The sequence below is a fragment of the Microchirus variegatus genome, assembly GCF_963457635.1.
Source record: "Microchirus variegatus genome assembly, chromosome: 2".
NCBI lineage: Eukaryota > Metazoa > Chordata > Actinopteri > Pleuronectiformes > Soleidae > Microchirus > Microchirus variegatus.
Genome location: NC_139803.1, coordinates 30,970,790 through 31,241,348, shown reverse-complemented (window position 1 = coordinate 31,241,348; position 270,559 = coordinate 30,970,790). Strand labels below are relative to the sequence as shown.

General features: G+C 40.6%; 16 protein-coding genes across 22 annotated transcripts; 9 read left to right on the top strand and 7 right to left on the bottom strand.

The window, feature by feature from the left end:
- Window positions 1-7,409: 7,409 nt before the first annotated feature.
- Window positions 7,410-30,401, top strand: LOC310941386 (uncharacterized protein; the record flags this gene model as incomplete). The annotated part of the gene is made up of 8 exons (XM_083906549.1): window positions 7,410-7,464; window positions 14,767-14,819; window positions 15,386-15,496; window positions 16,894-17,007; window positions 17,111-17,264; window positions 17,436-17,596; window positions 17,685-18,546; window positions 19,651-30,401. 8 exons carry the CDS (start codon window positions 7,410-7,412, stop codon window positions 30,399-30,401), a joined length of 12,261 nt encoding a protein of 4,086 aa, XP_083762675.1.
- Window positions 30,402-34,625: 4,224 nt separating this feature from the next.
- Window positions 34,626-35,613, top strand: LOC310944485 (protein LBH-like; the record flags this gene model as incomplete). Its single annotated transcript, XM_083910280.1, has 3 exons — window positions 34,626-34,703; window positions 35,061-35,235; window positions 35,552-35,613. 3 exons carry the CDS (start codon window positions 34,626-34,628, stop codon window positions 35,611-35,613), a joined length of 315 nt encoding a protein of 104 aa, XP_083766406.1.
- Window positions 35,614-54,204: 18,591 nt separating this feature from the next.
- exoc3l4 (exocyst complex component 3-like 4) lies at window positions 54,205-66,637 on the top strand (the record flags this gene model as incomplete). The annotated part of the gene is made up of 14 exons (XM_083906538.1): window positions 54,205-54,412; window positions 54,994-55,110; window positions 55,218-55,318; window positions 55,379-55,454; window positions 56,092-56,710; window positions 57,045-57,162; window positions 57,524-57,655; window positions 58,073-58,173; window positions 60,359-60,457; window positions 62,897-63,020; window positions 63,641-63,763; window positions 64,220-64,372; window positions 64,532-64,653; window positions 66,377-66,637. The coding sequence occupies 14 exons, from the start codon at window positions 54,205-54,207 to the stop codon at window positions 66,609-66,611; spliced, it is 2,328 nt and encodes a 775-aa protein (XP_083762664.1). The 3' UTR covers window positions 66,612-66,637.
- A 730-nt stretch (window positions 66,638-67,367) lies between these two features.
- tnfaip2b (tumor necrosis factor, alpha-induced protein 2b) lies at window positions 67,368-74,107 on the top strand. The gene is made up of 12 exons (XM_083885894.1): window positions 67,368-67,395; window positions 68,246-68,510; window positions 68,795-69,458; window positions 69,980-70,091; window positions 70,236-70,358; window positions 70,437-70,531; window positions 70,655-70,747; window positions 70,861-70,987; window positions 71,083-71,202; window positions 71,635-71,790; window positions 72,718-72,839; window positions 73,673-74,107. The coding sequence occupies exons 2-12, from the start codon at window positions 68,306-68,308 to the stop codon at window positions 73,818-73,820; spliced, it is 1,965 nt and encodes a 654-aa protein (XP_083742020.1). The 5' UTR covers window positions 67,368-67,395; window positions 68,246-68,305; the 3' UTR covers window positions 73,821-74,107.
- A 1,994-nt stretch (window positions 74,108-76,101) lies between these two features.
- On the bottom strand, window positions 76,102-80,920 carry zbtb24 (zinc finger and BTB domain containing 24). The gene is made up of 7 exons (XM_083910515.1): window positions 80,894-80,920; window positions 79,215-80,039; window positions 78,352-78,519; window positions 78,190-78,273; window positions 77,973-78,056; window positions 77,787-77,868; window positions 76,102-77,109 (listed from the first exon to the last, which is right to left on the bottom strand). Exons 2-7 carry the CDS (start codon window positions 80,005-80,007, stop codon window positions 76,311-76,313), a joined length of 2,010 nt encoding a protein of 669 aa, XP_083766641.1. The 5' UTR covers window positions 80,008-80,039; window positions 80,894-80,920; the 3' UTR covers window positions 76,102-76,310.
- A 2,032-nt stretch (window positions 80,921-82,952) lies between these two features.
- Window positions 82,953-84,572, top strand: ddo (D-aspartate oxidase). Its single transcript, XM_083910316.1, has 4 exons — window positions 82,953-83,125; window positions 83,213-83,321; window positions 83,412-83,588; window positions 83,661-84,572. The coding sequence occupies exons 1-4, from the start codon at window positions 82,954-82,956 to the stop codon at window positions 84,217-84,219; spliced, it is 1,017 nt and encodes a 338-aa protein (XP_083766442.1). The 5' UTR covers window position 82,953; the 3' UTR covers window positions 84,220-84,572.
- A 462-nt stretch (window positions 84,573-85,034) lies between these two features.
- Window positions 85,035-123,281, bottom strand: LOC310941366 (SAM and SH3 domain-containing protein 1-like; the record flags this gene model as incomplete). Its single annotated transcript, XM_083906527.1, has 18 exons — window positions 85,035-85,771; window positions 86,783-86,917; window positions 87,143-87,293; window positions 87,532-87,738; window positions 88,454-88,623; window positions 88,753-88,885; window positions 88,967-89,095; window positions 89,205-89,279; window positions 89,910-90,289; window positions 90,788-90,920; window positions 91,711-91,815; window positions 92,106-92,218; window positions 92,303-92,407; window positions 92,565-92,608; window positions 94,955-95,004; window positions 95,404-95,454; window positions 96,090-96,218; window positions 122,808-123,281. The coding sequence occupies 18 exons, from the start codon at window positions 123,279-123,281 to the stop codon at window positions 85,035-85,037; spliced, it is 3,321 nt and encodes a 1,106-aa protein (XP_083762653.1).
- A 2,162-nt stretch (window positions 123,282-125,443) lies between these two features.
- On the bottom strand, window positions 125,444-151,780 carry stxbp5b (syntaxin binding protein 5b (tomosyn)). Its single transcript, XM_083909605.1, has 29 exons — window positions 151,322-151,780; window positions 149,363-149,460; window positions 145,633-145,714; window positions 145,209-145,309; window positions 143,875-144,009; window positions 142,187-142,250; window positions 141,233-141,316; window positions 140,447-140,570; window positions 140,130-140,208; window positions 138,608-138,762; window positions 138,419-138,491; window positions 137,809-137,956; window positions 137,653-137,720; window positions 137,513-137,553; window positions 137,174-137,394; window positions 136,684-136,868; window positions 136,277-136,402; window positions 135,480-135,631; window positions 133,917-133,979; window positions 133,780-133,836; window positions 133,648-133,695; window positions 132,734-132,784; window positions 131,877-132,008; window positions 131,041-131,280; window positions 129,904-130,261; window positions 129,652-129,817; window positions 128,878-128,989; window positions 128,457-128,677; window positions 125,444-128,356 (listed from the first exon to the last, which is right to left on the bottom strand). The coding sequence occupies exons 1-29, from the start codon at window positions 151,472-151,474 to the stop codon at window positions 128,315-128,317; spliced, it is 3,579 nt and encodes a 1,192-aa protein (XP_083765731.1). The 5' UTR covers window positions 151,475-151,780; the 3' UTR covers window positions 125,444-128,314.
- Window positions 151,781-152,810: 1,030 nt separating this feature from the next.
- On the top strand, window positions 152,811-180,381 carry dync1h1 (dynein, cytoplasmic 1, heavy chain 1). The gene is made up of 78 exons (XM_083909107.1): window positions 152,811-153,259; window positions 154,337-154,424; window positions 154,525-154,698; window positions 154,791-155,046; window positions 155,140-155,326; window positions 155,409-155,680; window positions 156,317-156,544; window positions 156,635-157,288; window positions 157,392-157,814; window positions 157,894-158,073; window positions 158,222-158,371; window positions 158,461-158,607; window positions 158,690-158,830; window positions 158,926-159,102; window positions 159,246-159,356; window positions 159,438-159,557; window positions 159,653-159,892; window positions 159,999-160,154; window positions 160,271-160,384; window positions 160,498-160,608; window positions 160,683-160,892; window positions 160,983-161,129; window positions 161,214-161,380; window positions 161,470-161,643; window positions 162,028-162,382; window positions 162,743-162,937; window positions 163,015-163,297; window positions 163,376-163,476; window positions 163,572-163,731; window positions 163,821-164,061; window positions 164,145-164,328; window positions 164,410-164,622; window positions 164,710-164,948; window positions 165,041-165,197; window positions 165,284-165,508; window positions 165,600-165,830; window positions 165,909-166,049; window positions 166,135-166,368; window positions 166,940-167,146; window positions 167,232-167,353; window positions 167,447-167,612; window positions 167,705-167,868; window positions 167,955-168,084; window positions 168,161-168,294; window positions 168,919-169,033; window positions 169,120-169,281; window positions 169,373-169,587; window positions 169,743-169,947; window positions 170,031-170,204; window positions 170,303-170,422; window positions 170,528-170,648; window positions 171,124-171,319; window positions 172,017-172,134; window positions 172,237-172,452; window positions 172,526-172,738; window positions 172,826-172,953; window positions 173,036-173,189; window positions 173,289-173,435; window positions 173,518-173,668; window positions 173,758-174,011; window positions 174,093-174,227; window positions 174,323-174,417; window positions 174,891-175,065; window positions 175,147-175,222; window positions 175,296-175,456; window positions 175,551-175,662; window positions 175,748-175,808; window positions 175,898-176,021; window positions 176,092-176,205; window positions 176,446-176,616; window positions 176,853-177,070; window positions 177,160-177,263; window positions 178,259-178,467; window positions 178,634-178,787; window positions 178,881-179,023; window positions 179,107-179,275; window positions 179,743-179,864; window positions 179,962-180,381. Exons 1-78 carry the CDS (start codon window positions 153,010-153,012, stop codon window positions 180,088-180,090), a joined length of 13,920 nt encoding a protein of 4,639 aa, XP_083765233.1. The 5' UTR covers window positions 152,811-153,009; the 3' UTR covers window positions 180,091-180,381.
- A 3,433-nt stretch (window positions 180,382-183,814) lies between these two features.
- wdr20a (WD repeat domain 20a) lies at window positions 183,815-189,783 on the top strand (the record flags this gene model as incomplete). 6 transcript variants are annotated; one of them, XM_083885849.1, is made up of 4 exons in its annotated part: window positions 183,815-184,078; window positions 186,391-186,573; window positions 186,800-188,143; window positions 189,730-189,783. In XM_083885849.1, the coding sequence occupies 4 exons, from the start codon at window positions 183,815-183,817 to the stop codon at window positions 189,781-189,783; spliced, it is 1,845 nt and encodes a 614-aa protein (XP_083741975.1). The 6 variants fall into 6 exon arrangements, with proteins under 6 accessions (XP_083741975.1, XP_083741974.1, XP_083741973.1 ...); XM_083885848.1 differs by having other exon boundaries at window positions 186,800-188,146; XM_083885847.1 differs by having other exon boundaries at window positions 186,391-186,603; window positions 186,800-188,146.
- Window positions 189,784-193,071: 3,288 nt separating this feature from the next.
- On the bottom strand, window positions 193,072-197,670 carry mok (MOK protein kinase; the record flags this gene model as incomplete). The annotated part of the gene is made up of 12 exons (XM_083902701.1): window positions 193,072-193,149; window positions 193,263-193,457; window positions 193,551-193,710; window positions 193,804-193,977; window positions 194,079-194,180; window positions 194,263-194,441; window positions 194,527-194,575; window positions 194,664-194,742; window positions 195,260-195,330; window positions 195,432-195,521; window positions 196,402-196,516; window positions 197,484-197,670. The coding sequence occupies 12 exons, from the start codon at window positions 197,668-197,670 to the stop codon at window positions 193,072-193,074; spliced, it is 1,479 nt and encodes a 492-aa protein (XP_083758827.1).
- Window positions 197,671-198,263: 593 nt separating this feature from the next.
- nemf (nuclear export mediator factor) lies at window positions 198,264-207,261 on the top strand. The gene is made up of 32 exons (XM_083910863.1): window positions 198,264-198,405; window positions 198,981-199,049; window positions 199,612-199,714; window positions 199,814-199,939; window positions 200,031-200,179; window positions 200,257-200,324; window positions 200,428-200,517; window positions 200,605-200,678; window positions 200,781-200,851; window positions 200,943-201,018; window positions 201,105-201,245; window positions 201,342-201,550; window positions 201,633-201,806; window positions 201,897-201,960; window positions 202,156-202,244; window positions 202,340-202,443; window positions 202,595-202,657; window positions 202,746-202,858; window positions 203,063-203,120; window positions 203,209-203,267; window positions 203,351-203,471; window positions 203,560-203,809; window positions 203,988-204,030; window positions 204,120-204,169; window positions 204,386-204,578; window positions 204,804-204,881; window positions 204,965-205,186; window positions 205,467-205,502; window positions 205,847-205,953; window positions 206,037-206,080; window positions 206,177-206,256; window positions 206,942-207,261. The coding sequence occupies exons 1-32, from the start codon at window positions 198,347-198,349 to the stop codon at window positions 207,017-207,019; spliced, it is 3,261 nt and encodes a 1,086-aa protein (XP_083766989.1). The 5' UTR covers window positions 198,264-198,346; the 3' UTR covers window positions 207,020-207,261.
- A 17,898-nt stretch (window positions 207,262-225,159) lies between these two features.
- klhdc2 (kelch domain containing 2) lies at window positions 225,160-231,063 on the bottom strand (the record flags this gene model as incomplete). Its single annotated transcript, XM_083903098.1, has 13 exons — window positions 225,160-226,596; window positions 226,702-226,754; window positions 226,832-226,919; window positions 227,630-227,702; window positions 227,800-227,909; window positions 228,053-228,111; window positions 228,238-228,318; window positions 228,804-228,887; window positions 229,003-229,087; window positions 229,872-229,984; window positions 230,080-230,197; window positions 230,589-230,668; window positions 230,764-231,063. 13 exons carry the CDS (start codon window positions 231,061-231,063, stop codon window positions 226,473-226,475), a joined length of 1,368 nt encoding a protein of 455 aa, XP_083759224.1. The 3' UTR covers window positions 225,160-226,472.
- A 2,288-nt stretch (window positions 231,064-233,351) lies between these two features.
- On the bottom strand, window positions 233,352-237,641 carry pole2 (polymerase (DNA directed), epsilon 2; the record flags this gene model as incomplete). Its single annotated transcript, XM_083903110.1, has 17 exons — window positions 233,352-233,534; window positions 233,673-233,781; window positions 233,884-233,961; window positions 234,034-234,093; window positions 234,197-234,251; window positions 234,356-234,445; window positions 234,531-234,703; window positions 235,114-235,186; window positions 235,288-235,333; window positions 235,401-235,475; window positions 235,557-235,640; window positions 235,721-235,795; window positions 235,895-235,988; window positions 236,104-236,181; window positions 236,477-236,552; window positions 236,898-236,998; window positions 237,571-237,641. 17 exons carry the CDS (start codon window positions 237,639-237,641, stop codon window positions 233,352-233,354), a joined length of 1,521 nt encoding a protein of 506 aa, XP_083759236.1.
- Window positions 237,642-237,972: 331 nt separating this feature from the next.
- On the top strand, window positions 237,973-243,246 carry LOC310944168 (kelch domain-containing protein 1). 2 transcript variants are annotated; one of them, XM_083909872.1, is made up of 14 exons: window positions 237,973-238,075; window positions 238,202-238,458; window positions 239,241-239,311; window positions 239,446-239,563; window positions 239,682-239,794; window positions 239,902-239,989; window positions 240,232-240,315; window positions 240,401-240,481; window positions 240,582-240,640; window positions 241,084-241,193; window positions 241,315-241,387; window positions 241,468-241,552; window positions 241,742-241,794; window positions 242,417-243,246. In XM_083909872.1, the coding sequence occupies exons 2-14, from the start codon at window positions 238,348-238,350 to the stop codon at window positions 242,553-242,555; spliced, it is 1,185 nt and encodes a 394-aa protein (XP_083765998.1). In that variant the 5' UTR covers window positions 237,973-238,075; window positions 238,202-238,347; the 3' UTR covers window positions 242,556-243,246. The 2 variants fall into 2 exon arrangements, with proteins under 2 accessions (XP_083765998.1, XP_083765997.1); XM_083909871.1 differs by having other exon boundaries at window positions 237,986-238,458.
- A 427-nt stretch (window positions 243,247-243,673) lies between these two features.
- LOC310944101 (uncharacterized protein) lies at window positions 243,674-245,565 on the bottom strand (the record flags this gene model as incomplete). The annotated part of the gene is made up of 3 exons (XM_083909779.1): window positions 243,674-244,207; window positions 244,471-244,538; window positions 245,077-245,565. The coding sequence occupies 3 exons, from the start codon at window positions 245,563-245,565 to the stop codon at window positions 244,105-244,107; spliced, it is 660 nt and encodes a 219-aa protein (XP_083765905.1). The 3' UTR covers window positions 243,674-244,104.
- Between the last annotated feature and the right edge of the window lie 24,994 nt (window positions 245,566-270,559).

Below are 270,559 nucleotides of genomic sequence, written 5' to 3'. Positions count from 1 at the left end.
CACTCATGACCGACACAACACTAGTATATACGGAGGCTATAAGAATGTGCAATATAGAGTGTCTTTCATTTTCACCAACTATATAAACACACCTGAGCAAAAAGTACTTAAACTTTTTGTAAAATTTGGGAATACAGCACAGTTCAAACTCTACTCGGCTCATTTTTATGAACAAAAATCAATTAATCTTTTTTGTAATTTATGCACTATTATCACAGATTTTTTTTTCAACAACTATGCAATATAAACGTCCATATAAGGAGTTGTGGATTATTCTGAGGGTTCATATCATGTTATAATGAAAACATGACCTTTGACCTCCTCCTCCTATATATATATATATATATATATATATATATATATATATATATATATATATATATATATATATATATATATATATGTATATATATATGTATATATATATATATATATATAAAAACACATTTTGCTGGCAATAACAGTAACAATAGGACATTTATTTTGTCTGCGAATTAACTGGAATTTAAGGGAGTCGAGTTGAAGAGTGCTAAAACTTCAAAATGGAAAAGTGCCAAAAGTAAATTTTATATAAAAATGTTATTAAATCTCTGCAGGAACCTGCAGTTTGTAAACCGCTCACTCTCCCACACCAAACTCCAAAACCAACGTTCACGGGACACAGGAGCTGCTGGTCCTCTGCCACCTCGTGTGGTCACTTTGTGTCACTGATGTGAATCTGAACGGTTCTGAGGGCTCTCAAACACAGACGTCACACGCAGACATATTTGAACTGATGTTAAATCGTTGGTTTTCTCTATGGAGTTTGGTGATCGGAAAAAAAATGCAAATATTCCAAATCTAAAAGTTGGAACTGTGATATATTTGGTGTGTTTCTTTTTGTATTTTGAAATGTTAAATACAAGATAGGTGAAGGTGTGATTGAAACGCATGCTCCCAGACATCCTGAAAGAACATAGAGTGACACAGGAATAAGAAAAAAGACTTCTCATCTTGTGACTGAGTAATTTCTCTCCTGATGAGGACACTCGTAGGAATGTGGTCCTGAAGAATAGATTCCTTTTTGTCCGATTATCTCCGAGCTCCGCCCACTGCCGTGAAGATTTAAGCGCAGGTCCGAGATGTGACCCCCCCTCCCGCCCCCAGACCCAAACACCCGCGTTCACATGGTAATGGTTTTATTCATCCTTCACAAGGTGTTATGTTTTTTTTCGCCACCGGACCTGTTGTGTTGACCGACTGTAAGACAGATGGACGGCTGGACGGTTGGACAGTGGAGTTCTTTTCAAGGTCGTGACCCTTCGACCACGAGAAGTCGCTAATTAAAAATGGGAAACGAGGAGAAAAACATTTCATGAAATTAAATTAAAAATTATAATTTCTTTGGTGGGAAGCCAGAGACGCAAATTTCACATGCCACATGACTAATGAGAGCATGAAGTTTAAAGCTGCAGTTCGTAACTTTTGGTGATTTAATTTTTTTAAATTTCTTTTATATAGTTTTGTCTCTGTTTGGTTTTCCATAGACAAAATGATTATTTGTTTAGACATATATTCATGTGCTTATTCAATATTGGATACTTGAATATGAAGTGTTTTTTTTTCCAGTGAGCGATTGATTTAAACCATAATATAAATATGTCCTATTCTGTACGTAAATGACTATAATATTCATTTTTAATGGAACCATCATTATTGATCAAATGCGTATTAAATAAAATCATCATTTCATTTATAAAGCGTCAGGAAAGCCTTTCATTTGTTTTGGCCAAAGTGCAAAAGTATTTGAAAGAAATGTCAGTGAAACTGTTGCAGATTAACCTCCCGATAATCCGATTATTGACCGTTTGACATTGACAGTTCGGACTTCAGCTGAGGTTTGTTGTTTGTGTTTTCTTTAAGTCTCCTAACGATTGACGGTTTTCTCTTAACTTATAACTTTCCACGTGATGACATCATCCGTGACAATGAAGACATCCTAGGATATTGTACTGTCACACTGTGTTGAAATTTGGGGAAACACTTAGTAAACAAACTTCAGAAAAGAGTAATTATAATATTAAATAAAGCACTGGAGATGAAATACACATGAAATTGTGTAAAAACTATTTTGGGGTACCAAAAGAGGGGTTCCAAAAGAGTGTGAAATGTAAAATAATTACAGCTTACAATGTGAACTGATGTTCTTGGTTTTTCCTCGCGCTTCACCCTGTCCCTTTTTCGGTTATTTGTCATAATTGTGTTAAATGATCTTGTCTTATTTACCTTTACTTTTGATACGAATGTAACCGAGAGATATGAGCGCGCGTCCTGGCTGAAAAACCAACTGGAACAACAACGACGACACTGTGACACACGGACGAGCTGAAGCAACCACTACAATCTAATTTTCCTCCCAAACCAATCATAAATGCTGGGAACCGAGCGTTCCAGAGGTCGTCATGTGGTCGTTGTCACATGACGGACGAGCAGCTTTTGGACTTGTTCGGTTACACATGTATGACTTTTAATTTCAGGAGGATCTGATGTTTGTTTACAGGTAATCGCAGAAGAAAGGTTTTGTTGATCAAATTAAATCAGATTTATTCTCATTCTTAATTCAACATCTATTTAAAGAGATTGGTTTTATTGCATTTTATTCATCGTGCTTTCTGTGCTTTATGCTTTTTATGTTTTTTACAGATGAGTCACATAGGAAACATCTTGAATATTGAAAAGTAAACAAATCTGTCTTTGTAACGTTAGATTTTGGGCGCATAGTGGAATTAGTGAAATTATAATTTTTTCTGAAAAATTGCATTTTTCAAGGCACTAAACGACGATGAAAATGGATGAAAATTGGCACGCAAATCAGAATTTTATAGAATAAGACAAATGTGTAAAGTGGTGCACAAAGGCTCAGTAGTGCTGTACTGTATTGAAAAAAATCAATACAGTAAAACATGACACTATTTTGCGTGGCAATTTTACATCGCATTTGGGACACAAAATATCGATATTTTTTTGCATATCTTTTTTTTTTTACTGATAAAATAATATGTTTAGAATAAATAATAACAAAACGTTTTGTCTCGTTTATATATATATATATATATATATATATATGCTGGTTATATAGGTTGTGCATATAAAGAGCACTACTTTCTGGAAAGATGGCATTGTTTTGTTTGAAAAACAAAAAACAAAACATTAAATTATATTTGTATGAAAAAAACACACACACTTTCCTGTGTGTGGAGAACGAAATCACGCTGAATGCATGAAGATTCTGATTCTGAGCGGAAAGTGTGACGATGTAGAGAGAGATTTGCGACATTTTCACGACGTTTCACTCCACAACGTTTCTCAACTCATCTCCTCATCACAATCAATCATCTCTAATTTGACTTGAGATGCCAGAGATAATCACCACTAACAAATGAGGAAATTGGCATTTCATGCTTATAATACGGTCTGTGCTTCTTTCCAAAACATTCCATTCATTCCAATAAATAAGTTGCTACGACATTATTTCAAAGACATTGTATGCTTCGTAAAATAAAGTTGTTAAAATTAAGCTTTTGATTTATTTCCTTTGAGAGTTTTGTTGTTTGGATGCTACCTTTTTCCCCCCTCCACACTGAGCTGATCGGGATAACGCAGGCATTTTAACGTAGTGTCACGAGACGCTGTGGAGGAGGTCAACATAGTGAGCGTGTAAATTAGAAATCAGTCTGGAATCTTTGGAACGTTCTCTTTCCTTCCTGTGAAATCTTCATGTCAAACGTTCACATGAATACTGTTCTCAAGGAACAGCAATATTTGTGATCTTAGAAATAGAGCACTTAGCGTTAGCATTTGTATGTACTTTGCTGTCTTTTCGTCAACAAAACTGCAGCGTAACACTTTAGATTAGGGAACACATATTCACCATTAACTAGGTGCTTACTAACATGCCTATAAGTAGCATACTAGCCCGTTATTAGTAAATATTAAGCATGTATTAACACCTTATGTAGGAAAAATCTTAATTCATGTTGTAATAGAGGTTACAAGAGAATAAGGTTATGTAGAATAAGGTGTTAATACGTGCTTAATGATTACTAATAAAGGGCTAGTATGCAACTTATATACAGTATGTTAGTAAGCACCTAGTTAATGGTGAATACGTGTTCCCTTATCTAAAGTGTTACCAAATGGAGTTTAAGTTGTGAAAAGCCTGTCAGATTGATATAATCTCAGTCAATACTTTGATCGGTACCACATTAAAAGTACTAAGTTTGGAGCCCACCCCTAATCCTTGGCAGATGCAGAACTGTGATCAGAGAACGACAAACCACAGACTTCTGCTCCTGTTCCACATTGTTCTGCTTAACTGTCCTCCAATGTTCTTGTGTAATATGTTCCCTTAAAAATTCATAATCAAATAAATATGATGTTTATATGATGTTCACAGAGCATGAATGTGGATTTTACCACACATGGAGAATCTGCTCAGGCTGTGGTGGTCATTTATTTTCTCTTCCACTCAGAAATTGACTTGCGTTTTTTTTTTCCTACTCCTTTTTTTTTTTGAACTTGAGCCAAAACTAAATGCTGTGTCACTGTGGCCGCTCGTCGCCAAGAAGACGGAGAGGAGATGATCTCATCCGTCTGTATTCTCTCTGAATTGAATGCAGATTCACAAAAGGAAAGAAAAAGGAACAAATGTGGTTTGAGACGTGTAACGAGCTAACATCGGCCGCGTTATTCAATCATATTTGAATAATCGCTCGTTTAGTTTGGTCAGATTGAATTTGCTGGGATGTAACTGCACACACACGCACACACAGACAGAACACAGTTTGAGAACGGGGCTAAAAATATCCACCATGATACCTGATAATATTCCTTTTTTTTCGTTCTGCAGTGGTGGACACACCCTGACTGGATATTAAAGCTATATTTTGGGTTTTGTGAGGTGTGGCTCTACAGACACTGACTTGCAGAGGTGGACAGAGTACTGAAATATTATACTATAGTAAAATTTGATCAGAATATTGGTACTTTATCTTTAAGTACAAGTAACACATAATGTGTCAGTCAACAGGGGTCAACGGTCACAAATGCTTTAACCTTCTCACTCACACACAGGGACTTATTAATACCAATTAAACTGTCCTTGTCATCTTCATCACTCACCTGAACACGCATAGGACCGACAAATACTTGTTAAAACTGGCAAAGAAATGTTTTTACTTAGTTTTTAGCGCTTAGCAAAAAGGTGCACCTAAAAAATATGGAGCAGGAGAGTGAGAATAGTATACAAATATGAGTTTTACACCCAACACAAGGCCGTATAACTGCCCGTTACTTGAGCTGGTGTTGATGTTTTTAAGCAGTATTCATACCTGTCCCTCATGCTTGCTTTGTCGTAGCGTTGACTTTATTACAGACTTGTTAGACAAAAGGAGACGTGCAGAGAGAAGACAAAACAAAAACATATTTTGAGATGAGAGTGGACAATGTGAGCTACCTGATACACATGCTTTACTGTCATCGTTCTGCCGCCTTGCATTTCTGTGGTATTGATCCGGACGCTCGCTCCAAACATGGCTCTAATGCACCGCGAGCTTCACTCTCAGGTCCAGATATCACTTAACGTTTTAGACGATCAGACACGAGAGCATGACCATGGAGGAGGAAGAGGAACATGAGGATGAAGAGGACGAGCAGGAGTGAGGATTTACTCAAATTTGTGTGATATTGTCCAGTGGGGGCAGGTAAAAAGTTCCTGATAGATTTTATAATAAAACCTGATGCTGACAGAGGGGATGTGTGCAAAAAGCCCTGCAGCCAAAAAGTCTTTTAAAGCAGAAGTCCACCCTAAATAATGTAACACCACTCTCTAAAAACTGCTGCTGTTGACATCCCATCCCATAAAAAATAAAAATACATATCATATAGCTGAATAAAATCTAAATAAATGTACAAAAATCCACCATGGTAATGGCGCGGTAAATATAAAATCACTAATTTAGAGCCACAACTAGCAATCATTAAATACAACATTTAAAAGATGCCAGGTAGGAGTGAAATTATCTTAAAATGAATGAATTATTAGAACGTTTTTCTTTTTGTTGATTAACAAATTCGATAGTGTTGGAGGCAGAAGTTGATTTATTTTATTGCTTCCACTTTCTTAAAATCAGACCAAAATCAGACCTTCTTAGTCTGACTAAAATCAGACTTTCTTAGTCTGACTAATATCAGACTTTCTTAGTCTGACTAATATCAGACTCTTAGTCTGACTAATATCAGACTTTTTCCATCCGACTATAATCAGACATTCTTAGTCCGAGTAATATCAGGCTTTCTTAGTCTAACTAAACACATATATAACAGGAACTGCACTTGTTTTCTAAAGAACTCATACCTAGTGGTATCTTTTGTGGGTGCTTTACCGATGCTTTGCAGTACTCGTGAATCTGTTCGTTGCTCGTTCCTGTGCTCTGGAGGCGGAGCTTCGGAGGGAAGTCTGAAGAAAGGGGCTTGCACTTTTTAATTCACAATGTGGCCTGCTCAAACAGTTTTTCCAGGATCTCCAACCCTACCTTTAAGAAAACTGATTTATTGTCTTAGTCCGACTAAAATCGGACTTGTTACGTGCATGTAAACACACGGATAGATGTTGTTGTTGATGGAAGACTTAGTCGTTGTCGTTGTGTGCCGAGGTCAGCGTGACACAGCAGTGGCAGGGAAACTGTGCGTGTCATGTAGACGTGAGTGGACCACAGGGATAAATTTGTCTCGCTCCCAAATCACAACATACTAAATGCTCTTCATACAGTCACAATCTTCATTGAAACACTCCCTGCCGCTCTGCTGGCACCAAATGTTTTATCTTGATTTCCCCTCTCAGCTGAAAGCGTGAGTTGACTTTGATGGCGACAGACTGAGTTATGTCTCCATGTCCATAAACTGTTTCACCCTCCTCGTCTGTGCTGGAGCCAGAAGCTGACATCGCGTGGTCGTCCTTGTCAGATCGATGAGAGTGAACTGGTGATGAGGAGGAGGAGGAGGAGCAGAGGGAGAACTGTGTGGCAGCTCCTCCCATAATGAAGTTAGTGAGCAGTGCTGCTGGTGGTCCATGTTTACAGGACAGAGGAGGGAGTCTCCTTCACTCGGAGGACAGCGGCTCTGAGCGTGGAGGAACAGGCGGCAGCAAGCACGCACTCTTTTCTTCTCCTGGCTCTTTTTTCCCTTTCTTCTCTAATCCTCGCTGCTCTGTGACTGGCAGACCTGCTCGCACACACATACACACATAGAGGCCGATCCCGGACGAGACAGAGGGGAGGACAGCAGCAGCAGCAGCACCTGCCTCACCCTCCACCTCCACCGTCAATCCCTGCATCTCTCCTTCCTGCCTGAACCAACATCTCGCCGCCATCATGTGCGACTGTTTCCACCTGGCCTTCCCCAACTGGCACGCAGCCTCCGGGACGGGTGGGCATCACTCTGCTCTGTTTTTGTTTTTCTCTATATATAACTCTCTTTCTTTACTCTGTGTGCAGTTTCACTCTCAGCAATTCACTGATTCAGCAGCAGGGCTCACAAGTGCGGAGGATGAGAGATCCTGTGTGTGTATGTGTGTGTGTGTGTGTGCTGATGCTGAGTTGCGTTTACTGACCTGCAGTGAGCGCTGGGTGTGTCTGCAGAGAGCAGGCGGGTGTTTTAGGATGTCATCATCATCATCGCTCTGCTCTTCTTCTTCTTGTTTTCCTCTCACTGTGTTTGAAGCTGTGGCTGAAAGGAAATGAAAACAATCAAACAAACAAAAATACATTAAAAACAGTGAAACTAGGATTATGACAATGACAGCATTAGAGGGTAGAAAAATGTGCCTAAAATTCACTTTATTTCTACCTTGCATCGGTTTACTTGCATGAACGTACAGTTTCTATATAAAGTTAAATATAAATATAAAACTTAAAAAGGGACAGTTTGTGATTAAAGCCAGTTGTAGAAGCCCAAACTGAAAAAAATCGATAAATATTCGAGAAATGTACTCTTAAATCTTAAATTCTGTTTCCTTCACGTCTTTTCAAACAGTGTGGTTCAATACTGAAGACAAAATCTTTTCTTTTTTTTATCATTAAGGGCTGAACAATTTTCTAATTTTCAAACCAAAATTGCAATTTAAAAAAATAACAATCAGTAAACAACTTGCAATTTATTTATTTCTGTCTTTGTGTTTAACAAATTGAAAACATGATACAGAAAATAATTTTTTGTTTTAATTCTAAATCATCTTTTAATTATTCATGTTCACTGCTACTGACCATGTATGACTGCTTCATGCACTTCAATAACATAAGACTTGAACTGTCCATTTAAGATGCCTTTTTGTAGGGCAGTAAAATGCATAAGTAAATTAATCATCACCTATTTTCATCAGCAATTCAACCGAGTTTAAGACATTATGAACCAAACAACTCATCGAGATGATTCAAACAAATAGTTTGACTGACTTCATCAGAATTAACTGAATTTAGCCAGATTTAATTTCACAATAAATGCTTTAGTCTGCAGTTTGTTTATGTTCAAATTCAAATTGAGATTTAAAAGCCGTGGTTCTCAAACAGTGGTGCGTGTACCGCAAAGGTGAGAGTATTGTCTTTTCAATACCAAAATATATAAAAAAATTTAGTATAATGACACATGACCTCCTTGACGTTATCCAGTAAAACAAATAAAACATGAAAACAACACGTAATTCATGTTTCCATTAATGCTAAATATTATTATTATTATTGACTTTTTTTAATTACTTTATTACATACTGGTTTGTGACAGTTTTAATTAGTGGCTCCCCATATATATACTGTATATGATGTTATATAGGTATTAGAGTGTTGTGGCTGGCATTCAGGTAAAGGCTCAGGTCGATGTGTACAGTAAGAGGAGGTGGTTTATCTTCAGTGTGCTAAATTATTCATGCTTCCTCTTTCCATTTCCCACAATTCTTCTCATTTGTCTCTGCTGCTACTTTTAATTAAATCTGAGAGAGAGAGAGAAAGAGAGAGTAACATAGACCTCTCTCTCTCTCTCTAAGTGGCTTCAGGCGATGCTTAAGGTCAGAGAGAGAAGAGAAACACACTACTGTTACTCATGTTGTGGGGACCTCCAGTTGACACATTAAGGGGACAAAAACCAAATGAATAGATATTTTAAGGTGAACACATGTCTGTGTGAGGTCTCGTCCTTGTTGAGCTAAAAGGAGCAGCTTTAAGATTCATCCAGGAAAAGCACTTCAATGCCATCACTTGTGCACACGCACGCCTCATACACTATATATACACACTCTAATGCTTGTGGCTGCTGCCACCTTGTGGTAAAAAGGTGCACCTTTAATTTTTTGCAACCATAAATACAACTTATTTATAATCGAACAATAACTGAATTATGAAATATTCATGTCCATCTGTCAAAGATAAGTGAAAAACATTCAAATCTAACGGCTTTAAGACATTTTCCTTCATAAAATAGCTAAATCAAACCAATATCACAGAGGAATTACCGTTAATTGAATTTAATGAAATGTTTTGCTGCTTCAGACTCATCCTGTAAATGAAATGTATGTTTGACACAAGCGGACTGAGGGACTGAGTTCCAGAGCTTGTAATCAAACTCAGATTAGCAGATTGGAAGCATGCGCTTTCGCAGTCTCATGTTTATATAATCTACGTAGAAAATCTAATTCTCAAATCTTATTATTATAATCTGGATCCAGACGCTCTACCTCCCTGTGAAAGGAGCTTGTGTCTTTTTGTGTTTGTGGTGGAGAAAAAAAGAAGAGAGAAATTGTGCAGAATCCAAATTTTTCCAGAGCAACAAATAATGAGCTGTGCTACTTTATATTAGTTTACCAGAAGAGGGCAGAGCCTCAGGGAGACGTCTTGGTGCTTCTTACTAAAAACATGTCATAACTGATTCAGAACTGTCTTCTGACACAATTGTTATATATCTGCTCCTCTTCTGTCTTCTACCATTTTTCCCTTTCACCACAACCTGTCTTGGCAGATGGCTGCACATGTATGAGTCTGGTTCTGCCAGAGATTTCTTCCTGTGTGAGCTGTTGGGTTTCTCTGCTCTCTGTAAGATTCGACTGCACTCACAGGGATAGGTCAGCCTTTCATAAATAATCGGCTGAACGTGGTCGTGATTTGGGCTCATGGTCGCCGGCTGACGCCAGACTCCTCTGTTAAATATTGACATTTTAAGACATTTCCTTCGCCAAATGTTGGAGATTACAGTTAACGTTTTCAGGGATTTTTAAGTCTTTTTAACTTGAATCTACAGTTTGGCATTGTTCGATTTGAGCCACACAAGCCAACAACTGAGCCACTGTTATGTAATACCCTCACATAACCAGTTGTACAAGTTTAACTTAAATTAAAGTCAAAGGATTTGCTCGTGTTTACACTGACTTCAAACACTTCACTCTGATTTTCAGGACGACAAAACTTCCCTGAGCACACAACAGCAGAGCAGACGCTCAAATTTAGAGCTCGACACACCTCTAAAAGTCGCGTCTGGGAATTTACTGATGCAAAAACTGTCAAAGCACTGGTCAAACCAAATCTTTATTTTTTTTGTTTGTTTTTTGGTCACAGACGTGAGCTCACACGTTGCGCCTGTGGTCTGCAAACGCAGTACGCAAACATTTCTGCTGAGTCATCATATCAGCAGAAGAGCCCCGAAGGCCGAGCCACACCCACATCACCCCGAGATGAATCATGCAGGACGTTCGAGCGTCGGCCCGAGCTCATTCACCTGCAGCAAATGGCAAAACTCACGGGATTATCACAGGTCAACTGTATCTGAGTCTCTGCGGCTCCCACATGACAAATATTTAACAAAGGAGGTCCTGTGTGTGCGTGTGTTACCTCATTTTCTGTCATAAACACTGACCATGTTATGACCAGTAGTCCTCATCGAGACCTAAACCAGGTCCTAATGAGGCAGAACCTCATTTTCTGAGGAACTGGTTAAGTTTAGGACTAAGATTTGAATTGTGGTTATGGTTAACGTTAGTGCTAAGGGTTTGTTTAGTCAGTCAAAATGATAGGAAGCCAATGGTGTGTGTTTGTATTTATATGTTTGTGGGGACATTTTGTCTGAACCCCGCAAGTTTAAAGGGCTTTTTAGAGTTAAGGGTTGGTTTTAGGGCAAGGGTTAGACACTTAGTTGTGATATTTAAGGTAAGGGGTAAAGGAATGAATTATGTCTCTGTGTCCTCAGTAAGACATAGAAATGTGTGTATGTTGGACATGTGCTTGAAGACAGTTTAATTCAAACAGAAGAAAAGCATCATTGAGAGAGTGAATTGTGTCTAAATCTCTGTGCAAACAGTGAAAACATGACTCATCAGTGAAGTCGGGCTGGACTCTGTGCTGGAGACGTGGCACAGGACAGTTTAGGAGACAGTCCTGAAGGACGTGCGCGTCTCTGGTTCATTTAACGAAGTTAAACTCGTTCTAATTCAGTTTAAGATCCAGAGCCACTTCATCCACAACTAAACCAGAACACTGTTTTTATGGTTTTATCTGTTTATCCTGAACTGAAAGAGAATAGATGAGAAAATATATTTTTTAGATTGTGAACAAGAAAAAACATTTTAATTATGTTATTTTTAGGTTTCGAGGAGAAAAAAAACATTTTTACACTGTTTCGTGCTGTTAATGGACAAAACAACGAAATAATTTTTATGGAGCTTATGGAGCTTTTCCACTGTACAGCTGTAGCACGGCTTGGGTCGTTCTCCGTGACTTCAATCATGGAGCTAGAAGTGTATAAATTCAAAGTGTTTGCAGCTCTGTGTCAAGTTAGTCAGAGAAACCTGGGGCCTAAATTATTAAAGACCAAAGTATTGATTATCTCTGACCTGATCAGTTCTGCTCTCAGACAGAAGAGATCCAAGTCAAATACACAGGGTTTCCTCAGAGAAAAGAAAGGGGTTACAGTGCCCCCCCCCCGTTACCGTGATTTACTCAAGGTATCTTGTGTATATGAGCTTCCTCAAGTCTCTACATGGGCAAAATTGACCAAACAAAGTTACAGTAAATTTGCTTAAGTGCAAGAGCATGGGTTGATTTAAGTGATTTAAAGTCACCAAAGAACAGCTGCTGCTTGTTGTCGTGGTGGGATTTTAAATGGACACAGACCAAAGTCATTTTCTGGTAACATACTTGTACTTTTACTCAAGTATGACTTCAAAGTACTTCATATAATATACTGCATGAGCTGCAGATAGTTAAGTGTCTTTGATGATGTTTAGGTTGCGGGAAAAGGACACTTAATTTAGTTTGGGAGTCAGTGACAAGTTCAGACAAAGGTACGACGTGTGTGTGTGTGTGTGTGTAGCCACAAAAATGTCCCGCCTCCTTTTGTGTGTCTGTGTGTGTATCTATATGAGGCTGAAACAATCACTTTAGCCTCAGATGTGCATGAGTGACGCTTGCAGCAGGAAGGTGTGAGGACTCTGTGGACAACGTGGCATTGGTTATCACACCTGAGTTAGACAAACAGCAGCAGCAACAGCAGCAGCAGGTAGGCGAGACGTTTGTCTCCACTGTCCTTAACAGTGACAATCAGAGGCGTCTTTTTTGGTCAGAGCTTGTGTGAAGAGAAGGGCAGTGATGGTGGTGATGATGAGGAGGGTAACAGTGTAGGCAGGTGTTGTTTGTTTGTGAGTTTCACAACAGGTCTAGACTGCGGCGTGTTCACTCACTCAGGTGTAAATATGGTTTCGTTCCCTCTCATTATTGCCTTTCATCGCTCTGTTGTGAATCTATGACGACTTAACTGTTCCTATTGTTTGGATGTTGACGAGGACACGCCCTCAGTCTCTCTTTTACCTTAACTGTCTTCTAATGCACTTAAGAGCTCCTCATATGAGACACATTACTGCAATGCAGTGGGTGGAGCTTTTGATGTGGTGCTTAGCAAGTACATTAGTATGTTAGGGAATGCCAGCAAATTACAATTTTTTAATTGTAAAAGTCTTAGTTTATGAAATTTACTAATATTATGAGAATAAAGTCGTAATATTATTAATAAACTTGTAATATTGTGAGAATAAACTCATAATATCATGAAAAAGTCGTAATATTATGATACAGTCAGATACAAATATTATGAATAAAGTGGTAATATTATGAGAATAAAGTAGTAATATTATGAATAAAGTTATAATATTCTCAGAATAAAGTCAGAATATTATGAATAAAATCAAATATTATGAATAAAGTCGGAATATTATGAGAATCAATTTCTAATATTATGAATTAAGTTATAATATTCTGAGAATAAAGTCGGAATATTATGAATAAAGTCGGAATACTATGAGAATCGATTTGTAATATTATGAATAAAGTCATAATATTCTGAGAATAACGTTGTAATATTATGAATAAAGTCAAATATTATGATTTAAGTCGTAATATTATGATTTAAGTCGTAATATTATGAATAAAGTCGCAATATTATGAATAAAGTCGCAATATTATGAGAATAAAGTCGTAATATGAGAATAAAGTTTAATTAACATGATAGGAATCTTTTTTAACTTTAAATATTGTTAATTGTTGAATTTCATGATAAAAAAAACAAACACAAATACTGGGTGTCATTTCATTTGTGGAATTGTGTTAGAGGAGTGTTAGGAGATAAAAGATTATTATGTACTCTCTGCACAACTATGATCTGCTCAGACATCTGCAGTGCAGTGGGATTAATCTGAATGCAAAGATTGAGATCAGAACGGTCACTTATAATCCTAATTTTACAAGAACCTCCCTGAGTAAACACCATGACCTCACATTAAAGTGGCAGTCAAGTAAGAGCAGGTGATAACACTAATGGAACTAACCGGATTCATGTGGAGTCAGACTTTCCCTTTTTCAGCAGCGTGTAGGCTGAAATGAGCCGAGCTGTGCTGAGCCGAGCTGCAGCAGAGTCTAATCTGTGGGTCGATACAGTCGAGCACTTAACGTCTGCAGGAGGCAGCGGCTCCCGGGAGATTATCACTGCCAGGAAGAACTCTAAATAGTCTCATCACCGGCTCCAGTGACCGAGTCTGAGAACAACAGGCAGGAGTCTGTCTCATCTTACTGCTCCACCAACAATATAAAACCAGATCACGCCACTGTTCATATGTCAGCCACTACATTAAAAATAAACTCATTGTGTACTTAATCTGGTAGCTGTTATTTGAAGTGTTTGTATTGTGATTACAGCCGTGTGTTAAAGTGTCAAAGTTATGTTGCTTTTCCATCAGTGATAGTTTTCCTGTAGTACCTGCTCTGATCCAAACGAGCTGAGCCGATACTAAAATGTGACGTCTACAGACTGCTGGCCACCGATTGGTCAGAGAGTGTCGTCACTGGAAGAGTCATGAGCGCCACGTCCGACACAAGAGTCAAAGCCAACAATGTTGAACTGTAGATCAGATTGAAAGACTTAAAAATCCCTGTTAATCTCCAAAATTAGCAAAGGAAATGTCTAAAATGTCAATATTAAACAGAGGAGTCTGGTGTATTTAGTGACAGGCGATCGTGAGCAACCGAAAACGAGCTGAGTGAACCTTGAACTTATCTCGTTGTTTCCACATATCACAAATTCAATCCGATTTTAAACACAAATTAATACTTTTTGCTCAAGTGTGTTTATATAGTTGGCGAAAACCTGGTCTGTTCCCTGTGAAATTATAACACACACAATGTTATTTTAATATTTCCTCTTCAGGAGCTGGAGGACGGAGGCTGCGAGGACCAGAGCCCGGGACAGAGGACGATTCAGTGAGTGCAATATAAATGATATAATTATATATATATGCCTATATTTACATACACATGCACACACACATACGTATATAAATTGGGTCAATAGTTTAAACGAAAGATAAAGATAATTTATAACATGTATTTAATTCTGAATGGTCATAGAACAAAGAAGAATAAAACAAAATGGTTGAATAGTTTCAAAGTTGGATTTGAAAACAACAACAAAAAAAAACGACGATGCAATGGCTGCTCTCTTTGTTCTGTCTTCGAGCAACAATCTTTGTGTGAAATATTTCCTGGTCCTGGACCAGATGCAGCTGCTTCACGTGCAGTAAACACACACACACGCACGCACACAGTAATATTTAACAAATGCCAAACAGTGAAAGGGAGACAGTCGCTGCTGCATTTGGCAAAACAAGGTGTTGTCACGCATTTCATCCTCCATGTTCTCCTCCGAGCCTCTGCTGTTTTGTTCACAAATTTTGAGTGTTTGAGTGTTAAAAACTGTCAGTTGGGAACAGACAATGTGACCACTGTCATGACTGACCTCATGTCCTCATGTCCTCACGTCCCCGCAGGTATGTGACGAGCCGCCTCAGTTCACAGAGGGAGAGAGACCGCGTCCCCAAGGATCGTCTCCCGTCGAGGAGTTTCCTGAAGCCGATAAATTCACAGACAGTGACAAAGAGGTATATAAAACCCACACATGTGCACAACCTGGACATAAAAGTGACTCACAAACTCACACAGACGTTCTAACGCCCATGAGCCTTCAGTGTTTCTGAGATGTTTCTCCTGCTCCAACACACACCTGATTCAGATGATCAGCTCATCAGCAAACACTGGGAACGAGCCAGTGATTTAAATCAGGTGTGTGAGTCTGAAACATGCAGCTTCAAACTCAATCATTCATCATTCATAATAACCATCTTATTTATGTGTCCATACAAGAGTGAGTGAGTGAGTGAGTGAATAAGTGAGTGGGCAAATTAATGAGTGAGTAAATGAGTGGGTGGAAGAGAGTAAGTGAGTGAGTGAGTGAGTGAGTGAGTGAGTGAGTGAGTGAAGAGTGAGTGAGTGACTAAATGAGTGAGTGAGTGAAGAGTGAGTGACTAAACTAGTGAGTGAGTGAGTGAAGAGTGAGTGAGTGACTAAATGAGTGAGTGACTAAATGAGTGAAGAGTGAGTGAGTGACTAAATGAGTGAGTGAGTGAAGAGTGAGTGAGTGACTAAATGAGTGAGTGAGTGAGTGAGTGAGTGAAGAGTGAGTGACTAAATGAGTGAGTGAGTGACTAAATGAAGAGAGTAAGTGAGTGACTAAATGAGTGAGTGAGTGAGTGGAAGAGAGTAAGTGAGTGACTAAATGAGTGAGTGAGTGAGTGAGTGAGTGAATAAATGAGTGAGTGAGTGACTTAATGAAGAGAGAAAGTGAGTGAGTGGAAGAGAGTAAGTGAGTGACTAAATGAGTGAGTGAGTGAAGAGCCATGAGCATGACATGCAACACACAACAAAAGAATCAAAGCCAACAAAGTTGAACTGTAGAAGTTAAACTTAAAAATCCCTGAAAACATCCCCCAATCTCCATTTAACAGAGGAGTATGGTGTATTTAGCGACAGGTGATCGTGAGCCCAATCATGACCACGTTCGGTGGTATTTCAGTTCAGTGACTGTCAGACGAAGTCTGTGCTTGGAATAAACAGATTCATTTTAATCATGCACTGACCTCTGTGTTTATGCTGGTTTGAGATGTGAAATTAAAAGCACAAAAACATTTTTACGTGGAAATCAATTAAAAATAATTGAGTGCACACATTTATCAACAATTTTACTGTGTATGTATCCCAGGCTTTATGTCGCAATGTGTGGAAAAGGTGATCTGTTTTGTTTACTCTTACTTATTGCATTCAGGACACGGTGACTCCCATGTGTGAATGTTTGTAGAGTAAAAACAACAGCAACTTTTCCTGTGAGTGGAAATACTTTCAAAGACTGCTGCAACTGAAGGAATGACTGTGGTCTTATGTGTTTTAACATTCAGCATGTGGAGTCACATTATAAATGTCTTCTTTTCTGTTTTCTCTTCAGTGTGAAGCAGAGCATGACCCACGCCACAAAAGTGGCACCGGTAAGAAAAGGAAAAAGTCTGGGCTCGGGTCCATGTTTGAGAAGCGCTCAACTCCAAAGATGAGTAAACTGAAGGTGAGATATTCCCACCTTCGCTCATCTGCGCTGTTTCTGTGAATCCTTTCAGGCTGAAGGTAAAAATTATGATTATCCCCTCTCTGTTTTTATGTTTTGACAGGAGCTTCCCAGTCCTGAGTCTGGGGTGATCGTGAAAACAGCCAAAGATGGATGTGCAGAAGGTCTCATTTATGGTGGAGGGGGTAAAGAGGGGCTCTTCATTAAAGAAGTGGTTCCAGAGTCACCAGCATCGAAAAGTCTGAAACTCAAAGAAGGTGAGCTAACATTTGAAAATGAGAAACTGACATTTGTAATTGTGATTCCTCTCATTACAGTTCATACAAGAAATGGTCACATAGAGCATAAAATGCAGGTCTGAAATCAGCTTTAGCCTGGCAGCCTTCTCATCGCAGTGTTTGTGAATTTTTTTTCTCTCATTTGTGCAGGTGATCAGGTCCTGAGCGCCACAGTGTATTTTGACAATGTGCCATATGAGGATGCCATTCAGATTTTAGAGCATGCTCAGGCTTACAAAGTGAAACTCTGCTTGAAACGCAAACCGGACATCACTGAGACTGAACCAGCCATGGATTCCGATGTTATCCCTGTAACTATTTTCAAGTTAATGCTCAAACATTTTGTGATTGATAATCTTTAGGCTAATACTAACATGTTGTATTTCTATTGCTCAACAGGAGGACGAGGTTTGCGCTCCAGAGATGAGGGAACAAGGAAAAACCAAAAGGCGTGGAGATGCTCGCATTTCATGGCCAAAGTTTCCTTCCTTTGGAAAAGGGCGGAAGTCCCGCTTTACCAGGTCTCACAGTTCCTCAGAGGCTGATGAGCAGAGAAAGCTGGAGCTGAGCCCCACAACAAGTGACACCGAGTCACCTATAAAATCCCAGGATGCCCTCAAAGGCAAGAAGAGGCACAAAATGAAGCTTTCTGTTCTGACAAAGAGAGGCCGCATAAGTTCATCTGAAGATCAGGACACAGAGGTACCAACAACTGGGCAGACCAGTGATGACATTCAACAGACAGTGTCAGACATGCTGTCACCTGAATGCCTTGAAAGCCTCTCAGGACAAACACCTGAAGTCTTCGTAACGGAGGATCTGAGAGTCGTGGAAGAAATAAGACTTGAACAAAGCGATCAAAGATTGATGGAACCTGTTCAACACAAAGTGGAACTCATCAGTATAGACAGCACTTTAAAAACAGAAGATCTAACTGTGGCTTTGGCAGCTCAAGGAAGCCCCCCTGGCATCAAGTCCCCCAAAGAGAAGAAAAGCAAGAAAGAAAGATCTCAATTAAAAATGAAAATTTTGGGAAAGGAGAAATCACACAAGAAAGATGCAAAAGCAAAAGGCTCACCAAAAAGGCTAAAAACACTAGGGGCAAGTATTGAGGCAGCAGATCAACCTGGAAATGAAAAATCAGATGCCATTCCAGGCAGTGACTCACAAACACAACTACAAGGAGATAATTTACTCCTGGATATCAACACCAGTGGCGAGAGTCAACTTGCAAAGTCAGCCACAACACAGAAGGAAATCAGTATACCAACGGTTGATTTTGATATTTCTTCTACCTTTATGCGTAAATCACAGAAACAAGAACAAGCAAAGAAAGATGACACAAAACAAAAGCAGGAAATAAAGACCTGTCCAACATTCAAACTGCCTAAAATTGGCTTCAGTGATATTGCAACTGAGGAAACTGTACAAATAGTGAATGTTGAAGAACGTCCAACAAAAATGAAGCATAAAAGTGAGGATCCTGCAGTGAAAGACGATCCTTATGACATACTGTCAAAAAGCAGTCAACTTCCCAAACGTGAAGACATTGAAATTCCAGGTATGGAGGACATGGCTGTGAGAACCAAAGCCAAAGGAATTAAAGAGCCTAAAGTGGGTTCAAGAGGACATTATGAAGAAATTAATGCTGACGCTGTACAAATGTTAATCGATGTTAACAGTGTGAAAGAGGCAGTTTCAAAACTGCCTGGATTCAAGCTGCCAAAGGTTGACACATCTGGAGTCCCTATTCCTGAAGAAATTACTGTGATAGATGCAAATGCACAAAGAATATCAGTGAAAACACCGACTAAAGTTGCAGATACCAAATCAAAATATGGGGGGCACCTTATGAAGGTTGACATAACTGCCTCACCAGAAATGAAACTCCCTAAGATTACACCTGCGGCTTCAACCTCAGAGGACCTTTTAATCGAGACCAATGTAGACTTTAAAACACCTGAACAAGTGTACAAACGAGAAGATATTATAATTCCTGGGAGAGAAAGTGAACAAGGCACAATGGGGATTACATTTGAAAATCAATCTGCTGCTATGTCCAGCCCAAAAGAATCAAGTAAGAAATCCAGTAATTTAAAGATAACGACAGCTAGCTTTAAAATTACACCAGTCATGAAAGTCGCTGAAATTGGAAGCGACTTCACGAAACAAAACAATTTCCAGGAAGGTGATGCAATGTTAGGAAGAAGAACAATAGTGCTCCAAGATGAAACACCAAAAACTGGCAAGGGACAGATTGGAGGAGTCGTATCTGATGTTAAAATTACAGACATCGATAGCATTGAATACATTGATTCAGTAAGTGGTTCTTCAGCCAAAATGGGTGTTGGCATTAATCTTACAGGTTTTGGTGTTCATCTTGATACTACAAAGCCAAAAACTGACATTGAAGTTGAAGCTGAGGTCAAACTCCCAGATGCTCCTGAAGTTGACTTTACTCTTAAAGGTCCAGATGTTTCTATTGCAGAACAAGACCTGGAAATTGAAAAACCTGAACTGGAAATAAAACAGGCAGAAGTTGAACTTGATGGACAAGGAAGCAAATTCAAGATGCCAAAGTTTGGGATTAAAATGCCAAAAGTAAAAGGACCGGAACTGGATTTAAGCTTGCAGAAGAAAGAAGTAGATGTCAAACTACAAGAGGCTAAAGCTGATGTCAAACTCCCAGATGCTACTGAAGTTAGTGTGACTGTTGAAAGTGCAGATGTTTCTATTCCAGGGGGAAAGCTGAAAGTTGAAAAACCTGAGTTGGAAATCAAACCCCTACAGACAGATGTTGAATTTGACGGACAAAGAAGCAAATTTAAGATGCCAAAGTTTGGTATTAAAATGCCAAAAGTAAAAGGACCTGAACTGGATTTAAGCTTGCAGAAGAAAGAAGTAGATGTCAAACTACCAAAAGCTAAAGCTGAGGTCAAACTCCCAGAAGCGCCTGAAGTTGGCATGACTCTTGGAAGCTTTGAGGTTTCTATTCCAGAGCAAAGGATGGAAATCGATAAACCTGAGTTGGAAATCAAACCTCTACAGGCTGACTTTGAACTTGATGGACAAAGAAGCAAATTCAAGATGCCAAAGTTTGGGATTAAAATGCCAAAGGTAAAAGGACCTGAACTGGATTTAAGCTTGCAGAAGAAAAAAGCAGATGTTAAACTACCAGAGGCTAAAGCTGAGGTCAAACTCCCAGAAGCCCCTGAGATTGATGTTAAGCTTGGAAGCATAGAGGTTTCTGTTCCAGAACAAAAGATGGAAGTTGAAAGATCCGAGTTTGAAATAAAACCTCTACAGACTGATATTGAACTCGATGGACAAGGAAGCAAATTTAAGATGCCAAAGTTTGGTATTAAAATGCCAAAAATGAAAGGACCTCAATTGGATATAAGCTTACCCAAGAAAGACATGCATGTTACACTTCCAGAAGGTAAAGCCGAGGTAAAACTCCCAGATGCCCCTGATGTTGATGTTACTCTTGGAAGCATAGATGTTTCAATTCCTGAACAGAAACTGGAAGTTGAAAAACCTGAGTTGGAAATCAAACCTCTACAGACTGATATTGAACTTGATGGACAAAGAACCAAATTTAAGATGCCAAAGTTTGGGATTAAAATGCCAAAAATGAAAGGACCTCAATTGGATATAAGCTTGCCCAAGAAAGACATGGACATCACAATACCAGAGACTAAAGCTGAAGTTAAACTCTCAAATGCACCCGAAGTTGACATTAATCTTGGAAGCATAGATGTTTCAATTCAAGAACAGAATCTGGAAGTTGAAAAACCTGAGTTGGAAATCAAACCTCTACAGACTGACATTGAACTTGATGGACAAGGAAGCAAATTTAAGATGCCAACGTTTGGGATTAAAATGCCAAACGTAAAAGGGCCTGAACTGGATTTAAGCTCACAGAAGAAAGAAGTAGATGTCAAACTTCCAGAAGGTAAAGCTGAGGTCAAACTCCCAGATGCCCCTGATGTTGATGCTACTCTTGGAAGCATAGATGTTTTAATTCCAGAACGGAAAATGGAAATTGAAAAACCTGAGTTGGAAATCAAACAGGCAGAATTTGAACTCGATGGACAAGGAGGCAAATTCAAGATGCCAAAGTTTGGGATTAAAATGCCGAAAGTAAAAGGACCTGAACTGGATTCAAGCTTGCAGAAGAAAGATGTCACAATACCAGAAGCTAAAGCTGAGGTCAAACTCCCAGAAGCCCCTGAGGTTGATATTACTCTTGGAAGCATAGATGTTTCTATTCCAGACCAAAAACTGGAAATTGAAAAACCTCAGTTGGAAATCACACAGGCAGAGGTTGAACTCGATGGACAAGGAAGCAGATTTAAGATGCCAAAGTTTGGGATTAAAATGCCAAAAATGAAAGGACCTCAATTGGATACAAGTATGTCCAAGAAAGACATGCATGTTACACTGCCAGAAGGTAAAGCTGAGTTAAAATTCCCAAATGCCCCTGATGTTTATGTTACTCTTGGAAATGTTGATGTTTCTAGTCCAGACCATAAACTGCAAATTGAAAAACCTGAATTGGAAATCAAACAGGAAGAGGTTGAATTCAAAGGACAATTCAAGACGCCAACAATTGGAATGTCAATGCCAGAAGCAAAAAGACCTGAAATTGACTTTAACATTTCAAAGAAAGATGTGAATATCAAAGTTCCAGAAGCCAAAGCAGAAATCACACTCCCTGATTTCGAACTAAAAGAACCTTCTACTGAAGTGGAATTAAATGCTCCTGAGATTGAAGTTCAGTTGGGCAGTGTGAAAGGGTCACCATCAAAATTTAAACTACCAACATTCAAATTCCCCAAATTTGGAATTTCTACTCCAGCTGTTGATGCTGAAGTACCTGACAAAGGCATTAAAGTTGAGGCTACATTCCCGGAGGTCCCTAAAATTGATGTGAATCTTGGAAAAGCAGAACTTTTAATTCCAGAAGGAAAGTTGGAGGTTCAAAAACCTGAAGTTGAAATCAAACCTCTACAGACTGAAGTTGAACTTGATGGACAAGGAAATAAATTCAAGATGCCAAAGCTTGGGATGTCAATGCCAAAAGTAAAAGGACCTGAAATTGATATTAGCATATCAAAGAAAGATGCGGATATCAAATTACCCAAAGTCGAAGGAGAAGTCAATCTTCCTGATGTTGAACTAAAAGAAGCCTCTGCTAAAGTGGAAGTTCAAGCTCCTGAGATTGAAGCTCAGTTAGGTGGCATGAAAGGATCACCATCAAAATTCAAATTACCAACATTCAAATTCCCCAAATTTGGAGTTGCTGCTCCAGATGTCAGTGCTAAAGTACCAGATACAGACAAAGACATTACAGTTGAGATTAAAGTCCCAGACATCCCTGAAATTGATGTTAATCTTGGGAAAGCAGAAGTGTTAATTCCAGAAGGGAAGTTGGAGGTTCAAAAACCTGAAGTTGAAATCAAACCTCTACAGACTGAAGTTGAACTTGATGGAAAAGGAAGTAAATTCAAGATGCCAAAGCTTGGGATGTCAATGCCAAAAGTAAAAGGACCTGACATTGATATCAGTTTACCAAAGAAAGATGTGGATATCAAATTACCAGAAGCCAAAGCAGAGGTCAGTCTACCTGATGTTGAAATAAAGGAACCTTCTGCTAAAGTGGAAGTTCAAGCTCCTGAGATTGAAGCTCAGTTAGGCAGCATGAAAGGATCACCATCAAAATTTAAATTACCAACATTCAAGTTGCCCAAATTTGGAATTGCTGCTCCAGATGTCAGTGCTAAAGTACCAGATACAGACAAAGACATTAAAGTTGAGGTTAAAATCCCAGACGTCCCTGAAATTGATGTTAATCTTGGGAAAGCAGAAGTGTTGATTCGAGAAGGAAAGTTGGCGGTTCAAAAACCTGAAGTTGAAATCAAACCTCTACAGACTGAAGTTGAACTTGATGGACAAGGAAGTAAATTCAAGATGCCAAAGCTTGGGATGTCAATGCCAAAAGTAAAAGGACCTGACATTGATATCAGTTTACCAATGAAAGATGTGGATATCAAATTACCAGAAGCCAAAGCAGAGGTCAGTCTACCTGATGTTGAAATAAAGGAACCTTCTGCTAAAGTGGAAGTTCAAGCTCCTGAGATTGAAGCTCAGTTAGGCAGCATGAAAGGATCACAATCAAAATTTAAATTACCAACATTCAAGTTGCCCAAATTTGGAATTGCTTCTCCAGATGTCAGTGCTAAAGTACCAGATACAGACAAAGACATTAAAGTTGAGGTTAAAATCCCAGACGTCCCTGAAATTGATGTTAATCTTGGGAAAGCAGAAGTGTTGATTCGAGAAGGAAAGTTGGAGGTTCAAAAACCTGAAGTTGAAATCAAACCTTTACAGACTGAAGTTGAACTTGATGGACAAGGAAGTAAATTCAAGATGCCAAAGCTTGGGATGTCAATGCCAAAAGTAAAAGGACCTGAAATTGATATTAGCATATCAAAGAAAGATGCTGATATCAAATTACCCGAAGTCAAAGGAGAAGTCAGTCTTCCTGATGTTGAATTAAAAGAATCTTCCGTTAAAGTTGAAGTTCAAGCTCCTGAAATTGAAGCCCAGCTCGGTAGCATGAAAGGATCGCAATCAAAATTCAAATTACCAACATTCAAATTCCCCAAATTTGGAGTTGCTGCTCCAGATGTCAGTGCTAAAGTACCAGATACTGACAAAGATATAAAAGTTGAGGCTAAAATCCCAGAAGTCCCTGAAATTGATGTTAATCTTGGGAAAGCAGAGGTTTTAATTCCAGAAGGAAAGTTGGAGGTTCAAAAACCTGAAGTTGAAATCAAACCTCTACAGACTGAAGTTGAACTTGAAGGACAAGGAAGTAAATTCAAGATGCCAAAGCTTGGGATGTCAATGCCAAAAGTAAAAGGACCTGAAATTGATATTAGCATATCAAAGAAAGATGCGGATATCAAATTACCCAAAGTAGAAGGAGAAGTCAATCTTCCTGATGTTGAACTAAAAGAACCTTCTGTTAAAGTGGAAGTTCAAGCTCCTGAGATTGAAGCTCAGTTAGGTGGCATGAAAGGATCACCATCCAAATTCAAATTACCAACGTTCAAATTCCCCAAATTTGGAGTTGCTACTCCAGACGTCAGTGCTAGAGTACCAGATACAGACAAAGACATTAAAGTTGAGGTAAAAGTCCCAGACATCACTGAAATTGATGTTAATCTTGGGAAAGCAGAAGTGTTAATTCCAGAAGGGAAGTTGGAGGTTCAAAAACCCAAAGTTGAAATCAAACCTCTACAGACTGAAGTTGAACTTGATGGACAAGGAAGTACATTCAGGATGCCAAAGCTTGGGATGTCAATGCCAAAAGTAAAAGGACCTGAAATTGATATTAGCATATCAAAGAAAGATGCTGATATCAAATTACCCAAAGTAGAAGGAGAAGTCAATCTTCCTGATATTGAATTAAAAGAACCTTCCGTTAAAGTTGAAGTTCAAGCACCTGAAATTGAAGCCCAGCTCGGTAGCATGAAAGGATCGCAATCAAAATTCAAATTACCAACATTCAAATTCCCCAAATTTGGAGTTGCTGCTCCAGATGTCAGTGCTAAGGTACCAGATACAGATAAAGACATTAAAGTTGAGGTAAAAGTCCCAGACATCCCTGAAATTGATGTTAATCTTGGGAAAGCAGAAGTGTCAATTCCAGAAGGGAAGTTGGAGGTTCAAAAACCCAAAGTTGAAATCAAACCTCTACAGACTGAAGTTGAACTTGAAGGACAAGGAAGTAAATTCAAGATGCCAAAGCTTGGGATGTCAATGCCAAAAGTAAAAGGACCTGAAATTGATATTAGCATATCAAAGAAAGATGCGGATATCAAATTACCCAAAGTAGAAGGAGAAGTCAATCTTCCTGATGTTGAACTAAAAGAACCTTCTGCTAAAGTGGAAGTTCAAGCTCCTGAGATTGAAGCTCAGTTGGGTGGCATGAAAGGATCACAATCAAAATTCAAATTACCAACGTTCAAATTCCCCAAATTTGGAGTTGCTGCTCCACATGACAAAGACATTAAAGTTGAGATTAAAATCCCAGACGTCCCTGAAATTGATGTTAATCTTGGGAAAGCAGAAGTGTTAATTCCAGAAGGGAAGTTGGAGGTTCAAAAACCCGAAGTTGAACTCAAACCTCTACAGACTGAAGTTGAACTTGATGGACAAGGAAGTAAATTCAAGATGCCAAAGCTTGGGATGTCAATGCCAAAAGTAAAAGGACCTGAAATTGATATTAGCATATCAAAGAAAGATGCTGATATCAAATTACCCAAAGTCGAAGGAGAAGTCTATCTCCTTGATGTTGAATTAAAAGAACCTTCTGCTAAAGTGGAAGTTCAAGCTCCTGAAATTGAAGCCCAGCTTGGTAGCATGAAAGGATCACCATCAAAATTCAAATTACCAACGTTCAAATTCCCCAAATTTGGAGTTGCTGCTCCAGATGTCAGTGCTAAAGTACCAGATACAGACAAAGACATTAAAGTTGAGGTTAAAATCCCAGACGTCCCTGAAATTGATGTTAATCTTGGGAAAGCAGAACTTTTAATTCCAGAAGGAAAGTTGGAGGTTCAAAAACCTGAAGTTGAAATCAAACCTCTACAGACTGAAGTTGAACTTGATGGACAAGGAAGTAAATTCAAGATGCCAAAGCTTGGGATGTCAATGCCAAAAGTAAAAGGACCTGAAATTGATATTAGCATATCAAAGAAAGATGCGGATATCAAATTACCCAAAGTTGAAGGAGAAGTCAATCTTCCTGATGTTGAACTAAAAGAAGCCTCTGCTAAAGTGGAAGTTCAAGCTCCTGAGATTGAAGCTCAGTTAGGTGGCATGAAAGGATCACCATCCAAATTCAAATTACCAACGTTCAAATTCCCCAAATTTGGAGTTGCTGCTCCAGATGTCAGTGCTAAAGTACCAGATACAGACAAAGACATTAAAGTTGAGATTAAAGTCCCAGAAATCCCTGAAATTGATGTTAATCTTGGGAAAGCAGAAGTGTTAATTCCAGAAGGGAAGTTGGAGGTTCAAAAACCTGAAGTTGAAATCAAACCTCTACAGACTGAAGTTGAACTTGATGGAAAAGGAAGTAAATTCAAGATGCCAAAGCTTGGGATGTCAATGCCAAAAGTAAAAGGACCTGAAATTGATATTAGCATATCAAAGAAAGATGCTGATATCAAATTTCCCAAAGTAGAAGGAGAAGTCAATCTTCCTGATGTTGAACTAAAAGAACCTTCTGCTAAAGTGGAAGTTCAAGCTCCTGAAATTGAAGCCCAGCTCGGTAGCATGAAAGGATCACCATCAAAATTCAAATTACCAACGTTCAAATTCCCCAAATTTGGAGTTGCTGCTCCAGATGTCAGTGCTAAAGTACCAGATACAGACAAAGACATTAAAGTTGAGATTAAAATCCCAGACGTCCCTGAAATTGATGTTAATCTTGGGAAAGCAGAAGTGTTAATTCCAGAAGGGAAGTTGGAGGTTCAAAAACCCAAAGTTCAAATCAAACCTCTACAGACTGAAGTTGAACTTGATGGAAAAGGAAGTAAATTCAAGATGCCAAAGCTTGGGATGTCAATGCCAAAAGTAAAAGGACCTGAAATTGATATTAGCATATCAAAGAAAGATGCGGATATCAAATTACCCAAAGTAGAAGGAGAAGTCAATCTTCCTGATGTTGAACTAAAAGAACCTTCTGCTAAAGTGGAAGTTCAAGCTCCTGAGATTGAAGCTCAGTTAGGTGGCATGAAAGGATCACCATCAAAATTTAAATTACCAACATTCAAATTCCCCAAATTTGGACACGCTTCATCAGATGTAAGCGGTGAAGTACCCGACACAGACAAAGACATAAAAGTCAACGTTAAAATCCCAGAAGTACCCGAAATTGATGTTAATCTTGGAAAAGCTGAAGTCTTAATTCCAGAAGCAAATATGGAAGTTCAAATACCTGAAATGGAAATGAATCCCTTACAGACTGATGGGGAACATGATGGAAAAGGAAGCAAGTTCAAAATGCCAAAGTTTGGAATTAAGAAGCCAAAACTAAAAGGGCGTGAATTGGATGTAAGCTTGCCAAAGAAAGACATAGATGTCACACTACAAGAGGCTGAAGCTGAGGTCAGTCTTCCAGATGCCCCTGAGTTTGATGTTACACTTGGAGGCATAGATATTCAAATTCCAGAACAAAAGTTGGAATTTGAAAAACCTGATTTGGAAATCAAACCTGGACAGTCTGAGGCTGAACTTGATGGACAAGGAAGAACATTCAAGATGCCAAAACTTGGGATGTCAATGCCAAAAATAAAAGGACCTGAAATTGATATCAGTGTATCAAAGAAAGATGCTGACATCAAATTACCCGAAAGAAAAGCAGAGGTTGACCTTAGTGAACCTTCTGCTAAAATTGAGGTCAAAGCTCCTGAGATTGAAGCTCAGTTGGGCAGTGTGAAAGAATCACCATCAAGATTCAAACTCCCAACATTCAAATTCCCCAAATTTGGAATTGGTTCTCCCAATGTCAGTGCTGAAGTGCCTCACACAGACGAAGAAATCAAAATTGATGGTGCACAGATACATATATCAGCACCACACACCACCGTTGATTTCCCAGACGTTAAAGCAGCAGTGACATTGCCAGGTATTGAAGTCAAGGAACCAATGGGGGACACTGTAATAGTGCAGCAGCCAGGCATTGAGGTCGATGCAAAAGTGAGAAAGCCAAGGTTTTCACTGCCCAAAATTTCCTTTTCAAAACCTAGTGTTAAGGCAACAGAAGTCAGTCATCTAGATGATTTTGATGTTCCTCTTCCAGAAGGAAACATGGACATTGTACCACCTGAAGTTGAGCTTAAACCAACAGGCGCTGATGTAGAACTAGATGGACAGGAACACAAGTTCAAAATACCAGAATCTGGCATCTCAGTGCCAAAACTGAAAGGGCCTGATATTGATTTAAGCCTCTCAACTAAAGATATAGGTGCGACACTACCCAAGGCTGAGGGTAAGGCTGAAACTCCAGAAGGTCCTGAAACTGATGTGAGCTTGTCAATGAAGGGTGTCAATATCAAATTACCAGAGGTTAAAACTGAGGTCACGTTGCCTGGTGTTGAACTTGAAGAACTGCAATCTTCCACTTTAGTACTGGATGCACCTACAGATGAGACTGAAGCAAAGATGAAAAGACCAAACTGGACATTTCCAAAGTTTTCATTTTCAAAAACTAGTGGTAAAGCCCCTGATGTAGCCGTAAATGTTGAAACACTTGAAGCTGTTACATCACCAGAGGTCAAAGCAGAAATCTATCTGCCAGAAGTTGAAGTCAAAGAATCTTCTGGAATTGCTTTAATAGAAGAGTCATCCAAAGCAGAATTTGACACAAACTTGAAAAAATCAAAATTTTCATTACCGAAAATGTCTTTTTCAAAGTCAAGTGTTGTAACAACCAAAGTCAGTGCTGAGCTTCCACAGGTTGATGTGTCTCTTAAAGAAGGAGAAGTAATAGTCAAACAACCTGAGATGGAAATAAAATCTCCAGAGCTTGAAAGTCTACAAGGAAGCAAGTTCAAAATACCAAAGTTTGGAATTGCGCTGCCAAAAGCAAAAGGACCAGAAGTTGATTTAAGTACATCACAGAAAGATGTAGACATCACACTGCCAGACGTAAAAGCCGAAGTAAAGCTGCCTGAAGTGGAAGTCAAAGAATCTTCAGCTAGTGTGGAGGCTGAGGCAAAGTCGAAAGACGTTGGAGGATCACCGTTAAAATTTAAAATGCCAACACTGAAAATGCCTAAATTTGGAAGTGCCACCCATGATGTCACTGTAGAAGCATCAGATGCAGACAAAGCTGAAATCAGCAGTGCTAAACTTGAAGAGGACATTACTGTCAAAATCAAAGGCCCTAGTGTTGATGTTACTGCTGTGGATTCTGAAACACCAAATACTGAGACTGATGACACTGATCATGGATCTCCAAGTAGATTCAAACTGCCATCATTTAAAATGCCAAGGCTGAGTTTTTCAAAACCCAAATCTGAGGAGGAAAATGTCCCGAGTGAAGTTAACGAAGATCAGCTGGAAACAGCGGGAGAGACTAAATCGGCAAAGATGACTTTGACATCATTCGGTGAGATGATCAAGAATATTGATGTTGAATTTGATGTTCCACAACCAGACAACGAGAAAGGAGAAAATCTTGAAACAAGTGAACCCAGTGGAGATCAGTTAGACGCAAAGGAAAAGGACACAAATATCAAGCAAGTTGCCGCCAAAAGTCCTGAGAAGACAAGTTGGTTTAAATTCCCAAGGTTTGGGCTTTCCTCTCCATCAGAACCTGTCAAGACTTTTGAGAAAGACGAGCAAAGAGAGGAAAAGAGCCCAGTGGGTGAAACGGGGACTGAGGAAACAAGTCCTACCTTTTCTGTCCAGTCATCTGATGGATTTGCTGATATTAGCTCCACAGTGACGAGTGAGCACGTTGGCTTATCCATATCCTCTCCCACCAAGGTTACCGTCAAATACTCTGATCCTAATGGTGCCACAGAGTTAGAAGAGATCCATAGCAAAGTCATAACTTCCACCACAAAGACTGAAATGATCTCAATTGAGCCAGACCTACCTGAGAAAATCACAATTTTGTCATCTGGGGTCTCATCTTCATCAGAGGACACCGTCAAACTGGAATCTGGAAAAATACACATAATTTCATCAAATATACAAGCAACACCAGAGGCACAGCATGCCAAACTGTTCAGTGCTGTCCAGGTTCAGTCAGCTGGAGGCCTCTCCCTTGAATCAGAGGCTGGCGAAGCTGCATCGTGGACTGTTGAAGATTCCCAAAGTGGCAGGAGAACAGTCTTTGAGAGGCACGTTGTCAGGGAAACGTCGAGTGAAATAAGTGAGAGTAAAGAAACAATTGTGATCACAAAACAAGTCACGCATATATTTGACTCCTCCGAACCCATCTCAGGTGAGACAGCTTCGTCCATACAACGACTGAGAGACACTGTGCACTCTGAGAAAATGAGGTTCTTTGATGGAGCTGAAAAGTGAAATAATTTGATGTAAATTATGTTTTTAGATGCAGTACAGTCTCTATCTGTCCGATTGTTTAATTTGCTGATTGTAGTAATGTAAGAGGAAGGAGAGAGAGAGATAACTTTACAACTGTACAAATCAGATCAAATTTGATCTCAAAGTGCATGATTTTGAGCTTTAAAGAGATTAATAGAGTGCAAATTATGACAGGGCTTCAGCAAATATCTTTGCTAATGGTATAAAACGAAACTAAGCAATGTCTTTTTGTCATGTCATAGTTTTTAAATGTGTATTTGATGTGGTTAATGCAAAAAAAATCATGTTACTGACATTCCACAATATTTTCTACAATAATTTTACCGTAAAAACACCTTCAATACACAACTGCAGTATATGTTAAAAAAAAAAAACGAATATGTATATGTATTATCAAGATACACTTGTTGCAATAGCTAAAATGTATAAAGGAAAAAAACATAGCAATGCAAAACTGAAATGCTTACAATCAATCATAGAACACGTGCTGCTGCAAATCTATTTTTTACTAATACTTTGCTACGTAGAACCTAATTTGCTAAAAGAAAAAGAAAAAAAAGTATGATCATTATATTGTGTTTACATTATATCGCTGTATAAAGTGGGAATACTGAAGTGGCAATGTATATATATATAGCTTTTAAATGACCTCTGGAGTTGTATTCGATTACTGCTCCTGTTTGTATTCTAAAAGGCTTTAACTCAGAAGTGTTTGCAGAGTTATAAACAATAAATAAATATTATAACACAAGAATACGTCTGGACATAGTGGTCGATTGGATTGTGGACATATTTTAACGAGAGGAACCAATTGCGGTCTCTTACTACATTAGAAAACATAGAATATTATGTGTTATTGACAACATTGGTTATCCAGTGTCGACACATTCATGTATTTGCACACTAGAGGGAGCCATGGTTCAAAGATTGTGTCTAACCGTAAACTTCCCATAGAAACTCAGGATTCTTATGATCCGATAATTTCCAGACGGTCAGTGAAGGCAGCACCACCAGCAGCAGCAGCAGCAGCAGCAGCAGCAGCAGCAGCAGCAGCAGCAGCATCAGCATCAGCATCAGCATCATCAGCAGCAGCTGTAAGAGTGTAAGAGTAAGAGTGTGATGAAGCAGCGGAGGACTGATACCCTCCTGCTCTGAGACACTGGACCAGACCGCACACAGGTATGGAGCTTTTTAAACACTCTACCTTTATTAATACACGCTGATTTATTATTATTATTATTATTATTATCATTTTTATTTTAAGTAGGAGTCGTAATCGACAACATTTTAATATAAAAGTAGCTGAAGTGAATGACTTTACTTCCATTTCAAAGACCACCTCAAAGGTTTAAGGAAAAACATCAAATCTGTTTAACCTTGTTTTTTTTTCCCATTGGTGTCACTCAGTGTGTGTGTGTGTGTGTGTAATCAGCCTACGGCAACTTTCACATGCCAGTATTTAAATCTATTTATAGTATGTGTTATATACCTGCAATCAAGTGGCAAAACTGTGGTGTAGCTGTGTAAAACCTCCACTTCACACCTGCACGTTATGCCCATTTATTCATGTGCGTATTTATATTTTACTCCACAAAAATGCAATAAGATGGGAATAAGTTTGTGTGCCTTCTTTTTGATCATAGATAAAGTGCATTTTTTAAAGTGTGGGGGGGAAATAGAACAGGAAATGTGAACTGGGGCAAACAAAAAAAATAGAAAAATGAGAGTGAAATGTAAGCAGGAGCAGAGCAGTGGGACAGTTTTATAAGGTCTCTTTATGTCTTTGGGCAATAAAATCTTGCTGCTGCTGATTTCACAAATGGAAAAAAAGCAAGAGGGTTCCTACAGCCCACTGTTACATTTCTAAAAGAGGTGATTTTCATGGTCAGCGCTGTCGCTTTAACTGGACCATGTCCACCATGATGAGTCTCATGATGGACAGAGACGAGACAGAGAGAAGAATTATAATCTGTGAGGAACAAACGGGAAAAGGACGAGGAAGGAGCCGCAGTCTTGGGTGAGGTTTGTTTGTTTCTTAGAGATAGGATGGATCGATATATGTTATTATAGTAAGATATGGTCTTCATTTTCCTGGTTTTAAAGGCTGTTGATAATCATCATATTTATTATATTGTATACATTTGTGGAAAAAATACATTCAAAAAAGTCACTCAATAATACTTTGTTTTAAATTCAAGCCTAATTATGTGTTATAGCAGAATTTGACCATAATTCTATATGTAAAAATCCTTAATTTAACATTAAAAAGCCAAAGAAATAAAGCAGGTATTATCTGAAAATGAAAGGTAATAATACGTGTATTTTAAGATCATGTAATAGAGATCATAAACAGTAGATATTATAATTATATTATTATTATTATATTATAAACATCTCAAAAGAAAACTTTTCATGAGTCCAGAGAAACAACAGCTTTGTGCAGCTTTATAGCCACACATGTCTCGTACATATATCAGGATATAGATTTGACTTATATTGCAGTATATACCCATGTCACATTATATTTTTTTCAAAAACTGACATTGCGTCTACTGCACACACACATTTATAATGATGGAAAAGATTTTTATGTCACTTGACTTAATCGTAGTTAATAATACACTCTTTTAACATGCAGTGAGTTGTAAATCACTGCCAGATATTGAACGTTCTAAGTGTTCCGGAAAAATGGGCTAAAGCAGTTAGTGTTACTCACTGTAAAGGAGTGATTTTTGAAAAATTTGAACGCCGATTATACACGGTACTTACTGCTTTCCTGTTTTTGTAAAATGTATTTACATTTGTCCTGTCCTTCTTGGTGAGGTATTTAAAATCCAGACTGTCTGGCCTAAATCCGGATGTATGGCCACCGTACAACATCTAGTGATTGTGTTGACACTTTATTGATCAGTGGCAATCAGCATGTATTCCTCAGGATGACTGAGGTGATGAACAGCGTCACTGGCTAGAACTATATCATTGAAACACGTCAAATGAACACGAGTGACCTCATCATTCATCTGATGTAGCGTCAGGGTCGGCGTGTCAGTTACTCTTCCTGTCAGAAACAAGAACATGTGAAGCTCCACAGGCTTCTTCTCCTTCTTCTCCACCTTCACTGATGTAAGACTGACTGGAGTGACTGCACAGATTCCCTCCACACGAACAATAGCAGCCTCTGATGAGGAATAAAGGCTCCTATTGTCTGTCGCGACGATGAAGGGCAGAAGCAATTCCAGGTTTCACAGAGACGTCCCACAACAGCAGCGTGGCCCCGTCCTGATGGCGGTAATTGCTGCATAACAGCATGCACACATGAATACCCCCCCAAATCAGCTCTCGGTGCCGTGCGCTCAGGCAAAGTGCACTATTCCGACAATCAGAGGTGTAAAATCTCAATTTGCTCATCCCCATGGCAACAGCAACTGCCAGTCTGATTGTATGGAAAGTGGCGTTTCGGATAACTTGTCACATGCGAAGTCCTCTTTTCACTTCAGAGCGGAGGAGTGACACTGAACTGGCTGCTTACTGAACCTAAGATGAGAGAAGTTTCTTTTTTAATTCATCAGTGATCATTCACAAGCCGGTGTTATAAAAATAAAAGAGGAGCGGAACATGCTGCAAAACTGAGACTGAACCGTTGATCCACCCCTAGCAGATGAAAACTCAAAAATATATACTATTAGCGAGGGAATGATTGCGATTTCTGTGCTGATAATACCTGAAGAGAGTGGACATAGTTTGATGATGTCATCAGCATGTGGGGTGACCATTTCCATATCTTTCAATGGTGCTTTTTTGCCTGGAATACTTACATCAACATCCAGTCTTCCTCACTGCGTTCAGAATTTGTCATTTCTGTCATGTTAGCCACAGTTGGCGAACAGTAGCAGTACTGTTTCCATGGGTAGCCAGCACATGGAAGCCTTTACATTTTAAACCAATGATATATCAGGCATATTTCATCGCCACCACTTTCAGCCAACCATAGGTCTTGTGGCATTCAAAGGACAACTGAGTGTCCAGCTGGAGCCAGACAGGGTATTTCAAATCCAAACTGTCCAGCCTAAATCCAGATGTATGTCCACCGTGAAGGCAGGTGCGGGTGTGTTCTGGGAAGTACACAAACCAGCTTCTGAAATTCCAGCAAAAGTGTTGGCACTTTATTGATCAGTGGCAATCAGCATGTATTCTTCATTCAGGATGACTGAGGTGATGAACTCTCTGGAGCCCGGGGTGGAGGACTTCAGCGGGGGAGGAGCAGCAGGAGACGAGGGCGCAGTATCCTTTCAGGTGTGCGTAAATACATACATGCACTGTACACCAAACAGTTGTTCTGTGTTTTTGGTACGGACAAACGAGCAAGATTTGGGCGTTTTGAGGCGAAACCTTCCGACTCAAATGAAGAATAACATTCTCTCTGGTATGTGAAGGCTATTATAGGCAACTGGCAAACAAGGGGAGTGGTGAAGTGTGAACATGATGCATCTGAAAAAAGATAAAACTATTTAAATCAGTGAAATTGTGACAAAATGAACTTCACAGTCTGCCGTTCACCTCATCTCATTTTCACCACATTGTTTTTGTTCATACATGGTGAGATCTCTATCTTTTAACCCTTACATAAGCTTACACCAGCTCTTCCCAGACGTTCATGAGAGGTATCCAAAGTTGTCCAAGAGGCTTCCATCCATTGTGGTGGAGCCGACAGACGGAGCCGAGGTGGAAAGTGGTGAACTCCGCTGGCCGCCAGATGACCCAAGCTCTCCGGACGCTCAAACTGTGAGACAGAGTCCAGAGGAACAAACTGCAGGTGAGGACAAGTGCGATGTTTTCTCTGGACAAAGGCATTTCGGTACTCTTGGTCAATTTAGATTCAGACTGACAGATGCAAGAAATGCAGACATGTAAAAAAGTGTCATCACAGATCCTGTCCTTGTCAGGAGTTAAGCCTCTTCCATATGTCCTTGTATTCTTTGAGCGTAGACTTGTCCATGTGTGAGTATCACTGGCAAGTTTCCTTGTTTACCATCTTCTTCACTTTCTCTTTTGGCCTAAAAAGAGCACCTTCTACTGAACTGGAAAGTGTTGCAAAAGGCGATTGACACAGTTTCTATATGTTCTTCCAGATGAGGAACAGTCAAGTGTCGGTGAGCATGAAGAGGCTTCAGGAGCGGAAATGCAAGACTGAGAACTTCCTCCTCCTGCGAAATCCACCTTTACTGTGATATATGAGTGTGTCCAGACGTCTTCACTTTGAGTGTATAGAAAGATCATGAAGGCAGAAGGAGGAAGCGTAGAAAAACAGATTCCCCATCCCCAGCTCAGGGGCTTGGAGCCAGAGTCAAGCACCAAAGACACCTTTAGTATAAATTTACACACTCTGTGACTATGAAGGATGTGCATCACCAAAAACGACTAAATCTGACAACCTGAACACCTTCAGTTTATATTTAGATATTTACCGTTGCACAAGAGATTATTTGCCTGGAAATCAACAAATAAATACTATAATTGATGTCAGCAGACATGGTTTCACGTCCCTGTTTCTTAACCAAACTGAGATATTGATATGAACGCACATTTTTTATTTGACTAGTAAAAAAACTGTCTCTCTGGCTCCGAGCCCTTGTCGTTCACTTGGGATCTGGACAGATGTCTCTAAATGCTGTCTTAAGTATTTAGCTCATGTGTGCCATACTACTACTATTACTGATGGTAGCGACTGTAATTTGTGCACAGTTTTGACATTGACTGTTTGTTATGTGCTCACTGCTGTTGTTTGGTGATCTGGTCTCACTTTTCACTCTGTAATAGTAGTGATATAATGTTTTGAAGAGCGGTGTTTGATTAATGAACTGATTTGTCACTTAATTTATTGGTATAACATTTTAAAGGGATAGTAAAATTGTTTTTTTATCGAGGTGTGGTTGTATGAGGTATGGAGACATCGTGAGTAGTGACTGTTGTGAATGAAAACATGGCTGCCAGACGGAAGGGAAAAAGCCGATTTTTAGCTACATAACAAAAGGCTCTTCTAATAAGATCTGTGTCAGCTTCAGTCTGCGATATCTTCAGAACATGTTACTTTTCTCACCGGAAACTGAAGATTCGGTCACTTTTTCACACTTTCGACTCTCACACACCAAATCCCATAGAGAAAATCAGCAATTTTAGGTCGGAGCACACAGGAGCTGTTGCTCCACTTACTGCCGCCATCAGTAAGTTCAGAAGTGTTATTTTGTGACTTTAGTGTTTAAAAACCTTTTTTAAAATTTGTGTCGAGGTAAATATGAACAAACAGCAGCAGTAGACCAGCAGCTGTGTTCCCGCTAGCTAAAATTGCTGATTGGACTTTGGTTCAGTTTACAAACATACGTTTTTCAGCCTGAGAATCTTTCCAAAGGGCGAGATAAAGCAGTGAAAACGTTCTTAAAATAACACCTTTATCAACCACACCTAAAAACAACAACCTTGAACTATCTCTTTAATATAATATTTAAGCTATGTCTTCATGCAGTCGGTATTAAAGGGAATGTAAACGTGTTGGTTTCTTTCATATATTAGAGCAATACATTCAGAGGCCGTCCATTTTCTTACACACCACAGACGTGGGGAAAAAAAGAACTAGTATATTTTGAATGTAAGCTGCTTGTTACAGACATGATATTTTATTTAAAAAAAAAACAATACTGGAAGTCTAAATTATTGTACAACTAATAATAAACATTTTCAAAATTCTTCATCCATCCTTTTTTTTATTTATCTTCCCTGTGGTTTGTAAAAATGACCTTTGTTTGTTCGGTTGTGTTTAATGACTGACACAACAGCAGTTACTGCTCCTTTACAAAGACACTTCTGGATCCAACAAACCAATAACAAATAAACTGTTCACACAAAGATGCAAAACAACCAAAAAGACATAGAGGATGACTACAAAGAGACAACCTCAGAGACAAAATATTTATAGTGGCACTGGCATGCGAAATGAACGGAAAGAAATGGCTATCACCACCACTGAGACAAAATGTCCACGGGTCCAATGGCACGGGAAGATGTACAAAACAAAACTGTCCACAAAGACAAAGGTGACCACAAAGAGATACAAAACAACATTTAAGAGAGACAGAAAGATCTAGACCAACCTCAGACAGATAATGTCCTCAAAAACATAGACCATGGTCACAAATAGATAAAGAACAACCCCAGAGAACCAAAATGTCCACCAAGAGATACACAACAACCTCAAAGACACCTCAAAGAAGCAAAACATACAGCTTATGGTAACCAACACCAAAGAGACAAAATGTCCACAAACACTGCAAAACAACCACAAAGGCACAAAGCGTCCACTAAGAAATATGAAGATGTCCACAAAGAGACAACATGAACCCACATAGATGCAAACAACCTTAAAGAGACACAAATGTCCACAAAAAGATGCACAGCTGTCTGTTTGACATGACTTGGTTATTTTACTGCTGTGTGGGACATAAATAGAAGTAGTTTGTGTCCTCAGTGGACATCAGTCCGTCAGAAAACCAGCCTACGTGACTCGGCATGTTTATTACATCGCGTTGTATGAAAGTTCGTAGGCTTGACAGTGCGACGATGTCCCGCTGTCAGCAGAGCACCATGGGAAACATCAGTCTCCTGCTTTTAATTACAACTTTGATTTTGATGTGAACAGTGTTTACATGGCTGGAAATGTTACAGTAATTATGGAAACTCCCACGTGAAGTGAATGCAGCATCGGTCCAATATTCACTATGCTTCTGCCCTGCTTTGACTCACAAAAGGACACATAATTTGACTTTTTTTAATCCCTTCTGTCATTTGCTGTTATTTCATCTATGACTTTATTGGGTTGTTACCCAAAGACTCATAGACTGACTTCAGTCGTACTTCGTTGTTAATCATAAAAGGCTAGCCTGCGATTTTTTATCAAAACTGCAGAAAAATGCAGGAAAGTCAATATAACCAAAGAGAAACTTTATGTTGGTAAATTATTTGTATTTATAGATAATATATTCACTCAAATATGATTTACACTAAACTTTTGATTTAAATATTTGGAATATTTACAGTACAGACACAAAAAAGGATGATATTTGAATGAATGGATGTCTGTTATAACTACACAGTAAAATGTGCAGTGTTAAAGTAGAGTTAATTTAACACTAGTTCAGTTTAGGACCAAAAAACACCATATGTATCTGAACACACTAATCTCAGCATTTTCTGACATTATATTGAAAATATTTTCAGGGTTTTAAATGAATAGAATGGACATTTTAGAGTCTTGCTGCAGTAGCTGCACATACTGATGTAAATAAACGCATTTCAGTGGAAAACTATTTTCCTAATAGAGCAAAAATGCTGTGCTGAGGTGAAGCCCTGCAGCACTGAGCAGCTCAGGTGTGTTTCTTCTCCTGAGCCCCAGGCCTGTTCTTATTTTAGCCTCCGTTTTTTTTCCCCTTTTCATAAATCATAGTTATTCAGGGGAAGTGAAGGCAACATCTGCTGAACCCACTGCTGCGTTTCACATCTCCTCCAAAGAGGAATAATAACAATAATAAGAAACATCTCAGCGCCTCAGTCTGAAAGCATTTTCATCCAGAGAATTAGTTTATTCCTGACAGAAATGGCAACGGACGTTCCTCACCGTTCGTGTTCACAGAACCACTACACTATGTGAAGCATGTCAAATTTGATCATTTCATCATCACCTGGAGACAAAAATCTGAATTTATCAAGATGGAACCAGGTAAGTACACATAAACTAAAACAAACTAAAACAGCAACAATGTACAGTATATTTAATTTCTTCTGGACATTTTACTCTGCTTAGTCCTGCAACTATGAAAAAAATATGGAAATATGGCTGGTAAAATAAAAACAGATCAGTATCAGATTATGGTTTTCAAAATATGCGTATATCCTTATGGACATATATATATATATATATATATATATATATATATATATATATATATATATATATATATAAATATATATATATAATTTTGTCGTAATATTTGTAATTCGAACACTTCTGTTTCTCTGTCTCTTGCTTTAATGTTGTGTATCAACACATGCGGACGAAATGACGACAATGGCGGTCGCCCCCGCGTACACTGTGATTGTTTGTTGATGCTGATCCACTGTTAAAGGTCGGGCTGGTGTCTTAATACAGACGGCCACATGGCAGCATCTCCATCTTATGTCTTTTTATTTTTTGTGTGTGTGCTTTCTTCGTTTTCTGGCTCTGACCTTTCAAATGACAGATGACAGCCTCGTGAAGAGCACTTCATTGGAGCAAGTGGGGTCACTCCTGGGAAAAATGAAGGGGCTGCTGGGAGCCAGGCTGTGAGCTGGGTGAGGAGGGGTGAGGAGGGGGTGAGAGGGAATACAGTGTCAATTATCTCTCAAATGTCACCAGCTGTTTTTTCAGAAAAATCTCTCCTCTTATACAAACACTCTGTGTCTCGCTCAAAGGTGGAAGCTTTTAACATTTGCTGCTGCGATCAGAAATAAAAACATTCTTGAGGATTTGTTCTCAGATTCACTGATGCAGCTTGTGCAAATTTCTATAAACTTCAATAATGGATCCAATCCAACTTGATTTACAAAGCACTTTAAAAACAACAACAGCTGAAACAAACTGCTGTACATCAGATATACATAATAAAACATAGAAATGTGTGACCTAATAGACCTAAGAACATGCAATAAAACACAATAAAACAATAAAATACTGTAGAAACATAAACAGGTCATACAATAAAATGATTAAAAAAGTATTTTTTTTAAATGATTAATGATTAAATGCAGTGGCTAGATATATAAAGATCATTTTGATCAACATTGATTATGGATTTTTAGCTGGAGATAGCCAGAGATGAAGGCTAAATAGTTAGCTAGAGATAGCTATAGATGACATGGCTAAAAAGTTAGCTTGAGATAGCCAGAAATGACATAACTAAATAGTTAGGTAGAGATAGCCAGAGATGGCATAGCTTAATAGTAAGCTCGAGATAACTAGATATGATGGAGCAAGATAGTTAGATAGAGATAGCCAAAGATGCCATAGCTAAATAGTTAGCCACAGATGACGTAGCTAAATAGTTAGCTAGCGATAGCTAGAGATTACATAGCTAAATAGTTACTGACCATTGTTCTTTTCGTCCTCTTATTCTTCTTGTATTTTCCATCTCAAATGTTTTCTTCTTCTGCTACTCTCTTCCATTTCTCCCTTCTTCCTATTTTTTGTCCACTATCCTTTCATTTTTTGTTCCTGCTGTATTTTCCATCTGTGTTTACTTAGGCCTTTATTACTTACTTTCTTATTTCCTGAATTATTTTCAGTTTCCTGTCTTTTCCCACACTCATACCTGGCCCCTCCTCTCAGTTTCCTGCAATATTTTCCTCTTTTCTCTTGTCCCTTGCAAGTTTATTTGCATTCTTTTTTCTTCCTCTGTGAAATTGGACATTGCTTTTTGATTCTACAAATACAACTTCAAAGTATATATATATATATATATATATTTTAAAGTAGATATATCTTGTTGCCTGGATGTTCACTGTATTTCTGTTCTGCTGCTGCTTCTTTCCTCCTGCTTCATTATGTAGAATTCATTCATGTTCATTGTGCAACAAAGACCACGCAGACGCTGCCAGCGGCCACTTATAAATGCGTTGTATTTAAAAGTACCATTTTAGCACAGCCATTAGAGCTGAGTGTTGTGCGGGAGTTGTGTTTTGATGATGTGGAAGTGTGCTGTGCCAGGACTTTCATCTCCCACTCCTGCTGGCTTCAAACAGCTCTTTCAAATGTGGCCGTGATAGGCCGAGGTAAACACACACACACACACACCGCTGCCCTCCACCGCACACTGCAGACCATCACTCAGCACGCCACTAACCGCAAAAAGCAACAACTTTACGACAGCTGCAGTGTCATGTATTACATAAGAGACAACACAATAGTCTATATACTATATCTATATGTCCATCTCACACTGCCATGTTGGCATGGAAACATTCCTGAAAATCTGACCATATACTGCCCCCTGGTGTTTTTGGGAGTGAGGAAACAGCCAGAACGGACGTAATTCCAGACCACATTATAAAATCTATGTCAGCTTCGGACTACAATATCTAAATGTCTGCGCACTCAGAAAATGAGCGTTTTTAGCTCATGGTGACAGAGGAACTGCTGCCTCGTTTGGCAAGTTTGTGTCAATGAGGTAAATCTGAACAAGGGATTTCAAGCTCCGAAGTCACAACTTACTGATGGAGGCAGCAGCGGATCAACAACTCCTGCGCGCTGTGATGTGAAAAAAAAAATGTCACTTTTGTCTAAGGACTTTGGTGTGGGAGAGTGAGTCAGGAAAAGGCAGCCTTACAGTGAGATAAAGTGTCAAATCTATTCTGTATATTTCATTAAAATCTAAAGCATTTGTTCTTCAAAAAAAATATATGTTTTTTACCTGTGTCCTTAAAAACAGCGAGGAGGGGAAGAAAATTCATGATAAAGACCATATCTCCATCTCACATTATTCATAATTACACAACCAGTTTGTCATTCAGCTCCGATATGCAGTGGTCCAGTGAAGAGCGCCTCTTCATTTGTTTCAGAATAATGTTCCACTCAAATATGCGTCACGGCGCAGGGTTACTCTAGTAACCTTTTCTATGAATAGTAAATGTCACAGTAATCAATTTTAGATGGGGCGGCTCTGCAGGTGGAGCCTGTGGTGAAGGAGGGAGGAGGAAAAGCAGCGCACGTCCACCTGCTCTACACACTTTTATTACATTACAGTCTAAATATCTGCAGAGCATGCAATGTAATATGAGATTAGGCATCATCATGAAATGTGTTTGTATAATAATTAGGGATGTAATGGTTTGTGAACACCGAACGTAAACACTAGTATTTCTTCAGTGAGGCCAGGCAATGCAAATTAAGCTTCAGTTACTCCAGTTTAAATATTGGAACTTGAGCTTAAAAAATATTGTGTGATCCAATGTTGTAAAAAAGTATACAAGAGGATAAAGTGGTAGAAGATGGATGGATGGATAACGGAAAGCAGAGAAATAGAGCTCTGCGCCCATATACTTGTCATTAAGGTAGAACCTCAGGACTTCCCGCAGAACGACCGTCCAAGATTCACCAGTGAAAGTGAAAGTGAAAGTTATCTTGGGAAAAGAGGCAGAAGAACTCACATTTAACATTTTCTGACAAATCTACAGGCATAAAATCAAAATAAATCCAGGCGGCCTGATCGTCATGATGGTCATAAGAGGGTTAACTTACAGTTCAGCATTGTTCGCTTTGATTCTTGTGAAGAACGTCACACTCATGACCAACATCACATTCGACATGGAACCTCGTCAGAGCAGGTATGAAAAAAAACAAAACAGGTACTATCACTGACGGAGAAGCAAAAAAAAACACGTAAAACGTCCATGGAGCAGATCTTCTCAGTTCTTGGTACAGCTCAGAGTATCCACAGATGGTCTGTGATTGGCTGCAGATTCACCCGCCAACTGTGCGAGGAGGGGATGACCTGACGCTGAGGCCCACGGGAGCAACAACACGTTTGCACATTTCACCCATTTACACATCCACCAATGGTGGGATGTAGCAGTGGCAGTGGCGAGACAACATGTCCACACACTGAAGTCTGAATAGAGACGAGCGATGGAGAGGAGAAACCGGCTCTGTTGTTTCTACTTTTTCATTTTATCTGTGCATAATTTAATCAAAAATAAAATTTCATTAATTTAATTAACGCTCCGGGTGAGTCCTAATCATTCAGCTCACGACGAGTGTTTTCAGCTCTCATTTCGTTTCATTTCTTCTCCCTTCTTCTGACTTGCTGCTACAAAGGGTTTAAAAATGCAGCGACGTGTCGCCCCAATTTCACCTGCACGACAACAGCACAAGAACGTACACAACAGTGAGAAGGCAATCAAGGAAGGTGCAAACTGTTATTGTCTCTGGTCGGAGTCTCAACAAGCCCACAAAAACAACACAGACCACGCAGGGTTCACGTTAGCCGGTAAATACCAGACTTTGGTTGTCGTCACGTGAATTTGGCCAAAGGTCAAAGGCCAAAATGTCCGGTGTGAAAAAATGCCAAATGAATTAAATCAATGCTTAAGTATTAAATATTCGGTAACGCTTTCTTTTACAGTCCCCTAATTACCTGGTATTTAGCTGGTAAATTCATGGTAACACTAAAGTGTTGCTAGGTAATTACCAAGGGTAATAAGATAAGTAAATACAGTGAAACCGTTGCCAAAATACTGGGTAATGCACGGTAATGTACTCGGTAAGTAAAGTAAAACTGTACTGTAAAAGAAAGCCAAGCTTGTTTCCATGTAATTACACACATTTTTAGGGTTAGGTTTGTTAGATTACCCCTTGGGTAAATAGCTAGTAATTAGGTACCTGCTTATTACCAGTTTATAACCCAATAATACACTTACATTTACCATAGTTTTGCCATAGTTTAGCTGTACATACCTTCTTATTAACAGCAGTAATAACACGCTATAATTAACTATATAGTTACCAGGTAAATGCCCAGTATTTTGCCAACAGTTTCACTGTATTTACTTTCTTATTACCATTGGTAATTACCTAGTAACACTTTGGTGTTACCATGAATTTACCAGGTAAATACCTGGTAATTAGGGGACTGTAAAAGAAAGCGTTACCAAATATTCAGATATCTAACTATACAATTATTTTTAATTTGATCTCCTTGAGAGTTTCCGTGTCATCATGTGACCAATGAATTTGTGTCGTCCACGTGAAACAGAGCTGATGACGCCGCATCCATTATTTAAAAATCCATCCGACTCACAGTGTCACAGCATTGTAAAATCTGCAGCCACTCAGAAACTGCACTCTGGAGATTCCGTCACGACTCCTCGGCTGAAGTGACAGGCACAGATATGTATAATGGATTTCTTCGCAAACATAACTGACACTAACATATATATATATATATATATATATATATATATATGTATAATGTTTTATATCTAGGAAAAACTGGAGACAAGGTTCAGTTTCAGGGTGAAATCTAAAGGAGGAAGACAATAAAACATGAGGTGATACACATTCACAATCTGCTTTTCCCAAAGTTTCCTCATCTCAACAATTTCTCATTATGTGACAGTAACAGAGTACTTGAGTACATTACTTAAGTACAATTTTGAGGGCTCTGTACTTTACTCGAGTATCGTTTTTAGGGAGTACTTTACTCAAGTACATTTGAGAGGCAAATATTGTACTCTTTACTCCACTACATATCTATCCATAACCGTGAGTACCCATTATTTCTTCTTCTAAAAGAAAACAAAAAAACCAACAACTCCATGGTCAGATTTAGTTGAGAGATGAAACAATGGATGAAGACGCAGCAGGTCCATCCCTGAATGTGCCAACATGTGGCCCCACCTCACCAGACTATTTAACATTTGACATTACACATTTATGTAAGCTGAGCATTTGTTTTGATGTTCTTGAGTACGCTGTGTGTTTAACACAGTCAGGTTCAAATGTGGATGCAAAAAATCCATGAAAACTCTAGCAGAGGTTTGTCAGAGCGTTGTCATTGTGCTATTGCCTTGTGGGCAAGTGAGAAACATTAAATAAAGCAACATGGTAAAAAGATGAAAATGATTTGATTTTACTTTAAATTCCTTTTTACATTCTTCAAGGTATTAACATTAACATTTTTCATAAATCCATGTAGGACGTTTCCATACGTAAATGTAAGCACTGTGGCAGTAGTAATGCAATATTTAGAAAATGTACTCTTGTACTCTTGATACTCAAATACTTCTAAAAATAAGTACTTTTACTTAACTAGACATCAGACTGTAGTATTTTTACTTGTATTTGAGTAAAATTTAGCAAGGGGTATCTGTACTTTTACTCAAGTAATGAGTACTCTGTCCGCCTCTGATAAAAACTTACTGACCTATCTTGGACAATAATTATATCAGTGTTTTTTTTTTATTTGTTTTTTAGTTATTGTCATTTTAGTTTTGCGGGACATTTTACATTCACAAATTCCACATTTGTGACACCAAAGTTTTTATTTGTTCAACACTTATTTAAATTTTTAACAAACTAAATGAGCAATGACTTTGCTCCACATTGTTCAGCGGTTAGCGTTGTTGCCTCGCAGCATGAAAGTCATGGGTTTTTAATTTGATTTTATTTATTTTTTCAAATTAATGTGTTGTTTATGAATTCTATTTTCATGTTTTTAATTTATTACCGTCACCTCAACTCCTGCACTTTCTTGGTCAGGGTCTCCCATGGAATAAGTCACTTGGATCTCAATGGGTTTTTTGACCTGGTTAATTTAATATATCTAAATAAAAAATACAGCTGTATAAATAAAGCAGGACTGGGCTGGAAAGCATTTAGATGGAATCCCAGTGATGTGATTTGATGATAAAATAATGACTGATGATTAAATCATCGTCTTCCCGCTTGAACTTAAACGAAAAATCCTTTTTACACGTTTTATTTTGAGAACCTGTGCAGAATCCGATTTGACGGGGAAGAGAGAAGGAGACTGATTTCTACCTAAAGCAACATAGCAACATGTCTGTGTTTGTGGAGGAGGAGGAGGAAGAGGAGGAGGAGGTGGAGGAGGAGGAGTGTGGTGAAGGTGGCTGGTGTTGGAGTCTGGAGGGAGTTGGAGGATGTAGAGCAGAGCAGTGTGTGACCTGCTGCTTCCACCATTTATCTCCTCTGCTCCATAAAGACGATTTCTTTCATTTATAAAAAAGTGACCGGCAGCAAAATGCAACATTTCACGTTTACACTTTGACATTCAGCCTCTCTCTTCATCTCTAATCTTAATGCACTTTTTTTTATTTACCATGTGATGATTAATAATCATGAACCCGAAGAGCAAAAAAAGAAAGAAGGATCCAGCTCTGCAGAGGGCACACCATCCATCATCAGCTCCTCTTATTCACCTGTTATCAGCTGCTTTCATCAGGGGAGTTCTATTCATACACACACACCATTTTCCACCGCTTTATCCTCCACATGAGGAGGACATTTCACCAGTCGCAGGGACACATATCGAGACAAACGACCATCCACTCTCACACCTAATGTCAATTTAGAGTGTCCAATTTACATCATCCCCATATTGCATGTTTTTGGACTGTGGGAGGAAGCTGGAGAACCCTGAGAAAACCCACGCACACATGGGGAAAACATGCAAACTCCATGCAGTAAGACCCTTGTTCCGACCACATCTCGAACCCGAGTCAACAACCCACTGACCATGAGTGCCCACACTTTGGGAATCACTGACGTATGATATTTAAAACATATACACGGCAATCTCAACTAAAAGCAAAAAAAATATGACTGAGTGCTGGTCAGTAAACCATGGTTATTTACTATTTTACGACATTTGCGCCCACCACTACGACGACCCATCTGCAGGTCTCCACCCAGTGTTTGAGAACCACTGACGTAGACTACACTCTGAATGTTCATCACCTTCCATCTGGAAAAGTTGTGAAAAAGAAACAATGAAAAGTATGTTTTCTGTCGACATGATTACAACACCATTGCAGGAAACGCAGGACACCACAGCAGGGTTCTTAGTCCAGATGACTCAGTCATTTATCGTCCACAGACTCAGGAAAGCACACTAACGACCCTCATTTAAATAACAAATTAAGATTACATGTAATCAGGTTACAGAGCAAAGGCAGATTAATGACCTGCAACACTTTATCCAGGTTATATCATCATATTATATGATTATATTATTGTTTGGCCGAACCACAAACTCCTTCAGAGGCAGCTTGTGTTTCATTACCGACAGAAAGAGCATGAAACAAAAACCAGGGGTCTCAAACCCACGGCCTGTGGGCCACATGCATAAATACTAAGATTAAGTAATTTTAACAAAACATAACAACAAGGATGTCACTTTTTATTCTAAATGTTATTTTGAAAATCACATTGACATGGTAAGAATTGCAAGTATGACATGAATTGGCTTAATTAGTTAAGCTAATTTTGCACACGGGTTTTAACAAAGCATTTATGAAGGAATTGCTTTATTTTTATTTAATGAAGCTTATACAATCATCTTCAAAGTGTTGCTGTCTACTGCAAATGATAAATTAGGTTGTCGTGTGTTCATAATGTGTTAAATAATGTTATAATATTTTAAAGTGACTTCAACTTAAGGTTAGGGTTAGTCATTAACTGGTTAAGGTTAGGGATGAGGTTATTATTTATGAGTCCTTTATCACTGAGTCCTGTGTGTGTGTGTGTGTGTGTGTGTGTGTGTGTGTGTGTGTGTGTGTGTGTGTGTGTGTGTGTGTGTGTGTGTGTGTGTGTGTGTGTGTGTGTGTGTGTGTGTGTGTGTGAGAGAGACTCTGACAGCCTGTCTCACAGCTGGTGATACCTGGCCCTCAGGAGAAAGAAGGGCGATGGAGCCACGGGTGCGCGGGTTATTTTGGGAGCCATCGAGGGGTACGCGTTTATTTTCGCCGCCCCAAAACATCATCACTATCATCACTTTCACCACCATCACTCCCCACCCCAACATACACACACGCCAGTCTTGTACAGTCTGTCAACTCCTTCTGCTCATTTTAACAACCTCAATTATCCTTCAGTTCAGCTGGGGAGGGAAGAGGTCAGTGTGTCTGTGAGTGTGTGTCTGTCTGTCTGTGAGTGTGTGTCTGTCTGTCTGTCTGTCTGTGTGTGTGTGCACTCAGAAGCTAAACATACATCAGAGTGATGGTTGTGTGTTTTTGGTGTTTGATGTTTGAGCCTCTGAACAGGGAGCAGCTCTTTGAAAGCAGACCTGCGATGTCAAACATCACGTCCAATGTATGCATTCATTCACTCACAACACAATGTTACATTGACTGTTTACACACACACACCACAACCTCTCCACATATTTGCATTAAAGTTACACATTTAACAGGTGAGTGCAGCTCAAATCTCCTGCCGATTTCACTTATTAAGCAGGAGCAGAGAATCCAGGCTCCAGATGGATTTTTCATTATCAAGGTCGCGACATGACGATTGTGCAAATTGCGATGAGACTCTGTGACGACAAACATTGATCTCGTCTCATTTTCTCTGTCTATGATTACTCCTGTTGCTGTTGCACTTCTCTGTAAACCACAGCAAACTGGTGGTTGGTCTGGGACTTGAAAAGAGAAAGCAGCAAAGTTCGAGTCACTTTGTAAATGAACCAAACTCCATAGAGAAAACCAGCAATTTTACATCACAGCACACACACAAGTTTTTTGTTCCACTGCTGCCTCCATCAGTAAGTTCAAATGTGTTATTTTGTGACTTCTGTGTTTGAAATCCTTCATTCTGATTGACTTCACTTTAAGGTACTTTATAAGACTGCATTCTACGACCCAGTTTTCGTAAACACTCCTCTACTTTACTTTCCTCTCATACTCCTCTCTTCTCCTCTGTCACTCTCCCTCTCTCTGAAGCTTGTCCTTCTCTACTCGTCTGCTCTCTTTCCTTAACCCACATTCGCCCATGAATCCATTCTCTCTAATAATCAAATATGCTGTAAAATACAACATTTTGCTATCACAGAACTCAGGGATTTTTTAATATTATTGTCCAAGAAGTATTTTTCTGATGATTAAAAAAAAAAAAAAAAATCCATTGAATATTAACCATGTTTTTATAGAGGTGGTTTACAAATAAAGCTAACTTATTATCGTAACAATTACTATTATGGTTAATATAATGATCATAAAATAAAGTCAGGCCAGAAAACCTGCAGACTAACAAATAAATAGCTAAAACCTGCTTTGTCGTAATATTTTTTTAAAATTAGATAATTTATTGTTTATTGGTTTTAGGTCACAATAACATCAAAATATGCATTGTATTGGTATTGTGTATTATAACATGTCTATTTTTCTTTCCTTGTGCCAGTTCATCCTCCAGCAACATTTTGACTGAGATGCAGAACGACCAACAGTGAGTGAATGAAAGGATGAACAGACTGACAGCTCCAGCTGAAGTGAAATACACCGGGGGCAAGTTGATGGGAAGGTTGGCACCGTGTATTTTAGCTTCCAAAAAAATAAAAATAATAATAGTGACAGACAGCCAAGCAATATCCACTCTGAATTTAAATGAGCTCCATCACTGACAGCCTTTCCCAATATAAGCCATACAAGCTGTGAGGGGAAATATTGTACTCACTGTGGATTTATTGAAGAGGACGGGTGTATGATGAGGACAGGTGAACGTTGAGGACAGGTGAATGATGTGGACAGATGAAGAGAGGCAGAAGAAGGACAATGCATGAAACAGGATGTAGTGATTTCTGTTAAGCCTGCTGTTGACACTGTAGATACCAGCTGGACACACTGATCTCATTTACATATAATCCACACACACACAGATAGATGGAGCAGCTGGTCAGGATGTCACTCATCTGGACCGGAAACACTCAGATTGACTGATTGTTTGGTCACGCAGGTTGAGCTGATCTGGTCAGATGTGGGTCAAAGACACATCTCAGATTCCACACACCTGCACTTCCTGCTCTTGAGCTACAGCGTGTGATTATTTACAAGGAGAGCAAATATCACCCTCTAGTGGAGGAAAGCTACAGAAAATATAACCAGAGGTGGAGGACAGTTTGTTGAAAGAATATGGAGTAATAAAACTACTTTTATGGTTTTTCTCAATTGTTTACACACAAATACTGGTACTTGAGACACAATGACCACAACAGGTAACTCATGCACCAACCCCCTGAACCAACTCTGCTAAACTACAAGCACAATTCCTGCTTTACACTCAAATTGCAGTACTAAAACACACTTTTTTCAAAACACTACACACAATTCTCTGCATTTGTAATTGCTTAATAAATAATAAATGCTTAATCATTTATTAACTAACTTTGAGAAGTAAACATGAATTAACTGCTTATTAATGCATTAACTAATATGTTAACTAATACAAAGTAATACATAATGATTGTTAATATATTTTGAAACAGTTAATTAATGTTTAACTAACGTTAATTAAGGGACTCTTATTATAGTGTTACCCTTTTTTTTTACATTTGTTTCTAATGTGTCCCTTTAAAGAAGCAGCATGGAGCGAGCAAATTTAGTACTTTGCAAATTGTAAATTCTGGTGGGGCCATGCAGGAAAATCTTATAATGCAATCCAGAAATACCACATATTACCCTCATACCCTCACAAAAAAAACACAGTAGCACGTTAGAGAGGGGACCACAGCACGCATGACACAAAATTGCAGCTGAATAATTCCATCACACAAACAAACAATGCCAATCTGATGACATATATTATCATATCAATAGCACAACCAAATGGCAGTGTTCAAAATCTCACAATATCAAATACTCGGGATCAAAACAACAACATGACAACAATAAAAACAGAATGCATCACTCATGGCCACCACACAATGTGCAGTGACCAGCCGCCTCCCCGTCCCCCACAACAACGACAATGGTCGATTTGCAAAGACATCTCAGTAGGAAACCTCCCTAAAGGGGCCCCACCTCACGTTAACCTGTGTGAAGTTATCGTTCTGCAAGTTGGAAAATTAAGAGGATAATTTGCAGTGTAATGCATATCCTTTTTACACAATTTATATATGGTTTTTTTTCAGTTATTTTAAGTATTTTATTTTTCTATATATTTATATTGTTATATAATGTGGGTTCTTTAGAGTGTAATGTATTTTTATAGTAAGTTTATATAGTTTAAAAAAAAAAGCTATTTACAGTATTCAGTATACAGTTGTTCTTTACATTTATATTTTCACATACTTTTTAATTACAAGGTTTTTCCTTGTTATTTCATTCATTTTGAAAAAATATATATAATATTTTGAACTCATACATTTTTCGTTGGCATCAAGATTATTTGTAACATAATGGTGATGAACACTGGTTGGAAGGGCCCCCTGGGAATGTTTGCTTAGGGCCCCTACAGACTCTAGAATCGCCTCTGCACACACCCACACACGTATAGCCAGTTACACATTACATAAAGTCCAGCAGAATTCAAACAATACGTAAACTACAATATCAATTCCACTAGACTCCGCATTAGACTCACCGCTCACTTCTTGAAGAGGAATGACGCTCTGTGGAAACTTCTCTGTGACCCTTGCTGTTAAAATCCAACAGTCCACGGGTAAGCTCACGTTAGCCTAGCTAGCCTTGTTTATACTCGCGCGCGACGCCGTGGCGCGGGGCTCCGCAGACGGCACGCAACCGTACATGCAGTGCCCGCCCTTGCTTCAAATCAGCCAAAGAGAAGCGCTGTACGCGCATGGATACATCCATGTGTACGCGCAGAACGAACTACCAGATGTGGAAAGTAACTAAATACATTTACTCAAGTTACTGTATTGAATACTTCTTTGTGTGTATTTTGTATTTTTTAAGTACAATTTAAAATCAGGATTTTGTATTTTACTTGAGTACGTATTGACTCAAGTATTGTACTTAGTTACTTTATAAATCCTATCCGTTACTGAGTAAAAATAAAAATTCAGCACAATGAAAACCTACAGGGGGAAAATATACACCAGAACCAGACGAATGATGATGTGATTAGCACCAGCACTGGCGCGCGCCAAAAGTGACGTAATATCCTGTCGCGCCGGGCGCGTGAGCTCCAAAATAGTTAGGATTTCTGACCCCTTGTCATATTTCTACTACCCTCAAACCCCACGCAAAGTTACTAATTAACTTTTATTAAAGTACATTTCAAATGAACTACTTTTTACTTCTGCTTGAGTAATATTTCATCAAAGTATTGGTACTTTTACTTGAGTACAATATTTTAGTACTTTTTCCACCTCTGTGAACTACTCACACACAACTACACTACATAAAGTGTCTACAGAGGAAATTGCGTTCAACAAATGAAAAAGTTTAATTTACTATTAACTTATACTCAACAACATTTTTGACACAGGAAATCTTATAAAAGTGTATAATCCTGCCCAAAGACGCCACTGGTACTTTGCAACACTCACATTCACTGGACGGAGAACTTTAAAAGGAGAACTTTGACTTAAATTAAACACTGACGCTGAAAGGATGCTTTCACTTTAAGGATCCACTTCACGTGCCATGCGTACGGCGTCCAAGTGTCACGTCACTCCTAATGATTAATGACTGATAACCTTGAAGCAGGAGTTTCTAAGAGGTCCTTGAAGGCAGCACAGGCAAATACTGAGACGCGACATTCCAGAAAGAAAGAAGAAAAAGAGGGATGAGGGTTTTAGATAAATAAATAAGAGTTTTCTGAAAAGACCAGTGATTAACACTCAATGACAGAGTGTGAAGTGTGTGTATGTGTGTGTGTAAACATTAACTCAGAGAGAGAGTTGATCTTTGTCCCAGGGGAAAACTTGCTGCTCTGCTTTTGAACCACTTTCTTTTTCCATTGCTCTTGTCTGACACCTGAGCCAGGTAACTTCCCTTCACCTGTGTTTTTTTTTTCTTTTTTTAAACCATCACCCTTTCATAGCCACAGAAAGTGAAAGCAGAGCCCAGAGCAGATTTAGAAGCAGAGGTGTATAAGAGTTTAAGAGTAGTTTTTCTCTGTCGGACAGCGAGACCCGCAGGTAAGGAGATAACATCTAAAACATGTTTTTCTGATTGTGTGTACAGGTATGTGTGTCCTTGAGAAAAGACACTTAACCCCATATTGCAGCGTGAGTGTGAGTGGGTGAAAACTGTAGTGTAAAGCAGCTCATCGAGACGAGAAAAGCTCTATATAAATACAGACCATAATACCAGCTCTTCTTCTTCTTCTAATTTTATTTGGTAGTAACAAGTAAAGATAGTTAGAGGAAATGTTGATAGAAATAGAAATAACAAAGTACAGATATGTGAATGTTGTACTTGAGTACAGTGACAAAGTATTTGCACTTTGTCGATGATATCTCCGTGATATGTTCACGTCTTTATCTCACTGTTAGACAGGAAACTGAAGTTGCTTAAATCACAGATTTTCTGAATGGACTTTGGTGTGGGAGAGTGATAGTTTGAGCTGTGCTGTAGCTTCTTTCATTTAAAAGAAACTGAAACCTATTTTTGTGATGATTGATTGTTTAATTTGACATCCTGATAAAGAGCGGCCGCATTGACAATAGTGAAACACTGTTTCACACTTTCACTCTCGTTCTTTTCGTTTTAGTTTCATCAGCGGTTCAATAAATCTACTTGATTTGAGGAGAAACCACATAAGTAATATTATTTAAGTAATATTATAAAAAGTGACTTCAACTTCTACCAAAGTTATTTTCTGGTAACATACTTCACTTTTACTGTAGGTACTTTATACACGACTGTACAGAACTGCACCTTTAAAACTTCTTGAACTGTCTTTTATGCTGTAGTGTTTGTGTTTTTTAATGTATTGTCTATAAGAGATTACTAATTTAAAAGACACTGCCTGAATAAATCAAGATAAATACATGATATTCAGCACATTGATCTCAATCATCAGCTACTTCTTGTTCATTTCATGTGCAAAGAACTGCTCAGGCCGGTTGTCATGTTGTCTGTAAACAAAACTGAAACCACACCACACAAAACTGAAAACACCTCAGCTTCCCACTCCCAGAGCACAGTGAAGACAGACGTGTCCTCTTGTCGTCCCTTACCTTTCATTCTGTTGTCCCCTCACAGCTGGAAAACGACGTCAGCGATGACGGACAGATCCACTGATGAGGACGCGGCGGCCGGCGGTAGAGTGAAGCATCAGGCGTTGGGTGCCATGCAGTCGTTCAGGAAGAGCGTACGTCGTGCGGCGGAGAAGAGCCCACTGTCACCTGGAGGCAAAGGGTCAAAGGTCACACGTAAAGCAGAGCCAGGTGGAAGTGAGGCGGCGTCGCCGGCACCTCCTTCCTCACCCAGTGAGTACCAACATGCAGTCACATGAAAGAGTTCAGTTTACATCACGTCAGAAAAAAAACTCATTATTGTCTTAGGCCACGTCCACAAGATTTTTATTTGTAATTTACAAACAGTTAAAACACTGTAGGACATATGCTAGGACCGCAAGTGGCGTTGTAACGCAACACCAAAAACAGAAGAAGAAGAAGAAGACGTTGTTGTTCAAATTACATTTATAGAACGTGCCAATCAGAGATGGGAGACCTCACCCCATTCACGCAACAAGCCTCTGGCACCCTCTGCTGGTCATAGTGGCAAGTGTAAGTGCGGAAGCACACAAAAAACACACAGAGCTGCCAAAAACAACTCCCACTCCTTAAGGTGAAGTCATAACAGAAATGTTGAAAGAAGGAACTGAGCCAGGGGAAAGAAAGGGAAATAAAGTTTGTTTACGTTCAAAAAAACCGACTAGCAACAAATCTAGCAGGAACGAGCTGTGCATGAGCGATCTGTGTTGTTTATTCTCGTAAAAATAGGTTTGTTTTCTCTTTATTTTGAGATTCAACATTTTTTGTGTGTTGTTTTTATCCCCCCTTTGTAGGTCCGAGCGCTGGATCTTCGACGACTTCTCCTCTGAAGAGCATCGGGGGATTCTTACAGAAAAAGCAGGAAGACGAGAGTTGGCAGAAGAGCCAACCTCTGAAGCGCTCAAAGACAGGTACGAAAAATGTAAAAACAGAAACATTAAAATTAAGCGATGCTGAAATTATGAATAATGTCACAGCTCATAATCACATATGTATGTGCTGCCGTCTCCATCCTCAGATCCCATCATGTCTGCATCCAGAAGCTCAGTTATTAGAAGATCTATTCGGCAAAGCCTGACAAAGGCCACCAAGAAGGACAAGGACAAATCCAGCAAACAGGTGCTGCCTGGTCATGTCACCGAAGGTCCATCAGAGGAGAAGGAGAAAGAGAAGAAGGAGGAGGTGGAGGAGGAGGATTTGGCAGAGATTGATGAGATGTACACACTGCCAGAAATACCCCAAACACCACTGTCAGGTACTGTCTCCTCCAGTGTTTTTGTGATTCTAGATGATTTCAGATGATTCTAGGTGCAGAAAAGTCAAAAGGTTCACACACAGGAAGCTCAGATCCATCAACTCTTAGTGCTCACAGTGCGGCACAGATCTTCAGTCTGCTTGAAAGACACAAAACCTTCCCGTCTGTCTTTTCTTTATCGTTCTGCTTGTTCTGTTTTGGCAACAGGAGCAGACAGGGATAGAAATCTTACACTCAGAGGTCGAGTTGGTCAGTAAACACCAACTGAAGTGTTCCGATGCAAAGAAAAGTAAAGATAAAAATCTGGATCTGCTGGGTAAAGGCATCATGGATTATTTGATGAATGTGAAGAGGGGTTAGGGTCAATATGAATAATATGACCCCTCCAAAAAGATAATTCTTAAAAAGATAATGTAACAAAAACATGTGAATAAAGTTATTGAATATGACTTAGATTACCCAAATTTTTATTTTACTAGTGTTGGTTTCAAAATTCACCAAAAGATTTTACTAGAAGTTGCAAAGTACAAACAAGTAACTAAAAAAATACTTAAATTACCAACATTTTACAAAATGCTGTAATGTTGCAAAAGGTAAAGATGGTAAAGATGAAACTTCCTCTGTGTTGATTTCCCAGTGATGCAGATCAGTAAGCTGATAGAGATGGAGGTTCTGGAGGAGGCTTACCTCAACCTGCTCGCACTGCGGCGTGAGTTCCAGCAGGAGCTGCAGCAGTGTGGCCAAGACTCACCCATAGATCTCGTCAAGAAGGAGAAAGACCTCAACCTCCTCTACGGAGACCTGAGGAACAAGATCAACGCCATCGTGCGCGACTCCAACTCTTTTCCCTGCAGGAACAAGGGGCTGCTGGTCCCTGTGGCCCGCATCATCCAGGAGGAGGAGAAGAGAGCGCAGGAACCCGGGGGTTTAGCGGGCAGCTGGATGGAAGCCTGGAGGGACGCGGTGGGCCAGGGCGTGCAGGTGAAGGTGGAGAGCGTTCACCTGGAGCAGAAGGAGCAGAACGCCTCCTGGCTGAGCGTTCACCTGGGTCTGCTGGGCAAAGCCATCGTGGACGACCTGGAGAGCGTGAAGACATCGCTGAAGTGGTCATATCCGCCCAGCTTCAAAGTCTTCAGCACCTACGTGAGGGGCTACAACAGGGTGGTCGCGCAGCATCTGAAGAAGCTGGAGCAGCAGGCGACGGAGCTGAAGGACCTGTTTGCTCTGCTGGACTGGATCATCAACAGATACAAGAGGTCAGTGCACCAGGGACGATCTACAGCTGAAGTCAGGTTAAAGGGCCATATTTTAGCCATTTTATAAAAACCCACCAAAATAAAATCTATGCCCTCTTAAGTCTATGATATCTATGAAGAGTATGATTTCCACTTTGTCTTGCATTGGACATCCCTGTCCAACAGCAAACTGAAGCTTGCGCTCCGTTAACGCTCCCACACCGAAGTCCACAGAGAAAATCAGCGATTCATTCGAAAAATAAGTGGCTATTGCATTTAGCAGCTTCATGGTGATAGATAATAATGATAATGATGATGTTGATGATGACGTGTAGTGAAATGTTATCTGTTCCAGTGAGAGGATCATGGGAAATGTGTCCCTGCAGCCAGAGATGAGGGAGGAGAGTGGTGAGCTGCAGCTGGACGAGCATGTCCTCAAACAGCTGAGGGACAAATACTGCAACAGAGTCAAGGTCAATCAACTCAGTACATGTCTTTACGCGTTCTATTCATTTAAAAAATACATATTTATATACCTTTCAAGTGGGAAAATCTGACATTTGTAGTCAATAAAGTCTGTCTGATGTTTTTATCCAAGATATAATTCAGTGAGTTATGCTGATTTGGCAAAAGGTCAGTTTTCAGGAAGTGTCTGTTTAAAATCTAGTATAAAGTATAAAAAGAGAATCTAGTATAAAGTATAAAAAGAGAATCACCTTCTTTGTCATCTTTGGAATATGGAATATAAACAGTCATAAATGCAACAGTCTTATAAATAGTATTATCATAAGTGGTGTTATTCTTAAAAACGGTACAATTTTATTATTGTTACAGGTGGACGTGAGATTTTCCCTCGACAAAGTCATCGAGATCGAAAACGAAGAGGTTTGGAAGGAAAAAAAGACGCGGGAACAGGACGGAGACGAAGACGTCCTTGATTCTCTGTTTCACAGGGACATATTTACGGTGCGACACCACACAATCTGTTTTCAGACTCTTTCACGCTTCTTAAATGATCTCATAATACGTGCACTTTAAGTGCATGAAGAGGTTCGCCTGTAACATATACATTCATTACTTATCAGTTACATAAATAAAGAAACTGTGCTACTTTATTTTTACTTTATTTTTTTTTACTTTACTTTTAATTATGTCACATTCATGTGTCCATATGTTCATATTTTATATACCTTCACAGACTTAATATCTTGGATTTTATCATTCATGTTTTTATGGCTGTTATCCAACATTTAAAGTTATTTTATTCTTATTTAATTCATGGACAGCAGAAAGACAGAACATTGACGTGCAGCACACAGAAACGACCACGGGGTGGCAGCAGAGAGCCGCACTGTCTCACTCTGTTGTGTGTGTATTTTTCAGAGAGTGGACGGAATCGTTAAAAACGCTCCACTGATTGATGCTCAGCTGGAAAAGAGAGTCATCACTTCCTGTCTCGAGGAACTGATGCTGTTCCCTAAAAGGTACATGACGCGCGCACAGACACACACACACACGCACGCACGCACGCACGCACGCACGCACGCAAGCACACACACACACACACACACACACACACACACACACACACACACACACACACACACACACACACACACACACACACACACACACACACACACACACACACCTTAAACTACTTAACCTTAACTACTACTGGATCTAACCTAACCACGTTTTCACCTTAAAGTGTAGTAATTTACATCATGGGGACTTCATATTTGTACCCATAAAGAAGTCCCCACAAGATGATGAATACCAGCCACACACACACAAAGTGAGAGAGAGAAAGAGAGAGAGAGAGAGAGCAGGAATGTTTCCGTGACGACAAACACTTGAGACTCTACAGTGTCCAGCTGTGGGGAAATACCACATATATAGGAGATGATTCCACAGATGCAGAGCAGAAGAGTGAACACGAGCGAGCGAGGGAGGAGGTTACAAGAAAACAAGAGAGGAAAAATGTAAAAAAAAAAAATGTACTCGGAGTAAAAGTTACTTACAGTAGTTACCTTTTTAACAAGGATTGTTCTTGTGTCATGTAAAAAGGACAAGGGGACACCTTTACAAGGCAAACCTTTACAAATGAAAGTGCTGACAAAATAAAAATATGTAAGCACATCAGTCAACAGTTGTGTCAGTTAACAGGGGTCAAAGGTCACACATGTCACTCACTCAGTGACCTCAATTAACGCCAATTAAGGTGATGCAAACTCAAGGTATGTCTTTCGTTTCGTTCCAGTTCTTTCGCAGATTTTAAATCCAAATCTTAAATAAAAGTTCAGAAACCTACGACGTTTATAATCATCATACAATAATATAATTCAGTAATAATAATTCGGCCTTTTTCTTTTTGACTTTTGTCACTCGAAAATAAAAAAAAACTTTGCAGAAGTTACAAATTTATCGAATCTAAAATATAAGTGATGAATAAAAAGTTATGTATAGGTTTGTTTGTTTGTTTTTTAATAAGACTTCCTTAAAAATAATTGAGTAATACTGAAAAAAAAAATGATGAAAGATTGATTTATGAATGACTCAAACAAAGCAAAAACAGGATTTTCCCTATGTAGCCACAGTGTTTCTGTTTCCTCTTTTTATGATTTACCTAAAGTAACCTCTGCAGATACAGAAAAGATCATCTTCTTCATCATCATCTTCATCCCTTAGCTAAATAAAACTCAGACGAAAAAACCCTCGTCCTCCAGAGACGCTTATGTTTATCCCTGCAGCGGAAAATCACAGGAAATGAAGCGTGACTCTGAATAATGACGGAAACATGCACAAGTTTCTCTAGCATGTGATTCTTCCCCCGTCTTACGATCGTCTTGTGTCATCTTCTTCTTACCGAGTGTGTAAACTCACTCGCCTGCACCAAAGTCCACAGAGAAAAGCGTTGTTTTGAAGCTTGTGGGGACACAGGAGCTTGCTGGCCTGCAGCCTCGTTTGAGGAGTTTGGTGAAACTGGGGTCATGAAGATAAATCAAAATAAAGGATTTTTTTTAAAAAGCCAAAGTCACGAAACAACACGTGTGACCTCGCTGATGAAGGCAGGAGAGGATCAACAACTCCTTTGAGTCGTGATGGAAAAATCACTGATTTTCTCTTTAGGGTTTGGTGCAGGGAGAGTGAGCGTGCGTCATTAACCCTCGTATGGCCATCATGAAAATCAGACCGATTTATTTTGTTTTTATGGCTGCAGATCTGTCAAATAATGCCTCTTTATTTCTTCCAAGATAACTCAATATTGAAATAACTGTGTTTTGACTGTGCAATAACTGTTTAATTTATCAAGTTTATAACAAAATAGGAACTCTAAAATGTTTTCGAACAAATTCACATTTACAATTTGAACTTGGACAAACAATGTTGTGTCAGTCCTGGACTTTCAGTTTCAGGTTCTTGGAGTGAGTTCATTTCCATGTTTATTTTGTGTTGATACTTTCTGAATTTACTAGATATCACAAAAATCAGAGGAGTTACGGTAATGAGAAAGAACGCATGACAAATTCTGTCATCATTGGCCTGTCCTCATCCTTCACTTGTCCTCATGCCTCTGTGTATACGTTTAAACACAGTAAAGCCGCCTAAACGCTCTGTGTTATATATATATATAACAAGTATTTTTCATGTGTTTTTCCTGTGCAGGTTTGAGACAGAGTTCATGCTTCAGTGCAGTTCCCTCAGACCCCGGCCTCCGTGGACACACTATCACATCACCTACATCAACGGCTTCACTGCTTTACAGTAAGTCACATGACCCTCCTCCTCCTCCTCCTCCTCCTCCTCTTCCTCCTCAGTATAAATCTGGTCATGAGGCTCGTCCTCAGAAAACCAGAGGGCGGAGCCAAACAGTATAATTTCCTGCCAAAGATCCTGATCAAGTTGTGTTGTCTGTGATGTCTCAACGTTATTCTTATTTATTCTGCTTTCTTCAATGAACCAAACTAAATTAATTGGAACACAGAACAAATCGCATCCTATTTATGATATAAAACAATAAACCACAATCAATCGGGCTTCAGTGGCGACGACAGGGCAGGCAGCTTCAATCCTGAGACACAGTGACTTCAATTGTGAATAAATATTTATAATATATTACAATATAAGGGCTTTTCTGACAGACACAAAATATGCACATACAGTCATACACACTCAATATACACATATATATACACAATATACACACACAATATATGCACACACACATCTAGACACACACACAATATACATATCTGCATGCACACACACACACACACACACAATACACACGCATACATACAAATATATAGACACACACAATATACACAATACAGACACAATACACATCTACACACAATATACACACACACACACACATATCTAGAATGATGACTAAAAGCAGCAGAGAAGTAATAAAAACAAGAATCGAAAATGCAAATAAATAAAAGTGAATCAAAAGTTAAAGCTCAGCTCTGGAGTTCATCTTCATATCCACACACAGTTAAAGTATCCACAGAAAACCCCCCCTTTTTTTTCTTTTTGTGTGTGTGGATGACTCATCTCTTAATCACTGTGCTCTGTGGCTGCAGACACCGAGCGCTCGTGCCAACACATTTTTCCCACTCACAAGGAGTCGTTCAGGAGCTTGCAGTGATTAGAAGGCAAAGCAGACGCGGCCTGTGGCAGCATGAGGGCAGCTCGTCACCCCCACATATTATTTCACTCCACGTGATTTCGGGGAATCGGGGCTGTGAGTGTGAAACGCTGCTGCAGTGACAGAAGCGCAACCTCTAAAACCACCACACACAGCTGTCTGTGTCTGTCACATGTGTCTGTCACAGCATGAGCAGGATGTGGCGGCTCGAGGCCTCACCGAAATTTGTGTGCATTTGCACACATAGTGCTGCACACCAGAGAGTGTGTGTATGAACATGTGTATATACGTATATATACACATATATATGTGTGTATACGTACTGTATATATACACATATATATGTATATATACATATATACATATGTATATACACATATATATGTATATAAATATATATATATATATATATATATATATATATATATATATATATATATATATATATATATATATACACATAAATAAAATTTGGCTTCATATCTAAATAGGTTTTTGCAAATTGCAAACCAGTAAGAGCACAGTAAATCAACCATAGGCTACACAAATTGCAAAATGAACCTCTGGCATTCGAGCGCCAGTCCCAGATTAGTAATAATGCCAGCTACACGTTAAAAGGTGCACTTTTAAGTCGCGTAGATCTAATAAATGTCATTATTTACATCACAAATGACCTGTATGAGGACTATATGCAAAACAATTTCAAACAAAACTATGCAGTGCTGAAAGATGCACAACGACCTGGCCGTACAACTAGTTTTATAAGACTAGTTTTTAATTCAACGAGCAAATGCCATAGAATAAGTGGGCAACAGTTACCAAAATCAGTCAGATTGCAAATAAGATAAGGTGAGATAAAACCAGCCACTGTATTTATGTATTTATTTAGGCACTCTCCCTCTCACTCTTAAAAAGAGTGAGAGGGAGAGTGCTGGTTTCACAGTATTAAAAACGATATATTTTTTTTCCCACCTTACGTAAAACAAAAGTCACCCAACTGGGCGTCACGGCTTTCATTCACATTAGGACCCAAACGCAGACAAGAACAAGTAATTTAATAAAAACAAAACCAGAGCACGAGGAAAGTTGAATTACCTTGGACATGTGGATGGAGCAGGAACACATGGTAACAAAACACCGGCGATCATCAAACACAGGTGAAACTCATGAGACCGTGGGGCAGACAATCAGGAGGGAGGACAGGAAATACTATAATACTAATAAAACAGGAAACAAGCAACAGAAAACACAAAGGACGAATATCATGATACAGTTTGGCTATTATGTTAGTTGGTATTTTGGTCTGTATTTAGACTAGCAGAGCCAGGAACTGAAGCCACAACCTTCCAGCTGCCGTACTACGGCGCCACCATGGCTCAATCCTAACTCCTTACTTTCTGAACACTTTTACTTCTAAAACTTAAGTACATTTTATATCAGAAAATGACTTTTGATTCTTATGGACAGAGGGCAGCTGGGTCAAGACTGTTGACACATTTGAAAATCAACCAAATGTTTGTTTTCCTTTTGTCTTTTTCCTCCCGTTGTAGGCAGCACCTGCAGGGATATGCACGCGTCTGTCCTGGCGAGGTGGAAAACTTCAGGAAAGAGGCGAAGGGGCTGATTATGAAGCTTACGCAGGGACTGGAGGACCAGTTCAAAGAGGACGTTAAGGTTTGTTGAAGAAGTTGCGTTACGTCACCGCGTTTCCTCAAATGCTTCAGCTGCTTTCTGTTGTGGTTTGGTAAATTGGGAAAGAAGAGAAAGAAGAGTTGCAGTACCTTTAAATAAACAAGGTTAATGTTGTGTAATGTCGTTGAAAAATAAGGTAAATCCCCCACCAGAGTAGGTGAAATGAGTTAATATTCAACGTTTTTAATCACGTTTAGGCACAAAAAATACTTTCTCATGGTTAAATAAAAACCAGCAGTGACTCAGCATCCGTTATCCAATCCAGTCCAACTTTATTTGTAAAGCACTTTTAAAAAACAACAGTGGACCAAAGTGATGTACAGAATAATACATAAAAGACACAAGAAATTTAAATGAAGATAGAAGTAACAGCCAAACAATAAACAACAATACATACAAAATCATAAAATCAATAAAAATAACATCAACAACTTGCAGGTCATGCATGATGTCTGTATATCTCTACCCATCCAGCTAGCCACCTCAACTTACCAATCTCCCTACCTCATTGCTACGTACTTACCTACCTATCTACCTACCTACCTCCAGTGATGTTTGTTCCATTTCTGCTCTCTTTCGCTCTTTCACTGCTGTTTTTCCAGCCGTTCCTGAGGAGAATGATGACGAAGAAGTGGCTCACGAACAACGATGACTTCGATCAGCTCTACGATCGCACAGAGCTTCTCGCCAAACACTGTGCACTCATGAGTTCTCAACACGTCCAGGTGCGGAACCGGGAATTTTCCTTTAAAATCACGTCACGTGCACAAAGGCTGCTCATGCGTCTGGGAATCATGACCAAATCCCTGCCAACGGTTTTCTACTTTCCAGTTTCCCGTAATCATTAACCAAATTCAACATAATCCGGAAACACTTGTTTTTTTCTATTTGTATATAGACAGGCTTGATTTAGATTAAAGTCTTTTTAGGAAATCCGTTCATACTTTTGTTTTTTTCCAACACTCTTGGAAATTCCACTGAATCACTTTTCACATTTCATTGTGTTTGTCCGGACGCTGCGACGGCAGAGGTGATCAAAACACACGTTTTAATGTGCACACATGAATAGGTGGAAGTGAATGGGGTGGTTTCGATGATCTGATGGTGTTAATAATGTGATGAATGACAAAAACACACACACTGCTTATCCTGTTATTTGTGTGTGTGTTTCCTGGAGCCAGGCGTTTGCCAGTCACTTGCACTTCCACGTCCTGAGGGAATACATTGGTCAGCTGATGAAGAATAACTACTCCTGCAAGAACCGGAAACACGAGAAGGCGGCAGCCAAGATACGGCAAGAGTGGGAGAAACTCGTGGATGTGTTCGGGGACATGGTAAAAAGAAAACATGGAAGTTCTGTGGTGGTTTTTTTAGGATTAAAAGTACACATTTAGAGTGATGAACCCATCTAAATATATAATTAAAAGTATACAAACACTGTTTTTACAACTGCAAATTAGACTTTGAGGTTTCCGACCTTTTGCCTGTTGTAGACGTTAAGTCACGAGTGGATGCATCCGGTCGGAGACGACCTGTGTGACATCATTGGACAGAAGAAGAAGACGGACATAAAGGAGAATCTGGAACCGATGGTGACGCGCTACCCTGACTTCAGGTAAACATTTAGAACTCTCTGTTGGCGTTTGCCTATCCCGATGCCATGGCTCTGCTCTGCTTTGAGGTGTTCTTGGGATCTCATGTTCACCAGATGGAGGGACAACCCAAGAAAATATAGACTGATAACGTTTTCCGAAAGCTTCGGGGAATTACCTCAGCTTTTTAATTTAACGGGAAGGAAACGCAGGACTGTGCAGTTAAAGAGCTGTAGGAGAGACCAGGGTCGTCCTGATCGATGAGCGGGGATTTCCAGAGCAACATCAGCAGCAGCAGCAGCAGCACTGATCATCAGGCTCATGAAAAGTGAAACCTGCAGGGATGTTAACACAGTCAAAGTGCTGCAACGTGTCTGTGTTTAGAAGCCGCGGCTCTGTTGAGGCAAGCGACTCAAAAAAAGAGAAGAAAAGTCCACAAAACGTCAACACTTAACCAACATCCTGTTTTTCACTGAGAAATGTCACCGTTTTCTCTGAAGACGTTTTATAATATCCACCCTTCTACTGCTTTATCCTCCACATGAGGGTCACACCCTGGGCAGAGACACATATGGAGACAAACAACCATTCACATTCACACCTATGGTAAATTCAGAGTGTCCAATTGACCTAATCCCCATGTCAAAAACACTTGGAGAACATGCAAACTCCATGCAGAAAGACCGGGTTTCAGACCTGGGTCTACTTGCTGCAAAGGCAAGAGTGCGAACCACTAAGTAGGTCATCAGATTCATTTTTGACCCAAACTGGATGTAAAATATTAAATCCAGGAGAACGAGGAAGTGAAGTTTGTTTCAGTCACTGATTTACCGTGAAAGTCCACTTTGATAAAAACCCTGAACACCTGTAGCAGAACACGTCGACCTTTTCAATCCTAAAAGAGTTACCTTTTAGGATGGCTGCAAACATAATGGGGGGGGGGGTTTGTCAATGAGTGATGCAATGTCATGGTCACTGGTTATTTTCTCTAAAAAACCTTAAAACAAAAACGTACATGAGAAGCTCTGGATGTTCCCTCTGGCGCCTGCCAGGATTATCTTCTGTTGTCTCCTGAAGATCCGGTCCTTCACGATCTTCTCGCATGATATAAGTGCAGGTGTCTTAATGTCACCTGATTGGACAAAAGCAGGAGAGAGCTGTTCAGTTATGTAAACACAGATCTTTCAAAGTGCTGTTGATTTGATTGAAAAAAGACAAACAGACACAATCCATTGTTTACACGGGTCCCTAAAAGTCAGGATAAACATTAACTTTAACCATCAATATAACCTGAAGTCCACTCAGAGCAGAGTTTCAAACACTGAACAATCAAAAGTGGAGAAGAAACAAAGTCGTCCACCACCAGATTCCTGTTCTGAAGGAAACATCTCATCTCTTCATCATGGACAGTGAGACCAAACTCTTCAGACACACATTTCTCAAGTGAGCAACGAAAGAAATGATCCATGACAGTATAGTCTCAGTTTGGTTTGTCTGTTTCTCTACAGACGAGGATCTTCAGTCCTGGTGCGAAGATCACGCCTCTTCTCATCAGTGACTAATTATACGATAGACTTTTGCTGTTGCTGATGGACGCGTTCAGAAAAATGAATGCATTAATGAACAGTTTTAAAAACAACAACAACTTTAAACAGTGTTGATTTTCAGTTGAACCAAGCCTTAAAGTGGTGCAGTGATGGATGACGTGGTGAATTGATGGCGTCTTTGTTCTCCTGTCTCCTGCAGCAGGAGGCACCTGGTTGCTGTCCTGAACTTCCGGGGTCTCCTGCGAGGTCGCGAGCACCAGCTCATCCTGCACAGATTCACCGAGCTCAAGAAGAAGAACGCGGGCGGAGCCGGCGCCACCGCCGCCATCAACAGAGACCGAGCGTTGTTTGGAGACATGCAGGTCAACGGGAACGCAGACTGTCTTTCCAACCTGCCTCTGTCCTGCCTCAGCTTCCTGCTGCCCGACAGCTGATCCAATGGGGACGAGGACGAGGAGATGGACGTGTGACACAGAGACGGACATGTTTGTTTCTTCTCTCCTGCTTTTACACGAGGATCTCAAAGTCCACATCAACTGTACATTTTGCACATAATTGATTTTTTTTTATCCACAAAATTATCTACAAAGATGGTGAGATTTGCTTTTGGGGGAGGGGCATAAAATGTAAAAGTCACTTTTCCACAAGGGTGCGCCACAGCAGCCTAAAGGCACTTCATACCAGTGTATTTGTGTTTGGAAAATTGTCTGTTATTGATCTTCCATAAAGAAATTAAACTTTCACATTCAAATAAAATGTATTACCTCTGAAAAGGAAGTGTGTCCGTCTGTTATCAACTGACAGAACCTAAATTAGTCTGATTTAATGTTTCAATTAGAAGAAAAAAACAAAGACAAAAAAAAGGACAAAGACAGAAAGAAAGATTTTTTTCAATCACGTTAATTAACAGAATTATTTAATTAATTAATTAATTAATTAATTAATTAAGTTATGTAAAAAAAAGACAAAGAAAGACAAAAAAGGAAGAAAAAGGACAAAGAAAGAAAGGATTTTTTTCTTCGTATCTAAAACACAAGTGTCCAAAGTTGCCTCAGCACTGTGTCTAAAAAAAGCCCCAACCCTTGTGTGTGTTTATGTGTGTGTGTGTGTGTGTGTGTGTTCACGACGTCATCATAAGAGGGCGGGGCCTGAGCCTCCTCTCTTTATAAAGTTACAGCAGCTGGTTTTGTTGACGCAGAGCAGCGACTGTAACTCGCGGTGAGCAACAACTTCTTTATCACTTTGAAACTTCGCAGTCTCCACGTCTTTCTCATGTTTTCATACACTGTTGATGTTCATTCAGCGAATACTTTGACTCATTTTCTCATCGTTTTCTCTTACTTTGACCAGGATTGTGATTGTTTTTCATTCGCTCTTCTGTTACTGAATTTGAATTAATTGGTTGAATACGTTTAAAAAACAAATAAAAAACGGTGTATATACTGTACATTTATTTTTTAGTCTTACTACATATTCATAACATGTATTCAACTTTTGACTATTGTATTATGACTGTGCGTGGTACTGCATGTATATATACTTATTATTTTGTGTATTATAGTATTATATTATAGTGCTCATATGTGCTGATTTCTATTGTTTTGGTCTCTAAATGTACTTTTTTTAATAAGTGATTTTTAATTAATTTTGCCAATGCCATGATTGGTTGATTGATTGGATTATTATTTACTACTTTATTTTGAAGGTAACAGGAAGTTTAGCTTACTTTAGGTTACTAGGTAGCAAAACATTTTGAGCAGTAGTGTCGTGGTCTACTGTAGTGGATATACAGTCAGCATGGGTTGCCAGACAAGCAGCACAATAACCTTCAGTATGCACATGATGAATTTTATTATATTTAGTGTTTTTAAAGTTATATCTACACTTTATTTTATTATATTTAGTGTTTTTAAAGTTATATCTACACTTTATATCTACACGAACAAAACTCCTGCCTGGAGTTTTGTTGTGGGTATACTCCGTATACCTGCATATCCCGTAGACTACACCACTGATTTAGAGCTTTTGTTTAATTATTTGGTAATTGGTGATTTATTTGTCTCCACAGTCACATCCACATCTTTCACAGGCATTCGGTTTCGTTTTGTTTTAAATTCCTTGGACAAGAATGCGAACTCGCTCCGGCGCCACAGAGCCCGAGGGCTTCGGACGCAACTCTCTCCCAGGACAGAGCTCGACGTTGGCGGGAGGAAGCTGGTTCAACGGCAAATTCATGAATTTGTTCCGAACCCCGAGAGCTCAGGACACCACCAACGTCAGCCCGCCCACTCTCGACGGACGCCGTTCTCCAAGCAACAAGACGGAGGAGACTGGTAACTTAACCACTCAAAGTCACTTTTTTACCTAGGTTTATCTGTAAATGTGTCCTTCTGTTAGCAACTTCCTGCCCAAATTAAAATAATAACCATATTTTCAAGAAATCCCTATCTATTATAAGGGTGCGCAGGATCGGACACTCTACCAATGCGCCAAGTTTCATCCGGATCTGATCCAGATTACGGATTTGGTGGCAAATTCAGATGTGTATATTTCAGTGACATCTTGGCAGATTTGTTTATTCCAGACCTCCTCATCTTTCCCCCTCTCTCTCTATCAGTTTCCTCCTCAGTTATCATCACGTTTGACCAGTGCCTTGAAGATCGACTCTTCTCTGAAGCCAGTCAGAACCTGAGAGAGCGAGAGGAGCTTCTATTCGGTACGATCACCAAGGCCAAGGGCCTTCAACGTCGCGAGGAAGAAGTCAACAGCCTCGCTGAAGACTATGCCGTCCTGAAGCGGCTCATCCTGGAGACTCTGCAGCAGAGTTTGTCTCTCGGCACCGGAACAGTCAACACCGACGCTCTGACGTCCGCTGTGAAGGCCATCCACCAGGAGGACGAGCAGGACCGACTGTGGAAGCAGAGGGATGGTGTTCCACCCTGCTGGAGGCCCGGCGGCTGGAAGGAGCTCCATGACGAAGCTCTTGGCAGCTTGGTGAAGGACCGCATGGACAAGCCGTCAACGCCCACCGAAGGCCAGCTGGTAGGGAAATCATCCGTCATGGCCGACATCTGCAGCATGGGTCGGCAGCTGCTGGACGACCTGCGGCTGGTGGTGGGCGTGGTCAAGATGTGCTACCCACCACAGACAGACATCTGTGGCTTTTACATCAGGCTGTACCACCAAGCCTTCAGCGCCAGACTCGGGAAGATCGCAGACTTTGTGCTGGAGGACGAGGACTGCCGCTACCTCCTGTGCTGGGTCAACGAATATTACCCCGAGTAAGTGGTGAATTTAACTTTGAAAAGTCAAAGTCCACGTTCTACACGCGTATGTTTTGATTCCATTTACCCACAATGCCCTGCTTTGTAGTCCGCAGTTGAGACCTATGTTTTTAGGCAGATCAGAGTTGGGTTGCACGTTCACACCTGAACATGGTTCAAGTCCTAAACTCCGTCCTGCTTGCGGTCGGCTCACTTTACTCGCTCAGTGTTGCCGTCGCCTCTGTCTCTCTCTCCTCAAGAAGTCACTTCCTGTGTGCAGTGCGGGAATGTCACGTGTGTCGCAATGGCTAGCTAGCCCGACGTCCATGTGATATCAGAGACGCATGTGGGTTTAAAAGTGTAAAACTGGATTATTTGACTTCCTGGGAACTCACAGCACAGTGACTGCCAACAGATGAACTGGATTTAGTTTTCATAGTCACAGAAACGGGTCACTTCCTGTGCTTGTTGACGAGTACGAGTGAAAAAATTTAATGATTGATTCCTTCTGTGTCTGATTTCCGGTTCTTCTGCATCAGGCGAGTTCAAAAGCTGCATCTGGGCTGTGAGATGGACTGCACAGTGCCGGGAAAGCTTCTGCCTCAGGAGTTACTGGAGCCTCTGGAGGAGCAGTATCTGAGCAGTCGACAGGTAACCAGAGATTATTGTATTGTCATGCTTTTTCTAACATCATCCATCCATCTTCATCAAGTAAGAATTCTGAGGGGTTGGGGGGGAAAGAGCCATCTTCTAGCCAAACACACAAACTGTGCATTGACATTCTTTTGTCTTCAGGTGGAGCTGATGACGTATGTCGGCCGCATTCTGGAGGGAGAAAAGCAAAAGTGGAATAACGGCGAGGAGCCGACGAGCGAGGACGGCTGCTACGTCACTCATGTGGCCTATGACATCATTCAGGTAAAGAGACTGTGATCAGTGTTTGTTTTTAAAACGATTTGTCACTGTTATTAACCGGTGTGCTCCGTGTGTTTGTAGTTTATCTACGGTATCGCAACGTCAGCTGCTAAAGTGGTGGGAGACGAGCACAAGGCCCAGAGAATAACATGCAAACTCAACCCTTTAATGAAGAGGTGACACTGGAGTCATGTTGTTATTATTATTATTATTATGTATTATTTAGTTTTGAATGTAATGTGTCTAAAGGGTTAAAATTAACTGTTTTTTTTTTTGTTTTTTTTAAAACAACCTCACAGCTTCAAGGTTTTCCAGGACGAGGTCATGAGGCTGAACAGAGCAAACAGCAGAGCCATCGTCAAGGCCAACCTCGCCTCTATCCAACAGTTTAGGTGTGGATCTGACACACACACAAACACACACACACACGCAAACACCTGTTTTCTGACTTAATAACATTGTTCCATGAAGTTTTCATGTTCTCTTTATCCTCTCTCCTCCGCAGAGACGTCCTGGAGAAGAACGCTCATCTGTTCGTGGACGATGTGCGGACAAACTGTTTAAGCGTTTTGACCGAGATGAAAGAATCTGCTCACGTGTATTTATTATTGCCCGTGCACGACTCGCTCAGGGTGAGATTATAAACCCGTCTCTGTCCCGAAGTGTGAGCAGCTGTGGGCGGAAGGTGTTCACTGATGAATGTGTGGTGTCTCTGTATCTCTCACAGCCACAGTATCGCAAACTGGGAACCAATGAGTGGCTGAACAAAGGCGTGTTTGAGAAGCTGCTGCTCAGCATTCAGGCCGCGGAGGAACAACTTCAGGGTTTGAAGGAATCCTGTCGCCAGGTAAACTGAATCATAATAAAAGTCAGATTTAATCCACAAATCATTGCTGTCGCTCATTTATAGATCATCAATTTTATACTATTCTATACTTTATTCTTTAACTTCTTCCATTTTCATATTTAATATTTGTCCTGTTTTATTTTTTACACCAAAGTCAATAAAGCCTGATCTAATCCAATCCAATCAAATCTCATGCGTAATCTCATTTTATCTATTATAATATAATCCAATCCAATCTAAGAAAAGGTATTGACAAATTGCTCTATTTGTTCTAATCCAGTCTAATCCAATCTAATCTGATAAAAATTAAAATTAACTTTGCTCTATTTACAGATTTTCTCAATGCATTGTCGTGACTCCCTGTTCATTTCTTATTAATGTGATTAATGAATTTAAAATAATGTGTTTTTTTTATTGTTTTTCATAATCCAGGAGCTGGTGTGTCAGTTTCATCAGGCTGTGACGGTAGAATATGTGAGGAGGCTCCTGAGAGGAGACGTCAAACTGAAGGACAAGGAGCGACAGAACGCGGCGTACGCCACCGTGAAGAACGACGCCGAGAATCTGCACGCGTTGTTCGTCAGAATGGTGAGAATCCAACGCACGTTTGAGTCTGCACCTGAGAACATACCGCTGTTATTATACTTCATAATACAACAAAGGAAACAAATGTTGGTTTACAGATTATTAATCCATTCTTTATTTTCAGATGTTTTGATGGATCGTTTCATTTACAATGAGATTTTCCATCTTATAAATTAAGACTTTCTTTCATTTTAGCTTCTTCACTGCGATTATTTCCTGGTTTCTTTACCACTTTATGACTGTAACATGAAAATCCTTCTTCTGAAAAGATCAAGTTTTTGAGGCACTAAATCAGAATTTGGCAAAGGGTTATGCTGTGTTCACACGAGACACGACACAAATTTATTGCACCAGAACTTTACATTCACAACTTTACACATTTTACATAACCAACTTTACATACTAAACTTTACAACTTTACATACTAAACCTTACAAACACAGCATTATATGTAAATAGTCGAAAAATTAAATGCAAAAGTTGCACCAAATATCCGCGAAATATTGCACCAGATGAAATTCTCTGTTGTAAAGAAAGACTTATTCGTCTCAACAGAAGAAAAGTGAACAGATAAAATGATCCCACGCAGAAAAACTGACTGCTACTGTGAGAAATAATGAACTGTGTGAGGAAATAAAGGACTTTTTTTTTTCAAAGACTAAAACAAAAGGAATGTGTTCAAATCCAGACTGGTGAGCTTTAACTGGCAGGGATGAAAGGCTCTGTGTTGTCGCTCATTATCTTCCCGCTGACGCAGCGAGAAAGCATCAATAGTTAAATGTTGAATGGACTGATCACCGCGTGTGAATAACAAGTGAGCCAGTGAATGGGGAGGGAGAGGAGGGGGGAAGTCCAGAGTGAGAAACTCCACCAGAGAGAAATCCTCCTCCTCCTCCTCCTCACTGACTCACTGCCCATCCGTCTTCACAGGGCTCAGACCAGGACTGGCTGAAGGAAATCCTGACCAAGATTGCAGAAGTGCTTAAACTCCAGGACGTGCCCGCCATTCAGATGCAGGTGGCGTCGTTGGGAAGTGCCTTTCCTGACCTCAGGTAAACATCAGTCACTGTTTCCTTCAGGCTCCTCTAAAGTACCTCAAAGTGATACTTGAGTACAAGAACAAGTATGTGACCAGAAAATGACAATCTTCTCCTGAGTAACAAAGACAGTTCGAGGAAATGTTGTGGAGTTAAAGTACAAGTTGAGCTTGAACTACAAATAACAAAGTAAAGTAAACTAACCCTAACCCTAGCCTCGTGATAATGATGATGATGAGGATGATGAGGAAACTCTAATTTCAGAGCTGAAAGGCAGCAGGAAATGAACCGAGACGGAACATGTCAGATGTTTCCGGCAGCAGGATGGGTTTATTAGCTAAAAGCAGACATATACACACACACACACACACACACACACACACACACACACCACAACTGTGACAGTGTAGTGAAGTGGTGCAGGGTTAGGGTCCAATAAAATGTCTGGAAACTCACGAGCCCTGATAACACGGCTGCCAGCAGCAGATTCCTGACACCTAATCCTGTCCGGATTCTATGATATCTTTAATATCTGTGTTTACGTCTTTATCTCAGTGTTAGACAAGAGTTTTCCTGAAGTTTGTAAACCACTCACTCTCCCACACCAAAGTCCATAGAGAAAATCAGTGATTTTAGCTCATTTTTAGCTAGATTTGAGCTGCTGGTCCCCTGCTGCCCTTGTGTGGTCAGTTTGTGTCAAACACCAATATCATATTATATAACATATATAAACTGACAAAATTCCTGTGTTAAATCGTTGATTTTCTCTATGGAATTTGCTGTGTGAGAGTGAGTGGTTTAATCTTCAACTGACATAATCTAATCTGTCCCTGCTTCATTCCCCACAGTGAGAAACACGTCTCTGCTCTGCTCAAGCTCAAGACGAACATTTCCAGAGCCGACAGGAAAGTGGTCAAAGAGACGCTGTCGGACACACTGAGAGAAACGGGTGTCGCCGCGTCTCGGCCATTTTTCTCCAAAGTTCAGGTCAAATGAGGATTCGTTCCCTTGTGTCAAGTTCTCTTCGTTGTACTGTAGTGTTTGTGTTTCTGTACGAGTGTTTAAGCTAAAGTTCACACACACGTGATGCTGTTTCCTGAGTGTTTTGTTTTTAAAGGGGGGGTGTATGTATATATAGTGTATATAGTATATATATTTTTTTAAAGTGTGATATCAATGTTGTGTGTTTGCTGCCGCACACGTGCACACATCAAGGTTCTGATTTCTGGCACATGCTTTGTCTGAAATGTTACGTTCAATGGAGGTAGTAACAATTAAATGTGTTAAAAGTTGTGTGTTTTTATTTATTTATTGTCCAAAATCCTTTGGAAGAAACATGGAGCAGAGGAGAAGAAAAAATATTGTACTATAATGTTTTGAAGTGGAAATGTATGTTTGGGAACTTTCTAAAGAACTTTTACATTAACTTTTACATCTAGACACCACTAGGTGGAGACAAACGTCCTCTAACTGAAGTGGTACGATTACTTAAGAGGTAATCTTTAAAAAAGGTCTGGTGCCAGATTTGTGGAAAATGTTATGAACAGACATTTGGTATGAATAAAAAAGTTGAGCTAGAAATATAAATAAAGTAAAGAACAGATATGTGAATTTTGTACTTAAGTACAGTAACAAAGTATGTAATTTCTTATCTTACAACACTATTTTCCATTACTGTAATTTCACTACACAAACAAGAATGAATGAAAGCTTTATCTGGACCATGTCAACATAATACAACAGTGCTGTTATTATTATTATTATTTATAACCCATAATTTAACCATTACCAAATACCTATGTTTTGTACATTATGAAAAAACATACTTTGATACGTAAATACAGTAAATGTCATTAAGATTTTTACTTCAGTAATATTATAAAAAAAAGTGACTTCAACTCCTACCAAAGTTATTTTCTGGTTATATACTTGTACTTTCACTCAATTATCCCTTTTAAGGTACTTTATACAAGACTGTAATACAAAAATATTATACCTTGACACCACTAGATGGAGACAAACGTCCTCTAACTGAACTGAAATTACACAATTTCATATAAACAGAAATTTGGTATAGAAACCACAAACTGCAAAACTTTGTTTTTCAGTAGCCGAGAAGACAAAATTGCATAAACACAAAGCTCACCTGCTGCTTCTTTCTAGTCTGGACAAAGTCGTCTCGAGTCCCTCGTTCCAAGTCAGCTCCTGGTCTCCTCTCAAGCTGCTCTGCAGTGACAGGTGATTGGCAGGTCACCCTCACCTGGTGCACTCAGGCTGGAGGGGGTGTGGCCCACAGCTCACCTCAATGGTGGGGGCAGATCTCATATCCACAGGTTCTCTCGTTCTAGACCATCTCACTCTGAACTGTGTCATCGCAAGTCGAGTCGTGTCTTCTCACGTCACTTCATCACATACAGGTCAGAGTTCAGCATCTTCTTGGCCTCTACAGTCGCCGCGGCCTTCTGTCTTTAAACTGATCACATCCTTCCTCTCACAGACTTTCAGGAAAGACACAAAGCGAGAACAGTAATTCACACTCACATCCTTCCCGTCACTGCAGGAGCGGCGATTAACTGCAGCTACAGCTTCAAAAACAATAAACATGAAACGCCTCGACTCAGCAGCTATTGTTTCACAGAGTTGGCTGCTTGTGATCATGTGGATGACTGTAATCTGGAGGGAGTAATTTTAATGAAGTCAATTTACTCCTAATGGAGAAGTGGACTGGTTAAAGGTCCTGACCTCTGACCTCTGGAATACATTTTGTAATCCTATAATAAAAATTAAATATAAAGCTGTGCCATATATTATCATACCTATACATATATATATATATATATAAATAAACTGTAAATTTTTTCCCCTGTCCCACTGCAGAGGTTATTTACTCTCTTCAGTTGCATACTCGTAAAAAAATCAAGGGATCTTTACACGTTTGCTGATATCAAATCATGCATTTAAAAAAACTGAAAACTGTCATGACGTGATGCGAAATCTGATATCAACAGCGATATCACAATCTGGAGCATCTACACATTTGTGCTTTCAAGCCATTTCAACGACAACGATTCATCCTCTCCCATAAAGAAGAAACAAACAGCCCACAGCACGACGACCGCAAAACATGACCTCCTCTTTCTTCTGTGAATGGTTTCCAACATGTGTGACATAAGAAGGAAAAAAAAAACAATCAAAAACAGGAGAATTAAATCGCAGCCTTTGCAACTTTAATATGTTCACTCACACTTTCTCAGACCCAATTAATATTGAGTAGAATTAATAATAATTCATATTTCATGTTTGTCATAAGTGAGCCTGGTTGTCGGCGACATCTGAACGTCCGCTTTCAAAAAGTGATGCAAAAAAAAGCAAATCCTGAGGCTTCACAACACGAGTTCGTTTCACAATTATAACCCTACATCCATTTTTAAATGCAGTGAGTGAGTGTGGTGATGGTTCCTGGATCAGGATCAGAGTTGTGGCCTCTCACCCCTCCTGCTGGAGCCCTGTGGTGTACAGGTAGGACACGGTTCCTGCCTGGATCTGAAAGGTCTGTCCTCCCTGGATGTGATGGTTGGAGATCTGCTCACTGGTCTTGCTGATGGAGATGGGCTGGCTGCTCTGGCTGCTGACGTGAATGGCCTGACTGTGTTGCTCTCTGCCCACCTGATGCACGACCTGCAGCTGCTGGACGGGCTGCTGCGCGAGGTGGAGCGGCTGCGGAGGACCGTGCTGCGACTGCAGCTCCTCCATGGCCTCTTTACTCAGAGTGATGACGTGCATCTGCTCGGACTGCTGCGTCATCTGTCCCTGCAGCACACCGACAGTCTGAATCTGAGGGCCGTGCTCCACCAGAGCCACATTCTGCACGTGTGCCGACGGCTGGGTGAGGAGGGTGAGACGGGAGTGGGCAGGTTCTGCCGTCTCACCCTCGGCAGTGATGATGCGAATCTCCTGCTCCTGACTGGACACAAAGTTAATGTTGTTCACCACCAGCTGGATCTCCTGCTCGGAGCTGGACGGCAGCTGGTACTGCTGCAGCTGCAGAAGGTCGCGCGTGTCCTCCTGAGGCGCTGCAGAAGCGTCTGTGGATTCAGTTAGCGTGACGCTCTCCTTGCTGTGGGATTTAGTGTGGGTCTTCAGGTTGTCCAGGCGAGTGAAGGAAAGGTTGCACGTGGAGCAGGTGAAGGGCTTCTTTCCCGAGTGAGAGACGACGTGTCGCCGCCTCGCACTGGGGTCGGAAAACGACTTGTTGCAGATGTCGCAGTTGTACGGCTTCTCACCTCTGCAAAGGGAGAAATATACCGTCGTTGGTTAAAACTGAGAGGAACAAGTTATAACAGCTTAATATACAAAAGAGCACCAAATAGGGATGCCATGATTACACTTTTCCATGTCCAAAACTGCTCTACAGATGCCAATACAGTCATTTTATACCTTTTTTTTTTCTTTTTACACCATTTCAAAGAGATAATTCTCCAACTGTCACAAATATTCTTCTGCCATAAAGAAGAAATAAAGTTGACTCAGCTAAAATGCTGTTGCTGACTTTTATTTACATTTTTTACAGTCATGTGCATTATGAAGCATGCGCAATAGAAGGTTTTTTGGTTTGACATTTTTATCTGATCCAGTGATTTTGACCAGTGTCGTCTCTTTCAATTCAATTTTAATTATTTGTATAGCGCCAAATCACAACATACATCAACTCAAGGCACTGTACGTAGTAAGGCAAGAACCTTTACGCCTAGACAGGTTGGGGTGAAAGTAAAAATGGGGGACAGAGGAGAGGTGCGGGAGAGATGGAAGAGAGACCAGGAGCATCTTCAAAAATGACATTAGTGTGAGTGAAAACATGTGAAATAAGTGAAATAAGCTCATTGTGGATTTTTCTACCACATAAGAAAGTTCAAGCTCATTCAAACTCAACAAAATTCAAGGTTAAATTAACAAATGTCTCACCTGTGAATCCTGATGTGAGTCTGCAGTGTGCTCTTGGCTGTAAAACACTTCCCACAAATCTCACAGGTAAAGGGCTTCTCACCTGTCAATTTATGGATATTAAATTATTACATTATTCACAGATAAACCTATTATAACATCATCTATATATATATGTATATATGTTGGTGCAGTATCTGTTTTTACCTGTATGAGTCCGCAGGTGTTTTTTCAGCTGAGCCGTGTCCAGGAATTTGTGATGACACTGAGCACATTCTGGAAATGACTTACCTTTAATATAAATAAATAAATGAATGAATGAATGAATGAATAAATAACTAAATAAAAACAACACATTATTCAGCCTGTAAAAGCATAAAACATTTAAATACAGCTGCTGCTGTCGAAGGGATCCGAGTCTTACCTGTGTGAACCCTGTAATGACTTTTCAGTTGCTTTTTCTGAGTGAAGGACTTCCCACATTTATCACAGTCGAAGGACTTCTCTCCTGTGGACACAAGTCAAATAAATGACATATCTTTGAATCTAAATCATCATGCAGAATCCTAACTTGATCAGATCCTACCTTTGTGGAGGTTCATATGTTCTTGTAGGGCGTGTTTGGTGCAGAGACTCTTGGAACAGATGGCACAGACAAAGGGCTTCTCGCCCGTGTGCTTGCGCTGGTGAACCAGCAACGTGTGCTTCTGGGTAAAACTCTTTCCACAAACCTGGCACCGGAAAGGTTTCTCTCCTGGAGAAAGAAATACAAAAAAAAGAGTGTGTGGAAGACAATGGGGTGTGTGCAGTATCACAGGCAGAGTGCTAACATTGACATATAGTTGATCTGATCAACGCTGCAAGACAGACGCTCCAAACTGACACCTTTGCACCGTTAATTCACTTCAGCGGCAACTGCAGCCATCTCTTGTCCTACAAACACCTCCAAAATATGTCAACTAAAAAATTAGAGCTGCAACTAACGATTATTTTTGTAATCGATTAATCTGTTGAAGATTATTTTCTCGATTAATTTTTTGGTCCATAAAATTTGAAAAAACGTTGATCAGTGTTTGTCAAACCTGGAAATGAAGATGATGTCCAATGTCTTGTTTTGTCCACTCACCAAAATGATGCAGTTTTGTTGATTTATTTGTTATGTGGAGCAAAGAAACGAAGAAAATATTCACATTTAAGAAGCTAAAACAATCTGAAAAAAGCTTCAAACCATTTAATTGATGATCAAAATAGTTGACGATTAATTTAGTAATCGATTAAAAATCAATAAATAGTTTCAGCTCTACATTTAACTGTTTGGTTTTCATAGCCCTGAGGATGTGGCTTTGTTTTATGGACTGTAGCCCATTACAACTGCATCATGGAAAAGCTCCATGATTCTTACACACTGGACCTTTAATGGACTTAAAAGAATACAAGAGTGATGATTACCCGTATGAGTTCTTTGGTGAATCTTTAAAAGAACGTGGTTTTTAAACACTTTGTCGCAGTCCTCACATCTGGCCTCTGTGTTTGGATATTTCCTTTTCCTTCCTCTTTTCCCCGGCTCTTTATTTATGACTGAGTCATTGCCCACTTTGTAACTCATGTATTTTACCGGAGGCCTGATTTTGCGCTTGCTCTGTCGGCTTGTGTGCCTTCTCGTCAAGATATCTGCATCTTTTGACAGGGAGTCGACATCGACATGGTCACTGTCAGCATCATCAGCCTGGCGCTCCCAAGGTGAACTTCTCCCCTCCCGTTCTGTTGCTGGCACGTTTTTCTTCGGTCGTCCTCTTTTGCGTTTTGACAGGTGAAGCACCTTGGGTTTGTCTGTGTTTACCTCAACACCTCCAGCTTCTGCTCCAGAGGCTGTGAGTTCAGTTGTGAGCACTTTGATGAGGTCACTGACTTCCGTAAGATGAGCCGTGGCCAGGAGTTGCTCTGCCGTGCTCTCCTCCAGAGACACACGAGCACTGTAAATGAAATCCAGCACGGCAGAAAACATGTTGGCTTCCATCGCCGCCAGTTTAAAAGTAGACTGACTACTGTGATCTTCTGATGTGAACATGAGGGAGAAGAACTCACTGCTTGCTGCCAGCAGGGCTTTGTGTGCTCTGAAGTGCATGTCTCCCACAACAAGAGTGACATCGCACAGAAGGTCCATTTTCCTGAGCTTGTTGAATTTGCTCAGGATGCTGTGCTTGTGTGAGTCTGAATGAACAGCCATGGCAACTGAAGTCATGGCTTCAATAACAATCACGTCTCCTCCTCCTCCTAAAGAAAAAAAAAAATATGAGTGAAGGGAACAATTGACTTTGCAAGTATGCATTAAGTTTATTTGGATTATTATTATTATTCCTGCATAATCCAAGCATAGTAAATCATCTCAGTCCAAAACACCATTAAAAATAAAAGTTGTAAAATAAGTAAGTAATAATTATCATAAAGAATATAGCATCTACTTTGAAAACCATTCAGAATCTGCCCCTCTCTGTTTGCAGTAGGTGTCTACACTCTGTATTACGGTACACACGCATCATGAATGACAAAGACTCAATTTCCTCTAAAATGCAGGTTGTAGGTAAAAGTAGTCATCATTTTTAAACCATAATTCATTTATTATTTAATCTTCAGATAAAGTTGTTCTTGTTCTATTCATTATTGACAATACAGTCACCACACGTCATTACCGTAAAGGCTCGTGTAAACACGTATTGTGGCTAAATAAAATAGATGCACACAAAAACGTGTTTTCTGAAGTTCAGACTCGTTTAATAAGACGGCAGTTGAAATGTGTCTGTTTTGCAAGCGACGTGTGTCGCTAAAGGCATCTTAGAACAATCATTTCTGACACAAAACAGTTTATTTTGTCTGATGTGCGTGAAGTTTAACCTTTTGCAGTTAAACCCTGAGCGATATAAACCTCTTCAATGTTAGCAAACAAGCTAACGAACGTCGCCTCAAATGACTGCAGTACGCTGCTACAAGCCATAAACAGCGAACACGTATGTAAGCATGAACTCCACGGCACTGGTAAAACTATGTGGAGTTATCAGTTAGTGGTAGGACCTGTTAAACGAGCATAATCAGCCGTGTATTTTTAAAACAGCGAGCTTTTAGGACCTTACCTTCGCTTAAGGCGCCGCGAGCAGTGAGGGCTGAAAAGCGAACAACTTATCGCGAGACGTGCGGAGCTAACGAGATCAACCTTTCACTGATCTACATACAAACGCTGAAGTCTTCAGTTCTTGTATGTAGTTATCAATCAATCAAGTTTTATTTGTATGGCACTTTACAATAACCAGACGGTACCCAACGTGCTTTACATACAATCGGGTAACAAGCGAACATGAATGAAGGTATTATAAGTTTGCATAACCATGCTAAATAACAATGTTTGACAGCAACAGCGTAATTAAACTCGAGTGTACTTCAAACTACCGTAGCTTAGAAGCTAATGTACTCCGGTTGTTTTGCTAGTTGTGTTACTGGATGAGTTGCTAATGCTAACCGTTCACTTTGTAAAGAAACGTTAACGGAAGGCCACTGAACTTTGTCTTGAGGTGTAAATATATATATATTTTAGGTGTGCCTTAGCAGAGACTCAGCTCTCAGCACCTAAAACGTTGAAGTAAGATATTTTGTTATTCTAAAATTTTTGTTCGTCTTTGTTAAGCTTAGATAATGTGCAAAACATAGTCCGTGGTTTATGGTTAAAAAATAAATAAAAATAAGTATGTATATATATATAGATAGAGATAGAGATAGAGATAGATAGATACATAAATTGTAAATAAAAAACTCCCCCGCCTATCAAATGGTATCATCCACTTCTCACAATTACATTCACTGTACCTGCTCGGCTGCATCGCTCTGCAGCTCCGTCCTCGTCACGCAGGAGAATCCATGTTGTGAATCAAGTAAGTTGCTCCAAAGCTGACTCGCACACTTCTTTCCTTTTACCTAGAATTCTTCCAGTCCAGGCACCGTTTACTAGTTAGCGTTAGCTGCTGTATATCACACTGGTATGACATGTGTGAAAGATAACTCCGAGCGTTTCTCTCTCTTTCTGTGTATGTGTGCATGCGTGTGCATGTATATGCTCAAATGCATATCATATCATATTTTTTCTGATAATGATTAAGGTGACCAATTCAGTAGTTGCATAAAGAAAGACAGTATTAATCTAGTCCAGATTTGAGAAGTCTAGGTACAGTGGTTTTGGATCAGGACCTGGTCCAAAGTGGTCTATATGCTGAAAAAACGTTGAAATGTGCCTTTATTGCATTTTCACAAATAGAATAAAGGTTTCACAAAAAAAAAAAATCTGATAGAAAAAAACCATAACAAAAATGTATTTATTTCTTATTTCTTTATCATTTCACATTTCAGTCATTTTACATTGTAGTCCTTTATTATTTTACCTTTCAATGTTTTTTTGAATAATTTATTTTTCAAATATTAAATATTATTCAATATTATTGAATATTTAATTCAATAATATGATATGTTGTCCATATCATATATGTTGTTTACCATATCATACCAACAAAAATGTTGAATATTTTGATGTTAATACAGATTATATGGGTAGGTTTTGTGTGAGGGTCACAAAATGGCATGTTTTCGTAGAAAGACCCATGTATCAAATTACTTTTTAGTATTATTTTTTTTTATTTCAAACCCACAATGGAGAATACAGCATCTCTTGTGAAAGGAATTTGTGCTTTTAACAAATATTGTGTTTATAAGCCCAATAATAATAATGATGATGATGAAGATATTTAAAATGACACGCCTCTGTTTGCCTTTTGATTAGGGCTGGGCAATTAATCGAAATATAATCAAAATCGCAATACAGGGTTGTGGTGGTGAGGCTCATTGGGTGCTCAGCACTCCTAAAGCTCTGACCCTAGAATTGCCCCTGATCTGCAGTAAATACCCAGCCACCTGCCTGAGGACATGAGTCAAATGAGGCTATACAACTTTAAGGAAATTAAAATAACTTGACTAACTGGCTTTTTATGGCTCTGTGTTACCCAAGTAACTGTCTGTTATGCAACACTTTTATTGTGTTGATCCTTAGACCGTGCAGCCACTTCAATATTATTGAAGATTAACTTTTCATGGCTGGTTGTGTTGCAGGCAGCGTTGGACACAGTCCTGCAGTTTGAGACGTCTGTCCACGATGAGCAGAGTCAGGGTTGTGGTGGTGGGAGCTGGTGTGGTTGGATTCTCCACTGCCGTGTGCATCGCTGAGGCTCTTCCTTCATGTGCTGTCACTCTGCTGGCAGAGACTTTCAGCCCGGACACCACCAGCGATGGAGCTGCCGGGATCCTGTTTGCTGCAAAGTTTCCAGGCATGAATCTCTCTCTTTCTCAGAAATTAACATTTCTAAAGTTGATATTATCAGCTTATATATACACTGACTGTGTTTCTCCATCAGATATTCCCTTGGAAAGACAAAGACGCTGGTTCAAGGACACCTTTGATCACCTGCTGGACATTGCTCAATCAGAAAACTCACCGGAAGCTGGAGTCATGCTGAGCTCTGGGTAACAATTGTTAAAAAGTAGATGACTCAGCCGGATTAAAACAAAAAGATGTCTTGGTTTTTAGTTGATTTTGTTTTCCTTTCTCTTTAGATGTCAGATTTTTAAAGAGGTTCCAGAAGAGATAAACCCGTACTGGTCTGACCTTGTGATGGGCTTTCATCACATGACCGAGCGTGAACTAAAGCGCTTCCCAGATCACAAGTTTGGCCAGATATTCACTACATTGAAATGTGAATGCTCAAGCTACCTGCCATGGCTGGAGAAGAGGTTTGTCATCTCTTTATTAAACCAAGTTTTTATTTGTAGATCTTCTCTGTTGACCTTTGTCATTTTTTTAAGGTTTAGAAAAGCTGGAGGTCAAGTGCAACAGAAGAAAGTCAACAGTCTTCAGGAATTAAGCAGCAGCTACGACGTCGTCGTCAACTGCTCAGGTCTGGGCGCCAAAATGCTGGTGGGCGACGCCGAGGTTCACTCGGTCAGAGGACAGGTTCTCAAGGTGGAGGCACCGTGGATACAGCACTTCATCAGAGACGGAGACGGAAAGACGTACATCTACCCCGGCATACACAGCGCCACGATCGGCGGAACGAGGCAGGAGGGCGACTGGCGACTCGCCGTGGACAACGGAGACACCAAAAGCATCCTGGAGCGCTGCACCAGGCTGGAGCCGTCGCTCAGCAAAGCCAAAGTTCTCGCCGAGTGGGTCGGTCTGAGGCCGAGCAGGAGGAATCCACGGGTGGAGAGGGAGATGATGCAGCTGCAGGGCAACATAGTTCCTGTGGTCCATAACTATGGCCACGGCGGCTGGGGAGTGAGTCTGGCCTGGGGCACCGCCCTGGATGCGATGAGGCTGGTTAGCCAGTGCCTTTATGAAATACCACCACGAGCTAAGCTGTGAGCAAAGTCCGTCACTAAACCTAAGTTTTTAACAAGACACAATGCTGTAAAAACTAAGTCTTTTTACATTTAAAATTAATTTATTTAATCATGTGAAATGTGCTGCTAATGGTGGTGGAGACTCGCTGCATGAGGATGATTCTGAGGGAGATTTTGAGCCTGTAACAGTTGCCTTTGAATGTGGAGGTTTTGTACTTAATGATCAATATGCAAACACCTTTATTAATTAAAATACTGTACATCAATGACTGATTATTCATATAGCAAATGCATCCTTTTAACACGACCAAGCTTTATATGCATATTGTACCTACAGTATGTGCTGCTGCTGATTGTTGTTCCAACAATATAAAGATCTTTTCATTATTGCATTTGCGAGAGAAAATTACAATAATAAAATTCCTTTATCAGCAAGACTTGGGTCTGTTATTATTTAAGCTGCTTGCTCTCTGAAACACTGTGATTAACAATCATTAACAGAATTCAGCCATCATTCATTTCCCTCCTTTGTTTTTCCTACTGTAACCTGTCCAAAATGTCTTCTGTTGAAGGACACTTACGGGACAATCTGGATGGGATAATAAATATGAAAACAGTTAGAGCAAGTTCTTAAAACCGCAGTCATTCTAATAACTACAACGAATAAGTGCCACGCTTATTTACAAAAATTTTCTCTCACAGTAAAAACGGAGAGGAAACATCTGACATACGTGACTGAGAAGAAACATGAGCTAATGCAATCATTCATGTTCATGGCAGCCTACAGTATTTTTAAATCTTTAATAATAATAAATGGCTGATTTCTTACTGCACTTTTCATGACAACACCTCTTCAGGAAGCGTCTCCGCTTTGAGACGAGCGTCCTGAGACGAGCGTCCTGTGACGGCAGCCGCCTTCACGTGTCGCTTCACTTTCAGCCGTTGAGCTTCACAGTTGGCTGAAAGTACGATAAACCTTTTCCCCTCTGAAGACGTGTGGTCTGTGCAGTTCTTCGCGCGGACAGTTTCTGTTGGTAACAGCTCTTCTTGTTGTGAGTTTGGTGAGGACGACGTGTTATTAATGGGATGATGAGAGATTTGTGCTGGCACAGTGTTCTGCAGCTCAAGGCCTGCGCTCTGTGTCTCACACAGTGCATCGTTTGCTGCCTTCGAAGACGGAATAATGACCTTAAAATGGTTTTGCTCACTGGTCTCCTCACTCTTGGAGCTCAGATTCCAGGCTTTCGGGTCACCAAGTTTATTCCTCTGCTCTTTGTGGAGATCTGACAACGAGAAGCAGTGCATCAGCGACTCTGGCGCTGGCTTCCTCCTCAGATCCATGCAGCTCTGGCTCCTAGCAGGGGCTCCACTGGAAGGATTAATAAACAACGGGCTCACGAGACCTAAGCTGCACTCAGGGGGTCTGAATGATGGGAAGATACAGGGAGGGCATTGTGGTTTGCTGAGGTTCAGGGTGAGAGTGAGGGCAGGCTGATCTGGAGAGGAGAGACGCCTCGACTCGAAACCAGACGAGGACCTGCTCACGGACGTGGGCGATCTCTTTTTGTCCCTTCCTGAAAATAAACGTGAAAAGTGCAGTGTGCACAGATGATTTGTGGTGATACGATCGACTCGACAGAAAAAGCAGAGCTACACTCATTCAGTGGTGGAAAAGTGAAAAGAAAACAATGATCAAAATGAGACCTGCACGTGTGAATGATCGCTGAAAGAACAGAAGCAAGCATTCAGGGTTCTGGTAAAGCATGAAGCAATTTATTCCTCACGCTCAACCAAGACAGAAGCACACGACTGTACACCTGAAACGTGCCTCGCATTAGAATGACTTCGAGTTTCACCCTTTTAAAGATTTACAATTATACAATTATAGTATTTAGTCAATATTTTTGCATTACGCAGCTTTCAGGCACATGATGAAATATTGTGCAACGTTATATTTTTTAACCAGACTAAAAAAATAGACACAAAAACAGCAAAAATCTTGAGAGAAATAACACTGTACACACGTGGCTGATTAGATTATTGTTCCCTAATCACATGACCTTATTAAGACCTTAAGACACATTCACATCACATCAGCCCTCATTGACAGTCAGCACAACTCTTTGTTACATGGATGATAGCAGTTTCAATAAAGCAAGCGTTCACAGTAAAATATGCAAACTGCAGTGACTGAGAAGAGTTTTTTTTCTTTCTATTTAAAGTTAGAGTTAATTTTGAACACTCGTCACCCATCAGTTCAAAACCCACCACAACCAACACCTTCAGGTCTATTCCACATTTAGATGTTACTCAGAGTTCTTCAAAGTTGCTGCACGATATTATAATATAAGAGAACCCTGTGTTATCTCTTTTACACGTTGAATATTAAGTCAGTTCAAACTAAAATTGCAGAAACAGAAGGTATGAAGATGCTTGGAAAAAGAGAGAGCGAGCGAGCGCCAGAGTCTTTTCCAGAGGAGCGTGAAAAGTGAATTTTGTGACTCGGAGAAGAAGAAGAAGAACTGAAGACAGTGCAGCGATGAGGCAGAGGAGGACGAGCAGAGTTCACAGGTGACTGTCATTACCGTTCTCCAGGTTCTCGTTGCTCTCGTAGCAGCCCGAGTCTCGCGGAGAATCTCCCGCCAGTCCACTGTGTCGGTCCAGGAGCAGCTTCTCCTGCGAGCCCCTGGACTCGCTGCCTCGGTCCGGGTCGCTGCTTCCTGTACGAGGCATAAAAACAGTCAGAAGGGGGCGCACATGTCACACGTTATGATCTCAAAAGAATCACACGAGAATGTGATGTGTGCTTGGACTTCATCAAGTTCAGCTGAAACAAAAGATCTATGATGTACAGGAGACATTTAAAGTGGAATCTTCCCTGATTTGACTGTCTCTCCCTTTTAACGCCTTATTCATTTATAAAAATGATCATGTTTCTGACCCACCGTCATACTCCTGCAGCAGCTCCACAGCAGTGAGCAGCACAGCTCTGTGCTGGGGATCTCGTATGTTCAGCTCATCCAGGTCTTCTTCCTCCAGCAACTTGAACGTGTCCAGGTCCTCGTAGCCGTTGAAAAGGAAAGTGGGAAGATGCTCCTGTGGGGGCGAGGCGAGACGAGACACAACCACATCAGTTGATTTCTTCACTGCAGAAATTTTTTACAAAATTGCATTGTCCTTTAAATTGTTTTGTAAAGGTCTGGAAAACTTGAAGGGGAATTTATGGTCAGAAACCGAGAATGCTACGACTCACAAGTATATATATATATATGTATAAGTGCACTGAGAGCAGTGATGGTGCGGGGAGAGTAGAGAGTGTTGTGAGCGCGGTTACTTTGAGGTTGATGCGGTCGAGGAGCTCCTCCACAGACGTGGGCTTGGGCTGCCTCGCCCTCCTCCTCCTGCGCGTCTTCTTGGGCTTGGCCTGCTCCTCGGTCAGGACGTCCACGTAGATGAACTTGAAGGTGCCGACCTTACCGCCGAGCATCCCCATCCACGTGCCCATCGGCGGCTTGCTGATGATGTCGATGACGTCGCCGCCCTGAAAGAGACGACGCCAGCAAGGATTAGAGTTTTATTTAAAAACGACATCCTTGCCCCGAGAGGAAATAACTTATTGGATGCAGGAAAGAAATAAGACCTTTTACAAAATACATATATATAATATTTAACTATATTGTAACTTGACTTGGTATGAACTGTGAATAGTGATGCTACCCCATGTCTCTCTAAGTATTTTTGATTATTGTATAAGGTACTTTATATTATTTATTATTACTGCCACAATGATTTTTTCTATTCATTTTTGACCTCCGCCAAGGAGACATATGTTTTCGCCGGAGATTGATTGTTTGTTTGTCTGTTAGCAACAGCTCGAAAAGTCATAGATGGATTTGGATGAAAATTTGTCCGCAATGGGACCAGGAACAAATGATTACATTTTGGGCGTGATCCGTAGATGCTATCACTGGTTACAACACTTGCTGTCTGACCCAGGCACCCGGCAGGGTGTATTTTGTAAGCACTGAGCACTGTGGAGGTTTGCGCTCTCTGAGTGCTTTTCTAGTTTATTTATTTATTTATCTATCCATTTCTATTGTCCTGTATCTGTGAGTTAATTGTATTTTACTTTTATTTTACAATGTGTCAATTTGTTACTGTAACTTTGTTCTTGAAAAAAATAAAGCAAAAATAAAATATATTTTAAAAAAACAACAACATCCTGACTAAGAGGACGGTGAAAAGAGGTTTCAGACCTTGAGTTTGAGGGAGTCAGTGTCATAGGGACTGGGTGTGAAGTCAGTGTGAACCACAGCGCGTCCACAGAAGGGTCCGTGGTACGGCAGCTCGTCCTCCTCGCCGTCCTCAGACTTCACACTTTCTCTGTTGCTGTTGGAGGAGTCGGTGGTGCCCACTGTCTGACCACCTACACAGACCACACAGGAACTTCAGCAAGTCTCCATGTTACAACTTATAGACAATAATAATTTAAGAGTGGCTTCATGTCCTTGAAACAACACACGTGTGGTGTTCCAGGGTACAAACACAGACTCACTCATGGAACTCTGTCCACTCAGTGAACTCCTCAGGCTTTCCACAGAACCTCCAGGCTTCAGTTTCGGTTTCTCCAGAGAGTCAGAGTCTGACTGAGGTGAGTGAGGGCAGCTGGGAACTCGCTCTGCACTGGACTGAAATTCAGAAAAAAACTAAACTCAGCCTCACTGCAGCAGTACCACAAACAGACGCCTCCACACGTGTGTATTATTAACCTGTTCACAGAGAGAGCTGTGGTATCTCTTTGACATGTGTTTCCTCATCGTCTCCCTCACTGACTTGACTTTCTTGCCCAGAGAAATACGTGACATCGGTGGAGACTTCAGAGCGTCTTCATGCATGTTCTAAATGACATAAAAAAAAAGAGCAGTCAATAAAAACAAAAACAAAAAAACAACAACAATGTTTTACTTCAGTTTCAGTCAATGAAAATTCAAGACGACGCTGACGCACCGTGTGATCATTGCCAGAGGTAACGGACAGCGTGGAGCGGTTCGTCAGGTCAAATCCTCCAAAACTGCAGGCTCTCTGTGAAACAAACAAAGACATTCACATTGAACATAAGTATGTTTGTATAAGTGTGTAATGGATAAAATTGATCGTAAATCGGAGCAGAGCTGACTTTGCTCGGCCTATTCACGCCGCTGTATATTAACGTTGGCGATAATGGTGTTGTTACTTCAAGAGCTCAATATTTTCTCAGGTGGTGCTTGGTGTAAAAACTCTGAGAAGCACAGAGCCTGAGGACGCCTTTCAGGTTTTGAATCCCAGGGTATATACACTACCATTCAAAAGTTTGGGGTCACTTAGAAATGTCCTTATTTTTGAAGAAAAAGCACTTTTTTTTCAATGAACATAACATGAAATTCTAGCACCTAAGTCTGGTGACCCCAAAACTTTTGAACAGTAGTGCAGAGTTTGGTTAGAAACCGATGTGATTACTGTGTGAGGATTGCATATCTATAATGAGTATGTCTTTTCAGTGGTGTACAGGGTGGATAGACTTCAGTTTGGGCTGCAAAAGCAAACAAAATGAGTCATTCCTTGTTGCCTGATTGAGTAAAAACCTTGACAAATCACTGACAATGTTGGAAAAAGGCTGTACATTCTTTGTACAGTAGCATAAATAACAGCAGATGTCTGCTCCTCGGTGCTCACCCCATGGAGGCTGAGTGAGTTGAGGACACGGTGAGGGAGCTCCCCATCAGTCACAGATCGAGCCATTTTGGTCTCGTCCTCCTCCTCCTTGCAAACGTCTGTTTCTGAAAACGAAGAGCCGCTCGCCTCCCGATGAACGGGGCTCTCGCTCGACTTGCTCGAGGCCTGGAAGACTTTCTGGCTGCTGCTGCACGTGTCCAGGCTGCTGGAGGAGGGCGAGGAGGCGCTCAGACTCCTCTCCGCGTCGTGGTCGCAGGCGAGCTGCTCCTGCAGAGCGGACGCCAGGTAGTCCACGGGGAAAAGTGCAGGCTTCTTCAGCATGCCCGTGTACAGGGAGGCGCTGGTGTCTGAGCAGAAGAGACCGTCCATGTTTGGGCTCTCTGAGGAGGAAGAGGACGGAGAACGTTACAGAAACAGCACAAACTTCCTTAAAAACATACACTACCGTTCAAAAGTTTGGGGTCACCTATACAATTTTTTGTGTTTTCCATTAAAAGTCACACTTTTATTCATCCAAAGAGTTGCAAAATGAATACATCATTGCACAAGAGTTTTCAAGGGTTTTCTAATCATCCAATAGCCTTCTAACGTGATTAACAAACACAATGTACCATTAGAACACTAGAGAGAAATGGGCCTCTGTACACCTATATACATATTCCATTAAAAACCAGACATTTGCAGCTAGAATAGTTGTTTACCACATTAACAATGTATAGAGTGTATTTCTCATTAATTTAATGTTATATTCAGTGCTTTTCCTTCAAGAATAAGGACATTTCTAAGTGACCCAAATCTTTTGAACAATAGTAAACATTCCGACGACTAAAACAAATGGTAAATAATGTGATTACAGTACGACGGCGTCATTATCGTACCGTCAGCTCCACTTCTCTTTGACTCGTCGATTCTGATCAGCTTCTTCTTCACCTTCCGTGTGGAGTTGACCAGTTTGTGGAGTCTCCTGAACGTCACAGACTCTTCTTGTTCGTTGTCCGACAGCTCGCAGGACTGAGGACGACGACGACACAAAGAGAGAAACATTTTCATCTTTATGCACATCTTTGTTTGTTGTTGTTGTTGTGTATATGCAGTTTGTGCTGTCAGGTTCTCGTGTGACATTAAAGATGTGCACCTGCTGCAGATGCTTGTGTGTGTTAAAAATACTGGATATAAAACTGTGGTAGGAAACCACAGAGATGACGGTGAAGCTGTGCATCACAACAGACCAGAATATACTTTTTATATGTAGGGGAAATACACAGGTCTTGCTGCTTGGAAATCACCTTAACCATCATCAGTGGCTGATGTTTCTCATACATTTTAAGGTTTTATTTTCTGACCCAAACAACGCTCGGTACTGGGGTTCAATTACAATGAGTTGTTGTTTAAAATCGATTTTTTTACCAAACAACAAAGTCAGTGTAAGAAGAGATGGCTTGTCACAATAACAGGTGATGACACAAACACTTCAAGGCAGAGCAGAGAGAAAGAGTCAGTGCCAATCTGGATGAATGTGAAAAATGTGCCCTGAACCTGAGCCCCCGTAATCACCCCACCAACGCATAAAAAGAGCTGCGACCTGAATAACACGGCCCCGGGCTGAATCCACCCCGCACACTACAACACAATAGGGGGTTAGTGCTTTGACAGCGATGAATAGACGGCCGCCCGGTGGCCTGCAGTCGGGAGAGTGGGGGCCCGGTTCACTGCTGTCAACAGCTCAGCCGCCTTGGCACTGCCCCGGACCGAGAGTCTGTCAGGCCTGAAGTGACCTTGAACTGAGAGCTGAGAGACTTACGTTGCAGTGGAGCGACTCATCTGTGTTGGGAGTGGAGGCGTCTGCATCATCGTCAGGATCATCGGACCTGCAGGTTTGTCTGTTCTGTGTCTCAAACTCCTTCAGCTGAGGAAAAGGAAAGACTCTTAAGAATACGATCATGTGAGACGACTTCCTTTGTTTAATTATTATTTGGAATAAAAATCATTATTTCTAATATTGTCAATGTCTTGACTGTATGTTATATTTATTTTGCAACTCTTTTGATGAATAAAAGGGTGACTTTTAATGGAAAACACAACAAAATTGTATTGGTGATCCCAAACTTTTGAACATTAGTGTACATTTAAGGATTTTTTGTGGTTAAAAAAACAAAAACCCGCCTCTTATAACATTACAGAGTCACAACTACGCACCCGTGCCAGGGCTTCCTCTATCGAAATCATATTCTCCTTCACCATCATCATCAGCTGGATGCGCTCTTCGTCACTCATGGTGATTTCACTGGCGACAAAACCGACGGCGTCACCTATGAGAAACACAACAACAACAACAACATAGAATCAAAACAACAACGCAGCAAACACAGCTCTCAAAAATACATTTTACGGACTCTTTATGGTGAACGAACCCTTTGAAATCTGACGCATCACTCCTTTGGGCGACTTTCGGAAACTCTGCCAAAAAGACTTGCTCTTTCTCTTTCCGTCCAGTTTCCCTGCACAGTGAAACCATTCATGATTCATTCAGACAATAATAAACGATATAATAGACTGAACAATGAGCATGCACACACTCATATAGTAACAGTAAGAGTCAATCAAATCAAACTTTTCCTACTTAAAGTATAATAATATTATAACATATACAGTTACCTGATGATGAGCCATCGTCAGAGCTCGATCTGTGCACAGGATACCTACACAAGAACGGTAAAAAGAAGAAGAAAAACAAATACATTTGAAGAGTTCAAACTGGGAATCATTACATCCCCAAACATAACCTTCTTTTTACCTTTTCTCAAAAGTGACTTTCTTCATCTTCCCCCCACTATCTCACTATCATCTCCCTCACCATCGATCCTCCAAAACAAAATAAAATATGAGAGTAAACACTAAACAAACAGTGAAGCCACAGTGAAGGCAAAATCAAAGTGGTCCAAATAGATAAAGAAGAAGAAGCTCGGCTGATGAACAGAGGTCAGTGCTCTCTCTCTGCGGCTGCTGCAGGAACAATGAAGTCTTTTCATCGTCCAGTCGAGGTTTTTGCAGCAACAGCAGCGCAGCAAACGTGGCCTCTGCATTCCCTGCACACTTTCACCCTCCCTCTCTCTCTCTTCATCTCTCTCTGTGTTTAACAAAGTCACTGCTGGTGCAGGTCAAAGTGGGCGTTCCTCACCACAGACGCATGAAATACTCTCAAATATAAACCAGTGACACTGACAGATGAGGTAAAACTAGTCTAATAAACCTATTTCAGATAAATAAACGTTCATATTCTCTCCAGTAGGAAAAAACATTTTGGCATTAAAATGAAAACAGAAATGTAGCCGTGCTTATCGTTCTCAATCATACCCACAAACACTATAACCATGCAGTTAACTTGATTAGTAATATTAATAATAAGAATAATAAAAATAATAAGAATAATATGTATAATAATAAATGTAATCAAAGTAAGTCAAAAAAACAATAAATAAATGGTTAAAAATAGACAAGAAAATGCAAGCTAAACACTGCAATATTTATTGGTCACACTAGGGGGCAGTGTTTCCATTCTCTATAAAGAAAGACCTTTAAGACACAGATGTTTCTCAATGTCCAAGGCTCTGTCTTTTTCACTGGCTTAATGAAATCATGATGTGTCTGAAATGACATATCTCTCATCTGATTCAGCTTTCCAGTGACAAAATGTGAGTAATCTTCAAAAATCCTCCAGACGAGACAATGGAGGGAAGGAAGGAAGTTTAGAGGCGACGCAGAAATGCTTCATGAACGTGACTGATGCCGGAACACAGGAGTTCAGGTCGAGTCAAAAGTGTGTTGGTGAAGCACGTTTAAGCAGCCTGAGGTCGACCAGAGTGCTGAGTGCATCATCACGTCAATAAAACAGCAGAGACATAAAACAGTACAACGGAAATATCACCATATATTATAAAACTGCACCACAACACAATAAAAACACACAAGAAACAGAAACTACAGTCGAGCTCAAGCTGAATTGAATGCCACAGAGAAAAAGTATGTTTTTATAAAGACGACATGGTGTCACCTCTGGTCTTCAGTCTGATCTTAAGGACCTCAGGGCTCTGACTGTGGTGTGTGAGCTCAGCAGTTCAGCCAGACATTTAAGGATTTAAAAACCAAACACTGGGATTTTAAAGTCTATCCTAAAATGCACTGGTAGTGTAGTGAGTGTCCAGAATTAAACTGAGTCTCAGAGTTCTGTTTCAGTGCCATGACATTGTCTAAAGAGAGACTGAAAATGGTCAGAGATGACATCGGCAGTCAGGAAAGATTGAAACTAGTGATTAAAAACCACTCGGACAAGCAAATGATGGTGTAATGCCTCGTCTCCCTGCTATTTTACTTCCCTTCAATTAGTATTTCTTTTGTTTGTTTATTTTACTCATTATATGTGTGAGTCTATGAGTATGGATAAATATATAAATATATATATATATTGTTTTAGTCTTCTCTGGACATAGTTGCACATTGTTTCCTCTCCCAAACTGTGTAAAAGTTCATAAAATATGACTGTTTTATATAGTTATATGGTAAAAGATGTCTTTGTATTGCATTTGATGCAGTCCAAAAATAAAGAATTAAAACAAACAAACAAAAAAGAAAACACTTTGATAACACCGAAGTATCCAGGTTTCAGATCCAAAACTTCTTGAGGCCTAAAATAGAGTCATTTTTGAGACGTCTGCAAGTGAGAAAAGGGATTTTAACTCAAACAGATGAAATAAAACGCTATCAGAGGTGACAGAGGTGAGAGTGGCCGGCCCGAGAGAAGACGTTTGGTCTACAAAGAAATCTTGAAAAGGAGTCAGACATACACCATTACTCCATTTTAGAGACGCTTTAGAGACGTTTTTTCCATTTTCTCTCAGCACATGACTCATAAAAAAGTCATCAGTGAACCCACAACACAGCTGCTCTCCTTTATATTTAGTATGACCTATTTCAGCTCACGTACAGACACTCATGACGCTGTCGTCTCTCCAAATGTCTTCATAAAAAGAAAAGTTATCTGTTGTTACCTTCTCTCAGTCTCTGGAGTCGATGTGGCACTGCTGAGTCCAAGGGATTCCTAAAAAAAAAAAAAACAGTTTTAAAAAGTGACAAAGTGAATCCTTTAAAGCAAAGTAGACAGAACATAATCATGCAGAGTGAATCCATTAAACTGAAGAGGACTTTCACTTACATGAGTATTTATGAGTGGTTAAAACTATTACAAACGTTCCACTGGTCACATATTTCAAATGTTTCATGATTGTGTCTCTGCAGCATTTGAGAGCAGCCTCGAGGTCAGCGCTCTGCATCACCGCCAGTTTCAATGTTGTGTTTGAGTATAGTTTTACTCAGGATTGTCATGACTGGGCAATTCCTCAGGCCCTTATCAGCCCGTCTACTGACGCACATGGAGGAAGTCTCCACCTCCACCTCCTGGGATCTGACGCGCACACACACACACACACTGGACACTCACCTGGATCTGAGAGCGGAGCTGCACTGATGTGGCCACTGAGTCAAGTTTTCCCTGAAAAACACAGGAAGACGAGTAAATTACGGTGTCATCGTGTGACACTGAAATAGAAATAATCATCAACTGACCGCATCGGCCAGTCGACATTTGGGAAACAGTTGGTGTGTATGCAGTTTTGGTTTCAGAGATGGTTGTAAGACTTAACAGGTGTCTGAACTTTCAGCATTTCTGTTTGTCTAACATGCAATTTAAGGCAAAGACAAAATGAAGGAGTAGTTCCAACATTTCAGGAAACTTTTTAGAAGTGATGATAAGGGCGATTGGTCCATAAAATGTCAGAAAATGTCAAAAAAACGTTGATCAGTGTTTGTCAAACCTGGAAATGATGTTCTCGAATGTCTTTCTTTTGTCCACAAACCAAAATGATTCAGTTTTAATGATTTATCGGTTATATGGAGTAAAGAAACCCAGAAAATATTCACATTTGAGAAGCTGAAACAATCAGAAATCTTGTTTTACTAATGAAAAAAGCTTCAAACCAGTTAATCAATTATGAAAATAGTTGACCAATCAGTTAGTTGATCAATTAATAATCGATTCATTGTTTCAGCTCTAACCAAGTTGTTGAATTGAATCAGCAACATAACAACACCCCCCCCCCCCCCTCTTATTTAGTGCTGAGTATTTACCATCTCTGCGTTGTGCACTACTTTGCGTTTGCGTAGCTCCTCCATCCTGTCGCACACGTCACTGAGGGAGGCGCCGTAATACTGAGAGTACTCCTGAGCCAGGTCGCCAAGGTTCCCCACTGAGCCATCCTGCAACAGATAAGAAGGCAAAGACACATCAACATCAACACAGCGAGGAGGACAAACCACATCCCCACAGACGTCCAGCAAGATGCCAAACAGTGACCACTGTCACTGATAAGCCATTGTTTTAAGATAAAGGAGAGTAAAAAGCCTCAGAGACTTCCTGCTGTGATGTTGACTTCACGGGGGGTTGTTGTTGTTGTCTTCCTGCCCACTGACCCGTTTCACCTCCTCAGCCCCCACTCCAGCACCGTGTGACGCATGTGCAGCCCTCACTGCGTTCTCCTGGAATCACTCAGTCACACGAGAGAGACACACCACCAACCTTCCTACCATTGTGTGAGCTGAACTTATGTGCTTATTTTTTCTCATGTGAGAGATAAGAATAATATGAATTTGCTGAATTTTATGACCTAGTTATGATGGTACTGTTCACATACAAGTGGTTAATCATTGTTAATAATATAACATTATTGATTGAGTGGCTAATCCAAACTTAAACACATTCTTTTTTTTTTACTTTTGAATCACTTTGAATAAAATGATGATACATTTTGTTAATCTGTTGTTTTTCTTCACCAGACTATTCCCACGTCACATGTACTGTAGTTTTTGTGTTTTTGTTTTTTTGTATGTATGCTTTTGTTATTTCTTTCTCACAAAATAGTATATTACAAGCACTTACAAGAGAAAAGAGTTGAGCTGGAGGCTTCGATACGACACAAAACCAACATGAAGCCATGAAAGAAAGCCATATTTTTGATTTATTATTGATATTTTCCTTTCAAAGTGGTTCAGGTGATGGGATAAGGATCTGTCCTCAGTGCCTCTCGGGTGTTCTTACACCTGTACTCACACACCGATCACAGAAGGTACCTTTTAATGCCAGGTGTAAAGAAGAGACCCTGAGGTCAGGGTGTGTTTGTGCTGAGTCAAAATGAGATAAATGACGTTGGGTTGACCTGAGCTGCTGTAAATGAACGATCACACAAACAACTTAAGACACTGGCAAATAAAAACGAAAAACAATTCTATTGTGAGACGGTGAACCATTTAAACGCATAATATATTAGGTTTGTAACGCTTCCTGCAGAGAACAGTCCACTGCAGTGACATCTAACACTGTGCTCTCACTTGTCTTGTGGCGTGATGGACTGTGCCTCGCTTAACTGTCCAGTAAAGAGAGCCATTCATTGAGTCGATGACATTCGCCCCAGGGTCGCAGAAATCTGGCTGCTTTTCATGCAGTCAAGAAAAGAGGCTGAGGCCGAGTGAGAAGCGCTGCTCTGTGCCTGCTCTCTCGTCTGCCTCACACAACCACTGATCCACATAAACAACCTATTGTGTCAGAGCCACATGATATCGAGTGCTGATGAGACACAAGTGCGTGCACGTCGCTAACAGCACAGCGTCGGCTCACGGGAAAACAAACTGACCTCAATGTTAAATCAAACAAACAAACAAACAAACAAACACGAGCTGAGACGCCTCGCTTGTTTCGGGGGAAAATATTTCAGCAAATGAACTCCCGTCTCCAACGCCAAAAAAAACTCCAGCATGAGACACAAAACCACAGAGGCTTTAAGAGGAGAGAGCATGTGGTGTCACGTTTCTCATGCGCTGAGCATCTCAGAGGCAGACAAAAGATCCACATGGCCCCCGAAGGCCCGACGTGTCTGTCCTGCCTTGTCCTTTCTGGGGTCATAAAGTTCAGCAAATCATGACCTGTGACTTCTGACGCTGCTTTGAACTTGAGGTGTTGAAGGCAGCGATGACGTCAGAAAGCTGACGACTTTCACCATGAAGTTCATTCAATTAAAGAAGAGTAAGACACGATTATTGACAACTGCTCACATAGCTTGACTTAATAAACGAATACATACTTAGAACCTACGAGCTGATGTTTTGCAGTGCTTCATGATTCATATAACTAAATGCAAATTTGACGTCAGAGGCAAAATGTATCCCAAGTAGAGCTGAAACAATTACTTCAATAATTGTTTTGAAGCTTTTTTTATAATTATTAAAACAAGATTTCTGATGGTTTCAGCTTCTTAAATGTGTATATTTTCCTCTATGTTTCTTTGCTGCTCCACATAAACAAAGAAATCATTAAAAACTGAATCATTTTGGACAAAAGCTTCATTAATTCCAGGTTTGACAAAGACTGATTTACATTTTCTGACATTTTATGGACCTCGAATAACGGATTAAATAATAGTTTGTTGCAGCTCTAATCCCAAGTTAAAAACAAGTAAGCAAACACATCACACATGAACATGTGCCTCGTCATTCATCTGTCAAGCAATCCATGAAGGAGCACTGTAGATGTCGCAAACAGAGCATTTACTATTGTTTTTAAAAGATCTCTTTCAGAATAAAAAGTTAAACGACTGAAAACCCAAATCAAGCCCTTGAACAAAGCTCACGATGCACTCATAAAGTTGTCCTTACAAACAAAGGCTTTAACGAAAAGTGATTACTAAAATACTGGCTCTGTAACACGGGGCCACATTCCTGTTTGCAAACATAAAATAAAAACACAATCACTCACCACAAACCAGGATCTGTCTGCCAACAAAACAGGAGCTACTGTAGCTGCTGCTCAGCTCCTCCACACACTGTTGTGAGTGAAGAGAGATTTTTGAAACTGGAGGACGAGGACATCCTGAAGTGAAGGGGAGGGGAGTTTGGTTGGTGGTGGTGGGGGGGGGCAGTTATAACCACACATGACGCTGCTGGGTGGGGCCACTCTCTCCAGCTGTGGCCCACGGGGACTGAGTGACTCACAGCGCCTCTCTCTCTCTGTGTGTGTGTGTGTGTGTGTGTGTGTGTGTGTGTGTGTGTGTGTGTGTGTGTGTGTGTGTGTGTGTGTGTGTGTGTGTGTGTGTGAGCATATGTCTGGATGTTTATGTCTGCGGGAAAGGTTTAAAGCCTCAGGCTTCATCAGTAATGTTAAATATTGACCAGTTTTAAAGTCACATGTTTTTACTTTCAGTTAGCAGTTAGAGTCACTGCTGAGAGAGAAAGAGAGAGAACAGTGTGTGAGAGGCTCTTAAACACCAGTTGGAAAAGTTACTCAGTGAGTGAAGAGTAGGGTTGCAATATGATGGGAATTTTTTTTTTTTTTTTAAAGTTGGAAAGTTTCCAAAGAAAATAACAGTAATTTATGGGAAAAAAATGGAAAGAAAACTGGTGATTTTCAATGTTGAAGGTGGCAGGGTATATGCAGGAATCCTTAAGTTTAATTTCATTTCCTTTTTAAGATTATTTCAAGACCTTCTCAAAATATTTTAAGACCTTATCGCCACTTCAAGCTGTAATCAGCAATACATATTTAACTTACAGAACAGTAATCATTTTCAGTTAAATCTATAGAGCTCAACCACACAAAAGAACAAAGCTCGAAAGAAAACATTAAAACAAAGGCCAGGTTTATGAAAATAAACAAGTATTCATGGTTTCTTTCGTGCGATTTCGGATATTATTTCTTAATTTTTTTGCAGTCAAACTCTATGGACAAATTTAATACCTCATGGAATCGTGATGAAGACTTTTTAATACTTTTTACGGGCCTTAATTTTCCCAAAACTGATTTATCAACTTTTAATACGTTACTAAAATACTACCACCCTGGACACCCTGGGTGGAGAACATAAATATAGTTGGTTAAAAACAATGTAGTGTCGAGTAATCTTGGCTAAAACAATCAGATTTGATGTGAAAACAGTTATACAGAGTATAATATTCGATTCTGTCACAGGGACATAGCACAATTATTTCTGGAATTATGAACGATTAAAGCTAACTTTTCTGAGCCCACAACACAAATAAAAGACTATTGAAGCCACACAATTCCACCAAAGACTCTTTTTTTAGATGAGAATGGAGTTTTGAAGGGGGGGCTGCAAGAAATATTCCCGTTGACAGGAATATGAAAGAACGAGAAAGAATGAAGTGTTCTACGTACAAATAAATCTGTCTCATGTTTAATTGTTTAATTTAATTGCATCCTTTTGCAACCTACCAAAATGTTTATATTTATGTTGGTATATGACATCCAAATATATGACTTTAATTTATCCAAAATGTCCATTATTTCCCAAAAATCGTGAGAAATTTACTGGGAATTTTCCACAAATTTGCAACCCCAGTGAAGAGCATACATCATTTATATGGCTAAATAATAATAATAATCATAATAATAATAATAATAATAATAATAATGCATTATGAATGAAAAGAGTTCACCTTTATCTCAGCTCCTAAAAGTATGAGGAACTCGAGGAATTTGAACCTTCACTAACAAAGACATAGTTAATACTTAATAATCATGAGAAACAAGGAGGATTTACAGGGGGGTTACAACAACCTTCTTATATACCTTCTTATATACTGTACTCACTGTTTGAATATTTATGAGCACTTGACATCTGTGCACCAGCAGGTGGCAGCAAATATCTTCCAGCGATTTACTGATGTGTCGAAGATGAGCAGCCGCAGGGTTTCTTGTGGTCCTGGTCCTAGGGAGCCACTGTCCTGCATGTTAGATGTGTTTCCCTGCTCAAACACACCTGATTCAAATAAATGTTGTTGTTATCAGGCTTCAGCAGAGCTTACTGATGAGCTGACCATTTGAATCAGGTGTGCTTGAGCAGGGAAACCCCTAAAGCATGCAGGACAGTGGCTCCCAAGATTGGCTGTGTGATATTGGACCAAATACTTTTTCTTCAGCCTTAAACAACAAGTCCTCCGTGTGCTCACAAACAACTTATTGCTCAGTCAACAGAGCCAAAAACAAGCAACACCAATTAGATGTTCCTCATGATTCTAAAAAAAATCAACTTTACATATCCCGAGGGCATTAATGTAAATATCAGGGCCATGACCTCATTTACTTGAGGTATTAGTGAGATTAAAGCGTGGAGAAATAATAATAACCCTCAGCATCTTTGTCTAATCGTGATCCTGCCACCTCTAATCTTCATCTTCACCAGCTGAACACAGACTCCTGAGCAGGCGAGCAGAAGCAGCAGGAAGTGCCAGATCTGCGGCAGGGAGGCTGCAGATTATGACGAGCTGCAGATGGATGGAAGAGGGCAGCGGCGGTGGCGGAGGAGGGGGTACTGTCCGTCCGTGTGCACGGGTGCCAAAGGGCCCCGGCGGATAATGCCGGAAAGGGCAGCGTTCCGCCTGGCTTCACAGCAGTGGTCTGCACATGGCACGTCACCTCGGAGCACAGGAGGAGCTGGAGATTGGGACGCCGTTCCTCCTCTGCCATCACCACCGTCAAGTTTCCCCTGCTCATCTGAGCTTTGATCCCAGATCACTGATCACAGCGTATATTAAGCCATTAAGTCAACTGTCTGTCTTGGTTTCAGTTTCTCCACCAAGGTTTTGCAAGCCTCACCTTTCTCAAAACAGGGAGAGCAATAAAATGATTTCATCAAAACTTAATATGACTGACTTATCAAACCAACAGGAGTTAAAGACACTGTAAGAATGAGTTTCTCGTCCATGTAACCATGTCATGTAACACCAATCACAAGTTATCTGGAACACTTCATACCAAAACTACTGTAAGAGAATATTTAAAAAACAGTACATAGATTTAGAGCTACTGACGATTACTAACGATTAATCGATTAATCGTTTGGTCCATAAAATGAAAAAAAAAAACCTCTATCAGTGTTTGTCAAACCTGGAAATGTCTTGTTTTTGTCCACAAACCAAAATGATTGAGTTTTAATGATTTTTTTATTATGTGGAGCAAAGAAATGAAGATAATATTCACATCAGAAATCTTGTTTTACTCATGAAAAAAGCTTCAAACCGATAAATCGATGATCAAAATAGGTGGAGATTAATTGTTTCAGCTCTGCATAGATTATGTCACGTCATGTTAAATGTGCAGATTTGACAGTTAAAAACATTTAGCCAGCTACAAAAGTTTTATATGCAGGCACACATTCATTGCCATAATTAGGGATATTTCTTTGGTGTGTTCTTAATTAAGTTGAAAAAAAGGTGATATACAACACAATGTACATCGTTTTCAAAGGTAAACACATGAAATGACCTTTATCTGACTCCATACAGCGTCTCCCTACAGACAGAAAACGCAGAGATGCCGCGGTGGACCCTAACCACTCCCGGCTGAGCGGTAAGTGAATTGTGACAACTCCCAAATGAGAGTTTGACAAGGAGGGTCAGATTGTGACACGCATGGTGTCAGTCACACACACACACACACACACACACACACACACACACACACACACACACACACACACACACACACACACACACACACACACACACACACACACACACACACACACACACACACACACTGCATATAGAATCACCTCAACTGCATTAGTCACTGAGCAAATTTCCTTCACTGCTGACACTGACAAAAGACCTTCTTCAGTGCATATAATGCTCTGATTGTGAGTTTTCACAGGTTAAAAACATCCACTCCAACACTGCAATGTTGCCGTGTTCTACTGTGGGAAACCAGACAGGGAGGGGGGCCAGATTAAAAAAAAGAACCAAAGTGGAACTCCACGGGAGATTAAACGGGCAGACAGGAGGGCACAGACCAAACCCCTTTGTCTTCAGCTCTAAATCTTGCAAATCTGATGAAAGATAACCTACATTTATATTCAGAAGACAACAAAAAAAGAAAAGAAAAAGCCTAAACACCTCACATTTATATTTATATATATACAGTTATATTATCCAGTCTATGATTGCATCTCAGCTTGTTTAGAAGCAGCATTTTCATCCATTCCCGCATGTTTAATTCAGCAGTTCAAAGATCAATTGCTGAATCGCCTCCTTCAAATTTCAATTCAATTACAGGCGCGCGGAAATCCATGCATGCATGCATTAAAGGGCCTCAGAATGACAGTGTGATTGGAACATGTTTAATTCATCCCTGCTGAAAACAAAATAGATTTAAACACAGAGTCCACCACTGGAAACTGTGTGAATGACTCAGGCTTCAAAGCAGCCCCGTGGACTGTTTCTATTCCTTGAACCATATTTAATTCAAAGGTGCTGAAATCAATTCATGTGCTCATCTCATCCCCACGCTCGGGTAATTACACTTCCCCCCCGAGAAATGACTGCCAGCTTGGAAAGTCTCTGGCTTTATTATCAGCTCGACCGCTCCATCCTCACATGACGGACCGCAGCACCCATGATCCTCCTCCCTGCCACACACAATGAAGGAGTAAAGGGGCTGCTGTCAATCAAAAGACACATAAGACCACAGGGGCCCCCATGAATGAGGCCGAACACAAGTGAATTGGTCCAATCAGGAAACACTTTGTGAGGGGTAAACACGAGCACTGCAACATAAGGCGGTGATAAGTTAGAGGACGAAAAGACAAAGATGAGAACCCCTCACAATGAGTGTCTCATGAATAGATTTCACAGATCTGCTCCTCTGAAGTCACAGGGAAAACTCTGATGATTTACATCCAGAACCACCAGTTGACTCACAACCAAATTCCTTTGCTTTCTCAGATGCAGTACGACACAGACGACTCTGCATCAACGTGCATTAAATATGTAGTAGAGCAGATTATTGCATTTTTTTCAGGAAAATCTTTCATAACTGGAAAGAATGGATCATTCTTTTGAAAAATCCCAAAAATCAGAATTTCATTTCCTGGGCTGATTTCAGTGATTTAGTAAAGTAAAGTAAAATTTCTAATTAATAAATCAGCAATCCTTTTTCTATCTTTTTCTGCCATTTACTTTTTCTAAAATAATGTACAAAATATGCACAAACACAACATTATTCCAGCAAAACATTGATTACAAATGTACAAAAATGGTCAACGTATTTGCTCACGAGGAGCTGAATCCTTTGCTTACTACTGTACATATCATTTGTACAGCATGGCATACAACAAAAAAAATGTTATAACCAATTATAACCTGAACATCAGAATCAATGTACATTTTCACATTCACATCTTGTTTTACACAGCATTTTAATTGTATTTACATCATATATATCTGAATGTTTGTATAGGTCGGTGAAAATGTGTCATGTGTCACTTGAAAATGGCTCTGTGTTTCTCAAACCATCAATTTGAGTGATTTCTTTGTTAAACTGGGCAAAGGGAACAGAAAAAATAATGAAACTCATTAATCAATTATCAAAATAGTTGACAAATAGTTTAGACATTCGATTAATAATGGATTAATCGCCATCATCCTTCACTCAGATTTATTTCCCTTTATATTTTAGAATAGCAGATCAAAGAGTAATGTCAGGCTTCAACGGACCATGGATTGTTTTCTTGATTGAAAATCTCTTTGTCATTCAGCGACTTTCATTTTCTGATCTCTTTTGTCCCAAGTTCCTCTTCAACCCTAAATATATTTTCTCCTTTATTTCCTTCAAACGCTCCAGATGACAGTCTAAAAAGAAGGTATTATCCCGTGTTAAGGTGGATAATAAAAATAGATGTCTGTGGTTTAGTGAAAGCCCGTCTACTCCTGCGCGGGGTGAATTAAAGGCCACGACAAAGACGAGGAGAAAATAAGAGGAGGAATTAACCTGGGAGAGAAAAGATTAAACGTGTAAGGTATATATGGATATGGAAATAATGCAATGCAAATAATAATAATAATAATAATAACAACATGTATTTATTCAATCACTGATGAGTCGATGAAAACTCATCCATCAATCAAAAAGGCAAAGAGCTGGTTTAAAATGCAGAGTCAGACTTCAGTGATCCTCTCTTCCACTCTTGAATGAGTAATTAGGCGTGGAACAATGTAAGTGACCCTCGTTTTGTTTACCTTTGAGACGTGGCACCGTCAGCAGGGCTATGGACGCAGCTAATAATAGAATAAGGCGTTACCTACTCCACAGAGACGAGCATAAGAATTATGGTTTTTTTTTTATTATGGCCTACACTCTTTTATACTGTTATAAAACCTTCATTAAGTATGAATGAACAAAGAGTGTCCCGCAGCTGAAATCAAACAGTTTCTAACACCAAAGGTCAGGAGGGCTCTCATCTGTAAGCTCGGCAGATAAAAATTACCCGTCACAGAAATGCAGCGTTCGCGAGAACACTCACATCCTTCGTTTTTGTTCAAAACAGGTAGACGTAGAGGTAGGAGTTCATATAAATCACTGACCATCCATGAGAGGAAGGTCGAGCAGAGGTCAGGCACCAAACGTGTTCCCCGTGCACAGTGTAAACACACATGTTTCTGTTGGTGTTTGAAACAAACAGACGCAGCAGCTGTTGATTTTCTTTGTTTGGCTGAGCGTGGTTCAGTCAACTTGACCCGAATCTTTTTCATCACAAGCAAAAAAAACATCCGTCCTTTTTGGAGACTCATCTGGGCACATTTTTTTTTTTTATCTCCTTCCAGTCGTTCATTCATTCATTCATTCATCCGTGTAATTTCACTTGAGCAGCTGAGGCCACACGGAAAGACTAGCAAATTATTTATTTTTTTACTGTAAGCCAGAAATAATTAACAACAACCCAACAGTTACAGCTTGGGCTGAGACAACTGACTGGAGCTGTAACTGGTTTTGAGTCAACAGTGCAGCAAAATAAATGTATGATCATTTATAAAAGGTTAGACAGATGTTTTTGCTTTAATATACATTACCTTGAAAATGAAGGGACTGGAAGTGAGACACTGACTCGTTTTTACCATAAACTGTCTCCTGGCACCACATCAAAAGATATGGGAAAAATGACCCAAACATGACACAGGAAACACAGAATGTAGGAAACACAGGTGCTGGGAGCTGCCTGCGCTGAAAATAACTCATGGTAAAGATAAGCACGGCAGATGCTGCTCAGATGTTTTGAAAGACTGATTTTATCAGCTGAACGGTCAGTCATCATCTCACAGGGATTCCAGATTTGAAAATGCACAACATACAGGAATCTACAACAAGCAAAGCTGCTGTTTGTTTAAATAAAACTACATAATGCTGGAGAGAAGAATTGTATGAAAACTGTAAGAAGTACAACATCAGAATGAATCATTTTCATCAGCAGAAAATGGTCCAAACATTGTCCTTTGGGGAAATGGAATATTGGATGCTGGTTGTAATTTTCCAATTCATACCAATTCATCGATGATCAAAATAGTTGACGTTTCATTTAGATATCGATTGATAGAGTAATTGTTTCAGCTCTAAATCATAATATTAAATCAGCCGAGAAATCATTTGTTTAATTATAATATGTAGAATTTACAGTGCTCCGTATAACTGTATGGTCACTTTGGAGGCTGCATTTTCTGGTGTTTGTAAATCGTATCACATCACAAGTGTTCGAGGTCACGCCCACTTATCATCACCAAGGCTTAACAGAAACACAGCAGCTTAACAAAATCGTCTTAAACAGTTTCCACAAGCTCAATGCCGAGTTAAATCAACACCTAATGGCCCTTTTCCACTATGGTCCCGGCTCGCCTCGCCACGGCAAGGCAACGGTTGCGTAGCACAATGTGCCTAATAAACTGACTGTCAGACACATACTTTCTAATTTGATCACAACATTTCTTTCCACGAGCCACGGTGGGGGTAAAAAACAAACACGATAGACATCGTACATATGTTTTTGGATGTAAAACCAAATGGACGTCAACACAGATCCACTGAGACGCTGCAGGCGCCATCACGCGGTAAAGAGAATCAGAGATGAGACTGCTATTTACCCAAATATGAGTCAAGCTGGAAACGTCGGAGTAAAGCCTCTTCTTTTCTTTCTTTTTTAAAAAATAAATGATGTTGTGAACAAACATCACATGCTTAAAGATGATTTTTTATTAATTCATAACACTGTGATATCTGGTGTAAATGATGTAGAAAAACAAGCCTAAACATGTCCAGATATTGTTTAGAAGCCATAGATGGAACCATACTTTGTCTCCTCCAAAGAGCAACAAAGAGCGAGCGTGTAAAACTTAAATGGAGACGAGCCATAAATATGTCGTTTCACCGCTAATGAGATAATAGATTGAACACAGTCACGTTCCTCATATTGATTTTATTATGGGCCACCATGGAAACCATTATGTGATTAATGTCTAATGGGCGCTGGAGAGGGGGGAAAAAACTCTGCCTGAATAAATGGACGCGGTGCATTTTTAATGTGGACATAACCTGGACAATGTTATTAAAGACAATGCTGTAAAAAGAGGACGGAATCTCTGTGAGGATACATTTATGTGATCGGGTTGAGAAAGTTTGAGGAAAATATGTAACTGCACTGTTTGTGAAATATATTGTAATTGCATTTAATTTAATCACGCACATTGGAATAGGTTTAAAATGTGCAATCAATGCACAAATGGCAGCTTCATACAAAGAATCACAATTACTGAAACGATGGGAAAAAAAATTGTGGTTCAGCCTTACAATATAGTGAATTGATGCTTCAATAACAAAGCCAAGCCAAGAAGTCATCTTTTACTTCACTAATTTACATTCATGGCTGAACCTGTGCAGCTCTGTCTGTCTGTCTCATGTCATCCATGTCAAATCTCCGATGTTTCTGCAAGGACGACTCTCACAGACGGAGAGGAACTCTCTGAAAAGCTGCAAGTTGAATGTCAGCGGCTGTCAGTGACCTCTCCTTTGTTTACTCCACTGCTTTTTTTTTTACAAACACAAAACACTCTGAAACTATCCAAGTATGATTTTAAAGTTCACATCATGTGAGTTTTTTAACCCGTGTGACCAGTGCTCAACATCTGGTGTGTAAATAACATGATTTAGGGAACTGAAACTATAAACTATAAACAGAAAGAATTTCTTTTCATCAAGATATAGCGGCTTAATTTGTAATAATTTAATATAGCATATTAAATAGCATAGCATATGATTTTTTTAACGATTTACCGTACAGGGAAATTTGACTTGAGAGAAAGTGGTCAAAATTGTGTTAAATGCAAATTTTTTATTTATTTTTTTGTGTCTAAGTCACACATAGTTGTTCTGATTTTAACAAAATTTGGTAAACGTATTGCTTTCATGATTCCAAACTCATTTTTAATGTTTTTAATTCCATTAGCTCTGCCCACCCAGAAGTCCACGCATTTGAAAGAACGTTGTCAAAGAACTCTCTCTGTGTCAAAAGGAATGGCCTCAGCACTCAGACAAAGTTGATGTGCAGCCGTAAAGCACATGTAATATCTGACATAATTAGGTCATTCTTTTTCATGATTTATCTATCAATTATTTTGGAGTAATACAAACAAGCGTTTTGTCCAGAAAAGGTCAGAAAATGTTGTCAAAAATGACTGTGCTTTAATGAGGTCTTTGTTGTATGGAGTAAAGAAAGCAACATTTCACCACAACGGGGAGAGAACAATATGAGAATAATAAGTCCAAACCCACTTCACCTGCTACAACCTTTACACTGAATTAAAACCGCCTGTAGCTGTTGGCGTGGATCTAAACAGCGATGCAGTAACTGTGCGACATTTAAGAAAACTTCCTGTCCACTTGGATCACGGTCAAGACGAGAACCACCAGCAAACGGGAGGATATCAGGTTCTTTTTCTCAGTATATTATTTTAATATTAATTAGATGCACAGCTGGAGGCGATGCTATGCTCACGAGTGACTCACCCTCCAGACGCAGCACCAGACGCCCTGGTGTGGCGCTACGGTGTCCTCATTGTGCCATGTGAAATTCTTTTTTGAGCTCGTCTGCACTAATCTCAGTGAAAGTGAAGCACACACACCATCTGAGATATGTTGATGAGGCCCGGGCTTCAGGTATTTACTGTATATACCTACATGTATCACGCCAAGAGGGACAAGCATGGAACAAAACAGGCAGCAGCACCAGCCAGTGTTCATCATGAGTGCACTGTGAATGCTCCTGACACTCCGTAAGCTTTACTCACCATCAGTCACAACTTCTCCCACAGGGTGTAAGCGAGCTAATGTCTGCTCCAACAATGCCTAGTTATAGAGGTAGAAAATGCATTTTACAATAAAACAGTGTCTTTCTGTCAAAATACCAGTCTAGACAAATCATTACTGACCCAAATAGCTGTGTGATCACAAATTACTTTTCAGAGAGAGGCTTAGTCAAATCCCTCTACACCTACTGTGGTTAGTGTGGATTTTAGGTCTTTTAATAATAGTATTGGTTTTGTTTGTATCACGTTCATGATGATCATAGGCTTTCATTTATCAAAGTTTTGTTGTAAAGATGCTATGATGCTTTAAGTTTTCAAAATCAATCAGCAAGAGCCAGAAAAATATCCTTAAAAAAACAAAATCATTGTAAAATAAGTAAATCTGTTTTTTAAAGCAGTCTTTCAACTTTCACAGAACAGTCTGAGCCTAAATGAGAATTAAACCATTTTTAGTCGATGTTGTTGATGGTTAATAACATTTCAATTTAAAAGCACATCCTCTGTCAACCTATTCGTCCACTGGAGGCTGAACGGACAGCTGTTTAATTTCCATGTGTGCCTTATTGCTTGTCAAAGTTCATACAGCTATCGAGATTGTTGGACTGATCCATTCTGTTACGCTTTCCCTTTAAAGGGAAAGCTTAGATTTTAGGTTGGAGGACTCGGATGCAGACAAGACACAGGTAAGTAATTAAACATTCTTAAACTGCAATACACATTCTCCATTTATCATCCAATACCTACATGAAAGGAGTGTGTTTACATGTCATATGTAATGGAAAACATTTAATCATGTGGACTGAACAGTCAGTTATCAATTAACGCGATAAAAGCAATAAAATCCATTCTGTTAAGCTATTGTATTTCAATAATAAACAATTATCTGGAAAGTGATTTTAATGCAGCAATGCTACAGACAGAATGATTTAACTGAGCCAGAGGGAATTCCATCATCAATGCTGATGGTTGACTGAACTCAAACCGTTCAATATGAGCCGTTCTCTACACACCACCTTAATCTATGGCTTTCAATTATTCAATAAATCCCAATACTAAATTATTAAAAAAAGGCAATGTAGCGTATGCATAATGCAGAAGCGTGGACTCCTGGACATGATTAAGTCCTCTATCAGCGTTATAGAGCAAGCTATGTACACATTACACTGTATAATATCAACGTGTTGGCAGAGGCATTTGGCTCACTGGAGTGATAAATACACACATTTAGCATCGTGCACTTCCAGATAACAGTTAATAACTTAATTTATAGTCTTGCACAATGTGACACTAAGTGAATTGGTGGAAATAAACCAAAAAGAAGTGAGATGGCGAGAGTCCTAGAGACTTCAGGAAGTGTATTTTTTGGGATTTCTGTACGTCCACGACTGCAACGTTTCAGGAAATGAAAAGTTACAAAGGCTCGCACGGCTACTTTCAAACGAGAAGAAGAACCCAAGGTTCAATTTCAATTCAACAACAAGCTAAAAAACAACAACAACAATCCTGAAACCAGATGTGTGTCGAGGAGATCGCCACCAAAATCTAACAGCTCTTTCCTCAGGCTATAACCTAGGTCCTGGGAAAACTTGAGTTGGATGTTCAAGGTAAGAGAATATTATGTGAAAATTACAAATCATCTGTCATTCTACAAACAACCACTTTCAACAAAAACTCGACGATAAACAGTGAGATATAAGCAAAAGAAGAGGATGAAATGTCTTCAGTGACTTGTCGAGATATAAAAAAGTGACGCTCAATAATTCACAACCGGCATTACTTCTAACCCAGACACCCATAGCTGCCTCAGTGGAAAACATAACACCCACCCTAATGGGTTCAAAAAACACATACTCTGAGAGGACGATCACTTTCCCCGAGCTTCTCAGTGTTCACCTCAGGGACACAGCGCACATCAACGACAGCAGCAAAGAGTCACAAGTTCACCGCCATCCATTTCACCGCGGGAAGCACAAGAAGGTCGTTTCACCAGCGTCAGCGAGGCAGCACAAACGCTGCAATACGTTATTTAAAAGACTTCAAAAATAAACGCAGCTTGGACGCTCTTGATGAGGCTCATGAGAGGAAGATAAACACAAGCCAGGACAAGCTTTTAAACTTTAATGGGAATCTGTCATGGGCTCAACAATGAGGGGTAGAATTCAGAGAATTTCTTAAAACTTTAAGATATACTTGACATTTTCTTTTAGCATGTTATATATTTTAACTGAAAACAAGCAAGATACTGTGCATATTATTGTGATTTTTCAGTATGTTCTGGCACTGGAAGTTTGAAATATCTTCCATAAAAAAAGGGTTCACAATTTTGACCAAAACAATGCACTCAAGATGGGGCTCATTGGATTTCTTTGATTGCTCTGTGGCTGAGTTATTCTGTGATTGCTCCATCATCATTACTTCATTAACTGTTTTTTTCTGTCTTATTCATTCATTTCAGGTTGACCTACATTTGATTTTAATCATGCTGCCGTCTCTCATGCTCTCTCTCCTTTGTTTCTAAATTGAACAATTTGTTAAATCGTTGACAGCCAAACAAACGTCTCATTTACTTCTTTTCTCACTTCTGCCAACGTTTGAGGTCGAGCTCTTAGTGCACTGGGACATTTATGGTGTCCTCCTAGACTCATTAACCAAAAAAACGAGACACGATTATCAAAATATTTAGCTTTGAGGTACATCGAGTACTTAAGTCTACAGGGGACATCTACAACGTTAAAATGAAGTCTCAGAACTCAGAAATGTGGGTTTCTATCTGTAACAGCATATGATAACTGAGACTAAAAAAAGAAGGACAGTGAATACAATATACTTGCTCCATTTGACTTGGATTTCTTGGGAGTGAATATATTATGGATGTGTGCACAATTCCCGTCGTAAATTATCAAATGCAGGAAAAAAAGGGGTGAGAATTCGAGAACCATGTCTTCTTAATTTCACATGGCCATGAATACGAGAATTGTTTCATATTCTATGCAAATGGGTCGCAGGAGAGTGTGGTGAATTCTGTCCAATACTCAGTCTGTCTTGTCATATGAAATTCATAAGGGATGAGAAAGTAGGTCATTGTCTGAAGGTACTGCACAACAGGAGTGTGACCCTGACTTCTTTATATATAAAAAACAACAAAAACAAACATGCCTATGGCTCTCATGAAAGGTCATATTATTTCTGCTGTTCTTGATATGAAGACTCACTCACATGGTTTTCAAGCTGCAGTGGAGCAGACAGCAGGTAGATTAAACTGTGCCCAGTGGATGAAAAAAACACTTTGACTGTTAGCAAATCAGAATTATGCAAGAAAGCAAGTGAAAACACAATTGTTCTTTGCGCTCCATGATTTTTTCTTAGCGGCTTGGTTTTCTGCTTGTGGGCGGGGACCTAGGAAGCTGTCAGCTGTCCATCTGGACTCGGTCCCCATCGACATCCGACAAAATAATTGTCAGTATCTAACATTTATTATCTGACAAACTTCACATATTTACAATTATTTTTGACGGCTGTCGACAGGGAAAACTTGGGCAAGTGAGGGAGCGCAAAGAACAAGAGAGGGCGCTCAAAGAACGAATGAGGGAGTGTAAAGAACAAGAGAGGGAGCTCAAACAACAAGTGAGGGAACGTAAAGAACTAGTGAGGGAGTGTAAAGAACAAGTGAGGGAGCACAAATAACGAGTGAGGGAGCGCAAAGAACAAATCAGGGAGCGCAAAGCACAAGTGAGTGAGGGCTAAGAACAAATCAGGGAGCGCAAAGAACAAGTGAGGGGGTGTAAAGAACAAGTGAGGGAGCACAAAGAACAAATCAGGAAGTGCAAAGAACAATTCAGGGAGTGCAAAGAACAAGTGCGGGAGCGAAAAAACAAGTGAGGGAGCGAAAAAACAAGTGAGGGAGTGTAAAGAACAAGTGAGGGAGCCTAAAAACAAGTGAGGGAGTGTAAAGAACAAGTGAGGGAGCGAAAAAACAAGTGAAGGAGCTAAAAAACAAGTGAGGGAGTGCAAAGAACAAGTGAGAGAGTGTATAGAACAAGTGAGAGAGCACAAAGAACAAGTGAGGGAGCGCAAAGAACAAGTGTATTTGAAAATATTGGAAGAAATTCAATTCCATAGTCGGCCAGCAACAGCCACAGAGAACACAACATCCAACTGTTGTTGTACCAACAATTTAAGGTTGTTTTTTTGTTTGTTTGTTTTTTAAGATTTCACTTCTCTTACTCTTACTCTAATAATGTAATTTTAGTCAGTCAACAAATGTTGCTTTGATGAGGCAGAGAGCACCAAATCCAAGTGGTGAAGGAAAATAGGTTTGACTGAGCACAGAAGTGGGTTATGTTGAAAGGCTCATTTACAATCCAGTGAGATGATGATGATGATGATGCACTGCCTGTGTGTGCCTTGAAATAAACAAAACCGAACAAATTCTCATTTGTTTTGCTTCCCGTGCCTTTGCCTGACTGCATTTCCACTGGGAACAGTCCCCAATTCTGCAAAATTAATCTGCTGCTGGTTGGGGCGAAACCTTGAACCAGCCACACATAAGTCATAAGGCGGTAATTTGTTGTATACTGAATTCAGTGCTCAAATAAATCCAAACAGATGCTTTTATGTTGATATTTCATGTTAAAACGAGAAGTAATAATAATAATAATACACTCACTTTCAAGACACTCAAGGTCGCCGTACAACAACAAAATAAAAAATAACAAAAGGTAAGAGCAACGGGTAGAGAGTTAGAGAGTTAAAGGGAGTAGGCCAGTTTAAAAAGGTGGGTTTTGTGCGAGAGTTAAACAGAAATGTGGGGATGGATTTTAACTTGTTAAAATATACATCATTGTTTGTTTTAGGGGTGCATTCATTTATAATGAGTGTCAAGCTTTGCACATGTGATGGCGAGAGGATGCTGAGGAGGGACCTGCTGAGGAATCCAAAAACTGGTTCAAGCTTTTGCGACACTGACCTGGGGAATCGCCTGCAGACAAACAGAGCAGCAAAGAGGCCGCACCACCTGAGACCTGCTGGTGGAGCGACAGTCTGTCAGTCTGACAGCCGTGATTCACATGCAGGTAAAAGTATTCTGGTGTCAGGGAGATGTTAAGAGCTAGTCTGACCTGTAACAAAAAAAGGTCATGAATTAATTCTGAAGCCAAACGCCGAAAACATCTACAGAGATTGAATACATGCACTACAGTATGTGTAGTTTTGCTTTTCATTCTTCTGCATTTTGAATGAGCTGCAGGCATCGTTAAGTCTTCTCTGTGTGGGGGCTGGGAAGACATTCCCTTACATCTCATACTTCTATCTAAATGTCTTTATTTCTAATTATACATGATGTCTCTGACTAGATTTGTCAAAATCAGTGCCACATTGAAACAAACGGATGCTCTGTTATAAATGACATTATTACTATTATTGTGTCATGTAATATTAGCGCTAATGTGCCGAGAGTCTCCACATGTAAACCGTCCTATGAGCTGCAATCCATACATGACCTATATTCCAGAACTTAATGGTGAATTAAAGTGGAAAATCCCTTTTACTGACACATTAAAAATCACACAAAAATGTGTTGATGTCCGTCTGACTGACTGACCTCAGGGAGTCTAGACAGTCGAGTTAGACATAGGTTGGGTCTCCACGTTGGTTTAATGAATGTTGACAGAACATCTGGCCTGGGAGGACAACTGGTCCAGGAACACCTCGAGGTCCCCGAGGAGACGCAGGGTTACCTTATATAACCCTGACTCTGAATAATCATGAATGGATGGCTGGATAAAACTAGATTTAAATACTGTAAATAACTACAAGTTGGCTATTAAACGGCCAGGCTGGCTGGGACACGACGCTCACTCTCATCCTCTCGTTTTTAGCATTGGGGAGACACAGGAGACACAGGAGTTGCTGATCTACTGCGGCCTCTTAATGACAAGCTAGTGTCGCTTAAAGTGAAACTGAACAAAGTACACATCTGAACTCAATCTTGTTAAACTGCTGATTTTCTCTCCGTACTTTGGTGTCAAGAAAGATGCGGTTTATAAAGTTAAAAGGTTGTCAAATTGCAAATTGCATGAAAATGGCAAACATATTCATGCAGGTGTGCGTATTTTATTTGGGCGAGCCTTTTGTGAAGAGGGTACAATCTGTTTATCTGAAACGGTTGCGTAGTGGGAGAAATCGGTGTCATAAATTGGCTGTAAAAATCCGAAAATACAATCCTAAAATGATACATGTTGCTACACAAATAAAAATCAGCCAAGTCATGTTTGGGCTGTTTATATGTTGTTAACAGCTTCATACGTTCATAAATGGTCTAAAATGACTGGTTCTGACTAATATCGGTGTATCGGTAGGTACTCGAGTTTGTGGTATGGGTATTGGACACAAAAAGTGGTATCCTCTGTAGATGGGGGTCAGTGTCATCCATTATCTCATGTCACTTATCCAGGCTTTTCCTCTAATGAGACCTGTTTTTACGTCTATATTCATTTTAGTACATGAGTTACACGTGAATAAATCACAGAGAAGAAACAGAACTCCATTAAGAGTAATGGTGCCTCTCTCTCGCTCTCTCTGACCCTTTACCTTCAGCATTTACCTTTTTTTTTGCCTGAAAACACATGCCAACTCTTGCTGAAACGGCCCATCATCTGCGTGCAGTAAAAATAGCCCAGCAGAAAAGTGCTAGAAGAGTGGTGATGCATCACAACAGCAAAGGAGACGCTCTAAAAACAGGGTCTGGGGCAAAAGGAAAAAAAATTAACCCTTTAACACCTAACCCTCACAATGTCTGTTTGTCCCTTGTTTTTTGCTTAATTTAACCATAGGAGGTCCAGATAATGTGCTTTTGTCAATTTTTACAGAATAACTTGCCATATTTATCCCGTATTTTACAATTTACTAGCATTTAAAGGGAAGAAAAACAAAAAGGTTTATTTAGAACTTTATGTGACATATTTACGATAAAAAATTTTTGTAGTCTTTGTCTGTCAATGTGCAAAAAGAGGCCAAAAAATGGAAACCATGTACAGGTGTTCTTCTCACTCTCTCCTCTCTGGTGACAAAGACGCTGATTCTCTGGCTTCCTGCAACAGCGTGAGTGAAATTACCATAATAACCACATTTTGGCTTTGACGTGCAACTTCCGGGAATTTGTTCCGATCGCACAAAACACCCCGTAACTACGGTGACGCAGCGCGTTGTCAGTGATACGCTCTGTGTTAAAGGGTTGAATTTTAATCTGGTGTTGCAACTAACGATTATTTCCGTAATCGATTAATCTGACGATTATTTTCTCGATTATTCCTTTGGTCCATAAAATGTCAGAAAATGTGGAAAAAACCTTGATCAGTGTTTTTCAAACCTGGAAATGATGATGTTCGCCAATGTCTTTGTTTTGTCCACAAACCTAAATGATTCAGGTTTAATGATTTCTTTGTTATGTGGAGCAAAGAAACAAAGAAAAATATTCAAACGATCATAAATCGATTAATCGATTATCAAAATAGTTGATTATTAACTTAGTAATCAATTAATCGATGAATTGTTTGATCTCTATTTTAATCATCATTTCAAACAGAAATTACAAACTGTGTCACGTCATCGTGTAACGTTAAGGGAAAAATGTGACACTTTCAAATTGTGTTAAATGCTGATATGATGTTGTGAAGACGAGGCCAACACACAAAAGATCCTCTGTGAATCAAACTCCCCCCCTCCTTTACACGCACAGCCTGACACCCGCTTTCATGTGATTGTTTGCCACCGCTTTCTCCGCTGCACTGTGATTTAAATTCAGAGAGCGCCAGATAGATTCAAAGACCTACTTAGCATTGTTGTACAACAGCCGAGGCATCAGAGAGGCGGAGGATGGAGACTGAGGAGAGTTTGAATAAGCTCAAGGGAAGGGAAATGAAATGTGGACACAAAACAAACCACACAGATCAATTCAAAGGTTCATATTCCATATGGAATATATACATTACAAAGAGCTACTCGCAACATCTGTTCTCAAACACCACTCCACTGACCTCGGACACTTCTAATCTTAAATTCATAAATATAGGTCAGTGATCATGCCCTGCTTAGCGTGAGGGTTTACATTATATATATATATGTAGAGCATAGTGATTCCCCATGTGAACAACATTAACATCTGTGATATCACTCCACAGTGATCTGATGTGATAAAGCTGAATACATGAACAGGTATAATAATAATATATCAAAGTGATCCATTCATACAGGCCACACTGTGATTAACAGGCTGGACGGGAATATATACGGAATTGCATACTATAAGCAACAAGCGTGTTCATGGCATGTTAAGCCGTTGAGTGCACTGCACTGCACTGCCCCCCCCCCCCCCCCCCTCCACACACACACAGAGCACCCTCAGTGCAATAATCCAGCAATATTTCTGAAATGGCCCACTGGTTTGACCTAATGTATACTGACATGCCATGAATAAACTCCATAAGTCAAGCTTCCCTACAGTGTTTCTACATGATGGCTAATGGATAAACAATAATGCTATAAGGGCATCGTGCTACAACACGACCAACGACAAATATATGATTCTTACTTATAAATGTATGCGCTCACTCACAACATCAGCACAGCATGTACAGCACAACACTGTTCAGTTTGTATACACTGGAAAACGTGGGTAACAGTGTGTTATAATTTTCCTTATATTGACAATTTTGTCTTGTTTTGTCCTCACACTTTGACACTTTTTGTCAAATGGAGCAAAGAATCCAGAAAATATTCACATTGAGAAGCTGAAAGCTGGCAATAATAATCGCTACAATCTGAATAATCTAGACTCCTGGTTTTGGACTTTAAAAATCCAGAAAACATGAGTAATCGCCAACATTTCGCAAGGAAATGTCTAAAATCTTAATATCTAACAGAGGAGTCTGGTGCATTTGGCGACAATTTCACCCAAATTTCACACGCAGGACCTTTAAAAAAGACATTTATGGACGCATCACTCTGATCACTTCTCAATATTTCAATAAAAATTGCAGCACTCATTTTAGACTCATCTAACTTAATGGTTACCAGTCGTAAAATTAGTTCAGCGAGTGAAGCTCACTAGATCTTTCTTGTAGTGTTTGATATTTTACTTACATAGTAAACTCACAGTCAAGTGGTAAAAAAAATATGAATTTGTCCTACTTATTATTCTTAAGAATGATGTTTTTACAGCAATCTTACCAGAGAGCCACGTTTGGCTTTACAGCCATTAACATCATTCATCTGTATTCGTTTATCCTTCACAGGGTCAGTGTGGGGCCAACAGAGCAGATGAACCATCTTTTACAAATCACCTAACATTTGAGAAACAACACACTCAAAGCACTTCAAGGTACAGAGAAGAAAAAAAACCTCTCTGTCCCACATTAGGCAGCACTGGTCCTTGAGGTAACAACATCTGTGCTCGTGTTTTATAACCAACTTGATTCAACAAAATGAGTCTATTCAGTCTCCTTTTATAGTAACAAAAGCAGAGACAGCTGTCAGCTGCTGCGTGCCGAGCGCCAGACTCTATTCAAACTTGCTTTTCTTCTGTCAAAAAGGAGCTTGCTGGTCTTACTTCTTACTCCTCCAATTCTCTGGCACGGCAACAAAAGAAAATCTTCGAGAATCGAGATTTGTTACCGCAGTCTGAGGATGTTTTCAGGCCAGAAGCTGTGTGTATGTGGCCTTCTGGGTATAGCTGCGAACCCATTGTTAAGTCAGCTAAAAACAGACGGGTGTAGAACATGAACATCTACATAGGTTGTTAATCATGTTTAAACAGATATTGCACCCGACCATGATAAAGCCAATATAGAACAAAACAAAGGACAAAATAAATACTTTAGGCACAAGTTAACGGAGGAGAGGGATCACACTTCCCACGTGTGATGCGTGTCTCAGGTGTGACATATGTGCGCGGCTCTTTTGGGGAAAAAAGACCACTTGTCTATTTTTAAACCACAAGCCGCGCAGATCTCACAGTTTTGGCAGGCGACAGACAGAACATCCTGTTTCTGTTTGAAAGTAAAAGCACACAAGAGTTTCAGTTCCCTGAATCAATTCTTCTTTTTATTGTGAAAATCTGACTGACTGAATTAATAGAATTGCAAAGAATGATACAGTTTCCACCTTTTTTTTGGGAAATACCCTAATACACTCCCCAGTGCCAGCGTTTAGGTAATTTACAGCTCAACCAGCTTTAATCGCATTACTTCCTCCCCCCTCATCTCTCTGTCAAAGTCACCAATAGATCCCGTGGGGCCTAGTGTGAACTAGTCATGCATGTGTGCAGAGTGGTCAGAAAAGCACATTGCTCACTGGGAATTGATCGCACTATCAAACCCAGACTGAGAAGCAGAGGCATTGTGGGACAACAGATCAAAGGTGCACACGACAGCAGACAGAACAGCGCCCAAGGATAAGCAATACTGATGTTTGATCACCACACAGGACAAGCTCTATCAAGGCCAATGTGAGTGTGTACACACAACTGGAAACAGAGAGTTTAACTTTCAAGAAGAGTTAACATTGTATACTTAAAAGGTGACGTGTGTAAAATATGTGTGACAGTGACCTTTATCATAATAAACATTAAACACAGAACATATTTGGACAATTTTGGCAACAGGAAATTGAAAGAGAAGGTGTGTCTCCTTGGAGAATAGAACAAGTATCACAACATTTGTAAAAACATTCATATACATCAAATATCAACCAACAAATAAGACAGCGAGGGAGTGAGAGCTAGGTCGGCTTGGATGAATTTCACCATTTTGCTTTTCGTGAGAAAAATATCCACATCAGCAGGTATTTTTTGTCAACTCAATGCATATATTTTAATACCTTTGCACTGCAGATCCCAGTTTTTGTCTCCTCTGATTGCGACGTTTTGAGAGGGATCCTGAGGCTTTTTATGTTTTGGGACACATTAACAGCTAGAATCTCTGCTGACATCCAGTTAACTGAAGTGCTAAGGAAGTGCCCACAAATGAAAATGTATGTAATTTGTGAATAAATTGAAGCTAGTGTTTCAATTCAACACATTTATTCTCAATCTCTGATGACATATCATGATAATTTTTATCTCATATGTGATATGATTAAAGCACCTTTAAGTGTAATTGCTCGTGCTTTCAGTTTATTCCAATGACAACTGAACTAAGATAACAATAACCAAGATGGTACAAACTTATATTGTCAATGTCAACATGGGTAACCCAATCTGGAGCTAAAACATTCACATGTAACTAGTGTAACATCATGAACTTCTATGTTAATAATATAATAATTCATTGTTTACTACTGTATTCCAGATGTTAAACACATTAAATTGGGTTGTTACTCGTACTAAATGCATTATTGAGGCTGTTTCACCCTGTGAATTAACTTAAAACCCAGTATAACTGTGCCAGAATTCACGTCTACAGAATAGAGCTGAACAATACGAAATCTTATCAAAATCGCAATATGCCCTGCTGCAAATTCTCAAATTACAGGAGGTTCAACATTTCTTAAAGCCAAACTGTGTGAAAAACGTCATATTCTACAGACTGAAGAAAACATCTTTGCTTCACACAGATCGCATCATATCACAATTTCCTTTTGGAGAAAAGTATCCACATGGGCAGGTGTTTTAGTGCCTTTGCACTGCAGATCCTATATATTTTTTGCCTCTGGTTGAGACATTTATGAGAGGGATAGTGAGGCTTTTTAAGTTTTGGGAATGCATAAGCAGCTAGAATCTCTCTCCTGGCGTCTGAAGACTGAAGAAAACATTGTTTGATTACGCCCAGATCGCACAATCACAATTTCAGTCAAAAATAATCGCAATTAAACATTTATACGATAACCATTGATTTTATTTCAAGTTAAATCAAACCGTGCCATTATTGCCTGTAACCGACAGAAACATTGGAAGTGAACCACACAAAGTGCCTTTGCACTTCCTAGTTTGCAGCTTCTGCATCTTTCATGAACAGCATATGCTCGTAGCGGTGAAAGTGGCATGCACCAAACAGCTTTAAAGGTACAATGCAACCATTTTCACAAAGCGTATGGCACTGCAGAGGAATTAAATACGCTTCTCTACATAGATCGTAATTGTTAGAGTGAATTAGAATACGCCAACATGCTCAATTTTCCATATGGATAAATACACAGTTCACTCAAACAGGAAAGCTGTATGAGGCTCATCGGTCCCCTGGACAACATCCTTTAATTATGGATGAGCAGCATTTCAAACTTGTATCAGCTGAGGAAAAGGCATAAAACCAAGACAAGTATCAACGTGCATAAAAAGTACATGTTCTCTTTTGCTGAGGAGCTAAAACACGATGTGTTAAGATATTCTTCTGCTTAGCAGGGATTTAGTCTGACAGTCTTGTTACAAATACAGCGGAAACAGATTCATATCAGCAGCAGCACAGTGTTTATCGTCCGCTGGCAGACGTCGGCCTTCTGTGACATAATCAAATCCAGAGTCCATCAATCCTGAACAACAGAGACGGATTGTTGAAAATAAGTCCAGTGCCACTCTGGTTTATGATGGATTTAATGGATTTGGATAACCAACACGGAATAACTAACATTTACTAATAATCTCTGTAATCAACACAGCCTGAACAGTCGTCAGAGCAGAGAAGATCCCCAGAGAATCATTTAATGTGCCATGAGAGTAAACATCTGTCACTATGAAGGGCGATCCATTGTCCTACTTATAACCGGCAAAGGTCAGAGGATTTGGTTTGTCGTCAGCATTTCAACTTTAACTTTAATGTACAGTATATGGCTTCTGGCTCCACATCAAATAATAACCCTGCTGTTTTTGGTTTGGGTTGTGACCCAAAGAAAAGAAGAGTCGTGGAGTCAAAGGTGACAAGTTACCTCAAACACACTGTTCTAAGTCATCCCTAAATCATACACCTAGTTTGTGATATTTAGAAAACTCAAAAACTATGGATTCCATGGCGATCTGTCCAGGGTGTGGACAGATCGCCCCGCTTATGTCAGCTGATATTGGCATGGAGGATAAAGCGGTAGAAGGCGGGTGGATGGATACCAGAAAGCAGAGAAAACAAGACTTACAGTCTTCTGCAACAGAAACATTTGGCATTCTACAGGCCCACAGTGACACAATAAGAACCTGACTCTAAAAGGTAGAACACTTGAAATGTGAAATGTATCTTAAACGCAGTTAAACTACTGAATTAACGCTCAACAAGACTGGATTTTTCAAAACAGAAGACACCTAGAACGAACATAAATTCCAATCCTTTTGGATTAAGGATGCTGTTATCCAAATGACCTAACTTGCATGGTGATGTTGAATGTCACAAGATGCTACAAACCTTGGCAAAGCACCCACTTCACACATTCAACTTAATTAAATGAATTAAATGAACCTTAACCCCAACACGAGAACGTTTTGAGCAAAGTCACCTCACTGCCTCTCAAAGACGACCAGGACACAGCGTCCATGGACCAATGAAGGAGAACTGGACGTCAGCGCCATCAAAGACATTCGACACACACTTCATCACTCACACGTCAACATAAGCGTACTAAATTCCATGAGACAGCGCTTCAATAAAGGCAAACGCATCAAAAACAGAAGGAAGTAGGGCCTACCTTGTGGGTGTAAGGTGCTTCTCCGAGATTAATCCCTTCTTTGGCGAGTTTATCCCTGATCAGGACTTTGAGCTTCAGTTTGGGATACGTCACAAAGTCGTTACAGTCTGTGAATCTCGGGTTATGGTTTCCAGGACAGGAGGCCTGGTGAATCCCCGTGTGTGACCTCAGAGTCCTGAAGTTGTCCTCTGCGTTTGACTGTGAAGTGAGGTGACAAGTGGAGGCGTCCAGAGGCTCCAAGGTATAATAGTAGCCCAGTGACTTTCTTTTCTTGTCCTCTTTCAGCTCCTGCACTGCTGTCAGGAGCCTGTGCCGGTGATAGTGAACGGAGACACCGATGGCGTCCAGGTCGGGCTGTCCGATCTGCTTGCACACCTCCAGGTCGTCGTAGCCGTTGTCGATGAACGACTCCACATACTGGGCCAGGTGGAGCTTTGTGAGCCACTCCAGGACAAGATTTGGCCCTTGGGTCATCTTAAAGACGGAGCAGGTGAAGGTCTTCTATCTCATACGCACACCATCGTCTCCATCTTCTCACAAGCTGAAGTGAGGCTCTCCAGCACTGGGATCCAGGAAACCCCCCACCTTCAACACAGTGTCGCGCTCAATGCTCCAAAGTGGACACATCTGTTAGCGGAGAAGAACCTTAGAGGACACAACAAACACATATTTAGAGAGAAGTATCTTGATTCTGATAACACAACACCTTATAGGACACAACAAACACATATTTAGAGATATCACTCTTGAATCTGATTACTTTTGCTGCAATATTCCACTTCTTCAAAATTAATGTTTGAATTAATATTTCCTGGTTTCTTTGCTCTTCTGTGACAGGAGACTGAATATAAATACACTCCAAAACCCAAAACGTGAGGATGTGAGGACATTCTGTTTTGGACACATTGCTGGACCAAACAGCTAACTGACAAAGAAAACAAACAACCCATCAACAATGGTGCAAATAAACATGAGTTGCAGCCCAAATCCTAAGTGAAAGTTAGAAAAACCATATTAGTGTGCACAAAACATATTTAAGGGAAGAAAAGCACAACTTTCAATGTGTTCAAGCTCAAAGTGATGACACAATTCATGTATTAATATTAAGAAACGTATATAAAGACAACTATTATTGCCCACACCTGTAACTGTCAGAAAACCATGGTCTGTGGACGTTTTCTGAAGCAAAAAAACACACCGTTTGAGTCTCTTGTTGTTTAACTAGAAACTTAAAACAAAAACATAAAACACATGGGTTGAGTTTAAGCAGCAACAACAACAACAACAAACAAAACGTAACAATTACGAGGGATAAAACACGTTTCGGCTGCTTCATTCATCACAACCGCGTCCTCGTTCTTCCACAAACGTTCACGGCGAAGCCACCGCGAACACAATGATGTTTAAAACTACGATAACATGAAAACAAACAGAGAATTCATTTTAAAAAAAAACACACACACACTCACGGTTGTTGTTTCTCTACCTTTACTTTGTCCTTCGACGCCGCTTTCAACTTTACAGCAGCTCTGCTCTGTCCACGCTGTCCCTGTGTCCGTGTGTGTGTGTATATGTGTGTGTCTCCACTGCTACTGCAGTGTGTGAAGATGCTGCTGCTGTGGCTGAGGAGTAAAAGAGAAGAACAACTCAAGAGCCCGCTGCACCGAACACTGGCGCCACCTACAGGGACTTATGGGAAACGTGTCAATACGGTATGATGTATGAAAAGTTAAATACTGAAATAAAATAAAGTAAAGTGAAATAAAATACAGTACACTATAATAAAATAACATACACTACAATACAATAAAGTAAAGGAAAAGAAAAAAATATTCCCACCAACATGTATTGGTGTTGGTAGTTTAGTTTTATATAAAAGTTTATTGTTTGTTTTTGAGTACAAAACTTATAACCATAAAATCACTTTCTGAGAAATAGGACCAGTAAAATGAAAGATATAAAACAGTTTCACACCACAAAAAGATAAACTGTATGTGTACACTTTTGTAAATGTTATTGTAACTGTAACGATTTCAAATGTTTGCGTGTATAAATATATTATATATAGTATATATACGTATGTATGTATATACATACATACGTATATACATATATTATATAGTTAAAATGAATTTAAGTTAAATAAAATAGTATACGCTTCTGTAAGTCCTAAACACATGTTCTCTTTTATTTTTATACCCAATTCTGACATAGTTACATGAAATAGATGATGAATGTGTTCTGTGGTTTTGAAAAATGCTCTCACACACTCAGAAGTCATAAAAAAGGCCAAATAAAGGAATTAAAATAACATTAGACTGACACTGATGTGTATTGAAAACAAGTCTATAGAAAAATAGTTAACTTAAAATGAACTTTTTAATAACAACTTAAAAAGTTATTGAATTATCCATCTTATTTTGTAGAAACCATCAATCAAGAGACACGCGTCCCTCAGGAGGATCAGGACGCTGTTGGACAAAATCCCCAAGGTCATAGCTCTTTAATCTACAGCTGACGTTTAAAGTTTGACCTGAAGAAGGACACAAGACAAAACGTTTGATTGGTTTTACATTTATTTCTCCATTGCACAATAATATATATATACATGTATATATATGTATATATATATATGAATATATATACTGTTATCTACAGTCTAAATTGTTTGTGGCAGCAGATTAAGTCAGACATCCATGTGAAATTGGCTTTTTAATAAAACTGTACAAAAATTGCCTACGATGAGGAAAAATACTGTAACTCCACAGATATTCATCCCAGAAGACAGATTATGGATGGAAGGATTATGGCGAATGAGGCAAAACCCCTCCGTCGATTTCAACGCGGTTCATTTTTTTTATACAGCGCAGGAGAAAGCGAAAGAGTTTTCCGTGAGAAGAGCAGAGCAGTAACATAAAACAGATGTACCGATAAAATAAAAATAAATATAATCTCTCACACAAATACAACTGGCATGATCAAAAACAAAAGACTGTGGACCTCAGCTTTGTTCAATGTGGTGGTGGCTGCGGTGGCGGTAAAATACAAATGACAGAACAGACAAATCTCTAAGAGGGATAATACATGGTTGTTTTTCAAGTTTGTAAACACTTAATATCATGCATCCTTCAATGTGCAATAAGAGACCATTTAGGACATTTATATGTTGCAAACTGAAGCACTTTAAAGAGTTCAGAGTTCAGAGTCACGACGCAAAGCTTTGAATCCGAGAGGAGTGAGTTCAATATATATATATATAACCAGAATTATCAGGATTTATGGATAATTATGCACAACAACGAGTGTCTTATTCTATCCCCCTCCCCCAAAAATGTACATTTTAACAATTCTTGAAATTTAAATTATATATATATATATATATATATTTGTTTTTAAAATATAGAAATTTCTCTGACATTGAAAACAAATCTGAGAGTGAAGCAAATCAGCGTAAATTGGCAAAAATGACACAGATACAGATAAAAAGCATAGGTTCTGTCATGTCATGTTTTGGTCCTTTCAAAAAAATAAAAAATAAAAATAAGGGAGAAAAATGGGTTAAAAATCATACGGAAAGTACAAAAAATAGTGCAAAAGCCCCCAACGTGATTTTATTCTAAAATGCTGAATATCTAAGGTGTTCGCTGATAACTCAACATGTCCTACACCACACTACGCCCTATAACCTAAATAATCAAAATAATCTGAATCTTTCCTCACAGTATCTCGAGTCTGCGTTAGATTACTCATCTTTGGTGCATATCTCATTTTGGAATCAACTCTTCAGATTCAGCACAGGTCACATCAGTCTGGGGATTCTAAAGTCTAATCCATTTCCTTCCTCTACACACAGTTGACTCAGTAGCGCTTGTCCGTGTTTGGTGGTGGTTGTGTGGGGGGGGAAATCAAGACAACTCTGTGAAATTAAGCAACTCTTTGGTGTCGGGAAAAGATGTTGTACTGTAATGTCACGTTGGCCTGAGCCTGCACTGTCCAGCTTTCCCCTTTATGTACAACATTTGGCTTCTCTCTCCTTCTCACTCTCACTTTCCAAAAACAAAAAGGCAAACGGACAGATGATGGCTCCTACGTGGACACAAATAGCAGCAGACCCTTGCACCTCGTGGGGATAAAAGGAAATCTGATTTGGAAAACAGTGTCAAGCAAAACCCCCCAAAAACCCTCAAAAGACCTATTGTGATGATCTCAAACACAGAGATATACACACACAGGTGGGGGTGAAGATACGAGCTGCCGGCGTGAGGCAAAGGCAGAGGAGAAAGACGACCAATGGCACCACGTGGTGCTCGGTCTACAAACACAAAGACACCAGAACCATTGTGCTGCTGTATGAGACACATGCCTACACATGGAGACCAAGATCAACCTCCGCCGCTGTAAGCAAAACATAAATGGAAATATGAATGAAAATAATAATCATGTTTACATAAAATCTTTATCATAAAACATTAAAACTGTAACCAAAAATAGACATTTATGCTCATTACACCGAGGACAAATCTCTGTGTTGTCCTTTAAACACAACAACATCCTTATACGCGACTTAACAACAGCAAACGCCCTCAAAAGCTAGATGAGGGTTGTTTTTTTTCCAGTGTATTAACTCTTCATTACTCTGATAGATCAATGTAAACTCTTCATCTGTGGGGGGGGGGGGGGGGGGTAAACACTTTCAGCACTTATTTCTCTCATTTAAATCGATAAAGGAGGAAAAAAAAATACAAATTTAATGCCCAACATACATACAAACTCCTTTAATTCCTATATCTATTATACTTAGACCAATAAATAATAGAATTTCAAAAACAAAATCTAAAGTGACTCTCAGGAAACTAAAACGACTTGGTTGGAAAATGCTCTAGAAACAATGGACAGTGATGAACTAGCGTTAACTACCAGCCCTTAACTCCATTTCTGTGATACAGTTCTAAGTGCTTGAAAGGCCCTTTGTGGACAAAATAATTTAAGACAATAAAAACAGACACAAGTCCTTCACTGATACAATCATTCCTACACAAAGGTACGACTTCATCATCCACTCGCTTCCGGGCGTCATCAGACTTTTTCTCCTCATGTCACATGTCCACTATGTTTGGCAGACACCAGAATGGAAATTAAAAATAAAGGAAAAAAGAACAATCAGGCCACCACAAGTACTTGTTTTTGCAGAATTGTCTTCCCACTCTTGGAACAAAAGAGTGTGTAGATATATATGTGAGATATATATGAGTGCATGGATATGAAAGATACTCTCTCTCTCTCTCTTCTGTTCCGCAGGTTCACGTCAAATTATCGTCAGCCGGTCGACAGCGCCGACTCCTCTGTGCCGAGAATGAAAGCATGAATCCATCGCCGTGGACAGGGACAGAGGAGAGAGGAAGAGGGACCTGCAGCTCCTCAGAGACACTGGTGCATGTGTGTGTGTGTGTGTGTGTGTGTGTGCGTGCGTGTGTGATCACAGAGTCCAAAGCATCCACACGCTGCCATCAGAGCTGGTACCACTTCTTATCTTTGTATTTCAGCATCATCTGAGGACAACAAACAGAGACGAAAAGGAGAGTCAGAAACACGATGAAGGCTCACGGATAAACAACGATGACAGCGCTAAAGGAAACATCGGCGGCATACGTCATGGGCGTGTTTAGAGAAGGATTCGGCGCTGGCCATCATGCCCGCCGTCCGCTCCTCCAGCTCGCCCAGTTTCTGCCCTCGCTCGTCCAGAGCTATCCGGGCACGAGCCAGATCTCCCACCACCCCCGACGCCGCACCTTTCATACCCTCCATGCCGCCCGGGCCGGGGATGTGCTGAGCCAGGCTGCGGGAGGCTTTACCAGATGCTGTCTCACCAACTATAAACCATTCAAAAAATCATTCTTTTAATACACAAATACTGTGTATGAATTAAATGAAAACATACAGTGTAAATGTGCATGTCAAAACACTTGACACTGCCTTGCCTATCTAAACAGAATGCAACTGAGTTTGACGCTCAAGTGCCGTCACTTGAAATGTGTGAGTGAATCGTGATGCGAGGCCATTCTTTACTCACAGAGATCCTCCCTGTCCAGAGACTGAGCTCCTCCACCAAAAAGCCCTTTGAAAAACCCTCTGTTGGGAGCCTCTGGCGTCTCCACAGGGGTAAATAACTCGCTGAGCATTTCCTGCAAGAAACAGAGAGATCGGCACAGTTTATATTCCCACACTGACCCATAAAGCTTCCTTCTTCAGTATCACCTATGCCATTTCAAAAGATGTACACTACCGTTCAGAAGTTTGGGGTCACTGAGAAATGTCCTTATTTTTGAAGGAAAAGGAAAATAAATATAACCTTAATTTAATCAGAAATACACTCTATAGATTGTTAATGTGGTAAACGACTATTCTAGCAGCAAACGTTAGAAGGCTGTTGGATGATTAGAAAACCCTAGAAAACCCTTGAAAACCCTTGTGCAATGATGTTAGCACAGCTGAAAACAGTTTAACTGGTTCTTTGATGAAAGCAAAGTTATTATTTTGAATAAAAATCCTTATTTCTAATCTTGTCAATGTCTTGACTATATTTTGTATTCATTTTGCAACTCTTTTGATGAATAAAAGTGTGACTTTTAATGGAAAACATTGTACAGGTGACCTCAAACTTTTGAACGGTACTGTATATAAAGCACAAATGGAGTTTAGCAAGTTCTCCCTGTGTGTGTGTTTCCTCCCAAAGTCCAAAAACACGCAGATTTGTGGATTAGGCAAATTGGACACTCACTCACACTGGACATTGACTGAGAAGAACAAAACCTGATACTGACGCATTAAAAATTCATTGACTGACCTGCAGGTTGTCGCAGGTTTCCTGGCTGTAGGTGATCCTCTGGAACTCGGTGGGAGAGGTGAGATACAGAGCTTGACCGAGGTTAGAGAAGCAGAAAGTCCGCGCTATCCGCATGTCCGTCAGCGGCAGGTAGTTGACGTCCAGCAGAGGCCGTAGACTTGGTAAACTGTGAGGTCAACACACACACACACAGATTAGACAGAGTAAGACTCATCAAAAAATCATCTGAACTCTACGAGTGACACACAGTACCTCAGAGTCATGATGTGGCCGTTGGCACAGAAACAGGCGATGCAGTTGGCTCCAGCCATCTGCACGACGTCAGCTCTCAGCACAAAGGAGGTTTCTGTGATGTTGTGTTTGTAGACACGGGTTTGAGACGGCATCGCCACCACTTTGGCCTGTTTCTCCGAGCAGAGCACGGCAAACTGGTGGTCGTGGCCCTCCTGCGACGAGGGCGGGGACGCCGGCCTGCGCTTCCTGCTCTTCTCCTTCTCCTCGTCCGAGGCGTTTGTGTCGTACCACGGCTCGTAGGAGGGGGGCAGCAGAGTTGCGGTGGAGTCGAGCAGGGCCATTGTCAAAATGCCCCCCTTGAGTCGGACGAGAGTGCCTGGACAAATGTTACAAGAAAAACCCAAACATTCAGTTTCTTTTGCTAGAGAATGAGTAAAATGCCTTGTAAAATTTTTGTACAGTAAAATAAATTGACAGATTATTATTTTTTGGTTTACTTTTGATTGTGTTCAGTATTGATCATCACAATCTCAGGAAACAATGGCTGAACTTACTCTTCTTTTTAACTCCCTTATTATTCCAACATGTTCAATATCAACATTTTAAAAAGGATAAAGGTCTACACTTTCATATTCACTTACCCGAGAATGAATGAATGAATTTAAATTAATTAAATTCTGGGTGTCACATGTGTGTAGATATATTAGGAAACACATATTCACCATTAACTAGGTGCTTACTAACATGCATATAAGTAACATACTAGCCCTTTATTTGTAAATATTAAGCAGATATTAACACCTTATGTAGGAAAAATCTTACTTCTTGTCGTAATAGAGGTAGAATAAGGTTTTGTAGAATAAGGTGTTAATACTTGCTTAATATTTACTAATAAAGGACTAGTATGCTACTTATATATGTTAGTAAGCACCTAGTTAATGGTGAATATGTGTTCCCTAATCTAAAGTGTTACCAAATTCTGTTTTACTATGACATGGCAGTAAGTAACATATAAATGTTTTATCTATGGGGCTTTAATAGAATTGCTGATAAACACCACTTGACCACAAGGGAAGCATAATTTCAAAAAGGCTAAGACACCAACTCTGAGTATTGTTGTATGTTTCACATGTTGTGTTGAGTTCATTCTCTTACCGCAGGAGGAGATGCCGACCGGCTGCTGCATCCTCTGGTCCCCGCCGGGCGGCAGGCTGATGGCCACCACCATCACCGAGCCCTGGGTGGTCCCCACCAGCACACACGGGCTGACGGCGGCGTCCGTCTTCCTGGGGAAACTCTCGCAGAAGTGAAAGGAGGAGATGGCCTCTCGAGACTCTCTCTCTATGCTGGTGACGCTGGAGCTGCGCGAGCGCGTGACCGACACGTCCTTGGCATCTGGACAACAGGAAGTGAGCACAAACAATGAGGAAGAAAACTCACGCGAAATGGAAGGAGGAGGAAGTTTAAAAAGGCAAAAAACACCAGCTCAAATTCTATTCATGTGGTGCTTCCATGAGTTTACTGAAGCTTGTGTCTCTCATGGAAGTGAAACAAAAAAAAACCTTCACCTCTTGCACAGTTTGAATTCAGTAGTGCATTTTCATTTAAATGGGTGCCAATTTGTATTTAACTGCAATCATCACTAACGACAACAACACTGTCAATGTGGAAAAACTGCACTGCAGTGACTCAAGGGGGATGAATTGATATTATTGAAGCGATACTGAAGAAAGATCTGTGACACAGAGGGAAGGCTTATGAATACACACACACACACACACCGCCCGACATGGAAAAAAGCTGTGAACAAGAAGAAGCCAAGAGTGCAGTGAAGCCAGTGGATCTGCCTCAAAAAACAATCACTGAGAGGATTAGTGTTATTATGTAAACAAATTTAAAAACAACACATCAAGCCCCAGTAGTAGTGGTGGGGGGTTAGTACCAGTTATCCCACTTCAAAGCCCAACACTGACTGTGGCTGGTCCACTCACAGACGTCGGGGGCCGACTCGGCTCTACATAACGGGGGCCTCTGGCTCGTCCTGGACACTGCCTTGCCTTTGTTCATACAATTAATGCTCTTCCTACATGAGGGAGAGTGGGAGGGCTGCTGCGCCTTGTCCTCTGCTCACAGAGCACACAGAGACATCGTTCGGTCCCGTCGCACAGCAACAAGGTCACACCAGCAAACGCTCAATTAAAGGCCCAGTGTGCAACTTTTTCAAAGGATTAAGGAACCATGAATGCGTTTGTGTTAAGTGTATACAGTGATCTTTGGTTTTATAGGCTTAGAATAAGCTTTTCCCCATGTACTTAAGGTAAGGGATCATTGAGAGTGTTTTTGATTTTTACATTTATTCTCATCGCTTATCTCAAACCCAAACAAGCTTGTACTGCCTGATCATTTACAAAACTTTGAAGTCCACAACTCGCATGATTGTTTGAATTGCAGTTCAACACCTAAACTGAACCTAGAAAGAAAAATATCAACATACGAGAGTGTAAAGGTTATTTACACTTAATTATAAAAAAAGATTAACTACAAATACAGATACAGTTGTAATTATGACAAAAATAACTGTATTGTTACACCTGCCTGATGATATTCATAATAACTGCAATAAAATTACATAAAATAATCATAATAATAATACATCATCTATCTATCTATCTACTCATAAACAATTAACTCACACATCTGATATGGATGTGAGGATGTGATGGTTACTGTAGTTACATGACGCGCTAACTCTCACACACTGGACCTTTAATTCTCAACATAGGATTTTAAATCAATGGACAAAAGGTGAGAGCACCTGTAAGGAAACAGTCATTAGTTGTTGGCTTACCCAGGTCCAGCTTTTGCTCGTTTGACGAGCTAATTTTCCGTGACATCTTGGCTGCAACAGAAACAAATACCCCCATTTTATGAGGAGAGAATAAAGGCTAAAAATGTAATTTTGAAGCAAAATCTGAGATGAATTAGAGGAAATGATTAAACATTTGATTGGGATTCGATTCATTTTTAAATGGAGTGGAATATTCCGATTCTAACTCGATCTATAGAAGTGTTTAACTTTGCTCTCCAGAGTAACAATCCAAAAGTTTCCCTGTTGCACCCTCAGAGAAAAACCTGAGAATACAAATGAGGCTGAGAAGTGTCACAGATAACCTAAGGTATAATCTAATAATGTCAAACAAGGCATTTGGCAGTCAAGGAATAAAGTAATTATAATTCAGTCAACACAATTACGCAAAGAGAGAGTGGGAAGAAGAAGATGATGTGATGGGGGAATCAGTGCCAGTAGCCAAACAGTTAACACTGAAGTGAAGTGAAGCCCTGGAATCAAACACACCACGCGTCTACAATCAAGGAGGAGAAAAAATCACGTATATATACACTGCATTCATATTATTTTGTTAGACATCAGTGCAATAAAGAGAGCAGATTTTCTATGCTTCTGAAACAGGAAATAAGAAGTATCATCAGCCAATTTATCAAGCTAATGTCCGTGTACAGCTGTGTGAAAATTCTGCATAGAAAATCTGGATCATAACAGTCATGCACTTGTGATTTCATATATCAACGATGAAAAGCCCCAAACCATGTGATTAGTAAAAATAAAAACCCAAACATTTACTTCTTTGTTTCATTGGCATAGATTTTCAGATTTGCATAGGATTGAGGCAGAGTGTGGTTAGAACGCCGTCATTCACAGAGCAAGAGGGGAAAAAAAAGAGGAACATTCAGGTGATACAGTACCAAAGTCACTGGCAACCGTCTTGGAAAAGCGTCTGCCTTTTAACTTCACTGGAAATGAGGTTCAAAAAAGGACATTATCAGGTGACTGCAGTTGAACGCACGCGGCAAATGCAGCTGTGGACAGTACAGTACCCTTCTCTATGAACTTCTGCTTTCGCTCTTCATCTGAATTGCACGGAGAGGGAGATCCTGAGTGGCAAACGGCAAGGGATTTTCAAATAAGATAAAGGATCAGCTTTACGTCATCGTCATCGTATACCGATGCTCACCTGAAGTCGGGGATTTGCAGCGATCCTCCGAGGCGTTCGATCCATCAACGGAATCACTCAGTGCTGTGGGAGGGAGTCACACAGGTTTTTGGTTAGACAGTACATAATAAATCCTAGTCTGGGATTATAAACCCTCATTAAAGATATATCTACATTACTACAGTGCAGCATCAGTGGCGGTTGCTGGTCTTTGAAACAGGAGAAGCTCATTTCAGGCCCTTTTCCACTATGGTTTTAATGCAGATGTTGCTACAGGAATACGAAAACCACAATCCGTGACACGTTTAGTATTGAAATTTAAATACAACACAGAACATATTTAATGACATTTCAGACGGAGCTGAGCTTCCCTTGCCGTCTCAGAGCAATCGCCACTGTGCAGCACGCAATTAAGGATCAGCTATTTAAACAAAGACAGGTACAGCTCCCTATACAGTGTGCTAAAGAAGCCCCACCTAAGCTCATACGAGTACACATCTGTTGACTCAAGGTGTCACTGTTTGTCTAGTAAAACAGGAGGCAGCAGGGTGAAGAAAAGACTCTACTTGATTTTGAGCTTTCAAGACTTAGAATCTCTTCACAGCTCACGGTTGCTGTTTTTATGGATTTCGGGCGGTGCTCATCAGAACCTGGGAATGTAACTATGAGGGAAAAGGAAAGGGTTTAGCGGATAAAAAAGTCTTCAAGGAGGGGGTAAATAAACTCTGACACAACGTGACTTACTCAAGTGAGGAGAGTGGAGTTTTTTCACAGACTTAGAGTAAAGTTTAGAAAGTCTGGACATGTAAGACGGCACTTTTGAATCGTCTTCGAATCACAAAGAGAGATGAAGAGTGAAGACAGTGAGACAGAAATATGAGCAGAAATGCAGGATTTGTTGACTTATTATTTCTCAAATATTATTCATACAGTTTTTATAGGAGATGGATGCATCGATAGTACTTCTTTATATATCACAGCCTTGAGTATCTACTGATACCGATCTCTGACGCAGTTGTTTTACTTGCACCAGCACCGAGCCATAACCAACCATTTTACCTGTCAAACAACTATTCTGCTCGCATGAGGAAATACACAGCACAAGTAAAAAACATTTTACTTTTACCAATATCCTATCCACTGATTTGAGACTCAAATGGAATGAATGTCAACAGTGAATTCCAGTTCAACACAAACAAGAAAACAGGTACTTAAGTCGTGTTTTATCACTGAAGCAAATCAAAGGGTAATTTTATGGCAGCAGAGCAGCGATGATGCAGCATTCACTCTCTCACAAGTGTGCTCTGCCACTGAGTCTTTGCCTGTGCCAAGTGAACAGATGGACAATCTGTCAGTGTTGCCCCCTGTTGAGGGAGAGGAGCTACAGCAGGGGGCGACGGTCATGGTGCGAAAGTGGCGGTGTCTGCCAAGTGTCAGCCCTGCCTCTACTAGCCCACGTCGAACGACCATGACGAGTGTTAAGTAACACAATGAAGTATCCGCTTAGAAGCACTGATTTCATTAGATTAATGTAAGTTAAGGATGCAGCAGTGAGCGCGGACAGTGGAACGGAGTGCAGCTCACCTCCAGAGGGCTGACGTGTTTTGCGCGGGGAGTGCGGCTGCCTCTGGTAAGGCTCCGACGGGCTGTACAGCTCTAATGTGCCCATGTTGAGGAGCAGTGTTTTCTGGAGGTAGTCCACCACAGCCAGGCCGTTACTGTTTCCAAACACCACACTGAAACAGATGCAAGTTAGGGACAAGTTAGAGCTTCACAGGCTGTTTTTGCTTCTTAAACAGTAAACAAAACTGCACAACCCTCATGAGTTTATCTGGTCTGATTAGGGAACATATATTCACCATTAACTAGATGCTTACTAACATGCATATAACCAGCATACTAGCCCTTTATTAGTCAATATTAAGCATGTATTAACACCTTATGTAGGAAAAATCTTACTTCATGTCATAATAGAGATAGAATAAGCTTATGTAGAATAAGGTACTAATAAAGGGCTAGTATGCTATTTATATATGTTAGTAAGCACCTAGTTTCTCCTTTCATGAAACAAGTACAACCTTGGACTTAAAATAACATCCCAACATGTTGTCATAAATAGGACAACACAACAGTAGAAAACACAATTCTCTGTATTGCAATTTGCTTTGCAATAATTGTATTTTCATTGGCACAAAAGACACAGAACGATTAAAAATGATGAACAATTAAATTGCAGTCTGAGCTCGAGTGTACAATATAACTGCTTCTGTGAGATGGGATGCAATAAAAATGGCTAAATACACCTAGGATAGGCAGCATATAACCACACCTGTCAGTTGTTTAGTGACGTGACCTTATGTCAAAATATCAAGCATACTTACAGGCCATAGGAGGAGTTGATCGCCAGGCTGGTGATCTGCTGAGGCGGCTCCCCGCTCACCCACACCAGCTGGATCACCAGCTCCACCTGGTAGCCTGGAGACTGCTTCAGCGGGGAGCTCCGCACCCTACATCAAACACACAGCAGGACATGGTTTACAGTGGAATATATTAGCAGCCACACTGACAATATCACCGGTTTTGTTTTACTATTGTTATTCCCTCTTTCGCCCTTTAACTGTCAAACTGTCTTAACATCATTTTTTAATATTTTTAGAAAGAGGAACACTTTCCCCCTGGTGTACTGATGTGGAAGGATTGAGGATTTGATTTAATGGATGACTTCTCTATCTCTTTTTGTGTCCAATTCTAATAACTCAGAAGAACGAGATAATATCATAGTTCATACTGCAGGCAGGGTATGTTGTCCCGGGGTCCGTCAGAGGAGTTGCTGCCCGTGGAGAGCAGAGTGGGAGGTTCAACGTCCTGAGGGCTGGAGGAAGCACCTGGCACTGGTAAGGTGGGAGTCTGCTCCCCACCTGGATCGGGAGAGTCCACGTCGCTGAAGTCACACTGCATCCGCACCTCCAGGAGCTGAACACGAGATAATCACAGAGATTTATCACGGGGAAAAAACGCTCATTCTTGGACTTCCAACACATGCATCTCATCTACACCTAAAGCTGCATGTAACAAATGTAGTACAGCAGGAACAGTAGTAAGTACGGAGTAAAATATGTCATTAGAGACGAAGGAAACATGTTACGTTACAGATGAACCACTTAAAAAGCCCCACTAAGCAAAAGAGGGAGCTTCAGCCTCGACTCTCGCTCTCTCAGACACACGTTCACGTTCACCAAAGATGAGCCACAGCTGTTGACAATCTTATTTTTACCCACCTGGACAACTTCACTGGTGACTTCTTGCTTGCTGAACCTGTAGACGATGACGTGGGCAGACACTCCGGCCACACAGAGCATCCTGCTCTCGGGGCACCACGACAACGTCTGGATGGCAAAAGGATCCTCTTCTACGATATCTGCACCCGACTTATCCTCCTTACCACGAGCGCGCTCAAACACCTTGGCAGTCTTCAGCTTGTACAGAACTTGCAGCATCACTTTGAGAAAAGCAAAAGAAAAGGAAGTTATGTCGAAATGCCAGCATCGTAGTACTGATACTCTTCATTGTATAATTTTCTTTGGTGCACAAATCTGTACCCACGACTGACTACTCACATGCAGAGGCATCCCAAAACTTAATTGACCCATCGGCATGCCTGTTTTAGGAGAACACATTGACAAAGAACAAAGATGTCACTGCGTGAACATAATTTCAAGTCGTATTACCATCATTAATTCACTGATTAATGACGAACCCTGTGATGATGATCTCTGGGTAACTCTGTGTGCCTTGGCCCCAGTTTCCTCCGCTAATCGGCCACTCCTTTGACAGCGAGACAACACATTTTCGTCATTGTTGCAGGCAAACAAAATTAAATTTAAAGTACAAATTACAGAAGCAGATAACTCACCTTCTTGCTGTATCCTTGCCTCTTTTGCCGACTGCCGACGGAGTAAAGTGCAGGGATGAGTTCAGCAGGACAGTCAGCAAAGTACTCACAGCAGGTCACTGGTGACTCGTGGACAGTCAGAGGATACGGATTCTCAAATATGGGGTATCTGTGAGGAAACGGTGATAAAATGGTAATCAAAATCAATTATTTTATATTTGAATTCTACAACACAGTCTTCTGGAATGACCTCTTCATAATTTCTGAATTACAGTCACTTTGGGAGTAATTGTAGCATCCGAATATCAACAGACATCAATGGCAATATACTTAAGTACTTACTACAACAGCATTATAATGTCAATATTAACAGTGCAAAAACTTTAACCCCTGAGATAACAAAGTTTGAGTCCTTTTTGTGGGACATTTAAATTAAAGGAGCGGTCGCAAACAAACATAAGTGACTGTGACAGCTTGTGTGAATTCTGTGAGCATTTACCAGCTAGAACATGACTTGACATGACATTAGTTAAAAAACTTAAAATGAATGAATGAAAGAGTCATTAATACCTGTTCATAATAAGCCACCAAAAATACTTCCAACTATATGAAGAAAAACGTGAATAATTACCCAATCTGTCCAAGGTCTATTACAACTAAATCCTTCTCGAGCAGGACCACAACGGCGTAAGGCTCCTGAAAGTCTGGCAAACAGAGCAGCAAAAAGCTTAACTACACAAATAAATGACAAATAACATGAAAACGACAATGTCATTTCTTTAATCTACGAAGAGAACTGATCCAGGTTCACACAGCTCACCATTTGGGTACGGAGTTTCACACAACGTTAGGAAGTCTACGATAGGGTAGTCCATCTCCAGGACGGCAGTGCTCTTTCCGTGCATCACAGTCAGACACGCTCTCCTCCCCACAGTGTCGTACGACAGACCTCCAGACAGAACCATGAACGGGTCGCTGTCCACCGGCAGAAACACAAACAAAAACACCTTCACTATTTGTTCAACACGTTTCAGTTAAGGTGAGAAGTCTAATCAGTAAAAAAAATGAGTAAATGGAACTTGGAACATGGATATCTCTGGAAATGATTTGACCCCATTTCACGATCATGGGAGAAGCCTACTTTTTAATCACAATTGCATCTATATTAATCTAATACCTGAGAAAAAATTTAAGATAATTGGATCAGTTTCTATAAAACTGTAATTTGTTATTGCAAAGTTTATAGAGTTGTGACCTTGACACAACAAAGTTAGTACAGCTGATGATAACTGTGTTAAAGGTCCAGTATGTAACATTTAGAAGGGTTTATTGGCAAAAATTTAATACACTACCCATAAGAATGTTTGTATAAGTGCATACGTTAAGTTTTCATCGGCTTATACATACTTAAGGTCGCCATTTTGAGCCAGAATGGACTCGCATTTCGAAGCTAGGACTTGCTACATCTGCCCCTCTAAGAGCTGAACATGAGATAAGAGATCATTTATCATGGAAAATGCTCATTCTTGGACTTCCAACACATGCATCTCATCTACACCTAAAGCTGTATGTAACAAATGTCGTACTTTATCACAATAAGCAGCAGTAGCAGTAGTAAGTACGGAGTAAAATATGTCATTAGAGACAAGGGAAACATGTTGTTATGTAACGACAAACCACTTAAAAAGCCCCACTATCCCTCTCAAAAAGGTCTGGTAGAAGCCTACTTTTTAATCACAATTGCATCTATATTAATCCCTGTCCTTTAATACCTGATAAAAAAAAAGTAAGATAATTGGATCCGTTTCAATAAAACTGTAATTTCTTATTGGAAATACATACTTAAGGTCGCCATTTTGAGCCAGAATGGACTCGCATTTCACATTTTGAAGCTGGGACTTTCTACACAAACATTGTGAATGGCTCCGCCCACATAAACCCAACACATAAACCAACAAACAAGAGTGTCAACACCCATTCTGGTACGCAAAGGTCACCGTAGGTGTCCCTGATAAAGGAAAACCTGTTGGTTGCAATCTGCAATCTCATCATTAGATGTCACTAACCCTTACTAATTCTTCCGACAGTCATTGATCTCAAAAATGAAAATTGTTTGGCAACAAATAAATGCTTGTATAAGCACTTATAATAATTACACGTGAAGAATCCATTTTCACACCCATGTTCTACCAGTGAGGACACTGGCAACAACTGGTCTGACCTGCTACTTTACACTATACGCTTTTGTGACAGAATAACAGGAAAGGCCAGTTTCAGTGCAGGATATGGACTCAAACAAGAGACAATTAAAAGACAGGATGGGTGGAGTCCGACACACTTACCCTGCCCTCGTGGTTTTGTACTCCACCTTGAGGATAGGTTTACATGGTTCTGGCTTTTTTCCATCCTTAGGCTGCTTACCTGGTGGAGGTCAAACATCACAACTTTTAACTTCCATAGCGACAGTGCTACCACCATCCAATGGTGGCTTCTTTTCAAAAATGCTTGAATAATATGATGTGTGTGTTTGTGTGTGTGTGTGTGTGTGTGTGTGTGTGTGTGTGTGTGTGTGTGTGTGTGTGTGTGTGTGTGTGTGTGTGTGTGTGTGTGTGTGTGTGTATGGACAATACGACTGTGTGTGCGCAACAACAGCTCTAACCATGTGGTGTGATGATCTGTCCAGGCTTGGCTGGGGCTCGTATATTCCATGTGGTCAGAGTGCCGTCTGAGTGGCTGCAAACAAACTGTTTACCCTCATGGTGCCAGGCGACTGAGTGGATTGCCTGAAAGACACACACACACACACACACACACACAACAGCAGCAGCAGCATAATTAGAGTGCGATACAACATGCAACATAACAAGAGAAACCTTGTGTAGCAGCAGTGAAATTCAGCCTAAAAGACAGAATAGAATAGAATAAATAGTTTGTTAAAAACCCTGTGCATGAGGAACAGTGAATGAATCTGAAGTAAACTATTTTCATCTATATTTGTATCTTTTTCTCTACAGAAAATTACTCTACAGTGTCTGTGTTAATAGTGAGGAATAGTGAGGGTGTTCCAGGGATCTTTTTATTAACATAATATAACAATTGGTAGTATCGATGTTTGGCTATGCAGGAAATGGAATGTTTGTGAGGGATTAAGTCATTGTTCGTTATTGGATTAGTTCATAATAAGACAAATATCTTATGCTTCAATGCTAATGTGCTGTCATTTCCGTGCTTTGTCTAAATCAAAAAAATCCAGAGTGTATATATATATATATATGTAGATAAGGTCCCGAGGCTATTCATACAAACCGCTACGACTAAATATTAGAGCTTCTGTTTTCTCACATGTGAAGAAAGTGATTGTGCAAATCAGAACATCTGCCTAAACCACCGTAGAAAAACTTAGCCTCCTTGTAAGTCCTGAGTGGAAGTGGAAATCATGTCTCACCTCGTCATAAGTATAGCGGTAGTCTGCTTTTTTGGACTTCAAATCCCACAGCACCACCACGCCGCACTCAAATCCAATCAGAAGCTGCAATGAGAGGAGGAAACAGAGCACAGCTCGGTTGATTGCTGTGAAACCACACACTGCTCATATACTGTAGCTGGAGCACGGCGTTTACATGAGGTTCAGCATCTTACAGTTTCAGAGCACAGGTTTTCTTTGTTATTCACTAGCTAATAATAGAGCGAATTGTCCAAATGTATCATGCAGAAAAACAACTATTACACCACTATGTGGAGGTGTGTTTATTTTCCATTTTCTTTAACTAGATTCTACTGTGTAAACACTACCGTTCAAAAGTTTGGGGTCACTTAGAAATGTCCTTATTTTTTAAGGAAAAGCACTTTTTTCAATGAATATAACATTAAATTAATCAGAAATACACTCTATACATTGTTAATGTGATAAACGACTATTCTAGCTGCAAATACATAGGTGTATAGAGGCCCATTTCTCTCCAGTGTTCTAATGGTACATTGTGTTTGCTAATCAGCTATTGGATGATTAGAAAACCCTTGAAAACCCTTGTGCAATTATTATTTTTGACGAAAGAAAAATAATTATTTTTAATAAAAATAATTATTTCTAATCTTGTCAATGTCTTGACTATATTATCTATTCATTTTGCAACTCTTTTGAGGAATAAAAGTGTGACTTTTAATGGAAAACACAACAAAATTGTAGGTGACTCCTAACTTTTGAACGGTAGTGTAGGTGTGTTTATTTTACACTTCCTTTAAGACTATAACTCAAAATGTTTCCTCCTTGATTTTAATAGTAACCCTGACTACACAGAGGAATGATGTAACATGTGCATTCACACAGTCTTGGCCTAATGAATCCAAAATGACACCTAAATCCCACGTAAATCCTAAATTCAGTGTTAGATCACTCTACCTTTCCTTCATCCATGGGGTTATCACTGATGTGTACGACAGGCCCTGGGTGTGTCTTGGTGGATCTGCGCAAGCAGAGACAGAAGAATAAAACATTTGTTTTGCTACATGTGGTGTAACATAATTTCTTTTAGAATAGAGAGGAAGATAGTGATAGGCAATTTGGAAAGAAACAAAAAAACATAATAATAACAGGAGCCGGAGTCTCTCGTCGTGCACAAAGATAATAGAGAGGACACTGTGCATCAGTGCACCGCAGAAGGAGACATTACATATGAGAGAGAGAGAGGCAGAGCAGGGTCACATGAGGGTCTATGAGAGATTACAGTATGTGAAGACAGCATCACCGTGGCAACAGAGCAAAGGGCCATGGAGGAAGTGAAGGTCTGGCCTAAAGAAAGTGTTGCTGCCTCTGAATGTGGTCTGGCTCCAGCGGCTTATGATCTCATTGCTGCTGATGAGTCGATACAGGCAAAGATGAACAGATGAGTAAATGGCAGGGACTGGAACATGGACTCCAGACAGTCGTAGTCACAAAGCGATCATCAATATATATACAAATATATATATGTTGTATGTATTCAGTAGGCATCCTGTCATGTTTCTTTTCCTTTAAAACAGCTTCAAATATGTTTTTACAAAATATGGTAAACCCCATTTTACTCAAACACTAATCGGCACAAGTACATATATATATATAATATATACAAATGTATACAAATGCGTGTGTGCACAACAACGTATGTAGTTGCTAAAAAGATGCTTCTATCAGATATCAGACAACTCTCCTGCTGAAATTATTATGCTTTAAATGTCACACTGAAGCCACTGTAATCATCGACAGGAGAATTTATAGCTCATCTTTACCGTTTCTCTCAGGTATTGTAGCATGTTTGGCACTTTCAACTTCCAGATTTATCAGATTTCAATCTATCAGATTTATACTCCTCTTCCAGTTTAAGCTGCCATTGTCTCCATTATGATTTGGAGTTCACTGGAAGGTCCATTTGCCCATCTTCCACCACTTTATCCTCCTCATGAGGGTCGCAGGAGAGCGCTGGTGCCAATATCAGCTAAACGGAGACAAACAACCATCCACTCTCACCTACGGTCAATTTAATAGTGTCCAATTTTGCCTCATTCCCCAAATCTCCATGTTTTTGGACTGTGTGAGGAAACTGGACACACTGGGGTGAACATGGGAGTTGAATGTTGCAGCTGAAGATCCCCCCCAACCTGTACTTTTTTGATCTGACCTCAGCAGGAGCTTCATTACAATGGGTGTTTACATGTGAGACAGCGGGGGTTATCAAGTGGGCACTTCCCATCACAGATGTCGCGTTAAATCGGGCAGTTTAACACCTCCAGGAGTGTCAACAAATAATTTCTGGCATACCACCTTCATACCACACACAACACACCACACCACACACACCACACACACAAACACACACGCACACGCACACACACACACTCACACTCACACACACACACACACACACACACACACACACACACACACACACACACACACACACACACACACACACACACACACACACACACACACACACACACACACACACAAAATATTCCTTCTATTTCTGTTGTGAGTGTAAAAAGAACAGCAACAACAACCCTCCCTAGAACTGCACAGGAATGATACGCAAAAGTGAAATATGGACTCACAGTTCGATGGCTTTGTTCCACATGATGACGTAGCCTGAGAGAGTGAAGGACTCCACGTTGACAATGTGGATGTTTCCTCTTTCTGTACCGATGTAAAGCCATTTGCTCTGGAAGGGCAGGTGGCAGTATGTGATTCTGCAAGAGAAGACGAGGATCCATCACTCGCAGGCTTTTCATTATCTCCTGACTCACTGCCATCAAAGAGTCAACCATGTCCCTAATCACGCCGGTCCAACTGGAAGCAGAGTACCGAGTGACTAAGATTTAATTACAAAAGCCGTGCTCTGTGTCATACTAATGAAGTCAGACTATATATAGACCAGCGGGGAGGAATCTCAGAGTAAATACTGTGCTGTGTTATCTCCACGACTCGGAGGAAACGTTCAGTCGTGCAACACATTCACAGAGTTAAAGGGAATACATGAGGCTTATTGTGTTTGTTTATATGTGCATACATTAAAGCTCCACTCAGTGACTTTGGTGATAACGTGACACTGAAGAAAATAAATAAAAACACAGGTTTTTATTTATTACAGATAGCTTTATAGTGGCATTAATTTGCCTATTTATGGAGATTTTATTTCCAGTTTCCACTTGTTTTCTTACTTTAAAGATATTAAAACAAACATATGCTAACCATCACCTTTGCTCCATAAACATCAAGCAACACCTGCTTTTTTTTGGTCTTAATTTCTTGAGAGATTGCTGTCATATATAACATGTATCCACTGGACAGATAAATCCTCTGAGGCTGGAAGTTTGTGTATGACTCTGTGCTGCACTGTGGAGCCAAGAATAGAACTTTTTGCGGACTTCCGGTTTTCGGATACTGTTGCCCTCGCCAGCACTCTCATGTGTTTTATAGACAAAGCGGAACTCCGCGAGACAACAATTCCAGGAATTTGAAACATGGCTGAGTCATCTTTTTTCACACTTTGCCGACTGATAGGACCAGAGTCCCAAATATAAGGACTTCAATAATCAAAAAGTCTATTTAGCACTGACTTGTCTTAACCATGCCAAGACAAAAAGTTTAGCTTTTAAACAAACTGTTACAAGATCTAAGGGAAGACTTACTTCTTTACTTCTTTCATCATTCATTCATCAGTAAGAAGTAAAATCAGCAGAAAGTTTCAGTAAATTCCTTATCGAACACTCAAGAAACTTCTAAGCAAAAGGCAACGGAGGACCTGAGGGCAATATAGGCTGATAACTCTTTGTAACGCTAAACTTGTGCACTTCACTTCACATTTCCAGTTCAGTATAAAAGAGGAAAAAACCTTGTTCCTGAAACACAAAGACAGAAAAGCCTTAAGAAGGAAACATTACTCTACCTTTCCCTGTTAAACTTGAGAGAATGCAAGATGGCTGGGATTTTTTGCCTCAGGTTCCACAGGTGGATGCTGTCATCAGCTAAGGCACTCACCAGCGCCCCCTGTGGGAAAGGAACAGAGGCGTGGGTATCATGAGGACTGCACAAACTGCAGGGTTTTTCACTCCTGGTCGTGCATGTTTCAGATCTAGTTTCCCTGCTCAACCACACCTGATTCAAATGGTCAGCTAATAATGAGCCCTATATTTGAATCAGGTGTGTTGGAACAGGGAAACACAAAGCATCTTGTAGTTTTAGTATAATAAGCACATAATTACGAAGCTATTACAGAGGCATTTGGGTCACAAATCAAAGACGGAAGCAGGAGAATGACAGGGAATAAATGTGTGAGGAGAAGGTGGACAAGTAAAAGGACAACAACAAACCTCGTTGATCAGGAACTGGAGCTGGATGACAGCAGCGCCGCTCTCATGCTGACAGTAGCACTCCACGCCGGCACGGCCGAAGCTGAGAAGCGACTCAGTCAAAGAAAATTTTAATAACAGCTTATCGATCACTTCCTCCTCAAAAACATCCTCAAAGTTTTCGTTTTCCCGTCCTGGCAGGAACATGAAACAAATCAAACTTGTAGGGAGTTATAAATAAAATAATGTATTCACATGCGTCAGCCGGGGTGTGTTGGCAGCATGATTCATTTAACTCTCACCTCTCTCTCCATCACACTCGTGTTATGTTCAGGTTCAGATTCCCTGCCTGCTAAATCTGTCCATTCAAAAATAAACACGCCGGCCATTCAGCCACCAGTTGATGTTCATTTTGTTTTCACTGACAACACGGAGGTGAGTTCCAGTGTAATCAGGAAATGGTTGTCTATTCAAACTCTGTCTGTAATCACTTTAAACACAGCTTGTGCGTTAAAGAAACGCCACACCGGCACAAAAGGAGGAAGCGGCACGAGATCTTATCAGAGAGGCCTTCTTCTCTGGAGACACAGAGACACACACGAATGCTCCAAAAACACAGGAGCTGACGGAGCACAACGCCATATGTGTTAACAGGATTAACCGAGCTGTAATCAAACAATCCTTCGGTGCCTTAAACAAACTAAGGTGGAGTTGAAGGAGCACGTTTCAGGACACACTCGGCAGCGGGCATCGCTTCTGCTGAAGGATGGACTTTAAGTCGGGCGCCAGTCGAAAGCTCGTCAGCCGCTGAACTCACTTTCACCCGTGACCTTTCTGTACAGCTTTATCTCCTGAATTATTATTATTATCAGAATTATGAACAGATATCACATCTCCACAGTGGAGGAGGAGGAGTCATTAAAGTCTGAAGATCAACAGCGCTTATATATATATATATATATATATATATATATATATATATATATATATATAACACCGTCTCGGCCCGTTTGTTCTCCTGTGAGCCGTAACTCATTAAGTGAGTGTAAGTGTATAAAAGGTGAGCGAGTGAACTGATTCTGTTACGATGTAGGTTAATGGCGCTGCAGAGGCGAGCGACTTTCTAGGTTAGCAGGAAATTACCACACCGTACCTCAGAACTAGATTCTGGAAGTGTGGCGGTTAAATAGAGCAAACTCCTCCTCACTCTACACTATCACGATGAAAAAGCTTTTTTTTTTTCTGTGAGCCACAGGTACAAACCACACATGCAATGACCTGCAGTCTGTCAACTACACGTTTCCCGGATAGAGCGAGCAAAGGAAGTTTAGTCACTCAGCTGTCTAAAAGTTGACTCAACTTACATTACGTGCGACAGGTGCAGTGTACATAAACATACTGTCTCTCATCTTTTGGCACCGCTCTCTACTCTGTTTGTAAGAGTCTGAGACGTCACACAAACGCCCGACACTTCCCTTTCGTTGGTAGACTAGGGTGTTTCAACATCAGCAGAGTTTCTATCAAGTCAGCTGATTATCATCTGGTCAGGAAGGAAGTCGGTCAACAAGTGTAAAACAACAAGAGGATGTGCGTGTATATCAAATGTTCACTGGAAACTGAAATTAAAGTACTTAAAATAGGGGAGACCGACGACATCCACTATCTTAAAGTTCAAGATTTCAAGAGTTCGCTTTCTTCAGACTAAAATTGGACGGCATTGAAAAGAGCAGCAAAGTGACTACAGTAACAGACTGATTAAAACACTGTAGTAGGGACAGATCTTGTAAAAGCAGACATTTATTGCTTGTAGACACCTCATTGAGCTTATGTCTGCTGAGCTGTGGCAGCGTTTCCAAACTCCGGGGGGCAATGAGGGGGATCGATGCAGCCTGTCTTTTGATAAATGGACCAATTGCCTGAATGACAATAATCCCATCAGCTCTACCTCGCACATTAGGACATGGAAGCAAGCAGTGTGTGTGTGTGTGTGTGTGTGTGTGTTCTCTGGGAGTCGCCCCGGTAAACACATCGCTCTCTTAATCTGTAGAGTGGATAAAGACGAGGACGGAGCTACCTCTAATGAAAACCTAAATAAAGCAGATGGGCCTCGCAAGCAGGATATCAATGCGAAGGGGAAACCCTGAGTTTATACACAAACACACAGAGCCTTAAGACAAGTACGACCTGGATATGATGAAACTATTGCTGATGCAGCATTAACCAGCTTTTTGGCAAACATCCACATTTTTGTTGGTCACTGCTTTCACAAAATGATTCTTTCACCAAAACAATAAAGAGACTATTGTTCATCTAAAGGCTGAAGAATAAGTCTTAACTAAAATGAACACTGTTTGCAAATTGAAAAGGCTGCAAGTCAGGGTATAATTCAAAAGTTCTCACAAAGGTTATTACATTGTTGACATTTTAATTAGTTTTTCAGTTTGCTTTTTTATTTCCATTGAGTTTTCATTCATTCCACAAATGATTTAGTAGATTGACTAGTTTCAGTTTAGTTTTAGTCTTAGTTTTTCAGGTATTAAGAGAAAGCCTTTACTTGTCGACGCTGAAAAGGATGAAACTAAAACTACATTATTTTTTCACTGCTAGTTTTAGTTTTAGACTTAGTTTTCATAAACTATAATAACCACCTTTTTTCGCCACACAAGGTGCTCGTTATGACGATGTCACCCACAAGAATCTAAACTCCTGTATTGAAGTCTGCGCATTTTGTGATTTAACCGGCTCCATGTAGACGTGCGATTAGAAGTCCATAGACTATTCACCTGCGACCAGATGCCTCTTAGATGACATTAGCTGTTAATCGCACTGGTGTCCACTCATGTGAAGAAACTAAACTAGAGATGGGGACCATTAACATCTCAGGAAAATGTTTACTGACGTTATGAGTCAAGTGGGAAATAGGATTTTCCCGTTAGCTTTAGTGGAGTCGACCCCGAGTGGCTTCCTGATTGGCTTCAGGAGGACACCGGAAGCCTACGACCTTTTCTGTATATGGTCTATAATGTGTGTCTTAACAACTCTGACCAATAATAACACACCTGGGGTCTGCTCGAGACACACAAACGTTGTCTATTAGTCGTCTAGAATCCAGAGGAAACTGCTCGATGAGCAGTAAAAACACACTTTTATCCTTGAGTGTAAACAAAATATAAATGTGATGTACATGTGTAAGTAGCAGGACTGTATAGGTGTGTGTTCTGTGTGTGTGTGTGTTGTGCAGGTCCAGTGATGTTTACAGCAGCACATGGATGTGGCATCCTGGCACAGAGCGGGCAGCACAGTTGATGAGGTTGACTCCTCGGCATATGGCAGAGGAGCTGTTCATGCTACTGCAGAGATACCACTAATGAGCCTGGGTGCTCCAGGAGAAGGAGGCTGCTGCCTGCACAAGACCACATCCTTGTGTGTGTGTGTGTGTGTGTGTGTGTGTGTGTGTGTATGTGTGTGTGTGTGTGTGTAACTCTTAGCCCTCTACTTCCTTCTACGCGGCGTGGACTTTCTTTTTGTTGTGCTGGACGAGCGAGGGGGCAAAGAGAGGTCACTTACTTTGAGAATTCCCTAAACCTTGTGTAATGCTGAACGGGTGGTTTTGGTCATATGACATGTAAGGCAAGGATATCGCAAGTAAGACATGGGTCTAGTGTGTGTGTGCAAAAAAGAGTGGTATCATCAAAGCTTTACCCTTGAGTGGTTCACTTCATTTTCATTTTCCTGAGAAAAAAAAGGATACAGCCTCAAAGCTCCAGTCTGTGTCCCAACAGCCAGGATTTTCTGCACAGGGTCAAAAGCCATGGAGGATGGTTGATATGGAAAGCCATGACGCACAGTCTGCAGGAAAAAAAAAAAAAGAGCTGAATTTATTTCAGATCTCCTGTTTGCAAATCAATCATCTGGTACGCCGCACAATCTGACGTTTGTGGAGGCAAAGAAACATCAGCATCATCTCCTAAAAACATTATCCATCAATGTGGAAAATGAGCGCGATTATAAGAATAAATTAGATAAAGTGCAATTACTGCAAATGGGGACTAGACTATTTTCTAATATCCGCCTGACATGTATGCAGGCTCAGCTCTGTAATACGTCAGTAATTCATTAATTGTATCCATCCTCAGGCGGACTAACATCTGTTGCCTCAGAGTGCACTCTGCTGTAAGAATCACCCAAATACTATCATCATTATCACACATCTATAGTAGAACGCGATTGTTTCGAGTTGAAAACCCTGCCCACCCGTGCATGAGCGCTGTGCAGCTCGCAGCAGGATTATGTAACAGGTTAAGCCATTGCCCGGGAACCCGGGGGACCTGACCTGTTCTGCTCTGCTCCTCAGCTGAGGCAGAAGCCGGTGGGCTGGCTCTCCAAGATGTTTAACACATTTTCACACGAGTGAAACCTGTCCAGCTAGAGCCAAACTAAAGGCTGGATTAACATACTTTACATTGTAAGAGGGCATTAACACTTCTCTGATGTCCACTCCACCTGTAGGCAGGTGTTTGGTCAGTGTATCATAGTCTGTCACACACAGGCAAAACTGTGGGTTATGTCTGTGAAAATGCACATTTTGGAAACATCGGCAGGAAAACTGTTAAAATGGAGCTCAGTCACTAGTTTCAGGTCTTCTTCAGTAGCACATGATGTTGATTAGGGCTGAACGATTTTGAATAGATATCGAATTGCGATTGTTTTGACAGAAAATGTGATTGCGATATGATTTGCGTTATAAGCAGAATGGTAATTTTTACACCATTATTCAAACTTTCAGTCAAAAAACGAACAAACAACAAAGTTGTTCTCTTAAAGTCTGTAGAATGTGTAATAATAATTAATCTAAATTATATTTTGACACACATTTTGGCGTGAACAAATACAGAAAATTGCAGCAAGCTGTATTGCGATTTCATTTACATTTCGATGAACTGTTCAGCCATAATGTCGATTTTAAATAATAATGATGTTCCCATTTACAGGAAAATAGACAAAAAGCACATTTGTGTGTATATGAGTGGACACCAGAGGTTATAGGTGAGTTGCTCAAACTGTCACGGCAACAGTCAAATCCCAAATCTCAATGCTTCAAAATGGGCAGTTTGATTTACAACAGGAAGACCACGTCCAATTTGAACCATTATCCAGGTAATACCAATACAGAGAATCATCAGCTCACCTCTATTGTGAGCAGCATAACTCAAAAAGTTAAGGACAGGTTTTGATTACATTTTCTGGGGATTGCAGCAGTTTATTGCCCTTTGGGGGAAAATAATTAGATCTTGATGATCTGGATCCGGATTGTGTTTTGGTTTTGACAGACTGTATTGGAACTGTGGGACAATGAGCAGCCTTGCAGGAGGTCTTTAGTTGAAACTCTGCAGCTCTTCACAGCCAGAGCAGACACACACAAATATCACTGGGGGTGTTGTATTAAAGTCAGATCATATCAACATATCCTTTGGCTGAAAATCTCTCCTACGACAAACTGAAATAAACTCATAAGGAAACAGTGGCTCGAGGCGACGATTCAGTGCAAAGCAAACAACCATGAATGGAGCAGTGACAGCCTGGACACAACATAGGTTCAATAAGCCTTAATAAAACCACTGCACATGCATAATAACACGCCAAGAGAGAAAATATGTTTGGTCACACCGGTGTCACCTGACTCACAGTCCCGGTCAATGAAAAAACCCACCTTGCAAAGCTGGAAATGCTCCGACTGGAGAGTCTCCTGAACCGCGTCGTTCTCCCTGGGAGTACCCGGCTGAGCAGCGGCGGCGGCGGACGAGGAGGACGAAGACGCCGCTGTCAAGCCATCCAGCACCTTCCTAATGTTGAACTTCTTCATTTTACTCCGCTACGGACGCGACGGTGAAGAGAACAGAGCGAGGCAGCGACCATAAATTGGATAGAGAGGGGGAGGGAGGAGGAGGGGTAGCTGCTAGCTAGTTAGCCGAAAATAACGCACAGTTAATATCTTTCTGTGTACATCTCGCATGTTACGGTGGGTGTTGCCAGCGCACTCCCCGAAAGCACCCGAGTCACGATCATGGATTCAGCGAGTCCTCTCCGGTACAGGTGTTAATCCGCCATTGATGTGCTCAGCACTGGTGTTAGTCGATCGGGATCAGTCCGTTTCCGTGAGCTGTTTCACCCCAGCAGCAGCCAGGACTCAGCGGGTAGCAGACGGGCTACGGAAACGCAGAGCTTCTGCAGCGGGGAGTGAGTCTGCGCTGCGAGGTCACCCGGATGCATGGTCCGGTGTTGTGGTGTATTTGGTAACCCGTCACAATGATGGGACTGCTAGTGGCTGTATTTTCACCTGGTTGGTTGTTTGAATTGCAGTTCAACACCTAAACAGAATCTAGAAAGAAAAATATAAACATACGCAACATGTAGAGCGTGTCAAATATGTCTTTATTTACACTTAACTATAAAACAAATACAGATACAGTTGTAATTATTATAAAAATAACTGTTACACCTGCCTCATGATAGTCATTCATCCTCTTATTTATTATGTTGTATGGTCTGTCTGTAACAGTCCATAATCTCTAACAGAAATAAATTATGAGGGATAAAAAAAACACCTTCATTAAGAATACAATATAAACTAATCTATTCAAACTAAAACAGTCATACTTCGTAACAATAGACATCAACTATAAAAACGTTATTTTTAATGGCTTATTATTACTTTTATGTATTGGTGAATGTAAAACACTATTGACACCAAACTACCCATGACAACACACACAAGAAAATACTTTAGCTCCCTCTAGTGGTTTTAATACGACTGTAAAGCTGATTCTGTAACGGAGGAAGGAAGAGGAGGAAAGGTGAGCAAGAACCAGGGATAAGATGGAATTGCTGGAAAAATGTACAAAGATATTTATTAGAGATTGGACCTTTGATGTTGCTTCTATTCCGTTATATATGTGCCGCCAGATTCCACTTTTTCATAGCAGAAAGTGTAAAACATTTTCCTTTTACTGTGTTTTTTTTTTCTTTTTCTTTTAAAAATCGTTAACAATTTTTCATGAAACGCAACCAAACTATTGGCGTCAACTCTTTTTTACATGAAACGAACCCATAACTCAGCTTCATCCCATCTGTCAAAATTAGGAAAACAAAAAAGAGAGAAAAAATAATTGCATTATGGGAATTGTAGTTTTACTGGACAATACCCCAACGAGATACTCGTCATTCGAACTTCAAGACCCACAATCCACTGCGCACATTAAGTCCTCCAGACACGGGTGCGGCGCTTTGACAGCAGCAGTCACTCTGTGTCTGCAGTCACTGCGGTTTCTCTCAGAACTCTCGGTCTTTTCTCTCGTGAAATTTCCCACTGTGAAAGGTCGCTGTTGACCGTTTCACACAATGTCCGACGGCGGGGGGACGGAGGAAAACTCCGGCACCATGGAGGTGTCCGCAGTCCAGACGGTCGCTGATCCATCGGTGCTGCAGAAGCACGTCCGCAAACTGGTGCCGCTTCTCCTGGAAGATGGCGGCGAGGCCCCGGCCTCACTGGAAACCGCCCTAGAGGAGAAGAGCGCCGTGGAGCAGATGAGGAAATTCCTTGCTGACCCTCAAGTCCACACCATCCTGGTGGAAAGAAGTGCTCTTAAAGGTACGTTCAGAACGTTGCGGTGATTTGTTGAGAAATTCAGTTATTTTCTACGTACGCAACGTTAGCAATGGCTGCAAAACAAAGCGTTGAAGTCTTAGTCATGGGCTAGTTTTATGCTAATAATAATATTGATGATTGTGAACAGGAGGGAGTGAAAGACATCCAGACTAGCCATTAAATGCTAACATGACTTGCAAGAATCATCACAAGGTTTCATTTATTGGAGCTACATGACAATGGGTGTAGAGCTGAATGACTTACCCTCAATACTCTCAAAGATAAAATGATGGTGGATGTCACTGTTGTACAGCAGATAATATTGCTAATTAAAATATAAAGAGTTCTTTGTCAGAACTACAAGTCATGCAGTGGCCACCTTCATGTGGTGGGATCATGTGAACCAGCTTGTGCCAATGAGCACATTGTTTTCAGTTGCTTCAAGTAAGATTAATCCTCAGCCTCACAGCACCCTGCCTTAACTAATGTTTTATACATGTTCTGAACATCCTTGTTGTTCCATATGATCAGCCAGCGGGGCTGAGTTTGATCCGTGAGGCCAGGGCTTCTTATTCCTGGTCCTGCATGTTTTAGATTTCTCTGCTCAAACACACCTGATTCAAATGGTCACCTCGTCGGTAAGCTCTGCTGAAGCCTGATAACGACCCGTGTATTTATATATTTGAATCTAGTGTGTTGGAGCAGGGAACACCTAAAACATGCAGAACAGTGGCTCCCCAGTATCACGAGTGTGAAACCCTGCCTTAGGTTTTTCAGTCCTGAGCAAGAGACGGTCACAATTCGTGTTTCTCTGCTAATAATAACTGCTGCATTGCAGACAGTGCAAGTGTCTGCTGATGCTTATTTTTTCCTCCAAGCCCTTACTGCAAAAGTGGGTGGGGCCTGACCAATAATAAAACTGTAAGAATCCTACTTTAACAAGGCCTTCTCTACACAGCCGAGTGCAATCCTTGTCTGGATGTCTCCTGGACAACATTAATTCTGTATTTGTTCAGTTCAGATATTATATATATATATATATATATATATATATATATGTTTTTTTTGTTCTTTCCACAGAGGACGTTGGAGATGAAGGAGAGGAGGAGAAAGAGTGCATCACTTACAACATCAACATTGACATACACTACGGCATCAAGTCCAACAGGTAAATTATGCATTTAAAGCACAGAAAAGAGAAGTGGTTGCATGTAAATTTACCTTGGCTTTTACTTTACCAACATGCTAATACTCCTTCTTCCCTGAAGCTTGGCTTTAATCAAGAGGACAGGAGTCATTGACGCAGACAAGCCCATCTCGACCCAAGTTCGTGTTCTGACCTTGAGTGAGGATTCTCCTTACGAGACGCTCCACTCTTTCATCAGCAATGCTGTTGCACCGTTCTTCAAGTCCTATATCCGCGAGTCTGGCAAGGCAGACAGGTAATTCTCACAATTTGTCTTCTGACTTCATTTGTTATTTTGGTGGAAAAAAATCCCCCAAAACATGTTCAATATCTGCCTTCACCTTGTAGAGATGGGGATAAGATGGCTCCCTCAGTGGAGAAGAAGATTGCTGAGCTGGAGATGGGACTGCTCCACCTGCAGCAGAACATTGAGATCCCTGAGATCAGCCTGCTCATCCACCCCAGCATCTCAAACATCGCCAAGCAGTGCTATGAGCGCGGGGAGAAGCCCAAGGTCACCGACTTTGGTGACAAAGTGGAGGATCCAACCTTTCTGAACCAACTGCAGTCTGGAGTTAACCGCTGGATCAGGGAGATCCAAAAGGTGTGAATTCATCCTTTTACAGTTCATGTCGTTGGTATGTGGAATTGTATTTTTCTCTGACATTTACCACTGGGTTTTGTTTTTTTTTGTCAGGTGACGAAGCTGGATCGTGACCCTGCATCAGGCACAGCCTTGCAGGAGATCAGTTTCTGGTTGAATCTGGAAAGAGCCCTGAACCGGATCCAAGAGAAGAGAGAGAGCCCAGAGGTTCTGCTCACACTGGACATCCTCAAACATGGCAAACGTTTCCATGCTACAGTCAGCTTTGACACTGACACTGGTGAGTAACGGCAGTTTTAAAACCCTTAAACCTTTGTTTCTTACACTGCGATGAACACTTTTGCTTTCTCTGCCTCTCACAGGTCTGAAACAGGCTGTTGAAACAGTCAATGACTACAATCCTCTGATGAAGGATTTCCCTCTTAATGACCTGCTCTCTGCCTCTGAGCTTGATAAGATCCGCCAGGCTCTGATGGCAATATTCACTCACCTCAAAAAGATTAGGAACACCAAGTATCCTATCCAGAGAGCCCTGCGTCTTGTTGAAGCTATCTCCAGGGACCTGAGCTCCCAGCTCCTGAAGGTTCTTGGCACCAGGAAGCTCATGCATGTTGCCTATGAAGAATTTGAAAAGGTTGGCTCTCCACTCATAAATTAAAGGGATAGTTCGGAATTTTGGAAATAAGACGTATTATCCAACTCAGCCGGTGTGATGGAGACGTCTGGAGACGTTTTCAAGAAATTTCATTCAGTTCTTCTAGTTGCCAAGTTCGCTGATGCTATGGCTAGCGCAAGATAGAATAATATTTGAAACAAAACTGACGTTGCATCGCATTAATTTTTGAGGGACTACTTTCTCAGCACTATACTTCCGGCAGCGGAATCAGTCCGCCGCTGCCGGAAGTATGACGTATGAGACATAAATCCTTCGAATTGCAAGGTTAGTTTTATTTCAAACATTCTATCAGCACAGATATGTACATCGATAGTCTGCCGTTACAATCGATTTGCCTCGGGTGTTTTTAATGCCATGCTAACTTGTATCATTGACTTGCGCTAGCCATAGCATCAGCGAACTCTGCAACTAGAAGAACTGAATGAAATTTCTTGAAAATGTCTCCAGACGTCTCCATCACACCGGCTGAGTTGGAAAATAGGTCTTATGTCCAAAATTCCGAACTATCACTTTAAGTCCAAGATATGTGCTTTCATTAGCTGCTTTTGTCCTAATTTTGTCCTAATTTTGTCCTTATTCACGTTCTGTGTGTAGGTGATGGTGGCTTGCTTCGAGGTGTTCCAGACCTGGGAGGACGAGTATGAGAAGCTCCAGGTGCTTCTGAGGGACATCGTGAAACGAAAGAGAGAGGAGAACTTGAAGATGGTGTGGCGTCTCAGCCCTGCTCACAGGAAGCTCCAGTCACGACTGGACCATATGAGGCGTTTTAGAAGGCAGCACGAGCAGCTGCGGGCCGTCATTGTCCGTGTGCTGAGGCCTCAGGTAAAATATATACATTTTTGGACGATCCATGGTCTCTCAATCTCATATTTTAATTATAAACATTTGACTAATGTCTTATTATGTGTCCAGGTGTCTGCTGTACCGCAGCATGCTCCTGGAGAGACCGTTGAGCCTCAAGATATGAAGGTAGCTGGAGTTCTCTTTGATGCGGCCGATGCCAATGCTATCGAGGAGGTCAACCTGGCATACGAGAACGTCAAAGAGGTTGATGGCTTGGATGTGTCCAAGGAAGGCATGGAAGCCTGGGAAGCCGCGATGAAGCGCTACGACGAGCGAATCGACCGCGTGGAGACACGAATCACAGCCCGTCTGCGCGATCAGCTGGGAACCGCCAAGAACGCCAATGAGATGTTTCGCATCTTCTCCCGATTTAACGCCTTGTTTGTGCGCCCTCACATCCGCGGTGCCATCCGTGAGTACCAAACGCAGCTCATCCAGCGCGTGAAAGATGACATCGAGTCCCTGCACGACAAGTTTAAAGTGCAGTATCCTCAGAGCCAGGCCTGTAAGATGAGCCACGTCCGTGATCTGCCGCCTGTGTCTGGGTCCATCATCTGGGCCAAGCAGATCGACCGTCAGCTGACTGCATACATGAAGAGGGTGGAGGACGTTCTTGGAAAAGGCTGGGAGAATCATGTGGAGGGGTTAAAGCTGAAGCAGGACGGCGATAGCTTCAGGGCTAAACTCAACACTCAAGAGATATTTGACGATTGGGCTCGCAAGGTATGAAGATCCTAATTGCTGTTTAAGGTCTGGCATCACAGGCTTATTATTTCCTGATCTCCAGTCTATTCTGTAAATACTAATCCCTTTCACTTTAAATTAGGTGCAGCAGCGTAACCTCGGAGTCTCTGGCCGGATCTTCACCATTGACAGTTCTCGTGCCCGTGGACGCACAGGAAACATGCTCAAGCTCAAAGTCAACTTCCTGCCCGAGATCATCACCTTGTCCAAAGAGGTCCGCAACCTCAAGTGGCTGAGCTTCCGCGTTCCCTTGGCCATCGTCAACAAAGCCCATCAAGCCAACCAGCTGTACCCGTTTGCCATCTCTCTGATTGAGAGCGTGCGTACCTATGAGCGCACCTGCGAGAAGGTGGAGGAGAGGTTTTCGATCTCACTGCTGGTGGCTGGACTGAAGAAAGAGGTTCAGGCTCTCATCACTGAAGGGATCACCCTGGTGTGGGAGTCCTACAAGCTGGATCCTTATGTTCAGAGGCTCGCGGAGACTGTGTTCAACTTCCAGGAGAAGGTCAGTGTGGCCATGTTATCATTCTTTGTGTACCTTCTGTATAAATACTAACTTGTTTTAACTGTTGTGTTGGTTACAGGTGGACGACCTGTTGCTGATTGAGGAGAAAATCGATCTTGAGGTTCGCTCTCTGGACACTTGCATGTTTGACCACAAGACCTTCACTGACATCCTCAACAGAGTCCAGAAGGCAGTGGATGACCTGAACCTGCACTCCTATTCCAACCTGCCCATCTGGGTCAACAAGCTTGACATTGAGGTTGGGGCCATGAGATTAGATTTAATTAAATTACCGATAAATAATTGATTAATCAATTCATTGTTTCAGCTCTACATGAGATAATTGAAGAGACATTGTAATCCTTTTGTACGGCTTTGAAAAATGATTTATTTTGTCAATTTCTTAGATTGAACGTGTCCTGGGAGTGCGTCTACAGGCTGGCCTCAAGGCCTGGACTCAGGTGCTTCGTGGCCAGGTGGAGGACAGAGCCGATGTGGACATGGACACAGAGGCTCCACAAGTGAGCCACAAACCTGGAGGCGAGCCCAAGATCAAGGTACAGATCGTGACCTCATATATCTTCAAGCATTTGTCATTTCATAATCATACAAAACCCGAAAACCTTCCCTGTTTTTAAATCCCCAGAATGTTGTCCACGAGCTGAGGATTACAAACCAGGTCATTTATCTGAATCCACCAATCGAGGACTGCCGCTACAAGCTCTATCAGGAGATGTTTGCCTGGAAGAACATCATCATTTCCCTCCCCAGGATCCAGAGTCAGAGATACCAGGTAAAAGCATTGTGGAAGAAGAAAACCATGATTTAAAGTAAAACACATGCACAATCTAAGAAATGATGTCCTTCCTTACCAGGTGGGTGTCCACTATGAGCTGTCGGAGGAGGAGAAGTTCTATAGGAACTCTCTGACCAGAATGCCAGATGGGCCTTCAGCCATAGAGGAGGCCTATAATGCAGTGGAAGACATTGTCGGTGAGGTGGAGCAGTACGTCAAGGTAAGAGCTCCATTGGTCTTAGTTTTACTGCTGAATTGGCAGCTTCTCTTCACTTTGTTCTCTTTAGACTTAGACTGTGTTTTGTCCATGTCCAGGTCTGGCTGCAGTACCAGTGCCTGTGGGACATGCAGGCAGAGAACATCTACAACCGCCTGGGCGAGGATCTCACCAAGTGGCAGGCCCTGCTGGTCCAAATCCGAAAAGCACGCGGGACGTTTGACAACGCGGAGACACGGAAAGAGTTTGGACCTGTGGTCATTGACTATGGCAAGGTAATGAAAAAGCCATTTCTGAAAGATGTGCAGATTCACATTAATCTGGGTCATAGTTCTCCAAAAGACTTGTGGATTTCTTGAATAATAATAATAAATACCCAATAGATTTTTACTAAATGATTTTTCATCTCCACAAACAGGTCCAGTCCAAGGTGAACCTGAAGTACGACTCCTGGCACAAAGAAGTCCTCAGCAAGTTCGGACAGATGCTTGGCCAGAACATGCAGGACTTCCATGCCCAGATATCCAAGGTAGAAATGCAGTTTTGTCTTTGTTGCAATTTTTTCTCACTGATAAGTTTCACTAATTACTTTTTTTTTTGTTTCCTCAAGTCCCGTCAAGACCTGGAGCAACATTCGGTGGACACGGCGAGCACTTCAGATGCCGTCAACTTCATCACGTACGTCCAGACGTTGAAGCGCAAGATCAAGCAGTTTGAGAAGAACGTGGACGTATGTACTCCTTATCTTTTGTTCCTTTTATGTAACTGGACACTTCAGGACAATCTGAAATCCTAATCAGATTCTCCCTCCTCCTCTACCACTAGTTGTTCCGCAACGGACAGCGTCTGCTGGAGAAGCAGCGGTTCCAGTTCCCACCGTCTTGGCTCTACATCGACAACATTGAAGGAGAATGGGGCGCCTTCAGCGACATCATGAAGCGCAAGGACACTGCCATCCAGCAGCAGGTGGCCAACCTGCAAATGAAGATCGTTCAGGAGGACAAAGCCGTGGAAAACCGCACCACGGACCTGCTCAATGACTGGGAGAAGACCAAACCAGTAGCTGTAAGAGACATTTAATTGTATTACATTTGGAAAAAATGATGTACTATTGTCTTACTTGTATAAAATAACTTGTCTTCAATGTCTTTCTGGTGACCTGTTTGAACAGGGAAACCTGCGACCAGAGGAGGCTCTTCAGTCTTTGACCATCTACGAAGGCAACTTTGGTCGCCTGAAGGTTGAGAGGGAGAAGTGTGCTCGTGCCAAAGAGGCCCTGGAGCTCACCGATACTGGCCTGTTCAGTGTCAGTGAAGAGCGGGTGCAGGTATATAGAATTATATGTCATATACTGTATGAGTGAGTCACAATTTGAAGGTGAAATTGTGTCCACATGTGAAACTTTGTGCGGGGGTTAATTTCCCTCTTTGCATCGACCTGTAGGTGGCGCTGGAGGAGCTGCATGACCTGAAGGAGGTGTGGTCTGAGCTGGCAAAGGTTTGGGAGCAAATCGACCAGATGAAGGAGCAGCCATGGGTGTCTGTACAGCCTCGCAAGGTAAGAAAAAAATTACTGCATACTTTCAGATGATTAAATCTCCCTTTCTATATTTGTCCCTTTAAAAAAAAAAAAAAAATGTATATAATTTTTCTTGTGTTTTGTAATTATAGCTTCGTCAGAGTCTGGACGGGCTTCTGAACCAGCTGAAAACGTTCCAAGCCAGACTGAGGCAATATGCTTCCTACGAGTTTGTCCAGAGGCTGCTTAAAGGATACCTCAAGGTCAGTTTCTTTTCTATATATGACCAGAAACAGTTTCCTACAAACAAAATTAAACTTCTCTCTTCTCTCTCCAGGTCAACATGCTGGTGATCGAGCTGAAATCTGAGGCTCTGAAGGACCGCCACTGGAAGCAGCTGATGAAGCGTCTGCATGTGAACTGGGTCCTGTCTGAGCTGACCCTGGGACAGATCTGGGATGTGGATCTGCAGAAGAACGAGATGGTGGTGAAGGACGTTCTCCTGGTCGCCCAGGGAGAGATGGCACTGGAGGAGTTCCTCAAACAGGTGAAGAAGAGGGAGGGGCCTCAATAGATGATGCAAGTGTTCGCTTTTGTAAAAGCTAATGACAATAATTGTGTTTTTGCCGGCTCTCAGATTCGCGAAGTGTGGAATTCGTACGAGCTGGACCTGATCAACTATCAGAACAAGTGTCGCCTGATTCGAGGGTGGGACGACCTCTTCAACAAGGTCAAAGAACACATCAACAGCGTGTCTGCCATGAAGTTGTCTCCATACTACAAGGTAAAGGATTATTCCAGCCTTTTCTTTGATACAACTGTATAGAATTGTACTAATATTCTAATATTTCTGTTCACTTTCTCCCAGGTCTTCGAGGAAGACGCTCTGAGCTGGGAGGACAAGCTGAATCGCATTATGGCTCTGTTTGATGTCTGGATTGATGTCCAGCGTCGCTGGGTCTACCTGGAAGGCATCTTCACAGGCAGTGCAGACATCAAGCATCTGCTCCCAGTCGAAACCCAGAGATTCCAGAGGTAAATAATCAACATTTGAACATTGAATGTGATTTAATAGGAAGTGATGAGCTTCAAAAATGGATGTAATCTCTGTCTTTATTCCGCAGTATCAGCACAGAGTTCTTGGCTCTGATGAAGAAGGTGACAAAGTCTCCTCTTGTGATGGATGTGCTGAACATTCAAGGAGTGCAGAGGTCTCTGGAGCGTCTTGCTGACCTGCTGGGGAAAATCCAGAAAGCTCTTGGAGAATACCTGGAGAGGGAGAGATCCTCATTCCCCAGGTATGATGATTTTTAGTTTTTCATTATACTTTATTATCCAATCCAACTTTATTAAAAGCACTTTAAAAACAACAACAGTTCAAACAAATTGCTGTACATCAGAGATAAATAAATAAAACAAATGAAGCATACAAACGTGTGACCTAATAGACTTAAGAACAAACAATAAAATACCGTAGAGAAAATTTAAAAACAACACAAATAAGCAGGTCATACATAAAACTATAAAAAAAGATAAGAACCAACGCCTCATACTGGGTCGAAAGCCAAAGAGTAAAAATGGGTTTTTAAGATGAGTTTTAAAAGACTCGCTTGGCTTTTCTGAAATCACTTTTCCGGATTAATTTTTTTGATTCATGCATTAATGTATTGTATTTTTCACAGGTTCTACTTTGTGGGAGATGAGGACCTGCTCGAGATCATCGGTAACAGCAAGAACGTGGCCAAGCTGCAGAAACACTTCAAAAAGATGTTTGCCGGCGTCTCCAGCATTCTGCTGAACGAGGACAACACCGAAGTGCTGGGAATCTCCTCCCGTGAGGGCGAAGAGGTGGTCTACAAGACGCCAGTCTCCATCACGAAGCACCCAAAGATCAACGAGTGGCTGACGCTGGTGGAGAAGGAGATGAGGGTGACGCTGGCCAAGCTGCTCGCCGAGTCGGTCACAGAGGTCATCGGCTTCAACAAGGGCACAGCCGTGGACTTAAGCCAGTACATTGACTGGATCGATCGCTACCAGGTTAGCACTGAGAACATTTACTCTATATTTACAGTCACATTTTTCAATATAATATATAATAGAGTTGCAAACTTTCTCGATTAATCTTTTGGTCCAGAAAATATCAGAAAATGTAAAAAAAAAAATGTTGATCAGTGTGTGTCAGACCTGGAAATGACGATGTTCTCGAATGTCTTGTTTTGTCCACAAAGCAAAATTATTCAGTTTTAATGATTTCTTTGTTTGTGTGGAGCAAAGAAACAAAGAAAAAGCTTCAAACCGATTAATCGATTATCAAAATAGTTGACAAATAAATTGGTAATGGATTGATCGTTTCAGCTCTAATATATAATATTTTTTTCTTCACTCATCCTTTCACAGGCCCAGCTGGTGGTCCTTTCCACCCAGATCGCCTGGTCTGAGAACATCGAGTCGGCTTTGACCACCGTCTCTGCTGGCGGGGACATGACGCCAATGCATGGAGTGCTGTCAAATGTCCAGGCCACGCTCAATGTGTTGGCAGACACCGTGCTGATGGAGCAGCCCGCGCTTCGCAGGAGGAAACTGGAGCACTTGGTGAGTGAACTCTTCATTGAATTTAGAATGTCTAATGATGAAAACTCAAGTTAATCCCTCTTCTGCTTCCCCCTCAGATCACAGAGTTGGTGCACCAGCGCGACGTGACCAGGACTCTGATCAAGATCAAGATTGACAACCCCAAGTCCTTTGAGTGGCTCAGCCAGATGCGCTTCTACTTTGACCCCAAGCAGACGGATGTCCTGCAACAGCTGTCCATTCAGATGGCCAACGCCAAGTTCAACTATGGCTTTGAGTACCTGGGAGTCCAGGACAAGCTCGTCCAGACGCCTCTGACAGACCGCTGCTATCTGACCATGACTCAGGCCCTGGAGGCTCGCCTTGGAGGGTCACCATTTGGTATGAGATTCTTGCAGACAGGAAAGTGAGGATTAACAGTTAGATTAGTAAGATTAGTAAGATTGTCTTGTCATCTAGGTCCTGCCGGTACTGGAAAGACGGAGTCTGTGAAAGCCCTTGGTCATCAGCTCGGCCGTTTTGTCCTGGTCTTCAACTGTGATGAGACCTTTGACTTCCAGGTACAACCCTCTTTTTGTTTTAAAGCAAATTTTACAGCCAGTTTTTGTTTGGTTGTTGGTCATTTAACTTCGTCTCTCTCGCTCTCTCTCGTTAGGCCATGGGTCGTATCTTCGTGGGTCTGTGTCAGGTGGGAGCCTGGGGCTGCTTCGACGAGTTCAACCGTCTGGAGGAGAGAATGTTGTCCGCGGTCTCCCAGCAAGTGCAGTACATCCAGGTGGCTTTGAGAGAGCACAGCAATCCAAACAGAGACAGGAGTAAGTGCCATTCTGCACACTTAAAGATAAAATACACAGTACAGAGGAGAACTGCAGGTTTAGTAAGGTGTCATTTTTCTCCATCCCAGGTGTCCCCATCACCACCGAACTCTTGAACAAGCAGGTGAAGGTGAGCCCAGACATGGCCATCTTCATCACCATGAACCCCGGCTATGCCGGCCGCTCCAACCTGCCCGACAATCTGAAGAAACTGTTCCGCAGCTTGGCCATGACCAAGCCCGACCGCCAACTCATCGCACAGGTCATGCTCTACTCGCAAGGATTCCGCACTGCCGAGATCCTCGCCAAGAAGATTGTGCCCTTCTTCAAGTATGTACTTATGTTTGTCTGGTTAAAGGTTTGAGAGGATTGCAGCTGCTGTTCTAAACTGCAGTGTCTTGCCTCTGTTTCAGGCTGTGTGACGAGCAGCTGTCATCTCAGAGTCACTATGATTTCGGTCTGCGAGCTCTGAAGAGCGTGCTGATCAGTGCAGGCAACGTCAAGCGTGAGCGCATTCAAAAGATCAAAAGGGAGAAGCACGAGCGTGGAGAGAACGTCGACGAGAACGAGATCGCTGAGAACCTTCCTGAACAGGAGGTATTCAAAACTTGGAATGTTAATCTTTAATCCAGGTACAAATGTGAGGAACTTTGACTAAATTTGTCACTTTGACTTTAGATCCTGATTCAGAGTGTGTGCGAGACCATGGTTCCCAAGCTGGTGGCAGAGGACATCCCACTGCTTTTCAGCCTGCTGTCAGACGTCTTCCCTGGAGTCCAGTACCACCGAGGGGAGATGACCGCACTGAGGGAGGAGCTGAAGAAGGTCTGCAATGAGATGTACCTCACCTACGGAGACGGTGATGATGTTGGCAGCATGTGGGTGGAAAAGGTAAAAGGTCGCAGAGCTGACTCAATGTTATGCCGAAGGTCACATTCTGCATCATTCAAGGAACTTTTTCTAATCTCCGTCTTCCAGGTGCTCCAGCTGTACCAGATCACACAGATCAACCACGGCCTGATGATGGTGGGACCTTCAGGCAGCGGAAAGACCTTGGCTTGGAGGGTGCTGCTCAAGGCTCTGGAGAGGCTGGAAGGAGTCGAGGGCGTGGCCTACATCATTGACCCCAAAGCCATCAGCAAGGATCACCTGTACGGAACCCTGGACCCCAACACGAGGGAATGGACTGACGGCTTGTTCACGCACATCCTCAGAAAGTGAGTTTGAGAACCACACAGGTGCATTATTTAGTGACACGCTCAACTATTCAAACCATGTGATGATCTAATGCTCTTTCTGTCCACTCCAGGATCATTGACAATGTCCGCGGTGAGCTGCAGAAGCGCCAGTGGATCATATTTGACGGTGATGTTGACCCAGAGTGGGTTGAAAATCTCAACTCTGTCCTGGATGACAACAAACTGCTGACTCTGCCAAACGGAGAGCGTCTCAGTCTACCACCAAATGTAAACACACACACACACTTAAATTGAGTCTGTATCGCTGGGTGAGTGCTTGTTATTTACTCCGTGTTATCGCGCTTGCTCCACAGGTGCGTGTGATGTTCGAAGTGCAGGACCTGAAGTACGCCACGCTGGCCACCGTGTCTCGCTGTGGCATGGTCTGGTTCAGCGAGGACGTCCTCAGCACTGACATGATCTTCAACAACTTCCTGGCTCGCATTCGCAGCATCCCATTGGACGAGGGAGAGGACGAAGCACAGCGCAAGAGGAAGGGCACAGAGGACGAGGAGGAGACGTCGTCACCGATGCTGCAGGTATGAGGAAGAAAATTATATTCAATAAAACAAACACAAATTGTCCTGACAAATATTTTCCTCATTGCTGCCCTTCTTTGTCTCGCCTTAGATCCAGCGCGATGTTGCGTCCATCCTGCAGCCGTACTTCACCTCCACAGGCCTGGTCATCAAGGCTTTAGAGCACGCCTCTAAGATGGAGCACATCATGGACTTCACCCGTCTGCGCTGCCTGGGTTCCCTGTGCTCCATGCTACACCAGGCCTGCCGCAACGTGGCTCTTTACAACAACAACCACCCTGATTTCCCCATGCCCATCGATCAGCTAGAAAGATACATGCAGGTAAAATGCCGTCTTCTGCTCTTGATGTACTGAAAGTCTTTTTTCTCTATTTTCTTACCATCGATTTTCTTCCTACAGAGGTATCTCATCTATGCCGTGTTGTGGTCCTTTTCTGGTGACGGACGCCTGAAAATGAGAGCAGAGCTCGGAGAATACATCCGTCGCATCACCACCGTGCCCCTCCCGTCTGCTCCCAATGTTCCCATCATTGACTACGAGGTACAACTTTGTGTTACACACAAATAAATATACGTATGTGTTAGAAAGTCAAAGAGTCAAACTAAACTTGATTCCCTCCATCCAGGTGTGCATCTCAGGTGAATGGCAGTCCTGGCAGGGCAAGGTGCCCCAGATTGAGGTGGAGACCCACAAGGTGGCCTCGCCAGATGTCGTGGTTCCCACTCTGGACACCGTCCGCCATGAGGCTTTGCTCTACACGTGGCTCGCAGAGCACAAACCACTGGTGCTGTGTGGACCTCCTGGCTCTGGAAAGACCATGACTCTGTTCAGTGCACTCAGGGCCCTGCCTGATATGGAGGTAAGAGACCTTTCAGAAATCTTTTTATGTACTCAGTTTTGGGGGTCACTTATAAATGTTCTTTTTGAAGGAAAATCACTTTTTTTCAATTAATATAACATTAAATGAATCACTACACTCTATACATTGTCAATGTCGTAAACGACTATTCTAGCTGCAAACGTCTGCTTTTTAATGGAATATGTACATAGGTGTTTAGAGGCCCATTTCTCTTCAGTGTTCTAATGGTACATTGTGTTTTCTAATTCCGTTAGAAGGCTAATGGATTATTAGAAAACCCTTGTGCAATTATGTTAGCACAGCTGAAAACAGTTTTGCTGGTTCTTTGGCGAAATCAAAATTATTATTTTGAATAAAAATCATTATTTCTAATCTTGTCAATGTCTTGACTATATTTTCTATTCATTTTGTAACTCTTTTGATGAACAAAAGTGTGACTTTTAATGGAAAACACAGCAAAAATTGTATAGGTGACCCCAAACTTTTGAACAGTGTATATACAGCGTGAATAGTGTACATTTTGAATGAAATGTGAAATGATATTTTGTCATTTCTGTCTCCTCTGCACCAGGTCGTTGGTCTGAACTTCTCCAGTGCCACCACCCCAGAGCTGCTGCTCAAGACCTTTGATCACTACTGCGAGTACCGTCGTACCCCTAACGGCGTGGTCCTTGCCCCCGTCCAGCTCGGCAAGTGGCTGGTGTTGTTCTGCGATGAGATCAATCTGCCCGACATGGACAAATATGGCACACAGAGAGTCATCTCTTTCCTCAGACAGGTCAGATACTTACCTGTTAGAAGCCTTTTCCACAAACTCAATGTTCATGTTGTTCTTGTATGTAATATTTGTTGTTCCTTCACAGATGGTGGAACATGGAGGTTTCTATCGCACCTCAGACCAGACATGGGTCAAACTGGAGAGGATCCAGTTTGTTGGTGCCTGTAATCCTCCCACTGACCCTGGCAGAAAGCCTCTCTCACACAGGTACAGTGATCAAGAATTATTTTCATTGCAACTCAACCCAATTCCTTCTTCTTTCTCGTATGACAAATATTTATTGTGTGATGTTCTTTTTAGGTTCCTGCGTCACGTTCCTGTCGTCTACGTGGACTATCCTGGTCAAGCCTCTCTCACCCAGATTTACGGAACCTTCAACCGTGCCATGCTGCGTCTCATTCCCTCTCTGCGGACCTACGCCGAGCCTCTAACCGCTGCTATGGTCGAGTTCTACATCATGTCTCAGGTGATGAAGCGATGGAACGTGCAATTTGAACATGCAAAGTATGAAAAAAGATGACTTTGTCTATTTTATTTTCCTTTCCTTTCACCCCTCAGGAGCGTTTCACTCAGGACACACAACCCCACTACATCTACTCTCCCAGAGAGATGACACGCTGGGTGAGAGGAATCTTTGAGGCCCTGCGGCCTCTGGAAACTCTGCCCGTCGAAGGCCTCATCAGAATCTGGGCCCACGAGGCTCTCCGCCTCTTCCAGGACAGGTGAGTGTTGGTGGTTATTACTCACACAGTGTGCGGTGTCATTTTCTTTGACAATTTAACACGAGCGGTCTCTTGCTCTTTTCCAGGCTGGTTGATGATGAAGAGAGAAGGTGGACAGATGAAAACATTGACATGGTTGCGCTCAAACACTTCCCCAACATTGATAAGGAGAAGGGTCTCACCAGGCCGATCCTCTACAGCAACTGGCTCTCCAAGGTAAAACAGAGATTTCTTGTCTTTGCTGCTTTGATAGTGTAATGTTCTGTGCTGAGTTTCACGTCTGTGCGTTCAGGACTACATCCCAGTGGAACAGGAGGAGCTGAGGGACTACGTGAAAGCCCGTCTCAAGGTCTTTTATGAAGAGGAGTTGGATGTCCCCCTGGTTCTCTTCAACGAGGTGCTTGACCACGTCCTGAGGATCGACCGGTATGTAAAATCCTCTTTGTTGCTCAGTACTGCCTCTGATTTAAAACATTTTCTTGCCAACTGTTCTACCATAACAGGTTAAAGGATCTCATGGAGGATCAGTATGGATTCTAAGCCCTGGATAGTTAGGTCTCACTGGCCAATTTTGACTCAGACTTTACAAAAGTTAACATTTAATTTGAAGCAATTTAATTTAATCTATGAGCAAGTGTTTTTGTTTTGTGAGAGCATTTTAATACAGTGTTTACTTTCACTCAGATAACCTACAATGGTACTTCCGCTGCTCACGATTGAATTTATTTTATTCTTTTAAGAAACAAAATACAGTCAAAATACAAGTCAAATTAAGTTTGAGAACTTCCCAATTTGGGAAAGCTAGACGTATATAAAAGACCAAATAAAGAAATGTCTAGCAGGGAGATTTGAAGTAAAATGAACGATATAAACTCGTCGTTAGTCCAATTAAAACATTCAAAAATGAAGCATAAAACAGCATTATAGGGTCATCCATTCAGAGCATCTGTTTGTTCAAGATGAACATATCTTATCCATTTGGCCCACAGTTTGATAAATATATTTTTCTAATCTGTTGAGCAAGTATTTAAAGGCGATGTTCTTCTGTAGAATTTTCCGTCAGCCTCAGGGCCATCTGCTGTTAATCGGTGTGAGCGGAGCAGGGAAGACCACGCTGTCTCGTTTCGTGGCCTGGATGAATGGACTTAGCGTTTACCAGATCAAGGTTGGTCTACGCGTGTAAAGGAGATTAAAGTCACTGTTTGCCGACCTCTATGCAGTACTTGCATCTGTGTTTGTGTGTGTTTTCAGGTGCACAGGAAATACACGGGAGAGGACTTTGATGAGGACCTGCGTACGGTGCTGCGTCGCTCAGGCTGCAAGAATGAGAAGATCGCCTTTATTATGGATGAGTCCAATGTGCTGGATTCTGGTTTCCTTGAGAGAATGAACACATTGCTGGCTAATGGAGAGGTAACTAGACAAACTTGCTCTCTATAATTATATCGTGTTTGGGTTGTGTACAGGTACGTTTCATGTTCTCTAATCTTTTTGTCGTTTGTAGGTTCCTGGCCTGTTTGAGGGTGATGAGTACGCCACTCTGATGACCCAGTGTAAGGAAGGAGCCCAGAAAGAGGGCCTGATGCTCGACACACACGAAGAGCTGTACAAGTGGTTCACCAGTCAGGTGATCAGAAACCTTCATGTGGTTTTCACCATGAATCCCTCATCAGAAGGCCTGAAGGACAGAGCTGCCACCTCCCCCGCCCTTTTCAACAGGTACATATTATTATTATTATTATTATTATTATTATTATTATTATTATTATTATCATTATTATTATCATTATTATTATTATTATCTGTGGCGTCAAAGAAATGCAGGGCGTTGTGGAGTTCCTGTTGAAATGAAAACACTGCTCCTCTGTCCCCAGGTGTGTGCTGAACTGGTTTGGAGACTGGTCCACAGAGGCTCTGTATCAGGTGGGCAAGGAGTTCACAAGCAAGATGGATTTGGAGAAACCAAACTACAAAGTTCCAGACTACATGCCCATCGTCTACGACAAACTGCCCCAGCCACCATCCCATCGCGAGGCTATCGTAAATGGCTGCGTGTTTGTGCATCAGACACTCCACCAGGTCAGGGCACTGAGTCATGGTTGTTGTGGTTAATGCACGCCTTATATACATGTACCTAATATTAGTTTTCAACCCTTACCCAGGCCAACAACCGTCTAGCCAAGCGCGGTGGTCACACCGTGGCCATCACCCCTCGCCACTATCTCGACTTCATCAACCAGTACGCCAACCTGTTCAACGAGAAGCGCAGTGAGTTGGAGGAGCAGCAGATGCACCTCAACGTCGGCCTCCGCAAGATCAAGGAGACTGTCGATCAGGTGAGACCATCTTGTCTGAGTATATTCCACTTATTATGTTTGTCCTCACAAAACAGAAGGGTGTAACTTCCTGATTGTTCATACGTCTCCTCAACAAGGTGGAAGAGCTTCGCCGTGACTTGAGGATCAAGAGCCAGGAGCTGGAGGCGAAGAACGCTGCTGCCAATGACAAGCTGAAGAAAATGGTCAAAGACCAACAAGAAGCTGAGAAGAAAAAGGTAATGTCATTACAACGGCTGATAAATTAGAACTTGTTTTATATTATCTTTAGCTTTGTATTGGTTAATATATTGATGTATGTACTCTTATCACTGTGATTCCAGGTGATGAGCCAGGAGATCCAGGAAGCTGTGTACAAGCAGCAAGAGGGGATCAAGGACAAAAAGCTGAGAGTGGAGGAGGACCTGGACCAGGTGGAGCCTGCTGTCATTGAGGCTCAGAATGGTACAGTATTGTGTTTCCTTGTAATTGATAAGTCACTTAAGCATGGCTTGTTTATAAAAATGTAGAACTAAACTAACTCTTGTGCTGTTAAAATATGAAATATTGGTAGCACTTTAGATTAGGGAACATATATTCACCATTAACTAGGTGCTTATTTAACATATATAAGTAGCATACTAGCCCTTTATTAGTAATCATGAAGCATCTACATAACCTTATTCTACTTCCATTACGACACAAATTAAGATTTCTCCTACAAAAGATGTTAATACTTGCTTAATATTTACTAATAAAGTGCTAGTATGCTACATGTATGCATGTTAGTAAGCACCTAGTTAATGGTGTATATATGTTCCCTAATGTAAAGTGTTACCATAATATTACATCACTGTCTGGTCCGGTGGATTCTTGTTAACAAATTGATCTCTGCTTGCAACACCCCTTCCATCACTGGCCTTCCTTATCATAATCATAGCCGTTAAGTCCATTAAGAAGCAGCACCTGGTGGAGGTGCGTTCCATGGCCAATCCGCCTGCAGCAGTGAAGCTGGCCCTGGAGTCCATCTGCTTGCTCCTTGGCGAGAGCACGACTGACTGGAAGCAGATCAGATCCATCATCATGAGGGAGAATTTCATCCCCACTATTGTGAACTTCTCTGCTGAGGAGATCAGGTGAAATGAGAGAAAATGCATCATGCAACTGTGTTGACTAAAGAGCGCCCTCTCCCTCTTTGTCGCTTTCTTTTTCCTGTCTTTAATTCCCCCTCAATCTCTTCTTGCCATAAACTCTCCTCCCTTTTCTGTTGATCTTCATTTTCCCTCCCTACCTCACTAGCGGTGAACTCTATTAAGCGGCAGCACCTAGTAGAAGTGCGGGCTATGACCAACCCGCCAGCCGCGGTCAAACTGGCCCTGGAGTCCATTTGCCTTTTGCTGGGCGAGGAAACCAATGACTGGAAAAAAATCAGACAAGTTATTATCAGGGACAATTTCATCAGCAGCATAGTCAACTATTCCTCTGAGGAAATGAGGTACCCGTGTCAAAGCGTCGCTTCAGTCTTTATCGAATGGACGCACCAGATAATATTCAATCAGTGTCTCAATCAAGTGGCACATATGATGATTTTTAGCCAAACTGATTAAAATTGTTGTTGAATCAGAATAGAAACCGATGGTACCTTCACTGAAACTGGTCATTCTTGTGATTCTCACAGTAATGTGTGTAGATATTTCACCCAAACAAGATAAATTAAAATGGCTCCGCCCAAACATGATTTATGTTGATTTGTGATACATTTTCTTTTCTTGTTTTTTTTTTTTTTATTATACTTAATACTTATAATTATATACTATTTCTATGTTTTTCCAGTGACTCCATCCGTGAGAAGATGAAGAAGAATTATCTCTCCAACCCTGGCTACAACTACGAACAGATCAACAGAGCCTCTCTGGCCTGTGGGCCTATGGTGAAATGGGCGATTGCTCAGGTAAGAAATCCTAATTCATGTGAAAGAGAGAAAACTGTGCGACATATCTACATAAACATATATACATAAATATGACCAATACATGATCTTCTGCTCCCGTAGCTGAATTACGCTGATATGCTGAAGCGCGTGGAGCCTCTGCGCAACGAGCTGCAGAAGCTTGAGGACGACGCCAAGGACAACAAGACGAAGGCAGAGGAGGTGGAGCACATGATCAGAGAACTGGAGGCCAGCATCGCTCGCTACAAGGAAGAGTACGCCATCCTCATCTCAGAGGCCCAGGCTATCAAGGCCGACCTGGCTGCAGTTGAGGCTAAGGTGAGCTTCGGTCATGCTTCATCAACGTGGTTTATTTGCAGCATTTTCCTGAACCTTTGGCCTCTCCTCACAGGTGAATCGCAGCACAGCTCTGCTGAAGAGTCTCTCGGCTGAAAGGGAACGCTGGGAGAAGACCAGTGAGACCTTCAAGAACCAGATGTCCACCATCGCCGGAGACTGTTTGCTCTCGGCGGCGTTCATCACCTACGCTGGCTACTTTGACCAGCAGATGAGACAGAACCTGTTCACCACTTGGTCTCACCACTTGCAGCAGGCCAACATTCTGGTATTTAAAGCTTTATAAACGCAGCAACGTCGACTCCTGACCTTAAACAATCCCTCATATGTCATCTGATGTCGGTTTCTCCCACAGTTCCGCACTGATATTGCCAGAACTGAGTATCTGTCCAATGCTGACGAGAGGCTGCGCTGGCAAGCCAACTCCCTCCCAGCTGATGACCTGTGCACTGAGAACGCCATCATGCTCAAGAGGTTCAACAGGTTGGTATCTTTATTTTCTGCCATTGTAGTATTATTGTTATTATACTTGGATAGATTTTAAATACCTTTGCCCCTTCTCTAGGTACCCACTCATCATCGACCCATCAGGCCAAGCCACAGAGTTCATCATGAACGAGTACAAAGAACGCAAGATCACCAGAACCAGTTTCTTGGACGACGCCTTCAGGAAGAACCTGGAGAGTGCTTTGCGATTTGGAAACCCCCTGCTGGTCCAGGTGAGAACAGCGACTTCACACTTAGTTTTCACATTCTTTCGCAATTTTTTATTCTTCATACATGGATTTGTTTTGTTTGTTTTTGTTTTTGCCTTGTAGGATGTAGAAAGTTACGACCCGATCCTCAACCCGGTGCTGAACAGAGAGGTCCGCAGGACTGGAGGACGTGTCCTCATTACCCTCGGAGACCAGGACATCGATCTGTCACCTTCGTTTGTCATCTTCCTCTCCACACGAGACCCAACCGTGAGTGGATAATCTTTTGTGTTTCCTCTCTAGATGTTGTAAGGAGCTTTGTTTTTAAAAACGCTGTTTCCTGTGTACGCAGGTGGAGTTCCCGCCAGATTTGTGTTCGCGTGTGACCTTTGTCAACTTCACTGTGACGCGCAGCAGCCTGCAGAGCCAGTGTCTCAACGAAGTCCTCAAGGCTGAGAGACCTGACGTGGATGAGAAACGCTCTGACCTTCTCAAACTGCAAGGTGAGACACACAATGGCAGAACACAATAAAATCGCATTGGATCCGCGCTCATCCAGACATCACTGACTCTCCGCTTTCTTTTCTTTTAGGTGAGTTCCAGCTGCGTCTGCGTCAGCTGGAGAAATCGCTGCTGCAAGCCCTCAACGAGGTCAAGGGCCGCATCCTTGACGACGACACGATCATCACCACGCTGGAGAACTTAAAGAAGGAGGCAGCCGAGGTGACCCGGAAGGTGGAGGAGACGGACATCATCATGGCTGAGGTGGAGGCCGTGTCACAGCAGTATCTGTCCCTGTCTTCTGCCTGCAGCAGCATCTACTTCACCATGGAGTCTCTCAACCAGGTCTGAGTCCATCTCACTTCCTGTCACCTCATTCCTCCTTAAATCTTACACTGCTCAACAAACGTGTTCCTGTGCTTCCAGATGCACTTCCTGTACCAGTACTCACTCCACTTTTTCCTGGACACATACCACACCGTGCTGTACGAGAACCCCAACCTCAAGGGCATCAGCGACCACACGCAGAGACTCGCCATCATCACAAAGGACCTCTTCCAGGTTTGAATCTGAGGTTTAAAACAAGAAAGGAACTATTTTTTTCTTCTTTCTATGAATAAGATAATAACAATATTCCTGTGTTTTCTTAAACGTAGGTGGCGTTTAACAGGGTAGCCAGAGGTATGCTGCACCAGGACCACATCACATTTGCAATGCTGCTGGCCAAGATCAGTCTGAAGGGCATCGCCACGTAAGACTCTTTCTAACTCGTTTTAAAGCTGTACTTTTAAATGAAACACTACCGTTAAGTTTGTTGTCACCTATAGAATTGTTGTGTTTTCCATTAAAAGTCAGACTTTTATTCATCAACAGAGTTGCAAAATGAATAGAAAATATTGGCAAGATTAGAAATAATGATTTTTATTCAAACTTTGCTTTCATCAAAGAGCCAGCAAAACTGTTTTCAGCTGTGCTAACATAATTGCACAAGGGTTGTCAAGGGTTTTCTTGATCATCCAATAGCCTTCTAACGCGATTAGCAAACAATGTACCATTAGAACACTGGAGAGAAATGGGCCTCTATACACCTATGTACATATTCCATTAAAAACCAGACATTTGAAAAAAAGTGCTTTTCCTTCTAAAATAAGGACATTTCGAAGTGATCCCAAACTTTTGAACAGTAGTGTACATGATGCATTCAAATCCCTCCTTTATTTCCAGTGAACCCTCGTATGATGCAGAGTTCCAGCACTTCCTGCGCAGCAAAGAGATTGTTCTGACTGGCATGTCACTGCCCAAAGTGAAGGGTCTGACCTCTGACCAGTGTGAGGCTATGGTTCGCCTCAGCCGCCTGCCGGCTTTCAGAGACTTGGTGGACAAAGTTGAGGCTGATGAAGTGAGTATTGACGGACGCTGTTGGCACAGAGTCAGAGAGAGAGAATCTGTCATTTTACTTATCATTGTTTTATTTTTTCAGCAATTCTTCATGTGGATTGAGAGCAACAGTCCAGAACTGGCTGTTCCTTATCTGTGGTCAGAGGAAAAGCAGTCAAGTGAGTCTTTACAATGGATTCATTTTATTTTGGAAAGGTGTGTGCAGGTTGATTGACTTCTGTTCCTGCTCAGCTCCTATTGGCCAGGCGGTGCATCAGCTGTTGCTCATTCACGCCTTCCACCCCGACCGTCTGTTGGCCATGTCGCAGATCTTCGTGTCAAAGGTGCTCGGCGAGACGTTCATGAACATCATCGAGCAGCCTCTGGACCTGGCTAACATTGTCGACAGCGAGGTAGAGTTGAATATTCTCTTTGTAATCATCAGAGCCGTAGTCTTTGTCATCATCAGGCAGTTGAAAGTGTTGCTGTTTTTCTGTGTGTGTGTAGGTGAAGCCCAGCACACCGGTGCTGATGTGCTCTGTGCCGGGGTACGATGCCAGCGGTCTGGTCAGAGATCTGGCTGCTGAAGAGAACAAGCAAATCACTTCCATCTCTATCGGTAAGAGATCAGAACCTCATGTTGTCGCTTAAAGCGTAAGATAAGATACACGACTGATGAGGATGTTGTAAATGTTCCTCCACAGGTTCTGCTGAGGGATTCAATAAAGCTGACAGAGACATCAACACTGCTGTCAAGTCTGGAAGGCAAGTAAATCTTCTGATGTGCATTTGTGGCTATGACTGTGTGCTTTTGTTTTCTTGTACAATCTCTCCTGACTGTGTCCATGCTGCAGGTGGGTGATGTTGGAGAACGTCCATCTCGCCCCCGCTTGGCTGATGCAGCTGGAGAAGAAGCTGCACTCCATGCAGCCTCACGCTAGCTTCAGGCTTTTTCTGACAATGGAGATCAACCCTAAGGTAAATCCCATCACTCATGAAGACATTTTCACCGTTTAACTTTTAAACTCAATGACCTTTTCCACTTCAGGTTCCAGTCAATCTGCTTCGTGCCGGCAGAATCTTTGTGTTTGAGCCTCCTCCTGGTGTCAAAGCCAACATGCTCAGGACCTTCAGCAGCATCCCTGTGGCTCGCATGTGCAAGGTGACCTGAAATCATTTCACCAACATACACTACCATTCAAAAGTTTGGGGTCACCTAGACAATGTATCGAGGGTATTTCTGATTCATTTAATTAGTTTGTTTAGTTAATTAATTAGTTTAGTTATATAAATTTTTTTCCTTAAAAAATAAGAACATAACATTTCTAGTGAACAACTCACAAGTTGAATCATTGACTGCCTGCAGGTTGTCTAAATGTTGTTTTTGTGTGTGCTCCCACAGGCTCCCAACGAGCGCGCCCGCCTCTACTTCCTGTTGGCGTGGTTCCACGCAGTCATTCAGGAGCGTCTGCGATATGCACCTCTGGGATGGTCCAAGAAATACGAGTTTGGAGAGTCTGACCTGCGTTCGGCCTGCGACACCGTTGACACTTGGCTGGACGACACTGCCAAGGTTTGGACAATAACGTTTATTTAATTTGATTTGATTTGAGGTCAACATTTCCAATCCAATCAAACTATATTTATAAAGCACTTTAAAAACAACAGCTGAAACAAAGTGCTGTACATCAGAGATAAATAAATAAAACAAATAAAACATACAAACGTGTGACCTAATAGACCGAAGAACAAACAAATAAAACACTGTAGAAATACATTTGACAACCACCTCACACATGCTCACCACAGGGTCGTCAGAACATTGCACCGGACAAGATTCCCTGGGCCGCCTTGAAAACCCTCATGGCTCAGTCCATCTACGGCGGCCGCATCGACAACGAGTTTGACCAGCGTCTGCTCAACACCTTCCTCGACCGCATCTTCACAAAGCGCAGCTTCGACAGCGAGTTCAAGCTGGCTCTCAAGGTCGACGGACATAAGGACATAAAGATGCCCGATGGCATTCGGTCGGTGGTGACTGCTTTCTGCCTTTGTTACAGTTTCCACTGCTTCTACTGTGTCTAATACTGAAAGTCTTTCCTGTTGTTTTTTACAGGCGTGAGGAGTTCATGCACTGGGTGGAGATGCTTCCCGACACTCAAACTCCATCCTGGCTCGGGTTGCCTAGCAATGCAGAGAAGGTCCTGCTCACCACTCAGGGTACGCCACGACTGATCACCTAGTCATCATCACAGCAAATGGAACTCATTCTCATTCTGTTCACATGTCATTTATTTACCATTAATCTCTTTCTTTCTCTCTGTCCTAGTGTCTTTAACGTTTTACTTTGACAGTGTTTCCTCATGCGACAACGCGGTCAGGATCTCATGTGATTGCATCTGCTTTGGGCAGAACATTGTGTGTGTGTGTGTGTGGCAGCTGATCTCTGACCTTCTCATCAGCTCTTGTTAGTTGTATGTTGAAGTTCCGCAGTTTAGTGAAGGTGACGTCTGCAATCAGGAGTTGTTGTTTTTTAAATGCTGCTGGGTCTGTTTTCAGTTTGAAAACTCCCAGTAATGCATTTTAGTCTTGACAGGCAAAAACTGTATATGCAGATTACTCTGATATGGAGCTGAATATTTTATCTTAAAACTTAAAACTCATATGGAATGGATTTAGCCGTAGCTGTTGTTTATAGCTTTGAAAGGTGCTCTACCCAAAGGTTAGGTGTGTGTGTGTGTTTGTGTGTGTCCTCACCCTCCAGCAGTTGTATTTCACAGACCATCATGTCGCTTTGCTAAAAGACTCTCCCCACCCCCCTCCCTCAGATTAGGAGCCAAAACCTTTCCCCCTTCACTCCTCATGACATCCTCCCTTCCTTGTTTTGCAAGATTGATTTCACCAACAACCCCCCATCTCCCCCCCCCCCACACACACACACTATATCCCTTTGGTCGTCCCTTCATTTGTTCGATCCATTTCTTTTACAGGTGCGGTCAGGAATGTGCAGTTTTACTTGACTACTTTAGTTTGAAATGCTGCCCCTTTCTTTTGTTCTCCCCAGTGTTGTCGTCCTCCTTTCTCTGTTTTCAAAAAAAAACCTTTATTTAAACTATATGTGATTTTTCTTTTCCTCCCTACCTTCCCACCATTGCCTTGTTTTGCCCACCTCACCACCACCTGCCTCCCTCCCTCCCACCTGCCGGGCTGCGCAGGCACTGACATGATGGGTAAGATGCTGAAAATGCAGATGCTGGAGGATGAGGACGACCTGGCGTACGAGACGGAGAAGAAGGAGCGTGCCGCGTCCACCTCTGATGCTCAGCCGGCCTGGATGCGGATCCTCCACACCACCGCGTGCAACTGGTTGCAGCTCATGCCGCAGACGGTCAATCCGCTTAAACGCACGGTCGAGAACATCAAGGTAACGACAGGAAGAAGTGGGAGGGCGCTTGATTTCAGGACGAACAGCATCTGTGGGGAACAGCTGTTCAACAGCTTCTATATCATCCATGCTTAATTCAATTCAAGAACACAAAAACAGACGTTTGTTGAGCTTCTCCAGTGTGATGATGTCATGTCTTCTTCAGGACCCACTGTTCAGGTTCTTTGAGCGTGAGGTGAAGATGGGCGGCAAGATGCTGCAGGAGGTGCGTCAGAATCTGTCCGACGTTGTACACGTGTGCGAGGGCAAGAAGAAGCAGACCAACTACCTGCGCACGCTCATCAGCGACCTCGTCAAAGGTTAAACTCCTGTTTCCGCTCAGATCAGAGAGCTAGAAGTCGTCACTGAGCAGACGTAGAGTGACTAACTGTGGTGAATGTGTGCGTGTGTAGGCATCCTCCCTCGTAGCTGGTGTCGCTACACAGTCCCAGTCTCCATGACGGTGATCCAGTGGGTGGCCGACTTCAGCGAGAGAATCAAGCAGCTGCAGAACATCTCGCAGGCGTCTGCCAGTGGAGGAGCAAAGGAGCTGAAGGTAGCTTGGTTGTCATTCTCAAAACAAAGAAATGGGCAGAAGCAGTTACTGTAATAATACTGTCGTCTTCTTGTCTTCACCAGAACATCCATGTGTGCCTGGGCAGCCTGTTTGTACCAGAGGCCTACATCACTGCGACTCGTCAGTATGTGGCTCAGGCCAACAGCTGGTCTCTGGAGGAGCTGTGTCTGGAGGTCAACGTCACCACGGCACAGGGCACGGCGCTGGACGCGTGCAGTTTTGGCATCAAAGGTCAGATGAGTTTTTACATGGATGAGGATTTAATGGACTCGCCTCATTCCCCACGCACCAAAGTCCATACAGAAGTCCAGCAAATTCAAGGGTTTATCATCCAATAGCCTTCTAACGTGATTGGCACAAACAATGTACCATTAGAACACTGGAGAGAAATGGGCCTCTATACACCTATGTACATATTCCATTAAAAACCAGACATTTGCAGCTAGAATAGTCGTTTACCACATGAACAATGTATAATAAATAGAATAATAAAAATAGAATATGTCTGTATGTAATGTATTTCTGATTCATTTAATGTTATATTCATTGAAAAAAAAAAGTGCTTTTCCTTCAAAAATAAGATGCTTCTATCACTAAACAGTCTGAATTACTGGACTGACGTGTGAGATATTCAAAGACGCCCTGAACGACGACAACATTTCGACCATGTTGTGATATTTGATCTCTGCTTCTCTCAGGTCTGACACTGCAGGGAGCGACCTGCACCAACAACAAGCTGTCTCTGTCCACCTCCATCTCCACCGAGCTGCCACTCACTCAGCTCCGCTGGATCAAGACAAACGATGAGAAGAGACACACGGTAGGAGCATGAGCTCACACACACACACACACACACGCACAACTTAAATCTGAAAAACAATGTCTTCATCTCACGTCGTGCTTTTCTCTGGCCACAGGTGACTCTGCCAGTTTACCTGAACTTCACCAGGTCTGACCTCATCTTCACGGTCGACTTTGACATCGCCACCAAGGAGGATCCACACAGCTTCTATGAGCGTGGAGTCGCCATCCTGTGCACAGAGTGACCACAGAGTCTTGAATTAGACTAGACACTTTGCCTATTAACCACAATATTAATTAAAAAAGCAGAATAAAATGTTAGGAAAGTTAGCGGCACAATGTTTAATCATGTACCCATTCTTAGTGTGTGTTTGGAAAGTGTCTTGGAAGGTTAGAGGGAATGTTGATAAAGATGATAAAAAACAAAGACGGCGGGGAAATGGAATGTTGGAAAAAGGGAAAGTAAAGTTGTGTTTTAAGGAAAGAATATGAATGTTTTTAAATGGAATAAAGGAAAAGGAAGGAAATGAACTGCACTGATGACTCAAGTGTGCTCTTTGTTTGTAGTGAGTGTTTGAATTGCGTGACATTTACTGCCAAAAATAGTAAATTCACTCTCTTATTTTGTTCAAGGTAATCAAAAACTCACTTTTGAGGGCTGAACAAATTTCAGGTTTGTGTGGATCTTGGAAGTGGAGACTGAATATCTGAGATTCCTGTCACCATGGACAAGGACACGATCAGTGATGCAGTATTTGAACCTTTTTATGTTTTACTGGGTGATTGAGTCGTGGAGAACAATGTGTAAAATGATGTAAACACCAGGGAGAAACCTGTACCATAAAACAAAAGTAAAATGAAATCAATCAGTAAAGCCAGAAGTCTGGTGAAAATCAATTTTGAGATACATTTTCAAAGTATTACTACCACCTGCTGTCCAGAGGATGAAATACAGCTATATAATGAAAAAAGATGACTAAAGACATATCTGATCAAGTTTCTTTAGTGTGTCCTCTTATTATAAAACGCAAATGTGTTTAAACCCAGGAGTAATTCACACTGTAGGCTGTGTGCGTTTATGACGACAAACAGAAAACATTATTTTCCATACATAAGACAAAACCCCTGTGTAAATAAATTGAGTCAAAACAGTTATGAAACCTGCTGAATGTGAGCTATTACAAGACGTGAAGAGGGCCTCATCATTGCTCTTGTTCAGGCTGCCAGATTAAAAATTATAGACCGCAAAAATAAAACTGATTTAAACCACATAAAAAGATAACAAACAATTCAAATCAGATTTCTGCAGATCTCAGTCTGAATGCTCTGGCTGCTCAAACTGGATTTCAAGTGCCAACAGCACTTGGTGCTTTACTGCAGAGCAACTAAAGTGACTCAAAATAATCAGATTTAATTTGAATTTTGCCTTTCACACAGTCGTAAATATGTAACAGAACAGAGCAAATGTGGGTCACTCGAGCCTGTGCTTTCAGAGTTACCTGCGGTTTATTGTCACAAATACAAAATGACTTGCAGCTCTATGTTTGTTTGTTTTTTATTTATCATGGAACTGAGTTTATTGTGGAGGTTTTAAGGTGATCAACACACAGTGAGACATTCAAAATTCAACAAAAACAAATCAAACCAAAGTGCACTTTAAACTATTTACAGTATTTCAGTCCAGGCAGCTCTAACAGGGTTCAGATGCAGAGTCTGCTGCCTCCTCGTCCTCTTCCTCCTTCATGTTGACGACACGCTGCCTCTTTCTTTGCCCCAGTTCGACCACTTCTGCTCCAGGGAGTCCCAACTTTCTCTTGGAAAGATTCCGGAGGTTACACGGGCTGGGAGATCTCTCAGAGGAGCTGTCCAGCATCCACGTTTCCAGTGCGTGGGGCGTGGAAGATCTTGTCGTGTGCAAGCCCGAGTCGTCAAACTGCAACTCCATCTTCACGATTTGGCCGTGTGCGGTGGAACTGTGGTCGCTGTGGGATGAGGGCAGAGTGTCGATCTCACACACCCACAGCTCAGAGTCACTCCCACACTTCATCTGCACATCCAGAGGATGTTGCTGCTCTGTCACAGGATTACTTTTCATCGCTGGTTGGTGGAGGATAAATCTCCTGCTGCTGCGGCTGGAAAATCGACATCCTCCCGCTCGTCCCTGCTGCCTCCATCTCCTGGAGACACCGGTGTCTGCCTGGTCTGAGTCCTCAGAGCTCCCGTCATACGGGTCCAAAAACTGAAATATTACAAGTTTTAGTTCCATGCATCAACACATTATAGGAAACACAGATTTGATTGGTGAGAGGACGACAGTCACCAGAGAATTGCAGCCATGCCGTGCTGCAGGCCTCAGGGGCAAAGGTCGACGTAATGTCCCACACTCTGGTGCGCTGCTCGCACAGCCCTGTTCAAGAGGAATTCAACACAATAGTATCTCTCCTGTGAGATCAAGAGAATGTAGGCCTTTAAAATGTAGATTAAAAAAAAACAATACCATGGTGCTGGTGTCCGACCATCTGGGACTAGTTTCTGAGTCACTGTCGGTGCTGGAGTCCACTTTACACATCTCCTGACAGAAAGCACAGGTCACTACAGTCCAGATCCACGTGCCCACACAAGGTTCACAAGGTTAAATGCAAGTGGTTTAGATCAGTGGTTCTCAAAATGTTTCTAGATTATCCTTGAAAATGATCCTGTATACTGTATGTAGATATTCTAACTTTTAATCGCTGTACTTTCAGTTTTAAGAGAAAGTCCTTTAACTATTTCTTTAAAGTATTTATTTCTTTTTGATGAAATAATCTTCAATTTGTGTGCATTGCCACTTTATGTGCCATAAATTACTTTGTAATCAAATCGTTTGTGGTGAAATCATTCCAATGGAAATATATTATTTATATATTATATTTTCAGAGAAAACTTGAGAACTTCTGATGTCGACCACGCTCAACTACAGTGATTTAAATGAACTCTTCCCACCATGTATTTGAAAGCAAGTTGCTCCACGTTGTTGGGTATTCGTCTATCACTGTGATCTAAATGAACAAACACATGTCGTGCAATAATATTACTGCACATTCAAGAGGCAACACAAAATATGGCAAAATGCATTGAATAATTTTTTTTTTTATAAAAATACATTTGTACTTACTTGGAAGTGAGTGTGGTTTTCTCCTGCATGCCATTGCATTTAAACGGCGCTGTGTAACAACTGTAGAATATATAATGCCGTTGTTGAGAAACTCGCAGGTGAATTGACCAGCAACAGGAAACCGGGATAATAAGTGTGTTCACAGGTGAAAGGATGAGCGCGACAGACAGCTGACAAGACGCGAGTTTGATTCTTTACCTTTAGACAAAATAACACGTCCGGTCTTTGGGGTTCTCTTTCAAAATAAAAGTCTCAATAATAATAATTAACAGACCTTTATTTCTTTCTTTATTTTTATAGTGGTGGAAAGTACTGAAATATTCTATTCAAGTAAAAGTACCACCAAAAGTACTGGTCTAAAAATTTACTCAGGTTTAAAAAAAAAAAAGCTTGTTTAAAATGTAAAAGTTACTTTTTTAACAAGGTTATTTCTTGTGTCGTGCTAAAAGGGACAAGGGGACACACATCTCACATAAATTGTTTTTAATTATAGACTGACCTTTACAAATTAAAGTGCTGACAAAATAAAAGTAACGGATGTGATCTGACTGAAGTACAGTAACTTCCAAAACAACATACTTTGTAATTCATTACTTTCCACCTCTGACTAATAGCGGATTTACATAAAACATTTTTATTACAGTTCACATTTATATGAAAACTGACAAAAAAGTGTGACAGCTGAGGTTTTCCTCACTTCTCCTGCCCCCACTTCCCCGCTGAACCGTTGGGGGGAACGGGAGAGCAGGAATGCTCGGTCCGCGGCGCTCTCGCTCCTCTCCGTGCGTAAGATCCGGCCTAGGGGAAAGGGATGAATGTTAAATTCAAAGATGGCGGCGGAGGGAGGAGGGAAGGAGATGAACGAAATTAAAACTCAGTTCACCACTCGGGAAGGCGTCTACAAACTCCTCACGCACTCCGAATACAGCCGCCCGAACCGGGTGCCTTTCAACTCCCAAGGCTCCAACCCCGTCAAGGTCTCCTTCGTGAACGTCAACGACCAGTCGGGGAACGGCGACAGGATCTGTTTCAATGTGGGCCGTGAGCTCTACTTCTACATCTACAAAGGCGTTCGAAAGGTACCGTGCTAACGCAGCGAATGTCAACGGAGACCTGCGACGCGTCTCGTTGAAATACGCCACTGTAGTTCCGTCTGTTGCCGAACTTTGATGTTTGAGTTGTCCGTTTTTGAACAACTCCAGCAGGTGCTTGACTTTCAGATTAGCTGGCAGCTAGTTAGCTTGATGCTATGGTGTAGCTAGGCTACCACTTAGCGAGCTATCGATACTGGCTAACGTTAGCTCGAGAGCAGCTACACCGAGAGCCAGGGGCTAAATTCTTCTCACAACCCGTCACACTGTTGTACTGTTGCTAAATGGTGGGTTTGCATTAGGCTTGTTAGAATGAAGTTAATGTTTTCATTTGGTTTACGTTGTCAGGGCTGAATTTGATGCTGTAATGGTGCTTATTGACAGTTATACGGTGCCACCCTAAACACCTGTCGACGCCCTTTGACTGACAGGTCAGAGGACAGACTCAAGTTTGCCGACTGAGTCCGTGGACAGTCCCCGCCTGCTGGCCGTCGTCCTTTTATTGTTGCGGAAATCCCGTCGTAGTTTGGATATTGACTCGATTATGATAATTCACAGCTGATTTGTTTGTTGGAAATAGTCACAAGGAATACGCGTCATTGAGGACTCCCTATACCTTCGTAGGAGGGATGTAACAACACCAAAATCTCGCGATATGATAATACAATGGAAACAAGTCAAGGTGCAATATTTTTTTTTTATTATTACAGAGTGCTAGTTATATAAACTTAATTGTGTACATAATGGGATTTTACACATTTACATGGAGCAAAGTGTGTTTATTATAACTCTGAATCCTAGTTTCATCACCCCATTAGCTCTAGATCTTTGTGAATATATCACTTTGTTCATAGTCTTTTGGTTTAACTGGAATTTCTTTCCTATTCCTTCCCTGAAAACCTACGTTGAGACATAAAGGGGGAGCTCTGTAATATAGACCATTTTTGTCTCACAGGCTGATGAGATTCCTAAATAGTCCAATAATAGTAAAACACATCAATATGTGTTTATTCAGTTGTTACATACAATTTCCTGAAATACTTATATTATCCCCGCTGTTACCACACATGCTTTAGCTGTGCTGCAGTTGACGTAGCTGTTGTGTTTGAACATAAAATAACCCAGTGCGTATTACTCGCATCTCCTGATGTGTAAGTTCACCACAGTCTGGCAGTGTCTGCTTGTTTTTTGGTTTCTCCATTACCTTTTTCTTGGTAATGACACAGGGGTGTTCTTTCTCGCATCGATTTTTTAAAAGCTGCTGAAGCGTCCACAATCTAAAACTCTTCGTCTCTCTCCTTCATCCGTGCTGTCACCACTCACAACAGTGTCTGACACATTGCTGTACTAGATCTGTAGAGGCAGCGAGCTGAGTGCAGTGAATGATGGACAAGCATGGAACAATGGTCTCTGTAGATCTCACCCGCTTCTGCTCTGCTCCACTGCATATGAGCCAAAAATACAACTGGAAGGCCCACAATCGTATTAATACGAAACAGTGAATGAAGTAGGGAAATAGTCGGAATTGTACAACACCTCAGTTATCACGATACAATAGTTTACAATGTGTTGGTGGTATTATACAATGTACTGTCATTTTTTTATTTTTTTTTTATTTTTAATCACAAAGAAGCTCTCTTTATTCTTCCACAGCTGGCAGGCAATCACAGGTTGCCTGGAAGCAGCTGAGGCAGAGACATGTGCTTGTCATATGTGAACTCATTTCATTGTAAAAGCAGTAGACTCACTGGTGGTAATCCTGAAAGAAGACAAATAGGATGGTCTTGTCCTGACAATTTATGTTGAATAGAAAATAGAAACATAATTGATTAGGTGACATCCTATCCAAAAACACTTAATCTTACAGTTTCAGTACAGCTGACGATTTGATTTCTGTGAAATGATTCTGCCGGAGCAAATCCATGATCAGTTGTTTAGTTAAGGTTAGTTATGTTTTCCCTTGTGTATAATTTCAAACAACTCGCTGTCACACCATTTCTGGAGAAACCACTGAATAATCATCTTAACACTTTAAAGAATTTTCCATTCTGCCAGTGGCGCTGGCTGTTAATCATTTAACAAGTTGTCATACCGGTATAATGTTCAAGTAATCCTCTTTTTCCACTTTAAAAACAAATGATCAGTTTGTAGGATAAACTACACAACAATGGCTGTGTCCAAATTACCAGTGTTATGATCGGTTTTACCCACAGTCGGCTCTCGTCCCCAAGTTTTTGGTATTACAAGATTATGACACTTGCCTCGACCTCATGTGTTAATTATGCTTTTTTACCCGTCAGGCTGCAGACCTGAGCAAGCCCATAGACAAGCGCATCTACAAGGGAACACAGCCCACCTGTCATGACTTCAACCACCTCACAGCAACGGCGGAGAGCGTGTCCTTACTGGTGGGTTTCTCAGCAGGACAGGTACAGCTCATTGACCCAATCAAGAAGGAGACGAGCAAGCTCTTCAATGAGGAGGTAGGTGTGTGTGTGTGTGAGAAGAAAGAAGTGGTTGACATTTGCATTTTTTGTTGTAGGTCTTTGAGTGTAAGGGGATTCATTCTTGGCTTAAAACATGAGCACAGCACTGAAGGTGAAATTGTGTTTTCTGATGACACTGTACTGATGTTGCTTTCCTTTCTCCCGCTCTCTCTCCCTCGCTGTCTTCTTCTCAAACTTCAACTTTCACTCTCTCTCCTGACAGAGACTGATCGACAAGTCCAGAGTAACATGCGTGAAATGGGTGCCGGGCTCTGAGAGCCTGTTTCTGGTATCTCACGCCAGTGGGAATGTGTACCTGTACAACGTGGAGCACACCTGTGGCACCACAGCACCACACTACCAGCTGCTCAAACAGGGAGAGAACTATTCTGTGCACACTTGTAAGAGTAAATCCACGCGGAACCCTCTCCTCAAATGGACAGTAGGTGAGGGTGCTCTGAATGAGTTTGCCTTCTCTCCCGATGGGAAGTTCTTAGCCTGCGTGAGTCAAGATGGCTTCCTACGGGTCTTCAACTTTGATGCTGTTGAGCTTCACGGCACCATGAAGAGCTACTTTGGTGGCTTGTTGTGCGTTTGCTGGAGCCCCGATGGGAAGTACATCGTTGCTGGTGGAGAGGACGATCTTGTAACTGTGTGGTCATTCTTGGACTGTCGAGTCATTGCCCGAGGTCATGGGCACAAATCTTGGGTGAGTGTCGTGGCGTTTGACCATTACACCACCAGCGTGGAAGAAAGTGACCCAATGGAGTTCAGTGGCAGCGATGAGGACTTCCAGGACCAGATGCTCCACTTTGGGAGAGACCGGGCCAACAGTACTCAATCGAGACTTTCCAAGCGCAACTCCACGGACAGCCGGCCTGTTAGTGTGACTTACCGGTTTGGCTCAGTGGGACAGGACACTCAGCTGTGCTTATGGGACCTCACTGAGGATATCCTTTTCCCTCATCTTCCACTGTCACGGACACGAACACATACGAATGTGATGAACGCTACCAGCCCCCCTGCGGGTGCTACAATAATCACTAACACCTCTAGTAACGCTACTAACGGAAATAACAGTGGTGCCAATACTCCTGGCATGAACTCTCTCTCCACTTCATTACCACGCTCCAACAGCCTTCCCCACTCAGCTGCCACCACAGCCACGGCAAACAATACCAACAAGGCCGCAAGCGGCGGAGGAGGAGGAATCGGCAGTGGACTTATGGACAGTGCCATCGCCACAGGCGTGAGTAAGTTTGCCACGCTGTCACTCCACGACAGGAAAGAGCGCCACCACGAGAAGGACCACAAACGGAACCACAGCATGGGTCACATCAGCAGTAAGAGCAGCGACAAGCTCAACCTGCTGACGAAAACCAAAACGGACCCTGCAAAGACTCTGGGTACTCTGCTGTGCCCGCGCATGGAGGACGTGCCCCTACTCGAGCCCCTCATCTGTAAAAAGATAGCACACGAGAGACTGACTGTACTCATATTTTTAGAGGACTGTTTAGTGACTGCTTGTCAGGAGGGATTTATTTGCACATGGGCAAGGCCAGGCAAAGTGGTAAGTTCTTTTTAATGTAGGCAAATGTGGGGGAATAACAAGTGATAACACTGTCTGTCAATCCAAACCGTCCCAGAATTACGGACTTTAACATCACACTCTGAAAGCCTAAACTACCGAGATTTGGAAAAGTATTTTTAGCTTTTATAGTTGAAATGTAAATTCTCTGCCCACAGTCCAGCGACATATCAGACATCATGTTTATTGCTTTCTAGTCACAGGTCTGTTAACGTTCAAATATAACCAATGTTACGACGAAATTACACTCTGGTTATTTAATTTAATATTTTTCTGATAAGAAAAACAATTTCCTGTCGAGACATGCGAGTGAAAATGTTAATTCACATGAAAGTGTTCATCATAATCATTCCACAATGCAAAGCAGCGTTAGCCAAGAAGTCCATTTGCATACACGCTCGTGTTTCAGCTTTGTCCAAAGAATCTCTGCAGTTTCTCACATGCTTTCAGCTGAGTATGTCCACACTGTGTGCTTATTATGTTTGTGTTTTGAGAGATTTTGCACGAATAAGGCACATAATTGTCCACATATTTGGAACAATGGGTTAGTCCTTGACTTGTTAATCAGTCAGATATCCACAGAGGCTTTTGGGGGGCATTCAGCAAAGGAAGTAAAAAATTAGAACTATAGAACAATAGCAGGATACTAAGGTGTAGTTTGTTTTTGGGTCAAATTGCAATTAACTGCAGCTAATTATGGTATTTTTCATTGTTGATTTATTTTCTCAATTAGTTGTTTGTGCCATAAAATGTTGTCCAAAAGCTTTGGACAAACTAAAATGATTCCGTTTTAATGATTTATTTTGTTAATATGAATTTATCTGAGCCGGAGCAGTAAAAATAATAGTATAATAACCTATAAACAACAAGGACTACAAGTTGTTCCCTTTGTTTTACAACAACCAGAAAGTTGTTGAGAAAAATAAGTGCAATTTCAAAACTATTATGCCTAAATTTACCATTTGCACATGTGCATTACAACAGACGACAGTGGCTCTACAAAGGCACAAAATATTTAATCACAGGCATCTAAAACAGAAAATATATTATTATGATTAGATTCTAATCCTAATACTATATGTACTTTCAATATGTACATTTGACACCCCTGATCTAGAGAATAGACAAGAAAAAAACAGTTTACTCCATTGTAAAATAGTTGACAGTTATCGATTAATAATGGATTAATTGCTTCATCATCGCAGTTATTGTGCCCTTGAACATGACCTGACGATGTCGGATTACTAATTGAAAGGTTCTTTTTGGAAGAGAATTAAAGGTCCGGTGTTGTGCCTTGATCGAGCAAACCTCTCAAAGAGCGCATTAGTCTCGCGCCGTCGCACTCTGCGCCCGCTCTGACTGCTGTGCACGGCCTTTTAATCAAGTGCACGGGAGCGGGGATGAGGAAAGACGAGGCTGGAGGCAAAAGTTTTTAATGAGCTATTTGTTGCTTCATTTATTTCATTTTTTGCTACTGTGTGTGTGTGTTTGCATGCACGTGTGTTTGTGAGCGTGTGTGAGAGAGAACTTTCCCAATGCAAATCTCCTTGTTTTCCTTTTTTCAGGGTTTATTGTCATCCCAAAACCAAGCCAGCTCTCCCAGTGGAACAGTAGTATAGCCTCAATATTTCTGCTGCTAAAGAAACCCTGCAACCCAGAGTCTGATGCTGCTCTTCACCCTGCAAGCATTGCAAGTTTTTTCCTTTTTTTTTTTTTTCAATTTTACACCCTTCCCTTCCTCTTTTCCTTTTCCCTCCCCCCCCTTTTTTCGGGTTATCTTTCGTCAATCGCTCACTTGACTCAGAAGGATGAAGTAAGACGAAAAAGTGGTGCGTGCGTTTGTGGACTGTTGGTCTCTGTACTGTTGTTCTATGGAGTTTTAACACATTTTAGATTTTTCTTTTTTTTTCTTTTTTTTAACAATTCTGTCATGTCAGATATCATCAGACTGTTTTCCCATCTGGATTTATTAAGGCTTGGCTTTGTTCGATGCAAACCAGACAACTGTGGCTTGAGATAAAGGGAATAGTTCATTTAATATTCACGATCTCTTCCTCCCCATGTGATGGTGTTTCCTCCGGCTCGACTGCACGGTTAAGTTGCGTTTCTATTAGCGATAGTACCTGGTACCTTTTTTTTTTTTTTAGTACCTGCTCTGAGCTGATGCGATACTGTGTGTGATATCGCCAGACTGCCGGCCACTGATCGGTCAGAGTGCCATCACAAAGATCAAGCCGAACAATACCGAACTGTAGATCAGTTAAAAAAAACGTAACCATTCGAAAATATGTGGGTTAATCTCCCACAATTACCAGGGAAATGTCTAAAATTGCAATATTTAACAGAGGAGTCTGGTGTATTTAGCGACAGCACTGCGAACCCTGCTACTGTATTTGATTCTAATGATTCAGTTACACTGAAAACGACTGCTTTCCAATTCACTCGTTTGTGTAAAACAAAGTCATTGCAGTTCAGTGCAGTGAAGACTCCGCCCACGTGAAGTCGATACTATTTTTGTTGTGGAAAACCAACCTAAACCGTGCCCGAGTCGAGGCGAGCTGGGACCATACATGAAAAAGAGGCTTTACTGACTGAAACCTGGATTTTGAATGAACTATCTTTTTATGACCAAGTGCGTGAGCGTCTGAGAACGTTTGCATCATCCACACTCACCCTTCAATCTGTCGTCTCCCAGAGTAGAATCTCCCTGTTGTTGATGATGATGATGACTTTTGCACTGATTTAGTTATGAGATATTTTGTTGTGTGTTTCTTTTTTTTTCTTTTTTTTTATAACTAATGGAACAAAAAATAGGATTGAGGACTGCCTTGTTGCACTGGGCTTTAACATCCTCACCTTTGAAATCTCAATCTCTAAAGCTTGATGCTGCAATCATAGTCTTTTTAAAGAGGAGGAAAAAAAAATGTTTGCACTTAAATTGGTTTATTAGAAGAAAATGGCTTTACATTTTTGGGTGTGCTCAGAACTCACAGATGGCTAATACAGTAGGTGATTTAAAAACAAAACAAAAAAAACTATTAAAACCTTTATCTATTGAGCATTTATTTTAATATTTCAGATTCAAATCTGCTCTGTATCATACTGTGTATATTGTAATTAATTGATCTGATGGGGGCCTACGCAAACGACCATTATTCCAGTGGAAGTTTTGTCACTGATAGTTATATTTCTAAAGCCTAAAATATACATATAAATAATATTAAAATAATCTTGAATACACTGTTTACTGTTCTTTTTTAAAAATCATCATTGTTGTGTTGGACATCATTGAAGCTCAGGAAGTTTTACTCTGCCTCGAATTCACTGTGAGAAGACATGGAAACGTGACGTCCACTTATTTTTTATTAAAATACGAACGATTATTTTCATAATCGGGTATTCGTTTGGTCCATAAAATGTTGTTAAAACGTTTAAATATTGATCAATATTTAACGTTTAATATGCTGTTTGTTAATGATGATGTTCTCAGATTTCTTGTTTTATCCACAAACCAAAATGATTCAGTTTTTAATGATTTCTTTATTTTATGGAGCAAAGAAACCCAGAATATCTTATTCACATTTAAGAAGCTGAAACCATCAGAAATCTTTAATCATGAAAAAACGCTTCAAACGGATTAATCGATTATCAAAATAGTTGATTAATTTAGTAATCGATTCAGCTGTATTCCAGATATGACACAACTGCAATGTTCATATAAAAAGTGTTCAATGACCACACAATAATGAAACTACCGAGGCAAATTTCTTCAAGTTTATTCATTTAAAAAAATGCATGAATTTGTTCCTAACAATGTTTTTAGTCAGAAGTTTGTGCAAAGAAGATGTAAAAGGGTCAATAACATACAAATGAAACGTGATTTTGTATTATTTTTTTTGCCTTTTACTGTGGTTATATATCACAATAATCAAAACAAAGTATGGATTAGGTCACAGTCTGTTTCTTCGAGTAATCGTTTGGTCCATAAAATGTTGAAAAATGTCGATCAGTGGAAATGATGATCTCGAATGTCTTTGTTTTTGTCCACAAACCAAATTGATTTCGTTTTAATGATTTCTTTGTTCTATGGAGCAAAGAAACCCAGAATATATTCACATTTAAGAAGCTAGAACAATCAGAAATCTTGTTTTAATCATGAAAAAAAGCTTCAAACCAGTGAATCGATTATCAAAATAGTTGACGATTAATTAAGTTATCGATTAGAAAGGAGGGAATAGTGGTGCTAAATCACCAAGCTACATTCTTAAAAGAGCTGATGTGGGGCTTTTAGATAATACAGTTATCCATAACTGACACATGGGGCTTTTTTAATTTATTTTATTTACAATTTCATAAAGTCTTCCAATGTTAGTTTAGTGATGGAGGACTTGCTGTGAATGCTTTTTGCTGTCGACCGTTCTACAGGAAGACCTCTGTCCCTAAAAATCACATTTTTCTTTCTTCTTTTTTTGTACTAAAGAGATTCCATCCCAGTACTCGGCACCTTTCATCGATTTACAACTTTAAATCACAGCCGAGCTGCATATTTCACGTTTACATTTAATTATATTCCGATTTCTCTGTGCAAATGCTGGCTGAATTGTTTTGAATTAAAAGTTGCAATCGTGTACCTTGCAGCATGTAATTCACCAAAGGTCAAACGACGCATCTAACGTGCATTATTGCTTAGTTTAGTTTAGTGACATAGGCTCTGCTAACGTCGTTCTCCACAGCTGTAAACTTGTGACGCAGGAATAGGTCAAGTAGAACTGAGGTCAGAACTGAAACTACAAGGTTATAGCAGTCGTAACTGCAAGTAAACAGACTCTCGTCCTCGTTTTACGCCTGTCCAAACATTGTCCTGTAAAAAGGAAGCATTTTGACATCAGTCCAAGTGTCTTCGGTTGTCAGAAGCCTCCGCGTTTCCTGTCCAGAGGTGGCATGTAGAAGGTCTTGAAAGCTGCATGGTGTGACTCATCCCGGGGCTGTGGAGAAGGAAGAAGAAAATGTAAAGCCTTTTATTGTGTTTGTATCTGTATTAACTACACAATCCTTGCCCTTGGTAGACGGCGCCTACTCCCTGCACCTCTGCGTTTACCTTGGCCAACTGTGACTGGCACTTTTTGGTGGTGATGAAAGGCAGTGTTCCTCTGTGAGTGGTGGGGAATGCGGGCATGGTGGAGACGGGGAAGGGGATCTGGGCTCGCGGTAAGACCATGTTGAGCTTGGGCAGCTCTGTGGGATAGTGGGGGATGTTCCGTCTGATGAGCGGCTCTGCTGCGTGCTTCATGTGCTGTGGGGAGGAGACGGGACATCGTCGTGGATACTCGCACTTTGTTTTGGATTCATGGGTCTTCGTACGTTTGTTTTAAGAGTTTAAACTTACGCTCATTAATGGAGTTTGTCGCGTGTGTCTTCCCCTCAGCTGTTTACCGAGTTTAGTTGGGCGGCAGATGTGATCTATGGAGCTGTGCATGGTGCTGCTTTCCACTCCACCCATCGCCCCGGTCACTCTGTGGAGACTGTCGGCTTTTTTCTCTGCCAGCCTGAGAGGGAAAAAACAACAATAAACCAAAACTTCTATCATAAAAAGATCAGAATAAAACATTTTCTTGTCGTAATGGATGCCATCTCTTTACCTGAGGTCCCTGAAGTACGTGTGTCGTATGGCTGTTTCTGCAGTGATGCGTTCGTCGGGGTCGTAGGCGAGCATCTGATAGAGCAGCGACAGAGCCGGGGCCGGGCAGTTGGGGATTAGTCGTGAGATTCCAGTTCCTTTTCTCGGGAGGAAGTTGAAATGCATCGCCCTGGACCTGCAAAAAAGAGAGAAATCCACATTCTACACATGATGCTGCAATATAGAACATAGAAGATAAACCTCCTGAAACGACATGTATTGGCCTGGAAAACCTACTGCTTGAACTTGTGGAGGATGCTCTGATCTGGTGTCCCCAGCACGTCGTGAATCTTGGCAATCTGGTCCAACTCGTTCGATCCAGAAAAGAGGGGATTCAGGCTGGAAACACAAACAAGCAAAGCTCCAGTAAACACGGCAGAGAGGGAGAGAGATATTAAATGTTAGTTCCAGGCAGACGCACCTCATGATCTCAAAGAAGACACAGCCTGTGCTCCAGATGTCCATCTTCAGGCTGTAGTAGCCGTCCGTGAGGAGACACTCTGGGGCGCGGTACCAGCGCGTGGAGATGTATTCTGTGTGCGGCGGCTTGGAGTAGACGCTCCGACAAGAACCAAAGTCCCCGAGCTTCAGGACGTTTTGCTACAAGGTTCACAGTCACAACCATGTCATAACCAAATGGATTTTTTTTTTTTTAAACCAAATGTAGGTGAAGAAAGTTTCTCACTCTGATGAGAATGTTCTCCGGCTTCACGTCTCTGTGGAAAATCCCACACCTGTAAAGAAAGTATAAAAGGTGAATTATTTTATTTGAATATTTTAATGCAAACGTGTGTGAGATAATGTACTTTTGTTTATTGCTACCTGTGCATGTGTTCCAGTGACTTGCAGAGCTGGTACATGTAATGTTTCACCGTTTGTTCAGGAAGTGGAGTTTGTCGACCTGTGGAGAATCAAGAACCAAGGACGGGATACGATAAATGCACAATTTAACTGTGATTCCCAAAGCTTCCACACCCTGGTGGGTTAAGGTACTCATTTTATGATACATAGACCAGTGTTTTTCAACCTTTTTTGAGCAAAGGTACATTTATTTCATTGTAAAAATCACGAGGCACACCACCAAACAAGAAATGTTTAAAAAATTATACTCTGTAGCCTATATTGACAATTTAGTCATTCTAATCAAAGTGTCTTGAATATTTATATCCATATTATTTGCAGATAGTTAATTATTTGTTTTCAAAAAATGTTTTTAGACCAATTAGGTGAAATTGGATAATTTCCCACGGCACACCTGACGATCTCTCACGGCACACTGGTTGAAAAACACTGACATAGTCACTGGATTTCTGTTGACAACTTAAGCCTGGGACACAATCCTCTCAGTCTCAGTGTAACAGTCTGTAATTAATTCAGAAACACATCATGATTCTCTGTCATCGTCGTGGCGCTCTTACCTTGTATTAACTCATACAGGTTCATCTCCATCAGCTCACAAATCAAAGACACTGTCCCAGTTTCTTTGTCGCTGAAACAATGAATGAATGAATGAAGCGTCAGGAGACATATCACATCACAGCCGGCCTCAGGCGACACAGAACTCATAACTCGTAACACTCCAGCACTCACAATATCAGCTCATGGAGCTGGATGATATTTGCATGTGGGCTCAGTCTCTTCATTGCCTGGACTTCCCGCAGGTTGTTGGCCTGCTCCAGACTGAAAAGACAAGAGAAGAACTGCTCACATTTGCATATTTCTGATGATTTTCTTCACACAAATAACACAACAAGAGCACAAACAAGCAAACGTGGGCAGAAAGAATAACACGCAAGACATAGAATAGGAATAGAGGTGATGTCTTTGAGTAAAGGCGGCAGAGGATCATACAAACTGATATAACATGAAAATAAGGCTATTGAGTGGAGGATAAATGTGCGTAAAGTAAATTAAAGTACCTAAAAGGGAAACTTGAATAAAAGTACAAGTATCTGTCCAGAAAAAGTCTTAAAGTTTATGACATTTACTGAACTTAAGTACATTTTATCTCAGAAAATGACCTTGCCTTTTAGACATAAAAGTATTTTTACCACTGAGCCACCAAGGTTGTGGGTTTAATTCCTGCCTCTGCTCATATATGTTTCCTTGAGCAAATACGCTAAACCCTATGTTGCAGCGTGTGAATGGCTGTAAACTTTGAGAGTTTGAGGAAATGTAGAGTAAAAGTAAAGTAAAAGTTACCAGAAATACAAAATAAAGTAACGTACGGATATGTGAGTTTTGAACTGAAGTACAGTAACAAAAGTATTTGTACTTTATTATGCGTGTAAACAGGTATGTACTTTAATAAAACGAATATACTTTTATATATACTGCATATAAAGCTCACTTCATTTAACACGCTGACATCTATTGTTTTCTTCCCAAGGTCAAAGAGAGTGCAGACTGATGACATCTAATCGGACACTTAAGGTGTCGGGGGGTGTCGAGCTGTCGACTCGTGTTTCACAGGCCCAAACAAACAAGGCAAACGGCTCCAGTGACAACAGTGTGAATATACAGTATATTTATATATATATATATATATATATATATACACCTGTTAATAGTCTGCTTCATGGTTTTACAGGCGTAGAACTTCCCATCTCTCAGGCTCTGAGTTTTCACCACCTCGGAAAAAGTGCCCGCTCCGATTTTCTTGATTGTTCTGTAACCTGAAAAAAACATGACCAAACATAAATAAAAAAAAATGTTTCTGTAATATTATAAATGTGTGATGATACACTGTCCTGTAGAATAGAATTTAAAAAGCAAATAAAACAGCAATAAAAGACAACACAGGGTAGAATAAAAGGGAGATTTAGGTTGTAAGTCTTTCAAAATATCTAGTGAGTTATTAAGTAATAAGTATTTTATACACAGAGCAAAGAACCCAGGAAATATTCATATTTGAGAAAGTGGAATTATTAGATGCAATACACAAAATTAGTTCATTTAATAATCTTATTTATAATAATATTAATACAAATAATAATAATGGATTAATAATTTTAGCCCTGAAACATGTATACTTAATATAATAATTTAGCAATATAGTAATTTAGCATTTTGTACATATTATTGTGGTTAAATAAAAAAAAAGTTTTGTATCGACCAGTTATTGCAATAGTATCTATTTGCAGTTGTTTTAATCAGGATCATTAATATTATCTCATGTTAAAAGGGTGAATTTGCCACCTGCTGTCGCTTCACTTCCTCACTCTTTCTCTAATTTCTTTGACTTTCCGCTTTAATCTTACTCTGCATTCCTCTCAGTCTCCGTCGCCTCATGTCACTCGATCCTCCGGAACATTTAAACACCGCATTTTGACGTACGGTTTAAAATTAATTTCTGCTTTTTGTGTTAAATGTAAAAAAAAACGACCCAGTCTCCTCTGCACAGCGCTAGCTTAGCTTAGCTTAGCCTCCTCGCTCGCGTGCCCTGTGAGCTGACCGTCGCCTTGGTAACGGAGCACGCCTTCGCCCTCCGCTCTGACCTGAGCAGGAAGCTGCGAACTCTGGCTCAACGTGACAGTCACCAAATACCGACAGTGGGAAGAAACGGCACATTTAAACGTCTGTCGTGTACATTTATCTTCCGCAGGCCCGGTTATTTTGACGCAAATTCAGCACCTTACGCACCTTTTTTGCAGAGGTGGTTCGCCACCGTTTGTTCGCACGTCTTGTCTTTGTGCTGCGGGTTGTTGTTCTTCGCATCCACCGCGTGTCCACGGTTGTTGTTCCAATCCGTGTTGGGCGGTGTTTTGCACGCATTTCGCAGACTCGCCCGGTTTTTCACGCCGATCAGCCAGCTCGAGTAGTGCATCATTAGTGAGCTCCCGAGGAGCCACTGAACCGTGAGCTTTGTGTGAGCGTTCACACATAAATCCCGCGAGAACACGCTGTAACTGCACAGATAACGTTACCAAGTACTGTCAGTCCACACAACACAACACGCACAGACAGTACTAAGCACACCATGGATGTATTGTAAGAACTGGATAGACCACCGCCTCCTCTGCCTTGAAGACAATCTTCATGGTGACCATTCTGGGTACTGCAACAAAAAATAGTCATCGGGCCCAAAAAGCAATTTTCCCATTGACCACAATAATAAAAGAGACGCCTGTAAAAGTGTCCACAGGACAACCATGAGACATGGACACAGGCCTTGATAGGTCTTTATATTCTATATTTTTAATACACGGAGTTTCATATTTGTAAAACCTTTCTGAAGGCCATAAAAAGCCTAGCAAAATATTTTTATTTCCAAGAGTGACGTCACAGCTGTGTACGAGCACCACTAAGCGCGGTCATGTGGCGTATCGGGAGCGGCGATAACATATTTATTGTCCCTCGTCAGCTTCCGTGTGATCTGTAATTTGTGCGCGTGCGCAGCACTGCATGTTTCTTTTCCCTGCTGCTGATATAGCTCCTGAAATGTGAACGTTTCCCTTGAGATATTTGTCTTTCTTTGTGTGTTTGTAGACTTTGCTTAAGCCACAATGAAGACAAGATTCACCACAGTCGATATCCGGGCAGTTATCGCCGAGATTAATACCAAGTGGGTGAATTGTTTTATTAGCTCCAGCACAGCAGGCGCGTTGCTAACTTAACTTAGCTTCCTCCTGTGGCTGAGCTCATCATAAATAACCATTATATATATATGTTACGTCATTGTTATTGCGGTAAAACTAGTTTCATATATCTGCAATTCAGTTTTTTTACTAGTCAGGGTGACGTCACCTTTGCTATTCATGTGTATGGGGTTTGTAGTTATAGATAGCTACAGTTATCCACAACTGAATTGTAGATATCTCTGAACTCCAGTTTCTACAACGTCATTATGACTGTCTGTAACGTAATTCAAGACAATGTCATGAAAAAGGATAATGTAGATATATGTAGATATCTTGAAACATATGTATGGTTGTTGATATCTACAATGACAAACCTCCATACACATGGATGATGTCATTCTGACTACTAAAACCTGAATTGTAGATATCAGATAGTGTTAAAATAGTGTTATGTTAAATGTTAAAACCACTGACCATATGTGCCTCACCAACCTACATTTACACACGTGGTTCGACCCGTCATTCATTATGTCCTTGTTTTTTTGTTTTTTCTTCACAGCTACATTGGAATGAGAGTAAACAACGTTTACGACATCGACACTAAGACGTATCTGATCCGGCTGCAAAAGTGAGCACTGTGTTATTAAGTGTCACTCCAGTGGCGTTTTAAAGAAGAAGAAGTATAATGTTGCTGAAGTAGAATATTGTAATTATAAATAAGGAAATATGAGTGCTCTTGAGGATGGCGGCAGCTCTCCTGTGGACTCTGCAGTAGTCGATGCTCTGTAGACTTCGAGCAGTGGCCGATGAGGTCTCCTTTCTTTTGTCATGTCCACTATAAATCTCCTTCATCATCTGTGTTGAGGGTGAGCCATGACACCAGACTGGCTCCTGGAGGCCACTTCGTCCTCCGCCAGTGATGCGTCCTAAAACTGTGGTGTTGTCAACAGAGTCATGGATGTGTTATAGTAGAATTAAATTAATGTACTTCAGTCAGTCTTCATTTCTTATAGGAGCAGATTATATTATTATCATTATTATTATTATGAGTGTTTTGTAAATTATATTGTAAAAGGTTGACGCAAAAACTCGATGTAAACTTCGAGAGTACGTCAAAATTTTACATCACGGCCGCTGATTAGAAAATATAATTGCATACGTTAATCGTCAATGTCTGCTTGTCATCTCAGGCCTGACAGCAAAGCTATTCTCCTGGTTGAGTCTGGGACTCGGATTCACTCGACAGACTTTGAATGGCCCAAGAACATGATGCCTTCCGGCTTTGCCATGAAGGTAAGACCAAACTCTTACCTTATCTTATGATACAGATGGTTACCTGAAAAATAAAGAATGTCACAGTGTTGTTTCTTCTGGTCCTCGATGTCTCATTAGTGTCGGAAACACCTGAAGTCCCGGCGTCTGACCCAGGTTAAGCAACTTGGGATTGACAGGATTGTCGACATCCAGTTTGGCTCTGACGAAGCTGCCTACCACTTGATTATTGAACTATACGACAGGGTTAGAACACATACTCTTTTAATTCATATTTATGGAAGACACAGTGGTGTGGATAAGTTGAATGCAGGTGTGTCCATGTCCATGTCTTCAGGGTAACATCATACTTGCGGACCACGAGTACACCATCCTCAATCTGCTGCGATTTCGCACCGCCGAGGCAGAGGATGTGAAGATTGCTGTGAGAGAGCGCTATCCGGTGGAGAGCGCGAGACCACCTGAGCCTCTCATCAGCCTGGAGCGGTAACCACGTCTTTACCTGTATATGATAAATGTGTCTTTGAAAACTCTCTCTATATATATTTGTTTTCTGTGTATAGACTCACTGACATTCTCAGCAAAGCACCAAATGGAGAGCAAGTGAGAAGGGTCCTGAATCCTCACCTTCGTACGTAGCTATGTAAAGATAGGAGTTTTTTTTAATTTTATTTATTATTTTATAACTATGTTAAGACTAAACAATGGATATTATTTTCTATTCACCTCCTCAGCTTATGGAGCCACTCTGATTGAACACAGCTTAATAGAAGTAGGACTCACAGGCTCTGTCAAAGTCGACAGTCAAGTCGATGCTGCCCAAGGTACATTAGAGTCATGATTTTTAAAGTTTTTGTTGATAATGACTGTTGAACTCACAGTATCTGTTTTATTATCATCCCTTTTTTCAGTTGCTCCTAACATTCTGGAGGCTCTGCAAATTGCTGAGACGTACATGGAGAAAACACAGCACTTTGATGGCAAAGTAAGGAATCTTTATTTTCAGGCACAGTGATTTGAGTTCCTGGCGTGGATTTGTTTGATTCACAAACTTCTCCTCCTTTTGTGTGTGTGTGTGTAATTCAAGGGTTATATCATTCAAAAGAGCGAGAAGAAGCCGAGCTTAACTCCGGGCAAACCCAACGAAGAACTGCTCACGTATGTCCCCGTTCGAGATTCTTTAAATCGAGGAACACCTGGCTGTTTATGATATGTTAACTGAACAAATGATAATGATGCACACTTGCAGATATGATGAATTCCACCCATTCCTCTTCACGCAGCATGCGAAGAGTCCATATTTGGAGTTTGATACTTTTGACAAGGTGAATATTAGCATGGTAAATTAACCTTTTTTGCAAGTATTTGTTTCTTCTTGACCGGATCCGACATGATCCCCTCTCACTCACAGGCAGTGGACGAGTTCTTTTCAAAGATGGAAAGCCAGAAGATCGACATGAAAGCCTTGCACCAGGAGAAACAGGCCATGAAGAAGTTGGAGAATGTGAAGAAAGACCACGCGCAGAGGCTGGAGGCCTTGCACCAAGTACAGGTCAGCGATGTAGCAGCTTTGTCTGCTCTGATATATCGTAATCTCAGCCATTTTAATCCTTACATTCTCCTGAAATACATATATGTTGTGCTGTAGGAGGTGGACAGAGTTAAAGGTGAGCTGGTGGAGATGAATCTGCCTGTGGTGGAGAGGGCGCTGCAGGTGGTGCGCAGCGCGTTGGCCAATCAGGTGGACTGGACAGAGATCGGCATCATTGTCAAGGAAGCACAGGCCGCTGGAGACCCTGTGGCCTGTGCCATCAAGGACCTGAAGCTGCAGACGAACCACATCACCATGCTTTTAAAGTGAGGCCATCACCAGTGGCCAACAGAAGCAGCTGCTCACTCTCGGCTCATGTACTCATCTTCTTCTTCATTCTTCATCTAGAAACCCATATATTTCTGAGGAGGACCAGGAAGAGGAGGAAAAGAATGTTGTGGTGGAGGAAAAAGGGAAGAAAAACAAGAACAGAGACAAAGGACAGAGCAAGAAGCTGCAGAGGAACAAGCCCATGTTGGTGGACGTGGATCTCGGTCTGTCAGCGTATGCTAATGCTAAGAGGTCAGTTTACGTGTTAGCACTTAGAATGTATGTAAGTATGACACGGTGGGAGCTTCAGTTGTTTTTATGTGACGTCGTGCTGTCTTTTAGGTATTATGACTACAAACGCACTGCTGAAAAGAAGGAACAGAAAACTATTGAAGCAGTCGGTAAGGTAAGGACTCTTTATGTCCTACAGACTCTACACGTCACAAAAGAGAGACATGTTTCTCACCAAATGTAAGAATTTATATCAGATTTTTTTTTATCAGATAACCTTGGTATAAAATTTCCACATCATCCAATGTGCAGTTTATTAGTTATATAGCAAAACGACTGCTATGCTGATAAAGTTGTCCACATCGTTCAGGCAATGAAATCTGCAGAGAAAAAAACCCAGCAGACTCTGAAGGAAGTCCAGACAGTGACCACCATTCAGAAGGCCAGGAAAGTCTACTGGTGAGTGACACTCTACTGTCGTCACGTGTGTTTTGTTTCCGTTGGTTTTCTGTGCCTTGTCAAAGCCTTTTTTTGTCTAACCCCTCCCGTGGCAGGTTTGAGAAGTTCCTCTGGTTCATCAGCTCAGAAAATTACCTCGTCATTGCAGGAAGGGACCAGCAGCAAAACGAGATCATCGTCAAACGCTACCTCCGGGCTGGTAATGATTTAACGCACACACACAAGGACATATCATCGACATATCACGTTCCCTAACCATTACCGCAATTCTAACCTAAAACCAGGTTAACCCTGAAAAAGTCCTTCAGAATCTCCCCAAAAGGTCACAATCATCTCTTGTCCCGTTACAGGTGATGTCTATGTTCACGCTGACCTCCATGGAGCAACGAGCTGTGTCATCAAAAACCCCTCAGGTACATCTACACATGTGCTTTTCAATATTCTGTTTGATCCATTTGTTATTAGACAGCTAATTCCATCTCCACCCTCATTCCACTCCAGGTGATCCCATCCCTCCTCGCACACTGACGGAGGCCGGCACGATGTCCGTGTGCTACAGCGCTGCATGGGATGCCAAAATCATCACCAGCGCTTGGTGGGTGCATCATCATCAGGTGGGTATAATAATAAGATGATAAAGAAAGACAAAATAAGACGATAAACAAAGACGATAAAATAAGACAATAAAGAAAGACAAATGACAATCAAGATGAATAAGAATAAGAAGATCATAGGACAGACTTACACATTCATATAGGGAGGATTATGACAGTATTCATTATTACTGATGAGTGATGTTCGTTACATGTTTTGTTCAGGTGTCTAAGACGGCTCCCACTGGAGAATACCTGACCACCGGAAGCTTCATGATCAGAGGTATCACTCACTAAAATTCAAAGCACAACAATATAAAAACTATTTGATCACTGAGCTGTCAGTGAACCCTTGTACTAAAACTCTCCAGGGAAGAAAAACTTTCTGCCGCCTTCTTACTTGATCATGGGCTTTGGATTCCTCTTCAAGGTAAACGCCGTCATGAGTTGGTAAGAACGTTTTTAACTCTTCTCTTGTCATAAAGATTTAAAACAATTCTTGTCCGAGTACAGGTGGATGAACTGAGCGTGTTTCGGCACAAAGGCGAGAGAAAGGTGAAGACCTTGGAGGAAGACATGGAGGAGGTCACGTCCAGAGCTACCGAGCTGTTAGAGGACGAGGAGGAGCTGATCGGTGCGAGGACGCAGAAACACCTTCACTGACACTGTCATTTTCTGTCTCATTTTCTGTGTTAAAACGGATCCTTTTTATGCCTCGGTAGGAGACGACAGCAGTAATGAAGATCAGGGCGAGGAGAGAGCGGAAGGAGACGGAGAGAAAAAAGACATTAAAAAGGAAGGTGGTGACTATGTGAGCGGAGAACTGGACAGTGTTGCTGAGGCAAATGAGGACGGAGAGGAGGACAGAGAGGAGGACAGAGAGGACAGCGGGGTGGAAAATGAGACTGTGGAGAGTGAAGAATTCAGCTTTCCAGATACGACTATCTCCCTCCCTCATTTACAGCCCAGCAGGTTTTATATGTATTTTAACTTCAAGGAACTATACTGTTTTTATATGCAACTAGAGGCTAAAATTGGAACTGCAATATTTATCTTATTATTTTATTATATATAATATACATATATTCATTTATATATTATTATTTTATGATATTCACACTGTGCTGCAATGATCTTTTTCTATTTCTAGAAACACTCAGAACCCTGGTTTCAAAAAGGAAACGAGCGCTCAGGTAATTGATTGTCAAGTTGAATGCGTTGATAATACACATTCGGGTGAATATACTTATACTAATATTATTAGTTTATTCACTTCCTTCAGGCTGAGATGAACTCACAGGGGAGGAAACACATGACTGCCAAACAGAGAAGGTGAGTAAATGGATGCATTTGTTGCAAAACTTTGAGAATTGGTGACTTACTTTTGAGAGTTTTCTGGGTTTTTTTCCGGGTCTAATCTGACTTTTATCACTATAGTTTATCACGATAGTTAGCTGCAGGTGATGTTGTATGTGTTTGGTTGGTTTAAAGATTTGAAAGTTGCTTTGAATTTCTTGGGAAGCCATGACTTCAGTTGCATTTTTGCAGAGAAGGGAAGAAGAAGAACCCGAAACAGGAAGATTGTGACACTGAGGACACGGACGTTTCATCCAGTGGACCAGCAACTGATCAGGGGCCCAGGGGAGGAGGTGGTGGAGGAGGAGGTGGTGGTGGTGGAGGAGGAGGTGGAGGAGGCGGAGGAGGAGGAGCCTCACAGCAGCCTCTGAAGAGAGGTCAAAAGGTTAGAAGGAAGGACGTCTTTTCTGTGCCTTTGCTTCAAAACATTAAGCAAAGCATTTCTTATTTGTCTGGTGCAGATAAATTGAACACAGAACTAAACACATACTAGATTTTTATTTTTATTTAACCAGTAAAAGATAATATTAAGCTGAAATACAAAAAAGGAGGTGTAAAACGTTTTTGTTGACTTCACAAATAATCGGTCTTGTTTGTGTTTGTCCTTCAGAACAAACTGAAGAAGATTAAAGAGAAATACAAAGACCAGGATGAAGAGGACAGAGAGCTGATGATGCAGCTGCTTGGGGTGAGGAGGAGGAAAACTGTCTCTACCTCGCTAATTTGTTGAAGCACATATAATATATCAAGATAACTGTGTCCCTCCTTTAGTCGGCCGGCCCAACAAAGGAGGAGAAGGACAAGGGAAAGAAAGGAAAGAAGGGGAAAGGTAAAGACGATCATGTGAGGAAACCGCCCGCTCAGAAACTGCCCCCGAAGCCTCGTCACACAGAAGCTGCGGCAAAGAAGCCGGCGGTGCAGGCAGGAGGAGAAGAGGGCGACGAGGGCAGGCTGCCACCACGGGAGGAGGGAGCTCTTGCTGAGGAGGACAAGGTAGACAAAACAAATGCATGCTGACTTGGACCTGTCCTGCTTTATCTGACAAGATTCCTGGTGTGTCATCCTTTCCAAGCCGAGTTTTAATGACTTATTTCCTCAAAATTGGAGCATAATTCAGAAAATTTACATCATATGTTATTGAAGACCAGTGACCATTGACTGGTGTGAATGAAGTTAGAAGTAGTATGAAGTGTATTCTTACATCCCAGTTGTTATCAGCCACTTTTTATGTGTGGTCTTTAGTAAATTGTCTTCCCACTGTTGTCTCTTTCAGGAGGACGATGTGGACCAGGACAACCCCGGAGCTGAGGTCAGTCCCCACACGGAAACATTATACTGTAGATCTGGGATAATGTGAAGATTTATATACATTTATATACAAATGCACTGTTTTATAAAAATGTCATTTTCATTGTTCACAATGATCATTTTTCAATGGAAATGTAACCAAATCTAAGTGAAAAAATGAAAAGGAAAAATGCCTTTCTTTCCACATGACATCCAAAATAAGACGTCCAAAACCTGACAAAAAAGTCACGGTTTAGTTCTGACTCTTTTTTTTCTAACAAAAGTTCCTCCTCCTGCAGCCATTTTTATAAATTATTACATTCTAAATGTTTGAAGTTGAGTCATTTGTTGTTGTTGTTTCTCCAGGAAGCAGAGAATCTGCTCACGTCTCTGAGTGGTCAGCCTCACCCTGAGGATGTGCTGCTGTTTGCTGTGCCCGTCTGCGCTCCATACACGGCCCTCTCCAACTACAAGTATGTGCACTTTCTTTATTTTTTTGTGTGTGTGTCAGAAAAGACAAAAGTGACACAGACTCATGCGCTGCTGTTTTCCACAGACACAAAGTTAAACTGACCCCAGGTGCTCAGAAGAAAGGCAAAGGTAAGAGCCATGATGACCCATTCTGATGCTTCTATACAACATTTGCTTGTTGTTTTTATAGTGAAAACAACCGTTGTGTTATTTTGTTTCTGTCAGCTGCACGCACTGCTGTCCTCAGCTTTATGAAAGCCAAAGAGGCCTCGACCAGAGAAAAGGACCTGTTCCGCAGCGTCAAGGTAACGACGGCTGCTTTTAGTTGCATTTGTTCACTTTTTAGGGGCAAAACTAAACTTATTTCCCATTTTCCATCATTGTGCCTCAGTGTCTTTCAAATGCATTTTAAATGTGAGCGACCACAAGGCTCACGATAATAATAATAATAGCAGCAATTCTATGATAATCAGCAATAGGTTAAGTGCAGACATGTAAAGCATCGTCAACTCTCATTTCTGGGAGAAACATTGGTGAAGAAATCTGTGAAAATGTATATTAAAAAAAAGGGTTAACCCTTTTCCTGCAGCAAAAATCATATTGTAGGTAACTCCTGCTCTTGACTTGTTATTAGGGCAATTCTTAGTGCACAGCAACAATTAAAACGGAATATTGTATTTAAGTTTAAATGTTTAATGCTATGCTAAAATCTCTCTTCTGCAGTGGTTTTGTGTTTATGTTGGAGTTGGCATTCATGTGCATTTCCCTCAGTGGGAACTGGTTTTTCACATTATTCTTCTTCTGTCACATTGCATGACATGAATGAATGTGCAGATCAAACAAATTGAAATATGTCACCATGGTGCTTTGTGAAGTGGTTTGTGTCTTTTGTTTTCCCACTCAGGCTAAATCATGCTGGGATTTTTGTTGGCATGACAAATCCTCTACTATGTCCTCAGGTCTCTCATGACTCGTCCTTTTGTGTTGCAGGACATGGACTTATTCAGAAACATGCCGGGGAAAGTTAAAGTGTCTGCACCAAACTTGCTGGCTGCCAGGAAGAAATAACAGACATGTCAAAACACACCAGGAAGACATGTTAAGGATCAACATGGAAGTGTTGACTGACTCATTTCATTGGAACGTTTCCCCTAAACTTCATAACTTGTAAACATGAGGTTTAAGGGTTAAATTATGTTGGAATAACAGTCATTTCTTTTTTTTAAAAATCATTGCATTTGTTGCCCAACAATGTTTGGAATTTCTACATGTGTAAATTAACAAAGAAAATACAGAATGTAAATTATGGTATGCCTTTATTTTCTTGTTTACAAAAAAGTCTATACAAAAATAAACGACAACCCTGCACCGTTAAAGCAGAACAGCCTCACACTGACTCAGTTAGTGTTAAAGTATTCAGACTTTAAGTTGATGTGTGTCAAAGACAAGTGAGTGATAGTTGTACCATCTGACTGTCACATGAAGTCCTCGCTGTACTAGCATCTGTAGCTATTATAAAGCTAAAGTAGCTATTATGTTCATGATGTTCATAATGTTACTGATAAATGTGATGAATATGTAAATTATAGTTGAAGATGAACATGTTCAGTGAAAGAATCTTATTTTAGTTATAAAACTACTTTTAACACGTTATTTTTCCGAATAATATGATCATGTTAGAGTCTGCAGGTTTATTTTAATATTTTATGATTATTACATGAGCCATAATAGTAATGATAGTGATAAGTTAGCTTTATTTGTAAACCACCTCTACAAAAACAGTTATAAATTTGAACTCTGAATTTTAAATGACGTTATTTTCTAACCGTACCATCAATTCTTCATTTATTATCTTATTTTGAAAACCGGATGTCCTAATCGTGCCTGTCTGCTCGTTCGGGATCATTTCAATTATTTACCATGGCTTGACCGTGGTTGTTACTGGAGAGCGATCCCCCTGCTGCTTTCAAGTGTCGTAACAAAACACAAACTAAACACAACTTGCAAATCACAAAACACAACGAGTAAAAGTGGACTCCTCCTGGTCCAGTGCGGTCCGCGCCCTCCCCTCTCGATAAATCAACTTGGAATCATCCACTTCCTGTTTGCCAGTGGGAACTTCACGCACATGGAGCCAGCAGGAGGACGAGGAGCAGCGGGGACAAACATTTGGTAACTGCTGCTTAAAAATGATCCACACATTTCTTGAGAAGGGTCTAACTCCGGGCCGGAGTCACCACGCCATCCCTCCCCTTACCATTACGGGCACTCCCCTTACACGCGGGCACGCCTCCTCAACACTGATTGGGTGAGAGATCACGTCTGACGTGATGACGTTATCGTATTTTAAGAAGGACGAGAAGCGAGAAGTTAGAAAGAGAGGAAAGCTGCAGAACTACGCAAGTTATAAAAATGACGGAAGAAAAGGTAAGAATGGTTTAATACACAGTTTGATATTGAACACTGTATTTATTGTCGTTATTTATACATTATAGATTAAGTCAATTAAGTTTAGTTTGCTAACCAGTCGTGACTCGTGTCTACATGTTATAACCGTAGCGACTGTATCAGAAAGCAAGAGAAGCGATTTTTTTTTCTAGTTTGTTTTAATGATTTCTTAAATGCCTTTACTCATACAGGTTATAACATTGACAAAGTGAGTCACAATTTCCACTAAGAAACGTTTACGATAAACTACATGCTCTTTATTTAGTTTTATCTAGTCATTTTTTTAAATCTTTAAATGACTGAAGTTGCACACAGCTTTGCTAATTTGAAAACGTGACCTCAGTTCTACAATTGTAAAGATGAAACATTTGATAATGAATAATATATTTCACGTTTAGAGATAAAAAGTTCTGTTGAATCACAGTCAACAGTTAAATTTATTTAATTTCAGTTAGCCTACATATATTTTAGGACAGGTAAAGTCTTATAGGCAAATGTAATCCAGTTAATTTCTACTGGATTGTCGATGAAACATGTTCCCTATTAAAAATACAAAAGAAATGTAATTAAATATTAAATATTAAAATTCTCTTACAGAGCAACATGACCTTTCCTGTTGGAGCAGGCCCTGAGCTGAGGCAATGTGACTGACACACTTTTCACTGTCCCATTTGCCATTTGAAGATTTGCAACATTTGCATATGACACATGCTGCACAATTCTGATTGTGATGATGATCGGATGCAGATGACCATATATACAGCAAGATGCCGTTCATCTTTCCTGCAAAAGACTTGGTTAGTCTAAGCATTTTCTTTCATACATCAGTAAACACAGATGTGTTCTGTCTCATTCAAACTTATCTGTGTATCCATTTAGGGCAGTGATGTTCCTATGGTCAGCTCCGATGATGCATCCAAAAAGAGTCTTGTGGTACGTAAGGAAGTGCAAATAATCAGGGAAAGAAATTGTCTTATTCAAAGTACTTGAATATATACAGTGTTGCATATTTATGCATTGTATAATTTCATTTTAGGAAAGGGCCCAACAGGCAAGAAAGAAACGGCGTGAGTCCAGTTGCCTGTTAATTAAAGAAATTACTGAGGATCAAGGCATGCTGCAACACCTTCAAGTGAGTTTGTCAAAAAGCATTTTGTGTGGGATTTATTTATTTATTGTATTTATATATGAATACCCAAACTAAAAACCTATAATATATTTATAGAAAATCATCAGCGGCAGCACAGTGTCTCCCTGGGCCAAGAAGGAGGACAGGGTCGTCATTCTTTTTGAAGACGACGACCAAGTGGACCAGGTGATGAGCTTCTTGTCTGGAGTACTTGAAAGTACAAAGACAGACAAGAAGTACGCTGATCCAGTGGCTTTCGTCATGGATGTACTTTTGCCAGAGGTGAGATATCAGACACTGATTCAAAGACTAGATATTTTATATAACTGCATATGTCTCCTTTTAACACATGGTCACTGTCCAACACAATCTTAATATTCGCCCTGGCAGTTGTACACTCCATTTCCCTGGACAAAGCCACTGAGATGTACAAATGTGGAAATAAGTTTGACTCGAGGTAAGTCAGATAGTTTATAAAACTGTTAAACCAACTTTCACAGCAGTGTATATTCCCAAATGTATGTGAGTGTCATTAATAACTTCATTTTGTTGTATCATTTTGTCTTATCAGTGAGATAACACTGCTCAGTGAACATCTTCAGAGCCAGAGCCTGTCTGATGAAGCAAGGCTCAAACTCCAAAGCCTCTTGGCCAGATTCCAGAGCGCTTTAGAGAGTGAGGACTTTCTTCAGCGACTGTGATTCGAGTCAAACTGTTTTCCATCCATCTGTCCATTACCTACCACTTTGTCCTCCACTGAAGGGTCACGGGGGGTGCTGTGCCTATCTCAGCTGACATAGGGTGATAGGCGAGGTCACACCCTGAACAGTTCACCAGTCCATCACAGGGACACATATAGAGACAAACAACCGTTCACTCACACTCACACACCTACGGCCAAATCACATAATCCCCAAATCTGCATGTTTTTGGACTGTGGGAGGAAGCCGGAGAACCTGGAGAAAACCCACGCACACACGGGAAGAACATGCAAACTCCATGCAGAAAGACCCTTGTTCCAGCAGGGGCTCTTTGTCAAAAGTGTAAAAAGTTTATTTTTACACAAAAATAATATATCATTAATTTCTTGTACTCATTACATGGATTTGAAAGTTATACAACTTTCTGTGCAGAATCAAGTGTTTCAGAGCTTTTGTATGACTTCATTCATCAAAATATCCACTGATGTCCAACTGTGTTGGATTCAGATACCAGAGTTTCACATATCTACCTGGAAATAGGTAACAACTCCTTAATGGCATAATCAGCAATAGTTTAGTTTATTGTTGATTTTGTTGAAAGCTTTGTTGAGTGATTTCGTAGTTGTACCTCATGGGAGTGTAAAAACAGAACAAGTAGACTTCTATAATTCTAATACTTTTTCTGTCAAACAGACTAATAAGACATTCAAAAAGTGTAGGCTATTAAACACAACTTTTTATAACCTACAGTTTGCTGTGATCATGGAAGTTTGCAAAAATAAATTAAATTACTCACAAACGTTACATTTTACAGAAGCTATTGCCGTCACAGTGGAAATGTTTTTTGGGGATCAGTATCACGTTATAATGTGATACTGTAATATATAAACGTGATCATTATATTTTATAAACCTTATAATTATATTTTATGAACGTGATACTTTATTTTGTAAACGTGATTATTGTATCAGAAACGTGATAAATATGTGTATATGTATAATCTGCATTTATATATTTTAGCAGTTTGGCTATATTATTTAATAGTTTACAAAGTGGCTTTAATTATTCATAAATTGCATACAAAGTACACTTATGTGTTGATAAATGTCAGCGAGTATTTTATTCGTCTCTATTATTGTCGCACACCGTGGTAAAAAGTCTCTCTCAATGAGTTTGCATGGGATACGCGTGTATAAATAAAGTTTCGACAAAAGCAAACGTCATCACCTCAGAGGAGGCGTGCCTGCGTGTAAGGGGAGTGTTGAGGAGGCGTGCCCGCGTGTAAGGGGAGGGCTGGCGTGGTTACTCCGGCCCGGAGTTAGACCTACTTGAAAATTCCACAGTAAATGTGGCTATATGGAGCATCACTGGAAAGTTGAGAAGCTGTAGTATGTGAATCAGGTGAGACATTCAACGGGAAACCTTATTTGTCCATTAGGTGGCACTGCAAAGTCAGCAATTGTTGCAATAAAAGAGTCAAAATGATGATTTTTGAAGTGGATTTTCTCCAAAATTCTCCAGTAAATATGGACATATGGGGCATCACTGGAAAGGTGAGAAGCTGTAGTGTGTGAATCAGGTGAGACATTCAACGGGAAACCTTATTTGGCCATTAGGTGGCACTACAAAATCAGCAATTGTTGCAATAAAAGAGTCAAAATTATGATTTTTTTATATGGATTTTCTCCAAAATTCCACAGTAAATGTGGCTATATGGAGCATCACTGGAAAGTTGAGAAGCTGTAGTATGTGAATCAGGTGAGACATTCAACGGGACACCTTATTTGTCCATTAGGTGGCAGTGCAAAGTCAGCAATTGTTGCAATAAAAGAGTCAAAATTATGATTTTTTAAAATGGATTTTCTCCAAAATTCCACAGTAAATGTGGCTATATGGAGCATCACTGGAAAGTTGAGAAGCTGTAGTATGTGAATCAGGTGAAACATTCAACGGGAAACCTTATTTGTCCATTAGGTGGCAGTGCAAAGTCAGCAACTGTTGCAATAAAAGTGTCAAAATTATGATTTTTGAAGTGGATTTTCTCCAAAATTCTCCAGTAAATATGGACATATAGGGCATCACTGGAAAGGTGAGAAGCTGTAGTATGTGAATCAGGTGAGACATTCAACGGGACACCTTATTTGTCCATTAGGTGGCAGTGCAAAGTCAGCAATTGTTGCAATAAAAGAGTCAAAATTATGATTTTTTAAAATGGATTTTCTCCAAAATTCCACAGTAAATGTGGCTATATGGAGCATCACTGGAAAGTTGAGAAGCTGTAGTATGTGAATCAGGTGAAACATTCAACGGGAAACCTTATTTGTCCATTAGGTGGCAGTGCAAAGTCAGCAATTGTTGCAATAAAAGAGTCAAAATTATGATTTTTTAAAATGGATTTTCTCCAAAATTCCACAGTAAATGTGGCTATATGGAGCATCACTGGAAAGTTGAGAAGCTGTAGTATGTGAATCAGGTGAAACATTCAACGGGAAACCTTATTTGTCCATTAGGTGGCAGTGCAAAGTCAGCAACTGTTGCAATAAAAGTGTCAAAATTATGATTTTTGAAGTGGATTTTCTCCAAAATTCTCCAGTAAATATGGACATATAGGGCATCACTGGAAAGGTGAGAAGCTGTAGTATGTGAATCAGGTGAGACATTCAACGGGACACCTTATTTGTCCATTAGGTGGCAGTGCAAAGTCAGCAATTGTTGCAATAAAAGAGTCAAAATTATGATTTTTTAAAATGGATTTTCTCCAAAATTCCACAGTAAATGTGGCTATATGGAGCATCACTGGAAAGTTGAGAAGCTGTAGTATGTGAATCAGGTGAAACATTCAACGGGAAACCTTATTTGTCCATTAGGTGGCAGTGCAAAGTCAGCAATTGTTGCAATAAAAGAGTCAAAATTATGATTTTTTAAAATGGATTTTCTCCAAAATTCCACAGTAAATGTGGCTATATGGAGCATCACTGGAAAGTTGAGAAGCTGTAGTATGTGAATCAGGTGAAACATTCAACGGGAAACCTTATTTGTCCATTAGGTGGCAGTGCAAAGTCAGCAACTGTTGCAATAAAAGTGTCAAAATTATGATTTTTGAAGTGGATTTTCTCCAAAATTCTCCAGTAAATATGGACATATGGGGCATCACTGGAAAGGTGAGAAGCTGTAGTATGTGAATCAGGAGAGACATTCAACGGGAAACCTTATTTGGCCATTAGGTGGCACTACAAAATCAGCAATTGTTGCAATAAAAGAGTCAAAATTATGATTTTTTTATATGGATTTTCTCCAAAATTCCACAGTAAATGTGGCTATATGGAGCATCACTGGAAAGTTGAGAAGCTGTAGTATGTGAATCAGGTGAGACATTCAACGGGACACCTTATTTGTCCATTAGGTGGCAGTGCAAAGTCAGCAATTGTTGCAATAAAAGAGTCAAAATTATGATTTTTTAAAATGGATTTTCTCCAAAATTCCACAGTAAATGTGGCTATATGGAGCATCACTGGAAAGTTGAGAAGCTGTAGTATGTGAATCAGGTGAAACATTCAACGGGAAACCTTATTTGTCCATTAGGTGGCAGTGCAAAGTCAGCAACTGTTGCAATAAAAGTGTCAAAATTATGATTTTTGAAGTGGATTTTCTCCAAAATTCTCCAGTAAATATGGACATATAGGGCATCACTGGAAAGGTGAGAAGCTGTAGTATGTGAATCAGGTGAGACATTCAACGGGACACCTTATTTGTCCATTAGGTGGCAGTGCAAAGTCAGCAATTGTTGCAATAAAAGAGTCAAAATTATGATTTTTTAAAATGGATTTTCTCCAAAATTCCACAGTAAATGTGGCTATATGGAGCATCACTGGAAAGTTGAGAAGCTGTAGTATGTGAATCAGGTGAAACATTCAACGGGAAACCTTATTTGTCCATTAGGTGGCAGTGCAAAGTCAGCAATTGTTGCAATAAAAGAGTCAAAATTATGATTTTTTAAAATGGATTTTCTCCAAAATTCCACAGTAAATGTGGCTATATGGAGCATCACTGGAAAGTTGAGAAGCTGTAGTATGTGAATCAGGTGAAACATTCAACGGGAAACCTTATTTGTCCATTAGGTGGCAGTGCAAAGTCAGCAACTGTTGCAATAAAAGTGTCAAAATTATGATTTTTGAAGTGGATTTTCTCCAAAATTCTCCAGTAAATATGGACATATAGGGCATCACTGGAAAGGTGAGAAGCTGTAGTATGTGAATCAGGTGAGACATTCAACGGGACACCTTATTTGTCCATTAGGTGGCAGTGCAAAGTCAGCAATTGTTGCAATAAAAGAGTCAAAATTATGATTTTTTAAAATGGATTTTCTCCAAAATTCCACAGTAAATGTGGCTATATGGAGCATCACTGGAAAGTTGAGAAGCTGTAGTATGTGAATCAGGTGAAACATTCAACGGGAAACCTTATTTGTCCATTAGGTGGCAGTGCAAAGTCAGCAATTGTTGCAATAAAAGAGTCAAAATTATGATTTTTTAAAATGGATTTTCTCCAAAATTCCACAGTAAATGTGGCTATATGGAGCATCACTGGAAAGTTGAGAAGCTGTAGTATGTGAATCAGGTGAAACATTCAACGGGAAACCTTATTTGTCCATTAGGTGGCAGTGCAAAGTCAGCAACTGTTGCAATAAAAGTGTCAAAATTATGATTTTTGAAGTGGATTTTCTCCAAAATTCTCCAGTAAATATGGACATATGGGGCATCACTGGAAAGGTGAGAAGCTGTAGTATGTGAATCAGGAGAGACATTCAACGGGAAACCTTATTTGGCCATTAGGTGGCACTGCAAAGTCAGCAATTGTTGCAATAAAAGAGTCAAAATTATGATTTTTTTAAATGGATTTTCTCCAAAATTCCACAGTAAATGTGGCTATATGGAGCATCACTGGAAAGTTGAGAAGCTGTAGTATGTGAATCAGGTGAGACATTCAACGGGAACCTTATTTGTCCATTAGGTGGCAGTGCAAAGTCAGCAATTGTTGCAATAAAAGTATCAAAATGATGATTTTTGAAGTGGATTTTCTCCAAAATTCCACAGTAAATGTGGCTATATGGAGCATCACTGGAAAGGTGAGAAGCTGTAGTATGTGAATCAGGTGAGACATTCAACGGGAAACCTTATTTGGCCATTAGGTGGCACTGCAAAGTCAGCAATTGTTGCAATAAAAGAGTCAAAAACAGGAAACCTGTGATGCGGCCCAGCCTCACCCAGACTCTAACTCATGCAGCCCCCAGGCAAATTGAGTTTGAGACCCCTGATCTATATGTAATATCACGTGTGTCCACCGGGGGGCAGGTTTAACAGTTGAACAGCCGTGAATTTATTCATCTACACGTAATATCACGTTTGTCCACCGGAGGGCAGCTTTAACATCTGAGCAGCCGTGAATCAATTCATCTACACGTAATATCACGTGTGTCCACCGGAGGGCAGTTTTAAGAGTTGAACAACTGTGAATTAATTATTCCTCGACTTGGAATCAATCTACTTGTGTATGTAAGATTGAACAGTGGAGCAGCAGTAATATTACGTTTGTCCACCGGAGGGCAGTGTCAACTTTTGAGTAGCAATACTATCACATTTGTCCACCGGATGGCAGTTTAGATACAACTATTTTTGGAATCTTCCACTTCCTGTTTGTCATTCAGAACTTCCGCGCACGCAGGTGCAGGAGGAGACACGCGGAAGGACGAGGAGCAGCGGTGACAAACATGTGGTGGTAACTGCTGCTGAAAAATGATTGTTTTTAATGTTGAAGACATACTTTATACTATGACGCTGACCGTGACCGTTTTGTTTAGGAAGCTGTCGTTTCGTGTCGGCCAAAGCCAAGAGTTCCCGGATGTTCTGCTGGAGAAGCCACGCTGGATGAAGAAAGACGAGCCGCCATGAAGACTCGGTGAGCGGCTTCTTCTACCACGCTGAGACATCATATCAATGTAGTTTCTACCCATTTATATTGATTAATTCTATTTAAAAAAAACAACAAAAAACAGACTGTATTACGTAGACATATTCTGATAATTCTGAAAATTAACTCGATTCAAATGTAATGTAAGTCGATGAGAAAATTAGCTACTTCTCACTTGATTAACATGTAATTTAAGCTCTTAAATATAACGTGATGATCATTTTAATCCATTTAAGTAAGATAACAGATCAGTGTCTTCTCATATGAATCCTGATTTGTCTAAATTACAGCTAATATTGTCCACTTTTAAAATAAACCTTCTGTGGGGAAAAAAACCAACAAATGTCTTTTAATATTTACTTGCTCTAATTTTATCAGTGACCTGTCAATAGAATGACTAGAATTATTAAGTCTTAAACTTTTAACTGCATTAAAGATATTACTCTCACAATCTCCTCAAATAAACTTTAAATTCCTGTTTTTATTAATAGCTAAAACTAATTGATCGTCTTTGTCACTAGAGACTTTGAATTCTCCTGCTCAACCTGCCAAATAAAATGATTAAACTAACCTTTCTGTATAGTATCTTTATATTTTAAATAACTGAATTGTCACTTTGTACAATGTGTGTCCAAAAATCTTAATTGTACTATGTTTCTATCACGTTTTTTTATGTATAATTTTACAACAATCAAACATAATAATGTCGTCTTTTGAAAACCGTGCTGCTTTTTTCGTGCAGTTTCTATAATATAAATAAACCCAGTGTTCACAAAATAAATGTAAAACGAATATAATATTGGGTTGTTAAAGGAGTACAATTTTGGAAATGCATAAAATCATTATGTAATTATACAATCTTGCATACAAAAATAATCAAAAATTCGTTTAAAAAAAATGCTACTTTAATCCCATGCTCACCATAAAAATAGATTTACTTTAACTGATTATTAGACCAAAACTAAATATTATAATTTCTTCAGTGACTTATGTTAAGATTTCAATCAATAATCATTGAGTAATTTAACAGTAAACTGTAAATAAAGTTACAGCATTAAATAAAGTGTACTGTCTATTTATTAAACGATCTAATCAAGTCCCTTTAGGATCTATTTTTAGACCAATTTATTTTTCCAACTCAGATTAATTCAAAATAACCACACAATTACATTGCCCATCCAGTCTAAACCATAATGTCAGTGTGTCTCAGCAGGTGAAGACCACCTCTCTCTCTCAGCCAAAGAAAATACTCAAAGTTAACTGCAAACTAACACTTGTACATTTTCACAGAGACATGTTCAGCAGCTCTGTCAGTGATCAGTGACACAACTGCAGAGACAGTGTTTGAGTCTTAAACGTATCACTGAAGAGAACTTCTTCAATGATAAGTGCAAGTCTCCACTGTCTCTGCAGTTGTCACTGATTACTGACAGAGCTGCTGAACATGTTTCTGTGACAATTGTTAGCTGTTAACTTAGCATTTTATTTTGGCTGAGACAGATTTGTTATATTGTTTATAGTTTGTCAGATTAGTTGACTTTAACTCTAGATTTAATCTTGTTAATGTCTAACTTAGTTCAGCAGCTCCTCTGATAGTCTTGTTTGTTATAATTATTCTGTGCAGCTTGTGTCACTCTACATTTATACTTAGTCATTTTTTCTCCATGTTTAACTTTACTTCATTCAGCAGCTTCTCTGGTTGTTGTACTTTGTTATTGTTTGTCCTTAGCTCCAGTGTTAACTGGTTCATTGAATGTACTTAGTAAATTTGTTTTACTTCTTCTGTTCCTTATAATAAAGATACACATGAAAAAAAAAGTATGCTTGGAATATTTTTGAAAAAACAATTTGAAACAAAGTGTAGTTCAAGTTTTTATTTTGAAACACAACAATCCCTGCATTGCACTATCTAAACGCATGTTTCTCTCTGGACAATGATCGCTCAAGGGATTCTTGAACACTCTTCTTCCAAATGGCAGCAAATAGACAAAACTGAAGTTCTTGCAAGAGTCCATCTTCATTCTGGAAGACAAAGCACAACAACTTCAACACAAACACTACAGAAGTGGTGACATGCTGCAAGACAACATACTCACATGATGGTGCAGTTGTCTCTTCAAGGAGCTTCTGGTTTCTCAGCCAAGTGGAGCATCATCTCAACAGCATCCTGCAGAACACAAGACACCAAGTTACACATAGACAAATGGACCCTTGTTTAGCAGAACACTAATAAAGATTGTCCATGTGAGACACAATGACAGTCAACATAAGGCTGGGTATTCCTAATCATTTGGATTGTGGCTAACAGGAAGGACACGCGGACTATAGCAGTGAAGACGCAACATAAGTCACTAACACTACAAAACACATCTAGGTCATTTAAACCAAACTTTTAGTCAGATACTCCCAATTTAGTAAGGGCACAATGGAAGACCTTTAAAAATGACATCTTCAGGTGTTACCCTACAGCATTAGCACAAGTATTTAAAGATCAAGGTCTTGCAGATTAGCAGCTTGTTGCATGAATGACTCAAATCTAACAGCCCTTTTGGATTGTGGGTAACAGGAAGGACACGACTATAGTGGTTAAAAGACGCAACATAAGTCACTCTAACTTGGGGACATGGGCAATTTCTAAATCAGTTAAAGTTAGACATGAGTCAAGGAGCTGTGACACTAAAGCAATGTAAACCCAACTTTTAGTCAGTTACTCCAAATTAAGCAAGGGGACAAAGAAGGAAGTTTATAAATGACATCTTCAGATGTTAGCATCTTCCAAATTAGCAGCTTGTATGAATTGCATTTGTGGCCAACAGGAAGGACTATGAGAGTGAAAAAACCAATGCCAGATTGAATAAAAGCAAAATGCAACAAGTAACTTTGTTTAAATGCCTTTGAGCAAATGTTTATTAAACACAACTGCAAACAGTTTCTGTGAAGTGTACCTGAGGTGGTTCACATCCTGCATTACACCTTCAAACATTCCCAGAGTCTGAAGTAAAGACAAGAAAAAAGGGTCAAGCACATTTGTAAGAGGTCAATAAAGGAAAACTGCAGATTATAATCTGTCCTCTGGCGCCATCTTGTGGTCAAACAGTGACGCTGGAGATTTACCTGCTTCTCTAGCAGATTGTCCAAGCTTCCACTGCTGCAGGAAGTCAGGAATCCTGAAAAAAAAAATACAAGTTTATAATAATAAGAGAAAGAGGAGAATGTGAAATTTAAAGAACATTAAATGGTTCATTTGGTTAAGGGAATCACAAACATTTAAGTCACTAGTCAAGGCAGCACTGGCTTAATGCATGTGTGCCATGACGTTAAAAAACAACATTTCTCTATAGAAAATGGTGCAGGGACTAAGTTTAAGATGCCATTATCCCCATTTGCTACAATTGCTGTGAGCAAGTGAGCACATTTGAGGATGTGGTTACAAAAAAAAAAATGACCTGATGCAAGTCTGCTGCAGGGACTCAGGATGGAGCTTCTGTTCCTTGTCCGAGTGACTCGGAACAGGAAGTGATGCCGACTCTGGGCAGAAGCGGAATAAGAAGAAGCGGAAGTGAAGAGGCTGATTCAGGCCGTGTGTGATGGCTTTTTCCTTCACCTGGTGATGAAGAATGATGCAAGTTAATGGAATTCCACTAGTTTTCTTTTTCTAAAAGTCATTATCTACTGAAGACAATAGATATCCTGCAGAAGACAAGACACCAAGTTGGACATAAATGACAAATGGACCCTTGCTAATCAGTACACCAATAAATATTAGGGTCATTTAAACCCAATTCATCTGCATTCAAACAAATTTGACATTAGCACAAGTATTTAAAGATCAAGGTCTTCCAAATTAGCAGCTTGTTGCATGAATCCTAAAGCCTTTTTGGATTGTGGGTAACAGGAAGGGCACAAGTCACTCCTACTTGAGGACAATATCTAAAGCACTGAAAGTTAGACATGGGCATCAAGGAGATGCAAAACTAAAGCTTGATACACGTCAAGGCAATTTAAACCAAACTTTTAGTCAGTTACTCTAGGTTTAAGCAAGGGGACAATGGAAGACATTTAAAAATGACATTAGCCTACAACATTAGAACAAGTTTTCATAATGAGTCCGATAGCTTTTTTGGAATGTGGCTAACAGGAAGGACACAAGGACTATAGTAATGAAGAGAAGACTACAGCGTGAGAGAATTTACTCCAAATTAAGCAGGAGAGGATGGAAGAAATTTAAAAAAACATCTCCAGATGTCACCAACATGAGAAGTATTCAAAGCTCAACATCTTACAAATTAGCAGCTTGTTGCATGAATGTGGCCAACAGGAAGCACTATGGTAGTGAGTGGAAAAAAAAAAGAGTCCAGATTAAATAAAAGCAAAATGCTTCACCTCAAATCAAACAAGTAACTTTGTTTAAATGCCTTTGAGCATATGTTTATTCAACACAACTGCGAACAGTTTCAATGAAATGTACCTGTGCAGATTACTTGAAGGGGTTGACTTCCTGCATGACTCCTTCAGACATCCCCAGAGTCTGAAATAAAGACGAAAGGGTCAAGCACATTTGGAAAAGTCCAATAAAAGGAAATCACAAGATTAAAGTCCACCCTCTGGCGCCATCTTGTGGCGAAACAGAACAGATAGTGGATGGGGATTAACCTGCTTCTCTGGCAGATTGTGGACAAAAGCTTCCACTGCTGCAGGAAGTCGCACACAGGCCAGAATCCTGAAGAAGAAAAGCACGTTAAAAAAAAAAAAAAACCGAGCAAGGGGGAATATAACATTTAAAAATAAAAATAAAAATAAAAAATCAGTCTTGCAGCTCGTACCTCTGGCTGCATGGACTTCAATGGATGTACTTTGTAAGAAGCGGCCGGTCTGCAGGCCGTGAGTCATGGCGTCTTCTTTCACCTGGTGATGAATAATGATGCAAGTTAACGGGAAAAAAAAAAGGAATTCCACTAGTTTTCTATCAAAAGTCATTATCTACACACCTCCTTCGTGTGTCTCGTGTTACCGCTGGAACCTACAAATGGATGAAAACAAAAGTTTAGTGAAAGGTGGGAATCTTTCGCAAATGTCAATGAGACGAATTGTTCAGCTTGATCCAACGGAGCCGGAACAAGTCCTAGATACAAGGGTTTTGGAAAGAGAGTCACTTATTAAAGCGTTGGTTCACAAAAATGGCAGAAAGTTGAACGGGGTTTGGTTTGTGGCACTCACCGAACAGACATCACGGCGGGTGGATGAGCAGTATTTCAGCCACAGAGTCTGTTAAAAAAAAAACAAAGACACGTTAGAAAGAAACAACGCGTTCAAACGTGAACAAGATTAAAGACAAAAGGATCAACTGAGCGTTTTTACTTCACCTTCAGTTCAGGCTCAGCTGCTCAAGTGATGATTCACTGAGGTTCAGCGGAGAATGAAGCATTTGAAGGAGTTGGCTTATATACACACACACACACACACACACACACACACACACACACACACACACACACACACACACACACACACACACACACACACACACACACACACACACACACACAGGTGTCAGTGGTTGGCCTAATCACCTGCTCATTTACGTCACCTGTGATACCTGGCCACTGGGGGGCGTGGTCTCTGCTCCATGTGACCTCGCGTGCTTCTCTTTTTAAAACAGTCGTTTTTGTCTTTCATACTAAAACTACTTGTAAACAACAATATAAACTCTACCTCCTATCACTATATTTAAAATGTATATGTTATTGTTTAAATAGTTCATTCACTGTGTAGAAAGTATAAGACTTTTTATTCCGCTGCTTCCAAAATACAGCTTTTGAAATGTATGTGGTCAGTTTACAGTGATGTTCATCTGAGAAATGAGAAATAAACAAACACAAAGTCACATTTAAACATCGATTACAAATGGTTTTAATTCAACACTGCAAAACCCACATTAACGCTGTCTCTGCTGGACTTTGATCACTTTTTATGGAGAAATTTGACATAAAAAAAGATGGAATTTAGGCTCCACAGAAAGACAGATGTGTAAAAGTCAAAAAAACAGGAGAGCATTTGAGATTCATGTTATTATTGTTCATATTCATCTCATTTAAATACTTTAAAAAGACCTATTTAAAGAATTGATCATACATTACAAAGAAATATGTGCTCAGTTTATACTCTTATTGTCTATTTCTGGATTTTTGGGACACGTGGTGGATTCGAACCAGCCATCACCAGACTGGCACAACCTTACGGTCGTTGAACAAATCCACCACGCCACACATCCCTGTCAGTTTTGGAAGCTCTTCAAGCTCTTCACTCTTCACTTTGGATGTGGAACATTAAACATTGAAGTATAAAGGAATTGAACTCTCAACGTCAGAACTGAAAGGCAGCTCTCTTACCAGTTGAGCTAACTTTCCACACTCTATTCTTATTTTTAACTCCTATTTACTCTTCGCATTGAATATTGTACTCAAAAATTATTTCACCTGAGATTCAAACCCTTGACCTCAGGCTCTCAAGTCTTCCTCTTAACCATGTGAGCTATTTGTCCTGACGTGCTTTGTTTTAAATTTTGGAAGTATTTCAATAAACATGACTTCAAAGACCTCAGGCTGATGAAATAACTAAGAATATCTGCCGCTACGTCAACAGTATGTGCTAAATCAGTTGGTGTAATGCTTTGCACTCTTGCCTTTCGAGCAGGAGATCCTGGGTTCGATTCCCGGTTGGAACAAGGTAATTTGTGTGTGCCCTTTTCTTCTCCCTCTGTGATTAACACGCACTGAGTAGGTGTTTCACAGTGATGTCAGTGTATGTTAATCACAGAAGGAGAAGAAAGGCACACATACAAATGACCTTGTTCCAACTGGGAATCGAACCTGTGACGTCCTGCTCGAAAGGCAAGAGTGCAAACCATTACACCAACTGATTTGGCCCCACAACGTTGATGTAGCCGAAGATATTCTTGAATATTTCATCAGACTGAGGTCTTTGAAGTCATGTTTATTGAAATACTTCCAAAATTTAAAACAAAGCACATCAGGACAAATAGCTCATATGGTTAAGTGGAAGACTTTAGAGCCTGAGGTCAGGGGTTCGAATTTCAGCTGAAATTATTTTTGAGTACAATATTCAATGCGAAGAGTAAATAGGAGTTAAAAATAAGAATAGAGTGTGGCCCCCCCGGACCCCCAGAGGGATGACAAGAGGGGGTTATGCAATTTTATTTGGCCAGAAATTCAGAACAAAAAAAGCAAAAAAATAAAAATTGATTGGGGTCCAGGTGTCCAGTAACTGCTGCTTAAAAATGGTCCTCACATTAAATGCGTTATTATTGTATTAATGCATGCACATAAGGTGACTTCAGTGAAAACCACATTCACTTGTTTGCTGAAACATGAAAACCAGCAAACAAGTGAATGTGGTTTTCACTAAAGTCACCTGTTAACAATGGAAATCAATGCAGACACATTAAACAGAGGCTCTGTTGACAAGTGCTGTTAACGTCTGTGTGAGGTGATGAAATCACAGGTGAATCCTACTTTACTGCTAATGATAAGAACAACTTTTTGGTGGATGAGCATTAAAAAATAACTAAATAAATTAACATTTTACTCCACTAGATGTTGCCAAGTGCTCACTTTCACTTGTGCTGTCAGTATAAAGCAACATATGATTTGGCAAATATTGTGCTAAATCGTATTCTGATATTTTTAAAAAAAAGTAGGGGTGCAACAATTACTGCATTATTAAATCATTACTAAATGAATTGTCAAATACTTTAATAATCAATTAATTATAATTACAAATGTTGAACATTTTCTGGTTTCTTTGTTCCTTATTTTTTTTTTTTTTAAACTGAATAATTTTTGGTTTGTGGATTTAAAAAAAAAGACATTTGAGAATCATCATTCCCAGGTTTGAGAAACACTAATCAACGTTTTTTCAAACATTTTCTGGACCAAACAAAGGCAATAATAACATTAACATTTCCTGGATTCTTTGTCATTGTGTAACAAACAGAAAACAACATTTGTATGTGAAGCCAAATGAAATGAGAGGTGTGTGTTTACTGTGGAGCAGTGACGTCACATTAGCGTGAGCATTAGCAGCAGGTGTAATCTGAACACCTGTGATCAGATCACTCAGGTCGGATGTTAACAGCAGGTGTGAACAGAGCGTCAACATCTAATAAATGTGTGGAACATTTTTAAGCAGCAGTTACCACATGTTTGTCCCGCTGCTCCTCGTCCTCCTGCTGACTCCATGTGCGTGGAAGTTCGCACTGACAAACAGGAAGTGGATGATTCCAAGTTGATTTATCGAGAGGGGAGGGCGTGGACCGTACTAAACCAGGAGGAGAAGTCATTTAAAATGAAAATGTTCATTAAGTTGGAGGACAAACTAAATCATTACTTTTTTTTGTCAAATACTTTTTGGACGAAATACTCAACTATGACATATGAGGATAGTATGTCATAGTTTAGTATTACATTATTATTCTACTGTCACGTCATGACATGAAAGAAAGAAAGAAAGCACTGATCAGACAAATTGAAATAAGTCACCACGGTGCACTGTGGTTTGTGGTTTGTGTGTTTTGTTTTCACACTTTTTCAGGCTAAATCATGCTGTGATTTTGTTAGCGTGACAAATCCTCTACAGAAACATGCCAGGGAAAGTAAAAGTGCCTGCACCAAACCTGCTGGCTGCCAAGAAGAAATAACAGACATGTCAAAACACAACAGGAAGACATGTTGAGGATCAACATGGAAGTGTTGACCGACCTATTTAATTGGAACTTTCCCCCCCAACTTCATCTAACTTGTAAACATTAGGTTTAAGGGTTAAACTATGTTTGATTTACAGTCTTTTTTTCTTTTTTAAATCATTGCATTTGTTGCCCAACAATGTTTGGAATTTCTACATGTGTAAATTAGCAAAGAAAATACAGAATGTAAATTATGGTATGCCTTTATTTTCTTGTTTACAAAAATCAACACGTACGCATTGAATCCCATAATACAAAACAAAAAGGGGGAAACTTGTGCAAACCAGGCAAATACAAAGCCCTACTGACACGAGGCATCTCAGTGCAATGTGGCTCAACACCCAATAATATACTTGTAATATTTTTAAGTAACAAATGAAAGTTCAATCAACGCTACAGGAGCTACGCAATTTACAGGCTTTTTCAAAGCCACTTTCAGAAAACTGAAGCAACACATGACCACAATATTATAAATAACTATATACAAACACTGCATACATATAAAAACTAAAACGGTAACATCCAGATTAGCCGGGCCTTGTGTGGCACAGAGCACGAGTTTAAACAAAACGTGCCAAACATTGGTGGTAGAAATCGAGAAAAAGGAAAAGTCTTCACAAAAATGAACAACAACCCTGCACTGTTAAAGGAGAACAGTTTCAGCCTCGGACCGACTAATTTAGTGTTAAACTATTCAGACTTTAAGTTGACATGTGTCAAAGACGAGTGAGTGACAGTTGTAGCATCTGACTGTCACATGAAGTCAATAACCTCCATCACATCACAAAGCATCTTCTTTGAAGGACCTTTTCATGTGGTTTTCTGTCCATTTTAAATAACTGGCATCTGTAGCTAGTATAAAACAGTTTCTTGGTTATCAGAAAGTACCACCTCCCTAGAAGTGTCATGATTCAAAATCCTATTAATCATAATCAACTTTCTGCTGCACAGGCTCCGTCTCTCTCTCTCGATCAAACAATAACACAATGTAATTTGGTGACTTTAGGGAGTAAATGTTGGCTTTTGTTTGTAAGATGTTTTCAGTGTCGGTGGCTGCGTGGCTTCACACTGAAGAGTGCTGCCATTTTCAGTGCAGAAGTTTATTTATTTATCGCAATTTTCAAATGCAAATCCCACATAAAAAACATAAAAGAAACTACGCAAACCCAAATTAAAGAGGCAAATAAAACGAGTGAAACGGTCGGTTACCCTCTATATAAAAACAGATTTCTGTCGATTTAAAGAGAAAATATATGCAGACATGTTGGTTATATCTTTAGAGGGTGAACAAAGAACATGAAAATGGTTGTAAAAGAACTGTTGGATTTCTACGGTGTTGAACTGAAAGTTCTACTGGCATCACAAGTGGAGAAGAATGGTCAGGTCCACAGCACTTCACTATTGCTTTAAGGTTTTATGTATGCAAGTGTCCTCACATTCAGGACTTTCTTTTCCGAGAAACAGTCGTCTTTTCCTCTTCTGGGTTTGGATTGATTGTTGACCACGTTTCCTCGTCTAGGAGCCCAGCGTGTTAACGCGAGCCAGTCTCCGTTTAAGGCTGTGCAGGATGGATTTGGGCAGGCAGTCCCAGTAATGAGATAAATGCTCCCTGTGCTGCAGAATGACATCCATACAGAACCTGCATGGAGGAGACCATCACACAAGAGCCCAAAACAATGCACAGATATTCGTTTCTGGTGTAAAATAAACCTGAACATTGTGTTTCACTTCTGTATGAACTCACCCAACGAGTGATTTTGGTAGCACGTTGAAAACCAATAACTTATTGCTGTGAGCCTGTTAAAAATAGGGAAAAATAGTTAGCAGGAGTGACAAAGTAAATAAACTGTAAAGGAATATGATGCACAGCTTACGGCTCGGTGATGAGACAACAGGTTATTGGCACAGCCTCCAAACACAAACACCTCGCCGTCAGGACCGCAGCATGCTGTGTGCCACAGCCTGAAAGACACGAGTTCAAAATACATTCAGGGTAGATCACCTAAAGCTGCTTTATGTACGAAATGTATAAAAGGAGAGAAAGAGAATGTGTTGAATTTAAATTAAGTTAATCAAAAACACCAAGCTCTAAAAATGTTGTGATGAGTAGGAGAAGACACGTGAATAAGAATTCAAAGAAAGATGCAGATGATGTGAATAATATTCTCCTGTATGACGATCATGATATTCAGGCCGCCTGGATTTATTAAGAGCTTATGGCTGTAGAATTGTCCTAAAATTTCCAGTGAGCAAGTGCTTTTGCTAATTTTTCCAAGATATTTCACTTTCAATATCATCATTATTATTATTATACAACAATTTAGAAATGACGGTTCTGAGAAGCTGACGTTGTGTTGTGAATCTTCCGTTCCGCAGAAGTCTTGAATGCTACCGTAATGAGAGGCATAAGGACGCAAAACTCAATTTCTCTGCTTTCCAGTACCCATACATCCATCTTCTACTGCTTTATCCTCCTCATGAAGGTTCAGGTTGTGCCAATCTCAAATATCACAAATGGTCCAGGAGTTACGGTTATGAGAAGTGCTGATGCCAAATCCTGATTTTAACAGAAGGGCTAAGCTTCAAAGAGCCTGGGGTCTGCGTCGGCCACAGTTTTAAATACCATCAATATCACACACACACAAACAAATGTTGACATAAGAGACGTTCACCTGGGCCTCTGTGTGTGACTGTGTTTGAAAGGCTTCCATTCATTCTTGCTCACGCTGTAGACCCAAGCATCACCTACAAAACAAACAAACAAAAAAGATGTGAGCACCCTAAGGCATCATTGTGAGGAGACTTGATTATTTCTTTCATTTGGGTTCAGAGTCAGACTCACTCAGTGTCTTTCTATCTGTGGTGAAACCTCCAAATAAGAAGATGTGGTCTGAAGACACAGGAGTGAGCGAGTGCCAAGAGCGGCCCACGGGACACTGCTGAGGAACGCTCCTACAGGACGACAGGGAGGGGAAAAACTAGACATTTTAGACTGCTGAATGGTACAGCAAGTGTTTAATCTTTGACTCGCATAATGAGCACTGAGCTGACAAGAAACATCAGGTAAAAACCGCCAAAATGGGGAAGACACGTACATTTCATGCCATTCCCATGTGTCCAGATCAATGTAGTACAGGTCATTTAGTCTGTAATTCTGTTGAATAAAGAACATGTGTTAAGCTAAGACAATGTATTTGTATATCGAGTAAACCTGTGACCCTGATAAACAATTAGGCGACATTGTGTTTATGACAGAAAGCTGCGAAAAAGAAACCCTCACCTTGTATCGTCCGCCAAACACATAGCCTCTGTTACCAACTGTAGCACAAGCGTGAGCCGCTCTGGGTGAAGGAGTGTTCCCCTACAACGGACATTCAAATATTGTTTAGCCACATATTCAAAAATACACAACATAATTGTCATATTAAAAATAAACTGAACCGAGTGTGTACGTTTTAAATATATACAAATGTCTGTTGCAATCAAACCATTCAGTCAACTAAGTTAACCCCTTCCATATGAGGCCTATTTTTGCTGCCTCCTGTCTGAAATGACTTATTCAAAATAAATTGAGTATATCTTCACAATTACATATGTGTTACTATGTCAGAGTAAATAATCTGGAACACAGTAGACACTTACATTTTTTTTTTATCTCCGCCTGAAAAAACCCCACATTAATTAGAGTGAAAATCACCTTTAGATCATATGATGGTAGCCCTTTTTCATCTAGGAATTAGTAAAGTAATATCTGATGAGTAACTGTGCAAAATTGGATGCTAAAAAAGTGAATAAGAGCAGTTTTACAGATGTTTTAACACAGGTTTGTTCAGGCGGAACATTTACCGAGGTAATGGGCTGGCTCCATGTCGATGTCTCCAGGTCCAGGATGTGGATGTGATTATTCCAACCTCGCCCAGGACTGTCCCACTACAGGAAACACACAAAACCATGTAAAACTGGCCGTACTTTCCTCAAAAAAATGCAGTCAAATTAATCCATGAATCATGTTAACTTATTTTTCACTGCATCTTTATCTACAAACCACGAGAGAGGATGATTCGTCATATTCAAAGGTCCCTCGATGGGGTCCCTGTGCAGCGTAGCCGTAGCCCCCAAAGAATATGAGTCTGTGAAAGCACACAAACACATACAAACCTGTGTCAGGACTTTGAACCGACAGCCAAAAACTGGGTCAGAGGGGGGGAGAACAAGGACAGCCTGCATGTTTAACACAACCCCTCTCCAGAAAAGAAAACAACACACAGAGGTCAAATACCTGGAGATTCCCACCAGTCTGTCAGAGCTGAGGAGAGGACAGTCCAAACACTTACAATATAAGCTGTTGAAACTGAGAACTGAGAATCTTGCTTTTACACAATTCAACAATTAACATAATAATTGATGTTTATATGCCTCAGAAACAAAGCATACTTTCCTAACTAGAATAATCATAACTCAAATTCATTACAAATGCATCAAGGATGTAAGAAGGAAGGTCTTCTACGTCTCTCGGAAGGTCTTCTACGTCTCTCGGATTGATACATTACTTAGGTTTATTATATTAAGTGTAGTTACAAAGATTACAACGGTTCAATGAAAGCACGGTTTACCCTACGCGTCTGGGAATGAAGTCTCTTCTAATAATGAATAATGTGATCAAAGGTGATCACACGGAACAGGATTCCAATGATTTAATTCAATTCGTCTGGAGCCTCTTCCTTCATCATTCTTTTACAATTGATAGCAGTCGTTGACTCCCTTTGTATTCTAGGGACCGACTCTTACAGCAGAAGGCAAAGGGCAGATAATGGGCAACCCTAAGTTGGACAATATTGGTACAACCTCTAATGTTCGGTGAGATACTGTATGACTTCTTACAAGGAAGACAAAAACAAACCCCTTGTCTCTCACCTGTTTCTGTGAACCCAGCATCCTAACTTATCCTTTGACGAAGGAGGGAGTCCTTTAAGATCAGTCATTTCCTCCCACACAAGGCTGGGAGCTCTCAGAGGCAGGCGGTAGATCTAGAAGCACAGAGAACAGGGGTTTATGAAATAACTGATCAGCAGAGGCTGATACTAAATAACAGATAACGATAGAAAACGTCACAAAACTGTACCCCATTTGTGTTTCCCCGGGCGTGATGACCTCCAAATAGGTAAAGGACTCCGTCGACGCACACCCCACAGCTGCCTGACATGGATGTGTGTAGGTTACCGCCGGCAACGTGCTTAGTCCTGGAAACAGGAGTTTTCCAAAGGGTAAAAAAAAATCTCTATACTTATGGACGTTGTATCAATATATGCGACTATAATAAGGGTATTAAGGTCAACCAAGCCCATTTATTACACTTGCTCCTCTACGGCGTCTTTCTATAAGGATGTAGAAACATTAATGTTAAAAACAACATGTTCACATGCCATTACCTGACCAAAACGACACCTAAAAACCTCAAAATTGGGTGACTATTTCGCCAATAAAATGAATCATTCACATAGATAATCCAATTAGCAATTTGTGTGGGTTTTATTATAGCTATTGTTCAATGAGTTTTCCATTTATGGCCCTTGTAAGTGTAAGAAATGATTATTAATACATAAAAGAAATAAAATATTAAACAGTTCTCACCATTCGCCTGACTCTATGTTGTACATCCAGACATCATTTCTTGGCAGATACAAGTCGAAGAATCCGTGGTTTTGAGCGTTCTTGTACCAAAAGGGGATCAGAGAATAAGATAAACATTGCAAATGTGTGTGATGTGATAATAAATAAATGTGAGGATGACACACAACAAATTTACCTTGTAACCGCCCCACACATACATGAAGTTACGGTCCACGACTGCTATATGACCACTGCGCTCAGCTGGGGTGTCCAACTCAAATGACTCCGTTGATTCAGTGTCTAAGGGCTGTTCGTCCTCCACCGCTTCTTCTTCCTCCTCCTCCACCTCCTCCTCCACCTCCTCCTCTTCTTCCTCGTCTTCGTCCATCGCATCATTTACCATCCAAGCAAACAGTCTGTCCTCTTCGTCTCTGTCTGAGTCGTTGTCATCCTCTCTGGCAGGTTGATCCCCCATGTCTTCCTCCATCTCTTCCATTTTCTTTTTTGTCCTGTTTAGATGAGAAGACAGAGAGAGAGAGAGAATCTAAGTTTGTGCTGACTGGAATTCTTCATTGTTTTCCTAACAATGAAAAAATAGGATAACATAGAGAAAAGGAAACAGTAGCATGGCAAACTGTTTTAACATTTAATGGATTGTATTAAAAATTAAAATTTCCTAAAAAATTTCAAAATGAAGTTCTTCCTCAGATAAATGACATACTTAGCCCCAATATGAGGGCCCAAGCCACGAATGGCAGGGGCCAAAACAGCTCCTGGCACAAATTTGTGCGAGGAACCTATCGTTATCCTTCAGATTATTTTATCTGTGGCTTTGCGGTCATTTTTCATGGGTTAACGTGCATAAAAACTTGAAGGGAAACACCTAAAACATGCAGGACAGTGACTCCCCAGGACCAGGAGTGACAAACCCTGTTATAGACAAAAACAAACAAAAATCCATGGCCTCAACTCAACAGGAAGTCATTATCTTTAATTCAATGCCACAACTTAAGTATGACCCTTAACAATTAAAGTACGGAATGTCTAAAATGTAACTCCATGACAAGTCGTAACTCCAGTTCAAAACATACTCACTTGCTCGTTAAAATTCCTGGAAGCATAATATAATCAACCTTAGCATAATAACAAACAAAATCATAAACAAATCTATTCAAAAAGAAGCTTTGCAATACATGAGGGATATTCGTCTTTAAATTGCACACGTGGTTTGAAATCCTTAATTAACAAAATAAGGAAGCATAATAGATTTAAGTTTCGCAAAAAATCATTTAAAAAGAGAGATTTAATATAATTTAAATTTTAAAATACATCATTCAAAAAGAAGCCTTGCGATGAATAATAATAAATAATAATAATATTACTATCTGTGTTACATAGTGACATATTTCAATGAACTAGTTTGTAAATACACACACACCCCATACACACGCGTGTAAATGTAAACGAGTGCAAATGTAATTTATCCTAGGAAGAATTTAGGTGACCATTTTAATACTGAATACATTATATCTGTAATTTTCCCTAACCTGTCATTTTATTATTTTTTATTCCACGTCTATGCCTTTCACTCAATTCAGGACAACAATGTTAGCATAGCTCGCAGCACCATTACTGTTGACCTACTTTGCTAGCTTAACTATTTAGGCAACTCGTTCACAGTCGTGAATAACCTTAGTGTTTGCATTAAAGACAGTATTACATTTCAGTATGTACTCACTCGTCTGCCCAAAGCTTTATCTGGTTAAAATGTCTTAGGTTTACTTAGCTAGTCACCAACCAAACATTACAAAAAATATTTTTTAAACGTTCACGCGCTCGTTAGCAACACGGTGTTTGTAAACGTAGGAGAGAAATAAGCGTTTGTTTCTTAGCTAACATACGTGTAAAATTAAGCCCGGAGGAGGAATTAAACCGCACCTGTAGTCGTTACTTCTAGTCGGTTGTTTGTTTCCCAGTGAAATTCTCCAAAGCACTACGACATTTACGTGAGGTCGTCACAGCGACTGTGGAGAATGGACGTATAAAAGATCTGAATAGAGCACCGCCCCCTATGAGCTAGAAGACAAATTTGTCATAGTGGCCACTCTGGGTACTGCAACAATACTCAATGGGCCTCAATTAGTGTCAGTCAGGTTTAATGATTTAATATTATTAATTTGAAAAACACACCTAGTCTGATTTTCAGATCCATGACTTTACTCCAGGACATAAGTCCATATTTTAGAGAGAAATTGCTCTAGACAGGAACAACAAAGGTGTCCAAATGTTCAGCATCAAGAATAAAATTTTATTATACATCACAGAAGATACATACAAAAAAATAAAAGACTATAATGGGTTGATTACGAGTTCATTTTCTACATACATTACTATCATACAGGTTTTTATGTACAAAACAAATGAAAACAGCTGCAGCTGCTGTGAATCCACGATTTACTTCAGAGGCCTTGGAGTTTGCTGTAAGAACACAAGTGTGAATGTTAATGATTGTTGAAAACTGAAATGATCTGAAATCAATATCCTGTCTGTCTAGAGTCTCAATCATCAATGTCCTGAAAACAAAAACAAATGGAGAGAATATCCTACCTGTCCTCAACAGTTTTGTTGGATGGGTAGTACACCTTAAATGTGAAACCACTTCGTGGGAATGAGCCCTGTCAAAATAAATCAACAACAAATATATACGATATTACACAGTGGCTTTAAGATGAAACAAAAAAACACATTTAATCAGGCTCTGTTCACAAAATGAGATATTTTGTTTTATACCGGGTTGACGCAGAGGCATTCTGTGTTCGTGATGCTGAATGGATCGTATTTGTCCGCGAAGACGATGACGTCGGGGACTGGGTAGACACGCAGGGAGTAGTCGTATGCCCAAAACACAGGACTGACATACAGAGGCAGGGGAGTCAGGTGACCCTGAGACAGCACGGTCTTCACAAACTGGAAAAAGAGGACAAAGAAGAACAAGTTAACAGCTTTTAGCTTCACAAACATGGGAACACACAGAGAGAAAAACAATAAAACCTCTCACTCAGGTCTCAACAGGTTTCTTCAGACTCAGGAAAAAAACAAACTCACATGGTTTGGAATGTCAAGATTGTTGTTGGGCAAGCGCACACAGTTCCTGCACATCTTATTGACTAGGTCTTCTCTGATTATGACAATCTCCTGGCTGCAGTACTGGATCCTAGAGTGCAGCAAAACATGTCAATGAAAACGGGGCAATTTTTAAGAGGTTTGGCCCAACATATCAATCAAACATGTAATAAAAGCTACATATTTGTTTTACCTGCATGGGTTTGTCGTGAACACTGAATATGGCACCCTCTGTCTGAACTCCTCTGTGATGTGCTCTGCCAATGGAGGCCTGTAAGAAACACATTTATCTGAATGAATCCACACAACTTCACGTCTTTATGTCACATACTGGATATCTCACCTTGGCAGGATGGTGCCTGGACCAGGGTCTTCAGGACCAGGGACAAACACAAAGCGGCTACTGCAAGTTTAGAATAAACAAATGTCATTCAAACAAATAAAATAAATTAACAAATTAAATAAGATGAGAAGAGACTGAAGACCAAAAGCGTGTCAGATCTTGCCTGTTTTGAATGGTGGGGAATGAACATATGGCATCGGCAAGAGCCTTCAGTGACTCTAAAAAGGGAAAATAAAAGAGCTAATAAAAGGTTCTTTTAAAAAACAGTTATTTAACCATTTTATTGCGCACACACGGGTGATAAAAGACCCAAAAGTTTCACCTTTGAGTGATTTGATCTGTGTTTTTCCATATGGAGCAGAAGAAAAGTTTCCACACAGGATAAAACAGGTGGGAGGCATCGCAGCATAGCCTATAAAAAACAAAGAGAGCTAAATATCACTAAGTAACTCACATAGTTGTGAATTTATGACTGTGACACAATTTCAATATCAGACCTGAGAACATGAGGTTGAGCTTTTCCATCACTTCAACGCTGTCCAGCCACACATCAGAGACGATTATGAACATGGCGTCCTCGTTCTCTTCCTCAAGCTGCTTTAGTTTGGCGGAAGCCTTAACCGACGTGGTGGACGGACCGCCAAAGAAGTTTGTGTTGCCATAGTACGCCCTGAATATTAACACATGCAATTGACAAAAGATCTTCCTTCTTTTTCTTTTCTAATTTTGTCATATTGTAATTAGGGTTGCAAAATTCTGGGAATTTTCAAAATTGGAATGGAATGAATGGGAACTTATGGGAGTTCATTGAAAGCTGGGAACTTTGGTAAATAATATATTGTAGCACAATTTTGGCTAAATAAAATCAGATTTGATGCAAATACAGTTGCATGTCAATGCGATTCCTCAATCACAGCCACATAACTCACTACTTACTGCAGGGCTATGACATGACAGAACCACTGAAGCCACATATTTGAGCCCAAATCTATGTTTTTTTTTTTGCTTTTTTTAAATTGCAGAATTTTGCATGCATGTCTGCTTAAAAGTTGTTCTTGTGCCTTCTTCAAACCAACTGACCTTGTGGCAGATGAAGGTTCCGTTGGTGGGAAACCAAAGCCGTTAACGTGGAAAACAGAGTCCTCGTACCAACCTATTGGACCAAAGACAAAACTTAACCTTTTAATAACAGACATCATGTCAAAAATAGTTCAAATAGTCGTTCAAATAGTAGTTCAGTGGTAGTTATCTTACCTTCTGCCAGCACGAAGCAGGACTCCGTGTACAGACCATTATGGAACTGGTGAGAACCTCATTAAGGAAAGTATGGAAGTATATACAGCAGTATTGTGACGACAGGCTCCCACAAACAGAATAAAGGATATTGCTTTGGACATGTCCAGTTGGACTGTTCCACTCGGGTCTTCCAGGTAGAATTTACCCTTGAAAACATTTTTGAGAATTAACTTAAAACTCAGACAACTCCAAACATTGTTTTCGGCTCCATCTAATCCAAAACTCACTTCTTTCAGTTGTGTCACCATCCCGAGTACGATCACCTCTCCCAGTTTAGCTGTGCTGCCAAGCAACGCTTCAATTGTTTTCAGCTAAAATATATATTTTTAAAACAGGGTCAAAACACAAGTTTGTGTCTCAGTGATGAAGAGATTATTTTAATCCTTGATACCTGAAATTTGTTTTGACCCTCTTCCACAGCAGCTCCTATTGCAGGTGGGGTGAAGAGCTCGTGCCGATGTGTGCGCTAAAGATAAAATAAATACATTTAATTAAATATGACATTCAAACTACACATTGATTGTAAACAGTAGTGAGAGTGAGCAACGCAGCACTCCAGATTAACCTGTTGTAAGAGTGCGTATCGCTCTCTGAAGAGTTCTGCTTTGTCTCTGGCCAAACCACAAAGACTGGGTGTTGGATGTCTGGTCATACTGATCCTGGGGGAAAAACAAGAAAAAAGCATGACATAAGCAGCATGAAGACTGTATTTCTGTTTGGAATATTTTAAGTTCATGTTGGTGCAAACACAAATAAACAGTCCCTTTTACTCACGATACAAATTTCTTTCTCTCCACACTGTATATGTATCTGGGCACGTCAAAAGCTCCAATGATATTGAAGACATTATCTCTGAAAGACAGTTACAGAGCCAACATGACATCACAATAAAGCTGATTATACCACAATGACTTATTCTCGTCTTATATGTTTCATATGAATGCATTATTATAATGTGTGTGGAATTGACGAATGAAAAAGCCACACTTCTAGTCCAAGAGTCCTCTTAATAAATACATGGATAAATTATTTGGAAAAAATAAAAATAAAATGAAAATAATGTAAAATGATATATCGAATCACACAAAATCATCATTTCTTACACCCCAAATCAATGTCATTTAATAACATGAAAACTCTTACTTACATGTTTTCATCACAAGACTGAGTGCAGTCCTGCACCGCCGTCTTCACCACAGACAGCTCTATCATACTAGACGACACTGTTGGTCACAACATGACACAGGAATACATTACTGGATGCTGCATACAGCAGTTATACAGTACATTAAACACACTAGGGCTGCAGCGATTATTCAATGATTAATTGTCAACTTCAACAAGCTTTATGATTTTTCAGCTTCTTACAAGTGAATATTTCCTGATTTCTTTGCTCCATAGAACAACAAAATCATTAAAACTGAATCATTTTAGGTTGTGGACTAAACAAGACATCAACATTTTTCAACATTTTTCAACAAGCACAGATTCATCGATTATGAATGTTAGTTGCAGCCCTAAAACACACTTCAAACTGTCTATAGAGAGTGACTGTGTACTGTTCATACATGGCTGTTTTTCCACTGCATCCAGGACCTTTTCAATGACGTCATCCAGTTCAGACATGTTAATGGACTCCAGCACTTCCACAAGGTATTTGCTGGCTTCACTGGTGCAGAGAAAATATTGAGATCATGTTATAATTCTGTGTATTTAAAGTGCATTTGTTTAATAAGGTTGAAAGTAATGTAAGAAGTACAGAGTGGAATACATCACTATTTATAATGCAGTCATAATCACTTGTTGTTTACTCAGGGTGGAAATCACAGGGTACCTCACGATTCGACACACATGGTCCACAATAACAATAATATCAATATCAATGAAGAAATTATTCATATCTACAATAGGAACACTTTTGGACATTTAAAAAAAAAAGTTATTGTTGTTGTTGTTGTTGTTGGTTGAGGTGAAAGTGGTGGGGACAGGTGGATCCAAATTTAAGCACAATTTCAGTGTTGTTTTGGTATTATATTCCTTGGAGAACAAATCACGATTTCATATTCCTGCATCAGAAAGAATCGATTTGAGGCAATAAAACAAAGAAAGAAAGGCAGTAATTCAACATTATAGATGCCCTAAATGTAAAGTCCTGTATTACCGCAGCAAGCCTAGCATTAACTTAACGTGTATCATAAACATTTCAAATAGTTAATAGTCAAATACAACTATGGTACATACGGTCGTAGAATGAGTCCCCGCATCTTGAAGCCGGCGGATACTTTTGTTTTTATTCTGCGGACAACATCCATGTTCGCGTCTCTGTTCAACTCAAGCTTTGGCGCTAAATGAGCACTTCCGCGTTTATTTCATCATTTCCGCGTTTATTTCATCATTTCCGCTGATTTATTTGTTTTAATTCTCCGCCTTCTTTTTCTCTCTTTTTCTTTAGTCCTTTTGTTGTTTGTTCGTGTATTGCATTCCGTAACGCGAATATAGCAAAATAAATAAAAGGCAGAGAAGCGGAGACACAAACTGTTTTTTTAAATGATTTTATTTGTACTGGTTTTATTTTGAAAAACGCAGAGGACCGGAAGTCACTATGTATATTACAACACAGCAGCTACAGTCAGCTCAGTGTTGTGTGTACGGGTGTTGTGTGTGAGGCAGGTGGAGAGTAAAAAAGTCTTGTTTACGCAACGTAAGGGGAAGCTAGATGAGCAGGGAAGACATTGTCCGCTATTATGTGAGTATTTTTTATAAGAATTTATCTTTGCTTTTCCAGTGACATCCTATAAACCACACAGAATGCCAAAAATGCACTCGTGACACCGTGACAATCCTCGAGTTTTGTGGCTGACCATTCACGCAGGACCTAACAGCAGCTGACAGACAGACAGACAGAGCTGACCCGAGTTGACCAGAGACATTTTTAGACGGATTCTCTCATGTCAACCTTCATGTGAGTGTGTATGTAAGAGGACAGAAGACACGGAAGACACAGAAGACACAGCAGTCATGGACTCCGCCGCTTCAGAGAGACACTGCTCGGAGCTGGTGGCCAGAGAGAGGAGCGGACACACAGCTGTGGTGGAGGACAACCTGCTGTATGTGTGGGGAGGATATGTGGTGAGAGGACATCAACAAACATCAACAAACATCAACACCACATAATCAAACGAACATCTTGTTTCAGGGGTCCACCAGTTTGCCTGAGGGCAGCTATGGCCTCACACTGACAGTTAATATTGACTAATAATACAATTATAATGTATAATAATACATTTTTACTAGCACACACAGTTCATAGTCACGTTGCTAAATATAACACATTATACTCTGGAACAATTTACTACCATCAGTAGTTGTGTAGTAGTAATAATAATAGTAGTTGTAGTAATAGTAATAGTATTATATATAGTATTAATAGTAGTAGTAGTAACAATTGTAATAGTAGTAATAGTAGTAGTAGTAACAATAGTAATAATAGTAATACTAGTAGTATTAGTAATAGTAATAGTCGTAGTAGTAGTAATTATAATACTAGTAATAATAGTAGTAGTGGTAGTAGCAATAATAATAGTACTAGTGGTAGTAATAACAATAGTAGTAATAATAGTAGTAGTTGTAATAATAATAATAATAATAGTAGTAATAGTAGTAGTCATAATAATAGTCGTTGTAGTAATAGTAGTAATAATAATAGTAGTAGTTGTAGTAATAATAATAGTTGTAGTAGTAGTTGTAATAATAATAATAATAGTAATAATAATAGTAGTAATAGTAGTAGTCATAATAATAGTCGTTGTAGTAAGAGCAGTACTAATAATAGTAGTAGTGGTAATGAATGATGATCTTATTGCTGCTCCATGTAGTTATTTCACTGTAAGACACATTGTTATTCTCCACAGTCAGTTGCTGATAATGAAGTTTTCCTATCCAACAATCAAATCTGGGTGTATGACCTCCAGCAGGGCGTATGGTAAGAGAATTACACAACTATATTTCAAATCTTCTCATGGTTTGTTTCCTCTCCTACTGATAACTGACTGTCACTCAGACATACTGCAGGGTCATTCAGCGTCATCTGTTTATTTTTTTGTGTTTGTTTTGAAGGGAAGTGTTTCACATGAACGGGGAAGTGCCTCCCCCTATGTCTGGGTCCTGCGGCTGCTCTCTGAATGGACACTTGTACATATTCGGAGGTTGTGATGTCAACGGACAGACCAATCAGGTTAGACTGATACATGCACTCTGTTAAGAGTATGTTTTACAATTTAATGCTTGACAGAAGCAGACAAAAGATGTACAAAAAACAGATGACAAAGTGATCCTTGTTTGCCCTCAAACAGATTTACTGTGTCAACCTGACAGACGGTAATTACACGTGGAGGAAGATCACACCTGAGAGAGGCTGTGCTCCCTCACCCCGTGACAAAGTGTCCTGCTGGATTCATCAAGGACGGTAAACAGTGTGTGATACTTTTTACTGGAGCCAGTTCCTGCCTGCTGAACCTGTTTTTTGTTTTTTTTAAATATTTGTTTTGTGTTTCTTTATTTATTATAATCCAGGTTAATCTACTTTGGAGGGTACGGGCACAAACTACTGGCTGATATCGACCACAGGAACAGGAGCTTTATTGTAGATGAAGCAGCATGGGTAAGGCTTTTTATGACAGGGTTGTGTTTGTGCCTGAAAGTGAGACTTCTCAGCATGTTTTTCCTTGTCTTCTTGTGTTATTGATTAGAGCAGTGTTTCCTAAACTTGTTATACAGGCCTAAAATGGGTATGGGTAAACAACAGATTTGTGTTTGTTGGTCCTGACCATTTCTATTTTCCTTTTTGTGACACATAACATCTCTCTTAAATCACTTGTAATGACCAAGGCCATTTGTTTTCAGGTGGAGGACGTCTACTGGGGATGGAACAACGAGGTTCATATATTTGACCCTGCACACGCCAGCTGGAGTGAAGCACAAACTCATGTAATTTAGTCACACACAGTTTTATATCAGAAATCAGAAATCTCATATCAGTATCAGAAAAGTGACTGTGATTGTTTCTGTGCAGGGACATTCTCCCGCTCCCAGGGCCGCTCACGCCAGTGCCACCACTGGTTGTCGAGGATACATCTTTGGAGGCAGAGTCATGGTGAGAACTCGCTTTTTTTTATTTGTCAAAGCAGTGAAGTCTCCAATTTGTGACTTGTAAACCTCCTCATGTCCTTTTTTTTTTTTTTTTTTAAATACAGGAAACAAGGAAAAGTGACATTCACTGTCTGGACTTAGAAACATGGACCTGGTCAGAAATGTGCGTTTGGGATTGTGCTGTGTTTTTGAATTTTTTTTGATTCCAGCTGATGATGTTTTAGTCGTCAGTGAGGTGGGAAAATAACAAAATTATTCTATTTCTTGACCTCATTTTGACATTTTAGCAGGTGTAGACCATATTCTAAAATACACACTTATAAAAACCCTCCTGAAAACCCCATCAAATTATACCTCAGATTATTTGTTGACTATAATCTCGAGCTATGAGGAGGTTGGAGTAAAGATGCCCAAGCTATTTTCGCAAATCTGTGAACATGAACAACATCTGAGTCACCCAGACTACAGACATGTAAGAGTGAGCCCTCGTCTGCACTACAACAGGTTTAAATGTGTGGAATTAAACATCACAGCTATTGTGATGATCAATAACTGGCACAAGTGTGTTTTTCAACCACATTTTTTGCTAAAACTATGTGTTTGCAGAGTTCCCGTGTCGACGTCTCCTGTGGGCAGATCGTGGCACTCACTCACAGCTGTTTCAGACAGGACCTTGTTCCTGTTCGGAGGTCTCAGCTCAGACTGCAAACCAATGAGTAAGGAAATGCACCCATGGTAATTTGTTTGTTTTTTTCGCCCATTTTTTTCATGTGTTCTTTTGATGTATTCTTCATACAGTTTTATTTTAATTAAACAAAACACGTCTTCTTCCGTCAGGCGACGGGTGGCTGTTTGATGTCGAAACAAAGAAGTGGACAGAAATTGAACATCCACACGAAAATAAACCAAGGTAGCAATTTATCAGTCATTTGTTGTTGTTCATGTTTTAATAAGCAAGTGAAAATGATTTTTACTTTCTTCTGAACTAAGGTTGTGGCACACAGCATGTCTCGGGAAAGACTCTGACGTTGTTGTGTTTGGTGGAAGTTGTGACTACATCCTGCTTGTTGACACAGTGAGTATCACAGAGAAAAACATCACAGGCGTATGAATATATGTGGAATACAGCCAAGCTTGTCATGCTAAATTTAAGTAAATTCATTTTAAAATCAACAGTTCAAAACAAACACAAACTCTAAATAAATATTAATGAAATAGAGACTCTGTCCACTGATCATCATATCTTGTATATTTCTCTTTTTAGGGTCACTGCAATGATGCACTCGTTTTCCAGATGCAACCATATCCCTTGTTCAGGTAATAAATTAAGTATTATTAGTCAATTGCAGAGCATTACAGATATGACATTATCACTTATAAAACTCAAGTGGAAGTATCTCATTCATTAACAATGCCGCATTACATTCGCAGGGGTCGGGGGCTGCAGCCATTTTTGACCCCAAATATAATTAATCTGGAGCCACAAAACCTATTTGACCTATACAATGAAGATAACATATTGTATAAAGTTATATCATATATATAATTTTTTACGTTCGTGAATATTAAGAACTATACAAAAAAAGAAAACTGTTGACATCTAATAGCTGCCGACAAAGGAAAACACACACAAAATTTGATATTTTTCTGTGCTTCCATTGTGGAAAATTTGAAAAGGGGACCCACGGAATAAAACAATGTTTAGATTTTATGTAGCTCATGCTTGCATAAAAGAAACCCTGCTGCCATAAATATGTGGATGATTTTGGGGAGGTTTTTAAATATGTAGTTTGACAGAGACATAGGATGTGACGCATATTTTTAGCTGGAAGCTACAGGGAGCATATCCGTTGTCTCTATTTGCATATCACGGTATAGCTACGTCAGTTATGTAACTGTTACTCCAAACAGGGACTAACAGCTTTCTTTCTCTTGACAGGATTTGTGAAGATTTCATTGCAAAGAACGTGAGGAAAAACGCGTTGCTCAGAAACCAGCTTCCCCTGCTGCCGCCCCAGCTACTCAGCACCGTACAGAAGAGGATGAATTTCTACAGACCTTCCAAAAAGCAAACATAATCTCTAAATGCAGAGAACATTTTCATATCATTGCATTTTTTTATATTGTTATTTTAAAGAGGCAACAAACACCTTTCCTGTCCCTGGTGCTTCCTGTGAGAAGACATTGGTAAGGACACACAGGTGCTGGTGTGTCATTTAGTTTTTGGTTGAATACAGAATCACAGTTCCTTCGTGTTGTAAACTGATTTGCCATTTTATCGACAAAAACTGTGTCTATTTCATCTTTATTTAAGGACTGTGCTCTCTGCAATGTCTGACTCACACTGTAGGGTTCCATTTTTTACGTTACTGTTAACTGTGACGATTAAATCACACAGTTTTTTCAAAAAAAGGTAATCTGTGGTGGATTATTGAACAGCTCACACACGCAGACAAACGTTGTGTTGTTTGTATATGTAATTGTAAAACCATAAGATGCCAGAAATATTTTCTTAAAGCTGCAGGACTTTTACTGTAGTAGTTTTACAGTAGTTTTTGTTCTGAAAATGGTGAGATGTCACCTGTTTGCAGGCTGTTGCCCTTGGATGAAACTGGTACTAAGTTTCAAGACAAATATTATTAATCTTGCTCTATTTTTAACTTAATTTTAACTTACTCTCTGCAACGCAATATTCTCACATTGTAGGGTTATTATTTTTATTTTAAAGTATTCTTCTTATTATGGTGCTATATATTACTGATGACGACAGTGTTTATGGGATGTCTGTAAAGATTAAATGACACAGTGAACAGTTTTTTCTTGCCATGGATTATTGAACATGCACACAGGCGAATTATCAAGTTTTTTTTTTATTATTTAGTGTCCATAATTTTGAGGAAGTGCACATTTCCTTCATGAGTGACAGGGTGTGTGCATGCACTGCTCTACCACTTGGTGGCAGCAGACATCTGTGCTTGAATCAGCAGCTCTGCAGCTGGGTTAAACTGAGAGTCTCTGTGTTGCCACACATTCCTTCTTCATTAGTGTGAAAAAGTGCAGGAACTGTGGTCAGGAAGCAAAAAAACCCCTTAAATAAACAACCACGGCATGAAAAACTACAGACCTATACAATGAGAGCACTCAAGTGCTGGTGGAAAATGTTATTTTTGTGCATATAAGAAGAGTAGCAAGGCCTAAAGAATGTGCCCCCACTTCTCAAAGCTTCCACATTTTAAACACCAGTGTCGTCTCCTTAGACCGATGAACAGAGTTAAGTTAAAGTAAAGTCAAATAATAGGTAACCTGTCCTCTGTGGGAGGGCAACAGAGACACCTTACCACTGCAAACAACACACCGAGGAGGCCTCTGTCTGTCAGCGGCTCAGGAGAACCCTCTGGCATGTGCTGCAACTCTGTTAAGTAAGACTCTGGTATAAGCAAAGCCATGGACTGCTGCACATATGGAGTTTATCCAGGGAAATGCATAAACACAATGAAGCAGCCTTCCCATGAAGCAAGGGGAATTTGTCAGAAAAGAAACCCTGGTTCCCTTATTTATCAATAAAAACAAATGCCCTCTGCAAACCGCTGAACACAAAGTGTCTCTGCTGCAGAATCCACAGCTGGGTCAACTGTACTCTCGCTCAATAGTGTCCATCAGCTCCTCCTCTGATCCATCGTACATGATGACAGGCATGGTGAGAGACGAGCTGTCGCAGCTGCCAAACGTCCTGGGGAGAGTTTGGACGCAGGTTAATGAGGTGCTGACGGAACAACTAGGAAATCTAATGTGATAATGTTGTGTTTTCATGTTTGAGTTTGCACACTCATCATCAACAGCAACAGACACTTGGTTATAATCTGATCCATGTGCTATCTCTCTCCATCTCTCCAAGGTGAATTTGATCTGGCTCCCGGCTCCAGCTTTTACTCCTCCTTTCACTGTTGTTGTATCAGTCGATGACTTATTCATCAGAGTTGTTTGTTTACTTACGATTGTTTCTCTGACGTGGAAACAGCATCCAGCAAAACCCCTCTTGTCAGAAAGCCCTGTGAGGTGGACTGACACAAACCAGAGAGGACACACAAATCAGTAACAAGTAACACATATGGTTTTTGTGTCTACTTTTAAAAGCAGTTTTACAAACTTATCTATAGTGAACTTTGCTACATGAATTCATCAAAGTGTAAATAAAAAAAACATAAGTCTCTTTGAGTGTTGTTTTTGTTTGTTGGTGAAGGAAAGAAAATACATTTTATTAATGCCACCAATGGTTTTAAATGTGTTTTTGTTTAATGGCACATTCTAAATGTTTAAATATGTTTTATAAAGGTGTATCTTTATAAAACAAGCAACTTGTCCACATTTGTATTCCATTTTCCATTTGTTTGCACTCTTCTGTTAACTATTGTACTTTTACTTTAGTTGTTTAGTTTTTGGAGCATAATTAATGTGGGTATTTTACCGCATCATAATGAAAGCACTTTTCATCTTCTTACCACCTGTGCTTGTTTTATAAACTCATCCATCTGCTGATGATCTATCATCAAACTAAACTGTGAGTCTGTGTGAAGAGAGCAGGGAAATAAAAGTGCTTACACTATGCTGAGTGGCACACGTTGCTGCTGCTCGGCTGTTAAAGTGCGTAAAAGCCTCGCTGCTCTTGTTGTTTACATCTCGTGTTCCACAGCGGGGGCCACGTGGCTCATCGGCGGCGCTGACCTCGTCCTCCGTGTCCTCCCGGCTGAAGTGGCACAGTCCGTACGTCTTAGATTTGACCAAAGTCTTCTTTGTTTGCGCTTTCTTTCTTTCCTCCTCATCATCATCATCTGCATGAACCGTGTCCAGTTCTCCATCAGCAGCAGCAGCAGCCGCAGCATCGTCGTCCTCCTCCCCGGATAAGTCGGAGTCGGGACCCTCGCTGTGGCAGTCCTGTTGCGCACGGTTGCGCGCGTTGCGCAAAACCGTGTGGATCTTGAGAGGCTTGAATGCGCGACAGTCCCGTTTGCGTGCAGTGGTTTGCGTCACGGTCACTTCACTGACGCACGCAGGAGCCACTTTCTTCCCTCGGCTCGGTCCGCTGCCCATGACCGCTGCTCCTTAAACCCGCACAGGTCCCATTTCCAAATCTCTCTGCTCTGGCGCACAACTGGCACAAACTCGCAGAGTTGAATATTAACCAACACAGACTTTGAAGTCGAAGAATTTGAGTTTAAGGTCAGTTTTCAGTCATGGCTTTGGCTCCAAAAGTCCATTTCCTTGAAATAATCTCGCGCTCATCATGTGTACATCTGGAGATGTTCGCGTACTCCGTGTTCTGACTTGACCCAGAGCCGCTGCCTGTAGACTTCCCAGTAATCCAGCATCAGGAGGAGAAGAAGCTGTGGACCCGTTACATAACACCAGTTTGGCTCAGGACCCCTGGGAGAAAACTCCGCCTTCATATAGTGGGAAACACACACCCTTTAAATGTTTCCATTATTTCTACTCAACAAAAGGAACTTCTACTTCTTCTACTTCTTCTTATTTTCTTTTATTATTTAGAACTGTGTCTCTCATGTGCACAAACTTTAAATGATTTCTATTTCAAGAAAAGAAAACTGAACATTGACATATGTAGTCATTTCCTGGCCTGACACAGATTACATAAGAATTTAGGAGCAGTATAAATGAGAATGAGGAGGCTAATAGGGGCAGTTAGTTTGATTTATCCGTGCCACATCAGCAACAATGAGCCGCCTTTTGCCCGTCTGTGTTCAGCTAACACATTTTTATTGAGCCAGGAGAGGTCAAGAGTGAGTGAGTTCCTGTCTGCCCTGCCAGGTCCGGGAGGCCCCTGAGCTCACCAGTCCCCCCCAGTGACTGATTAAGACTGAAGATGGAAGGGGGGGCATTCCTTTCCAACAGCACGGGCTTCCCAGAGATCCCTCAGTACGCTTTTGTTTGGTCCACTTGCACTTACAAAAGACACAGTGGGGGCTACAGAGCTGTCCTACAAGAACCCAGAGTTAAGTCCACCAGCGAGAAAAGGAGTTGTTTGCCTATCTTTCATTAAGTTCCCTCTTTTCTTGCCTTGTATGTGTGCACATATGTGTGTGTGTGTGTGTGTCAGACAGCTGACCTCTCTGGAGGACGACCAAGTCAAAGACACCTGCTGGTGAAGCAACTGGGCAGTCAGCAAGTCCCAGATGTCTCATCAGGGAAATTCCTGGTTTCTGTATGTTTACAATAAACGGTGCAGTGTGATGTGTCATCAGGGATTAGGGAAACGTGTTAAAGTGCAGCCACTATATTCACTTCATATAGCTTTGTGAGGCCACAGCCAATTCCTTAAAGGGAAAAAGAGAAACAGAAACACTCTCCTGTCAGTGCATTATTAGATCTGGCTTTACCCAAAAGTCTATTAAATCCCATTTCAGTGAAAGAAGATTAACTGATTATTGGCCTTTGCAGAAAAAAGTAAAAGCACATGAGCAAACAAGAGTCTTTTCTTTGTGTCAGGGAGTCTTGTTTGTGTTGTTTTCAGCCCACATCTTTGTTATGCTCTGCCTGCGTCAGTGTGTCATTAAAAAAGATCAGGCGGCCACATCTGGAGAAAAACTCAACAGCTTCCAGACGAGCGAGTGAGCGAGCGAGGGGGAGGAGGATCTGCCACAGCTCAGCTTCCTACATAACTGTGGTTTCCCCTGATTTCTCCCCAGCTTCAAGGATTTTCCTCCACCATGGACAGAGGATTTGGACGTCCTGTCTTTGTGCTGCAGGACAAGCCATATTGGGTTGCTTTTAGCATCGTTGTGGATACTTTTATTTCTTTTTGACATTGAAATGATCATGACTTCATTTGAAGTGGTCATTTTTGAGACAAAAAAAATATTGGATATTTAACAGGCGAGTAAACCTCACAGGGCCTCTTACCCACACCAGGTACTCTTTAATTTAAAACACAAGTACGTTTTGTTCCACTACACAGTGTCATATAACATTTTTCTATAGCATGCAATTACATTCTAAGTATAGGGGTGAGATTTTTCCACAGGCAGTGGATGTTTTGAGTTTTAAAGGTCCCATATTACACCCTATTTCTCCAAGTTAAACTAGTTCCCTGGTGTCCTAATGAACATGTCTGCGACATGCTTTGGTCAAAATACCATAAGAATGAAGCACCACAGCAGTTCAATCACCCTGTCAAAACGGCACTGTTCAGAACGCTCTGTTTTGTGCCTGTTACCTTTACATGCAAATGAGACACAGGTAAACACACACCCACTTCGTACAGGAAATGATTTGCTGATCATGAAACCTTTCACATATTCCGTGTGTTCTAGAGCTAAATATGTGTTTGTACGAGTCTTCTACGGCTTTATCCTCCACACGAGGGTCACAGGGACACACATAGAGACACACATAGAGACACACATAGAGACACACAACCATCCACTCTCACACACAATTTAGAACGCCCATTGACCTAATCCCCAAATATCTGCATGACTTCAGCCTCTAACACCACATAACCTTTACATCCTTTACTGAAAAAAGATCCTGACAGTGACTGCACTCAGCTAAACACAGGGACGTTGTAACTTAGACACAGTGACATAAGGTTGCCAAGGCAACGTCCAGCGCAGCCAGGAGGAGTCGAACTGTGGGCAGCCTTATTTATCTTTGAGCGATCCCTCTTAATCTGCTAGATTACCACATGTAAATTAAGTCTTTTTTGCTGTTGTGTTGACGTTGGAACGACGTCACAGAGATGACCTCGTGACCTCGGGGAGAACAAATTATTTCCAGTGACATACAGTACCTCATATATTTGTCACTGACAGCTCAGAGAACACAGACGTCAGTGATTTAGATTATAGACAGCAGATGGCGCCAGCGATCAAGAAAAGGCAATTGCACAGTGTCAACCTTTTGATTTAAGCCAAAGAAGAGACTGAATGTTCCTTTGCATTAAATATATGCAAACCTCAATGTTTTAGTTCAAATTAATGAAGCTTTGTTTAAACCACAATGATATCCTGTCTTTTTTTTTACTTCTTTACTCGTCTAAATCCATTTTTAGCTTGACCTGGACCTAATGACCCTAACAGGAATCACGGGGTCTGCAGCTTTAAGAAACCTAAAGGTTCATTGAGGACTTGCAATCAAACCATGGATTAAAGAAATTAAGATAAATATTCAATATTGTCATTAAGATGTGGCCTTAGTGACGACTATTCCCTTAATCCTACTCTGCCTTTAGACTGTGGTGAGGATGCAGGCTCCTCCTGCTTAACTGCAATCACAAGATAAGATAAGATAAGATTTGGAGTGTTTATTAATCTTAGTGGGGGGGTTTGGGGTGTTTCAGTTGCTTGAGATTGATAGCAAAAATAAACAACAGGCCTATAATTAAACTACAACAATATATCATGAGAATTACATTTAAAAATGTCATAAAAATACAAGACAATTACATATATTGGGGTTCCTGAACATGAAGGATGTTTAAAACGGATTAAAACCGACCTTGAAGCGTACAAATGCCCACCTTCACATAATAACTAATGGATTAAGAACAAACACAACTACTCCTCGAGCCACACTCCGTGGTCACTCCACTGCAGTGACCCATCTTTCTGTCCAAAGGCCGTGTAATCAACAGAAAAACAATTACTGCCTCTCTCAGAGCACTCGATAGCAGCATCTGCTCACTTCCTAATTACCTGCTATAGGTAAGAGGCTTAATTTGGAGAGGAAACTCACGGCAATCAATCCTTGCATTATACTCGGCTTGTTTGTCAGCGTCCTAATGTGTCGGATTGGAAGTGTCAGGTCTGTTCAACTCAATTGAGCTTTGATTAACTTTTTATTTCGCTTACCCACATCCTGTTTTTTTTTGTGAATTTTGTTTTGATTTTACTAGTCTTATTTTACTAAGTGTGGTGTTAACCTGTTTCTGCATCTCTCCATTGGTTTAGAGCATTTTTATGCCTCACACGTTAGTTAATGCCAGTTAAACTCTTAGCATTGTCACTTTATTTAAAGTGTTTGATTGTTATAATTTAGGAAAGAGAACTATTTAAATAGAAAATCCACCTTTAACAGGGGCAACAGGATTGGTCTGTGGAGCCACATCTTGCATTTTGAAATGTCACAAAAAAACCTCGAGAGGAATCGACTGCCATAAAGTTTAATAGAGAAATCCACGTTTTCCCAGAGGATGAATCATTCTTCTTCTTCAGTTTTTCCCCTCTGTTGCCATGAGAAAATATTTTTGCATCAGCTATGAATTCACTGCTAATTAGCAAATGTTGGCGTGCAAAAAAAAAAAAAAAAAAAGAATCATCTCAGCCTGTAAATGCAGCCTCAGACAGCGTCTGTGTTTTCTGTATCTTTAGCTTTATTTTCAGGCTATTTTTGGACTAAATGTCTGCTGTTGAGAACTTTTTAAAGAAAGTTTAAACACTTTAACTCTTAGTGCTCATGCACTAGTTGTGCAGGAGTCACAAAATTAGACTTAAAGTGAACTTTGAACTGTGACCTACTTTCCAAATTTCACAAATTCAGGATATAAGACACTCTATTGCACATTCTTATAACCTCTGTGTACAATGCTCTGGAGTAAATCAAGAGGTCTATTATGATATAAATGAAGAGCCCATTATGTTAAACACCTTAGTTCTTGTACACAATGGCGTATTAGGACTGTTTGATGTTAGAAAAATAGGCGTAGAATAACAATAAGGGTGTTTCGCGTTGACTTTAACAGCTTGCTGCTAATGAGGGGAAACGTTTAGTCAATAATAACGCTGCGTAGATTCCCTCCCTGGAGTCTGATCTGTACGCTAAAGAATGTCACTCAAGGAATTACCTCAGCACGTCCGCTCCATCTGTGACGTGATGCTAAAAGACTGAGGCTGAGGCTGCGTGAAATCTAAGGCAAAAAAAACTCACCAGCTGATGATTCAGTGAATCACAGGATCAAGTTGTTTATTTATGAGCAAGATCTTGGAAATAAATGGAGTTTCATTGAACCAGACTTTCATTAAAGACCGAATAAGGTCTTTTCGGCTTCATCTCTGTGTAAAGTTGGTTGACTATGAAAACACAAACTCACACCTGTCAGACAGGAAATGTGGATAATAACTTAATGACTTTAAAGGACGATAATGTAAACCACAGAGGAGCATTTATGTGACACACCATGACATTAGAAGAAACATTGTGCAGACAGTTATTTTCTTTGAATATGCTCGTTGTAGCAGGAACATGTGAAATGTGCATGATCACGGAGCTGAGACACACACTCACACACTCACACACACACACCCCCCCACACACACACCGCCCTCTCTGTCAAACTGGCTCTGGATTGTCATAGAAACAAAGCTTGTGATCCAAACCCCTCTCCTGTTCTCTTCAGGTTGCATAAATGTCACATATATATCTGTTGGAGTCCTGAACCGTATATTTTTTAGACAGACAGGGCCCATAATGATGGCAGCCATCGACAGACCCATTACATAAGAAGAAAGTTTTTATATCATCAGACAGAGTTTGTACAAGCACCATTTCTTACTACAAATCAGATTTTGTACAATCGAAATCAAATCCTCTCAAAGCACAAAAGCCACAGCTGTTGTGTTTACTCCAGGATGTTATCAATTAAATAATAACAGGACTTTATCCTGTTTGTGCAGCTTTGTCCATTCACTGGCTCTCTTCTGGACCCCCTGCACCTTTTCCTCCTACCTTCAGAATGTGTCGGAGCAGAAACACCAAGGGAAGGAATCAGTTCAGGTTTTATGTGTGTGTTGTTTAGACAGAGAGTAAAAAAAAAAAAAAAGAGAGACAGAAAATCACTGAGAAAAACATTCTGAGCTGCTGTTTTTCTCTTTGTGAGAGCACTATCATAACAGCCCTCTGTGAATGTGGATATTATTCAAGTAAATCAGGGCGGGTTCAAGTGATTAAAATGTTGTTTTAGGTGTTTTTGGGGTTTTGGAAAATGGTATTGTTTGTTACAACATAAAATAAATGTGCAAACATCTTTGTCATCACACTAGCCTGCATGTGTTATAGCATATTAGCTTTTGATGTGGAACAATCTTCCACAGCATGTAAGACACGCCCCTTCACTGTCCACTTTTAAAAAGCATCTTAAAACCCATTTTTACTCTCTGGCTTTCAACCTGTTTTTATATTTTCTACAGTATTTCATTGTTTTATTGTTTGTTCTTAGGTCTACATGTTTGTATGTTTAATTTGTTGTATTTATTTTTGATGTACAGCACTTTGTTTGGAAGTTTTGGAGTAAAGTTTTGGATTGGATAAAGTACAAAACAACATAACATCATCATTTCCAGGTTTGACAAACACTGATCGACATTTTCTGATGATTTCATGCACCAAACGATTACTCGATTAAGCGATTATGAAAGTAATCGTCAGTTTTAGCTCTATTTCTCACCTTGATTGCTAAATAAGAGGTGTCCAATTTTAAATACTTTTACTGAGCTCATTGTTGTATGGTATTTTATTTGTATAGAAATAGTTTTACATCCAAAATGGACATAATTTAAAGGTCCCATATTATACAAAATCAACTTTTTAATCATTTAAATCCTTATATTTGGGACTCTGGAGGCTCTATCAGTCGGCAAAGTGTAAAATAATATGACTCACTCATGTTTTTGTGGTCCTCCTCAGTCTAAGTACAGGAGATAAAACACGAGATGTTGACTTCCGCGCTCACTGGGACGTCACAATGCGCTAAATTCCTGGAATTGTTGTCTCACTGAGCTCCGCTTTGTCCGTAAAACACATGAGAGCGCTGACGAGGGCAACGGAATCCGTAAACCGGAAGTCCGCGAAAAGTTCTATTCTTGGCTCCACAGTGCAACACAGAGTTCTACACAAACTTCCAGCCTCAGAGGATTTTTCTATATGACGGCAATGTGCCTGCTACAGTGTGCAAATGACCACTTTTCCAAATGCTAACTGCTGTTAGCTCCCAGTAGCCTCTGTGGCTGATGTCATTTCCTATCCCTTAAGTCTCGTTTTACTTTTTTTTTTAAGGTGGACCTTTAAGGTTTGAACTGCGATTGAACTGCTGTGGTGCTTCATCTTTATGGTATTTTGACCAAAGCATGTCACAGACATGTGCATTAGGACACCAGGGAACTAGGTTAACTTGTAAAAATAGGGTATAAAATTATCTCGATAATGAAAATTCTGAAGAGATTCTGTTGTGATATCGTGTTTCAGAGACATCTTGCCTTCAGTGAGCCACTGAAGCAGAAGGGCGTGCTCTGTGTGGAACAGAGTCCTGACCCGCGCTTGACAAATTACACCTGGTAAGCAAAAGTCTAAAAACACGTTACCTCAGTGTTTGTAAGATTTATGAGCATGACTGCGTCCACATATCTAATTCACTCGGATCCCACAGACACGGCACAAAGTCTGTGATTGGGAGGAAAAAAAAGAGATTTTCTCAACAGTTTTTTTGTGAAGACGTATGCACTCCCTCCTCCCCTCCACCGCCTGCCATTCAAAAGAGGCTGTAAAAGTTAACAACCTCTGCATAGAATATACAGTAAGGATGCACTGACATACGGTGTTCATAGGGTGGAGATTTCAGTGTGTCTTCACTTTATGATATTTTATTGTGTGTAAATCAGGAGGAAAGCGTGTTACGTCACTCTAATTACAATCTGTTAGAAAATAAGCCTTTAAAAGCTGCTTTGGCAGTTCTCTTGTTTTCACATTTCTCAGTTTTAAACTCTGACTGGTGAGGTATCAGCCTCGTGAGATGATCTGATTCTCCGGCTCTCTTTGCACACTGCTCATATGCCCGCTGTTGTTCTGACTGTGTTATCAGTGCTCAGTGGACTGGGCTGAATAATTCAATGCTCTACAGCAGCAGCAGCAGCAGCTCGCTTTCACCGACCTAGTTTACATCAGGAGTTTACAGGTCGAGCTGTCAAAGCCCGGGAAACAAAGCTCAGTCTGGCCTCTGGCAGCAATGATAATGTAGGTTTAAATGCATCGTTGGCTGTTTGAATTTGTAACGTCGGTGTCAAAAAACAGAAGCTTCACTAAATATGCATTATTAGTTCCATCACAGCGATCCATCACTGACAGAAGAAGCCACACAGGTTGCAGGAGTGAGCTCAGAGTGAGTTCAACCACCTGCCACGCTGAGAGAGGAGAGGAACAGTTACGCCTATTAAACAGACCTCCAACATCCCAAAATCCCAGCTCGGTGACAAGCCTGATGGCGCTCGCAGCGGCTCTTTGACCCGCCAAAGATTTGTCGAGCTCAAATGAGCTTAAAACGCAGCATGAAACACAGGCTGTTGACGCTCATCTGTGGATCCGGTTGACAGTTCAGGAGCTGTCACGTCTCGGATCACAAAGTTCTTGGACTTGAAAATGTACACATTGCAGTTTTCGACCGTGACAAAAGAGTGCTGCACATACATTTGTAAAAGCAAATTGATGTTCTTCTCCCGTCTCTAAACTACGGATGGAGCAGCATACGCCAAGCGCCAGAGTAAAAAGTTAATGAAATTTCCTCTTGAGAGAAAAAGGGAAAGGAAAATCCAACAAAGAAAAATTGAATTGGGCAGGCTTGGGTTTCGCGGAAGCCAAGGTTAAGGAAATGCAACAAAGCAGCGCAGTGTTTTCATCGAAAATCAATAGTGTGCCTCTCATTAATGTCCTTACACTGCTGTGTGGAAGACAGGTCAGATTTTTCAACATGCAGGGAACACTGAGGGGGAAAGAGAGAGATCAGACAGAGTGCAGTCTGTCTCAGTATCTCTGCAGACACTTGACGATGAGGACAGAGAGGAAAAGCTATAAATACATTCATAACATTTTACCACAAAAACACAACAAGGTTGTTTATCATCTCCCAAACTATAGCTAAAGTTTCCACGCTCAACAAACTCAGCTCGGTTCTCTCCCACAATGCAACGTTCACAGCAATTTCCACTCTTTCTTTTGACCCCTGGCTGACCTTCCATTAGCAACAGCTATCATGGAGGAACATGGATGTTAAATCACACCTCACAGGCGCAGTGACTCTTCCTGCCAAGGCTCTCCCACCTCAGTGGAATCACATCCTGAAAAGACTTGGCGTGAAAAACGTGGCTGCGTGTCATTAAAAACCTCTCTTGTCAGACTTTGAAATTACTTTATGATTGGCTTGTTTGCTAAGAAACACCCGATTGTCTTTTATTTTTCTTATTTTCATCCTCACTGTGTCACCATGTCCTCCTTTGTTGCAGCTCACAGTGATCCGTGTGTGTCCACAGGTGGAATTGATAAACATGACAGGGTTGAGAGACACTGGGACACAGTTTATTCACCGTTAGTCAAGAAAAAAAAAAAAAGGCTATTTCATTATTTTTTCGTTAAAAACCATGTCAGTAAATTTGGAATATGAGTATTTTTTCATATTCCATTAATCTGCCTGCTTGAGGACTACAGAGGTAAATTAGCCAATGGCTATAATCTGGCATACTGACACTGGAATTGGGACAAATTGACGTGTGTGGCAGAATTATGTTTGCTTTCCCAACCAGACTTGTTATAACCCCACAATGTTATGAATATGTTCATTCTTGCAAACTGGGTTTCTTGCAAACACAAATTCTGTTTTTATTTTGTTTTTTGAAAACAAGCAACTCAAAACTCTTTAAATCACATTCAGCCGCCTGCAGTCGTTCAAACTGAGCGAGGAATGAGGAAGAAAGGGCGATTTAAGTGTCTTTAAACATGACATGGTTCATCAGAATACTCCAAGGTTTCCTCCTCATTATCTCTATAGAGTTTGCAGAAAGAAACACAATCCTTTAACTATTGTTGTAGTTATCGGATGTGATTAGGGACCCAAAAGTGAACATGGACGAGGTAAAAACAGCAAACAGCAGGGCAGATAAGTGGCTGTGGCAGGAGTTAAAAGTGGACCAGGTGGACGGATATCTGTGGTGGCACGGACTGAGGAGATGAAGAACTAAAAAATTACAGGAGACCAAGTTTCAGCAGAAAGCAAAAACACTGGGAAACAAACTACTGAGCTGCCAAGAGAGTGACTGAACGATCTGTGGGAGAGAGAGAGAGAGAGCGGAGGAGGAGCTGAGGTTCTTGTAACTGCCAAGTGATTGGAGATGATTGGAAGCAGGTGTGGAGACTTAATCAGGCCAGGTGAGGAGCAGACACACACTCACACACACACACACACACACACCCCCACACACACACCCCACACCCACACACACACACACACACACACACACACACACACACACACACACACACACACACACACACACACACACACACACACACACACACACACACACACACACACACACACACACACACACACACACACACAACATAGACATAGTTTACACCCCAACCTTGAAGGAGACACCATATTAAGTGTCTTGTGTACCTAATAAAGTGGTCAGTGAGAGCGTTCTTCAGACTGAAACACCTGTCATGATATTTTGGCCTTAACTTGTTACTATAGTATAGTGCATAATCCCACTCTCTGCTGTCAATCATCTCAGTTTAAGGTCAAAGTATAACCTCTTGTACCAAACCAGAGACGTCATATTACTACTATCTAAAAAAGTGCTCCCAACGACATGTCACAGTAAATGAAATTCCCTCCACGGTCACAAAGACGGCGAGCTGCTGCTTGACCTCTCTCTCTCTCTGCTGTGGTCAGCACAGTCGAGCACAGGAGAGGAGAACGATGTGAAACCAAAGAGGCCATCGCTGCTCTGCTCAGCCCTGCTCTGGCCGAGTCAGCATCAAACATGTTATTACCATATAAATGAGATAAGGTCTTTGATAATTGCTGGCTGAAATTAGAGCCCATGTCAGTGCACTGGAGACAGTTTGTCTGCCTGTGGAAGGAAACGGTGATGTTGGCTTTGGTTTTCTTAAATTAACTTCAATGAAGAATATTCCACAGACAGAATTATACTCTATAAAAGGTTTAAAAGAGGTTTTATTTGCTTAAACATCTGCCTGTTGGGATGTTATGCAATAGATGGGCTTGATTTTCTTATCTAATCCGATCCAAAACTTTATTTATAAACCACTTTAAAAACAACAACAGCTGAAACAAAGTGCAGAACATCAGAGATAAATAAATTAAACAAATAAAACACAAACGTATAACCTAATAGACCTAAGAACAAACAATACAACATACAATTAAACAATAACATACTGTAGAAAATCAAAAAACAACACAAATAAACAAGTCATACAATAAAACTATAAAAAGATAAAAACCAACGTCTCATACTGGGTCGAAAGCCAAAGAGTAAAAATGGGTTTTAAGATGATGATTTTCTTATATTACACAGGCTGGAAGAAAATGTATTGACTGTTTATTGTACAATGGATTAGTTTGGATTTCTTAGAGCATATTCCACAGAATTAGTTTTTAAAAACATAAACAGTCACAATTATGTATATCTAAAGACGTAATGGAAGTGAATTTACTTTAAATAATCTGTCTCTCAGATTTTATTGGGCAAAATGTACTTTTACTCGTTCTATTGCAGCATATTCCTGACTTTAAAATGAAAAGCTAACACCACTGAATGTTAAAACCAGTGTTTATAAGACCAAATCAAAGCATTAAACATCAGAGAACGGCCTTATTTAGACTCTTAATGCAACATGATTACAAAGAGCATGAAGACAAGCAGTCACATCCAAATGAGGTCTCATATTAACAAGCGAGCAAATTAGATCTTGATAAGTGCTGCTAATTACGTCTGCGCTGAGGTGTGGGTGAAAGCGTCGTAATATCGCGCTCGGCGCTAAGAGAGGGGGTTGCAAAGGAGTTTGTTAGCTGATGGAATAGCCCACCTGGGATAAGAGCAGCCGTGACATTTCACCAAACGGAGCAGGGCAATTATAGCCCGAGTGTCAGGGAGAACAGAGAGCAGGCTGCTCCTCATCCAGGCTTTGATTTGTACACAAAGTTTCCCTGGTTGCTCTAATGTCTGAATATAGATTATAGAGTGGAGTGTTTTATATCTTAGGAGCGCTCTCGCCGTCGGAAAAAAGAAGGTTCTGCGGTTTCCTCCCACAGTCCAAAAACATGCAAGATGAACATGAGGTAAATTGGACACTCTAAATTAACTGTATAAGACTCTATGGTTTAGGTTGTGTTTCCACTACAATATAGTACCTGCTAAACATGGGCGGAGTCATCACTGCTCCGCTGCATGAAACTGCCGTGATTTCGTCACACACACACACGCACACGCACACACGCACGCACGCACGCACGCACGCACGCACACACACACACACACACACACACACAAACCAATGACTCGTCTTGTTGTTTTCAGTGTAACTGGATCATTAGAATCAGTTCGTTAAACTAAATTCAGTACTTCCTCTGTGACCGATCACGATTGTACATATTGAGATTTTATTTCCCATGGTAATTATTGGAGATTTTTTTGTATTATTAAGTCTTTTTAAGTCATCTACAGTTCGGCATTGTTTGGCAGCAGAGATCCTACCTGCAAACAAGCATCTAATGGATGATCCCACTCTTGTCCACTCGTATAAACTCACTATCACACTATGCTTTATTGTCTATTTCTGAAGTTATAAATCATGGCTCAGTTTGCCATGCCATCGTCTTCCAATTGAAATGCAGTTATTTCTGCAGTCAGTGGAGTTGTTGGCTAGTCAATATATCCTCACTTCCTGGTTGGCCTCAACCAGTGAACCAGAAGACTGTAGACATAATACATATATATATATATTCCATGATTCAGATTCAGACCAAAGCAACAACCAATCACACACAACCGGCTCTGCTTGTTTGGATTTATTGACAGATTTAGTGTGCAGGGCTTTGTTCTTGTAAATAGTTCATTGTTGAAATTGTCATGTGACACTGAGTAAAGCCCAGTGGACTGCTGGGTAATTAAAAATCAAGTTGAAATAGTAGATTTATATGTACGTTCTTGCTGGATTCTGCAAAGTTGCGTCTCCATTTCTTAAGATGATAAGCTTCACAGCCGCGTGTCCTGACTTCACCTTTTATGCTGCTGTGGTCACTGAGTGTCGCTTTGACAGCGTGGAGAGTTTGTGCAGGCAACACTTGATTATCACTGAACAAGGAGGAAGCTGTGAACTATTGATCCTCTCAACTGTCTGTCACACACACACATACACACACACCGTGAGGGGGGAAATAAAAAGATCTGCAACTGTTATTCAGGGAATGATGGATGATTTCCTGCATCTGCATCAGATATACTTCTTCTTTTAAAAATCAAGTTCACGAGCGTTTGACAGATCAAAAAGGATGACCCCAACCTTTCAATAGCACAAAGTCACTGATACATAAACCTCCACTTCTCAGAATGCCACTGTCTCTGCCTTGACCTTTTACGGCGTGTGTTGCTTTGCAGGATGACAACAATCACATATTCCAGGATTTAATCGCACCATGAGGTCCTGGACGTGTTGTTGTTGTCTTTGTCTTCATTGTTGATTCGCGTCTCTTGTGCAGACACAGGGAGAAGAGCAGTGTGTTCAAGAGAATCACCATAAAGGAAAAGTAACTGAGGTGTAACTATCAGCTTTCTAAAACGCCATCAGCAGTAACCAAAATAATTGGTAAACTAAAATAATTTGAGTTCCAATGGTTTCTGAAAGCTGAGAAGTTGCACTTCAAAGCCCATATGTGTGGTTATTACACACAAACTATTATTATTGTTTAATTTCACTTTCACATGCTGTTGCAGGAAGCTGGCGAATCAGCGTCTTTGTCAGTCAGCAGAGAGGCCCAAAAACCTCAAACAAATCTTATTTTCAATATGTTTTATACCGTTTAAATTTCTAATTTAACACAAAATCTTGTGTTCATGTACAACTACAGACACCACTTTAGCATGCAGTAAATTGTAAATAAGAAGTTACACAGTATTTTTTCTGGCACCTTTTATAGTTAAAATAAACAAACAGACATTTTGAGGCTTAGGCGTTAAAGGGTAAACGTGTAAATAAAAGAAATCCTTCATTATTCGCGTGCAATTGGTATTCTTAACTTCACAAAGTGACCACTAAGCTTTTAATTCTATGTCAGTTTTATTGGTTTGTTTGTCTTTTATGTTGTTTTTGTTGTTTTTATCTTTTATTCTTTTTTAACTGTATACTTTCTGTATGTCTCCTTTTATGATTTTATGTTGGCGAGCCAAAGGCAAATCCCCACCATTGTGGACATTTAAGATTATTCTATTCTATTCTGTTATCAGACACAGAGACACTCACTTTCATCTTCACGTCAAGGACAGGGACGACTGTTCAACACTATTTAAGGCACGACACGCTGCCTCTGAATGCCTCTCAATTACTAAAATGATCATTCAGAGCCTCGTCACAGATGATATCTGCGTCATTTTACATAACATGGTTTTCTTTCTGCAGTCTGACAAGAACAAGAGTTCAGCCACAGGCAAAACTCACCACGAATGGAGAAGCTTTACTTTATTTGTTTATTTTAAAACAGAGGCTAGGTGTAAATATTGTATCCTTAAGGTTATATTTTTCTCATTTTACATAAAGCAAACGCAGCACCCACACGAACACAAGAAATCCCAAAGTCTCAGTATAATGCGCAAAACAAAATCGTGAAAGGATATACGAGCCATAAACAAGCAAATAACACGTTCGCTTTCTTACTAACGCTGCAACAAAAAGACTTAAATCAAGTCACACTTTAGGAACGCGGTTCACTCCGGTTGAGTTCACACGTAAATCTCATTTACACCTGGTGCTGTTTGTCACTTTGTCACAGGGAGAATCTGAAAGACGGGCGCTTTCCTGGAAGCTGACATCAGCCTAATTAACTGAGGAGAGAGTCTGTGAGAATGTAGGGCAGGACCACGGGAGGATGGCGCCAACATTAACATAAAGAACGTGGGTTACAATGACAACAACAACAACACTGTCATCTATACAAGAAGATGCAGATGTGCCGCTCTGTTTTACAGGCAGCTGTAAAGCCGCAGATACTGTATGCTAATTCAGTCTTATGAATATACACAGACTGTGCATGAAGATCTACAATAATTAACATATGTGCATGTTGTATTAAAAGTTGTCACGTTGAGTAGTTTGTAAGCTATGGATGTTTAACCCTTAGTGCTCAGGTGCACCCATCGACAACTCCTTAATATGGACATCCTGGGCAGGTTTGTGTTTATAGGTCACATATACAGGCTTTAATAAAAAGAGTTGTTGAGTCAAAGTTATGATTTTTTTTTATATCGCATTTTTAGTCCTGTTATAAAGTAGCAATAATTGTGCAGAAGTCACGCAATTAGACTGCTTTTCTTCTTTTTGTTCATTAAAAACCAACCAAGGGAACTTTGAACAGCGAGCTATTTCCCAAATTTCCCAAATTCAATCCTCATTTTAAACATTTTGACGACTTCTTGCTGAGGTGTGTTTATATAGTTGGTGAACATGACATTCTATTTCCATCAGATTGCCTCTGTTGTGCTGAAAATAAAGGATTCAAGAAACTCAAAATGCTCCGTGTTCTAACGGTTAATAGCAGCAATCTTTAAAAAAGGGACAAAATGATTCATACTTTATGAAACGTGTAACTCATAATGAGTGTTCTTGGCTCTCCCGTAATTGCATCCTGTGGTCAGCTCAAATCCAGCTGGGGTCTTTCATGTGTCCAGATGAGAACCCAGTGATTCTATGTTGTTTTTTTGGCCCTGATCTGGGTCATCTTGGCTTTTCCACTTGATTAACGATCGGTAAATGAAACGATGAAGCATCTACGAAACCTTGCCCGACTCACTTTGCAACCTCTGGTCCATGTGTAGTTTTTTTTCTTTTTAAAAGTCACATTTTTTAAACAACATTGCATTAATACATATAATCAGTGCTTTCTCCGCACACACTCTGTGGTTTTGCCGATGTTTTGCTCCCGGAGTCAAGAAGAATCATTAAATATTAAACCGCCACAGCCTGCCACGAGGCAACGCTCTGTTCCTGCAATAACAAGAAGCCTGTTTACTTATCCTCATCTCACAGTTGAGAGCTTAATTTTTTTCCCTGTTATTACATTTGCCAAAAGAAAAAAAAAAAAGTGGGACACTCTAATTGAAAAACACTGTGTCCGTCCTGTGAAAGGAAAAACACTCACTGGGGAATAGAGAGTGTTCACATGTGCACATGTCCATCCATGTTCTGCTACTTTAGACTTAAACGCCACTCCATTTATATTATGTATGTCTTTATATTCATAGCACAGTTTAAAATAAGGTTTTCAGTTATTAGTTCAGCTGCAATGTTGAAAGGTTCATAGCAAACCATGGCATTAATATTCCTTACGCATTAACTGCTTTTAATTCTGCAGTTCCTGGTGCAATAAGTGCAAAAAAACATTCAACTAAACTCCACTTTACTCTTGAAATTATTGAGTATAAACAGCTGCAGGGGCTGCAGCAAAAAAAAAAGAAGAAAAAATAAGATGAATTCCTGTTGGGAGGGTCAGCTGTTGTTGTGTTTTGGAAACCGGTGGAAAAACACATTTCTCCATCAAAGAGGATTTCACATCACACCTTAAATGGATTCCCCCCGCAGGATATGCTACACTGCACTTTCCTTATTTCAAGTGCGGCATTAATTACACATAGTGAATAATGATATAAAGTATAAAGTATTTCCTTTGCACCTGTGATGCAGAGCAAAGGAAAAAAAAAAGAACGACATCCTGCATGAGCTGAACTCTCACCAGAAAGATTGTGATGGAAGATTTTGAGTGTTTTTCTCCAACAACGTGTTGATTTGTTAATAAATGACAGAAATTAACCTGGACTTCACAGAGAAACAATAAAGGAGGAATGCAAACAGGTAATAGTGAGTCTAAATATATTTATTTTATTAATTTAGATGAAAAAAAACCGATATATGACTGCTGCTTCATACAGGTCATGTCTTCATATTTACAGTTCCTACGACTGTTGCTGGGGTGTAAAGAGTTACAGCTTTGCCCTATGAGATCCTTGAAGCCCTCTTAACTAAATGTGTTTATATATTTCATGTCTCGGTGCCAACCTCTATTACAATCATGTCACTAAGTGCCCTTGTCTCCAGTCGACGAGTGCGTCGCCTGTTGGCGATGTCTGGGCTGCAGTCTTCACGTTCTGCGTCCTTCAGTCTGTACTCGATTTAAAAAAAACATCATATAAGATTAAACCTTAGCTCCCTGCTTACTTTATCAACTCAAAGTCATATTCAACACACATGCATATAAGTATTTATTGTGTGATGACAGCTCTTCTTCACTTGGAGCTCTGATCAGCTGTAGTTTTATGTAATTTAAGCCCTCAAACTAACTGTTTCTAGCTTTGAAATTATGCCTTTACTTCAAACTATTGTCCTTTGTCAACATTCTACGCTACGCTTATATTTCCCTACGTTTATGATGATTTTTTTTTGCCTTCACTCGCTTGGAGCCGGACCAAACAGAGGAGGAAACTGCTGTGGCATCCAAACACAAAAACCACCTTGCTTGTTGGACCCAGAAAGACGTCCTGCACTTGGGTCAGCAGTCCTTCTTCTTACCCCTAAAAAGTGCAGCTGGAGCCTCTCTGGAAAGATTAATGACCACTGATCCCCGACACAAGCCACCAGAGCAGCAGACTACTGTTTTTCCTCCAGTCCCCACGAGCAGTAAAAACCCTCATTACACACTCTCCGAGTCTTTAGGTTCCCCACACACACACACACACTGTTTCGGCCCCAAACAAGCCCAAGGACGGTTGCCTCGTCTTGTTTTGTATTATTCAGTGAAGCATGTTAATGTGCATCATCGTGTTTTGCTTCTTGTGCTTTATTATGAAGTCTGAGTTGAAGCAAAAGGAATAAATGTAGAAATGCAAGGTGAGAGAAGACGATTCAGAGAAGCTTTTCCAGAAAGGAGACATATCTAACCCGTGTCGCTGCACAGCCCCCTCATTTACAGATGAAACAGGAAGCCTGTATAATCGTCTCTGGTGTGGTGTCTTCTCTGTGTGACCTTCCTAATCAAATGAGCATATCAAAAGCACGGGGGGGTCACGGGGGTCACTGCCAATATGAAGGCGAAAGCTGCAAATTACCATTCGTCAGGAATATTCCCCGTGTAAATCAGCTCCCACTCTTTTCTGATTCTCCGGGCGACTGTCTGACTTTTGCCCCCAAAATACCATCTTTGATGTTTGAAGAAGACTTGAAGAGTGATTAAAATGTAACGCAGATAACCCTTTATGTGCTCTCCAGAGGCAGGAATAAACTGTGATTGTATTTTGTTTTGACGGACTATTTATGCTCAGAAATCAATAGGTGACAAACGATCTTGATGGAATCTCACTTAGAATGACGTTATATAGTTTAGCATAGCTTTTAGTTTCTTCTTTCTGTGCTTTTATGTGCACTTATAGTAGGAAAAAAAGCCATGCAGCATAAGAACAGATCAGTCTCGAAGCTCTTGACCCACTTTGAACATGGGGATTCCAGAGCTGTAGCTGACCTTTGTTCTCCTCTTTGGGCACAAGAGAAGGTCAAGGGGAAAGTGAGTGAGATCCTCAGTGATCGTTTTCTTCGTTTTCGATCATTGTCTTTCTCTTGCTCAAATACAAGTTCAACTCTCAACACACGAGATCATAATAGATCCAGGAGAGGATGGATTGGTCACCACCAGGCTCACGGACCTCTCAAATCTCCAAATATGATGCACACAGTGACTGGTGCGGCGACTGAATGCTCAGTGGGTCAGAAATGCGACGTTTCACATTTGATGACTGTGATTTTTGTGTATATTTCTAGAGTATATGTAGAAAAAAAAGTGTAGTGATAATGTCAGTCAAGGACATAAACAACACTGTGTCAGTAAGAATGTCCACCAAGAACATCCATGAACAGAAGAATATTATAGTATATAGCCTGGTAGAAACATGAAGAGTCACCATGTTCTTCAACATGTGAGTATGTTTATGTGACGCAAGCCAAAAAGAACATTATGAGCCTGAACGCTCAAGAGTGTCTGGGTCCACTTAGTGTCCCTGTAGTGTAAAGAGTTATGATTTATCCGTTATGATAGAATATTACTGTCCTGGCTGGAGTTCATGGAGCATTCATGAGTGTAAGTGGTCGTGGATTGCTCCAAATAAAAAACACATCACATTTATTGCCACTAAAAACACATTTGAAGATGTTTTGGAGAGTGACCTTTGACCTTAACCACACAGGGGGGAAAACACACAGACACACACAAGTGGATAAACCCACAATCTGTGTGTGATGAGATGCTGTGAAGAGGCAGGTTGTTATAGTTTTGACTTTGTTTCAGCTGTTTTTGTAGTGCTTTATAAATAAAGTTGGCTTGGATTGGAACTCAATATTACCAATGTCATTGTATCCTCCCTGTGCATCCAGATGTGTTAATAATAAAGCTCATCCATTGAGCGACAGTGCTGACATCAGTGATCTGGGTGCTGGTAATGGTGAGTGGATAATCACTGTCACTGTCACAGCCAAAACAACAAAGATGCTCTGATGGACAGTGATCATTTAAAGATTTAAAGATCAGACGCGTTTTCAATTAAGCAGCAACATCTGTTCGTGTCGAGTCGCCATATGTTTTTCCTTTTTTCCTTACTCAATGATATGAGAGATGGATGTGTGGAGGTCTGCTGCCAAAGCAGAGAAGACTCAAAAGAAAAAAGATCAAAATCCATAAATCCATCTGGATCTTTGAAAGTGACTTTGAAAGCAACAGTTCATTTCATATTTAACATTTCCGAACATATGGTTTATTATGAACTAATGTTGATGGAGGGTTGGTGTGCAGATGGGACTAAAACTAACACAGGAAAAACAAACAAATACTCCAAACTCTGCCTTAGATTGATCTCATATCATAATATAGGAATCAAATTCATTCATTGAAATAATTGCATTTGTGTCCCGTTTGTGTCCCAAGTTAATTAGCAAACATTTTTTCAGCTCAGAGCGAGAGAAATATTCTCTCTTATTAAGTGGGATAAACAGGGGCTGTCAGCACATCTTTACACGTCTTACATGTAATACAAATAAGCCTGGCTGCTCATAGGTGCCGTGGCTCTGAGAGCGGCTTTTTCATCCGTAGCTGAACAATTTTCTGCTCCTCTGGGATCCTTTGCATCAATTCAATTTATTTCAGTAAATGGACCAATTCATCAGGGAAATTTGGTACGTCATTTGTGTTTTTCATCAAGCGATACCTTCCTCCGCCTTTTTCTTTTCTTTTTCCTTTTTCCACCACCACCAGAAAACACAAATGGATTAAACATTTATGCAGACATCTTGAGCCTACATTGCGTCAGCATGAGAGGTTATTGTGTACTGACAGATGAGCTCGGCGCATGTTTGGATTTAGCTTTGTAATAATTAGTGTATCCAGGTGTTTACAGTTCTCTTGACTGTGTGAGCTCATATTGATCATTGTATCCGGGAGGGAAAATTTGTTTTTTGAAGCCGTCCTGTCATTAATTGGTTTGATTTTAAATTGGTTTTATATTTAATCGAACAAACAAACAAAAAAAAAACACAGGTTGATGATCCAGGCTTTTCACAACAAAGCTGAGAATCCAGGCAGGTGAAAAAAGGTTCATGTCATCACTGTGACATTTCCACAGCCTTCACATTTCATCACAACCATAATTAATCAATGCTAGAACAACGTGGTGGCCGCTGGTGGACGCTGCCACGGGAACTCCTTGGCACACACACAAGGTGTGTGACATGCAAAGCATCTGTTGGCATCACAGGCTGCGACTGTAACCCATGAAACACGATGTAGACGCTGATGCTGCTTCATGTTTGATATGAAACCCACACAAACCCACACAATAAACCTGTTTATAATGTATATGTATCAGTTTATAATAATTACATTATTTCTGCATCTCAGTAAGGATGTAAACACAGTTTTACAACCCTGTCCCACGCCTTCTGCCATTTTCTACTTCCCCTTTGCTGGTTTATCGATCAGTTTTATGTGGGTAAAGCTGCTCTTCCACTTCATGTACGTCCATTCAAGATGGCAGCCTCCATAAAGTAAGGCCCTCTCACCTACAGCACAGTGCATGTAAAAGGTTAACGGTATAACAAGCGACTATGCACTTACACACAAAAATATTTATTGGGAGTTACATTCAATTTCTGCCAAAAAAAAATAAAAAATACTGCAATCGGCGCAATCTTTTCCCCTGTACAGTTCTAGCATGACTCGACTCAAATCTAAGTACTTGGCACTTTTTGAGCTGATACTAAAATGTGACATTGACAGACTAACCGTCCACTGATTGGTCATAGAGTGTCATCACTGGAAGAGTCATGAGTGTGACGTCCGAATGATGCCGGACTGTAGATTAAAGTTAAAAAATCTGAAAAAATATCAATATTTGGTGCCGCTTCCCTGCCTGTGATAAAATCTCTTCTTAAACTCGCCTCTTTTCATTGACCTTTAACACTATTTAAGTTGTTGATGTTATTTCCATTTAAGTCTGGTTTTATTATGGTTATTAATCCACGTTTTTGCGTCTTTTTAATTTATTTTAGTTGTTTTAGAGTCCTGCTGGAATAGTGTCGTGGAAAAGAGTCATAAGTAACTCCATGACTTAATGTCTTCAGTAAAAAGTCAGTGGACAGTATATATTATAAACACACAAATATATATGTATATAGTCTATGGAATCTTTTGAGAAAAAAAGGGCAAAGGTGTAAACACACTTGTGTAAGGTTGCTCAGAATTTTTGAAATTTAAATAAATAAAATAGTTTCCACCTCTGGTGCCTTGTCAGGCTTGTAAAACACGTTGTGTACAAAGCATGATAAGAAAAACACAGCCTGCAGGGAGGAATACAGGCTAAAGAAAAGCCAGATGTGTCCTGGATCTTACAGATAACCTCATATCTCAGGTCTGTCACACATTCTCTGAAACGTCGTCATACATAAATCAATGATATAAGCAGCTGACCCTTATTTCATAAGCGTAACATAATAATAATAATAATCATAATAATCATAATAACATGGAGGCATTCATTTTTATCTGACTTTTATATATTTCCCCCCCACATTTCACAGTTATCAGCAGCCTGCCACCACCTCGCCGCGGTGACCTTTTAAACACATTGTTCCTGGGTGTTTGTGTGGGTGCTCTTTATCAGAGGGATGATAAAATGGAGGTGCCATCTCTTGCCAGCTGTAATGTTAACTGGAAGTGATTTGTAAAAAAAAAAAAAGAGAGAAAAAGGGAGAAAGGAGGGGTTACAGTGGCTAGATGAATACTAACAACCATCGTGTGGAGTTCATGCAGCATACACACAATGAAAATCATAACTCTTCAAGTCAACCAAACAGGTGAGGTCAGATTATTATCAAAGCTGCTGAAGCAGAGAGTTGATGCAGCGTTGCTGCGTGTGCTCGAGGGGGAAAGACACTGACACTTCAAGGCCTTTGAGTCTGCAAGAAAACAAGAGAGAGAGAGAGCACTGGAAATGCAACTGCAAGCACGGGAATTATTAACATTTAGGTATAGCTTACAAGACACTATTAAATCAACGTAAGCAGAAAATGGAGAAGGGGGAAAAAAAAGGGCTGAAGCAGGGGCATGGGCGCTCACATCCACACTTTTTATTCACTCATTTACAATTCATATCAAGTCACGAGCACCGATCCCCACACTGCTGCTGCTGCTGCTGCTGACCCTCACCCGCTCTGCCTTCTGGAGAGAGCAGGACAGAGCCAGAAGAATGGGGGAAAAAACAGGAACAAACTGAAGCCTCTGGGCCAGAGCACAGGTTCTGTCTGACCTTCACATTGCAGTCGATCATCAAGCAGATTGTTCGCGGCAGGTTTTTGACACTGCTAAGGAAGGAAAAGTGGTTTAAACTCACGCCGACAGAGCTGATGTTCAGAGTGAGGCTGAGACTCGGCACTGAGCTCAATCTGTTTGTGCTTTAACAAGAACTCCGAAATCTGTTGATGATGGTTGGCTGCAAAATTGGCCCAAATTGTATATTTAACAACAACTCTACTCAGTGTTGCAGAGACCAATTTACTCATGTAAAAGTGATAAGTTATAATGTTTGCACATGTGACCAGAAAGAGATTAACCATAAGCTTCCTTTGGAAATTCACCCTCTCTAAATTAGCAGTCAAAATGCAGAACTGGCAAACAAACATGGCCAAAACAGTGCTGTTTTCTGCATATTCCTTCCAATGTGACCTGTGTGCTTGAAGATGACCTCTCAAAAGTATGATCTAGTAACACGGTACAATTCTGATTGCTTAGAAATTGTAATAATATAAGGTTTTTGGAAACTGTTTGTAAAAATCATGACAATAATGTCATTTAAGCAGTTGTTGAGTTATTTTAATCATGGCCACAATCTAGGACCATAGGCGTCAACGTCTCCAAGTGGTTTAAGTTGAGGATGTGACAACTGAACAAGGACTTGGACCCAATTGAAAATAAACAATCATTTATGTTCAAAGTGCAACGAAAAAAACACTCCTAAGAGGGAAAAAAAACAGGGCTTGACGAGACAGGGAGGCGTGGAGCAAACGCTGATAAATCTTGACAAGTTCTCAGGTTCACAAGAGAAGACAACGCAGACCATAATATACGCACACGGTGATGGGGAACAGGTGGAAACAATGAGGGTGGAGAAGACAATCAAGACTGGCGGGGAAAACCCCAACGGGAAGTAGCAAGTTATACCTGAAACGAGAGGAGAGTGAAATTTCAAAATAAAACAGGAAACCACAACCAGCTTTATTGGCCATGACAGAGGGGATGTGAAAATAGGAGTTAAATAGGAGTTTGCACACTAATCTTTATACTTCTCTATCTTTATACACCTTTACCCCAGTCTTAGTTCCTATAATTGGTGTCATCATCAGGAAGTGAAGTTGCCAATAAGACCCCTATGTCTCCATTCTGCTCTTTATTGTCACATCACACACAAAACATCCACCTGTTGACTGTAAGAAGTTTGCAAAGAAACCAAAAAACTGTGTGACGCATAAAGAACAAACACAAGCAGTTATGATTATTTTTAAGTAACCGTGTACAGGACAAAGCTTCAGTGTTTCCATCAGTCTCTGCTCTTGGATTCTATCATTTTTTAAAAAAGAGGTAAAACATGAAGTAAAGAAGACAGGAGGAGAGGAGGAGACTCCCTCTGTGGAGCTGCTCTGTTGCCATAATGAGGGTCACCCCTGAGTGTCACATCAGTGGCCACTCTCTCAGGAGAAGACATTAGTACAGGGTAATGTGTCAGTGAGTCAGTGTCACTGAGCTGCTAATGAAATACAATTATACAGTAGAAGAGAATAGAATATATGACTTATTCAGCTGCAGAAGCTGAGACACACTCTTTTTTTCTCCCTTTTAAAAACTTCTGAATCTGTATTTCTCTGTCTATGAACAAATGATCCACATGCTGAGCCCCACACCATCTTTTTGAAGGGAGGTGCCATTTTAAAGGCTATTTTCATCTGTTTTTTTTTAAATCAAACATAACCCAATCCAACTTTGCAACAGAACCAACTCCTCAGTCTGAGCTGTGAAGGTTTCATGCTTTCTTTAGTCTTAAAAAACAGCATCAGTCAGTCACCGCTGCAGTCCTTCAAGGCAGTCTGCCGGTTTGATGGATGAGAATTGACAGGCAAATCAATATAGATCACAGCTTAAATGAAGAGTGATTTTAATAGGCTTACTGTTATTGACGTGCGCTTCCTTCCCTGGACTTGCTCTGGGGGCAACACGAGGGCCACGGCGCTGCACATTTGCAGTGAAATGACGTCTAACAAGGTGGCGACAATAGCAATCCAGATAAATGCTTAATATGAGCATTTCTGTGAACACACATCTGCATTTAGGTCAAAATCTCCCAGGTCAAATGACTCTATGATGCATACAGGTTTTTATTAGCTTCATATCTACATCAACTACATCTATCTTTTGCCAAAATTGTGT

Bases quoted from the DNA above. Each gene is read 5' to 3' on its own strand.
- zbtb24 (XM_083910515.1), bottom strand. From the start codon at position 80,007: ATGACTTCAGTTGCCATGGCTGTTCATTCAGACTCACACAAGCACAGC. The intron at 78,274-78,351 runs GTAGGATCTGAT...TTGTGTCCACAG, and splicing joins ACATATGAACCTCCACAAAG to GAGAGAAGTCCTTCGACTGT. The intron at 77,110-77,786 runs GTGAGACATTTG...CTCCCTTTGCAG, and splicing joins ACTCACATCAGGATTCACAG to AGGTGAGAAGCCGTACAACT.
- nemf (XM_083910863.1), top strand. From the start codon at position 198,347: ATGAAGACAAGATTCACCACAGTCGATATCCGGGCAGTTATCGCCGAG. The intron at 200,852-200,942 runs GTATGTCCCCGT...GCACACTTGCAG, and splicing joins CCCAACGAAGAACTGCTCAC to ATATGATGAATTCCACCCAT. The intron at 202,444-202,594 runs GTAATGATTTAA...GTCCCGTTACAG, and splicing joins CAAACGCTACCTCCGGGCTG to GTGATGTCTATGTTCACGCT.
- LOC310944168 (XM_083909872.1), top strand. From the start codon at position 238,348: ATGGACTCCGCCGCTTCAGAGAGACACTGCTCGGAGCTGGTGGCCAGA. The intron at 239,990-240,231 runs GTAAGGCTTTTT...ATTTGTTTTCAG, and splicing joins TTGTAGATGAAGCAGCATGG to GTGGAGGACGTCTACTGGGG. The intron at 241,194-241,314 runs GTAAGGAAATGC...TTCTTCCGTCAG, and splicing joins CTCAGACTGCAAACCAATGA to GCGACGGGTGGCTGTTTGAT.
- tnfaip2b (XM_083885894.1), top strand. From the start codon at position 68,306: ATGCGAACTCGCTCCGGCGCCACAGAGCCCGAGGGCTTCGGACGCAAC. The intron at 70,748-70,860 runs GTGTGGATCTGA...TCTCCTCCGCAG, and splicing joins GCCTCTATCCAACAGTTTAG to AGACGTCCTGGAGAAGAACG. The intron at 72,840-73,672 runs GTAAACATCAGT...CATTCCCCACAG, and splicing joins AGTGCCTTTCCTGACCTCAG to TGAGAAACACGTCTCTGCTC.
- ddo (XM_083910316.1), top strand. From the start codon at position 82,954: ATGAGCAGAGTCAGGGTTGTGGTGGTGGGAGCTGGTGTGGTTGGATTC. The intron at 83,126-83,212 runs GCATGAATCTCT...TTTCTCCATCAG, and splicing joins GTTTGCTGCAAAGTTTCCAG to ATATTCCCTTGGAAAGACAA. The intron at 83,322-83,411 runs GTAACAATTGTT...CTTTCTCTTTAG, and splicing joins GGAGTCATGCTGAGCTCTGG to ATGTCAGATTTTTAAAGAGG.
- stxbp5b (XM_083909605.1), bottom strand. From the start codon at position 151,474: ATGAAGAAGTTCAACATTAGGAAGGTGCTGGATGGCTTGACAGCGGCG. The intron at 137,554-137,652 runs GTTCGTCATTAA...CTCCTAAAACAG, and splicing joins CCAGAGATCATCATCACAGG to GCATGCCGATGGGTCAATTA. The intron at 128,678-128,877 runs GTGAGTAAAGAA...AATGGTTTATAG, and splicing joins TCTGGACAGGGAGGATCTCT to TTGGTGAGACAGCATCTGGT.
- dync1h1 (XM_083909107.1), top strand. From the start codon at position 153,010: ATGTCCGACGGCGGGGGGACGGAGGAAAACTCCGGCACCATGGAGGTG. The intron at 170,205-170,302 runs GTGAGACCATCT...CTCCTCAACAAG, and splicing joins TCAAGGAGACTGTCGATCAG to GTGGAAGAGCTTCGCCGTGA. The intron at 172,954-173,035 runs GTTGGTATCTTT...CCCCTTCTCTAG, and splicing joins ATGCTCAAGAGGTTCAACAG to GTACCCACTCATCATCGACC.